The sequence below is a fragment of the Lipophrys pholis genome (genome assembly GCF_963383615.2).
Source record: "Lipophrys pholis genome assembly, chromosome: 11".
In the NCBI taxonomy this organism is placed as follows: domain Eukaryota; kingdom Metazoa; phylum Chordata; class Actinopteri; order Blenniiformes; family Blenniidae; genus Lipophrys; species Lipophrys pholis.
This window is the reverse complement of record NC_137631.1, coordinates 26,938,544-27,194,363: the sequence shown is the minus strand read 5'-3', so window position 1 is coordinate 27,194,363 and position 255,820 is coordinate 26,938,544. Positions and strand designations below refer to the sequence as shown.

The 255,820-nt window shown below is 42.0% G+C and overlaps 11 protein-coding genes across 23 annotated transcripts in view; 8 read left to right on the top strand and 3 right to left on the bottom strand.

Moving 5' to 3' along the window:
* Nucleotides 1–26,272: 26,272 nt before the first annotated feature.
* Nucleotides 26,273–34,209, bottom strand: LOC308116371 (carbohydrate sulfotransferase 1; the record flags this gene model as incomplete). 2 transcript variants are annotated; one of them, XM_080474532.1, is made up of 3 exons in its annotated part: nt 34,126–34,209; nt 28,815–28,986; nt 26,273–28,065 (listed from the first exon to the last, which is right to left on the bottom strand). In XM_080474532.1, the coding sequence occupies exons 1-3, from the start codon at nt 34,126–34,128 to the stop codon at nt 26,939–26,941; spliced, it is 1,302 nt and encodes a 433-aa protein (XP_080330658.1). In that variant the 5' UTR covers nt 34,129–34,209. The 2 variants fall into 2 exon arrangements, with proteins under 2 accessions (XP_080330658.1, XP_080330659.1); XM_080474533.1 differs by lacking the exon at nt 34,126–34,209 and having other exon boundaries at nt 26,939–28,065; nt 28,815–28,977.
* An 18,137-nt stretch (nt 34,210–52,346) lies between these two features.
* On the top strand, nt 52,347–56,942 carry mterf2 (mitochondrial transcription termination factor 2). The gene is made up of 2 exons (XM_080475474.1): nt 52,347–52,371; nt 54,065–56,942. Exon 2 carries the CDS (start codon nt 54,091–54,093, stop codon nt 55,216–55,218), a length of 1,128 nt encoding a protein of 375 aa, XP_080331600.1. The 5' UTR covers nt 52,347–52,371; nt 54,065–54,090; the 3' UTR covers nt 55,219–56,942.
* Nucleotides 56,943–61,995: 5,053 nt separating this feature from the next.
* On the bottom strand, nt 61,996–67,932 carry LOC308117262 (dihydrofolate reductase). Its single transcript, XM_080476018.1, has 6 exons — nt 67,682–67,932; nt 66,329–66,378; nt 66,119–66,224; nt 65,887–66,013; nt 64,660–64,775; nt 61,996–64,216 (listed from the first exon to the last, which is right to left on the bottom strand). The coding sequence occupies exons 1-6, from the start codon at nt 67,786–67,788 to the stop codon at nt 64,126–64,128; spliced, it is 597 nt and encodes a 198-aa protein (XP_080332144.1). The 5' UTR covers nt 67,789–67,932; the 3' UTR covers nt 61,996–64,125.
* Nucleotides 67,933–69,796: 1,864 nt separating this feature from the next.
* cry1b (cryptochrome circadian regulator 1b) lies at nt 69,797–80,397 on the bottom strand. 3 transcript variants are annotated; one of them, XM_080474557.1, is made up of 12 exons: nt 79,927–80,081; nt 79,341–79,745; nt 76,287–76,395; nt 76,042–76,184; nt 75,230–75,414; nt 74,602–74,690; nt 73,784–73,924; nt 73,365–73,676; nt 73,101–73,252; nt 72,711–72,913; nt 71,240–71,359; nt 69,797–70,968 (listed from the first exon to the last, which is right to left on the bottom strand). In XM_080474557.1, the coding sequence occupies exons 2-12, from the start codon at nt 79,496–79,498 to the stop codon at nt 70,886–70,888; spliced, it is 1,695 nt and encodes a 564-aa protein (XP_080330683.1). In that variant the 5' UTR covers nt 79,499–79,745; nt 79,927–80,081; the 3' UTR covers nt 69,797–70,885. The 3 variants fall into 3 exon arrangements, with proteins under 3 accessions (XP_080330683.1, XP_080330685.1, XP_080330684.1); XM_080474559.1 differs by having other exon boundaries at nt 69,813–70,968; nt 79,341–79,777; nt 79,927–80,054; XM_080474558.1 differs by having other exon boundaries at nt 69,813–70,968; nt 79,341–80,397.
* Nucleotides 80,398–86,325: 5,928 nt separating this feature from the next.
* Nucleotides 86,326–175,158, top strand: btbd11b (BTB (POZ) domain containing 11b). 2 transcript variants are annotated; one of them, XM_080476102.1, is made up of 17 exons: nt 86,326–87,423; nt 146,824–146,979; nt 157,648–157,852; nt 162,276–162,428; nt 162,704–162,869; nt 163,602–163,691; nt 166,008–166,109; nt 168,145–168,238; nt 168,545–168,680; nt 169,674–169,894; nt 170,007–170,185; nt 172,327–172,432; nt 172,711–172,813; nt 173,270–173,351; nt 173,455–173,523; nt 173,686–173,799; nt 173,972–175,158. In XM_080476102.1, the coding sequence occupies exons 1-17, from the start codon at nt 86,571–86,573 to the stop codon at nt 174,179–174,181; spliced, it is 3,039 nt and encodes a 1,012-aa protein (XP_080332228.1). In that variant the 5' UTR covers nt 86,326–86,570; the 3' UTR covers nt 174,182–175,158. The 2 variants fall into 2 exon arrangements, with proteins under 2 accessions (XP_080332228.1, XP_080332229.1); XM_080476103.1 differs by lacking the exon at nt 166,008–166,109 and having other exon boundaries at nt 86,328–87,423.
* A 2,682-nt stretch (nt 175,159–177,840) lies between these two features.
* Nucleotides 177,841–184,370, top strand: mlc1 (modulator of VRAC current 1). Of its 2 annotated transcripts, none has more exons than XM_080475642.1 (12): nt 177,841–178,159; nt 178,414–178,684; nt 180,128–180,217; nt 180,426–180,479; nt 180,598–180,699; nt 180,838–180,939; nt 181,213–181,278; nt 181,364–181,480; nt 181,571–181,627; nt 181,924–182,046; nt 182,217–182,378; nt 183,469–184,369. In XM_080475642.1, the coding sequence occupies exons 2-12, from the start codon at nt 178,448–178,450 to the stop codon at nt 183,544–183,546; spliced, it is 1,188 nt and encodes a 395-aa protein (XP_080331768.1). In that variant the 5' UTR covers nt 177,841–178,159; nt 178,414–178,447; the 3' UTR covers nt 183,547–184,369. The 2 variants fall into 2 exon arrangements, with proteins under 2 accessions (XP_080331768.1, XP_080331767.1); XM_080475641.1 differs by having other exon boundaries at nt 177,852–178,159; nt 183,466–184,370.
* A 5,050-nt stretch (nt 184,371–189,420) lies between these two features.
* panx2 (pannexin 2) lies at nt 189,421–193,461 on the top strand (the record flags this gene model as incomplete). The annotated part of the gene is made up of 5 exons (XM_080476148.1): nt 189,421–189,649; nt 190,871–191,985; nt 192,154–192,292; nt 192,589–192,774; nt 193,142–193,461. 5 exons carry the CDS (start codon nt 189,421–189,423, stop codon nt 193,459–193,461), a joined length of 1,989 nt encoding a protein of 662 aa, XP_080332274.1.
* Nucleotides 193,462–195,705: 2,244 nt separating this feature from the next.
* Nucleotides 195,706–202,474, top strand: trabd (TraB domain containing). Of its 3 annotated transcripts, none has more exons than XM_080475632.1 (10): nt 195,706–195,791; nt 196,484–196,524; nt 196,754–196,808; nt 197,210–197,376; nt 197,667–197,807; nt 198,332–198,442; nt 199,107–199,246; nt 200,154–200,326; nt 200,837–200,933; nt 201,021–202,474. In XM_080475632.1, exons 2-10 carry the CDS (start codon nt 196,501–196,503, stop codon nt 201,220–201,222), a joined length of 1,110 nt encoding a protein of 369 aa, XP_080331758.1. In that variant the 5' UTR covers nt 195,706–195,791; nt 196,484–196,500; the 3' UTR covers nt 201,223–202,474. The 3 variants fall into 3 exon arrangements, with proteins under 3 accessions (XP_080331758.1, XP_080331760.1, XP_080331759.1); XM_080475634.1 differs by having other exon boundaries at nt 195,721–195,791; nt 196,491–196,524; nt 201,021–202,032; XM_080475633.1 differs by having other exon boundaries at nt 195,727–195,791; nt 196,417–196,524; nt 201,021–202,032.
* Nucleotides 202,475–207,638: 5,164 nt separating this feature from the next.
* On the top strand, nt 207,639–216,630 carry selenoo1 (selenoprotein O1). The gene is made up of 9 exons (XM_080474692.1): nt 207,639–208,852; nt 209,948–210,151; nt 210,383–210,560; nt 210,913–211,043; nt 211,127–211,404; nt 211,475–211,643; nt 214,223–214,408; nt 214,574–214,730; nt 215,343–216,630. Exons 1-9 carry the CDS (start codon nt 208,299–208,301, stop codon nt 215,553–215,555), a joined length of 2,070 nt encoding a protein of 689 aa, XP_080330818.1. The 5' UTR covers nt 207,639–208,298; the 3' UTR covers nt 215,556–216,630.
* Nucleotides 216,631–217,043: 413 nt separating this feature from the next.
* On the top strand, nt 217,044–222,454 carry mapk12a (mitogen-activated protein kinase 12a). 4 transcript variants are annotated; one of them, XR_013935773.1, is made up of 14 exons: nt 217,087–217,299; nt 217,416–217,541; nt 218,319–218,448; nt 218,639–218,697; nt 218,793–218,904; nt 218,997–219,026; nt 219,162–219,209; nt 219,424–219,538; nt 220,132–220,203; nt 220,345–220,424; nt 220,491–220,569; nt 220,657–220,830; nt 221,013–221,206; nt 222,355–222,454. XR_013935773.1 is itself a non-coding variant. In XM_080474690.1 (13 exons), exons 2-13 carry the CDS (start codon nt 217,423–217,425, stop codon nt 221,078–221,080), a joined length of 1,086 nt encoding a protein of 361 aa, XP_080330816.1. In that variant the 5' UTR covers nt 217,044–217,299; nt 217,416–217,422; the 3' UTR covers nt 221,081–221,250. The 4 variants fall into 4 exon arrangements, 3 of the variants coding, with proteins under 3 accessions (XP_080330816.1, XP_080330817.1, XP_080330815.1); XM_080474690.1 differs by lacking the exon at nt 222,355–222,454 and having other exon boundaries at nt 217,044–217,299; nt 221,013–221,250; XM_080474691.1 differs by lacking the exon at nt 222,355–222,454 and having other exon boundaries at nt 217,109–217,311; nt 221,013–221,250.
* A 10,060-nt stretch (nt 222,455–232,514) lies between these two features.
* The window catches only part of mtss1la (MTSS I-BAR domain containing 2a), a 26,513-nt gene continuing 3,207 nt past the window's right edge, over nt 232,515–255,820 (top strand). For 2 of the 3 annotated variants that reach the window (XM_080476106.1, XM_080476104.1), the window contains exons 1-10: nt 232,516–233,146; nt 235,890–235,951; nt 236,038–236,111; nt 248,490–248,574; nt 248,796–248,887; nt 248,975–249,049; nt 251,352–251,509; nt 252,293–252,400; nt 252,785–252,882; nt 255,145–255,277. In XM_080476106.1, the coding sequence (XP_080332232.1) occupies nt 233,078–233,146; nt 235,890–235,951; nt 236,038–236,111; nt 248,490–248,574; nt 248,796–248,887; nt 248,975–249,049; nt 251,352–251,509; nt 252,293–252,400; nt 252,785–252,882; nt 255,145–255,277 (954 nt within the window). In that variant the 5' untranslated portion in view covers nt 232,516–233,077. Of the gene's footprint in view, nt 233,147–235,889; nt 235,952–236,037; nt 236,112–248,489; nt 248,575–248,795; nt 248,888–248,974; nt 249,050–251,351; nt 251,510–252,292; nt 252,401–252,784; nt 252,883–255,144; nt 255,278–255,820 lie in introns of all 3 variants that reach the window. The other variant, XM_080476105.1, reaches the window with a different exon arrangement.

Genomic DNA, 255,820 nt, shown 5'->3' with positions numbered 1-255,820 from the left:
AGCTGAGCTCTAAATAGCAGTAGCCAACGATGCATGAATGTCTTTTATGACATCTGATCCAGACAACTGTTTAACATGTAACCAGACTAGACAAGAATAAATAAGATAGTTGAGTAAATTGTAAATGTATAAGAAAGACTGATATGTACTCTGTGTAAACAAACATATTACGCATGCTGACTATATCAAAACAATGTATTAAAACTCATAAATGTTTTTTTAAAAATTGGGACGCACCCTTGAGCGATTATAACCGTGTCCTCTGCAGAAACAGGGAAAACCCAGAAAAGACTCAAGTAAAGGACACTAGTAAAACAGCTTAGTTAGTGAAATTGGGATAGGAGGAGCTTCCCAACCAGACCACATAAGAGCCCGGTTATTTCCAGGCTATAATTGTTTGTTCAAAAATAAAATGGGACGTGCTTGAGAGCCAAGAGGAGGACTCTCAGAATTGTATATAAGCACTGAACCGAGAGCGAATGTTTTGTGTCTGCTGATCGATCTGGGCGCCGGGTTTTAGCAATAAAACTCTACTTTGCATTCCCATACCATCTCCCAGTCTGTTTTGTATTTGAGAACTATCCAAGTACCAGTATAGTTAGAACATTAGAAATATATGCTCGTGGAGTCTACAGACGTCGCAACTGGCCCAAGGCTGCATTCTGACAAAAGACCACGACACTTCACATGAAGAAATACAGGACAGATAATATCAACATTTTGTAAGTCTTTGTAGGTGGTCCTCAGGAAACACCCCACTGCAGGAATTTGTGACGGACTTCACGCAGTATAAAAGAAGATGCGGCAAGTATGAATACAGGCAATGCATGGGGGCTTGACTCAGAGTTTCTGAAATGAAAGTGAATAAGCTCTGATATTCATCAAGAGCTGCAATCTCCTGAGTTCCCCCCCCCCCCCCACAATACTCCATCTTATGAGAAGGTATTGGGCAGATCCAGTATTCCATTTGGCCCAGGTTCAGTTTGTCAGTCACCTGTTTGACACGACATATTAAAGTCAGTATTCACCTGAAAAAAAAATACACTTTAAATGTTTATTCATATCAAACAGTGGAATCCTAACCCTTCTCTGTCCGTGTGTGTGTGTGTGTGTGTGTGTGTGTGTGTGTGTGTGTGTGTGTGTGTGTGTGTGTGTGTGTGTGTGTAGACACTGGATGTACAGAAGTCACTGTGGCCCCACAAGTAATTGAATTGCTGTACCGCCCTCTGCTGGTTAAAGTAGCAACATGCAAAGACAAATAAAAATTCTCTCTCTTAACTCTCCTGTTTGGCTGGGCTTGAGAGCAGGGATATAGATTTAGTTGAGAGGAAAAAAATCCGGGAAAAAATCGAGATAATGCCACAGTGACAGAAACAATGCCGACCAGTTTGAATCGGGGAATTCGTTCATGTTCACATTGTTTTTTGTTTTTTTCTTCAGGCTTTTGTGGGATTATCTGCTTCCTAGTTCAAGTGTGGAAAAATCAACCATTTGCAGCTGGTTTGACCTGCAAGTGTCACATTGACACCAACCCTGCTGCGCTCAAAAATACTGATATGGGTTAATCGTGCAATGGCAGGTGTGACTGACCTGAGGAGGTGTCTGTGTGGTGCAGCAAATATTCCTCAATTCCCAGAAGTAACTCATTTTAAATGTCCACCTTTTGTAAAAGACAAACAATAGAAAACTAGCATGGCTAGCCCTGTCAAAAATGATGTTTCTTTTTTTTATATAATTAAAAAATTGATAGTCCCCCAGCTAGCTCAGTAGGTAGAGCATGAGACTCACAATCTCAGGGGTAGTGGGTTCATGTCCCACGCCGGGTGTCACCTTCCCGTGGGCTCACCACCTGCAGGAAGGTTCTTAATCGGTGCGTTGTGACCTGGGTGGCTGTTCTCAGACTGTCACCCCCGCGACCCGGAAATGGATAAGCGGAAGAAAATGAATGAATGAATGAATAAAAAATTGATTCTGAAATCTGTGTCTGGAATCAATTAGGCTGCTTGTTTAGTTTGCAACTTTATCCAGAAAACGGTTATATTAATGGTTCAAATTTCCTATGTCCTCTAAACGCATGGTGCTCGTTTGCAGAAGAAATAGAAATTGTGAGTAGAGGAAGACCAAAGGCTTTGTGCAGCATTTTACAGCGGGAAACTACCAACACTACGACTATGTGACAGCTAGCTGGGAGCACAACAAGCTGTTCTGCTGGCCATGTTTACTCTTCAGTACAAACTCCGGAACATGGAATAGCAGTGGTTTTAGCAGCCTCATGGAGCGATTCGTCAAAAAGGATCGCAGGATGGATTTAATCTACAAGTGATGAGTGAGTGCTAGTTTATTTTTATTTTTTTTTTAACTTTCTCTATTAGATTCGATTAGATTGGCGCTGCTGTTGGCATTTGGTGCTGTTTTTGATCGTAAAGTGCTGTTTCCCATACAACACAATATCCCTCCGTTCATTCATCTCCGCATAGCCTCTTTCTCCATTATTGGCATTCACACAGACAGATGAGCGCGCATGCATGACAGTAGTGCGCGAGACTCGCACGGTCCGAAAGCGTCCTATCAGTAAATTTATCTATTTAACAAAAATGAGTCACGTGTGATCTGAAAACATCTGGCGTGTATGTCCCCTTTCATCTTTCTTTGCTCTCATCATAATTAATCCAGCCACTTGTCAGCAGCATCACAATGAACCGTATTTATGTATAATAATAAGCAGCTTGAACAAACGACCTATGTGGGTGTGTTTTTATTTCGTGTTTACCAAGTATGGCGTGCTGACTTTACAGTAAGCAGGCTGAAGCGTAAATGAAATGTCTACCCACCATGAGAAGGAGAAAACCCCCATAAATACACACAGAACCACTCGAGTGCTCCTGGTTCTCCCACTTGGTTTGAGTGATTTTAGTCTCTGAACATGTTTGGCTCAGTTAACAAATGTGCACAGCATGGTGCCAGAAGAAACACTAATGCCAGGAAATTCAGAAGACGTAATATATTAAGGGAACTTACTCTTTGAATAACACAGATTAAATCAATGAGCTGCACTGAATTCATTTCCCTCCTTTTCATTGTTACTAGAATGTGTTTGGGGTGGAAAGAGTGAAATAATTAAACGATTGCCACAGAACTGATGGAGATACGTTTCACTGTCGGAGAATCCAGATGAAAGAAAGCCAAGGCAACACTATCGCTTCGCTATTCTTGTCTTACCAACAATCCATTCCTCTCTTTATGCAAATAATCTAATTAATATGCTTCTGAGGAAGAAGCTTTGTGCAAGAATGAGCTGTATAATATGTTCAGAGGAAGGAGCTGTGCTTCTCTTTCCTCACAGATGTTTCCATGTGATCATGATTTTCTTAGGAGAAATAAACTTCTGAAGGCCACAGATTTCCTCTGTACTTCCTCCTTTTTTTTTGTTTTTTTTTGTTTGACATCTTCTGCCATGTCTTTGAATGAAGTGGGAGTGGAAGACTTTTCCTGTAACTGTGACGAAGTGCTGCTTTGTCTGACTGAAGCTCGAGCAGTCGACGTCTTGGGAACGTATTTCTTAAAGATAAATGACTTTGAGCTGTTGTGAAGTCCAAGAGTGGTGAAGCTGTCCCATCTGATGAGAAGTGTAAGTATATACGCTGCGAATTAATGTAAATATCAAGAAACCAAAGAAATATGCAGGGTGATATAATTTAAAGTGATGAACAAAGCCAGAATAAAAAAAAAAAAAAGATTAACAAGAAAGAAAGAATATCGAATAATATACACAAATACAACAAAGTTGATCTTTAAAGAACATAGATAAATCTATAAGATAAATTCAATGGTGAAATAAGCTTAAAATAAGTTACACTGATTCATGTGTTTTATTGTCTAAAACCAAACAGAGGGCGTTAACGCAAAAGAAGCAAACATGACGGTGTGCATGTGTGAGACGTCACAGCGCAGCTGTTCTAACATGACAACATCAACTATTTTGAGAAACAGGAAGTTAATCTTGTTATATCGGGATAGGCGAGGGAGCGCCGCTTCTAAATGAGGAATCCAGTTTTAAAATGAGAGACAATGATTCTTGTCAGGCAGTCCTCGTCCCTGAAAAAGCAGAAAAAACAGAAAAGGCCCAGCTGGAAGAGGAAAGTATCGCTGATGAAACCCATTATCTGTTTCATTAGCTGTCCTTGTTCTGCACTTACGGCCTTCCTGTCAAAGGTTTTTGTAGATTATCATCAGTGAAATGATTTGAATGAACTTTTCATCAATGGCAGCAGTTGTTTTCTCCGTTTGTGATTCAGTTGGTGTGTGTGTGTGCGTGTGTGTGTGTGTGTGTGTGTGTGTGTGTGTGTGTGTGTGTGTGTGTGTGTGTGTGTGTGTGTGTGTGTGTGTGTGTGTGTGTGTGTGTGTTGAAGGCTCCCGCTACACTGAACAGTGACGGTCAGAGACGAGACTGACAAGAGGACATCTGTGAGCTGAAAACTGTAATTACACCTCGATTACAAAGCTTTTGGAACAAAACTCCCGAGCTGAAGCTCCTCCGAGAGTCGCACACTCGTACGAATGTCCCCACGAAACGGAAACAGAACAGAGCGGCACGGCGAGAGCCTTGCATTTCAAAAGGCAGCCGTATGAGGTGCGAGGCAAGACGACGCAGCGCCGCTGGATAACAGGAAATAATGGTGGGGGGGGGGGGGGGGACGACAGAGTGCACACGCAGGTAGCAGACTCGTGTTTGGAAATGCTTCCTCCGTCAAACCAGTGTGAGTCACCGGCAGGCCACCGTGTTTAACGTCCCCGGAGAGCGTTCTGGAGAGTGGGCCGGCGCTCTGTGTGCTGCTTGATCTGAAAGCATTGTTTGTACTGAGGAATAGCAAAGAATGATGGAGCTCTCTGGGGAGGATTGCCAGGTAGTTCAAGGTTAAAACGCATCTCCCTCAGTGTTGAGTACTGACGACTCACCGCTGAGGAAGCGCAGCTTCCTGAAGTGTCCAGGGTGTCGACAATGTAATCTCATGAGGGAAAATCCTTCCAGTAATTTAGCTTTGTTATTTTTGTTACGCCCTTTTTAGTTGAGAAAGAGAGGACACCTACTCATGAATAATACTCATTACATATGGATTTCAGACACAGTCTAAAAAATACGCGACCCTGCCAGCGAGGTCGTAACCGGAATTATTATCTACCTAACTAACAAACGGACTGTTTATATCTGAGTAACAGTTAACTTTGGTGGCGCATTTTGAAAGTGATCTGCTGACGATGTTTGCTTCACTTCAGTTAAAACTCTTCCTCTATCACACCCAGCATGCACACTGTGGCTGGTGGATTGTCTTAAGGAGCTTCTATAAAGGGTTTTTTCTCGTAGAAAAGCCTTCAGCAGCCCGAACCCTGTACGCATGATGGCTTTGACCTCTGACCTTTGATTCATACCTGAGATACGTAACAAACATGCCTTTTCACTATAGATGTGAGTGGTTCTCTTCATACTTTCCCTGAGAGGACTGCAAGACCTGCAGGTGTCCTTCTGCCTCGATAACCATGAACTCATACATTCACAACATCCATCCATTTTCTCCCGCTAATCTGTTTCCGGGTCGTGGGGGTGGCAGTCTGAGCACTGTCACCCAGATTACATTGCAATGATTAAGAAAATGGGAGGGTGGTGCCCGGCGTGGGACAAGAACCCACTACCGTGAGATTGCGAGTCTCATGCTCTACCAACTGAGCGAGCCGGGGCCACATTCACAACATTTGGTTCTAAATAAGTAATAAAGTCCTCTCTGCACGTGTCGGTAGTAGACATTTCTTTATTGCTCTGACGACCAATCGCCATTAAGCCATTCCCTTCTATAACCATCTTAACTATGGTTACGTTCAAACTGCAGCATTTTATTAAAAAAAAAAATTCAAACACGTTTTACTGCAAAACAAAGCAAAAATATTTTTTCACGGCTTCAAAAAATAAATCGAGAAAAAAATTTGTCCACACTAACACATAAAAAATTTAAATAGATAAATGCAAGTTGCATGACTATTAACATGCACTGGGCATGCACATAGAGGTAGTAGGAGGCAGATTGTCAACTAAGTTTAGTTCCCTGTACTTCTGTGAAAGTCGTTTTGATTCCTATAAAGACCTTTCATTCTGTGGATTCTGTGGATTCATATTTATGCATTTATGGATGGAATTTATACTTCTGTTGAATTAAAGCTGATAAATGCTACCAAAACCAAATATATGCCTGACACTGGTGTGCTGGATTTAGTGTTTTTCTATTCATGAACAGTATAAACTCATGTGGTGCTTGGTTAACAGTTGTTGTTTTTTTGTAGTTTATTGTAGAGCCAAACACATCTACTTACCTTTGTCACTGGATTAAAAAAAATATGAATATCTCAGATTGAGGAAAATATTGTTGCATCCCTGATGCTACACTGACATGATCCTACTATATTAGTGATATGGAGCAATTTATTCTTCATTTTAGAAGCCTAGATAAATAATTGTGCTGTTGCTAAATGGGAAATTTAACATTTATTTGTATGAATGTAGCTCACTTTTCATCCTGCAGACATCCTTTGTCAGTTCGTATCGCGAGTTGAGGCCTGTGTTGTATGCAGGACATGTACAGTGGCTCATTTAAATTTGTCTTCAAAAACAACATCCTGCTCTGTCTCAAGATGAAAACACCAAGGACTGATTGTGAATAATTGCATCATGCAATCAAAACGCTTTATCAGCTTGAGAACGTCAAACTCAAGTCTCATAATCCTCGCTCATCACAATGAGCATCGCTTTACAACTGAAGAGTGATCAATTGGAAATTCTAAAATATAGATTATATTTACGCAGCCTAATTTCTGAATCGATTCTCTTGAGTAGTAAGGGTAAAAAAATACACAAAAGATAGTTTTTTTGTTTGTTTGTTTGTTTGTTTCTGTTTAAGATAAGTACCTTGCTCTCATCGGGGGAGGTAAACAAAGCACAGAGACATGTGAACGGACATCTCGAATAAATCAAAGGTTATCAGAAGTTTCACTTTCACTTTCACCATCTACAATTAGATGAGAACCTAAAAAAGTAAAAGGTGAATCTATCCTTTTAATGCTAAATGTGCCATCCCTCATAATCTCTAATTTGCTTACTTAATTTACTTATTTACTTAAGTACTTGTAAATTGATGGCCCTGTTTGTTTGTTTTCCTCGCTTGCATGTGCTTGTCTCCATATATGGATTCATTAAAAATGTGGACGACATTCACAGAGGGATTATTGTCATGTTGCCTGATATAATCCCCAGTTTAATCTTGGATGTTTGTTGAGCGCAACGGAAATAAATACACGCAGAACAGAATCGATCCATTTTTCCACACAGATGGATTGTGTATTTTAGATATCATATTTGGACACTATTGTGTGTTGTGGATATTCCGTTGCTCCCTCGGTGATGAGCGGGTTCAGAAGGGTGAATGAAGGACAGACCTTGGATTCGATGCAAGGGACTTTATTCAAGGGAAGTGTCAGAGATCTCACAGCACGGAACCCGACAGAGCGCAGACTGTAGGACATCTCCCACCCTGCTATTTAAGACACCTTCCCCACGTAAATGGCGTCTGGCCCCGGCTCCACCAAGTCTGAGAATAACGTTTGTTTTACTTTGAAGAAGGACGCATAGATGTACCAGTCATAAAGGGCGCCGTTATTAGATCGTCGATTCAACCCATTCTCTATGTCAGAGGCTTCAGACAAGTAATGGGATAAACAACAGGGAGGAACAACAGGAAAGAAGACATCTACGGAAGGCCTTAAACCCCAAAGAACTGCATGTGCAGACATTTCAGTTAATTTATCTCAAAGATGTCTCAGTACATACGTACGTCACTTCAGATAACCCACTACGTAATGGATTATCATTGGCACACTTGGCTCTTATAGACACTATGTTTTCTATGCAAAGAGACGCCACAAGTTTGAAAGTTGAACTGGTGGAAATGTAAAGGGTGAAAGCTTCAGTGACTTTTATTCTCTGGGACAAACAAGAAGACAGTTGTCAGACATGAAACCACCCAGGAGTGACACATCAAACCGATTTGACGTAGCAAAATATGAACCTTATTACCCTTGACTGTGTGCAGTGTTTGTTTACTCAACTTGTGCATGTAAGACGGTTTAAAAAAGTGAAATCTGCCCAAAGGTCACAGACAGAGATTGATGGCGCCACGCTTGTTTTTTTGGTTTTATTTCATCTCTCCTTGACTGTATTCATGAGTTGCATTGACGCATCAGAGTTATTTTATTCACAAAGAAAGGGGAAGTAGCTTTAGGCCGACAGCACTCGAAGGAGCTGGCGTTCATACTTTGCTTTAAGGGAGATTTCGACTTATTCATTAAGTTAGATGAGAAGACTAAAACCACTTTCGTGCCGGCGAGGCCGAGTACGGAGCCAACTCAGATGTGTCAAACCTAAAACGTTATAGTGGCTGGAATCAGGTATCTTAACTCTGTCCCAGTGGCTCTTAAAGTATGAGGGGAGCAGCAGGAGGGGAAAGCAGCCGGGCAGGTTAATGGGTCTTGACTATGAGGATTTTGTTTCTGTTTTCTGGTTGGTGACTAATTAAAACACTAAAATAAGTTGGGCTTTCGAAGATCTTCGGACTGCAGTTCACTGGCTTCAGCTTTCTGTCTATCATTTAAAACTGTTCCAAAATGATTTTTTTACAAAAAAAAAAAAAAAAAAAGAAGTGAGACGGTCCAGGTCCAGATTCAAATATAGGCCGGGGCCTTTCTGTTTGGAGTTTGCATGTTCTCCCCATGTGTGCGAGGGCACGTTCCTCCAGGTACTACGGTTTCCTCCCACAGTCCAAAAACATGCATGTGAGATAAAACTGGTGACCCTAATTTGCCCCAGGTATGAATGTTATTGTGTTTTGTTGTCTCGTTCTCCATAACCTGTCCTGGGTGTGTCCTGCTCTAGCGCCTTGTGACCCCGAACAGGATGAAGTGGTACAGATGATGGATGGATCACTCCCAAAATTTAGATCCCAGCAAGGATTACTCAAAAGGATAAAAAAAACGATTGTAGGACGACTCGTCCACTGACAACTCAGATTTCTGAATTTTTGGGGAGGAAAATAGATCCTGTACAATGTACATTTCCATATTATTTCTAATTGATATTTTATATAGTTTTCATATATCTAGTGTATGTATTTAGTATAGTATCATATGACTCCAGACACGTCTGTACAACTTGGTGGGCGACTGTAAGGCTTGTAAGAAAACACTCCCCGATTTCCTGCCTGGCATTGGCCATCCCAACATCTGGGCATACTGTGTATTACTAATACATTTACTGTGATTAATGTAGACCTGTACATTTGTATGTATATCTACTGTGATTTGGAAGAAAGGCCGCTTCATAAAGAAATATATAACTGATGATTTTGTGTCAGATATACTTAATAATCCTTCCAAATGTGTCAAATATACTTTGAAATCCTTCAAATCAATAATGCTCATGACATTAGTCGTGGACGAAGATGTCCGGAACCACTTGGACGACTTGTCCAGGGTTGCAGTTTTGTGGACGAGTACGTCGGTGCACCAAAAAAACCCCAGATCACAACGCATAATCTTACACATCCATTTAGGCAGCTGGGTTGTTGAAGAACTGTCCCAATGTCAAATTGGTTTAAAAAAAAAAAAAAAAGCCTACGTGTTTTTTGTGAGGAGCTCTCCGCTCCAAGAAAAGAGAGGCAGCACAGTGTGGTATCATAGCAACGTGTCAATATAAAGATGGAGAAACAAAAAGGTCTCTTGCTTGTACTTAGACATCATTTGTACCTCAGGGCACTCGAATGTCGTCATACCTCTTCTCGTTGAGTAGCAACCAAATAGATAGAAGAGAAAAGGTCATCATCTTTTGTTTTTATTCTGTTTGTTACATCTTCTCCGTGACGGTCTGAGGGCGTGCTGTTTGTCAATGATTACAGAACTTCTGCAATCGTGAGGTTTCTCCGAAGAACAGCAGGTGGTTGGAACAACCGGGTAGCTCTAATTGTAGAAGAACAGCAGGGTTACCCCCTGCAGCAAAGTCACAGCCTCCCCGGTTGCGTGTTTGACGCCATCATCCTATTCATTACCCAGCGCCAACCCTGAACCATTTGCTCTTCCAGAACTGAACAAACAACAACAAGAACCACAAAACAAGTCAGTAAAAGACAGAGAAGCGAGAACAAGCAGGTGGGACACACAAATGATTCAATATTGTATATAAGCACGGGGTCAGCTCACTCTGTCTTTACACCAGACACGAGCAACATTCCTCAGTGGGTAAGTTCACACAGCAGTGCTGAATTATCCAGAACCACTCGCTGTAATCTCACTGTGCAAGCAGCAAATATGACCTACAAAACATTATTCCAGTGTTTCGAGTATCTATCTATCAGAAGGAAGGTTTTGCAGCCAAAATCTTATATTTTTATTATCTGAAATAATGATTAAAAAAACAACAACACACAAGTAATTAAACAGCTGGGGTTTTAATTCTCTCCTCTCCCAATTGATTTTGCTCTATTGTTCCTCTCATTGTTTCACCTGCTCCACTATAGAGCGTCATCTTTGAAGGGAAAGTTAACAGCAACATCCAGCACCTGTAGCTGAGTTGTAAACACCCTGACATGATCCCCAGGTCACCATTCATTGCCTGATATGACGATTGACTGGCCCAGTCTGGGTCAAAGGATCCCATCCAACACCAACATGTTTTTATTTATTTATGAGGAGCTTCATGCTCTTGACATGTGGAGCATGGCGGAGCTGACAACCCTACCGTTTCATCCAAGGCTCAAATTTTATCTTTGTGTATCTTACTCTTTTGCCTGTCTCTTTAAGAGGTGAGGTGCAAACTACTACTAAATTTGACAAAAATGACACCTGCATTATTTATTTCAATGTTTTTATCATTAAAGATAAAGATACTGGTGCCATATGTTATTGAAGTTCACGTGATGATCATTGTTGTGTCCGACTGTTTGCTTATTGATTGCAGCCACGTGTATTTTTAATTTCTTCAGTGCTCAGTGAGCAGCAACTTGAGCCTTGATATTGACTAACTGCAGGAGGATTCCTCGTTTGAAGCTGAAGACATTTTGGCCCCTTTTATGTGGAATTTGCACGTTCTCCCTATGTATGCTTTTACCTTCTCTCTCAGTCCAAAAACATATTTCTTGACTCGATTGAAGCATTTGAACTGCGTCTGTGTCCGTCTGTGTTAGCTCTGTGATTAAAGACTCAAGGTATCAGAGCACCTGTTATTATGTGTTAATAGGCTTTAGGCCCCTATGATCCTGCTCTGAGATATAAGGCAGGTATTGGCCCACGAGAGGCTCCAGTAAGGTCCGCGAAAACACCAATCCAATTGTAAAAATTTCAACGAAAACATGGATTTAAGAAAAATAACAAAAAATGAATCACTTAAGAGAAGCGAACACAACACAACCATGAGACCTGAGATATCGGCGATGCTGCCATGACAGCGAGATACCTCGTTTCTATCAAACTAGCCTCGAACTTATGTCGTCATAGTGAGTTTGTTAAAACATGCATAATGCAACAGCTTTAGGGTTTTTGGACATTTTACTGCATTTTGCACTTGAAGATTTCATAAAAAATTGAGATTGAAGTCATTTTCACTTGTAATTGTTTGGTTTGGCAAAAATGTCAGAAGTTTTAATCACGTACGCTCTGCACTACAACAAAGAAAAACTTTAAAGTTCAAAATTAAGGGTCATCACGGCACTATTTTACCAGTCTGGCCCACTCAAGATGAAATTTAGCTGTAATGTGGCTTCTGAGCTAAAATGTGTTTGACGCCGCTGCACTACGAGGTGGCATGACAAAGAGATAATTAATGCACTTTCCCTGATAGCAGTCATAATGTTGTGTCTCATCTGTCTAGACTTTTTATGTTTATGTCACAGTTTTTAAAAAAGTGCATGGATCTTTGGTCACCACACAGTCATGTCTTCAAACAGTATCTGTGGTTGCATGACCTACATGAGCAGTGTGGAGTGAAAACCAGCACATTAGACGTATATGCTGCATTTCTATGCGTGCTGTATGCTCTGTGGGTAAAGTCGAATTAATATGTCAACAGAAGCAGTGATATATATATATATGGACCACACGCATGTATGAATGATGTGCTGTGTTTCTCATTTCTTTCTGCACTCCCTGCTTGACTTTAAAAGACATCATAAGAATCTGCTCCGGTGTATTTTCCATGGATTCCATTTTTCATCCATTCCGGAGAGAGATAATAAATTACAAAGACTTTCAGACCACAGCTGGGTAACGTAACACCACCACCCCCTTTCTCACGGTCTCCCATTCAGTCATTTTCTGGTAGTTTGTTTTTGTTTTTTTTGGTGTTTATCATAGTAATAGAAAACCTTTCATGTGCTGCATGGCTGACACAGTCTGTATTCATCTTTCAGAGCCAGCGAGCAAGGAGTTTTTTTTTTTTTTTATGGTTTATGTGATTATTTTGCTTTGGAAATGGTCAAAGTCTTATTGACCAGCCTGTATTGTGTTGATTTGTTGTGTGAGTTTATTATTTTCTTATTGAACGAACAGTGAATGGACCGCATATTGAAAAACAGATGACAGGAACCGTATTATATTTCATTCTTTCTCTCTTCTATTTCACACTGAATGACAGATGAATGTGACCCTGAATTCTAACTTGAGTGTGTGTCATCTGCTTGAACCACATTGGCAAAATCTGTTTAGAATTCTCTTGGTGTGTGATTTCTAATTGTCTGCTTTCCATGGCTGGGTTGTCTAGTTTAGTCCAGTTTCCAGTGAACAGCTTGTCAGGTTGTTCTGTGGAAGAGTCAGTCAATAATGACAGAGCACCGTGTTGCCCACCTAATCAATGGCGTCTCCTCAGGGCGAGAGCTGATTTTAATACCTCAGAAAATGTTGCATATTAGACGGTGCTGTTAAATACAGTTGTCATTCTATCAGAATGTGAGTGAGGATATTTGTGTTTTGTGTTTTTTTTCTCTCTCTCTCTCCATCAACTCCACCATTTTCATTTGTAGACTGATTTCATGCAGAGATGAAAAACTATATAACCAGAGGGAAGAAGAGCACAATGATATTAAACCTTTTTTCCATAAAATCTCAATATTTCATTGCTTTTCTATTTTGGGTCTTTCATATTCTGCACTCAGACGGTTCACACCAAAGGCAGAATGATGTCAAAGCTTTGATTGTGTTTTCTTAGGTTATAAGTTTGGATCTGCATTATTTTGCAATTTCATTTCTTATTGACTCAGACAATCATGCTCAACTTTTATGAATAATGCGTTTGTGCACTTTGTCCTGAGCACAGTTGAGTTAATTCGATATGCATTGGTAAAGGGGTAAGATCCATGGAAGGACTTCGCTCGCCGGGAGGGATTGGGCTCAATCACCTTAATCAGATTTTTTTTACAATACGCATGAGCCAGCCATCTCGCTATCTCTTTTCCAATATACATTTTCTGCAAGCATCTGTGGATTCAAACACTCATTCGAGATGGGGCTTTTTTGTTTATCCCGTTACAGACAGGAGCTCTGATTCGAAGAGCCTGCTCAAAAATGTGATTTGTCCAGATAAGCCAATAAATGCTCCTTCATCAGTTTAGTGTTTAAATCCATTATAGAGGCACTCTCCTTAGCGGAACAGAAAAAAATAAATAAAAAAGACTGAGTACAAGCGGCGCCTCAAAAGAAGCTCATTGATCCAGGGGATCTGAGAAATACGAGTGTCAGCGACTGATTCTCAAGCCGGCAAATCAAATTTTGAGTTGTTTTTCTGCAAGTCGTGGAGTATGCATCACGCAGGCAACTTTCATACTGCATTTTAGAATTTCCTTTTTCTTTCCTTTGCAACTTCAGCCAGAGTAAGCAGCTTTGAATCATGTGAAAGCCAGGCTCAGGTGGGCAGAGAGCAGACTAATTAATTCAGTGAACCCAACAGAGTGACTCAAAACGGCTGCAAATCCCAACAACACCGGAGGTCTGTGGGGTCCATCAGGCCTAAACTGTGCGTGGGAGGCATGCCACAAGATGGTTCACTTTAATTAAAATCTGCCATATGTTGGCGCTCTGCTCGCGTCCCGGTCTCTCGTGTCCCACAGCGGAGCAGATGTGACTAACTATCAGTTGTTTTGAAAATGAAATCCTTCAGCACTTGAACGTGAGTCAGCCGGTCGCTCCATCAGGCCTCTTCCAGACAGGTTCTTTTTTTTTTTTTTTTTCTTGCAGTTTTGGCAGATATCGTGTTCGTCTGCCTGACTGCTTGCCAACGGGTGCCACTAACATGCGGTCATCTGTCTGTTTATTTGTCACTTTTATCCTAAAGCGACGGTTCAATGTGACAACAAAATATAGCCCGCGGATGTCAAACACATTTCAGTTCCGGGACCACATTCAGCCCAATTTCATTTTGGGTGGGTCGGACCGGTAAAATAGTGCCATGATAACATTACTAACCTTGACATTTTTACTTAGTTGAGAGTATCCGTGATGAAAATGTGTGTATTTTCACAAAACAATGCTACCAAAAATAACTTCAATCTTGACATAAAGCCCATTTTGATGATACTTTCTTCTGCAAAATACAGTGAAATGTACAAAAAAACGTCTCCTGTAGTTGTTGCATTATGCGTTTTTCTACAAACTCCCCCTGACAGCATGGCTTTGAGGCTAATGCTAGTTTGCAGCGTCATGATTTCTCACCTTCAGGTTTTGAGTTGTGTCCACTACTCTTAAAATATTGGATTAAAAATTTTTTTTTTTTACAATTTGGTGGTTTGTTCGACCGGATTGGAGCCTCTTGAGATCGTTTTGGCCCCACAAGCCTCACGCGTGACACCTCTGACATAACCATTGATATTTTCGACATTGCTTTTCTTTGTGGGTGCTAATTGCTCGCTTGAAATAACTTCAGATGGATTATTATAAGAGTTTTTTATTTTGTGTCTTGATGGAGTAATTTCATGTGTCACATCTTTTAGTCTACTTAGCATCAAGAGATTCCTGATCTCGGCTTGACTCTTTTCAGTTTGGGAGTGAGATTATCTCAGCTGAGAACTCCGTCGTCAAAGAGTTTTTTTTTTTTTTTTTGAGGTCTTTATCGCCACTAATTAGTTTGCAGTGTTTGAGAAACCCCAGAGGCCTTGTCAGTTCACCCTTTGTTCTAATCATCTGCATGTGGAGTGTCTATCTTTTTTTTTTTTAATTCTCTGTTGTGAGTTTATAGTTTGAGTGGAAGGAGTCTGGGCGCTTTGGTCGATAGCACGCTCGTGGAGTAAAACAAGACGGACCTTTCGGATCAATAATTCCTCAAACTGCATCAACAGGGATTAACTACACCTCCGAGGGAACTTCTCAGGTCAAAGCTCAGCCCATTTAACAGCCAATTAGATGCTTCCCATTGAGCATATGGTTCTTGTGAAGCATCTGTTTCAGCAGAACATACAGTTAATGCTGAATTAGCACATGCTGGTCAAAGGGAACACTGCCCGCCTGTTTTCACTTGTAATGAATCAGAGCCAATTTCAAGTTAATCGCCTTCAGAAGCTTCAGTTTTCCTCTTACTTATGATCAATAGTAACTGCCCGCATGCAGCACATTCATTCACTTGAGTAATGTCGCATTGTCCAGTGGAGTTTTTAAGCATAATTCCTTAAAAAAATTAATGAATAAGAAGCGTGGACGCTGGAGTGGAGCATCAATTGTCCCACCGTCGCGGCATCAATCAAACCAAAACGCAACGGGCAGCTTCCTCATTTTATTCGATTTCAAGAGCAGCAGATTCTGTGTCTGTCCCTCGTTAATACCAAACTAACGTCCTGGGTTTTTTTTTCTTTCTGTGCTGCCATGACCTCCTGTTAATGTGTTGTGATCGTCTGTTGTGTGCAGAGCAACACACAACCCATGACGCAGAGGAGACCAGACTCCGGGTCCCTTCATAACAGGCCCCTCTGATTATATTTATGAAATTCAATTACCCTGACGCAGACAGATGGACCTGCTGTCAGTGGGGACCCTCGTCATTTGTTAGCATCAGCAGACATGTCAGGCCCGAGGTTGTGATGGGACCGAGGCTGTGTGACTGGAAACAAAAGAAGGGAGAGAAAAAACAAGAGGAGCAGAAAGATGGGAGAGAGGAAGAGGAGTGGCGAGCGCAGTTTACATGGAGGACGTAGGGCTGTAGCTCTGAAGAGCCTGCTGCCATTTGAAGGGGGAAAAAAACCCTCGTGTTGTACGGCGAGGAGATGTCAGTGCAAATGTTTAAAACATCCAAAGTCACACAACACTAAACAAAAACAGTGCATATACATCTTTCATCCATCCACCTTTTACACAGTGAACCAATCTATGGCCAGATGTGCTGGAATCACTGAACAAAAGCAGGGTAAATCCTGGACAGGACACCAGTTTACCAGCCGACAACAAGGAACTTCAATACGTCCGTAAACACTCCTCTGCGTCATCTGTGTGTCGTCTTCAGGAAGTAAACAAACAAAGCCAACAGAAAATCAACCAGGGGATTTTGTTTGTATTTACCGGGAGAAAAAGGCTCAGTGTGGAAATAGATGGAGAATGTGGATACTGTCCAGCATTTCACTGACATTGAGGATCTGCATCACTGGTGTCATTTTGTTGTTGCATTGGTTGTTAACAGCTCCAGCTCATGTCACGTCGTCTTGTCAGAAGATTATCTCAGGCTGTCTGCCGTTGCACGACCATGACAATAACTGCCCGCCAACTCTTTTCACAGCGTTTTGATATGACCACAGATTTCAGGACACGGTCAAAGATAGCGCCATGATTGCCGGTCTTTAGTCTGAGGCTGTTAAAAATAAAGTTTTTCAGCCTTTATTTAACTGCTATTAAGAGAAGATTGGCATCTCTGTTAATCCTACCTACGCTGTAAAAACACTTTGATTTAACACACTGTTTATAGTCTCAGGTCCCACGCCTGAAGGAAATTATTATATCAAACTAATTATTCCATTGGATAGTTTGATGTATGATAAAATGTACTCTTAACTAATGTTGTTTGAATGTACTTTTTTTTATCAATCCATGTATAACCACCAATTAAAGAAAAACAATACAACAAACAAGTGAAAACAAAAGCTCATATTTCCGTGCAATCAGTAATGTAAGAATAAGCACAAAACTGTAGAGACGTGAATTAATCGAAATATTATACATTAAAATGTGTATTAATAATTCAGACTGAATAATCATAATAGGGGTCGAAAATTTACTTGGTAATAGCTTTTGTAATTAGAAACTCCAAATAGTGATAGATATAAAATCCATTCTATTAACAAACTATAATTCTATCCAGCTTTTCCAAGAGTAAAAAAACAAACAAAAAAACCCCAGTTCTTTCTGGAGAAATTAAAGTATATTTAGCTCTACGCAAGAAATATTATGTAAACACTTTGCATTTACTTTTTCAAGCATCATCCTGGGGTTTTATGATAAGAAAACAAACTGACACATTTGGTATCAAAATATAAAAGTTTGCATTGATAAAAAAAATCTACATTTCTGACATTGAAACTAGCTTTACGACGTTAAGATCAGTCTGAAAGAATGCTTTCCTTTCAGTTTTCATGATTTATAGCTTCTTTAAATGATGTTTTGGGAGGAGTGCTATACATTCTAAAGTGATTTTTGATTATGGAGCTTTTCTGCACAGATCACACACAATTTTCCAGTTTATCCAGTTCTGTGTTTGAGATCTGATGTCTTTCACTAATTTCCCGCAGTGTTCACCGTTTTTCTACTCGCCAATGCTAAATGTGCATTCCTATCCAGGTTAAGCAGGTTAAGTTAAAATGAGACAAAACATCTCATTTGAGATTTAAAAAAACTCAACATATAACGTATAAATCATACTACTCTCAAATTTATTTCTACAATCTGTCTCATGTGAGTCCTACCCAGAATTATAGAAGTTTACGATTACACTATTCCAGCCATTGGTGAAAAACAAATCTTCAAGAAATTATACACAACATTTGCAAAACTCATCTTGACATTGAAGCAGCAGTCACCTCACGGTCATCCATGCCACAGCATTAGCGGTCAGAGTCCTCCCTCCCCTTCACCTCAGCTCTTTCCTGCCTCTTCTCTCTCTCGCTTTTCAACATATTGAAATCGGGTGACTTATATGCAGTCTCAATGCATATGAAATCTATTCAAATTAAACTGAAAGGAAACGATACAGTACTTGGCTCTTTAATCCGGCTCAATGCTGCTCTGCAAGGTGCCCATGTGTTGGTGAATTATGGATGAGTTTGAAAATCAAAGCTAGTTGGGAATTCACCGAGGAACTGCTGACAGCGTCGGTATACCTTTATCTGGACTGCACAAGCAATGGGGGGGGGACAGACAGGGGACGGCGGTTCAATGCAAAGTACATTATATAAAAGCCAGACAAAGAGCGGCAGAAACTGCACGAGTAATTGTAGTTCAAACCTTCTGCTGCAAACTGGGATGAGTGGGCCGGGAAAAGAAACAACGGAGGCCGAACTGAACTGGTAGATCCGATCTGAGCCTGCAGGAGCGGGATCACACCTTCCTCCCACTGCCTCTGTGGTACCACGGCCCACACCATCTCCGTGAGGGAGAAGAGAAACTAAAGTAAAAATAAACATCCCACATTTTCACGCCTACTGTCCTCTGAAAGCAGAGCTGGGAGGGAAAGGAAGGAAAGAGGTGCCAAGGATTTGAGGGCGAAGAAAGAGAGAGAAGGAGGGCGGGAGAGGGCAGCGAACCTGTGAATCTAAAACAAGTGAGTGTTGCTCGCTTGAATAAGATCTAAACTGGGTTTTTGCAAAAAAAAAAAAAAACAAGAGTGTCCTCAGGGTAGGATCCTTAAAAGAGGCTCAGGCTTTGGCTGCGGAGGGACTCGCAGGCCTGCGAGTGATTAGATGCCAGTAAAAAGACTGATCCTATTGAGAGCAACCCCGAGGAGACCAGGAGAAACAAGAGAAATCCTCTGAGTGATTTCACTCAATCCCCCTTCCTATTTAAACATCTATTTGTCTTTTGCATGAGATGTAAGCCATTCGGCATGCATATATGTTTGTGCTGCCTCCGTTATACGCGTCGAAGTGATTTTTTTTTAAGATTGATATATTGTTTTCAACCTATGTAAAGTATCCCAACATCTCAAAGATGATTTCATTTACATTTATTTCAACAAGTTCTCTTCAACAGTAACTGAATAATGTGGCTGTTTTTGTCACATTCTGCAATATTAGTGAGTTTCAGTAGTTTTGTTTCATTGAGAACCTTTCGCCTTTCAATAAGATGCAAACTCCTTCAAAATAAAAGTTTTTGTTTATTAAAAAATTACAATGTTGACTTCAAAGTGGATATTTAAGTGTTTAGCTAGGCTAAGGGTGAGTTGGCTTTCAACCCCCAAGTGGCTCATATGTCTAATTAACGACTATGGTATGTACTACAATACAAATGCAGTGAAAAGGGACTTCTAATAAAATACATTCACATTTTTTTTTTATTTTAAAGTAGGATTTGAAAGCAAGACATTAAGGTCTAATTAAGAATGTATGTTTAGAATCTGAATACTCATTCTTCTTCGGGATTCATTGGGATTATACTAGGAAAGACGGTCACAAACAGCCTGGCTGTGAATATTTGGTTATTTACCCAGTCAGAAGGAGCCTGCTGTTACTCGCCTCGTGCTTGACGCTGTGTTATTTCTCAGATTCTCTCTCTAGATGAGCTCTCCTTTTCTTGCCAACCTTTTTTTTTTTTTAAAGGCTCAAAATAGCCACACCGCCTTTCATACTCATGGATCCATTCCATCGTCTAAACCATTTGATCCTGTGCAGGGTCGCTGGAGCCAATCCAACTGTGGACGAGGGCAGGATATACCTGGACAGGTCATCAGTTCATTGCAGGACAAACACAGAGTGACAGACTCATATTCACACTTTGGGGCGATTTGGTGTCACGAATTGAAGGGCTCATATTATGCAAAAGTCTCTTTCTAATGGTTTCCCAACAGTAATATGCTTCCTCATACATGGAATGACGCCCCAGAAGTGAAGAAAGTCTGTCCTCTCTCTCCCTCGCTTGTTTGTTTTAAAAAAAAGTGTGTTGCTCCAACCAGCCAATCAGAAATCAAACCCTATATAGTGTCATCGGGGGTTTAGCCAATCCCAATCAAGGTAGGCCCTCCCTTTGACTCCTCCCACAATTAGGCAGCTCTGCTCTGGCACATGGCGCCACGAGAGGACGTACTTCCTCCTCTTCCCAAGATGGGCATGTGTGGGCAGAGCCAGTCCAGCTCACACAGACACAGCAGATTCTGAATGCAGCTCCTATGATCCAATATTCAAATGCAGGAAAATCAAGGAGAAGCTGGATTTGGGGCAATAAACTTTAGATACAATATTGTTGGACCAACAAGACTCATGTGAAAGTGTTGAAAAGCTGAATAATATAAGTCTTTTAACCTCAGATTCACGTTTTGGGACTATGGGAGGAAACCCACACACACATTGAGATCATGCAAAGTCCTTAAATAAAGCCTCCGACCATTATTTGAACCCAGTTCAAACTTTATTTATATAGCACCACAAACAGCACAGTCATTTCTAGGTGCTTTTAACAGAGAGAAACCCAAGAATTCCAGAACCTTGTCGCCATGCAGCATAAGCATGGATGCTCTTTAAAATTAAAAATGTCCGATGCCTATTACCTCAGATGGTTCTACGCCTAATTAGCTTATTCAGCATCATGGCAGTTCAGTGATCCCCATATGCCCTGGAATGAGTTTTCCGCCTAATAAAGCAAAAAAAAAAAAAAAGAGACGGGATCAATTGAGCATTTAATTACAGTAGAGATGTAAACACATGATTTATATCCTGCTGACAATTAAAAATACATCTTGTGCTGGCTTCCTCATATGGATTACTGATGTTGAAGCATATTCACTGAATTGATAGATGAAATACTTTTCATTGAGATTCACTGTTGTGTTTCTTAAGCAGCTGTGTGTGTGTGCGTGCGTGTGCGTGTGCGTGTGTGTGTGAGAGATACTGCTGACAGTGCCGAGTTTGATAGGATCCATGCCTGCATTTACCTTGAGGAGTTGTACACGTGACGCAGCTTTGATAACTGGTCTGTTTGTTGTTTCCCTTTGAAAAGCGCCTCATTAGGATCAGTGGGAAAAAACCACAAAATAATCTGAGAGTGAAACAAATGTGTTCGAGAGGTGTCATGCATATGCAGGGTGGACAGAACAGATGAGGGGAAATTAATAGGTAAATAAAAAAAATATATATATATATCATATAAAACAGAAATAAAGAAAGTAGAACAAGAATAAAGAAAAGCAATCAAGACAAGAAAGAAAAAATAAATAAAGTAAGAACAAGAACAAACTGACTTTATACAGATTGGGAGATATATAGTTTGTTATTTGTATATAATTGGCTATATATGTGAACATACAGGTAGGTGTAATTCCCTGCTGGGCATCTCGTGCAACTTTCCATGCAAAACATACGACTGTCAAGCGCAAAGTGAATGAAAAGGGCAAAATATTCAGGAGAAGGCAGATCAGTGGAGACAGTGAAGTGAAGCTGACCAGTGAGGAGCTCAGGATCACTGTGTGTGTGTCTGTGTGTGTTTGTGTGTTTGTGTGTGTCTGTGCAGTGTACATGGGGGGGAAATAACAATATGTGAGTGATGTGTGTGACACAGGCTGATGTCTGCTCCGGGCCTGTGTGGCTCCAGTAATAAAGATACTGTGGCTCAAAGTGGTTTCATTCTGTCTTAAATGCTCCTTAATCTCTCCATAAATGACATCTTTGGCTTCCACTAAGGCGAGTGAGAAATCCAAACCGCTCCTACCAGTGCAATTGGGATTTTATGGTGATGTCAATAGAGGAATAGCTGCTGAGCTTAAATGTCATGAGTGTTCGATTTATTTTGTCATGATTTTTATACAAACCCTCCCCACACGATTGGCCGCATATGCTTAAGTTTGAAATTATATTCTACAGTAGCTCTCAGCACTTCGCAGGCTGTGAAAAGTAAGACAGTGTTTGCTGCCGTTAATCTTTAAGTGCGGGTAGACAGGCGGGCGGTTGCAAAACACGAATACCCATTTCTTAGTGATGCGTCTCCAGTCATCAGCTGCACTTTTCACGAGTCATTTTAACAAGATTGTCAATACGCTGTGTGCTCGGCTCCCACCAGCTTCTGACCTTTCTTAAATCAATGTTTTCCTATAAGGAGAGCAATTTGTGGAGCTCGGAGAGGGGCAGAAACGGCTCTCCGACTCACAGCTAGGTCACCTTTGTCATTTCAAACACTCATATCTGTATTATTCTCTTCGCACACACGCATGTTTACGTATACGTGCACAAGATGACATTGATTTTGGTCAAAGCGCGCCGTTACGCGTCAGCACGACAGCGAGGGAGCTAATAATTTGCAGGCTTTTTCTGGCTGCTCGCCAAGATATGGACCGTAAAGAATCAACCATGGGATAATGAGCGCGGATGACACACCTGCAGCTGGTGGAGCAACACCAAGGACGTCTCACAACCTCCTTTGCTCCCTCATCTCATTACGACCAAGGAATGGTTAAGGCTGGTGATTACAGTCGGGCATTGGGACGGAGCAGAGGGGGGGGGGGGGGGTTTATATGATAGAGCTGATTTGACTGACACAACAGTGGCGCTGGAAGGTCAAGAGGGTGCTTATCAAAGTATTGCTGCAAGCTGGTTCACGCTGGGCCTGTGCTCCACGAGAACTGTGACCGGATATAGTTAACCTGAGCAATGAAGCAGTAATATTCATCCCAACCATGAATTTCAATAGTAAAAGATACACTGAAAATAGATGTCAGGTTTTAGTTTTTTTTTTTCAATTTTTTTCCACCCATTTCCAGCTCTCACACAGTGGGCGGCAAAAAGAAATAATTAGGACAAATGATGTGTCTGCTGACTTTGAATTAGGAAACAATATTACTTGCCATATTAATGTGCTTCTTTATTGATCCCTGCAGGAAAACTCTTTTTCTCTCGCTGGGTTGGATGAGAGCAGCGCAAGACTCAGGCTTTGACTTTAAACCTCTTGGCTTGAGGGTGCTCTTGCTCTTCATTCTGCTAACAAGCCTCCATCTTCACACAGTTTTCAGTCTATCGTACCACTCACTTCATTACACTGGAATAAAGGGCCTAATGAAAAACATTTCCAGCAACACTCCCTCGTCCTTTATTATCTGCTCACATGAAAATTACGCAGTCCATCGCTGTGTAGCTACATTTCAAGCTCCTCCAACGCGAGCTGATGCAAGTACAGCTTGTTCTTACTTCTGGACAGAGGAGGGGGAGAAAAAGAAAAAGAAGATTGCAAAACAACTTGGACTTTTTTTTTTTTTGCTGGCTTCTGAAAGTAGCAAAAAGAGGGGATGTCAGAGAGTTGCCGTCTCTCCTCACAAATCATTTAGAGATTGAAAAATAAATAAAATTCACTTCACATTTTACCACCATGGTTCAGGCATGTTTTTATTGCATGGATATGTCTAAGTGTGTTATCTCCGGACTGCTCCAGTTACCACGCAAATTCAAAAGATTCGCATTTGAAGCTAATTGATGACTCTAATTGACATCGTTGATGTGAATTTTATAATGTCAGTGTGTCTAATCGTCTGTCTCTGTGATGGACTGTCCAGGGCGGAAACTGCCTTCAGCTGAGATTCGTCCCAGGAACCTGTGACCCAAAGCTGATTAAAGCAATTCCCATGTATGAAAGAAGGTGAATTTCTACGCTGACTTCTGCACATGTGATTTGTATGTCAAGCTTGTATAGAGCAGACATTTTCCCAGTTGTTTTTTTGGTAGGTCAACAGTACAGAGAGTTGAGCGCGGGGAAGGATATGAAAAGGTTGTGAATCAGCATGAGACACTTGTCAAGAACATATTCATTGCGGGCGGGAACAACTCTGCATTTAAACTTTATAATAAAAATAATAAACCACCAAGAAAATCTTAAATATATCAAGAAAAACAGGGTTTTTTTTTGTTTTGTTTTTTTACACATTTCCAACTAGAATTGGCCTCAGAGCCATGCTGTCCCATGATGCAACAGCTATAGGAGATGTTCTTTTGGACATTTCACTGTATTTCGTACAGAAGGTTTCATTAAAACTGGCTTTATGTTGAAAATCTTCCAAGAAAAAAATAAAATAAAAAGTGTAAGGTTTGAATTCTGTACATTTCACATGTAGAAAAGCTGAACAATAATAATAACATTTTCCTCAAATCTCAATTGAAGCTGAGAGCAGAAAGCCCGGTATGTTTTCAATGTCAAGATATTAGATCAGACACCAGATTTATCGTGCGTTCACACTTGTCACATTCGGTCAGGATAAAACGAACCCTGCTGCGATTGCTGCATCACCACAGTCCATTTATGGAAGCGTGAGCGTTGCCCTGTAACCCCTCGTGTGCACCAAACAAGCAGATAGAGTCTCCACTTCCAAAATGAACTCTGGTGCAATTCCATTGAAATTTGATTTAAGCCTGAAGGCAACACGGGCTGCCGAGCTCTGAAAGGACTGAACAAAGGATTTTGATGAGCTTCAGCAGTATAGTGATGTTGCGGCAGACCGTCGCTGATGTGCACAGTGGGAGAAATCCTCCCTCTGATTCTGATTCGACACCTTTATCCATTTTATAAGTCGCTTGTCAGTTTTCTCTGCACACAGCATTGTTGTGAACTTCACCTTGTAAGATATACATCATGCCCAGAATCGGGTTTGTTTACATCTTTTGTAGATTTAAAATGCCAATGTAATTCGTTGCTGTATCCTTCCTTTTTTAAAAAAAAATTTATTTAACGTCAAGTCATCGCAAAAGAACACATTTGATGTCTTCTGATAAATAATGTCTGTTAAAACCATTGATGAATTATCTCAAATTACAACAAAAAATGCAAGAAGTAAGTAATTTGGCATGATTATTTTGGATGTGATATCAATAAATGAGGGACTGAGTTTACCTGGCAGGTCTTTGGAGGAATTAGGAACCACTATCAGATATACTGTCTCCTGCTTTGTATCTGCTAATACCTGAACACTGAGTCATATTTGTTTCCTGTGTTGATACGACCTGAATTTGTCAGCCTGGTTAAGGAGACAGAACGAGCGTGTCGCTATTGAGTGCAGTAGAAATGGATAATTAGCTGACGGCTGACTCAGGCCACTTGCAGCTTTGTGTGTCAGGGTGGGGATGGAAAAAAACCCCAGATGAAGCACATCTCCCCGGGTGTCATAAAGCTTTGCTTTATGGCCAGTTTGTGTAGCCTTGCAGATTAAGTTCAAAGAAAGACGGCCGCTCTCTTCTTCATGCATCTTAAATCCTCTTTCGCCTCAGCTGGATCTGTAGATCAATTCTTTGGGCCGTGCGGAGATATCCCCGGCGTCAGCAGCTACAGGGCAGCTACTGGAAGGATGGGGAGTACCGGCTGTCTAAAAATACATTATTAAAGGGACAATTTCACCTCAAATTTAATAGTACTCACAGAGCACTGTGACATTTCCACTCAAATGGAATACTTTCTTTCACTATGGAGTGTCTTGTCTTCCACAAGCATTAACGCTCACAGCAGGCTACTGCCTCAACAGGAAAATGCAGTGTTCTCATTTAATAGGCAAGGAAATCACAGTCAATCAGTGTTTTGTCTATGATTTATGCAATGAGTTCCTACTCGCATAGTACTTCCAGCGTTTATCTCAAGAGAGCAGCTCTACATCGAACTGGATGGGCTGGTGTCTGGAGGTGGTGCGCTTCCTCTCTGTTTTGACTCGAAGACCAATTTCAACCGGCAAAGAACCTGCAGCTGCATTTCACTGCACGCTGAGCCAAATGATCCCGGAATTATTCCTATTAGGTAGAGAGCTAAAGTGAGGCAGTGCGCGCATTACGTATACCCTTGAATCAAAAACATATCTGTTACTACAAACACATCAGCGGCATTGAAATCTGGCTGAATGACAAACTAAATAACCAAATACAGAGGGATTACAAGATAAAAGAGGAGAATTTGCACCATTTTCTGTTTCCAGCTTTGAGACTCAGACACTTATCCACTTTCCACTCAGGATTAAAGACAAAATACATCAAACAAACGCGATTTGCAACAAGCTTTCAGCAGTTTGGTGGATATAAGTTATATATGAATAATTTATTTTAAAATCTCTGAAAAAATATTAACAGTTCAGTTACACTGACAAAACTGTCTGAACATGTCCAGCACGCAACATTTACACTCTTGCATTTGCAACACATATATTTTACAGCGCATAAAACAAACATATTCTCCTATTCTTAACATCCTGCACTCATTGCTGCGGTGGACCTGAGAGGATTACGGCGGCAGAAATCTCAAAATACAATATGTCACATTTTAATCACAAGCTCTGTAAATTCTTTCAAATGAATCCCTTTAATCTCGTCACCTTCATGTTTTGTTGGACTTGAGGTGAAATCTGCAGCACTGAAGTGATGATAGTTTTTTCTTTTATAGAAATAACACAGAAATCTTGCAGAGTTTCAGTGTCTTATTGTACACATCAAGAAAGGCATTCTATACAGTACCGACTTTATTTTCAAAGCACATCAGCATACACACTTGAACTTTGGCACTGCAAATCATTTTAATAACAAAACGGTATAAAATAAGAATACGAGCAATAATATATTACTTTTAGGCATTAAAAAAAAATCTATTAAATTACATTCAATTTATCAGCATGTCGACAGACAGGAAACTCAGAATAAATACCTAAATATATAAATATCTGTCATAAACGCCATCAAGTCACTGGTTTGAATGTCCTTCGCTCCACTAAACTGTGCGAGAGGTTTCGGAGATCAGCCACCGAGTGGACGCGTTTGTATCCGAGCAGAGCCAGAGTGTCGTTACACAGATTCTGCACCGCTCTCACGATGTCGAATCCCAGACGAAGCCTCCAGCTCTCTGCCGTTGCTCTGGAGTCTCTGGTCGTGGAGTATCTGTAGTTCCAGTCAGATGGAGACGACACGTTGTTGTTTGTGTTCCTTGCGATCCACGTCCTCACCCTGTCCTCCATCTCCAGACCCACAAACTTGTAAATCTCCGCGGCCTTGTCCTTCGGGCTGAATGCCAGGTCTTCGTACCGCACCAGCAGGTATCGCCCGCGCAGCCACGGCGGTCTCTGCAGGCCCATTTCTGCCGAGGCCGCCATGTCTTTACACGTGCTGGTGATCTGCGTCAGGTCCACGTACCGAGGCTGCCGTCCCGTCGCGTTCCAAATCTTCCACGCTCGAAACTGGTCCGCGAACGCCATCATGCGCGAGGCAAGGATGGCTCTGGGGTCCCTCACGAGGTGGATGATTTTCAGGTCCAGACGTGGATCCTCCGTCAAAGTGCGCAGGTCGCCCACCTCGGGCACCCGCACTGTCTTTATGGCCACGTGGCCTCGAGACAAACACGACATTGAGGCCAGAGTGAGGTTCAGAGCCCCGCATTTCTTTGGACACCACGCTTCATCGGGTGGATCATTGACTGTGGCATCTACTCCATCCATGCACACGGGCGGGGAGCAGAGGGCGTGACTGGAGCTCCGGCGGAAGAAAGAGCTAGTAGTGTGGTCCTGGGGCTCGGGACGGATGTAACTCTCCACGAAGTGAAGGTCACAGGTGTACAGGTTGAGGAGGAGGTCCCTGTACGCCCCCAGCAGGGCCCGGCGGTCTAAGGTCCGACGCAGCCGGCTGCTGGAGTTGGTGAAAGCTTGCTGGACGTGATAGAGGGGCTCGAACACGTAGAAGATCCCAGGATGCTGGTTGAGGAGCTGCCCGGTGAAGGAGGAGCCGCTGCGCGTGGTGGCAAACAGAAGGATGTGCTTCCGAGGCAATTCCAGCGGCACCCAGCTGTCGTCGCACAAGGCTCTCCACCTGGAGTCTTGACATGAGAAGCAAAAGCATGTGAGATCAGCTACATTGTGTAACTCCAACCTTTCCTTAAAAGATAAAAATAAAAAAATCCAGCCTGTAAAACTGAAGCTGTCCACTCTTTAGTCCATGAGAACTACAAATTGAGACATTAATAATTTAAGGAGCAAACATACATGAGAAAGTTGGCCGTCTGCTAGTGGCTACCGTGGGGTTTATGAAATGGCGGATCTCTACATATACCGCAAATCTCCAACGTATAATTACTGCTGATGAGGAGTTGATTGCGAAGGAGATGTTACTTTTGAAAACAGGAACTCATCAAGGCGACATCCACCCTGAGAGACGGGAGTAATGGGGATAAATTGGAGGATAATTGTAAAATGGATGACGCATATTTCATTTCTGTATCGTCTTTACTTATGGGGAATCCCCTCGTTTAATGATTTGCTTTCCCTTCTGCATCAGTAAAAGTAGCCGTGGCGCTGCAGTCTGAGTGTCCCTGCATGAAGCTTTCTTCCAACATGCTATATAAAATCAATATAATGTTATCAATTAAGTCTTGTGTGTGTGTGTGTGTGTGTGTGTGTGTGTAAGACTGCTGGTGATTTCCAACCAAATCCTGGAACACACCTACATTTTAAGTTATTCATGTTATTTTGCATAAAATATGAGAACGTCCCGACACACATGCCAACTGCTTTGCACATTTTTAAATTTAGGATGTGAGACAGAAAGAATAGGTGGTGAAGTTCGTACCTTTGAAGTGTCTGCTTTGGCAGCGGTAGACTCCCTGACACGGTCCAGACAAGGAGTCCCTCAGGGTCCGGATGGCCGTGTACTGGACCCCCAGAGATGCACACACCAGGAGCAGCACCGTCTTCCACGAGCACTCCATCCTGCCCCCACCCCTGGCTCTACATCCTTCATGCTGGAACCGCCGGGGAAGCACAGAGATGCACACAAACACATTTCACATTAATGTTTTTCTTTCCCCCTTTCATACATGTTCAGCTTTCATGCAGTCGTGCCTGCAGGTTTCTACTGATGGCCTCCTGAGCAGCTTTTGCCAGGGAAGCCGAGAATCTGCTCAAGGGTTCCTTGGTAATGAAGCAGAGCTGTTGAATCCAGGACCCGCCGGGACATCGGTTTCAACGTCTTCACCTCAACACAACTAAATCAGGAGCATGTGCCATCAGACTCGGCAGAAAGCAAACAACGTGATGACGATCAATGCTATCCGCTCGGTCAAAGCAGCAGAACAGCAAAAAATATGTGGAGTTCAACATCTCTGTGATGGAGGAAACAATACAAGTCATCAATTTTTGTCATTTCGCTTTCTCAGATTGTGGCAGAGAGGTGGTTAAGACCCCGATGGGAATCAGGTGCGCTGCCTCACCTCTCTGCCCATAAAAGGAGGAGCCGCCAGACACGCGGGGGTGAACAGACAGACACCAGGGAAGAGCCTGAAAGAGGCTGTGGTGTCTGAGCCTTTGAGGGGTTAAGTTTCTTGAATAAAATAATTATGATTTCGGGAACTCCTGACGCCGTGCCTCTGTGGGGGAACCCGGTGGTGGCGTGCTCAATGGCTACACAGATTTCGGGCCACATTTACACGACAGAGAAAGAACTTTCATTGCATTTTGGGGGTTAGTTTACAAGACACGGAGTCACTAAAAACATAACTCTTTGAAGACAGCTACCGAGGTGGAACTTTTCAATCATACTCCGACTCCATTGTCTGGTAAACAGAGAATAAAAGCAACTTTCCGTCTGCTTGTGGACTATGGAGAAACTGCTACTGCGCACGTTCACCACGGCCGTCATGAATAGTTCTGCACATGTGCAAGTGGACAGACAACGAGAACAATGTTTCCTCCAGAGTGTCATGACTCCCAGTGCATATTTTCCTGGGACTTGGTAGTTTTACAGTTGACAGCCATTGTGATAAGAATCCAAATCTGTCGTCTGTCCTTACGAATGTCTGTGTTTTATTATTGTTTATGTATATAGCCTATTGTTCTCTGCTGCATGTGTGGTTTCATTACAAAAATAAAAAAGAACAGCACCCAGTACTGTCCCAACATGAAAACTACATTGTTTTTAGTGTTTCTTTCCATGTAAACACACATCATTTTCTGAAATGAAAAGGCAAAAACGATATGTTTTCCTTTGAAACGTGTAATCTGACCCTTAGAATGAACTAAAGGAAGAAATATATGTTATGAGCTATCAACGCACTAGCCTGCTGCCAGTATAATCAGCTTGTCTCATTTCTGCTCAGAACTGTTTATGACATGTCCATATATGGGAGGATGCAACTACATACACACCAGTTTGTAGCATATGTCAAGGTGACATCCTGCTTGTGAGAAGATAGTACGATTGTGATGTCTACAACTTCTCGGGAGAGAACACGAGATGTAGCCAGTTTCGATAAAGACAACATGTGATCTCCACACCATATGTGCCAGGAGGAGTGAAAGAAATGCTTATAAACCAACGTTTTCATTTACTCGAGGCTCTTGACCATTTGAAGCCTGCTCCTCCCGGACAGACTGGTGCTTGAGCCCGAGATCTCATTTTATTCCATGTATTCTGCTTAAGGTAATTATCAATAAAACTGTGTGATTAATTCCATTCTTGTTTCCTCATCAATAAAATAACACATTAATGACTGCTTTTCCTTCAGAACCTTTGGGATTTTGTTCTGTAACTGTTGTCACAAAATGTAAGGACAGTTTTTTGGGATCACTGCTTTCTGACAGAGGTGGGACATATTACTATTATTTATATTTTTTGACGAATGATGTGAAACCTGAAACTATAGTATATGTATTTTATTTTTAATTTACATATCTACAGGTTGTTTTTCCAAAGAGTAGTGTTTGGCTTTGTAAAACTATAGACATATTATTCATGTATACTCTGCGTCACAACAAAACAACCACTTTAAAGTTTATTTTTAAAGGTTATTATGGCACTATTTTACCAGCCTGGTCCACTCAGGATGAAATTGGGTTGCATGTGGAACCTGAACTAAAATGTTTTTGACACCCCTAGTCTAGACTACCACTGCTGCCAGTATTTTGATGTCAATATAACATGCAAAAGGTCTCAATTATCTGCACTATTCCCTGATTACAGCAGTCAAGTTGCACAAGAACTATGAAATGACAGGTTGAAAAGTTCAGCAATTCAGACACGGTGAGGTTCCTGGCCACTATCCTTTAAATAGGTGATTTTAGAGAAAGGGAGCAACACCTGATGCCATTAACTCCAGCACCACAGCACCATTAGAGAAATGGCAGTGGATTGAAAAAGAAATACCAATCAGATCAACATCAGTCTCTTCTCTACATAACAAATATAAAACAGAGCCCAGTTTGTCCAGCTCACGAACTGACCCTCCTGAAGGAAAATGTCACTTTAACCTTTCGGCACTAGACTTTAGCTAACTGGCTGCCTTTTGTAGTTTGGAGAGTATTTACCAAAATGTCAGACTGTTTCCGAAATGCACACAAGCAGTGTTTCTTGGAGAGAGAAAAAAAAAAAAAAAAAGAAAGAAAAGAAATCCCTTGAACAATTTATCTTCACAAGGAAAGAAACCAGACAGACAGGACCTTTTAACATTTCTAAAATAAGTAGCTTAAATATTTTTGAATAAACACTTTAAAGGTTCAGGATTTGTTTCCTTAAATGTCCCCAGATGTGTTCTGCAATGAAAAAAAAAATAAGGTCACACCTCCTGTCAGGAATGGTAGTAATAACGTAGCCACGATTTGAGATGCAGCGTACACTGTTGCGTGAATATGTTTCATTTTTTGCTTTCCCCTCTTCTTGGTAATTAAGCTTCCGAGCCCAGTAGAAGGCTTTATACAGAGATAAATATAGCTGTCTTCACATAGATGAGCGGAGAAGTTCCCTTTGTACACTTCTGAGTTCTTTGCCACTGGGCATGAAAGAGCAAAGGGAGATGTGATTTTCCAAATGGATTTAGAAAAAAAAATAAAAAATTGTAGGTGCTTCCATCCATTTGCCCCTATGCACCATGGTGATGGTAGGTAATCACACAAGATCCCCGGGCACAAAGTGACTCTCCATCACTCAGAGTGACTGCGTGGAGGCAATCATCATCAAAACCACAGGTAAATATACATCATATTACTGACAAATATAAATAACGCCTTCTCGTTTGCTTCCTCACCCTCGTTCTGTCACTCTGTCTCTCTCCAGTCTGCCTCTTGTTCATTAATGATGTTTATGTGTCCCTGGCAGACTCATATCCTCAGGAATGTATCACACCGAGCTTTTGATGTTCCATTAATCACAAACAGCGCCAAACCAAAGACATTTACTCTGCGGGTGAGGGGGAGAGAAGTCGAGCTTACATCATGAGCCATTCCGTTTGAATACAGCTGAAAACAGCGAACGCGCAGTGAACTCATCGGGGGCAGAAACTTTGTTTCTTCGACTGGTACTCGCAGACAGGATGACACAAACAGGGACACACAGTGTTTGTTTTTCGGAGCAACTTCAGAACTGTGCCTCTGTTTGCTGAAGGGCAAAGAGACAGAAGAAAAGGCAGAGAGACGTAACAACTGCATGAGTGAGTGCAGATAATAAGAAACTTTGAGCAAGCTTCTTACCATCCCTGCCATCCAGGCCCCTCATGTACTGCACAGCTGGCTGACCAAGACACATCATGTAATTCCTCAGCGGCTGGTTTTGTTTTCCTTTTCCACTCGTGATCAGGGCACAGAGCTCCTGTGCCACACACCCTGCTTCCCTCTGGAGAATGAAGACAGATGCTTCAATGGATTAAAGCAATTTGATTTGCAAGTTCTCTTTTTCTCTATGGCTTAGAGCTCCTCCTGGGTCAGGACTCACACCCGGAATAATAGATACTCTGTCAACAGCAGGAAAGAAGGCTGCAGGCTTCAGATGGTCCCAGCATTTGTATCTTTCATACAATAACGGTGCTTGCACGGGATAAAAGCTTCGGGGATGGGATCGACCAATTTTTGCGTGTGCTCTGGCAGGTTTGAGTTGTAAATTCAGTAAGTGCAGGCTTCACAGCTGAGGAAATAAAATGTCTCTGTAGCAGCAAAAGTGTTGGAGGATGGTACAAGAATGGTAATTGCCTCTGTGTAAAATGAAGGGAACAAATGAGGTTAGAAGGTAGTGATGAGGGTGGGAGTGAGGGATTTGGGACGCGACTGATTGAGAGATGTGACAGTGCCAAAGATTTTTCTATTAAGGCACCTCGGTGTGTTTGCAGATCCTGTGAGTGAAGCTGTTTATAGGCAAAAGACGCAACGCTGGTGTTAAACTGGCGTGTGACACTCCGTTCTCGATATTTCTATCTGTTTCTTTCAATCCATCGATCCATATCAGCCCCCACCTGAAAACCAAAAACCCACACATGCGGGCTCACAGCCACAGGCAGAGAACGTAGCAGATCACTGCAGCGCTCAGTGGAGATGTATCTGACCCCCAGGCTACAGAAGAGCTCCTGTGATGGGTCAGGAGATGAATCCCCATATTTCCTCAAATACAGAGACACACGGGCACAGAAAAGGTACAAAAAGATTGGGGGGTGGGTGGGTATGGTGTTTAATAGGATGCTGATTTGTTGCTCTCACCATGTGCTTTATTTGCATAAAGAGAAAGCGAGGAGGTGTGCAGGCTGAAGGATTTATCTTAAGAATTCAAAATCAACAAGAGCACAAATAAAGTTTGACAATAAAACAGCGCACTGATGAGAAGGATATGTACACAACAATATGAAATAGATTAAAACCAAAGGAAAAATAAAGGGGTTACTTTTTAAAACTTCGCTCAAAATGAACAAGTGATGTCTTTTTCTTTTTTTTTTAAAGAATATATTTACGCATCAGGAGCACGATAGTAAATCTAAAAAAGAAGAGGTTACTGAATCTCTGACACACTTTTACAAATAGTAGTAAGAATATTTTTCCTGGCGTCTCTCTTTATATGCTCACTAATCATCCACGCAATGTTTGAGTTGCGGTTTTCTGCGCGTAAAGATAAATCTATGTTGTCTTACCATCAAAGCTCCCGATCAGATGGGATTTCTCCAGTCGCTCCAGCGCTGCACGCTGCATTTGTAAAAGTGTCCGTGTCTGTGTGTGTGCGAGAGAGACAGAGAGAGAGAGAGAGAGAGCGAGAGAGACAGCGAGAGAGAGAGAGAGAGAGAGCTGCTGCCGGTGTCCGGAGCCAAAGTGGATTCAGAGCTGGAGATGCGCCATGGATGGAGAGCAGCGAGAATCGGAGCGAGGATGCATGTCTCACCCCTCCAGAGACCATTCAGGCAACTAGAGCCGAGTCTCTCGATTGGATGCAAGATTGCCCTGCCGTGCATTACGATGCTTTGATGCTGTGGGGGTGCGTTTCATTACGCGCTGGAAAATGCGCAATCCAGAGAGGCATTAACCCACAACAAGAGCTGAGATGTGACAATTCCAGATATTTGACCAGAATAGGAAGGCAGACCTCTTTAGCTCCCGCCAGGCATCAGCTCTCACTTGTCATTCCTCCATCTCTCGTCACTCTCTCTGCAGGGACTCTCTCCACACACTCAAACTGAGCACTCCACTCTCACTCTCACGCACACAAACACTTCCTTCCCATGGGATCACTGTGACACAATGACCTCCATTTTTTCTCGTTTCGGTGAGGATGACTCCTATCATCATCAGATGTGGAGCCAGTGCCCCCCCCCCCCCCCCCCCCCCCCCCACAGGGCTGCTGCTGGCCCCCTGGTGTGGAGGGATGGGTACCATATCACTGCCCCCGGGGGTTACCGTGGGGTCAGATTTAGCCAGTGACAGGTCCATTACTCCAGGGAATGGGAGAGTATTCTGCTAGCGGTCTTTCAGATTTATCTCCCACTGTGTCAGAGGCACGCTGGCTTTACAGAGATTTCGCAGACAGATCGGTGAGATGATGTCGCTGTTTCTGCTGCAGTTCCTTCCTTGTATCCGATAATGTCTGCTTTTGAACGAGCTGCCAAAACATCAAAAGCCCTAAACTTTCTATTAGTTGTTCAGACTTTTCTGCTATTAAATAACCTGTGTTCAAGCCCTTCAGGCACTACAATAGAATGCGCCAAAGCAAAGGCAGGCAGAAATGATCTCAGGAATAAAAGGTTGGAAAGCATTACACATACTTTTACAGTTTGGCTTATTACCAGTCAGTTTTTGACCACATGGAGGACAACAAGCTGCCGAGAACGCCTGGTGAGTGATACAAAAGTGGCCTGTCCCCGCACTCCTCTATGCACTGATCCCTCCTCTTTACCACCTACTGCATCGATTCCCAGGCTCTGAGCAGCCAAACGCCCCCACAGCTTCTTCTCAGTGATATTTCAAGAGCTCAGTAAGAAAAAGTTGAGCTTTCCGGGTGTGAAGACTGAATCCTCCACAGGCCTCCCCGTTTAGCTCTGCCCACACTTATTCTATACACCACATACAAAGAGCACAGAATCAGATACACACACTGTTGTATTTAGGATTCAGAGCACCTTTCGTTATTCCGGCTCCTGAACTCCGAGGCCCTTCACAAATGTTTCACAAATCGGTGCCCTTTCTTCTCCGTATCTCTGTGATTCGCTCCCATATCTGATCTTTAACATGACAGCTGTGTTTCATCATACAGAAGATGGAAATGCTCAGTCGAGATCGCTTCACTGTTCGGGATAACCCCCGTCTCCTCGCCGCACCGACTGCCTCTCAGTATCTGGGCTCACCTGGCAACTTCTGCAGCTTTTAAAGACGCAATCCATCAGTCAGGTTATCTGTCAGTCAGCACGTCACAAGGGAGAGCGAGGTCTCACAAAGTTTGCCTGTGGAGAAAAGCTGGTATTTCTGTATACTTCATCTTATTTGAACGCTCTGGGTTAAAAGAAAAAAAGAAAGTAAAAAAAAACCCTCCCTTTATTCAGACCTCCAAGTGCAATAAACAGGTGAAAAGAAATCTAATTTTACACTCCACTATGCCAGCACAGACAGCCAAATTTAATTCAGCAAACAACCAACACATGGCACAAGAGTGAGCTTCAACTATTTCTCATAAAGATTGCAATGGCAACCTCCAAGTACTTTTCAACAGGTTATTGTCACTTGGAGAGTAATAACACCACGCAGCCACATAATTGTTTGATTTGAAGGAGATATCTGACAATTTTAGATGTACAGTCCTTCAATCAGCTGCAGAAATTTAGAGGCTCAATACTTCCCTAAATGCAGGTCCTCTGGCAGCAAATAATAGAAGATGCAAAAGTAGTTCATCTAGTGTAAATCTACAAATGAAGCGATGCAACATTTTGTTAGGATACCAGTCAAATGCATTGCCTTCTGGGTAAGAGTGATTACCCTTACTGTACCTGCAGACACTTGATGCTTTGTGATTGTCAGGATTAACCATGTCTTTTCTGAATGTTTGCACAAGGGCAATTGTGATGTATGTGTATTATTATCAAGTCTGGGCGAGGCGACACATCCATCCACCATCATGAGTTAAAAAATGGTTTATAAAATGCACACAGAAGTCTTTTATTGATATATGATGATTCTTTTCTTGATTTTGACATTTTGGAATGTTTCTCTTTATCTTTCCGGTATTATTTGTGCATTAGAAGATCTAGTATGAGATAAAAACTTTTATCAAATAAATGAATTAAACTGACAACATGGTAAATTCACATAAAATGCACTCTAGGAAGATGAAGATTATTCTGATGGGATGCTGATCCAGCTGTGTGGGTGTCACATTGACTTGTTCTGACGTCTGAGGGTCCCTTGGAGCCATTTTCTCTGCAGACATCAGCAAATACTGCAATGACCCACTAGAGAAACCAATTTTGAAAATGTTTCAAGCAACTCTGATGTTTCAGGAGAAAAAGAGCTTGGAGGCAGTCTGGAACAAAATTCCGCTATTGAGAATGAGTACTCCACGACCTCACAGCATATTGTTATGCCTTTAGAAATGTTAGCCTACTAGGGTGCTCAGGGACTGCTTTGTCATCCTCTGGCTATAAAACACGCAGAGAATGTTGGTTTGCACATCATGTCAGATCTGATGGGGACAAATAAGCTCTGTGAGTGCAGTTTTTTCTACTGTAAAGCAGCCCGTTTAGTTTTTTTTCCCTGAGATCTGCATTAAAACATGAGGGCTGGAAAAATGTATTGTAGTAACATGCAGTCGCCTACAGACAGACGAAGCGTGACCACTTTCCACTCTGTTGTTTTGTGACAAATGTTTTTCTTTTTGAACTGTAGATGGTTGGAGTTTTGTTTGTTTACCAATCTATTATATTTTAACCATACACCATCTGTTAATGTCTTGTCTTAATTGAAAAACTGACTTGAGCATGCCACTGCAAAACCTATCTGACTGAGGCCATTTCAAGTGAAAACACTTGTTATCGTTTTTTTCGTTCAAGACAATTTTCAGGTTCACACAACAAAAACAATGTAATTTTCATGTAGGGCCACTAGTGGGTGCTGTTGTTTTGTTTTTGTAGTGAAACCGCACACATATTATGTCATAAACATTAACAATGGGAGAACATTGAATTGCAATGGATTTTTATTAAGGCGACTGTCGACAACAAAGCAACTAATTACCAGGAGAACATGGACCGGGAGTCACGACACTCTGGAGGAAACATTGTTCTTATTGTCCATCTACTGAGCATGTGCAGTACGACTATTTATTATGGCTGTGGTGCACATGTACAGTTGCACACTGAGCTGGACTGGATCATTTTAAAATAGTTACGTTTTCCCCTGTTTTTTGAAAAGTTCCACCTCGGGAGCCATTCTCAAAAAGTTGCTTTTTCAGTGGCTCTGACCACCATTGTGTAAACTGATCCTCAAAACACAACAAAAGTTTGGCGTTTTTTTCCTTGTTAACGGGCCCTGAGCCGTCGTTTCCACCTTACATGGTGCTCCAGCTTACGTGGCGAACACACCTGATGGACGCACTGAGGCAAAAGTTACATATGTGGTAAGACTGACCCCATGGCGACTAATTTAAGAGTGGACTTTCACTTGGTATGGGCCGAGTGAATGAGCACAGCCCAGCTATACCCTCATGATTATCTAGCGATGTCCAGTTAAGTTTGGTGGCAAAATACGACAAAGTTAGGGGACCTGATGGTGGATAGATTGAGCAGTTTGACAAGATCCTTTAATGCAGTCAGAGGAAGTCAATACATCAGAAGTCTGTGTTCTGAATCCTGAAGTGTGAAATGGTGTATATAAGCTTTTGTTGGAGCAGGAGCGATTCATGACCGTGCCTCATGCAAAGAAAGTGAGATCATGTGATATCTTAGTTTTAATTTAATCTTTTTTTATTTTTATCAGAAAAACGTTCTGAAAAAAATCTGTTTTTCAAGAGTGTCCTGACCTAGACAGGCAGCAGTACATTAAAGTTTCAGACAAAACTGGTACATAAAATACATAAAACATATAAGAAAAATATCAATATATTGAAAAATATACAAATTTGAAAAAAAAGAATCTTCATGAACTCTGCTGAGGGATGAAGTCCATGAGCCTCTCATCATAACCGAGTGTTCTGAGCGAATAGTACACCACCCAAAGGTCAGAGAAATAGAATAACCATATAATAGAAGAAGGCTATATCACTATATTTCCATTACAGCGACCAGGGGGACATAAATTGCTGCCTCAAACTGTCATTAGATTGCCAATCAACAAAAACTACTGTCCTTTCAAATTCAGCCAAAATCATCCAGTCATCCATGGATGAATTCTCACTTTTAGACCCCTGGGGTTTCTATAACCCGTCTGGTGGACAATTTTCATTTTTTCCCCTTGTGCACACCTTCACACGCATTGATTATTTCTTGATTGCTAGTCGGCTCATCCTATCCGTATTATCTTGCTCTTATGACGTTATTGCTATATCAGACCACGCTCCAGTCCTAATGGAATTACAAATAAGGGGCTGCGATAACACCCGACCACCTTGGTGCATGAATACTTCTCTGCTGTCAAATGAAGATTTTGTTGCTTTTATTAACCAGCAAATTGATTTCTTTATGGAATTTAATAAGACAACAGGAGTCTCAACATTCCTTCTTCCGGAGACACTAAAAACTGATTTAATAGGTGAAGCAATTCAGTTTTTGCGCTCGGAGGACCGAAACCAGAAAAATTTGATCGCAAACTAAGCAAATTGGTGATATTTACTCCATCACACCTTCACCAGATTTACATATAAAGAGCATCTTGAAGACAACCTGTATTTGACATCCGCAGTGAAGAACTTCTTTTCAAATCTAGATGCACTTATCAAGAACAAGCACACATCAGTTAAGACCAACGTCCGCTTCATATCAAATGCCACAAATTCAAACCTCTACAGGTGTGACAACTGATCCCAAACAAATGAATGAGCAATTTAAAAAAAAAAAAAAGATTATTCCTCTCTTTACACCAGCAAACTTTCCAGTTTCTTCAATTCACTTCACATTCCCAAGGTTGAGTCTGAAACGGCAGAGAGATTAGATGAAGTTATTACAATGGAGGAGCTGGGAAAGGCAGCCTCGGCCAAACAGACTGGTGAATGCCCAGGGCCTGATGGTTATCCAATTGAATTCTATTTAAAAAGATTATTCTTCCCTCTTTCCTGATGGACAGAGGCTTTTCTCTATTGGTCTGCTCTAGGTATTAAAATTATATATCTATAGATCTATATATATATATATATATATATATATAAATAGATAGATAGATAGATTGGTTTAAAAGAAGGAAAATAAATTCTGGGTTGTGTTTGTGTACGTCAGTGTTTATGAATGAGTAGTGATGCTAAGAGTTAACACCATGTGTGAAGACTGTCTTGTGTTTATAGACCTTCCTGTTCCCTGTTCAGGGACATAAAACTGCCTTATTATCGCTTCGCGGATTGAGAGGCATGAGAAGTGCGGCTGAGTTTCCCCTCTGCGGTTCTCTTCTGTTCAAGACCGTCACAATAGATTTAATGTAGAATTTTCTTTGTCAAGGTTTGACTTTGTAAAAACCAGTGAGGAACTGTAAATAATCTCCTTGTGATGGCACTCTCAGTTGTTGTACGTTTTCCTTGGAGACCCGGATGAAACATGATTTCATCTTTTCCAAGATGCACCTCTGTGGATGACACTGCGTTTCACTGCTCACAGGTTGATACAGATAATAGCATCATACAACTACATTCATATTCTGGATGCGTCATGCCTTCATAAATGAATCTGCAGAAAACGTGTAGAAGCAATACAAACAGTTGAAGGTAGACGATATGTTATTTGTCACCCTCTGGAGCGATGTCAAAAAATATGTTATAAATATTTAATTAGTTTTCGACTTTTCAATGTTTGATTAGATGCTAAACAGCATTGCGATTGCAGCCACGGCTGCCCGATAACATTTAAGTACATGTATGATTACAGTCGGCCCCTATCACACCCATAGGACAAAATACACTGGGTTTTGCAGCGCCACCTGGGGGACATGCTTTCTTTCTGCAGCTTTAATTTGACATTTTTACCCTTTAAGTTATTACGGTTAATATTATTATAGTGTTTCTCAAAAGAATCATTAATCTTAACATAATTCTCACGTACTTTTTCACTAATAATCAGTCTTATTTAATCTTATCTTTCTCCAACTTAGTGTAGCGGGGTGCTTGGATACTAATCCCACCTGACTATGGATGAAACAACAGTACTTCCTGGATAAATCACCAACTGGTTAAAAACAGAGCGACAGACACACAAGAGCCGTTTTATTTTTTCATGTTTCCCGTTACGCATCACTGATTTTATTTTAACTGCGCACAAAGAACAAGTTTTAAATAATGGATTTATTCTAATTCACTCGAACACTGAGAAGACTCAACGCAGACAATTTTGTCTACTTTTTTCCTTTGACATGGCTTTTTTTTTGTGTGTGTGAGTGTGTGCATAATGTTACTTGACTGCTAATGGGGAGGTCATGATTGAATTGAACAGCGCTCACCCCAATCAGACTTGGAGTCTGTGTTGGTTTGATTGCATGTTGTTGTGGAGCTCACAGAAGTCTTGACCCAGCCGACCTCCGTTGTCTCGCCGCTGTCCTGTTCATTGAGCCATTCACCGACACGATGGATCACTGGGCGTAATTTTGTCTCACCCATGGACAGTCCCATTACCGACTGCTTCCTGTGTTGACTCGGAAATTACTGAAGGAGTGGGCCGCCTTTATAAACCAAAGCTGTCAGCTAACATTTACCCAGCCGTGGTGGTGTTCCCACCCTCGTGCGTCAATTTCGCAAGGCTTCATTTATTGAATTTCGGTGGGCCGGGATGCAGGAGATGCTTTGCTGCTGGCAGATTGGAGGGGAAAGGAAAAAAAAACAAAAAAAAAAAACATCCTATGGGTGACACACGATATGATGAGAGGAAAGAAGAATGAGGGATGAGAGAGACAGAGAGAGGGATTAGAAGGAGAGAAGGAGGAGAGGGAGAGCAGCAGGTGCAATGAGAAAGTTTACACACACCATCTGTGCATCAAAGGCGTGGCTGTGCTGGCCTGCGTTCGCGACACAAGTCTGTGTGATTGTTTCTGAAACAAGAGATCTCTTGAATATAGATGGTCTCATTTTCACTCTCCTGTCTGGCAAACTTTCCGTTTTAAAAAAAAAAGAAAAAAAGAAAAATGTATCCCAGCTTTAATCCGTATCAGTGTCTTCACATGACTGAACAATTCGGCTTTGCTGTTGTGTTGTTGAACCCTTGCTGTGTGCGAAGACTTGTAATTATCTGCTGTATGGATGCGAGAAGCTCAACGCCGTTCGGCGAAATTAAAAGTTTTCTCCTGCCACCCATCAAGACTTTCACAGACAAATTTTATGACTGTTACATGCCAGAAGACACAATTAAACAACTACAAATTCTCCAGTCCGACCAGCCAATGGCTCGTCACGGGCTCGCAAAACAAGAACGTTTCCTTATGCGACACTAAAAAAAGTAGATTAACAAATTGTTCTATTCTAAAGATCACACAAAGAGTAGATTTACAGCAGGGGGCTGAGGAAAAACGGAGTGATTACTCCTCCCAAACAGTTTAATCACAAGGAGGAGTTGTGGTTTTACAATCTGACAGAGAGTGAGTATCACAGCAACTCAGCATCACGCCCACTATTTTCTAGGTTATAGACTTCAAATCAAATCTACAGAAAGCCTCCGAGACTTCCAGGGGGAAGTCAGTTTTATTGAGAGCGCTTGATTGGTCCTGGTCTCGCTTGGATTGCCCCTCTGAAAATAACATACATAAATTCCTGCCCGGCTGTGTTCCGACTTGACACCTCCACATGTCTGGGTAGCAAACAGACCGCTGTTAGGAAAGAAAAGCCCCAAGTGGCTCATCTCTTTCCGTTCTATAACATTCTTTTGTCCATTTCTTTTAGAGACCCAAAGGCCTTCCTCTATAACTATTTTTCAACACTTTCACTGTAAAACCAGCACATCAGCAGGGCTCTCCGGTGCATAATTGGTGCCATTAGCACAAAGCAGGCTCTCAAACTCAGCAGTGATGGCGAGAGGTATCCTGCTCTCCCTCTCTCTCTCTCTCTCTCTCTCTCTCTCTCTCTCTATCTCTCTCTCTCTCTCTCTCTCTCTGTTTCCTTCCCTCTTTATCCCACCAACTGTTTCACACTCACAGGGCTCACAGCCATCACATTTGTGGGAGTAATGGGCCTGGCAAATTACAGCAGATCGGAGCCTCAGCAGGCTTGGCCCAGCAGCCACCAGGGAGCGCCGAGCAGACGCGTTGATTCCACTGAACACAGCCTCCTGATCGGACAGGGAGAGCTGCCCTGAGGAGGGGGTGGGGGTGGGTGGGGGCAGCCAGGTAGAGGGAGGCAAGGAGGGATAATGCTAACATCCGCCGGCTGTGCTTTTAACTGTTGCATTAATGAGAAAAATGGCCCTCTGTGTGCACGTGTGTGTGAGAGGAGCAGAGAAAAGTTAGGATTATCGTCAGACTGGGAGTCGAGTCGAACGCATCTGTGATCTGCAGGAGTCGAATGAGCCCAAATGAACACCAGAGACTTGGAGTAACAACTTGTCGGAACACAATTTGCTGCCTGATTTGATTGATTCTTTTTTTTTAAAAATCTTTTTCTATTTTTTTCCAACTTCAGTTCTGCTCCGTCAACGCGACGACCGAGTTTGCTTAAACTCGAGCACGCGGGGAGCAGAGACTGAAACAGACATGCGCTTGCAGCTCAAACACTCCCTCCTACGCACACACAGATGGTCTGAGAGATGCCTCGGCAATTAGGCTGATCCATTTAAAGCCTCTCATTGTAACAAGCTGAAGGAAGACGACTGCTGGATCTCGCTGTTCTCCGAGGCATGCTGAATCCTCGGCGCTCGGTTGGGCCTCCTGGGGCTTTTCTCTGTGACCGAGCCTTTCCTTAATTACACCTGAGAGCAGAGAACAGCTGCTCCTCTTCCACATCTGTGTCTCCATCAGTCGGCTCTGTGAAGAAACCTATGTTAAGCAAACTGACAAATATGGAGAACCATATTTTCCCCCTTTGCGCTCCCTCCTTTTTCATTCCTTTGTGGAAAAACAAATTCCACCGCGTTTCTCTCTGCTGGGAGACATTCTCCCGGGTGAATGATCACAGCGGTATCCGTACTTGCTGTCCCGTCTCTTTAGAGGTTTCCTCAAGTGCTTGTTCGGTGCCTGTTGTTACGATTCCAGGCCCTCGGGCCCTTGGTACTCGAGTGGCTGGATCAGTGTGTGTGATGCGGTGCCGGGTGCTCAACGTGCCCAGTGACCACCTGGCTCTGCTTTCCCAGTTTCCTCAGCACGTCTGGTGGGAGCTTGGATCACGCTTTACCTGACTGTGCTGCTTCTGGATGGAGGGATGTGCCGATTCCTCCCCATTTCTTTTTATTGGATCACTTCCAATCACAGCAGCCCAAATATTTCTTGTGGCTATTCTCATTCAGTCATGTCCTGTCTTGTTGGTGGGTTGAATGTGTTTCTTCGCATCAGTATTCACAATCTTATAATGTTTTTGTTGTACTTTTTTGCCACGCCTGTTGGTGTAATATATATATATATATATATGACAAATACTTGCTAACAGAAACCACATTTCATCTCTGCATCGGCGCCACTGGGGAACATAAATATTCATCGGGTCTCCTAAAGGTTACGTGTGTGGGAGTGATAGAAACTGGCAGCTAAAGATATTGTTGATAATCTGCATCTGCAAATTGTTTTGCAAGATACAAATCTTCTAGGAAGCAGCGGGGCCATTCAACGGGACGTGCATCAGCAAACATAACAGAAAATGTTTGGGGTTTTTTTTATCCGTGGGTCATTGCGAAGAAATTTTCAGAGCTGTGCAGATGAAAAGTAAATGACAAGTAAGTAAATTTATTGACAAACACATTGAAGGAAGATTAAAAAAACAGAGTGAACCTGAATTTGTTGAAACGGCTTATGACGGCTCAATTTTGTACATATCGATTCTGTATTTTCTGACTGTTTGAGAGGCGTTGATTTGATTTTATCACAGTACACTTCATTAATGCTGCATCTCAAAGGGAAACATTCAGAACAAGACTGTTTCTTGAAAAAAAGTAAACATTCTTCCTCCCACTTCTTATCACAGCTTCTGTTTGCTGCCTCACGTTTAACGCAAAACTTTTCTCGAACAGAAACACAAAGAAGATGCGTTTTCACTTGAAATGTTGTGCAAACGGATCCTTAACCTAATTATAAAGGCAGTTTATTAAAATGGAATAAAGCAATACCACATCAAGTGTTCTTTGTATATATATATATATATTTATTTATTTATTTATTTATTTTTAATACTTAAATGTTAGTTTATTGACTGATCCTTCCATAAACCCAAGTTTATAATGAGCACGTGTTGGTGTAGTGGTCTCTCCATCTACCGAGAGGATAACAAAATTGTGTTATTTATTACCCAGGTGTCAAAATGAGACATAAAAAGGTGCAATGCCAAAAAGAGGTGATAATTATAATTAACAACAGCAACGTATATATTGAGCGGTGGAGGAAAACAGGTGAATGCAACAGAGTAATAAGTAAGGGAGGGGAAAACAGCTTCAGAATTTTGATGAGAGAAACCCATAACTTTCATTCTATGAATGTACGAATGAGTCACGTTCGAACACCTGTTATCACAGACTTTTCCAGTATTGCATTATGCATTTTGACATTTTTAATCGAGATAAAGCTTTGATTGCATATGGATGGATGAATGGAGGTAACATAGCAGATTGCACATAAAAGATGTTGTTAACCGCGTTACTCTAACCCAGATGTCACCTTCTAATAAACTCAAACGAGCAGCTGCTTTTTCTCATTTAAAACCAACCAATGAAAATACATTTCACACCTTCTTACATACTGTTTTTTTTCTTCTATTAATTTTACACCTGCATTTTCATGACATGCAACACAAGTTATATTGCTATTTCTAAATAGATAATGAACCGGGATGATTGCTGCTAGATGTTTGATAAAAAAGCTCTGACTAAAATTCAAATTCCTTATTATTTTATCTTAGAGCAAACGTGTTAAAAAATTTGAGTTTTTCCACTCTTGTGCAACACCACCACATTTCTGTTGCAGTTATGCCTGTGGGTGTGACTGGCATGCATGCGTTAGACTCTATATACTCAGAAATGAGGCTGCAAATGATTCAGATGGAAACGCAAACATTAATACTGTTTCAGCCTTTGAGATTTACTGAGTGTATAACATCCTCTCCTACTTTACAATAGAGATAAGATTAATTGTTTAAGGTTCAGTTAATAAAAAAATAAAGAAAACGTATGGACATAATTAATGATGTGGCTATAAATGAGGGAGATAGCAGCTGTGCAGGCTCACTTTGTATGCAGCAGGTCATGATGGAGGTGCAGGGGTCCATTCAAAAGTGCTTATAACTTTTACTAATGAGAGAGGGAAAAAATCATCCATCCATCCATTCATCCATCTGGGAGCAGGGAAGCAAAGATTTCCATGTCTACACCAAAATGGTCTATAAACTCTTTTTTTTTCTTTCTTCTTCTTCTTTTCATATCTGCGTTTCCAAACTTGACAACCCCATTCACATGTATAATCGCTTTTCCCCAGCGGGACTATAGTGAATGCGGCACACAGTCACTTATGCATTATTGATGGCTGTTATGAAGTCTTGTGGGGTCAGAGAGACCTGGACACAATGTTACTGACAACCCGGGGGAGATCGGCGGCGTTTCAGTGGCCTTGGTGAGGCTTCAACTCCCGCATATCAACTCTCCACGCGTCATCGATTGAGAGGAGAACCAAGGTTGTGTCTCACAGCAAGAGCGAGACCAGTGTTTGTTCTCTGATCCTGAAAGTTTTTCTCTCAAGAAATCATGATTGGCTTGAACGATGACGATGATGATGATGATGATGATGACGATGATGATGATGATGATGATGATATCCGATGTGAAATTCACATAACTGTGCTACAATGAAAACGCAATTTTGATCCATATCTGCTCATATTTTATTAACACATATAATTTGACGTTTAACTGTACACCGTCATGTAAAATAAAACACAAAACTCAATCAATGTGAACACAGTCAGTCACTCAATAATTGCATATAATTTCTTTATGGAGTCCTCATTTTGTGTCTCCCAAACAATAAACTGTAATATTGGATCAATGCTGTTGTTTACTCTGCAACTGCGAACAGCTGAACTCGTTCCGGGGGTGCAGCACATATCGATTCAGTGCTGTAGTTTATGTTGTAGTGTTCAATAGCCCGAGGTTCTGTATGTTTTGATCAAAGAAAGGAGCTCCTGCATGCGGAGCTGGACATGAGTAATGGATGGATTTGTTGAATAACACACAAAAAATAGAATTTGCACAGTTAAAAGACAATGTAGATTTTCTTGATTTTCTCTCCTAGTAACCGTATAAAATTGCACAACACGTATGACCTTTTGCGCACACACAAATTATTGTGTATATCATCATGACCGTCATCGTCAGTCATCGCTCCAGTAAACGCTCGTGGCAGTTTTTTTTCTTCTTTTCTTTTTTCTTTAAAGCTGCACTGATCCATGGTCTCATGATGACAATATATCAAATGATTATGTCAATAAGAAAGTTGACAGTCTGTGATAAACCCACAGGGACCCATTATTGAATTCTGCCACTAAATAATCATCTTTTGTGACCTGCTATTTTTACCGTATTGTCTCATATGTTTTAGTAGAGTCACTTCTGTCAATAATTTCATACATTACAGCAGCAGTTCGACAGAGTTCGTAGCGGCTAAAAAGGCCTATTGTTTCCAGGATCCGGACAAAGGAGAGGGGAAGTTTTGTCTTATATGCAACACAGGGTGCACATTAAAATAGGCTTGTTAATTGTATATTTCAAGGTTTTGCAATGAAGTGATCAACAGAAATGACTGCAGGAGTGAAATAGTATAGAATAATTCAAGTGAACTACTTACAAAATAGTGAGACAGTTTTGAAAAGCCTATTACTCTTTTTTGTTACTTTAACAACACAACGGCGAAAATCAATTTCTTCAGTGCAATTTAGATTTATGTTTGTTAAGAAAGGCTGGTCCCCTAGTTTTTAAGGATGAAAAAAAAACTCAAGAATAATTATATTAAACTTTTGCGACTCCAAGATTGGCCAAAATATCTGCAAAAAGCCTAATAGTAGCACTACATAGTACGATTATGAGATTTCATATTTTGGAAGAACATGTGTGATTTTTGGCAGATTGACAGCAGGTTGGTTCATCACTTGGCACAGAAAACTTGAAATTAAGTGACACGGTAAAACTGCTTTTTGTTGTTTGGATTCTTTAACCATGACGCTTCAGGGACTTTCTGGCCGTTAGTTTCCGTTTGATTGGTACCAAACTGTCTGTTGACAGCTTCGCAGCCCGACTGGTTTTTAAGTCATCATTTAGTGTCACATTATGAAACCACCATATTTAAGATTTCCTACTGGTGCGAGCCTTTTGGATTGTACTGGCTTAGTCATGAAGGAAAGAGGACAGACATTTTTTTATTATTTTGAGAAAAATGTAAGAGTTTAATATTGTCAGTCACAAGTAAAAGTGTGATTCGATCTGAATCTGGCTGAATAAAATTTACAGAAACTTTTCAATATAAAATAAAAAAAACATTTATAAAGACACAATGGTATAAAAACAAAACGTCTTTTTTAGAATGACAGGTTTGACAACATGGATTATGTCAGAATATAAAAAGAGAGCTTTGAGGTATTCTACAAAATCTTTTAGGCAACATCATCATGAGGAGCTAATCTCTCGGTACAACCAGGATCCCTTTGCAATTGTATTTCTGCTTTCGAATGTCGTCCTGAATGGGCGGTTGCCTGTCGCTGTTTTGCAGAAGCGTTTGCCCTCTTCTTGAACACAATCCCAACAACAGTGGCCCCGATCACCAGCAGCGCCGCCAGTCCTCCGCCCACAGCGTACGCGGCAACATTCGTAGAGCCCTCTGAAGCAGCGGCTGAGCTGTTCGCAACTGTCAACCTGGTCACCTGTTTAGAGAGGCACCTCTGAGTGTGGGGCGAGTAATCGTCGTCGGAATCAGTCTCCCCGGTATCTTCCCCCTCATAATCATAAGGGTCGTCTTCATCCCCCTCCAGGGATCTATGACTACTCAAAACAACGCACCAGTACGCTCCTCCATCCGTCACCTTCAGGTCAGAGATCGTCATCAGGGAACCGTCCTCCGACAGAGTCAGTCGGTCCCTCAGGTCCACCGGGATGGCGATAGTCTTGTGTCTGCTGTCATAGAGGAGCTCATCCTGCCCTGACAGCTCACGGCGGTGCCACCTAATGCACAAGGAACTGTTTTGGTCCATTCGGCACTCCACTGAGACGGTCCCGCTTTCATGAGCAACTTTTTCTTGGTATTGGTTTTTGGAGCAAAGAACCAACCAGTACTCTATGTCCAGCGTGGAGGAGAAGCATAAATAGTCGCCGCTGTGTTCGTCAGAAACAACAGGAATGATGAGGGAAAAGTTCCCCGATTCAGGTGAGACGTACATCTGTTTAGTATTTCCGCCGCCGCCGCCGTTGATTTTACCCAGTGGTGTATCCCACTGCTGGTTGTGACCATCAGCAGGACAATACAGAACCACTTCATCCCCTTGTGAGGCAAACGTCTCACTACTGTCACTGTTATATGGTGTGTACATGTTCTGGAAACTGAGGCAATCGGTACCATTAATGACCAGACAGTAAAATTGCTGGTGATCCTTTAACACGCTGTCATCAATCACAAGAAGAGCCCCTCGGTCTCTGACCTCCACAACTCCAGGGAGATCCAGGGAAACGCTGCTGTCAAAGAAAAATGTGGGCTTGAAGATTTCATAAGTTTCACGGTACCAGTGGACAGAGATTCCCTCCTGACCGGCGAAAGTACTGTTGCACAGAAGCTCAGCTCCTCCGCCCTCCTTCACAATTATCTCTTCGGATTCAACCTCTTCGTTGCACACGGAGAGCTGAAGTGTGTGGTGGCTGAGTCGTGTCTGGTTCTCCCAGCACTCCCTCCTATAAATCCCTGAGTCCACACGTGTGAGGTTGACGATCTGCAGCCCGAGCAGGTCGTGGTCCTCGATGATATGGGTGCGGCCCTCCAGGCCGGCAGGAGCTGCATCGGTTATGTTTCCGTCTGAAGAGTTGCCAAGCAACCGGTCTCCTTCCGAAGTAGATCTATAAACAACAATATAATCCGCTCCAAAACAATACCCCATCTCAATATTGTTGTCCTTTGCCCTGAACACGGGTTCTGGGTGCTCGCTTGAAATACGCTGGAGGATTAGGAGAAAAAGGAAAAACAGTGTAAACCTGACGAAGGTCATGTTGCCTTCTGTCTCGTCTTTTCCCGGCCACTCAGGCAAGTGCTCTCACCTTAAGCTCGAAGTAAATATATCTAACCTGGTTTGTTGCTTTAGTTCCGCCTCCCGCTAACATCAGTTTCCTCCTCTTTCACATTCTTCAACTACATAAACACACTTTCAGTTTAGAGAGGCAGGCGTAGAGGCACACACACACACACACACACACACACACACATGCACACGCATGCACACACGTAGACTTGTTAAGCGTGCAGGTGGAAAGGTATTGCACTGAAAACATAATCTCTTGGTTGTCTGTTACCAGCATTGCAGTGTAGTTGGACAGGTTTTCTCTCAGCTGTGGGTGTGGTGTCTCACCACCGTAGATGGCTTGTTTCGGAGTTAGAGGTAGGGTTGTGGGAAGATTCTGCGCAGGCAAGCTTCACTGCACATGTGAAGATTCAAGCAGCGTGTGGTTTTTCTACCGTCATATCTCTACAAGTGAGAGGAACGATATTAACTACATCTAGATAGAAGAATAAAACATTTAAAAAAAAATTAATTTAGAACACAAATTTAGAAAATAGCACACTATATTACTTTATTAATAAAAATCAAGGTCATTATACACATGAAAGATAAATAGATAAATATAGGTAGACCAGTGTCAATAGCAGACAGTGAATTCAATGAAATTTATTCAATAAAATTCTCAGGCAAAATTCTCTGGATCTTCAATTGCAAGGTAGCTAATGTCTGAGCATCTGCACGACATCTGACAGCTTGTGCTGTGATAATTTGAAAATCTTCCCAAGGCTTTTTATTGCCTGTGTATTGCCATCATGGTGCCAGCATGTTATCTGGGATTTTCCACTTTTGTTTCCTTGTTTCTTTCTAAGTTCTGCTGACAGAAACGAAGCTGCACTTGTACGTGTACATGCACACACATACCATCACATGACTGAGCGTGAATGAGTCACTAATTGGCTTTCTTTTAGTTAATTTTGAAGTCTTGGCAGGCCCAGCCTGAATTAATCATTAGCTCTATTGAGCTGCTATGGGGCAAAAATCTGCCTGTAGGTGTATTTTAGTTTCTTTATTTCTATTGAAATAAGAGTAGCATTGTAGCAAGGAGGTGAAGGTACTGATTACACTTCCTGACCCCTGAATGAAAGCAGGGAAACAGAAGAAGAATGAATGACACAGTTTATTCTGCAGATTCTTGTTGTTTTTGATTCTCTTCCAAAGAAACTTCTTTCCCATGAAACTCCTGGAAACCAAGTGAGGATGTTTAAAAAAAAAAGAAATGCACACACCCTCCATTCTGTGTTTGCGTTTGAGATTCACAAACCCTCAGTAGCAAAACGAACAGGGCACTGAGATAGCTGGCTCACTTTTGTGGACATAGTAAGTATTAAAAAAAAGTACCAACCTGTTTTCCGTTGAGGCATATCATCTGTTTACTCGTACATAAACTATCATGAACCCAGATACTCGCTCAACAGCAGCGGCTCTCGTGCTGCTGAGGGAACAGCTTGCAGAGCTGGTGATCAAGCATCATGATTAAGCACCAACTGTGAGAAAACTCTCCGTGTGTTCAGTCCAATTCAGCCCAGCACTGATTACACTCATCAGGCCTCGTATGCTGCAGGGCTTGGAGGCGCACCAACTGCTGTTCGAGATACAGATTTTTGCCAAAATTATTTAATTACTGGACATGTGGGCTGCACTAAAAGAGCAGAGTTTGAAAGGGATATAGAAACAAGGGCCAACAGGGACGTAAAATCAAATAGCACATTTTCACATCGACTATTGCACACCGGGGATACCCAACATTTTAATCATTATACCGTACCATATCCTGTGTAATTATATATATAAAAAAAAAAATGTTGAAGAAACCTCATAACACACTATATGTAAAATACAGTTCATTTGTTCTATTTTTTGATAACTTCCTTTCTCTGAGGAAAAACACTTTGGGTTTACAGTCCATCTCGGGGTGTTTCGTGGCCTGGTGCTGCTTCAACTTGCAGTTTCAAACTTTTGCCAGTTTTTCAATACAAAAGATGTCTTCTGTTCCTTCAGCTTCTATGAAGCCATTAGTGAATGTAACTCTCTTGGTACATTCTTTTTTGTGTGTTGGACGAATTCATCTTTCTCTTAAGCCTGATGTGGGAATCACTGCTGTACACTCTGCTGACAACATTTTTTTTTTTTCATTTGAATAAACAGGGGAGGATTTATGATGCAGTACTCCTTTATTGCCTCTGCGTGTCGCTGTAGAAAAGAGAGACGAGTAAGCTTGAAGGTAGAAGAAGAAGAAATCAGTTTCATAACAAAGCGTCACTTCCTCTGACCGCTGAAAAAGGTAATTCATCTTCTAAAACATATTTTTTCCAAAGTATCCAAACGTGTAAATGCTCATTTATCACAGATTAACAATACGCGGTTGTTATATTATTCCATCTAACCAGACGAAGCGCTGTCAGTCGTGTAGCAGGACTCTTATTGTCTCTTATTGCTGACTGCTGCCAAACCAAACACATTCAGTGTAGTTCTGTTTCTATCGCGCCAAATACAAATACAACGCAGTCATTTCAAGGCACTTTAAAAAAAAAAAAAAAACCTCCTGGTTCTGCAGGTTTCTTCCTGCCTCAGCACTATGAGAACCAAGTGTTTGTCTGGGGTGACGTGGGAACTAACAGCTCATTAAGATATGATGGAGCCTGGTTGTTAAGAGCTTTATAGGTTAAAATAATGATTTTAAATTGCATTATAGATTTAACACGAAGCCAACGAAGAGGAGCTAATATCGGAGTGATATGAGTTCCCTTGCTTAAAAAAAAAAAACCCACTTATCGAAGTACAAGGAGACTTTTGAAATCACATAACAGGCATTCTGTGCCCCATGCCTTTAAAAAGGTGTCTTATGCTCCAGTGTGTATTTCTGTTATCAGTCACTGACTTTGTCCAAGCTCAAGTTGGCTCATGTTTTTCCCACATTGAACACGTCATTGCACCATCGTGCAGGAAAACCTGTCATTATGTTAGAAATTCAAAGCTGATTGATGTCAACTAAGCAGGCGTGTCACAGCTGAGTCATTCACTGGAAGATAAATGTTTTAAATCGGTTAAGTTGGTTTTGGTATGTGGTTTATGATTTTGAAAGACGAAGATTATATCTTATCTTTGAAATAGTGAGAGGTGCCAAGTTGTGGGGGAAAAGTGGTAAAAGTTCAAGACTCTCCTCATGCATGGCCTTTATCCAAATCAGGCTTTATAAAAATATTTTCTTTCTTTATTTGCACAAAATAAGAAAATACTACACAATTACCAGACAGTCCAGGAGAGGAAAGAATCTCAGGGGGCTTATATGAAATCCTCCCCATCAATAAACATTACTGTCATGGAAATTAAATAAAAAAATAACAGAGGAACAACAAGCAGAGAAAACAAAGAAGAGCGATAATGAAAACAGTCACAATATATCAACGCAGAATCAGTGGGATCCTATTTGGACAGCAGATGATTCAATAACTTAGCCTTAAATATGGCCTAAAGGGAAGTAAATTATTTGTCCAGATAGTTTATGAGAGTTTTTTTTTATGTATTTGATCCTTGGATGTACATCAAAGAATGTCACAGGGAAGTCTTCTAAGTTCCTCATTCAATCATCTCATCAGTCAGAATCATGTCGCTGCTGTAAAGCCGCCAAAACTGGTGAAAACTCTGATTAAGATCTTGCATAAAATAAAACGTTGTTGTGAGTCAATTCTTTTTAACGGTCCGCATTATTATTTCTGAACCGCGTCGTCGTTTATTTGACATATGATCATTCTGACGCCAGTAAAGATGGAATCTGTACATGTAGGAGTTAGTGGAGAAACATCAACATCACTTTCCATCACTTCTTTTGTTCAACTACAAGTCGCCGTCGCTCAGTCTCACTTAAGTATCACACATTTTATAATGGTTGCAGGACTTGATTTACTTGAATCAGGGTCTCATTGTACTTGTCATGTAAAACATCTCCTCCTCCTCCTCCTTCTCATCCGCCTTAGGTGATCACCTCCTGGACTTTCCATCCATGTTGCGTTTGATCGCTGCATCACTGTGCCTCCGGTGCCAGCGAGTCCCACCTCTGCCTTTCAACTTCAGACCATGTGTCACACTGAGCTCAGTGGAGAACCAGCAGACGGTGGACGCTCTTTATAATCTCTCCGTGGACATCCAGAAAGTCCGGAAACTCAAGGGCTGGGTGCTGCATCAGAGTCCTTCTTACACTCGGGAGGTGGCCGACCTGCTGAGGGACATGGGCGCCCCGGGCCCCGTCATCGCTCGGATCCTGGCCGCTCACCCCGAAGCGGTCCTCTGTGATCCGGAGCAGATGCACGCTCAGAGGGAGCTGTGGATGTCCGTGTGTCCAAAACAGAAAGATTTAGTCGGTATCATCGAGAAATTCCCAGCCTCCTTCTTCACATCTTCCAGCTCCCACCACAATCAGCGGAACAACATCGCTTACTTCCAGAGCCTGAGCCTCAACAAGCGGATCGTCACCAAACTGATGGCCAGCGCCCCCCAGAGCTTCAGGCGGCCGGTGGAGCAGAACGACGAGATGGTCCGCACCCTGCAGCAGGCCTACCTGGAGCTCGGAGGAGATGAGGCCAACATGAAGATCTGGCTTCAGAAGCTGCTGAGCCAGAACCCGTTTGTTCTCCTCAAGCCTCCAGAGGTGCTGAGGCAAAACCTGCTGTTCCTGAGAGACAGAGGCTTCAGCACGGCCGAGCTCCTCCGCCTCCTCTCTCGTCTCAGGGGCTTCGTCACCGAGCTGAACCCGGACAGCATGCGCCGCACCCTGGCATACTCTCAGGACGCCCTCGGCTGCTCCGAGGCCGAGCTGCGGGTCACCGTGCTCAAGTGCCCGGCTCTGCTTTACTACCCTGAATCCATCCTGGCGGAGCGCTTTGACTGCCTCCACGGGGCCGGGATCAGCACATCCCAAATCGCCGAAACTCCCACCGTCCTGGAGCTCACCTCGCAGATTGTCAATTATCGCATCCAGCAACTGAAGGCTCGCGGGTACGACGTGAGGACAGGGAGTCTGGAGGTCCTTAACGGTACTAAGAAGGACTTTGAAACGAGCTTTGGAAAGCTTCAGCTCCGCAGGGAGAGACCACTTTTTAACCCCGTCGCACCTTTAAAAGGAGACGACTAGAAACTGGTGCAAGCCTGAATTAAAAATGCTCTCATGGTTGAATCTCCTGGATGGAATTCTTCAGCCGGTCCCAGACGCTACCGACGTACTTTTCATCCACTGTCTAATTAAAGTGTCTTAAAACTAAAGATGCTTTCACTTCTAAGCAAACTTCCGCTCAATGGCCACTTTATTAGGTACATTTTCATGCAGTTCTGACAAAAATTCAAATTTTTTCTATGGTAATTAAGTTCAGACAATTGTTGAGGTTTTAATTGTATTATGTATGATTTTTTTTTTTCTTTCTTTTTTGAGGTTGCAGTTTACTACAATATTAGTTTATTCAGTTATTTCTCTCGCAGTGTTCTTTCTCTTGCCCCGATTTACGCCAGGTCGCTTGTTTTTCTGTTGAGCTGCTATGGGGCAAAAATCTGCCTGTAGCTGAATTTTAGTTTCTTTATTTCTATTGAAATAAGAGTAGCATTGTAGCAAGGAGGAGCAGGTACTGATCACACGTCCTGACCCCTGAATAAAAGCAGGGAAACAGAAGAAGAATGAAAAACACAGTTTATTCAGCAGATTCTTGTTGTTTTTGATTCTCTTCCAAGGAAACTTCTTTCCCATGAAACTCCTGGAATCCAAGTGAGGATGTTTAAAAAAAATAGTGTGAGCAGTTTGTTGATTTTGCTGTTTTTGGAGAACTGAACTTTTCAGACACATTTTAATTTCTCTAATTCTGAATTTGCGTAGCGTGAATACATAATGAAAACGCTATTTTTTTACAGTTCAGTCAGTCATGTTGTAACATGTTTATAAATGTATTTGGGTGACAAAAATCACAAACTCACTAATTTAGAGAAACACAGTTCTTTCTATCAAACTCTGTGTTTACACTTGTTTTTTGTTTTGCCAGTGCTAACTATGGAAAAGATCATCAAAGATCTTGTTTTTCTGATTCTGTATTCGGACAGTGAGAGCGGAGCCTGTTGATCTTTTTTGGAGAGAGAAAGTGAGAAAGAAAATGACCTCGGGGGGAAAACTGGCTTGTGCTTTTCTGTCATTAACCCGGTAATAGGAGTTTGTGACCTTGGCGTGAACAATCATCGGGCATGTTCATCAATTTTTTAATGTGTAGAGGCTCCTGCTAACTGAGTGAAGGCAGGCTGTGCCCGAGACGGCTTGGCACAGACCGAGCATGACAGGAAGCCTGTGCATGCACAGGTTCTTCCCAGAAACGCTGCCAACCTGGGAATATTGTTGCTGTAAGTTGAGAACACTAACAGATTACCGTGACACCTGAATAGTGGTTCATAGAGACCGTCAATCGTGGCATCCTCTTATCTAATTTAAGAGGAGGCCACGATTATCACAAATATATATTGCCTTAAAGCTTTTAACTTTAAATGTCGAAATGTGACAAAACCATCGAACCTTTCAGTGATATTCTAGCTTTGAAATGCACTCGTTATAATCACACCATGGGGAACTTTACACGCTGTGTGTAATACGGGTGACTGGAGATTGTGCTTTGTGACGCCTCTTTTATTTGTGGACAAATCGCAGTGGTGCCGGTTTGTTTCGATACTGAACCACTTTCAGAAAGAAAGGAAAAAAAGAATCACTCTTAAAATGAAAACTTGAATCAATGTAAAAACAGTTTCTCTTCTCAAAAGTGGGATTTTCACTATATAACTGTTTCAGCTGCCAAATCTTCAGCCCATGTGGGAATGAAGCAATTAAAACCCGGTTTTAAAAACTACTTATGTTTTGTGTGGCACTTTAATTATTTAGTTTTGAGTAGTCATCATTGAGGTCTTATGTTGTTACATGGGCACAGGCGATGCAGTTCACTTGAAGAGATGAGGATGGAAACGTGAAAAGGAAACGTCATGGCATCTTAATGCCTCACTAGATTTCATGGAGGATGAAATAAATAAATAAATATTGCAGTTGATTTACAATTTAGCTCGTTACAATAACTTCCCATTCATTGGTGATATAAAGGCTTAATGGCGACGGACGTGCTGACTCGTCTATCAAACGTATTACCGACTATAATCGAGGACAAACAAGGCTTTTCAGACCGTTTTATTTACAGCCAGTGCAAGTGTCTCATTTTCACACAATGTTCTTGGCAGCGCCGCCGTTTCCCTCGGGGAGAGCATATAACAGTGTCTCCCGTTTCTTTCTTTTTTTATTGTTACTCCACAGATGGAGACACTTTATTATACGCTATTTCACTACTGAAATGTCACTTCATTATCATTTCAAATGGATCCAAATGCAGCGACATGATGAGATTTTTAAAGAAAGGAGGAGGGGGGGGGGGAGAAGATGCTCCTTTCATTTGGATCAGTGGTGGTTTATTGGAAAGCATGTTTTTGCAACATTTGCTGCAATTTTCATTAAAAAAAACAACAACAAACTGTTGGGATTCAGTTAGTTTATGCAAAATTAATTCTCCAGTTATATTTCGTTGTTTTCATATTTGCTGGCTCGTGAAACAGGGCTTTTGTCTAGACTTAAAGAGGGCACGATGATAAGTCTTCCCTCTTGTTTTTGAATGTATTTAAACGTTTCCAAGCTGACGAAAGCGTCTGAAACATGCTTTTAATCCTTTAAATGGGTCGCGAGCGTCACAGCTAATGAAGCCACGGTCGTGTGCCTCAAGGACAATAGGGGTCACAACAAAGAGGGAATAAGAGAGGACTTGCGTGTCCTGGAGGGGGGGGGGGGGTGTTGTACGGTAACAACTTCCACTTCCCATCTGCTGCCATCTGCATCGCTCACCATGGTCCTGTCGTCATGGTGATAGCCACTGGGCAGATGATGCAAAAGTGAGTGCATCTGGTAATGAATGTGAGCTCGGCAGAGGGACGCTTCACTAAGACTTCATTTTCCTCCCATTCACAACAACAGCGGGACCCTCGGGGGGGGGGGGGGGGGGCGTTACCTCAAGTACACTTGCAGCCGACGTGTACCCAGGGTTTCGAATTTTACTTTTCTGCTCGAGTTCGACACGCCGAAAGGTTAAAAGCCCGAGTCAAGATGTATCAGAGAGCGAGGCGGACGAGACGAGGCCTCAGGTGCGCGAGTGGAAGTCGACCATCTATCTCCTACACGGTGTCCTCTGATGCCGGCCGCGTCATCGCGTCCCGAGCTCGCGAGTTACACAGACAAGCAGGGAGGTTAATAAGACTGAGTATAAATTGTCCTATTTTTTCTTCTTGTCAACCACGGTTGATATTAGCCATGCTGAGCATGCCGCTTTTATGGCCCATATATCTCCAGAAACAGATGACATCTGCAGTTAGAAGCTATGATTTCCAGCTGAAGACAGCCGCAGTAAATATTCCCTATTTTAAGCCAACAAAGCTGAAATAGATCTTTTTTTTTTTGTTATTTGAAGGTATATTCTTCAAAAAGCTTTTCTACCACATGTGTACTTTGTAATAATTCAGATTTTGTGCTTGCGACATAAATCTTTTAAGATTATTGGTGCAGTGTAAATCACTCCATCATTGTTTGACTTATTTGCATTTTCTCCAGGTTCTCTGCTTTCGTCAGAAACAGTCCGAATACATCCACTCCAGGTCATTTGGTCACTGTAAACCAGGAGGGTCAAACACGTTTCAGTTCGGGGGTCATAAACAGCACAATTTCATCCTGAGTGAGCCACACCGGTTAAATAGTGCCATAATACCCCTGAAATTTAAACGTTAAAGTTTTTCTTAGTTTTGCTGCAGAGTATACGTGATGAAAAAAAATTCTATATTTTCACAATTACAACCAAAAATGACTACAAAGTCAACATAAAGCCCATTTCAAGTATACCAAAATGCAGTGAAATGTCCCAAAAACTTTTAAAAAGAACTTGTCCGCTACTTTTACATTGGCTTATACAAGGTGGGAGTCCACTGCACTGAAATGTCCATTTTTATCCATTTATCAGCGACAGAAAGTTGTTTTTTCTTGTCATTACTCGTCTTTCAAACCTGCCCGCACCCCGATGACACCACACAAATATACTGCACATGCTGCGGGAGGAAATAAATGTCACATTGATGGAAGCTCAATGGCAAAAAAAAAAAAAGTGCATAACTTTCGTATTGAGCGTTGCGTCTGAGATTCATGACTTTCACAGGCTCATCTGTCACTCGTTGAAATTGACTGTGGTCTGTCGGGTATTACTGTCATTTGTTCATTCATGACTGATTTTTATCATTTATTGACCACTTAAAGTGACGGCTGTCGGCGCCCTGTCTCTGGAACGAGGCAGATCTGCTCTGCCAGAGCAACGGGGTTTTTTTTTTTTTTTTTTTAAACTGAGGACATTTTGACAAATACACAAATATCTGTATCCTGCCACTGAAGGAAGGCGTTAAACACATGACAGAAACACAAGTATTTCAATGTGGTTTATATTTCTGGTGCATGTTTAGCTCCACTAGTTGCACAGTGTGCGTCAGACAAGCAGATCTTCTGATTGATATTTCATGCTGCCAGTTGGAGGTAACTGAATTCTGCAAACCACAAACACACTGTATCACAGTCCAAATCATTCTTTATGAGTATTTTAGTGGCTATAGCACTCCTGCCTCACAGCTTGGCCATTCTCATTTGAAACCAGTTTTTCATGTTATTGCTGGTCATTTTGAGTGTTAAAGTCCCTTCAGCAACACAACGAGGTTTTACTTTAAGTTCAGTCTGGTACTTCCTGAGCAGTGAAGTCCGTCTGTTTTGGTCTTAATTCTATGTCCTGAAACAGGGATTGCTTTATTTGCACTGTGATGAGTTGCTCACGTCGATACACTGCTAATGTTCACGCAGACATGGTGGTATAGCCTTGGACTACATTCTTTTCTGCAAATAAAACGGTCAATAATTAACTTTCCCATTCAGCTGTTCTTTAATCATGTGAAACGTGACTGCGCCGACGTTCTGCAAATGACTAATCAAAGATTCACCAGAGCTGTATGCTTTGACGTATTTATTCTCTTTAATTGAGTCTAAAAGATTAACGTGACAATAGATGAGCCCTAGAATTTAGTACTTTTTCTACTTCTGTTCCAGCTTTGTTGAGACTCTCCCAAGAGACTACACCAGGTTTCTTCCCTTTTAACTGTGAGAGACCTGCAGAACCAGAGTCGGAGGTGGAAACTTTCTGTTTAAGATTAAGAGATGAAGATAAACATTTTTCTTTTTTTTAAGTCTTTACTGCTGTGAGGTTTCACTCCTAATCACAGCGGGGCCGTGCAGTTCTGTGCTTCACCACTGCTGCTTTAATTTCAGGGTTCATGAAGCCTCCCGGGACACTGAAACAGTAAAGACTTGGTAACAAATCAAAGCTCTGGGGTCCCGAGTGTGGCTCCGGTTTTTTTTTTGTTTTATTTACCCTGGTGAGAATGTGCCATGTGATTTAATTTGCTTCTCCTGTATTTCACCCAGACCCAGTGGGTTTGTTGGAATACGAGCAAGTTTGGTGCTTTCAACTCGCACCACAAGTCCTTTTGTTGGCAGTCTAACTAAAGAAAGACACATGAATCAGGTTTCTTAAAGATTGACCATCAAATTATATTGAAGTGCGATAAGCAAGCAATATTCTCAATTTACAGAATTCTGGGTCTTGGTTCCTACTCTAAACCGAGCGACGTGAACTGCTCGCAGTTCACGGGAAGAAAGACGTGTCTGCCTAGGCGACATTTGTATTTATGAGTTTCATCTGCTCGCAGGCAGAGCATTCCAAATGGTGAGTCACGGGGTCTCCGCAGGTTTAGCTGAGGTTTGCAGGATGTCACGAAGCCAGCCTGGGGTCAAGGGGTACTTGAGCGAGGTCATCAAAAGGGACCAGCTGTGACGGGTTTCCGCCGATTGTAGTCTAGGTTTTCGTTCCCCCAACTTAAGATGTTGTGTCTCAGGCTTTGTCTCCTACAAACACTTGAGATAACCACATGTTACAGGCCACGTCCTGCAACCATAAAATAGAGGTGTTTTTCATTAGTGCAGACCTCAGCAAATTGTTAGTCAAGCGGTCAGCAAATTCCTCAGTGCACGTTAGTATCTTTCACACAGCTTTTAAGAATAGAATCTCTTAACACAAGCAACGTCCATAGATGTCCAAGACAAGTTGAAATCACACTTGTCCGTCCAGGACGTAATCTGGACGTCTATACGACTGCCAGAACTCGTTGACAAATGCCACATGTCTGATGACCCATCCTCATTCTGGCTTCAAACGTATTTTCACTGACGTCCACACAAGGCAGAAATACAACAACCAGGAAAGACGTCTAAAAAAAGCTTTCAAGTGTTCTGGTTGTGTAGAGTTTTTGTTCAGTGGAAATAAAGACTGAATCAGAAGGAAGAAATAAATCAACTGCACAGTGGCACACATGTGAGTTACTTTTGTTTCCAAAGGATTTTTATTGTTCCAGAAACATACATTCATGTAATAAATAACACAAGGAAGCTTTTACTGTTTCTAAGCAATTGAAGGACAGAAGTAGACTCTTTTATATATGTACCCATGGCACATCGAGCATAATACCGATCCTTTCAGTACATATTCATTTTTGAGTGTATTCTGAATTGATGAGTCAGTTTTTTTTTTTTTGTTGCACGTATGACACCTTCACTGGGGTCAAGGATGGCTGAAACTGTGCTGAAAAGAGAGAGTTGAACATCCTTTTTAAACTGCTTTATCTCATTGTACTATTGAGGCATGAGGAGGATCATGCGTTAGTCCTGTTCGTGCCTCTTTGCCGCCACCCAGTGGTCAAAGCGATGACACACAGCCAGATGAATGCGAATCATTTTTATTCAAGGTGAAAAAGCAGATTATGTCAAGCATTTGTGAGAAACCACTGCTACTCAAAAAAACAAAACTAAAACACACACTATAAAAAAAAAAATCACAATTAAATGCGTCTTTCCATTTCCACCCGCAAAACTTGTCCATATGTATTAAAATAAGAATTTATTACAGTTTGAGAACAAAGCAGGAGGATAATTCACCCATCGCCCTGCTCACTGACACCTGTCGCGTTGGCTTGGAAAAGAGCGGATCTGCTGTGATACCGAGTACGGGCTGTCACAGCTGCAGTACTGACTCACTGGCAACCATATTTTGTGAAATATCACCGAGGAGGAGGAGGAGGACAAGACGGGAGCACTGACAGTATGACAGCTGCAGGTGGAGGAGATATAAGAGAATTTTGCAGGTTCATAAAAACAAATTGTTTTCGGGGGTTTTTTCACAGTGGATGTTTTTCATACATTACAACAGGAGTGTCAAATATAAGGCCTCACAAAAGTTTCCAATCCAGCCGTGGAAAACGACCTAGTAAGTTGAAAAAACTGCTAAAAAAAACAACCCAAAAAACTCTTTAACACAGGGTGAGTTTGTAAATATTATTGAAGTTTTTTTGGACATTTCACTGACGTTTGTACCAGAAATTAACATTAAGATTGGATTTATGTTGAGGTTATGTTAGCAGGGTTTTTTTCTGTAGTAATTGCAAAACGTCTGGCAAAAAAAAAGTCTTTTTTTTTTTTTTTTTTCAAAACTTCAACTAGACGCCACAAGAAAGAAACACTTTAAATTAAAAGTTTATTATGGCACTATTTAACTGGTCCGACCCACTCAGGATTATATTGGGCCGTATGTGGCCCTTGAACTAAAATTAATGTGACACAGCTGTGTTACAAGAACACAGTAATACTTATAAAATATCCAGTCTTACTGCACAATCGGCTTCAGCGTTCAAATCACTGGCAGCAACATTATCTCATTACAAGGTGGGAAACATTCCACAGTTCCTGGACAGATGTGACTGTGACGTGTTAAAGTGAGGACTACGTGGGCTGGTTTGAACGACACTTGCTGAAGCACCGGATCTGAAACACGATCAGGAGATCAAGAAAGTGTCAAGATATGTTGGGAGCACCATTACATTGTTTTACCTTGGTGCTTATTGGGCTGACCCAAGTCTGCTGTCTGCAGTGGAAAGATGAGGGACCGTGGAGCGACGGGATAAGGTGGCCTGGTCGATGACTCACATTTTCCTTTCACATCCGACAGACGGCTGTGTCAGTGTGCGTCGTTAACCTTGGCAGCAGGTGTCGGCAGCATGCAGATCGTGAAGTAAACAAGCCAGCGGAGGCAGTTTGGTGCTTTGGACATTGTGCATTCAGGTGTCCAGGTGGATGGTGTTAATGCAGACCACTCACATGGACTTCTATTAAGCATCTCTTCCCCTTCTCAAGGCACTTTACACTCTTCGTCATTGAAAACAACATGAACGGAAATATGTGAACTGGAACGCTACAGTTTGTTTAGTGTTTTTAGTGAGGAGTCGTGACCTCGGTACAATTAAATGATATTATATCACAGTCACCCATTCAGGCACACACATTCACACATGCAGAAATTTGAATTTGGCGGTTCAGTGGAGTTCTATATGAACAGGGCGAGATGGGGGATCAAACTACCAATATTGTGTTTGGAAAAATGACTCAATCTCCACACTAATCCACAATAACGACGCTCCGTCGCAAAGCAACACATTTCTCACAATCTGTTATTGAAATAAAGCACATGACATCAAATCTCCGTCTTCTGGCCATTCAGGAGAAATCGAATTCATACAAGCCCTCCTTGTTACCGACAGGACTTTGCTATTCAGTGGAACGGACCTGCAAACTTCTAATCAGGTGTTTTTAATGCGGTGGCTCATCGGGGTCGTGAAAACTCTCAGCAACACTTTTACTTTCCTCGACTTCATAGAAACTAAATTGCCCAATATTGATTCAAGTCTGAGTCAAATCTCAGCGGCCCTTCCAGGAGTTCACGCCGCAATGAATATTGACAGTGTTTAAAAGAGAAGAAAAATGTCTGCATTCTCGGTTCGTATTATTTTCTCTTTCCGTCTACACACCATCAGCAGTCTCTCTTTTGAAGACTTGGAATTTGTACTTAATGCCACATTCTTCTTGAATTTCACTCGGAACACCAGGAAATCTGATTGGGAGAAAAGAAATGAAACAAATTATTCTATGAGGGTCAAAGCAACTTAAAAATAATATATATATATATATTAAATGCCTTGGTTGTCTCTCCAAGCGGGAGCCTACATGAGATGAACACTCATTATTAATTTCACTCTTCAAAGTCTGTGTAGCTGCAGCAGAAACGCAGTTCAACGGTTCAGAGAAGTCAGCAGATCCCTTTGTGCTGAAGTGATGATTCAGGCTGACAGATACTGCTGAGGCAGTCTTTTAAAAAAAAAAATACCCCAAAAAAACAACTCAAATTGCCGTCTCATGGATGGTGGAGTGTTTGGGTGTGCATCAAGCAAAAATAAATAAATAAATAAATAAAAAACCCTCTCAAGCAGTTCAGAAATGCTTAGTCTGAATCAGAACATTCTGCACTTTAATCTGAGATTTGACGTTTAAACTCACTTGTCTTGCAGTTGAAACAGTTCTTGGTCAAACTCCGGGAAGAAAACATCACAGTTGAAGTCGGCCATGACGTCTGTCAGGTAAAGCAAGTCACACCAGGGGTGCTGCAGTGCATCCTGGGTAAAAAATAAAAACATAGAAGAAAGAGTATTTGTGTTAAGGAAGCCTTTCAGGAACGCACATTCCATTGTTGAAACTTGCAGCTCAAAAAATATGATAAAAAAACAAAAACGAAAGGGCCCGCCACAGTAAAGCCACCAAGCAAATTGAAAAGGAAATATTGTTTTTTTTAAACACATTTCTTAAGAGTAACACAAACTGAGACCCGAACTGCGATTCTGGCGACGCTGCCATGAAAGTTCTGGTTACTCAAAGCCGTGCTGTCGGGGTGACTTTGTAAAAACACCCATAATGCAACGGCTATAGAAGAAGTTGTTTTGGGACATTTCACGGTATTTTGCGTCATTAAAAATTGGCTTTATGTCAAGATTGTATTGATTTTCGAAAATACTGACATATTCATCATGCGTAATCTGCACCACGACAAGCTTCTCTTTCTTTCTTTTTTTCTTTCTGGAAACGATCATCAGGGACGAAAAGCAGCTGATAAGTGAGAGAGAGGGAAACAGTCATCAGGGACGACGAGAGCGTCGGGAAACGATGAAGCTAGAGAGAACCAGCAGATGGCGGTAAGGCAACTTCATGGATGCAAACTGCCCTTAAACCCAGAAGAAGAAGAAGAAGTTTAGATTTAAAGGTTTTTACGGCACTATTCCACCAGTCTGGTCCACTTAAGATGAAACTGGGCTGCATGCGGCCCCTGAACTAGATCGTGTTTGACACCGCTGGTATAAAGACAAGCACAATCATTTGAACTCTCGTTTCCCTTTCAGTTGTATTTAAAGTGTATTTGCTGCTTCTGCCACTTGTTTCCATGCATATTAGTAATCAGCTGTCATGTACTTATCACCCGAGGACAGCCGGGGAAGGTAAACATGACGTCACAGATGCGTAAACTGCAGCACCATATGCTTTATCAAAAGTTACTCTCCGGCTCTATTCGCATCAAACCATCGCACTCGAACCTGAAGCGGCTGAAAACAATTCAAGAAGTTCATTTGATTATTTATAAGTGGTCCCCCCCCCCCCCCCCCCCCCCCCCCCCAAGGACAAGCTGCTTTTTTTTCTCTTGTTCACCTCAAAAACACAGAGCTTGTTTCATTTTACCATGTAGACCTGCGTTCCTCCAACAACCCAGATGGTCTCTATTAAATCAGCCAGCGGAGGCTCCGCGGCCATGCGCACCGCGCCGTCGAAGTCCTCGCGGACAAAGTGGGCGTGGTCGGGGGCCGCGCTGCAGGGGAACAGACGTTAGAAAGGAGAGGGTGAGGCGGGGGAGTTCTCCTCTGTGTGGGGGGGGGGGGGGGGGGGGGGGGCTGCACTGTGATGTGACGCTCACGTCATGGTCTTGCTCAGCACCACGTGCAGAATGTTCGGCAGCGGGAACAAGGTGGTGGGGTTCGAGTACCAGCACGCCCTGCCCCAGACCATCAGGTTCATTTTCCCTATTCAACAGAGGAATCGCATTAATGAAATCAGCTGCATTTATACAGTTTTAGAAAGGTAAGGTTAAAAAAAAAAAAAAAAAGAGACAGGTGTAGGGTGATACCTGGTCTTGACACACTTGTGACTTTTTTCAGGAAGTACTGGAACTCAGATCTGTGAACGACACATTTGCACAATGTTAAGATAAACACGGGATTTACTCATCATAAGAAGTGCTGCGGACATTGGTTAAGCCTTTCTTTCTTTCTTTCTTTCTTTCTTTCTTTCTTTCTTTCTTTCTTTCTTTCTTTCTTTCTTTCTTTCTTTAGCAGTAGGAATGGTACGGACTAGCTGGAACCAGCAGATGGCGGTAGTACAACTTCACGGATGCCAACTGCCGTTGAACACAAGTGAAGAAGAAGAAGAAAAGCGTGTATTAGTAGTGCAGTAGAGGAGTGGTTAACTTTCTGAGGGTGCAGCAGCGTATTTCTTTTTCAGGACGAACCTGTTTGATGCGCGTTAATTGGAGTTGGTGTCTCTCGGTTGTTAAGTGTTGGTGTGTGTGTGTGTGTGTGTGTGTGTGTGTGTGTGTGTGTGTGTGTGTGTGTGTGTGTGTGTGTGTGTGTGTGTGTGGGGCGGTCTACCTCGCTGCGTTCGCAGTGCAATGAACCAGTTATGTGTTAAGGACCTGTAAACCAGGTTCAGCTGGGCTGGAGTCCAGATGGAAAGATGGATGGAATGATAGGAGGTGAACTCCCTTCAACCAAACTCAAAGACGGGTGTGTGAGGTGAAAAAATAAATAAAAGAAAGAGCGCTGGTGATTGACAGGCAACATCTGAAGAATCCGTATAGGGTGAACTTCAGGTCAGGTGAGGCGCACGACGACCTCTCAAGTAAAAATGCATTGTGTTGAAATTGATGTCCGTTTATAAAAATGCAGACGACAATGTAGTTTTCATGTTGGACCACTAGTGGGTGCTGTTGGTTGTTCTTATAACAAAACGTGTCTGAACTGTCAGATGCCTTCTTCTGCACATTGCAAAGAAAAATCTACCTACATAAACAGTCACCACCTTGTCTCCATAGAGACCGTAGCGTTTCTACAGAGCTGCATTTTCCTCTCCGTTTTTAGAAAGTTGCGTTTTCAGAGTATGATCAGTTATTTTCAACATAAAACCAATTTTAATGATGCGATAACTTGGAAGTCTTTACAATTCTCTGACATTGATTCTTGCACACATTTCTTTCATAACAGCGGCTGTGGAGTTACCACGTCCTGATTTATATCGGGGAAAAAAAATGTGTTAACTGGAATAGTCCGACTCGTTTTTTTTCCCCCCGAGTTGCGCTCCGGTCATGACGCGTGAAACAAGGTACGTGAGAGGAGATTACACCTAAAACAAATAAACTCTTTCTTGCCACAATCGCATTGAGGAAGCGCAGTGAAGACGAGATGAAGAGAAAAAAGGCTCTCACGGTAAATTCCAGGGAAGTTTCCCGTTTCTCCCGATGCCTCTCTCTCTGGAGACGGCTGCGATCAGGTGGACCGGCTTCTTCTCCAGGCTCTTTTCCATCTCCGACATCGACAATCAGGCGGCGGGATGTGCGGCGGAACAGAATCGAGGGTATTTACGGAGGATCTCGCCGCCCATGCAGCGGATGAACCTTATTGGACGCGGGGAAAAAAAACAACAACCCACCTCCACGCAGCGTGACGTTTCGGCGACAGAGGGGGACGTCCCTTAGTGATTACACAACAGATTGTCACAGAAAAGAGCTGAAGGTAAATTAATTCCATCCTCACAAATACGATCAAACGTGTCAGGAGTGGGAAATTAAGTCAAAACTGAAATGGCAGCGATATTATGAATAAAGCCGCAGCGGACAATCACAGGATCAGTGTGAAGATTTCACTTCTATTCTCAGTGTTGGACTTTGATTTCTTCTAAACAATCATAAATCAAGGACGTAGCCAGGTTTTTGTTTCTGTTGTTTTGGGGGGGGATGGGGACTCAAGGTGCGCATTTTACTCGCGGCGTGTGCGCAGCTTTCAATATGAAAGGTGCACCCTATTTTTCATATTTTATACACATTACATTAAAAATGAAATTAAATGGTACAGTACAAAGCCAGCTCTGCACAATAGATGAATGCCCTAAACTTAAGTATTTTTTAAAAATTATTTTCAAACAGGTTTTATTACTACAATAGTAATATTTCTTGTTTTATCACGCTATGTAACGTTACTACGTTTTTATGCAGTGCTTTTAAAACGTCATGCTTCATTTGTAGAGGTAATTTAACATCCCAGAATAAAATAAAATGTTCATTGCTTGGGGGCGTTAGTTCAGTTACATGATGAAATGGCTTCTGTTTTGTAGAATTTCTGAAAATAATGATCACACATGAAAAACATTGAGGTTTTTCTGTCTCTTCACCTCACAGAATTAATGCACCTTACTGATTTTTAAATTTTCTATTTGAAAATGTTATGAAATATGAAGAAATTTGACACTGGGACTGAAAATTCATCATATTGTAGGACTAAATGAGAATACATAAGGAGAGATATTTGACAATTCGACACATTTGAACTCATAAATCATGAAATATCTGTATATCATACTTTAATTAGTTACTTTAATGACTTTTAGAAGAGTCCCATAGAATTTGACCATTAAAACATCATACAAAAGGTATTACCTCACCTTAGTTAACCCCTTGAGCACCGTCCTCCCTGACGAATCCAGTATTGTAGAGTTTTTCACATTTTTCCCTATATGCATATTATACTGTTTCATGTGTAGCATAAGGATGTAAAGCTCTGTAGAATTTGGGTGTGTATGATCACAGACAATCAACTCAAATTAGGTGGTCCTTAAGTTTAATGTGATTAATTATGGGAAAAGAAAGACTTAAATAAGTTACATTAAACCTGTTGGGTCTAAGGGAGGACTAATCTTAATTAAGCGCATTTTCATCTTGAGTGGAGCAGTAAAATAGTCTCATAATAACCTTTAAAGTGTTTCTTTGCTGCATGTGGCATCGGTCAAACCAACAATTCACCAATTATAAAACTATCACCGCCATCTGAACTTTCACGTTAAACAGTCTCTCGTCACAAAATGTCAGTAAAATAAACTGATACTTGTGAACTCACACATTTAAACAGTTTATGGCTACTTTTACAGTTGATATCTACAGGCTCAGTGTTCTCAGTGAGCAGGAGTCATAAAATCCCATAAATCTGAGTTCTTGGGTGTAAAAGTTTATGAATAATCTTACATTTTAACAACACCCAATAAAAGAAGAAATGCTTTACACCCGAGTAGTATCAGCATGATGTATTTTACATTAGATCCGATGAGCTTAATATGCCTGATCCATAAATATACATATGAAATGATCTTCACTGACATGTGGGTGTCTTGTGTGTATTAAGTACTCGTCAGCCCACCGCCCATGAAAATCACAAGGAGATAAAAAAATAAAAAATGTCTATCAAACTATAAATCCTAGAAACTTTAAGCAATTCAATATAAGTCGAGAATTAAGTAAGTATAATACATTTCAAAATAAAACTGCACAAGTAATGCCACAAAAGCATCAAAGCATTGTTTTGTATTTTATTGCAAGTTTGATACATTTAAAATTTGGTCATTATTCATACAAAAATAATGAGATTCAACATCACATGGGAGACACAAAAAAACACAAAAGAAACATTTACAATATAAGGTTGTTTTTTTGTGTGTCTTATTTACAAAAAGGAGCTGTGAAAGCCCAGAAACAAATATACAAAAGTGTAGAAATTAAAAACATTTATTTACAAAACGTCAAGATGCAGAAAAGTTTGCTTTGACTCTCTCTTCTACTGAACACTATGTTACACTCATAATTTACAAACATAAAAACAACTAGAAAACAATTTGGGGCTGTGTGTGTGTGTGTGTGTGTGTGTGTGTGTGTGTGTGTGTGTGTGTGTGTGTGTGTGTGTGTGTGTGTGTGTGTGTGTGTGTGTTTGATAAAACAAAAAGCCATTATATGAGGGTTTGGTCCAGAAGTTGTCCTTTCTTACTCAACCTCTTGATCAGCTTATATCACTAAAAGAAAATTATTTAATATTTTGCGGTTTGAAATCGAGTGGCAGTTGAGCCACTCAAGATTATCTGCTGGTGTCAGATTACACACTTGATAACAGATTATTGGGTTTCAGGTCCCATTTATCACCAACATGCCCCGACTTCACTGGTTTTCGACACTTAAATTACAGAGGGAGTCACATAATCTAGTGGAAGACAACAACTAGCCTCACAAAACTCTGATGTAAAGACTAGAATAAATTGTTTTTGTAGGGTTTTTTTTGTTTGTTACACTTTTCTGGGTATTTTTTTTTATTAAAATGTCACTTTTTTTTTTTTTTTTTTAATTCCTGAGTTGTGTCAAATCTCAACTGACCAAAACAATTCACCGGCTGGCTCATGACTTTTCACATCGTGCACAACAGGACGTCCTTCAAACAAAAAACAAAAAAGACAAAACAAGAAATCAAGGGATCAAAATGTCCCTTTCTGTCTCCCTCATGCTCGTGATCGAAGTTATCTCTGGTGATTCGTCGAGGTCCCGGCCGGAGAGCGTGCCACCCGGATGACGGGACCATGTGAGTGACCCCATTGCGCCCTACTTGCTCTGCTTCCAGGGTTTGCAGCAGCTTTCAGGTAGCGCCTCTTCACGCCGGCGCTTCTGCACAGACTGTCCTCTTTCTGCATTCAAACGAAAACAAAGCACACGTCAAAAAGGTCGTCCCAGATTAATCCGCCTTGGAAAAAAACCTACAATGAAATGCCTCCGGCCAAGTTCCCTGAGAGGAGGTAACAGAAAGTGCCTTTGTATCCCACGCGCAGAGAAATGTGTATCTAAATAATATCAGTCACGCGGTCTACACATCAGGTCATGAGTGATTCTGTGAAAAGACTTTAATTCACTATGTACTATCAAAGAGTATTTCTACGAACTACAGATGTAAAAACGTACCTGTTCTTGACGTTTCCTCTTGCATGGTAGAATCCTCAGATGACACTCCAGGACCGTGACTGGCTCTTGCTCCGCCATTTGCACCGGTGTTGTGATTGGTGGGTACCGTTGCCAGCAGGCCTGCAACAGAATCAGGGAATTGGAAAATCAATTAACAATATCATCTTTCAAGCAATCATCTTTGAGTGGACCGGGCCAGTAAAATAGTGCCATAATAACCTTTAAAGGTTCACTTTGCTGTGGCACCGAGTTTATGTGAAGAAAAAAGTTGATGTTCTTGCAAAATCAAACAATTGCTGTATAAATTGACTGCAATTTAAACATAAAGCCAATTTTCATGAAAGCTTCCGGTGTGAAATAAAGTAAAATATATAAATGATAGGATCGAGGTAACGAGCCTTCATGTCATCATCAGTGTTGTGTGGCGTCTGCTACTCTCTTTCTTTGTTTTAAATCAATGTTTCCTTTGAAACTTTTTACAATTTGCTTGGTAGTTTGGAGGACCGGATTGGAGCCTCACGCGGGCCGGTTTTGTCCGGCAGCCTCATGTTTGCCACCTCTGACACAAAAGCTTCTATAGGGTCTCGTTCTGACTGCAGGAAAATGCGACCCGGTTTTCACACCAGACCCAGGCCTTGATTGTACGTGGTACCAGTTTGTATATTTTTCTACATGCGACCGCTTCGTCATTGACGTGTGACTGACGTCACGGATAAACGCCGAAGGAAGCGGCTCCGCCAAAATGTTCAAAGTTCTGCTCGCATTTAACAACCACTTGAAAAAGGATCTGCACACTGAACAGAGTTTCCAAATCCGAGCAAAAAAACGTCATTGAGCATCAAGACCTGCAGGGTGAACGTAGCCCAGGTTTCAGGTTACCAATTCAAGCGTTTGATTAAAGGGTAATTTAACCTCTACGGTCCAACACTTCCAGTTTGGTGCATTTCTAAAACTCTTTTCAGTCGATGCTTTGATATTCCTCAGACTGAAATCATCGGAAGCAGCTGATTGATGAGACTACGTGTGCTTCAATTACCGGAGACGCCAATTATGAACATTTCCTGCAGTCAAAGAAAGATGTGACAGAAATCACACTCCGGGGCTTTAACGGTGGACAATGGTGGAACCACAGACCGAGGAGATTGATCAGAAAACGGAAGCGCAGACATTTAGTCTACAAACATTCAGCTGACAAGATGTGTTACTGTGAAATATTGAAATATCATATGAACCATCTGAAGTCTGACGACCCTTAAATCTGGAAAGCAGTAATCAATGTTCCCCTGCCTGTTCTGTTAATTTGGTTAATAAAACAGCAGAAGAACAACACTCGTGGTCTCGTCTGCTTCCCGTCAGTCACGGTAAAGTTTAATGCATCTGTGTGGCAAAGCAGGAGTTTCGTGGGTTGAACTAATGTAAACAAATGTTCCGACACCATCTTCACTAAATAAATGTACTCCTGCGTTCCTACCGAGTCCTCTGTAGCAGGAAAGCTGCTGGTAGATCTGCTTCATCCTCTCGATGTTGACGCGGCTGGCCTCAGCATGGTTCACCATGGGCCTGGGGTAGTGAACCCCCACGATGCACTTGGCGGTCTTCTGCACTTCTTCTGGGGCAGTCCACGGATCATAAATGTATTTGGCAGGAAAACCCCTCAAAATGGGCAAATATCGCCTGGCAGCACAGAAAGAAGAGGGGAGAATAAATACCGTTACGTGGGGTATGAGATGGTAAAATACATTCACGTGGAACACAATATAATATACAGATATGGTGTGGGTGTGCCACAAGGCTGTCCTCTTAAGACCAATCCTTTATCCACAACAGACGTGTGACGGGAGGTGAATAAACAATGGCTGACCTGATGTAGTCGCCGTTTGGGTCTGTGCGTCGTCCAAATCCCACGGGGCAGTAACAATGAAAAAACTGCTGAAAGAAGGAACTGCAGGAGAGCCACATCCAGCTCCCGGCGTTTACACTCCAGTCGGCGTCCAGCAGCAGCTCTTCAAAGACCTGCGGCACCCGGAGCAGAGAAGTGATCGAGTTCAGTTCATCGTTCCTAAACTTTTTACGAATGGATTCAGTCGCGTCCCATTCAACATTGACGTCTTCTCTACATCCTCACCTTCATGCCCTCCTCCCAGCTGATCCAGAGGTCTCCCCTGGTGAGGAAACAGGCCACGGCGTGTCTCGCCAAGTGATGGATCCACCCCTCCTGCCTCAGCTGGGTCATTACGGCGTCGATCCAGGGAAAACCCGTCCGGCCCTCCGCCCACTTGGCCAGCGCCTCGGCGTTCCGATCCCAGGGGATCTGCACGCAGACGGGGTTTCCGTCCATCTTGTCGAAACAGGGGTTGTTGGTGGCCGTGGTGTAGAAGAACTCCCTCCAGAGCAGCTGGCCGTACAAGGACAACGGAGGGGTGCTGTTCTTCTTGACCTGCCGGGACCATCGACACAGAGGATTGTCAGCGCCACCAAGTGTAACCGAACAGAACATTTCCGTCTAAGACAAATCCGTACGGATTGACTTTCAGGCCTTCACACCTTTTTGTACAAATCTGTGAGTTTGAAGTAGAAGAGACGACAGGAGAGACATCCGAAGCGCAGGTAGGGGCTGAGGCCGGTGGGACTGGCCAGCAACGAGTTGGCGTTCATGCGCGGACGCTCAAAGTTTGCCACCCATGCCTGGAAGAAGATGCTCAGTCAGGATTACTCAAACCAAACAAAAAGAAAGCTCTTTTCTCTGCCGTGAAAAAAGTCCGGGATGAAATACATGAAAAGAGGTTCAGCATTTTACAGTCTCAGGCCCAGAAGAAGCTCGGGGACAAAGACATTTCTGAAGGGGAAATAGCGGCGGTCAATCATTTGAAACATAAAATAAACTGCGTGTTTGAAGGATAACTCTTTTGTTCCAATGGATTTGTTGAGATAAATAGTTTTCTGAGAGCAAATGAGACTAAACTTCCATTTAACGATCCTCAGTTTTATCTTCATGGCTGCAGAGTCACACAGAAAACACTGACTATCACACACACTCACCAAGCGACTCATTAATCTATAAAAGAGGCTAAATGAAACAAATAGAACTACAGTAGACGGCTGAGCCATACGTTCTACTCAATACTGTACAATATATATAGTATCGGTTAATAAAAAGCAAAATATTCCACAGGTTCCTGGTCTTTTGTGCTCGATAAGCTCGAGTCTGATGAGCTGATCGCAGGATGTAACGTCTTTGCTCAGGTAAAGATTAGGTGGATTTACCAAAACACGTGGGATTGTTCTAATGTGATGCAAACTAAAATGAAGTGGCGCCGTGTAACGAGGTGCATTCGCTCTTATGTGCATCAATGATCTCTTACCTTCCTCTCCAGGTGCCGCTCGAGCCTCATGAGGGCCTCCGTTTCCCCTCCGGGCCACACAGCTGTGCTCAAGCCTTCAGTCTCAAAACCTGTTAAAAAAAGGAAAACGATCCAAACTCAAATACTGAAAAGCACTTCTGAAAATACTTTGTGATACAGAGAAACTCCGAAAAAGTCAAAAGCGAAGCAAAGCGAGTACGGGAGGCTGCCTGGGATCAATCAATCAATTTTAAATTTAAATTTAATTTTAAATAAAAATTGTTTTAAAGAGCATTATTTTTATTTATATTTAATCAAATTTAATAATTATATTCTACAGCGCTTGATAAATTTTATACCAGCATGGTTATTTAGGATAAATGATTAATTTGGAAATGGTTAATAATTCGGTTCAAATTGTTTCTTTTGTAACGTAAATGTACTTAATATATTAAGTACTTGCTAAATTGGCTATTTGCTATAATTGTGACGTCATATTTCTGTAACCTGTTTTTGATATATTTCATCTTGTCAAGTTTGTTTAAAGGTGTTTCACCTACATTTGGGAGTGAATCCCAGCAGAAACTCTTCAGAAGAGTGAGAAGTGTGCATGCTCAACGCAAAGACTTAACACAAGGCCAACACTAACCGAGCTCTTCCAAAGAGGGCACCCCGAACTTGTCGTCGTGGTCATCGCTGATCGGTGTCAGGCATTTTTTAATGACTTGGAACGTGATTGTCTCGACGGGCAGCTCCACGGGGTCCATTCGGTTGATCACAGCCTGGAAGCGCTTATACGTGAGTGGAGACTGACCGCCGTTGAGTTCTATAATCCTTCAGGAGAGAAATACATTTGTGAGCACAGGGGGGCTCACAATCTGGTGTGCTTTTAACTTTGTGGTTACCAAACAATTCTCTGCACTGGGGGTGTCAAACTTTACTTCAGAGGCCACGTGCAATTTGCAATTTCATCTCAAGTGAAGCGGTAAATAACAGCATTATAATAAAGAAATAACTGGAATTCTAAATCTTAATTTTAGAGCGACAGAGTATCAATTGAGAAATGTCCATTTAATGAACTATCTTTTTACACAACATGACCAGCTTGAAATGTGAATAGAAGAACTGCAATTTCAAAAATATCAACATAACTTACAGATCACAGTGGATTTTTATTACACTATTTACATCTTTAAAGGCATAAAACATTTGTCCACATGAAGCTGAAACGCAAAAATTTATTGCAGAATTGTCAAAATACAGAAATTATGTCTAATGTCGACACATTTCTATGTCTGTGTGATAATCCTGATTGCGCTCCCTGGTGGCCAAATATACATATTGCAGTTCATGTCAGAATTTCTCACAGGTGGTAAATGTCCTCTTGTGGTTGGATTGGACTCCGCGGGCTGTACATTAAGACACCCCCTGCTCTACACTTTATACGCTCATGTCACTCACTTGTCCAGGTTGTAGAGGGTGTGTGAAATCCGCACCATCACCTCCACCCCAGCTTCACTGGCCAACTTCTGGATGGCGGCGTCACGTTCCTTCCCGAACGGCTCAGAGTCATATTCATAAGATAACCGCGTAATATTCCACTCCTGAGAAACAAAGAAGCATTAAGTAACTTAAATGGTCTTTCAGCCACTTTTGATTCTTCTTCTATTCAGGACGCCTGTTGTCCTCACTACCAACCATCTTACCTTAAAAAGACGAGGGAAGACGTCTGTGGGCTGGCCTCTGATGACAAACAGGCGGGAGTTGATTTTGCGCAGGCTGGCATCCAGGTCTTCTAAACACTGAAGCAAAAACCTAAAAAAAAAAGACAAGAGACTCAAATAAGTGAAGGCATATTGGATCTAAACTCTTTCCAGCAATGAAACGAATCACAGGATCAAGACTGAAAAAAACAAAATCTAAATTAAGATTTTAAAGGAACAGCGAAGTGCTCCTGAATATAAACGCCATGTTTTAACAGTTGGATTTGATATTTTTCACCAAACAAACTAAGCCATCAAAGCTGGAAAACAATTTAGATTTCCGATAATTATATCATTAAATCATGTCTTACTTATGCTGCACTTTTTTTTTTTGGTTTACAACATCCATTCAGTTGTGACGACTGGACTGAGACGAAGAGGCGTCATACGACAGAGTTTATCATCATCATGAAGTGCCCCAGAGATTTAAATATCTGGAGTTTGACAGAATACTTCTAATGGCTGAATATGTTTTAAAACCATTACATGAATAATGACACACAACTTCAACTTGAAGCAATAATAAATCTCCCATGGCATGTGACCATACACAAGAATCTTTTCCTCTGCCAAGACAGGTCATGTGATAGAGGAGTGAAGAGGCAGCCATCTACTGGTGAAGCCACTCACACACACTTCACATGACAGTCTGGAAAAAACGTCAATAGCTGTTGCATCATGGATGTTTAACAAACTCACCCTGACAACCTGTGTTGAAAAAGTTCATATTTTCTTTGATAGATTTTCTTGTGGGCCGGTTTTGGCCCACGAGCCTTAAGTTTGACACCCCTGGCCTCGAATGAACTAAACCAAACTCAACTGAAATGTAAAATCTACTGCAGTGCAATGAATTAGGTACATACATTATGCATGCTGAAGAAATGAGGGGAACAAAAGTGGTGAAAGTATTTCACAAAAAATAAAAAACCTCATCAAAAAGAACCAATGAATCTTATTTTCATTTTATCTTTTGCGATTGCACCGAGGAGAACATAAAATTTTCCTTACAAAGGCATTAAAAAACGTCAGGATGGGAATAAAGAAGATTCTTTCAACTTGCCACCAAAGTAAAATGACATTGGTTCAAATTTGATAATTTTGCATTGTGCTATCTATTCGTGTCAGTGTAACACCTGCAATTCAAGTCAAACATCTACTTTTCAATTTGTGTAACAGCTCAATATAATGAAAAACCCACTCCAACTAAGGTTTTAGAAAATGAAAGCCCACAATTACATTTGCCCCAAAGAGATATTGTGACTCAAAAACAGTGAATAGCCTCTGATGCTGCAATACAAGATGAGCTGGTGGGTTTTACTGGCTGCAGAGTTCTGTGGTGCTTCGTGCTTCAATCCATGAATGTGGATGAAGAACTGAAAGTGTTCAGTCCCGGAGGCATTTATAACCAATGTATTGATAGAAGAAACGTGGTATTGTAGCAGCGAGTAGATCAGGGGTGTCAAACATAAGGCACGTGGGCCAAAACCACAAACTGTAAACATTTCAAAGAGTCGTGGACACAACACGATATCGGTGATGCTGCCATGAGGGATCGCTTCCTTGTTGTAATCAAAATATCCTCAAAGTCGTGCTGTCAGGGTGAATTTAAATAAAAAGGAAATAAGCTTAATGCAACAGCTATAGGAGAGGTTTTTTTTTGTTTTTTTGACATTTCACTGTATTTTGCCTTAAAAGGTTTCATTAAAATTGGTTTTATTTTGAGCTATTAGTCATATTCTGGAGTAATTATCTAGTTAATTGTGAAACTATTAATACGTACAAAAAAACAAACAACCCAAAACTTTAAAGTATAAATTTAAAGGTTATTATGGCACTATTTTACCGGCCCGTCCCACTCAAGATGAAATTGGGTTTTGTGTGGCTCCTGAACTCGGATGCCTTTGTCTCTCCTGGACCAGCATGAAGAACTTGCTTTGTTTCTGGATTTGCTTCCAACGTTATTTCTTCACCAAGTAAAACAGTGATCTCAAACCACTTGAACTTGGTTCATCCAGCAAAAGAGTTCTATGCATTAAGTGAGCACTGAAACCATGTCTACGCTACGTAAAAAAAACAAAGCAGGGCAATGTGGAGAAAAAGTGTATAATGCCACTGCATGTGATGATCTCCCGAGCGTGCAGCTGGAGAAATGAGCTGGTGCTGCTGGGTCCAGAGTGTGTGGTGGGATGGGGGTCCGCTGAATGCGTGTATGTAATGTAGGTCAGAGCTGCAAGTGGGCATTATGTAATGACCACCACAGCACACTGACACAGTTTCAAAGCCATCCATCCGGAGTGGAGCCTGTAACTGGGAAAATACGCAGCAGGCTTAATGCCAGGAGGATATTAACGTGGATATTAATGGTTTAATGTTTTTATTTCATTTCTACAACCAGATTTGCTTGTCGAACAGGTTACTCTATTCCTGATGGTTTTGGGTGGAGAAGAGCGACTATGAGTTACAAACTATGCATACCGTGCTCCAGGAGGTTATTGCAGCCCAGCTGACCAAAGTCACTTTGCTGAGCTAATTTAAATATTCCTAAATCTAATTCCGCGGCAGCGTGATGAACCATCCCCGCAGCTCCTCTGTAGCCTCGGTATGCAGCAAGTCAAGTACTGAGAAATCTACTCTTCACCTTGCATTTTTGAGCGCAGTCCAAATTCTGAGGTAAAACGTGGATCATTTCACACTATTGATGAAGAAGGAAAATACAAGTATGCATTGCGAGAGACCGAAAGAGTGACAGACCTTTGTTTACAAGTGAAACATGCCAAGTTACACTGATTATATCTGAATAAAGAGCATGCATTTTTAAGCAACCTTCATTTTGTTTTTGTTTTTTTAACCCATTTTTACTATTCAATGTTATTCACGGATTATAAATGTTAATGTGGCACATCAGACAAGTGATGAGGTTGGAAAAATGAGGGTTGCGCTTTTAATTTTAATCCCATTTAGTTTATCATGCACAACTTTTAGGACCCAGGTACTCACCTCCACCTGTTGATGCCCACGTTGGAGGATCCAGCGAACCAGGGGTCCAGGATGTAAATGCATCGCAGTGATTCTGCTCCCCGGATAGAGTCTCTCAGAGCCGGGTTGTCGTGCAGCCGCAGTCCCTTCCTGAACCAGTGGATGGTGTTGACCACCATGTCTCCTTCTTGGTGTTGTTAAGGGAGAGGGGTGGGGTGGGGGTGGGGGAGATCGAACGTGTGGGTCCCAAATACAACAGGAGGGAGGTTCTGTGGCAGGAAAACTTCCGGAGATCTCCAGGGACGAAGAAGTTTCCAAAACGGTGGTTCCTCAAATGCGTGTGTGGTCTTAACCTTGCTCCATGAATTTGTCCGCGGATTTGGGTCTCCTGATCAGAAGTGACTGCATGTGTGGATGGTCCACAATCTGCAGATGCAGAAATGCGACACAAATCCACGCTTGATTAAAAAAAAGATCCAAACAAACAAAAAGAATAACACGCAATTGACACGACTAATGACCCAGATTGCGACAGTGACGCGATATCTCGGTGCGCTTTTACGCACGAAGCGCGCAAACAGAAAAGTCTAACCACGCCAATACTTACAAGGTTATGCCCACAAGTCAGGTCTGTCCACACGAAAATAACTCGAACTCCTCCAAATTAGCACGCCTATCGATTGTGTATCAAGTAAAAGAGGTGTACACACGGCCATGCACGACGTCCCGTCTGCCACAACATACCCACCCACCGACCGACTCAGGCAGGAATGGAGCGCTCTGATTGGTCAGATTCCGAGGTTGTATAACGGCTTCACTGTCACGTTCCTGTAATGTGCTTTCGTACCTTTGCTTACAGGTCGTCTACGGTCACTTCGAGTGACCCAAAACTTGATATTCTATCGTGCTGTTACAATTATTCACGTCAAATACGACTTTTGTGGTTCAAACCCCATGAACATGCTCACAAATGCCAGTGTTTACAGCAGCTAATGGGAAGCTCGGGTTTGCCGTTACGTGTTGCATCCAGAAAGTACCCGGATGAGCACATGTCTCGCGGCAAAGCCCTGCTCGAGTCGGGTGTGTTCGATTTAACGCAGGGAGAGCGCCGGTCCGCTTACACTCAAACACGGCAACTGTACGTTCGGTCAAGACGAGGCTGGCCCCGCCCACCCCGAAGGACGATAATCGTAATCCAGTGTGAGCCTCGATAAATTACATAAAGCGTAAATTGTGATATAAAGGCTGAAGCAGCTCGTATGCCACGGTCTCCGCAGAGCCGTGCATAAATTACTACTGTTCCTTCTCTTATGTCAGATGTTGTTTTTTGCACGGTGAGTTAAATACTAGTTCATTACAAAGGTACCGTGTGCCCTCTATGGGGTTATAGTTGTGCCACGATTCTGAGCGAGCAATGGGAACATTTGAGCGCAAGAAAATAAATTGTGCGTGCGCATAAATAGTGTTTTGAGGAAAAATGTAAATTGCGCTCACTTCTGCTTCTGCGCTCAGTTTCTCTCCATGCTCTCGTGCACAGATTCTCCCTGCAGACGGCAAACCTCTGCGGGTTCTGAAAATCAAACGTTGAGCACCTGGTTAAAATTTAGTTTTAGGTTAAACTGTTTGATGTTTGTACTTGTAATCTACAAATTGAAATAAAAATATTTATCAACATTTTTTGTAATGGTTTTTGCTTTGAAATTATTTCATCTTTCTTTGAAAGAGCGATAGATACTGTTATAAAAAAATATATATATATATATTATGTGTAACTGTTTTCATCTAATTCAGCACCAAATTGTCTGGGTAGGAGGGGAACGTAGCATATTGTGCAAAGAAGAAGAACAATAGTGTAGCCCTGAAGCAGGTTGTCAAAATACATCATTGTAAACACAATCGGGCTTGAATGTGCTTCTTTCTCCAGCTGCATGTGTAAGCTTTTAACTTGTCCCGGACATTTCCACATGGGATTTCTGTTTTCTGATGGGGTCAAAAAACAAACAAACAAACAAATAAAAAAATAAACATCACCAGATGATTCTATACATTGGTTGAGTTCCTGCAGCTTTTGTTTTTTGACACAGAATGTGTTTTTGTTTTTTGTTTTTTTGCATGAGGTGCTTGGTATTCTTTGCCCCCCCCCCTCCCCCCCCACTTCCACAGTGAATCATAGTGGGTGTGCCTGTAAACATCACAGAACACCACTCAGAGCATGCGGTGCTTTCGAATATCACCCAGGCCCTGTTTACGCAACAATGTTTCACGTGACAACACCTGATCAGTTGAAAAAAAGGAGTGTGTTTACACTGCAGCAGCAGACACACTGACAACGATGTAGTTAGTATGCCGTGCCACAGGGGGGCGCCGTTGCTTGATTTTCTAATGAAACTACAGCGTGTGCAGAGAACAATACCATATGTCTATGAACAATACACCATAAACGTGAAGGAAACGGAGAAACATCCAACATCCGCATAGACTGATGACGTGTCGGATGCTGTCAGGGGTGGGTCTCAACTATTAAACTACTGATATCTACTGTAAAACTAGAATACAGACCGCGAGTCATACCACTACGTGGCCGCCATGTTTGTTTACAAGTGGATGAGCAGGATACAGTGCACCTGCACGCTGGTGCCGTGTAAACGGACCCCCCAAAGGTGAAGAAAGTTTTGCAGATACACTCGAATTCGTTGTCGTGTAAACGGGGCCTCAGTCAAAATAGTTTGTTCTGACTGGAGAAGATGAACAGAATATGACCTTGATGATCTTATAGAAAAAGTTCCTTTTTGTCCATGGAACTACAAATTATTAGTTTGATTTGATTTGAAGTTTTTATTTCAAACATGTAAAAAAACCGAAACAACACAAAAAAACAACAACCAAAAAAAAACCCCAGAACATCTAATTACATAAACAAAATAAAAATTTCAACACCATATGTGCCCGTGTTTTTCACATGCATGAAAAGGAGTAGGAAGAAGACTTTTGATTTTCCATTATGTCTTCCAGATTTATTAAGAATGCTGCTATACCAAGAGTGTCTAAAATCCACTATTCTTAGTATTTGAAGAACTACAACCATCGTTAAAGATAATACAACAAGAATTTGTAATTTCACTAATAATACGTTGCTGAAATGGGCTGTTTTTGTTCAATTAATCCGCATTCCAATTCAGCCGCTTCAAAAATCTGTAACACATTCAGATGTAAAGTGTGACAGTGGGGGAAAGTTACCCTCGTGTTCAGTTTTGAAAATAGCCACTAGATGGCAGTAATAACAAGGGTTGATTTTCAGATGACGAGAACGTCAATATGGAGCACAATGCACTTTGGTGACTAATTTATTCATCTGATGATATTTATTATTCGAGATGTCTGTTTAACATTTTCTGTTAGATTTCTTTATTGAAGAGTACCACCCACCACATATTATGAACCATGGAGGAGCCACATTAAAAAAATATATAAATGAAAATGTAATTAAAAAATACTAAATAAATAAATAAATAAATAATTGAGAGATAGTTAATAGTGGGAAAAAAAAAGAAAAATTACCAGTTTTTGTGTGTTCAATCTGTAAGTCTAACTTACAATATGTCAGTGAAGGTTGCCATTTTTTCTAAAAAACATTATCTAATTCTCCTTCAAAGCCATAAAGCTTTCATTCTGTGCAAGGTAGCAGGGTGACAAAGTCAATCCCGGCTCAGGCGAGGGCATGATGCATCTGGCCAGTCTATCACAGGACAAACACAGACACGGACAACCCCATACAGTCACTCCTAAAACAATTCAGAGTCACCAATCATCCTCCACATTTGTGGAAACCGGAGTACCTGGAGGAAACCCACACCCCAAACAGTATTTGAACCCATGAAATTGTCTCTGTGAGGCGAGAGTGCTAACCACTGCTCCATCGGGCGCCCCACCAAAAATCAGATCTAACAACCCAAACTCTAACCTGCTAAAAATCAAGTATCCTTGAGGTCAGCAAGCCAAAAATAAAACTTGGCACATGGTTTACGCCTAACTTGTGGCAGGAAGGAGGTCTTTGCCAGGAATACCTCAGTTTTTTTTAATTACATCCTCCCTAGTTGTGCTCCCTGTGGCATGGTGCCCCTTCTAAATTAAAAGTGATTAAAGTATAGTCCCTGAGCTGGAAAGGCTCATTTGCACCTAACATATGCATGGGAGTCTGATATTAAATTGTCTGACAGTAAACTACCTCCAAGGTTCGCTGCAAAATCCTTTTTAGCTTTAAATTTACCAGCATCGGGACAGGTTTTTCTTACTTTTTCTTATTTCTTTTTTTTGGGGGGGGGGGGCATTACATACGTTTTAAACTTGAGATTATGAAAAAATAGACTATAATAGAGCATGGCGCGTCCCCTTTAAATAACAGAGGCTGCACTTTAAAATCACATTGTGTATGGTGTTGACACTACATATTGTGGGAAGAAGCTGCACAAGCTTCCCCAGGTTTCTTAACTCTCTCCTTGAATGCATGCTTCACATTTCTGTACATATTTATATTAGAGAAAAAAAAGCATATTCAGCAAGGATTATCCAGTGTTTTGCTGACGTGCAGTGTTCCTCGCAGTAGTCCGAGATGTGTTGTTTGACTGCTTTTCCTGTTTTTGTGCATAAATTGTTCAAGGGTTTAATGGGGGGGGGTTGTTTGACATTACAAATATTGTCTTACCTTCTCTGTTCTGCCCTTGCTTGACCTTTATGGTCTGAACACCCAGCCAGAAACGAACAGAAGTCTAGTGTCAGAGTCACAATACATTACAATTGTTGTCTGCAGCAGCAATTACATGTTTTCACCCAATGAATTAAGTGCATACCTTCAGCATTCACAAATATCACATCGTACTATATCCACCAAGAAGTTACATTTTCTGCACAACTACTTGGCTTCTTGTTATAAATAAACACAAATGTCACTTTCAATATTAATGAATGCCACATGTCTCAGTCCGACGTGACAGTAGGACAGCACACACAATACCGCTATCCTGAGGCTGCGGCAGCAAAACTGACTTAAGCCGTCATTAAATTGATGCTCTTCCTTTGTGTGACATATGAAAATGTCTCCCTTAAAAAGGATATTCCCCAGTGAACCATTCATTATGTTAGTTGATTGATGATGTTGTCACATATTTTGCATAACAACAAAAGGAAGCATAAAAATCCTCTAACGTGTTTAGATTATATAGAGCACATGAGAAGTAATGCGGCATGGTCCGTCCATCCATCCATCCATCCATCCATCCATCCATCCATCCATCCATCCATCCATCCATCATGTCATAACTATCCTTGATTTATGTTATGAATAATTAAAAGACACAAACAATGTGGAAATAACTAACTTATATTCAACCAAAATGGATTTATTAAGTATTTCCAACATTATCCAGTCACTAACCTGTTGGCTTGATCAAACAAAAATGACAAACATAAATTCAACACGTTAATTAAAGGTGTATATTAATTTGATTCTAATTTAATTCTATTACATGGAATTAGCTCACTGACGTAAATCCACTTTAACTGTTGACCGCTGCTACTAAAGTGTGTTTAGCAAGCTGAACTTAATAGTACCTCGTAGTTGTTACTTAATATAAGTAAGTAAATGTGGCAACTAGTACTTGTATTTGTATTCAGTTGTGAACAAAGAGAAACTTCAAAGTTTATATTCAAAGGTTATTAAGGCAGTATTTTACCAGTCAAGATGAAATTGGGCTCTATGTGGCCTTGAACTATAATGTGTTTGACAACACCTGCTGAATGCAAACAAATAACAGAATAGTCTGTCTATCTATCTATCTATCTATCTATCTATCTATCTATGACAAACATCTTCCCAACAGTTACTGAGATTGATTAACTTTATAATAAGTGGGTGTGCAATGCTTTTTGACGACATAGTTTGTAAATTATTTCGATGCAGCTCACAGGGATATTTATTCTGCAAGATAAGACATTAGGAAAAATCATATTAACAGTGAAGAGAAAGGCGCTTTGAATAAAGCCACATGCAGGCACCACAACACCTTAGTTCAAGTCATATATCAGTTGCTGAGATCTTTAGATAATCAGTTTATTCTTGAGGAATTTTCAACACATTACAGGTATTGATGAGTACTGAAGTACTTTCACTGACAAATAAGTTGAAGTTTGATTGCACAACACCAGGGTTCACTGTTGCTCTAGGATGCAGTTAAATAGCAGTTCCACTGAGTCTCACTTATAATCTCTAATGCGTCCACCAATAATCGTTTTTAACCACAAGGCCAACTTCTTGTAATTTTTTTTACACACTAAGATGCTCAGTCATTTTCTCTGGCACAGTTGTTTAACTCTGATAGGCTGTCAGTTTTAATGACAGGATTTAACTTCACGCAGTCACGCAGATTGCGCAGAGACGGTGCTTATGGGGGTAAACACGACTAAATAAATAAAACATGGATTAGAGTCGATGGCTGATCCCTGCCAATGACCTTGAAAGCAATTCAGATCTTTTCAATGAGTTCTCCTCTAGAGCAACAGAGAAGGATACATTATGCATGCGATCTATTATTGATGGTCTTGAGTCATGTTACGATCAGACATAGACCCTCAGAAAATATCTCGAATCCTCTGGCGAACTTGTCCTCTAAACGTGGAAACACAAAAGCTTTTCAAATTATGGGATTTATTTATTTTTCCCTCCCACTGCCATTTTTCGGACTGTCGCATCATTTACACGTGATTCATGCACTTTTTCTAGATTTTGGCAAATTCAGCAATCAACAGGTACTCAAGAGAAACAGTGTGCTTTTATTTTTATTTTTCAATATCTGTCTGTATTTTAAGAATACTTCACCAATAGGTATGCGAGTGTCTTCCTTTTTTCCAGACTCCTTCAATGGATCCAATTAAAACTCTTTCCTGTGTTTTGGTGAGGATCCATTGGCTGACAGCTGTTCTTGGTTTGGTCCCGCCTCCATCTGTCAGGACCGCACTGCTGCTACAGCAGAGACTGTTCATGCTCTCTAGTCAAATACTACTCTTTTAACTTTATACTACAGCCTTGGGAGGACTTTTTTTTTTTTTTTTTTTTTTTACGGAGACGGAAACGAGCCGCATCATTTCACTGCGCACGACGCGCGCGTGTCCAAACTCCACCATCGCCTGCGTTTTCCTGCGCTCCCCCCTCAAGCTCCGCTTTCCCCCCCTATTTTCTTTACACTATGAAGTGCAGTTATGGCAAGGAGTAGCAAGTCAGCAGCGAGGACCCTGGAGGATTTGACGCTAGACTCGGGTTATGGTGGAGCCGCAGACTCCTTCAGGTCTTCCAGTGCGTCGCTGTGCTGCTCAGAGGCACATGGGGGGACTTACTGGCATCTAACCGACTCGATGCACAGTCGACACAACAGTCTGGACACTGTCAACACGGTCCTGGTCGAAGACGCCGAGATCCTGGAGTGCACCGGGCAGTGCGCTAAACTACCCGAGCTTGAGGACGTGCCGTGGAGCCTCGGGGAAGTGGCGAGCGCACTGAGCAAGGACGAGGAGATGAGCCTCCCGACCCCCCCGCAGGACGTCCTGCTCCGGCTCTCCGCGCTGGTCAGCCGGGCCCTGGTCCGGGTGGCCAAGGAGGCGCAGCGGCTCAGTTTGCGCTACGCCAAATGCACGAAGTACGAGATCCAAAGTGCCATAAAGATCGTCCTGTCGTGGAGCGTGTCGGTGAGCTGCATCGGCGCGGCCCTCAGTGCCTTGTCCCTGTACAACATGAGCACGGAGGAGGACAAGTTCAGCCGCGGCAAGTCGGCGCGCTGTGGACTCATCTTCAACGTGGGCAAGTTCTTCAGGTGGATGGTGGACAGCCGGGTGGCCGTGCGGGTCCACGAGCACGCGTCCATCTACCTGGCGGCGTGCATGGAGAGCCTCTTCCGCGAGGTGTACGCTCGCGTCCTGCGCAATGCGCTGCTGGAGCGCGATAACGGAATCCCCAAGTTCACCGTGGAGATCCTGGAGCAGGCCGTCAACGGCGATGCGGAGATCTGGGGATCTCTGCAGAACTGTCAACATCTCATCTGCGGGAAAAATGCAAGCGGTGAGTTGAGAATGACCGCTGCGAACCGGCGCAACAGGGTCTCTGCTCTGCGTCTTCATGTGCACAACCAGTCCCCCCCTCCAGGTTCTCACACGTTTTCCTCCGACTTGAATAGAAGTACCACCAGCAACATGAGTGAATTTAGTGAGGGCTGAATTGAGTCTGAGTCACTTGTTGCCAGTTATACCGCAACGCTCTTCCTTCATAGTGAATTTCAACTGAAACATCGGTGTGATGGTGCAGAAGCTGCAGGTGACAACTGAATGAAGAGATCAAGGAAAGAGACAGAGAGAGAGGTGAAGTGATCCTCTCCTGGCCTGTCTTCTGTGCCCTGGTAGATTAGGAATTGCTTTTAATCCTATTGTACTGTTTTATTAATGCACAAAACGAGACCTCGGGTTTCACAGATTCCTCTGAAAGAGACTTTCCACACAGGTTTCCATCATCCAGAGGTGAATTTTAATTCTGCACACTGACTACCTCCCTGGTAGTTTATAGACTTTGCCTTTCCAAGTGATAGAAATTATTCTTTAGTGTTCGCTTTGAAAGTGGCTGAGATCAAAGAACAAGTCTAATTGTGCTCAGAATTCACTGCCACTTAAAGCACGAATACACCAGAAAGCTCTGGGAACACATGCGAGTCCCTGTTTTGATGGATGTTGTAAAAGTGCAGCCGTGGCCCGTCTCGCAACAGGTTTATGTAATAAAAAATAAGGCCTTTGGGGACGTATGTGCTGTCATGCATTATGTAGAGTGATGTGAATAAAACTGAGTTAGAGAGAGAGAGAGAGAGAGAGATGGTGAAATAGAGGGAGAGATAAAGAGAGAGAGGGGGCTGGAAAGATTCAGTGACCATATTGATGAATCACCAGCAGAGATGGTTGCTTTATTATCTTCATTTTAAAGCTTTGCCATTTTCATGTCAGTAGATATAATTTTTCAACCTCACCCAAACCAATATGTCCTTTTATTTCCAGATTATCCACGTATTAAACTGCTGAGGCACGTGGTAGAAAAAACACACTCAGATTGGTCACACTGACTTCAGAGATTGAGTTTAGAGTATGGGCACTCACTTGTACAGTACTGTATATATCAGTATTCAGTTATTTTGCACACTCGGGCCACTTGGCATGCAGCAAGGCTCCAGCTGTGAAGGAGGTGTGGTGGGTGTTCACTGGTGCATTGGACCAGTGAATAGGATGAGCTGCAAGTAAAATGTCTGGAGCATATGAAATGTTGACATGACGCTCGAGGCTGCAGGAGTGACGGTGCATGACGTTGAAGCTGCACCGTGCGCTGTCTGCATGACACACACATCACACACACACACACACAATAAAAGGGAGGCTGTAATTGTTAAATTGCTGAGAGTAACATAACACTGAATTAAATGATTATGTGTAACAACGTGTTGTTTTAAAAGTGAACCCATTGTGAATTCTCACCTCAGTAATAATTACAACCCATTCATTTTGACTTCACAGTTAAAGATTTCACAGCCGAGTTAAAAAAGACACTTTGCATTCTGTCGTACACGCAAGGTGGTGAGTGGACATAGTGATGCGTTGAGAAGCTGAAGCGGCAGACGTCTCTCTTAGGCCCTTGTTCAGACGGCAATGTTTTCAGGTGACAAGGAAAAACCTGCATTGCGTTTTGGGTGTCCATTCACAGGACAACGGTGCCTGGAGAAACTGAAAAATTACACTTTTTGAGAACGGCTCCCAAGGTGCAAAGCTCTTGATGGGTGAAAATGCAGTTTTTCAAAAAATGTTTAAAATCCGTATCCATGGATACGCTGCGACTGCACATGTGCAACATGGCTGTGATGAATAGTTGTTGTGCACATGCTCAGTCCGTGGAGAACAAGAACAAACACGTTGTTTTCATCGTTGCCGTGTAAAACCAAATCCTTTCTGAAAAAAAAAGTGCAAAAATGACGCATTTTCATTTGAAACGCTGTCGTGCAAACGGGTCCTCAGTCGAGACTGTTGCTAGACTTGTTTTAATGAAGCATGGAAACAACGAGCGCCTCTAACGGGAGGTGTTATTGCATATCAGCAATATCTGTGAAAAGAATAAAATGTTTGGTGAGAATTTGTACGTTTGAGTTTACATGGCCCCGAAGTGGCAACAAAAAAAGAAGGGAAATCTTTAAAGGTAGTTAAAACTTCATGGATGTAATCACTATAAAAAAGGTGAGTTAACACATTGAACCTGCTCGTCACTCCACCCTGTCTGTGTCGCTCACTGCCAGGTGGGAGTAATTGAGCTGATTTTTCCACATTATGACCCGGCGTTGTGAGAAAACCCTTGTTGCATCTCTTCCACCAGAGCTGATTTCCATTCCAATGCTGTTCCGGAGTCAATAGTGTTTATTTATTTTTTTTCCTTTATGAATATTTCGTTTCTGGCTGATACTTTGGGGATACAGTATCCGCCGGGGTTGTTCTCTTTAGTGTCAAACACAATTTTAGTTCAGAGACCACAAACAGCCCAATTTCATCTTGAGTGGTAAAATAGTGCCATATTGAACCTTTGAATTTAAATGTTGCCCAGAGTAAATGAGATGAACATTTTTGACCAATCAAAACAGTTAATTTTAATGATAATTAATACAGTGACATTTAAATCAAATTCTGCATTATGCACGTTTCTACAGACCGACTCCCCCTGACAGCATGGCTTTGGGGCTAGTTTGATTGCAGCAAGCCGTCATGGCAGCATCACCGATATCTCAGTTCGGACCTCAGTGTTTTGTGGTGTCTGCTAAGAATTTTGTTTGAAAAAAAAACTCATTGAAATTTTGACCATTTGCTATGATTGGAGCCTCGAGTGAGCAGGTTTAGGCCCACGGGCCTCATGTGTGACAGCCCTGCTTTAGAGTATCATCTTTATTTTGCAGTATACTCTCCTTAACTCAAGTTGAAAAGAATAATAATGTACGTGTAGATACCGTCAGGACTAACAACACAGTCGGTTGTCATCAAAGATAACACAGTTGGCCTCTCAGCACCTCAGAGGGTCGATAATAAATACAGTAGAGGATTAAAACAGTGATTTGCAGAATTCTGAGGGATTCATTTCTTAACAAATAGAGAAATATTTTATTAGTGCTCAATTAAGCTAACAAACAGATGTCTGTGTAGATTTATTATAACGTTATCAATTGTCTTACTGTAACTTATACTGTGTGTTCACAGTTGTCAGGCTTAATCAGTATAAATTAATTCCTGCGCGGTGAGTTGTGAATACTTCCTCCCGAACACCAGACCGTCCTCGTCTGCTGTCAAAGGTACTGCATGCAATATGAAGTGGAGACACATAAATCCACCGAGCACAACAAGTGAACTGAATATTCCTTTGAGTCCATATACTTTGTTGGCGTTCAGAAGAATGTGTGCCTGTGCTTCGACGACTTTACGCACATTTAAAAACAGTGAGTTAGTCGTGATATCACCAAAATAATCCCAGGTCTGTTGTTTTTGATGCTGCACACAACATTGCAATATATAATACACAGTATTAAATATTTATTCATAATAACAGCAGTGAAATGCACAAATATACAATGCTTTTAATATACTCTGTGTTCTGCTCAAAATACATATCCTGTATCATGCATGTCTTTACTTTGCTACTCAAGACAAGGGAACAAAGTGTGTCTTTTGTTCATCTGGGAATCGATACGTCGGGCCCACAACACCAAATCCATAATTATCCCGTGTTGTAAAGCGTGTTCTTCTTACCTTCTGCAGCTTGCAGTACTGCGTTTGGCACATCCAGCATATGGCAGGCCTCCACACACACACACACACACACACACACACACACACACACACACACACACACACACACACACACACACACACACACACACACACACACACACACACACACACACACACACACAAGATGTCAGAGGCTCTTCTCACCAGGTCTGACTCAGTGTTATTTGCAGGTGGGTGTTGGGTTTCCCTTTTTTCGGCTGTGGTATCCTGTCTGAACAGGAAACTATTCTATACGGTGGGATATTTCTTATGGCTCCCTCTAGACCCCCGGACACAGTGTTTCTTTGATTTCCTTAACGACGTGCGTATGTCACAGAAAATGGCTTATGGAACGGGATACCCTGCTGCCCGGGGGTACGTACCACCGCGAGGACGGCTTGATAGTCGCGCTTTAGGTGTGAGATGACTTTCAAGTCTGGGCTGGAGCAGTTTTAAAAAAAAAAATAAAGAATTTAGAGGGATATTTCACCCTGAAGTAATTCAAGGAAGCTCAACGATGCTTTGTATAGCTTGTGCTTTGTGCTTTCTGTCTTATCCACAGGCACAGGTGGCTACACACGCATGAATGAACACAACGCAGTGCAACAGTGCAGCTATAGCCCGGCATAAGTAAATCTGCATAGTGTAAATTTAGACATTATGCAAAGCTCCTCTGATCGCCGTTTTCTTAAAACGGTTTACCACAAAGGACGATCGCACAACTCCGCAGGTACTTTCAGCTGAATGGTGCATTTAAGTGTCTGTTTTCTGGTCTGTAAATTTACCGTTATGCTTCACGCTCCACATTGTAAAAGTTACACCCCCTTTGAGCTCGGCAGATGTTTTAATTTAGGCAAAGCCTTTCTACTTCCACTCTCTGTGGCAGCACCAGTAAACTGCACAAAGACACAACCTGTGTTTGCTTTTAACGTCCGTTAGTGACTGTAAAGTTGTCGCTCTAACGTGTGACAGACTGGCTACTTGTCCAGGGTGTGAGACGTTGTTTGGTGACACTTAGGCCCCGTTTTCATGACAACATTTTCAAGTGAAAACGCATCTGCGTGTTTGGGCTTTCAGTTTGGGGAAAAGTTTTGAGTTTACACGACAATGTTTTGAAAATGATGTCTGTTCACGCGGAAACTACGTAAATGCAGGAAACAGTGTAGTTTTCATGTTGGGGTCATGAGGTGGTGCTGATGGTTATTTTTGTACTGAAACCACATGTGTGCAGAGAACAACATGCCATAAACATAAACAATGGCAGGAACACGAACGTTCGCATGTAGCATGAGAAATATCCAGACATATACATGTGTTATCACTTGGGATCAGCTCCAGCAGTCCAACTTGGATCGAGTAGGTATAGACGATCATAATCGGTCATCGGAACCCAATAAAAAAGACATTAAATATTACTGTCTTTTTTACTATCACTACTTTATTCCTCTCCAATAGAAATTCAATGCAGCAACGCCTTGCGTCTTTTGTGGAGCTGTTGCTAGTAGCATGTGAAATACAACACTGTTGAGGGGCAATTCAGGGTAATTTGAACAACTGGCTTGTTGCTCTGTGTCATTGTTCTCTTTTCACTTTCACTTGTCCTCGCCTGGAAAACTCGCTCGATGGCCTTAAAGCACATTGTTCTCAGCAAAGCGTCCATAGGCACTGCAGAAAATGGAGAAAGTCTCACAGTGTAAAAGCAAATTTAGAGAGAAAATGGACTCTGCTAGATTACAGCAATCAAGCATGATTCCTGCAAGCCCCCGGATCACTCTGGGGTTATTCCATAAGTCACACATCACCGCTGTCGCTTAGCGTTGCTTTAGGAGTGAATGACTGTAGGTTACTCTCCATTCACAGGTCTTTTGTTCCTTATCCAGTAGTAGTCATTGCTGTGTGAGGTCGGTGCCTGGTGCACACATGCTGTCGTGCAGGCAGGCAGACAGGAATGACTGCAGTCTGCAGCGGTACCACTCTGTACCGGTGGAGACCAGTCTCCATTATTTCTGGATGTGAGATATAACATAAAGTGTCCGTGCAAGGGAAAGCCTTACACAGCAGCACATGGCTGAGCATCGGTGTGGGCAGCAGGCAGAGCGGGACACACACACACACACACAGGCACGCACGCACGCACGCACACACACACAGGCACACACGCGCGCACACACATGGAGCAAAGAGCAGATCTGGTATTAATTGTGAGTTTTCTGGGGGAATGAGGAATGCTGATGTGACATGGAGTCGGGTACGACGGATGAGAGCTCCGGCCAAGTTTACTTCAGTTGATTAAGAGAAGACAAGTGATAGAATACAGTTAATTCTGCACCCAGCTGGCAGCGTCTGCGACAGTTTGGATGTCTTTCTTTTTTCCCCTCTGTGGTTATTCTTTTTTCTGATGCACCTCAGTGGTTTGCAGGCATAGGAAAACTTTCCATTCCACAATGTCTCTTCGTCTCTTCGTGTGTTGATATCAGGACCGTCTCTGGTTATTTAGTGTAACCTTGATGAAAATGCGCCTATTGTGATTTTTCTTTTTTTTTTTTTCATCAAGTTAAAAAAAAAGCTCCCAGCAGATTTAAGTTTGGTCAAATCAAATCTATACTCATAAATAATCTCCCCAAGGTTGCCAACCTCAGAGTCACATGGTGATGTCATTTGAGAAGACATCACTGACGCCGCTGCAGCTCGGACTAATCTTTCTCATTTTTATGCTTGACCTTTTGCACCAAAATGAGATTTCCTCTGTTACAGCTCTGACAATCTCAGCCTAGAAAGTGTCCAGTTGCTGCTTTAAAATCCCTTTCCTGCACAATCGGTCTGGCTTTTCTGTTTACTATCAGCAGAAAGGCTTCAGTATTATGAGGGAAGGTTAAGTGGCTTTATTCGTCTCGTGGAGAAATCCGTTTCCCTCTGAACTTAATACTTTTTCTTTCTTTTCTTTTTTTTCCCCAAAGCACAGATGGAAGGTTTATCTTTGTCAGTATTTTCAATTGGAATCTAAGTTACAGTAGGTGTGCGATGAAATAACCCATTGCTTGACGACAAGATTTAACCATTTCTCTTAAGCAGTGAAGCAAGAATGAATTGTTCATGTCGTCTACGTTGGAACAAAAGCGAAGTGAGAGAGAGAGAGAGAGAAAGAGGCACAGATGGCAAGGATCAAAACAGGAAAATCCATAAGAGAAGCTGTGGGTGACAGATGAGACCCAGACAAGCAGTGTCTACTTCTTAATATAGCAGGAAGAAAGTCTGAGCAAACAAGTACCAGCAAGTGGATTAGTAGTGCGAAGCATCAGTATCGGAACACATTTTCTTTTTTCAAACTTATTTTTCCACCTCTGAAACTCTTTTGTTGTATCGAGGGAAATGATCCCGTTTAAATAACAGCCAGCCTGGCTGGGAAATAAGAGGAAGGTAGTGGTAAACAGGCGTTGAACCCGCCTTTGCTCTTTTGATGTGATCTGAGCAGAACTCAAAGGAATTGTATTGTCACATTTAGGAAAAGTGATATGCGCGATAAGAGAAAGCTGCATGTCGGGACATGTTGGGAGTCGCTGCTGAACCCAGAATTAAATTCCAAGATATTTACACAACACTCGTAAACACACTCACATAGGTTACAGCAGCCTCGCTCATAAATCTGTGATCAGCAACCTGCTGACAGTTGTTATATTTACGCAATAATGTTGCCGTCCACACATTAGACACTAAATTATACAAAAAGATATATGTCATATTGCAGGAATCATTGGTTTTCAGACTGCACTATCTCAATTTATTATTCAGCAGGATCACTTTGTCAAATATCATGCTCATTAGTATGATGAATGAGACTCATGAGCATGAATATTAATGGTTATCTGTTAGATAACAATAGATGAATGTACAGATCAGCTAAGTGATGCATGAAGGTAGGAATGAGCTGTAGAATAAAGTTGAACTGAATGTTTCAGAAACAGAGACAATATTTAGCATCTTTAGCTGGCAGCATAAAATCAATAAAAAACAAAAACATAATGATAAATAGTGTAAATCAGAATCAAGAGATCGGGGAGTTATTGCACACCAAGTTGTGTGTTTGTGTGTGATGAGGTCGAAGCTCAGGTAAAAGCTGTTCAGTCTTTTTTTTTTTCATGTTCCTTGCTGATATTTCTTTGTCAACTAAACAAAACAAAATATTTGATTGATCTAAAACACAAAATTCATGGGCCGCATGAAGCCCAATTATATCTTGAGTGGGCTGAACACGTAAGTATACCCGATGAAAACGACGATATTTTCACAAAACTAAACAATTACTACCAAAAAGGACTACAATCGTAACAAAAAGCCAATTTTAATGAAACCTTCTGGTATAAAATACAGTGAAATGCACAAAAAAAAGCTCTGCTATAGCTGTTGCATTATAAGTGTTTTGACGATCTTGGCCTGACAGCATGGCTTTGAGGCTCGTCTGACAGCAACAAGTTATCTATCTTTCAAGGCAGCATCGACAATATCTCAGCTCGCGTCTCAGCGATGTGTTATATCACCACTCTTAAGAAATATGGTAAAAAATAAATAGAAAAAAATAAATAACAACAAACCCTGATGTTTTCCTACATATTTTTTAGATGGTTTGGCTGAATTTGAGCCTGTTTTGGTCCACGGACGTTATGTTTAACTCCCCTCCTCCAAAAACTTTAAAATGCTCAGTAAACCGGCAAAATTTCAACTCGACACATTAGATTAGTTTCCTCCATGTAGGATGAGCTGTGCTCATATTTCACAGAATCACAGCGTCTCTGCATAAACAATGGGAAATGAGCAGACATGGGACCAAGTCTCAAACCACTTTCTTCTTGGGCAAGTCAAGTCATTTTCATGTACTATTAGAACATATTTATTACCTTCGCCAACAAAAGGTGGGGTGAAGATTATGTTTTTGTCTGCCTGCATTTATTAATTTATTGGTTTATATGTATGTATTTATGTATTTTTCACAAAAACACGGTCAGTTTTAATCCGATTAATGTCAAACCAAGGCCAACATGTCCCGTTTTCAATTCCCTATACCGACTGTGTTATGATGACAATAACCCCCTGACCTTTGACCCCCACCCCCCCCAATCGCTAACCAGGGTAATGATGTCACTGCGTCATGTGGCATATCAGAGGAGAGGGAATTAAATACTGAACATTTTGGCCCTAGTTTGACACCAGCTGACTGCGTTATGACAAAAAAAAACTTTGACCTTTCCATGAGTTTGACCTTGACCTTTGACCCAATCGCTTTCAAAATCTAATGGAACCATCTTTGGATAGGGACAGATCATCCCTAAAAATGTCATGCAATTTAAGTGAATAGTTATTTTGTTAGTAAAATACATACATACAAACCAATAAATAAATAAATACACACAGACAAAAACATAACCTTCACCCAGACTTTCATTGGTGAAGGAAATAAATATGTGTTAAAGCAGTAAATGGAAATAAGGTAACTTTGACTTGGACTTGACTTGCCCAAAGAAAAGAAATGACTTGGCATGTGTGACTTGGTGAATGTCTGGAGTGCGGCTGGCACTGGCAAGCAGCAGCTCTCATTCTTGCGTGTTTATATCCAGATGAACTGGTTGTACGAGGTTTTTCGTTGCTCTGGTTGAGTGATTGTGTGCTAGTTGTTCTTTTCTGAAACAGCATAAATCTTACTTGGATTTCACTCTTCATGATGAAAGCAATGACAAACCGTCCTTTTAAAAAAAAAAATAAAATAATGTTTTCAGAGAAATTCTCTCCAACTTCCCAGTCACCATTTAATCCTTGAGATGACTAACATGGAGTCCTTCCTGAGGTTAGCGGTTTAGTAGAAGGCTACAGACGGTTTAAATATTTCAAGGCTTTCTTTCAAAAGCGAAAGAAAAGTCCAGCCTTATTTGAAAGTACGTAAGGGCAAGTGAGTAATCAAGAAAATCCTGGTTAGCTGGATTAAGCAGCCCACTTCAGTTCAGAAGGGAGCTTTTACACCTGATGCCCCTTCAATAAGCTCAAGGCACACATGTCCGTTATTCGTTAACCCTTGCTATTACTATTTCAGTGAAAACACAGTCATTGCTTTGACCTTCAAAAGGAGTTGTTGCATTTATTGTTTTCTCAATCACTTCCCTCAAAGAACTTAAAATGTTTAGCACAATATGCATTTCCAGTAAACACACAGTACCATTCAGTATTTTGACCAGCGCGGGTAAAAGGTAGTCCAGTGCTCACAGAGTGTCTGTATTTATAGTCGGATGACCTGCCTGCAGCAAACCTACTGATCAGCGTATCATTTATAATGAAACCATCTGCAGTGACAATTCGCTTCCTCTGGGTGTTTGTGGCCGTCCCCGGTTGATAACACTAACCATGATCGCTTGTGGATTCCCTCCGATTTAACCTCATATAGAGGCAGAGCGTGAATCAGTGTGGGGTAGAACTTGCATCTGCCCAGAGCACCTACTGAGACCTACTTAAACCTAAAAAAAAAGCCTTAGATTAGTCCTTTGGGATGAACGAAGCCACCCGTAAATGAGCTCTGGGTTTTCCTACTGCTGGTTCAACTGACTTAAAGCTTCTAAATGGGAATCGAGGACTGAGGGCAGAGAAGATGGTCAAAAGTGAATACATTTAGTTTGACAGTTTTGCTTAATACAGTCTTTCTCTTCTTTTTTTTCTTTGATGTTAAAGTTACTCTACGGGAAAATATACTTCCCATAAAATCTCCCACATCTGCACAGAGAATAAACCAATACACAAAAACAAGACCATCACCACTTAATTCCACTAATTTCTAACCTGCAGTTTTCCAAATCGATCGCACCAAAGTTGATTTGTTTACAGACGAGCAGGAATTCGTATCCATCAAACTGTGTTTTTGTTTCGCAAACTGACGTCATCTTGGAAAACCTGCCGCAAGGCTTTCTGGGATATCAAAGATGGCGTCCCAAGCAAAAATATCAACATAACAACAGAAAGCCAGACTTTGTCAAAGAGAGAGTCTTCAAGCCACGAGAAAAGTCCTAAATGTTGTGAGACTGATCATTAATCCTTTTTTTCTAATGCAAATCGAGATCTCAAGCGATCAAGTGTACAAACGGGATCTTGCTTCGGGAATCTTCGGACGTTTTCGCTAAGACGTCAACAAACCCGGGTATCTTTCCCGAAATAGAAATGCTGGGAATACATGTTTTTCTGAGTGTAATGACGAATCTTCTCAAGAAACGTATTGACAACGTATTAGAGATGTACATCAACAACTAAAAGTGGCTCCTAAATTTAGATTCTTGTAAATTGTTCTTATGATATTGGAGCCACTTTTGAAGTCTTCTTCCAGCTCACCATAAAACCAAATGCAATAAGGCACTGTACCATTCTGTGTCTGATTTATCAAACCATAACCTTGGTAATGAAATATGATTTCAATATTTTAGTCTGAACTCATTAAAGCTAAATTAACATTAAAATGATTGAGGCAATCATTTTCATTGGGTAAATAAATTGTAAATTTCCCACTGATTTTCTACACCCACATTATCCAGGCCTGGATCACAGGAGGCTGGAGCGAATCCCAGCCAACACAGGGTGAAAGGTGGGCCTCACCCGCGGACAGGTTTTTGTCCATAACAATTCTAATAACAGGGCAAAGCAAGAACCACCTACACAAACAACACACTCGCACAAGCAGGTGGATCATTAGAGGCTCATTGTAGGAATTAATTTTAGTCGGAAAGTTTTCAGATTGTAAATAAAGAGGTAAACTGTCGCTGTTGTTTTTTCTATAAAACAACATAGAGAAGCTGCTCGTTGTTTGCATGCTTCATTAAAACAAAGTAGTCTCAACTGAGGCCCTGTTTACACGACAACGTTTCAAATGAAAATGCGTCATTTTTGTTTCAGAAAAGATTCAGTTTTATACAGTAACGTTGAAAACGATGTAGTTTTTCTGTTGGGCCACCGCTGGGTGCTGTTGTAAATGAAGGTTGCTTTTTCTTTTGGTATATTGCTGCTGTCGATTGTTGTTGGTGCACCACGACAGGAGGCTATGTGAGACATTTTGTTATAAAATACATTTTCCAACTCTCACATAGAAGTGGATGCTCGAAGTACAAGTCAGGGCTGTTGTAGGTTTTCTGACGGCTTCATTGCTTTGATAAAGCAGCCCTCGTCTACAGGTCTTGTGAGTCCGTAAATCTGCAACTGTTTTCCCACATTTCTTAAAATGACAATCCTCTGGATGTGTCTGAATGTGTTTTTTTCAGCACGAAAGAGCCACCGTTGACAGTCGCAGCAAGACAAAAAGAGTCGAACCCATCTTTTACATGCAATAGTCCAATGCCTGTACATACAATGGAAATATTATGGATATTAGCAAACCCTCGCTCATTAAATAGTATCATTGTACATGCGTAGGTATATTGACTCGTCATTGACTTCTACTGTTTTAATAGTAATTTGCGATTAATTTATGATTGTGTATACTGTGAACTATAGTTGTCACTTAAGCATCCGAAGTATCTTACATTTCTCAGATATTCAAGTCTACCTTTCTTTTTCCTGCTCATGAAAATAGAATAGCAGTAAAAACCCATACAAAGGATCTAAAGAAACACAAAATTGATTTGACATCCAATAATTAGCCTTAAAACTGGATGTGGGTGCCAAAACTGGGGTCCTGGACCTCGTAGCAGCACATGTCAACGAAAAACAGAGCGTTACTTTTTAGAATCTAGAGCAGACTGAGAAAAAGGCTTATTGCATTTATTTTTCATGCCCGTTAGGATGGAGAGGCTGCCAGTGGGGAATCCAAAATGGCCGACAATATGACTGCTTCCTTATGATCGCCGCCACATTGTTCCGCCACTTTGTTCTGAATCACCACCACAGTGCCACTCTCGGTGGGAGGCGGTAGTACATGAAATATGGCCGCTTCCTTCAGGTCGCCGCCATTTTGTTCCAAAGCACAATCACAGCTCCACTGTCGGTGGGAGGCAAGAGTACATGATCCGCAGTGCGACCTTGCATCTCCAGAATTGAAACCCCGCCAGTGCGGTATCAAGATGGTGGCTTACGGGCGCTGACATACTTGTTTGCGGGCGCTGACATAGTTGTTAGCGGTCGCCGCCATAATGGCGCACGGTCAGCGCCATACTATTCTCAAAATTGAAACCCCGCCAGTGCTGTATCAAATAATGGCGGCGTAAGGGCGCCGTCATATTTGTTTGTGGTTGCCGACATGCTTGTTTACAGTCCCCGCCATACTTGTATGTGGTCGCCGCCATATTTAAAAGGCAGAATGATGTCAGTGGCTAAAGTTAAAGTTGGCTAAAATGTCCAGTTCTGGGAAGCAGAAGTACACTGGAAGGTACATCCAGGTAGATTGTATCTGACTAAAGCTCAGAGAGTATTTATAAGGTCCAGAGCCAAGTGGCTTGAGGAAGGAGAAAACACCATCATATTCATTAATTCATTTTCTTCTGCTTCACGGGGGTGACAGTCTGAGCACTGTCACCCAGATCACATTGCACCAATTAAGAACCTTCCTGCAGGTGGTGAGCCCACAGGAAGGTGGCGCCCGGCGTGGGACACGAACCCTCTACCTAGAGCTTGTTAGTCTCATGCGCTACCAACTGAGCTAGCCGGGCAACAATCATATTCCACATTCAGCCTAGAAAGAAAAGATTCACTCTCATGATGAATGGGGAAGAATACTTAGAAGCAAAACGTATAGTGAAGGAGATCTTGAATTTCTTTAGATACCTGTATGATTCTTCTTATTCTAAACAAAATGCTGAATTACTTTAAATCATTTATTACTGTAAATGATGAAACCTTTATGTGAGGAGGATTTAAATTGAAGTATCATCATGAAAACAGCCTCTGACTGATCTCCAGGCTCAGATGGAATCACTACAAACTTTTCTGAAAAGAAATGAAAACGTTGCTATTTGAGGCAATAATGTATGACTAGAAATGAATTGACAATGAAACAAGGTAGAATTATTTCAGGATGTCTATTTGTCATATTTCCTTACCTTCAGGACAAAATAAGAAAAGTGTCTCATCTAACTCCACTCTGCTCTATTCTAAATTCTGCTTTACATTTACATTTCACTTCACTGCACCTGCGTCATTTTATAGCCCAAATTGTCGGCGAGCCATGTAACATACGTTTATTCTGTATATACACCTGCTGCGTACATGATTGACTAAGTTGTCTAACTCTCTCTGAGCCTATTTCAGCAACACACTGCAGCTGTAACCACAGTGAAGCTCAGGGTCAGAGGTCAGCTGTAACCACAGTGAAGCTCAGGGTCAGCTACCAAACTGATCTGCCTCCTTCATTCATCCAGTGACAATGTATGGCTGCATGAAGCAAAACAAACGACAAGAATGGAGAATAACTGGAGTTTCTTCAGCAGGAAAGGAGGAAATGTCCATGACAAACCTTCAACAAATACCTATGACACCTTTAAAAGAATAAAACCATCATAAAGCATGTCATTGTTCTTTATTATATATACAATCACTGGGTACTTTTACAGAGAAAACCCAACAAATCCACATGAGCAAGCGTGAGCGACTGTGGAAAGAAAGAACTCCCTCTAACAGGAAGAGACCTGCAGAAACCAGACTCAGAGGTGGAGGCTTCCTGCTGGCCGGGTGGGGGGAGAGGACAGAGGAGAGGACAGACAGATAGATAAGAGAGAGATCCACTCTGTGAAGACTGATCAGGACAGGAGGCTTCAATCCACCTTCAGCTCCACTGTCAGACATCCGGCAGGGAGGTTGAGAGACAGACTACAGGAGAGAAAGGTAAATGTTAGTGACATGTAATATTGACATGTAATAGTGGTGAATAAAAAAGGAAAGAAGCTCAGTTTAGGTCCTCCAGCAGTCTGAACCTCTGGCAGCTTCACTAGAAAATGGTCTCAGGTGTCCTGAAGCAGCTCTCACTATAAACTTTAATAGAAAAGTCTACATCCTAACCTTAACATTAGAGGCTGTGTCAGACTCTTTAACTGAAACTGGGATCTGGTTCCACATCAGAGGAACCTGAAAGCTGAAAGCTCTGCCTCCATTCTACTTTTAGAAAACCTAGGAACCTCCAGTAAGCCAGCACTCTGAGAACCAAGTGTTCTTCTGGGGAGATATGGGACGAGCAGTTCTTTAAGATATTTTGAATTAGTGGAAGACTTTTTCAGCAGTGACTTGGACCCCCTGATAATAGGGAGTTACAATAGTTACTCTGGAAGTAAATGCATGGATTAACTTTTCAGTGTCACTCTATCAATATATTCTTGATTTTAGAGACATTATGTAAATGTAAAGATTCCAATAGATAAGACGGTGATGCGCGACAGCAGTGCAGCTTCACTCTACTATCAGGTGAAAACAGGAAGATATAGGATTACTACTACATCACCGGATGTAGTAGGAAGATATAGGATTACTACTACATCACCGGAGGTAGTAGGAAGATATAGGATTACTACTACATCACCGGATGCCTTCAGACTCTCTTGTTCATCATGTACGGTTGGTTCCCCTGTGAGAGCATGTTAGAACTTTCTCCCTCTGGCTATGATGACCTCTGCCTCAAGCCTTGTAGGACCTTCGGCCATCAGGATGTTGAAGAGGATAGATAGGTAGATAGCTTTCCAAAGACACAAAATATTGAGCACTCTACTTCTATGATGTCCTCCATTCCATTGATCATCTTACTTCAGGGAGCAAAACATCAAAACGTAATGGATGAGTCTCTGGTCCTCCTTCTTGGTTCCTGTGACTTCCTCCATCTCCTTCAGCATCTCCAAGATCTGCTGCAAGACAGAGGAATAAAAGTAAACAAATCCAGCTTATGTTAGGTAGAAACTCTCAAACTTGATAGATGAGATGTTTTCTTACCTGCTGGTCACTGAAAGGAAACTTCCTCAGTTTGAGCTGCTGCTTCAGTGAAAGTGATGCTGACGACATCTTCCAGAGGTTTATTCTGTCTGAACAGACCCTCGACTCTATGAGATCATCATGTAAGGTCTGAAGACAAAGAGCAAAGAGAGAACATATAGCAGCACTAGGGAATAGAACCACTAACAGCACAGTTTGTTTCACTCACCTTGATCTGCTCGCTTCTTTTCATTTCAACAAACAGCTTATCAACCCACATTTACTTTAGGAAGTTTTCTTGTGGTAATAAATTACACGTTTTTAATAAACCAACACATGGGACAAAGATAGAAAGAGCAACTTAAACATTCGAGCTGATCTGATGTGCATTGCTCCTAACATAACTATAAAACTAGTTCTATTCTCGTTAATACTGATATAACTACAGCTTCCATTTCATTCTTATTAGTGCAGGCTGATATGTTCTACATAGACAAGAAAGCAATTGTTTACCTTAACAGAAGACAATCCTTTACTCTGTTGAGCTTCGAGTACACGTGTGAAGAAAACAAAGACGAAAAAACAAATGTGCGCCGATTTAATTTACGTCAAGTGGGTCTCACCACGTCACTTCCGGCATTTGCGTGTCGTCTACGTAACTTCCTGCATGTTTGGTCCGTCACGTCACTCCCTGTGGGTCGGTTTCTACATACGTCACTTCCGGTGCGTTATTTTGCGTCATTTCCGTCCATGCTTCCGCATAGCACTATTTCAAGATGGCGGCGACCGAGAAATAAATATGGCGGCGCCCGCAACACCGCCATCTTGGTTTTCCCCACTGGCATCTCTTGTTAGGATGTGGCTGCTCGCGCTTGGCTTCACTATAATGAAACAAGTCAAAACCTTTATTTATCATAAACAATTAAACCCAGTATAATGTTTTTGGTACAATGATAATTTTCAGTTTTTCTTTGTTGTATCAAGTATCTGTGATTAGTATTTGTCTATATTTTCACAGAACCAAACGATTACGACCAAAAAACAATACTGCAATCTCAACGTAAATCCAAGAATAAAAACCAAGACAGATGATGTTTCTATAATGTAATTATATTTCGCTTTAAAAGATGAAAATAGGCTGCGAATGAATGGAAATATATGAAATTAATCAAATAATTAGAAGAGTACAGGATACAAATGTCCAAAGTTTTGGGGAAACGCATTCAACTGTTCCAGTTTAATCTTCTTTGGCATTTTCAAGACAAATAAAACGAACGTCACAGAAGAATTTGTTGTCTATTTTTTTTGGTTTTGCACCTTTTAGTCATTATCAAGCAAAAGCTTTCCTCTTGAACAGCAAAGCAACACGAGGAAAACGATACATGATGGGGCCCAATTGAGAAAGCGGTGGATTTGCTGACGCAGTACTGATTGTGTTCCTCTGGACTGGCGTCTCATTACCTCCCATGAGAGCTCAGACCACTGACCTTCAGACTGTGTTTGTGTCACTGCCTATAGGCTCTTTGCATGTGTGAGCAAAGTGAAAACACGAATCCTCTTTCCCACTCTGCAGTCAATTCAATTCAAACGTTTTGGCCTGAAAGAGTTGGTGAAAATGACTTTCCGTGAGAGTAATCAAGATGTGAATGAATGGACGTCTTCCATTCATCTCTACTGTGCCTCTTCTCAGTCTCTCCTCCTTTGTCATCTTTCAGCCGACCATATTTCTTTCTCTCTGCTTTGCTCCTTCAATTTCTCCTTGTCTGTTTCAGTTAAGCTTTCTTATTCGGTGCAGATATAATCGGTCCACACTGTGCCATTGCCTTGATGGAGAGTAAGTGCTGACTTGAGGTAACCTTGTCCCGTCCTACATGTCTGGCAGGGCTGTAATAGCTCTGTCAATCCCGACATGGAAGGCCTCGCCGGGGAGCCTTTTGCCGAACACAACGCGCTCGCTACGCACATGCATGTGTGGCTGAACCGTGACAGATCGAAACTGCAATCCGTAAGTAGCTATATACCGGTGGGCGGGGCCACCTGTGGCTGATGTAAGAAAAAGTGACCAAGAAAAGCACCGCACAGCAACAGCAACGACATGAGGTCCGCGAAACGCTTTCACTCCGATCCTGCATGTCAACCAATGAGCGTCGCACGTTTTTTTCAATCCGTCCTGCCGTCCGGGTGACTTTGCTCAACCCGCGGCTGAACCAGCAACATGTGGTACAGATTACCACCGGAGAAGGTATATGTCCATTTTCTTCATGACATTTTTTATTGCTAACATGTGCTGGTTCCTGCTTCACTCCCTTTTCATCACACTGGATCCGAGGCAGGCACACAGTGAAAAAGCACAGTCTAGTTTTGCTTCCACTTTTAACATTTTTTTTTTTATAACAAATACCACTGAAACATTACACAGTGTATTTTGATAAAGTGAACATTAGTACCTTAAACCTAAAAGATAGATACAGCCTTGCACTAATGTGTCTTCCTTCAGTCGATGCTACACATTGTGTTCATCATTTTCTAACTTTCCGACGGAGGAATTATGTTTGTTTGCATATTTTGCTCTGCTTAATCTGTTTTGTACTTCTTTTTTTTTAAAGGGAAAAAAACAAACAAAAAAAAGGAAGGATTTCTGTCTCAGGAGAAATCGGCAACTATTAACAGGCTTATGTAATGGTTTAGAATTAAAGTCAATCTTTCCTAAACATTTGCAACAGAGGGATTTCGAGGAAGGATTAGTTTGACATTGAAATAGTTGGATATTTCTATTAATAGTGTGTAGACCCACTTCATGCAAAATTGGGTTGCAGGACACTGGAGCCAATTTAATGTGGGATGGGCCTCCAAACTTGTGCTTCAAGTTGATATATTCTCACTTTGGATATATGAGGGTTAGGTTTATAGATTTAACTAGTTGCATCTTGGTAAGGCTTGTTGTGGCCTTGGGCCTAAAACATCTCAGATTTAGTTGTAGACTATGAAACATCCAGACCCCCCCCCCCCCCGAAGTCTTCAGGAAGAGGTTTTCTGGGGGGCCCGTTTACGCAGCAAAGGTTTCAGGTAAAAATGCAAAACTTTCGTTGTATATTGGGGCTCTGTTTTCACGACCAAGGTACTTGGAGCCACTGAAAACACAACTTCCTTCAAACAGCTCCCAAAGTGGAACTTCTACAGGAAAAAGAAACTTTGCCGTGCCGATGTGCAAAAATGCCACTTTCTGGAAACGCCCGGGCTCCGTCGCAGCAAAAAAAACCCAGAAAACGTTGCGTTTTCACTTGAAACTTAGTTGTGTAAATGGGGCCTTAGTGTTCCCAGAGTCAGAAGAAACAAGGTGAAGCAACTTTTAGTCCCGACACTCCTCATCTGTGGAACAAACATCCTAACTCAGTCAATTGTTTTCACTCAGGCCTTTAAACATTATTTCCTCAGGCTTTTTCCATTAAACATCATATTTTACTTACTTTATTACCTTTATCTTAATAATGTTTCTTACTTTATTCTCCTTTTATGCCTTTCTTTATTGTTTTGTTTTAATGTATTTCATAATCTTCTTAATTGCCTTGCTTTAATATTTCCTTCGTTTTCTTGTCAAACACTGAATTTCCTTCTGTCGGTCCGGGGCTATAGAAATAAATTTGCCTCATATTGCTTGTGCTGTAGACATGACATTTTTTGTAGATTATTTTTATTACAAGTTTGGAATCGTGCGTATTTTTGTGAGTTGGTACCAGTGCAGTTCTAACCGTGGTTCTAGTTACCATTAACCAGTTTTATGAGGCATCATATGGCCAAAATTGATATTGATATTGGATATTAGTTTTAGTCACCCTGGTTGTGCGAAGCCTACCAGTTAGATGTCTCTGCATGCATTCTATTCAGTATATGCCACCAGGGCACAAGAACAACTGTTTATTTGTAATTTGGTCTCTTTGGGTTGCTCCTGTAAACTCGCCTGTAGCATTGCTTGGCAGTGCACTAGTGAGCTGTGGAGCTTAATGCTTGACAAACAACCTTGTCCATCCATTCATCCGTCTTGTATTCAGCGTTATTCAACTTGGGGCTGCAGAGTGCTGGAGCTGGTCCCAGCGATGGCAGGAATAAAAAAATAATAACCTTGTCTCATTTTCTACATGTGGATGCAGTGAATTCACCTCGTTCCATGTAGCGCATCTCTTTCATTGTTGCAGTTCAGAAGTTTTCACAAAACATTTTACCTTATTGAAAGTGAACTGAGTCATTTATTTATCCTTTTTTATGGTGACTTCTCTATCAAGTACCTTCGGTAATGAAAGCTAATTTCTGGGAAACACCCACACCGCTGTGCCAGCACAACAATGATTAAAAGCCACTAAAATGATTCAGCGCCGTCATTATCCTCTGTTCTTTTAGTTCAGTCATCATCTCTCTCTCTTTGGACAGACAGCAGTTTGCCGCACTATCTGACTCACAGGACAGAGAGGAGTTGAGAGGATGACACACTGCTGGTGAGACAGGTGTGTCTGCCAAGTGCTATACCTAACATGTTTTATCAACTCGGCCTTACAACTCTGGTCCACTCACTCTCACTCTCTCTCTCCATCCTGTCTGCTAGTCTTTTTTTTTTCTCAAGAGGGAAAGAACTAGCACTGACTGGATGTGTTGCAGGACTTTGTGAAAAGTCACTGCAGATTCAGATAATCCTAAAATCCTCTGAAAAATGCATACAGTGAGACATTTTTATGGATTATCTGAATTGCATGAAAATGTTTATTCAGGCATCGGGAATTGACTCATCTGAGGTGCTGTTCTTTAAATGTACTTTTTTATTTGGTCATCTCATTTTGGATGTCAGGAACCCCCCCACCCCCCCACCCCCCCACCCCCCAGGAAATATCTGAAATGTGGTGATGGTTTTTGAAGGAAATCCATCACCTATATGATCAGATACTGTGTGTGAGATACGTTATCTGATAAAACCGATCAGGCCTTTATCTCTGGAGGGAATTAATTCACACCTGATCAAGCAATCATCCTGGTCATCATCAACAATAAATAAAAGCTATTAGAGGGAGAACGTGACACAGTAAGACAAGGCTTTCTCAACTCGCATGCCTTCTTCACACAAGAAATAAACTAATGGCTGTTGCAAGGTGACGATTACTGATTGTAAAACTGGTCTGTGCTTTTATAACCTTTTGCACACCTGCAAAGCGAACATAGTGAAAGGAATGAGTCACCTGGTGGAGCTCCCACAAACATCCACATGCATGGTTTGCATTCATGTGTTCCTGCTCTGTGAAATCACACACACAGAGTTATTGAAAGAAAGAGGAGAGAAGTGCAGCAGATAGAGGACAGGATATGAAAACAGGCTGAAAAGAAAGTGGGGCTGAGAGTACGAAAACAAAGGGCTGCATATTTTCTGTGTGTGTGTGTGTGTGTGTGTGTGTGTGTGTGTGTGTGTGTGTGTGTGTGTGTGTGTGTGTGTGTGTGTGTGTGTGTGTGTGTGTGTGTGTGTGTGTGTGTGTGTGTGTGTGTGTGTGTGTGTGTGTGTGTGTGTGAGAGAGAGAGGGGAAAGGGCTGAGCCAAGATCTGAAGTGAACTATTAGGGTCGGCTCTTCCAGCAGTGGAAGCCGCATCCATCCAATTTTGTCGCGTTGCTCGCCTGTCAGTGGCTCCAACCAAGTAGGCGAAGCAGCACCTAAAGCAGTGCTGCCACAGTGACAGTCAGTACAGTCCAGCGCATAGAAAGGTGGATGACAAGAGCTTTTACGGAAAGAGGCAGCATACTGAACGACTTATGGGGGAGGTGTGTGTCTGTGGGTAGCTGTTAACTGTTGTTTTGACCTAAATCGGTTTACACACTCACATTAAGGGGACTTTGTTCTTGTAGGAGCACAAACCAAATCCTCATGGGAACCGTCATTAAATATTTAGGTGAAGACACATTTGAGGTTAGACCTAGAGGGTCAGGGTTAGGCAAGTGGTAGTTAAGCCGGTACAGCAATGTCATATCTGCAAAAGTGTGTGCATGCATTTGTGTGTGTTTATGTGTGCACAAACCCTTGTTGTTGTACTTTTTGGTAACATGCTTGGTTTAGACCAAAATGCAGGCTTTTATGGCAGCTGCACTGTGGTCTGGTGGTCAGTACCCTCGCCTCATAGTGGGAAAATCCCTGGTTCTATTCAGGGCTTGGGAGCATTTCTGTGTGTAGTTTGCATGTTCCGTCATTGCGTGCATGGATTTTTGTCCACAGTCTAATGCAGTGATCCCCAGCCTTTTTCTTTAGGAATCAAAATTTTTACAATTGTGAACCTTGATGACCCCCAACCACATCTTAACATTTCAAAAAAAATATTTGAAGTTGAAGGAGCCTCATAACAAACTCTATGTGAAATACAGTTTCTTTGTTTTGTTCTGTAATGAAGACTTCCTTTACACCGAGGATAAACTCTTTGGGTTTACACTCTGTCTTGGGGTGTTTCAAACTTTCAAACTTTCATGCACCAGTTTTTCCTGATACACTTTTTATATAAAAACTTAATAATTGTGTAACATGATTTAATCAAATGCAGACTCACCTACTTTTAAAACAAACATTTTTTTGACTCCTTAAACTCAAGAGGCCTTCATCGATGTGTGACTGTGTCAATAATACTAAAAAAAGTCTTCTCACTAATTATGGATAACAGGATGCTGATCAATCAACACTTCACATGACTTCTGGACTTTCAAACCGCCAGTATTAATGCCACAGAGTGCCTCAGACAGTCACCTTGCACACATGAGACAAACTGAATAGTCCTCCAAAATCTTCTCCTCCTTCACCTGAAAACACTCGTCATGATCCCTTCTGTCCTGAGGAATGGTGCCCTCTGACACAGGAGTGCAGGTTCCTGCAGAGTGGTGATTCCTCTGATAAAAAAAAAAAAGAAAAAGCGTTGCAGGCGTATTGAGAAGGTGACCCTGCTCTTTGGCCTCTCCTACCACTTTGGGCTGTTTAATAAGAATCACAAAAAGCCCAACGAGTGATGTCGACCCGAGTGTTAGCCCCCGTGGGTGCTAGAGATAATCACATAGACATCACAGTGTCTGATTTAGCTGCTACCGCTAATGGGAGCTGGGGGATGAGGAACAGCCTCGGGAAATAACCAAAATCCATACAGGGAAAAATCCCACACTTTATCTGGAGCTTCAGAAGCAGCGCTCTCTGCTTCCTTTCTGTGGCTTTTTGCAGAGCTGACAGTGTAAAACCAGCATTGATTTTCAGACTGATTTCAACTTTAATGGATGGAACGATAAGGTCAGATTCATACTGAGAAAAAGACTGACGGCTTTCCTCATATCACCTCCAGGAAGTTGGAAGAGAAATGAAGGGAAAATGCTGAATGCATATTATATACATTCGAACATACATCATACATCTATAATATTTGACCCTCCAAGTCCAAATTTATGTGTTTTCAATTTAGATGATTGATAGCTCCATTATTTTTCTCTTCTATTATGCACATTATGGCTTTCTGCTGAATACATAAAAGCCAAATTGATGTTTTTGTTAAATATCTGAGTTAATTTTTTGCTTTTGGCAATAAATGATGAATGATTGCATGAAACTTTTGGTTGCCAAACTATAACAAACATGAAAAAAAACACCAAAAACCCAATTTATTAAATCCTATATGATAAACATGGAATAAAATACAGTTAAATCCCGCCCAGGCCTTTCTATGTGGAGTTTGCATGTGGAGTTTGCATGTTTCCTCCAACAGTACAAAAACATGCATCTGAGGTTACTTGGTGACCCTAAATTGCAGCTGAAGTAAATAGCATGCCTAAATAAGCAATATATATCTTTTGGTTATTGTTAAATGATAAATTGATCAGCTATGGCAACGGCACATCATCAGCAGGGTAAAACTAACCTGCTTCACGACGGCCTAACCCCTGCTCACGTTCCCTGTTAGTGGGTGAACAATTCGACGCTTGGTGAATTCTGCTTCACAATGAGAGGAAGAGTCGACATTGAAGAATCAAAAAGCGATCTGTATTCATACTGAATATCTAGATCAAGCAAACTTTTCTCTTCTCCTCTACTAGACAACACTATGCTTCGGAACTCCGAGACTTTGATTTCCACATAAAAGCTACGTTTGCTTTCATCTGGAAAAAGGATTTTGCTTTGTTGAGCAGTTGTTCAGTTCTTCTTCACCTTTGTCGAGGATCGACTTTGCCTCTCGGGAGTCTTGACACTTGGATTCTGACTCTTCATGTCAATTCTAGTGATTCTTGCTCTTCTAAGAGCTTTGCTATACTGTCCTCTTCACACGGATGGGATCATGTTGCCTGTACTCGTTTCCTTCCGCATTTTGTCCTCCCTGCCGATTTTCGATGAGCACGCTTTAATCCAGTGATGTTGCGAGGTTTATCCTGCTGTCAAAGAGTGTCTTCTGGACATCCGTCAACTCAGCAGTCCATCCTATCATTGCAGTAGAGGTGTGTAGGAAACCCGACTGAGATACCCGACGGATTTATGGTGTCTACACTGGATTAATGGTGTTTTACTTAAGTTTGAAATATGAGGTACTATCTTTTTTTTATCTTTGTTTTTGAACTGTCTTGCGTATAAAATATACAATGCACAACGCAGTTCTGATTAAAACTTGGGAGTCTGGAATAAACAAACTTTCTAAAGAACTGAAATAGTTTCTATGTGTTTTGTATGACCGAGTTGTATGGCCTTGTTGTAAGTAAGAGATCTCGATCTCACTGGGGCTTCCTGGTTAGGTGTTGACTTCATTTTGTTTTAGTACAGAGCTTTGTTATTAAATTCAAACACGTCAAATTCAGACGTTTGTAATCCTTTGCACAAAGTGACTGCTGGGAGGTGAAAAGTCACCCTGTCTGTCATGTTGTTTGTCGCACTGGGACTGGCTAATCCGTGCTTCACAGTGACTGATATGTGTGATAGCTCAGCATGTTTTCGTAAGGAAACACATCCTCGCTGCAGCTCTAATGTCATACTGTATACTTGGATGTGCCATGGAGAGACAGCGTTTGAACAGGCTTTGGGAAGTTTTTTTTTTTTCCCCTCCATGGACAAAGATTACCGCTCAAGATTCAAAACAGAGAGAAACTATTTGCATATTCATTCGGGCAGGAGCATAGCTGACCCGCTCCACCCAATCTTGTTCCATCAAAAGGCATATTGGTTTTCTGATTGGAGGGATAACAGAATTGCTCGTACCCAGATACTTATTTGGGACAGACGTGAAGGTTAAGAGTAAACGTGTCGAGACTGGCGCTTGGCAGAGAGGGTCACTTTATGTTTAATGGAAGTTGGGTGAACCGGGCACTGTGAAATCTGTATGCAGAGGTTTGAAAACGCCCCCTCTTTGATGCCAACTCTCGCAAATAAATCATATCCAGCTTATCACACGAGGCATGCCTCTCAAGGTCTGATTGTCAGCAGGAGAAAAATGACAGCAGAGCAAGGATGAGTTTGATCTGTTCTGGGACTCGGTACAGATAAATCTTTCAGTTACCTCCAGCAGACAAAGTGTCATCTTCAAGATTTTATTCTCCCCAAGAAATATTGACATTTGGGAAGGAATTTATGTAGAAAGAGGCCGAACTCCCACACTGATTGGGCCACCACATGGCCACCTATAAACTTTTAATTCATTCTATAGAGATTGCACTATGGACTATTTATGTCGTAACAAATTATATAAGGCAGACATCCTCTCATGTTAAAACTTATTGGCTCCAAAAATAAAGATCAAACGGTTTGAACATTTTCGGGTGTGCTCAGTAAAGATGAATGACTTCTCATTAGCGAAGTAGATGGTGTGTTTTTTTGTACTGAATTATGAAATTACATACTTGAAAATACTTACAGCATGGCGAGTATTTGGACTTTAGAGAACCTCAGACACAGAACTGGTGGACCCAAATGCAATGACCTCAGAATCTTCAGGAATTTCTCAAAAGCCTTTTGACTTGTGAAGGTGAGGTAAGACACACAGGGGCAGACAGACACACAGAGACCTGACGAAATAAACATAAATAAAATCAACACACTTGACGAGACATAACAGACATAAAGCAAATGAATGCATGTTCATCGCGATCTGCTATTTATCTTAAGCGGTTCCAGTCACCTCCGCGCTTTGTGTATAAGACCTTTAACATTTATGAATTTCATCATTTGGTAAAAACAATTGGAAATGAAAAAAATAAAAAATTCTCTAAGAAAAATTATTCAAAACACTAGCTTCAGTCTCTCACTAGTAGTTTCCCAGTAGAGTTTAACTCTAATTAAGACCTCAATAAGATAAGCGTTGCCTAAAATTCAGCGCCCCCATTTTTCTTAATTTGGAAACCACATATTGTAGATCGAGGTCGAGCTCAGATTTGAGGAGTTTTAGCTCTCGATGTTTGAATTGCAGCTGCTCTGGTAGAACCCCTGTGTGAGTGTGGCGCAGTGCAGGCAGCTGAACTGAGGGATTACAGTGTTGAAATTCCTCCTCAGCCATAGTTAAAGCCAAATTAATATCTCGAAAAGCGAGAGCTTTAAATAAAACAAACGCTGGCAGCAAGGCCACCTTTACACAGTCTGTCTTTTCAGTGCTTCGCTGCGATAACTGGAAGTGTACGCAATCCGAACGTGAACTGCACAGAGATTTGTAAGCCCAGCGAATCTGCTTTTGATTTTGTCGTGGATGGCCCCGCGAGCCCATAATGACGGGTCTTTAGCAGTGTACAACAGCTCATCTGTGCGAGCCCAAACCACTGCAGTGATATCACCGTGAACGCAGTTCAAGAAAGACACTTTAGATCACCGTCACTACAAGTGTGTGACATCACATTATCCGATCTGAGTTTATGAAGTGAACTTTTAATCGACACTGTTAATTTGTCCTAATGGCTCATCCGTGCCTGAACTTTCACGTGTTGGTGGGAGAGCTCGGGAAGCAAAAAACATTTGCCCCATGACATCACAACTGCTCGACCCTCTCTGGATCTATTTGGACGAGACGGGAGTATTGAACAGAAACGATCCACATGCTTTGGTTGTGGTCATGCTGGTTTCGGGGTTTTTAGATCCGTGCTGTAATGAAGGAAAGATGGCAGAGAGCCACATGAAGAAAGACCTATTATGAGAACAACATTCACTGATCCACCAGCAAGAAAGAAGCCCATGGGCACACTCTGCGATGACAACATCCAATTTGCTGATGGCAGGCAAATGTTGAGAAAAGAGCTGTAAGAAGTATCGGATCATGTCATGTAACCTCCTGGCCAGCTCGAAGGAGAAAGACAGCTTGTGCTTGGAGGAGATTGGGATGGATTATTGGAACCATACACAGGACATTGAGACAAGATCGGGGTTTGAATCCAGTGAACAGGCAGATGTCAACATTAATATTTAAGTACATTTTGCCACAAGCAAAGTTTTTTGTTCAATAGCAGAACTTTTCTTATCGAGCTCACCCAGTTTTATCACCCATCTTCTATCCTGCTTTAGCCAGTTTAGGGTTGCTGGAAGTCGCTGGAGCCAATCTCTTCGGACTATGAGAGCAGGGTATACATCGAACATAGCTTCAGTTCATCGCATGGCAAACACAGAGAAATGTTTTAATTATGGCTCAATCATATGGAGCAAGCATGTTTGATTTCATAACCATGATGACATTTTCCACTGGTCAGATTAGCCATTGTGTTTTGGGTCAGGTGTAACGACATCTTCAATAACAGACGGACAGTTCAAATGATGACGTTCAAACCAGAGTGACACACATTAACTTGGGTTCCATTTACATGACGATGTTGCAGGGGAAAATGCATTGTTTTTGTGTTTTCGTTACAGAACGCACTTGCGTTTATGCGGCAACATTTTGAAAACGACGTCTGGTTTCACAGCGAAACGTGGAAAATGATGTCGGCAATAGACTATTGCCATTACGGGTGACTCTCAACTGCAAAACTACCGAGTCTCAGGAGAATGTCCCTGATGACTGTTTCCCCCCCTGACTATTATTGGGACCTTTTTCGTCCCCGATGACCGTTTCTATTCTACTTCTTCTTCTTCTTATTGCTTCTCCTGCCTTGAACTCATGTTCAGTTTTTTAATGTATCGACAGATCAGTTTGAGGGAAATTAAGGAACCACATCTTGGTTTCATTGTTGGTCGTGCAGAGGACCAGTGAGCTGCGATGATCTTTTAGGATTGAGAGGAAATGACACGTTTCTTTAGCAAATGCGTTTGTCTATAAGTGACTAAGAATGGAGGTTACCATGATAGCTGGTGCTCTCTACCTGTCATACACTGTCTTTATACATGTTGACTAAACATTGCATGAGATTGCCTTCTGCTTTTTTGTTTCACGCCAAACAATTCTCTTGCAATCAGCTTGTTTTACATTTAAATTTGAACATGTGCACATGATAATGTATGCTGAGATAATTCAGCTTACACGGAGAAAATCCTCCTGCTAACACTCTTTGGCACATTTACACAATCCATTTTGCACCACTGTGACAGTATGACTGTGAAACTGCACAAAGTCACTGCAGCCAGCTGTTGTTTTTAGACAAATAGTTCCAGATGGTAACTCCCCATAAAGCCACCAGTTATTGTTTTTAAACTTATTCTTGGATATGGATTCTATAAATGCGATATGACTTGTTTATTTGCTGATGGCACAGACACTGCTTGGTATTTTTGTGCTTTTCAAGCATTGCTACAAGCAAACAGGAGCTCATCTCTGTCGAACTGTACATCCCAGACACAAGCTCTTCCTGACCGTTACGGGGAAAACACATTCGTACATTTATACATTTTCTGAGCCAACTAACCAAATGTTGACAGATTGGTGCCACCACAACAAGGTTCAGGTTGAAGTTGATCCTAGTGTAAGTATTTCTGTGTGGTTGTTTGTATAAAAATTTTTTTTTAAATAATATACCAGAAGAAAAAGAGACATCTGTAATGAGAGATTGGGCACCAAACACTGTGTGGACGACCGCAAGCTGAATTTCCTTTCTTACCTGTTGTGCTCTGGCGGTGTCAGATTCCCTGAGGGGGGGAAAAGGAGATTAATATGTCATGCTGCGTCTCTGATCCCTCACCCTGCGTGCACTCAGTGCAGTTTCCACTGTGTCACCTTTACCCATATCTTCTGTTTGATTCAGTTTTTGACCGAAACCAGCTGGAGCGAAACACCACAGAAACAATAATAACCATATTACATATAATGAAATATGTCCTTTTAGCTCTTTTCTTTTTTCCAAACTCATTTTTATTATTCAGTCTCCTTCTTGTCTGATTCTTATGCGCGGATAATTCAGCTAAAACATCGGGGAGTAGCTTAAGATGAAAGCAGAATCAGTGAAATATGTTGTTGTTTGGTTGAGCATCTATTGAATCCAGAAGGCGATGGAGAAGACTCAAGAGAGACGACTCATGGAAGAGGTATGTCCCTGCTATACAGCAACATCTCCAGATGTCTCAGTTCTTCATGTGCATTAGGTGAACTGTGGACTATATAATCAATTACAACAAAACAGTTGTGAGTCTTTGAAAAAGGAGCTGGTTTGCGGTCACAGGAGTCAAACCTCCGGCATTTTAAACAATGCTACGGGGGGATCTGCTCACCTGAATCTTTTCAGATACAACAAACTGCATAAATGGTTCCCAATCCAATATAAGAAATAAGGAAGTTCCCATGTCGAAAATGGACATGTGTTGCCCAACTTGACACAGCCAGTCGCAAAAACTGTACAGGATAACTTTCAGTTAGGTATTATTTATTTAATTCCCATTTTATTGCATTGCTTTTATATTGTTCGGTTGTTTTTGTTTTGGCTCTGACTCTCCGTGGAGGCGGCTGTTTATTTATTGCTAGTATCATTTCAAATATAAAATAATAAGGAACAGAGAAATCTCAGAAACATGAGGAGGAAAGTTACCGTGCCCGGCCTTTGTGGTAAACCGAGCTAAGCAACTGCTGATTTTAATAACTGCACTTTTATTTTTAAACAAATGTGGCGTCAATGTTTCTGTTTAACCCTCGAAAGAAAAGAAAATAAACATAAGCAACCTCTCGCAAAGACTGAAGAGTGATAGTAAGATTTTTTTCTAAAGCCTTTAAAGCCATGTACATGCTGACTATATATTGGCTTTTCCACAATATTCACTGCACAACAATAGTGACTACAAAAGGCAAATTAAGAAAGAGAATGAAAAATGTAAAGTGGAGTAGCGGTTAGCTCTTGCTTCACTGCAAGAGTATGTGCAGAGCCTCTTTCTCTGTGCAGACTTCAAAACCTTCAGTTTGAGGTAGGGCTGCAAGGTATATTGCAAATTTATTGTCATCGTGATACCGGCGTTCTCAATATTGACAGACTGACTGAACTTGAATTCATTTTATGTTTCCATGCACTGTGCATTCATGGTCTGCTTGTCAACGTATCAGATTGACTTCTATCGCTCTAGATCAGGGCTGTCGGGACACATTTTCGTTGAGGGGCTAGAAAAAAAGAAAAAAATCTGTTTTTTTGGGGACATTTTTACATTTTACTTGGTAGTATTGCCAGCTGGATTGGAGCCTCTCACGGGTCGGCTTTGGCCACACGGGCCTTATGTTTGACACCCCTGCTCTCGAATGGAACTGACAACAGGTCAGATTTCACATCATTATTTTAACACTACATCAAACCTGGTGGCACAAGCCCAGAAGACTGAAGCACAACAGCCAAACAATCAAGAGATGAAGACTAAAAACAACAAGGTCATCAAATGTGTCACTCTGAAGCAGACATGGATGTGATCAAAGAAATAGAGAAAAACAAACAGATTAGAATTTGGTCCAGGGACAGGAAGAACACTGACGATTGGAAGTTAAAAAAAAAAAAATAAATCACAAAGTTGTTTTCATCGTGGTTTAATCGTAATTCATTTGGTGATTGCAATACTCAACATCGTTGCATATCACACGTTTAACTAAGGCCGCGTTTACATGACAATGTTTCAAGTGAAATCACATCGTTTTTGCGTTTCTGTTCCAGAAAAGTTTCACGTTTACACGCCTACATTTTGAAAACGATGTCTGTTTACACAGAAACGTCATTAACACAGAAAACAATGTAGTTTCATGTTGGGCCACTAGTGCGTGCTGTTGTTTGTTTTTGTATTGCAACCACACACATGCGTGCAGAGAACAAAACGCTATAAACATTAACAATGGTGAGTACATGGACATTTGTAGGGACAAACCACGGAGCCTGAGCGTTTTAAGAAAGTTTCACCATTTGAGCAGTTTTTAAAAAGTTGCGTTTCAGTGACTCGGACCAACACTGTCGTGTAAACGGGGCCTAATATTGCACAGCCTTGGTTTGAAGGTGAAATAGTTAGAATTTCTTGTAGGTGGTAATGTGAGTTTTTTGACTCACTGGGATTGGCTCCAGTCCTCTGCAACCCGTGAATCACATGAATCTGTTTAAAAGATGGATGGAAGAAGAATATATACTTCTAAAGATCCGCGCGGCTTCAAAGGGGAGATCAAAGTAACAGTTTCAGATTACAAAATATTTTTAATGTGGCGGTAGGCGGTTTGAAGAGTGTTGAAATAATGTAAATGTAATTAGACCCAGGTGAAGAACGGCAGCAATATACAATGCAAATTTTTTATTAGTATTTTGCTTTGATTGTTCCCAAAATAAAAAAATAAAAACAAAACAATGCAGGTTCCAGGCAAGTGGCTGTTTTATTTTCGCAATCATACATTCTGAGTGTGTTCCTTCACATTTTGGTGACCATCCAGTCTTTTCAAAGAAACATTGTATGATGAAAAGATGTACAATCAGCTTACACAAAGGAGGTATTTACGCTCACTAATTATGCAAATCGATGCCTGATTATGCAGTGGTGATGAAGTATGACTTTTACGGGCGAGAAGGTGAAAGCTCCCACCTGTTTCAAACACTTGCTGCATCATCTCCGCCCGCTTCCACGGCCAAAGCCTGCAGGACATTTTCTCTTTTATGTTTGAATAAGGGCAAAAAGGTTTTTTTTTTTTTTTCCTCCAGGAGCCCAGCAGGTGAGAAACTGTACACACCTTCAAAGAAAGCCCAGTTCGTAGCACTTTGAACTGGTTCACTCTCCCCTTTGTATTCCTCCTGGTCTGACAATGATATTTCCTTTTGTATTTATTTATTTTTTGTCTTCACCAGTGTGTACTTGGACGTTGCAGCCCTGCCAGTATCAGATTTCATTCTCCCTGCTGGGGACTTTAGACAAAGCACTCAATTAATTTCACAGATGAAAAGTGGAGGAGCAGATAAAGGTTATCCCTGCTCATTAGCCACAGTAGCTGTTGAAGCTACATTAACATAATTCTCTTGTCTTTGGCATCACATGAGCATTCGCATCGGGAGTCCTCTGAAAGCTGGATACATTTCAATACAGGGCAAACAGAATTACTTGTTGTTTGCATGGCATGATAGCTTTTGTCCTCTGTTTTGGAAGAGAGATGAGGATTTTCTTTTTTTTCTTTGAGTTATGTAGAAAAGAGAGAAAGAGCGAGAGAGAGAGGAATGAAAGGCTACAGGGAGTGAGGGACAGAGAGGGAATGTGCCCAGCAGTTTGCACGATGTTGTCATTACTTTGTGCGGTGGCGAGTTTTATTGCTTCCCAGTCGTGTTAAGTCAATCCAACAATTTACTCGGCTGCCCTCGGTGCCTCTCCCTTGTCAGTTTCATGTACAACTGCTTTGTCTGTGGACATTTCTGGTCAATCAGTGCAATGTTCTGGGTGGGTGAGCCAGTGGTCTGTCAGCCCTCTGGCCGGGGCCAGGCGGTTCCTCCAGGCAACATGAGGGTGGGTGGAGCTCTTCATCTTGGAGTCCTTAACTGCATGGCTGCAGGCCAGCGGCGAGGACAGCCTCCAGTTATTGATGTCATTGTGGCTTTTCTGGTATCAACACCCTCAGGATGTGTGCTCAGAGGTGGTAGTTTTGCTTCTGTAGGGCAAGTCACCATACCATCTGAGCATTCTTCAGGGCCCCCTTTCTTCCTGCGTTCCTACTTTAGCCCTTGGTCCAGCCTCTTGTCTTGCCAAACATGAGCGAATTAAAAAAAAAAAAGGCCAGATGAATGTAACGTGGCTGCGCGTTCTAACACTGATTACAGGGGTCGACAACAAAAGCCTATTTTTGTGCTGCAAAAGTTGCTGACCCGGAGCTGGCGGGGGAATTGTGTTTCACATGCTCCTGCAGGCTGTTCTGTCCTGCTCACACAGCCCACAGGCAGACACACTATCACATTTTCCACATTTTTCGCGTCGGCCGCCGCGCTCCAACCTTCAGATTGTGTTTTTGTCTGCTTTGCCTGCCTCTGCATCTCAAGGTCACTGCAAGGACCAGCAGGAGTCTTTTTGCAGGTGGCCTGTTGGCAGCCCATATCTGTGCAACATTCGAGGACGAGGGAAGTGACAGCCGGTCGGTCACGTCGACTCTAAATCCTCTCGAGTCTGTTGCCTGTCAGTCAATGTCTCTCTTGTTTTTATTGATTTTTTTTTTCTCTCCTTACTCCGCCTGTACCCCTGTAAGACATTTCTCCTCGCCCTCTTTATTCCACACTGTACCTCTGGTTTTTGGTCATCCAAGTCTTTCATGGATTCTTACGAATTTAATCCGATGTCTTCATTTTAAACACCGTTTAGCAAAAGAGGTGCAAGACTTTTGCGCTGAATGTTTAAGCACAACATATTTTTATTTATTAATTAATTCATATTCAGCACAAGATGTGTCCTTCTATTCATGTTGTCTTGTCAAATATCATTCCACACATTACTTATGACAATGTATATAAGGAAATGTAACTACAGAAACTTCGTCTCTGGGGATTAATAATAAAATATAACTGATCGGGAGGGAGGTAAAACATTTTTTATCACAGCTTTATTGAAAGCAAGACATGTTTGCAGTATTATTAATGCATTATTTGTACCTTCTTAAAATATGCTCCCTTTGCAGGGCCTTTGCAAAATGTATGTTTTTATCAGATATATTACAAAAATTGCACAGTTTCAGATTTTATGTTTTAGAGTGTGATAAATACAAATACAAACATTTACAAGGGACATTTATACGCTCTACATTTAGCCACATTCAGTCAGTTAAAGAATATCATATTTCTGGTCTGAAATATTTACATGCTTGTCAAAAACATATGTTTTCAAAAGGTTGCCTCTTCATTGGCTGCGGGCATCGTTGTCGTGTAAACGGACGCTCAAAACCCAACAAAAGTTTTGTGCTGTCGCGGGTAAACATTGTGTAAACAAAGCCCGCGTGTATGATGTGAATGCCTTGAAATTTGTACTTTTAAATAAGAGTGCTCTTTCTCTTTGCGTCATTTGGTTCTTGCGACATCTTCCCCGTGGCCACCAGGTGTGAAATGATGCTGAAATAATGAAGTGACACACGACCTGCTGTCAACATAATCTCGGGCAGCAGCGCTCCATCTGATGAGCCAAACATGTTGACGTGCAGAACGTGGACGCACGCTTTATTGCAGTTTACTTGCTCTATGTATAAGGGTACGTTTTGCATATATGTCCACAGACACTTCAATCCAGTAATGAAGCGTGGACATCTGTTGAGTCTGATGAGAAAGTGAATCCTGTCTCGAGAATACAAATACAAAAGCATCTTCTGAGTGTCATTTTCTGCTTGCGGGTTCACGTATTTCCTTCCCTGATAAAGTGAAGAAAATCCCCTCGTCTCCCTGAGCCTCGCTGGCTCCATCAGTGACTTTCTTATGTTTTGACCTACAGTGAGTAAATGGATCAACCGTCACCATCCCTTCAGGGTGGATATGAACGGCTCGCCAGTCATTCACTGGCAAATAAACATTCTCTGGAAAATATAGATTCCCCACAGGGGCGAGGAGGCACCGGTGTGATACAAGCTGTCACAAGTCCACGGGGTTTCTTTCCTTTCACAAGCCGATGGTCCACCGAAGCTCGTCTTCACTGTCGGTAAACCATTTCCTGCAATTACGCCCAAACATATTCACAGCATACAACGCCGTAAAACCAGTGTTGCAAAGTTGGCGCAATTTGTTGTAATTTGGAAAAAACGATAAAAGGCTGCGCTGCAGTCTCACTTCATCTAAATGAGAATTATTGATCATCTCAGGCAGGTATTAGTCAGGCCTGCTTACACATTACCACTGATCTCGAGGCGTCGTTGCTACCTGAGGATTAGCATTTGTGACTCCCCTAAAGGAATTTGTTGTAATTTATTTTAAAGTTTCTTTGTGTCCCTTCGTGTGTGTCCACAGATCGTCTTCGTCCTCACTTCATTCGAAATCGAAACTTAATTAACAGCAAAGTGGTTTAAAGTTTTAGCAAATGAGGTTTTGCTTCCTCCTTTATTAGTTTTAGTGAACTGTCGTCACAAAAGATGCAGTCTGAATGAATCCCGTCAAGAACATCAACTACAAACCACTGCAATGGAAATCCACCGGCACGATAGATGTGCATCAGTAATATTGTCTATCTCGTTAAACAATCATTGCTACTTATTTCTCGCGCCATAACTTCACTTAACTGCGCACTGCAGATGGTTAAGATGTGGCCTTTTCCTATGCACGCAATTGCATTTCCTCAATCTAATTTTCATCTTGGAATTTAAAATATGTATGAGCTCGTCTGAAATTATTTAATTATGCTCCATATTATTTATAACTCAAACAAATCTGAGCTGTTTAAGCATTTTCTGTTCAGTTAAGACACACTAAACCTATTTCTTCTTGTCACGTAATAGTGCATGTTTGATATTTGACATTAATTTGTCTCCCAGTGAAGACGGTGCATTGTTTTCGTAATAGAAAAGCAAATCTACGAGATTGAAGGTAATTTTATAAAGCATTTTTCCAATCTCTTTCCCTGATTTCAAGGGTGCTCTTTCTTGTTTGAGATGTCAGAGCACGTTGTAAATCAATATGTTTTCATTTGTTCTCTTTGTAACTGTGACAGTGTAATTAGTTTGTTGGGGTTTTTTTTATTGAAAATGAGTGGGTAGAGGAGACTGGGAGACTAGAAATAAGCGGGCAGTGGAAGACTTAATTCAGGCAAACAATAGCTCTTTATTTCAGGACCCAGCTTTTTATTTTGAGCCGAGGTATTCATCATCGCATAAACAGGAATTCAGTCAGGTACTCCATGATACTAATGGCTCGGAGATAATGTTGCATTTATCAAAAGCACATGAGAGCAATACTATCACTTTTGCCATAAATCATTGTCAGTATAAAAATGAAAAATAAATAATTAAAAAAACAAAACTGGTTTAGATTCCAGGCTCTCTAATCATCATGCTGTTAGACCTTCAACAGGTGTCACTCTTCATCAGCTCTTTAACAATATCATTTTACCACAGGTGTGTTAACGCGTAGGCTTTTTCTCATTGCAGATATCGGTCTCGACTTCTTGAAATATTACAGGGGTGTCAAACACATTTTACTTCAGGGGCCAATTTCATCCTGAGTGTGCTGGAGTGGAAAAATAGTGCCAGAATAATCTAGAGATTTGAATAATTTTAAAGGTATTCTTTGTTATGGCGCAGAGTATATGTGATATAAATGTTAAATTAGATTAATCTGGTTTTATTATTGATTATGAGTCGTGGTGGTCATTTTTCTGTATCCTTTTTTTTATTCCCATCATGCCTTAATTTCTGTAATTCTTACTGGAAATCCATATAACAAAGGGAATAAGTAGCATCTAAAACAGATGTTTTACTGAAATACACATTTTGATAACTGAATAAATGAAATGACTCATAAAATAAGCTGTGGTGTGAGATAATACGTAACGGGGATAGTGGTTCCAGTGGTACAATGGCTTCTACAAGTTATATCTTCACGCTAGTGCACTTCTGATAATGTTTCCATATCTTAAGGATTCAAACAGTTCTAATAATAATTGGTGGTCAATGATTAGAATTTTAAATTCCAACTTAATACTGATAGGGCCAGACCAGTAAACCTATACTGTCATATAAATACTTACTTTCTGTGTAGTTTTAGTGCAATAAAAGCATGAGTACCTTCATGTTGTCATGTAATGCTGTTTTTCCAAAATATATTCTGTTCGACTGCCTCGCGAATCCACAGTGCTCCTCTACAAACTGATTTCGACTAAAGCTTCTCCGTAACACAGGATTTTCTCCGTAACCGCATGGATGTTTTCACAAATGCAACCCTCATGGCACAGCTTTGGTGCTGATGCTAATTCTCCTGCAATAAGCTGAGTCAGCAGCTCTTTCTGCCGCGTCACACATCATCTCAGTGAAGGGCGCTGTTGTCATCCGTCGTTCAGTTCTTGGTCTCAGTGTTGTTTTCTCCTCTATACTCTCACTGAATGACTTCGACCACTAGTGGACAAATTAGGAAGAATAGTTTCTTTTTTTCGCCATTGAGCAGTCTGCATCATACCGAAATACAGAGACATCTAATGTGCATGTTTAATGTGCTATTTAGCATCTACTTAAACGCTAAACCGCTTTTTTTAAATTTCAAAACAACCCAGAAGTAGAGATTTTATGCTCCTTTTAATGTTAACAATCCTCACATGCCATACATACGTTACATGCACATTACATGACATTTGACAAATTGTACATTTTTATGTTCGGCTGAATCAAATGTAAAATCAAAGTCGAATGTCAAAACAGGAACTTTGTGCTTCAAATGTTGTATTTACTGCATTTTCTGAAAGGATACCACTATTATGCTAACAGCTGCATATTAACTTGGAACAGGCGTGCAAAGTGAGAAATCCCTGTTTTTTAATATTCACAAAAACATTCAATATTTCTTATTTTTGTATGTGTGTGTGTGTGTGCGGGACTCTTTCTCAGCTCAGTATTGTAGCTTCCAGCAGTCTTACTGTGTTACATTGGTGGCCTTGTGAAGAAGCGGTCCAGCACATCGCTGTCAAATGAACCTGACACCTTTTAACTCTAGAGAAGTGAGAAGAGCGAAAAAGATAAAAAATAAAGCTAGAAAAAAGTGCCATTGGTCTTCATCTTACTCCTGGCCAGGCATTTCCTTAATTCTCACATTAACAGATTGAACAGTGGCCAAGCAATCACGTTATAAAATCATCTTAAGGAAGTTTCTCTTTCCCCTCGAATTGCTGGTCAAACGTTGCTGCTCCTCCCGTACACATCAAACGCCTCGATTTGTATTTTAGCGATTCGCAGCCATCGGCTGCTCCCGTTGAGGCTTTGCAACAAACTGTTGCCTTTGAGCTTCCAACTCAATCTTTCAAGCTCCACTGCTTCACCTCCAACGCCAACTCAGCATACCTGAGCATTTTCTCTTCATACGCCTCATCTCTCTCATCCTGGCGTCACACGGTGAACTCCTCTGAATATACGGCCCAATGTGCTGTCTCGCCACAGCACCACGCCGGACCTTCGGTTTTCTCCTTTGCACGTCTCTCCTCAAATAAATTCTCTTTTCTTTTGCCGTCCACCCGCTCTCCGTTTCACTGCCTTTATGACAAAAGTACAATCTTTTTTTTTCTTCTTTTTTTCCCCCCAGGGGCTAACAAATTCCTTTTTAGTCATTTCCTCTCAGTTGTAGCTGTTCACAGTTTTGTTGCCAGGTGCTTTGAATCAGGCAAAATGTGTCAAGCTGATTCTGCAGGAGAACAGTGTCGTTGCAATGCGTTTTTTTTCCCCAGGGTTTACCGTCAGGGTGATGGAGGTTGCGCGGGTAATTGTTTTGTGTTTTCCTCTCTAACCCAGGATTCCTAGTCCTCCTCTTCTCCATTCTCAATCCAATATGGTCCTTAACAACGAACCTCTATGGATCTACAGTGTGATCATCTTTCATCAAAATGTCACTGTGCAGCACTCAGTGTAATTTTGTTGTTTATTTTTGAGGCAGAGGCATCTCTGGATTTAGACTCTCTGCTGTCAGGGACACATTTTTCTCTCTGTTTTTTTCCCCAACATCAATCAGTTTGGACTGGATGCCCCCAACACCCCCCCCCCCCCCCCCCCCCCCCCCCGCTGAGGTTCAGAATAAACCTCAAAAATGAAAAAAGACAAGGAGGAATAAGTAAGGCCACAGTATGCGGGGACACTTTTCCGTTATCTATAATAAAAAAAAACAACAACACCAGTTTGTGCGAAAGGGTTGGAGTGAATTAAATGCGCTGCTGAGCAAAGGTGAGCTCTAAAATGAAGGGCGGCATGACATGATGAGCAGTTTACATCTAGTAAGAGTCAAAGTGACAGATAAATACACCACCAAAACAAATACAAACTGCAACATTAACACTGAAAAGCAATATCTGTCGATTTGTGTTGAGAAGCTGCTTCCCCAGAGAGGAAAACGCATCGTTTTCAGAAAGGTTTGAAGACGACGTTTGTTCACACGGAATGGCACAAACGCTTGAAAGTGATGTAGTTGTCTTGTTGGGCCACTAGTGGGTGCTGTTGTTTGTTTTTCTTATAAAACCACACAGACATGGACGCAGAGAACAATACGCTATATTAACAATGCGAATACGCGGACATTCGTATGGACGGACCATGAAGTTGGATCGTTATAACGGTGGCACTCTGAAGGAAACATTGTTGTTATTGTCAGTCTACTCGTGCATGTGTAGAAGAACTACTGCCATGCCGCTAAGCTGTCAATAGTGTGGATTTGAGGTTACAAAATAGTATTTTGAAGCCTGCGCGGCTTTGCGAGAACAAGACACCTCTGCCTGCTTAATTTGTTGATGTGACTTGATGTAGTCCAGTTGTATTGTGGATGCACGCTGCTGACGGCCCCTGACATATTCAAAGGCTGCGTCACTGTCATCCATCCGTCACTTTGACATGGCTGGAGGAGCGAGAGGGTGCACAATCCTGCACGGGTAACACAAAAGGTAGCTAACGCGACATGGCACGAACTGATTCATATAGACTATTACCACACTTCAAAATGATTGCACATGAAAGGGCATTTACTGACCTTGTGTGCAGACGTGCATGCTACTGAGGCAAGAGAAAACCCGCCCGTGTATGTAGGAGCAGCTCACATGTTCTCAGGCGACACTATAAGGCTACTGCGCACAAACATACACACAAGGGTCACTGGTGGGTGCAGTCCAAAAGGGGCTATTGTTGGAGGAAAATAACAAAAACAGAAATTAAAAGAAGTGACAATGTGTCTGTGTGAGCAGAAGTTTAACAGCGACCCGCTCTCTGATTGGAACCGGCAGCAGCGGGTGTTTTCGGAAAACTCTGGAAGGCAGATTTCATTTGAAGGCGTAGGCCCTCTATTCATGCTTCTACCCTCCATCAAGACCTTGGCTGTAATACTGCTGGAAGCCAAGTCAGCATTATATAATGCATAAGAGAGTAAACTGTGGAGGAGACTGCTCTTAAAGACTTGCACCGAGTAACACAAACAGCCGAAATCACAGAACAGATGGTTGTATGGGTAAAAATCACAAGTCTATTAATAAAAGCGTTCCGATTGAGACTGTTGACAGCATGATATTAAACTGTGACAGGCCTCTCTCATTTTGCTAGATAAGACACAGGAAAATCAAACCACTGCTTACAAGTTCAGAAATTCCCATGTCATTGTGCTTTGCTCAACGCAATTAATAATTGACTGCAAGAAAATATTATTTTGTGCCGTAGCGGGCCACCGGTCATGTAATGACAATATGCGGGTTCCCTGGCAAATCTTCATCGAAGCTCTCTGGTCTCGACTTGGATTGGACCAGGGGTGTCAGACAACAAGGCCCGTCAACGGTACTTCATGCATCAACCTTCACTGAGAACATCTCCAAACAAGCTCCGAAGAGGAGAATCGATACTGTTTAATGTGAACGGTTTGGTCATGATACCGCCGCCGTGTTGACGCACTTGGACACACTTCACAGAATCTCGGTCATCATTATGAAAGCGAAGCGTCGCACGTTGCTGCCCTATCAAAAGGCCGTTCCACTTCAAATCCGGACTCTAACTCTGCACAGAGAAACCCTCATGTACACAAAAGATTTGACTTCACTTTTTAAAAGGTCATTTTTTAAAAAAAAATAAAAAAATCCAAGCACTCTGGGTTTGGCCAATTTCCAGCTCTGGCTATGCAGCCAAGTGCATTAAGCTGAAGTGCCACAGCCAACCAAGCAGAAAAACAACTTGTGCCCAGCTCTGCTGGGTGGGGGTGGGGGTGGGGGTGGGGGGGTATCTGGGTTAGGGTTTGAACTCTAAAGTGCCGAGGGTGTCCAGGGACTTGACCAACATTAATTACCACTAATGAGTTAAGCATGACTGACCTGATGGTGATGATGGAGAACTGTGTGTTCCCTCCACAGGACGGGGGAGGTTGGTCGCGTGTAACACTGTGATGGGACATGTGGGGAAATGAGCCTTTTCTGGTAAAGAGGGAAACAGCAATAAAGATGGTCCATAAATAATTACTGAGTTAAGGAAAGTATCAGCCTGATGAGAAGGAAGATGAAAGAACGTAGCCTGTACATGAAGTTTTGCTGCATAATCCCAACACACGCATAATGTGGGATGTACTGAATTCTGCACACAACTTTTCATAGTCATAGTCTGTCGAAGGGAAATGTCAAATGTGCTGGATCAAGTGTTTCCAGTTCAGGGAAATGAGTGATACAAGGCTACGAGCTAAAAAATCTCAATCTGTCAGTGTGAGTTTTCATGATTCTCCAAAATACGACAATATAAACACATAAGCAGATATTGATATGAACAGTGCACTTTCTCTTGCACTGAACCAACATCGGCTGTAACTGGGCTTTGTTTTTCTTTTTTCTTTTTTCTTTTTTAAATCTCATCACATCACATCTGCAGTTTTTTTTCCCTCCATTTTTCTTTGACATTTGTGCTGCTGTCCGTTGATTACAATTTTTAAATGAGTTCAGTGCACAATTTTTGTGAATTTTAGCGCTTGATTTGACTTTTACTGTTATATCTAAAATGCTGTCATTTGAAATTTGCATTTGCAGTTCACAAAAACAGAACTGCACATCGAGCATGTGGATACAATACATTTGGGAAGCAAAGACAGGGAAACACCAAAAGAGACTTTTCCAGTACTTTGTACGTTGTGGGACAAAGTATATTGTCATATCGTGCTGCTGATTAAATTTTTGTTTGCATCAGAATACAAAACAAGATTATTACTTGGCCTCAATAACAGCCGTTACCTTTATAAGTGTTCCCTTTTGGTTTGCGTCGCTGTATTTGCCGGGTATTTCCCATGAAAGAGCTTTCATCTCAGAGCAATTTATGGAGGTAAGGTCAGAAAGCTCGGTACTACAGAGTGCCTGCTGTGTGCTGTTTGTGCCTTTTGAAAGGCTTCAGTATCCATGTTGTGCTGTTTTAAACTTCTAGGTGAACCCCACCTCGCGAACTAAGAGGAGAGTTTAATGCTACACTTGGCCGTTTCAACAATGCATCCCTTTTTGCATTTATATTCCTGGCATGCGCCGGGGTAGGAATCTGACAACTCTACAGACTAAAGTAGGAACAGAGGGAAAGAGGGACGCTGTGTCTTTGCAGGCACACATACTGCAGATGTGTGTGTGTGTGTGTGTGTGTGTGTGTGTGTGTGTGTGTGTGTGTGTGTGTGTGTGTGTGTGTGTGTGTGTGTGTGTGTGTGTGTGTGTGTGTGTGTGTGTGTGTGTGTGTGTGTGTGTGTGTGTGTGTGTGTGTGTGGCGTGCACTTTCCTGCTCCGAGTCCATGTGTTTGGATTTGAATCGGCTGCTCCCTGCCAGCTCGCCTCCTCCTCCTCCTTTTCCTCCTTGCTTCTCACAGCAGAGCCAGTGTACCTGAGAGCAGAAGCAGGGAAAAAATGTGGAGGGGAACCCAGAGGAGGCGGCAGGAGACCCAGCCTACCCACTGCACACGTGTGACAGCGTCCGTTGGTGCAGGGAACACACCTCAAAACGGATACCATTCCTGCTTACTTTGGCTCAGCCTGTGTGCTGAAAGACATTCTGTATACAAGCGACAGTTTTAACTGGCAACAGCAATCCACTTTGGAGGGTTTTGGGGTTTAAACACAAGGGTTTGAATGCGTGAAAGGTTTTAGCAATTGGGCGAATATATCTAATATATCATCTAACATTAGCAATTAACTGAATTGACAGGAAGTCATTTATATGCAATGGCAGCAGTTTTTGCTTGATTTGTTTTCTCCTTTCCTTTAGAATTTTAATTAGTGAAATCAGGGTGACCAAACAGCCTCTTTTGCTTGGATATGGGTGGGATCCAGCAACCCTGAACAGGATGAAGCAGTGTAAAAGATGTATTAATGGGTGTCCTCTTGGGGGTGTCTTGGGTTACTTTTTTCTTTGTTCGATTTCATAAAGCCATGAAAATGTCAACTTCTTATTGTTTTTTAAGCATGTTTTTAAATTAACACTACTTTTTTTTTTTTTAGATGTGATCTACGTTGAGTAAACTTGGGAGTATTATTTCAACTTGGACGGGGCTAAGGTCGCGTTTACAAGTGAAAACCCTAAAAATTTCAGCTGAGACTAATGAAAACTCTGCTGCTGCGCATGCAGCCGTGGTTAATAGTTCTTCTGCACATGTTCAGTAGATGAACAATAACAACAATATTTGCCTCCAGAGTGTCATGACTCCCAGTCCTTATTCTCCTGGGACTTGGCGTTTTATAGTTGACCGTCACTGTAAAAACAATCCAACTTCATTGTCTGTCCATACGAATGTCCGTGTACGCCCATTGTTAAGATTTATTTTTACAAGGGTAAATTATTATATGTATGTATATAGTATATGTGGTTTCATCCACATGCTAAATACATAGTTTACCTGTGTTTGTTGTGCGTTTTGTCTTCAATCATTGTCGTGTAAACCGGGTTCAAGTTTCCTCTTTTTTGAAAATTTTGAAAATGTTCATTCTGAAATGATCTTGTAACCAAGATGGACTGTATTTTATGTTGTGTTGTTGTTCTGAGAGAGAGAGAGCGAGAGAGAGAGAGAGAGAGAGAGAGCTAATGATGAGACAGTCTGTATTGAAGTCGCCGCCATTTGACTGTCAATAAAGAGATTCAAGTCAGAATTACACAGCTGTTCAGTCTTTACAGCTTCATAAAATGATATTCTCAGGAAGATTTATCGCCACTTTTGTTTAGTTTTTTTACGAGCATTTGCTAGGGCGATGACGACCCGCTAAAAAGTCTGATCACATCTGCTTGACTAATCTCTGCGATGGGCAAATAAACAGCTCTCTCTCTTTAATGCTTTGTTTTTTTTTTGTTTTTTTTTAATCATCATTAAAGATGAGCTCGCACAACTGATTTAGTGAGTGACGTAACAAATTGCCCGAGAGCAGCTTGGCTAATGTTCCTCCCTTCATATGAGTGCAGATGTTCACTCGCAGGACTTCACAAAGGGGCCCATTGTCTTTCTGTCAGACTTTCCACATTTTCCATAATAAGCAATAGAGCTGAGGTCACTGGGGCGCTTTCCCTGAGGTTTTGAGCAGTGTTGAAAATTGAATGATTACACATCGGACGCGAACGCCCTCACATGATTGAAGCGGCGGGGATATTTGCTGGCAGAGCCCCTGAACGGTGAGGGTCATCCCCCTGGAGGAGGGGCAGAGGTCTAGCTGGGAAGCAACGGGGAGTAGCAGCGCGGCCCCCCCAGCCTCATCTTTCTCTGCCAGGCATGGCCCACTTCCAGTCAGTGTCTGCGCTACACGCAGCCACTTTGCAAAGTCAAAATGATCGATTACACAAGGTGAGTTAAACAATTATGGAGCGATTCAGAGCTCCATGCCTCATAAATTGTCGGTCGCCCACCCTGAAACAACTCCGGGAAGAGTTATGAATCAACATCCTGACGAGAAAGGCAGAGACTCGCTCAGCCTATTCTTCAGTATTAATAATAATAATATTAGAAGAAAGAGTGTTTTGACTGGCAGGGAGCCACTTGTTTGGCTTTACTACACATACCTACACATAAAGGTATTAGGTATGGTAACGATCAAGCAACTGTTTAATACACAATGAGATATTATGAGATGATACGTATGTTATATGTTGTTCTGGAAATAATGTGTTGCTTTTACAGAAAAGGACGCATGGTATTGTTTGTTGTTGAAACAATCCCCACATGCTTTTAATAACAAGATCAATCAGAGATTTCTGACATCCGACAAAGATTCATGTAGTTTTGACTTAATCCTGTTCTGGATCACCTCCAAAATGTAATGGAATCTTGAATGACCTAATATCTATCTGTGGTCTAAATTTCAACAAAATCCATGCAGTAGTTTTGATGTAATCGTGCAAACAGACATGCACACAGATTAGTACATACCAATGATTTTATTTCTTATGATTTTTATTTAGACGTAATTAATCAAAGACTGATCAATAATCTTAATAATGATCGAGTAAGAAGAGCACTTACCATTTGCATCCCTAATCTGAATGCCTACACCTGTAACAATGCATTTTGGTGTTTTCCACTGAGCAGGATGTTTTCATGCAGGAGGCTGATCACTGGCCTGTCAGCCTGCTGCGACTCCAGTAAACCGGCATTAAAGGAAACAAACAAGGGATGAGGGAGCGGGGCATGCCTGTCGTGACTCTGTTGTGACGCAGAAGATAGCCGGGGTTTCGCTCGTCTGCTGGGATGGCAGCAGTTATCAGATTATTCCTGCCAGCCTGCAGCCTCCGTGGAGGGACCCGGGGGGGGGGGCAAATGGAGATGTATTTTGTGGTTAGCGGGTCCATGTTGATCCTGGAGGGAAAATTGTGTGCGAATAAAAACACTGGATTTAGATGATTGATTTAAAATACATAAGAGAAGACAGGTAATTTGTAATTTTGCTTTCCACATGCTCTGGTGATTAACAATTAACATTGTCTCACTGTGTTTATATATGCAACAAAAATAAGACTTATTATGGCTTAATTACATGCTGATTACTCATTTGTGGCAATCATTTTTGAATATTTAAATGTTTAGGAGCTTCTAAATATGTTGGCTGCATGCTGTTGTAGTGGTGAGCTCTCAATTCATAGAAAGAAAACTCCTGGTTTGAGTCCTGTGAAGTTGGCATGATCTCTGGTTTCCTCCCACAGTACAAAAAAGCTTTGAGGTTAATCGGTAACGCAAAAGGTTACCGATTAACTTCAATTCAGGTGCCGATTCAGGCCCAGTTTACGCGACAGCGTTTTCATGGTGAAACGCAAAACTCTCATTTTAGGTGCCTGCTTCCATGGCGCCATTGTTAGCGTTTAAAGTCTTCTTCTCTAAAAACTCTTCTCTGATGCATGTGTGTGTGTGTGTGTGTGTGTGTGTGTGTGTGTGTGTGTGTGTGTGTGTGTGTGTGTGTGTGTGTGTGTGTGTGTGTGTGTGTGTGTGTGTGTGTGTGTGTGTGTGTGTGTGTGTGTGTGTGTGTGGTTTCAACACGAAACAAACAACAGCACCCACTAGTGGGACATAGAAAAATTCAAATTCATTTCAAAACATTTCTGTATAATCGCAAAACCTTTCTGCAATAAAAACCAAACCAAAAAAAAAGCAAAAGCACGAAGCATTTTCACTGAAAACATTGCCGTGTAAACGGGCCCCAGTCTTGTGCATTGTGTAGCTTTCGCCCATAGTCAGCTCAAGCCACCCACAAACCTGAAGCGGATAAATCAGTATCGAAAATAGACTATTTTGTATTACGCATCTGATCAATGAAACATAGATATGATTTATTGCATCCTTCAAGACTGATTATGCCTCTCAGCATTAAGCTCCTTTGCTCGCCAAATGACATGCATCACAAATACATGGTCTCAGTTTAAAATGTCAAAATAAAATGAAATAGCTGGATTTTTCATGAAACGATGCGACAGTAAAATTAAAAGCGGTGTGCTTCTTGGGTACTATGATGTACAGCTGATCAATACACATTTCGAGTGTCTTGTGAAACTGGAATGAGTCCAAATGAACTAACCCCCGTGGGATCAATTCATTGTTGGCTTTACTCATTTAATGGCATTCCTTGATGATATTCACAGAAAAGATAATATCACCACACTTACTCGGTGTCTCCGTCGGGACGAGACATTTTCTAATATCATATTTTCCTGCGGATTCTCCACTGAGCAGACTCGTTCTGTCATCAGTCATCCCTGTGCATCTTTGCAAACCCTCCATCACTTCGCTATGCCCAGAAGACCTTGACTCAACCTCACTGCCCCTGATTGCAAATGTGTTATTCGCTGCGTTGTTTCATCTGTTCCTGTGAAATGATTCACATTCAAAGACGGAGAGTGTGAAAGGTATTCCCTCCTATGAGAGATGAATCTATGCAAGTGTTGCAACGACCCTGTTAAAAAATATAATTTCTTTTAGAAATGTTGGCAAGCATCCCGATTCCTTTGTCTCAGCGGTCTAGAAAACACGCCACCCACTTTGCCGGGAATATCCACCTCGAAAAGAATCACCCTCAGTCAGGCTGAGACGGTATCACTCTGCTTTGAGGACGAGACATCTTATCTGTTTTGCAATTTGCTGTATATCCATGGAGTAGTTTCACTCGGAAGCTCTGAGCGTTTACAAGCAGATATGAAGTCATCGCTTTTAAAATGACCCAGAGGAAAATATCCCCCCCGCAGAAAGTCTCATTTCATGACATTAGTCATATTCTTTAATTACCCCAGCGCCCTCAGTGATAAATAAGCAATTACTTAAGAAATATTGTCCCATTTAGCGAGACAACTGTGTGTTTGACACAAGTTCAGGCTTTTCTTTTCTTTTTTTTTTGGAACTCAATCCTTGATTTTACTGTACAGCAAGATTCCAAATCAAAAACTCGTTATTTTTGTCCCGTGTCCCTATCATATTTTGTGAGGTGATCGTTGTGAGAAAATGCTCTTCCTTTTTTCAAGGGATCTCCTGAAAAGCTCCACTAAGAAGCAATGCAGGGCGAGCAAAGAGATTACGGCTCAGTGGCTTCAGATTTCTTTCCCCTGCTGCTGCCGATTGGCAGCATTGTCTGGAAAGCATCCTGCGGGAAGCGTGCGACTCATGGATATTACACGCAGACTTATTGCCCTCGACAGAAAAAATGAGATGAAAAGAGGGAAATAATAGCGAAAGAGCTGCGACCTCGGGTTTGAGGAACACGCAGCCCGCAGGGAGGCTGGTGTCCCTCTGATTCAAGAAGATTGCATAATTCTTGTGGTGCTCCTTGTTGTGCGTCAGTCACCCGTCACAAGTCCTGCGTCTGTGTGTGTGTGTGTGTGTGTGTGTGTGTGTGTGTGTGTGTGTGTGTGTGTGTGTGTGTGTGTGTGTGTGTGTGTGTGTGTGTGTGTGTGTGTGTGTGTGTGTGTGTGTGTGTGTGAGACTTCATGCCCTATTATGTGAGGATGACCTGTATAGTATGTATTTCCCAGTGAGTTTTTGCTTGAGTTCTCTGTGTCTGCCTTCTTATTTTAGCGCTTTGCTTTTCTGTGTGTGTGTGTGTGTGTGTGTGTGTGTGTGTGTGTGTGTGTGTGTGTGTGTGTGTGTGTGTGTGTGTGTGTGTGTTGCTATTTCCAAGTTGCCTGAAGTGATATGTTGGCCACAGCATCTCAGCTGAACGCTCAACATTTATCACTTGTTTACCACGAGGGATGCACCGATGCCACTTTTTTTTTTAAAGGACGAGTACAAGTAATAACTTTTCGCTACTTGCCAACACAGATAATACAGGTACTTATTAGATACCATTACGTGTAATAAATAGGCAAGGCAGGGCAAAGTCAAAGTCAAATTATTTATAGAGCACCATGCAAACACAGGGCAATTCGCAGTGCTTTACGAAGAAATTAAAGAAATACATTAAAGCTTTAAAAGGGGTCATATTATGCAAAATTCCCTTTTAATGGTTTTCCAACAGTAATAATCGTCCCCATACCTGGAATGACGCCACAGAAGTGAAGACAGTTTGTCCTCTCTCTCCCTGGCTTGTTTCAGTTTTTAAAAAGTGTGTTGCTCCAATGAGCGAATCTGAAATCAAACCCTGTCATCGGGGGTTTAGCCAATCACAATCAAGGTAGGCCCTCCCTTTGACTACTCAAACAATTAGGCAGCTCTACTTTGGGACATGGCACCACAAGAGGAAGTACTGCCTCCTCTTCCCAAGATGGGCATGTGTGGGCGGAGCCTGTCAGCTCACACAGACACAGCAGATTCTGAATGCAGCTCCTATGATCCAATATTCAAATAGAGGAAAATCAAGGAAAAGCTGGATTTGGAGCAATAAACCTGGAATACAATATTTCTGTAATGAGACCCCTTTAAAAGAAATGAAAGCAATATATCAAAACAAATAATGACGAATCTTAATCTTCATCTCCAGATCTTTGTGTTTCCCACAACCATGGACCATACAGTCCACTTTGGAACCACGAAGAGCAAAACTCAAAACCTCTCCGGCTCACAACTTACGTCTTTACCATTGAATCTCCATTAACAGAAATACGTGTTTCTCAGCCTATTCTCAGGATTTCTCTTCATATGTTATTCTCACTTTTGGAATCACTTTTGCGATCTCTCAACAGAGACCGGGAACTCCAGAAAGTCACGGTGCACTCGTTCAAAACGTTCAACTTAACGTCATAACAGCCGCTGCGCGAAACAGTTTTACCGACAGTGTCTATGTTCAGAATAAACTCTCTGGTTGTGGACAGTCAGAGGTTGTGGTCAGTTCAGGGGATTTAAAAACAGCATAAAAAGCTGAATAAATAAGGTAAGAGCTTTATTAAGATGAATCTAATAAAGTAAGTAAAGTCTATTGTTTATTCGAAAGCCCGCACAAATGAGAACATTTTAAGTCCTGATTTAAAAGAAGTGATTTTGTTGGCAGTCGTCAGGTGTTTGCAAGTTTGTTCCACAAGTGAGGAGCGAAGGAATTAAAAGCTGCTTCACCTTTGTTTGCTTCTGACTGTAATATATACTCCATATGCAAACGATACGTAAAGACTTTGTGTTTGCCGAGAACAACGTCCGCACAGCCTACATATGACTGGAGACTGTACATTTAAGAAAGATGCTTGATACATTTCAAATTGTAGAATACATGTGTGTACTGTGTTTCCATCACATTGGGATTGTGCAGCGTTCAAAATAGGTCACTTCCACAGTTGCCTGTTGAGTTCTTCTCTGGACAAGTTACCACAATAATAAACTTCCACATTTCTTCTAAAGGAACAATGTGAAATGACATAGTTATTGCAATTATAGAAACTGGCTATTGAGTTATACCATTCAACAGCTGTGTTACAATTTTAGGGAGGTGTTGCTTCTATGGGTGTGTTTTTCATCATGCTGGTTTCATTTGTCAGAAGTTGCTCTTCCTGACACAGTGTGAGCAGTTCTGTGCTGCGTGTCTCGGTCTGGGAGCTGAAGTGATGAGTGGGATTCGAACCAGCGCGTGTTGCATGCAAATTCTTATTATGTTTTGACAAAATTATAACAATGCATGAGACTTCTGCTTCACACTATGGCCTGTGTTTACACTGCAAGTGACATTTTCAAGTGGAAATGGATCGTTTCTACATTTCTCGTTTACACTGCAATGTTTTTAAGACAATGTTCGTTTACACAACAACGCTGTCACAACAGAAATGCTGAAAACGACGTATTTAGCATGCCAGGGCACAAGAGAACAATATGGTATATACATTAACAGTCTGAGAACACAGATATTCTAGTGGACAGACGATGAAGTTGGATTGTTATTACGGTGACTGTCAAAATCAAAGTACCAAGTCCCAGGAGAACATTGACTGGGAGTCATGACACTCTGGAGTCTACTGAGCATGTGCAGAACAATTATTTACTACGGCCGTGGTGGCAGCATTTCTGCCGTCTACACATAGACAAAGCGTTCGCAGAAAGTTGCGTTTTCCCCCCGATTCCACAGAGATGGAGGGTTCAAGAAAAGTTCCACCTTGGGAGCCGTTTTCAAAAAGTTGTGCTTTCAGTGGTGCCGAGGGACGTTGTCATGTAACTGGACAACCAAAATGCAGTGAAAAGTTTTTCTTTATTCCAAATAAAAACCAGGTGACGTAGACCTTGATAATCTGTGTAAAACCATCAACCTTAAAGCTAATTTATCTCTCAGATGACTCTTCCTTCATGTTCGATGTAACTATTTAGCTTTTTCAATGACAAGGTGTGAATTCAATCAAGAAAATCTAATTCAGAACAAGAGTGTACGCCCCTTCCACATGAGTGAAGGAAACAGCAACACAATGGAGGGAATCAAGGTGACACAAGGATTTTTACTGGACGATTTAAGTGATTTCTTTTTTTTTGGTCCTTGAAGAAGATGTGAAATGGTGGGCGTCTCAAGAATCTTAGACATGCTGTCACATGTGAACCCACCAAAGGACCCCTCTGGTGTATCGCAGAATTCTCCCGAGGATGGAATACTTGCTTTAAAAAATGTCAAGGATGCCTCAGGTGTAATATTGAGGTCCTTAAAACACCCACGGGCCTATGAGCACATTCAAGGGCAGGACTGTGTCAATGACAATGAGTAGGTGTGTGTCAATCGTGGGAAGTTTCTCCAGCGGTCATAATGCTCCATGCAGTACACTATTAAAACAAAGAAGTGGAAGAATGATGCACAGTGACTGTTGATTTACTGTTTTTCTGATATCACCTATGATGCACTACCAGAGAAGCATTGTTTGGATTGAGAAACAACTTCTTGTCATTCTTCAGGCTGGTTCACTGGTTTGCACCTGCCATTAACACGTGTTTCGGGTGATCCAGTGCTACGACACTGGATTTTCTCTTATCGAAGTAACCTCAAGGATTACCTCTGGTTTTCTGTACTACGGCGCTTGTTCACTTCTTCCCAGGATGAATCACCCCGGTAACCTTCTCTCAATGTCTGACCTGCTCCCGAGCAGGTTGCGTTCTGGATAAGATCAGAGTGTAAAGCTCCGCCTCCTGACCAATCAGATCTCTTGGAAAATGACCTGCCCATTCTTAAATGATTGTTCAGCACTGAGCTGCAGCGGAGAGAAGATGAGAAAAGGTTTTTAGAGCGAGTTCTTTGACATAATAAAACAAATCCTCGTCACGGAGGCTTTGAAGGATGTTTTTGTTCTTGTTCTTAACTTGTTCCAAGTCTTTTCGCTCCACGAGGGTTGATCTGTATTTTGAGGTTAATAATAATGGTCATGCCGACAGAAGTGCAGAAATATGACTTTATGGATCGCAGAAGTTCGGGTTGTATTACTACCAATACGTCACATCCGCAGGTCAAAGGGCCCATCTATACTTGTTTTTACGGCTCATCACATGTGATGTGAACGTCTGTTGTAAACAGGGGAGGTACTTCACTGGATACAAAACCCACAAAAATACTTCAGATTTCAGTGTTTAATTGTTTCTCTTAATTGGGATATCACCGCAATTTGCATGTCGGTGTATTCTGGGGCCTAAGAAAGTGTGTCAAGACAGGACTGACTGTGCATCTGCCTTCAGCATAATTATCTCTAAAAAGTTAGAGATGAACCGGTTTGATGTGTTTACAGTGGGCTCGCCCCTCTGATGATCTCAAAACAAAAATAAACGTGAAGCACATTTCCTTTGGCGGTTTTACTCAGACGTGTGTAAGAACACATCAGGACGCTTGTGCGTGTTTTTCTGAGCAACACGTGACGCCAACTTGGAATGTCCTTCAGTTGTGTTTATCAGGGAGGGCGAGAGGCTCTCGAGCAGACTGTTGTGAACACGGAGGAAGAGGAAAGTTTCTGTTTGGATTCAGCTGAACTCATTGTTCTACCAGAGAAGCACGTTTCACTTCGGGCAGATAGGAAGTGCCTGGGGTGACTACCAATAGTTATGTGTGTGCGTGTCATGTTTTTGTGTGCAGCACGATTTGTTTTTAACTTCTTTGTCATTTCTGACTGCACATTTGCAGCTCTGTACACACGTTTGTAGGTCAACCAGTGTTTACATACCTTTCCTCTCAGACAGTTTCCTTATTTCACTGCGTTTGCAAATGTTAATATATTTTCTCACAGGATTTGTAGTTGTACGGTCCGCCGTTATGCGCCTGCGGCTTGGGTAGAGCTAACTCATTAAAGTCTTGTGGCTGGCTCATTTTATTCTGTGGTCACCTGAGAGCCCAAACCAACTGTACCTTTGGAGATTTACAGTCTCCCCAGGCTGCAACGCTCCCTCTGAAGAAAAATGCCAGTTTCATATTCACACCTCCACTTCTTCAGCTCAACACGCGGTTATGATTACTCCGTATGAATTAAGCGGCCATTAAGAGCAAGGAAGGCATTCTAGCACTTTCGAACACACGTTACGAGTCTGCTTCCTGCTTTCCACCAGGCCTATGTCTCCCTCTATGATCACTTGCTTGGTATACATATGGTGGCCATCTGGCCTGGCAGAACAGAGACGGAGCCTAGTGCGCGGCAGCACTACTGCCATCCATGCACAGTGATTAACTCTTTCGAGCCAAAGCAGCAAAACCATCTTCTGTAATAGTTATCACTATATTTGCTTTTTTAATTTTATTCAGTTTTTTTTAACAACTTATTCCCATCTTTTGTATTGTGTCCCTCTGACTGTCACTTTAAATCCAATGCTATACAAAATTCAAATCTCAGGTACGTCGTGTTCGTCCAAGTGCTCCTTTAGTGCACCTGCCTCCGCAGGATTTGCCAAAGCTCCGCTCGGCTGTCTTTGTGTGTCTTATCTCCACGAAAAAACCCCACGCCAGTGATCCTACAGCGCTGAAATATGTTTAGGGGGGAAGTGCACTTCTCGCCTGTGCGTCCATCCAAAATAGATTTAAATGCAGGGTAGTAGCCACATCGAGGTCAGCATTCCTGCCTCGCTGCTGGAGTCAAATCTGAGATGAGTCAGTGGATGTAAACTACAGGAGTTTGGCCTCTGACAAGCTGAGGCAGACAAGTGTGTGAAAATAAAAATAGAGAGGACTGTCATGTTTCTATATTCACTGTAAGTACTGTAAGTGGGGAATATGTGGAAAACGCAACTGTCCGAATGTTGAATAAGAAGTCGGAAAGCAGAGACGAGAGGAAAATGGGTAAAATGACGAGTTTCTTGTGGATTTAGAACGAATATTTCATGTTATCAGAGTCAAAGGGAAACTCGGGTTCACTCGCATTTTCATGTTTAGTACTGAAGCCTTGCCAGTCATTTCACTATTTACTGTTGTCGGCTGTATTTTTCTGTAAGGGCAACTGGGGTTGCACAAAACCTTCAAGCCTTTTGTCTTCATATCAACATTGTGGAATACCTTGACCCATTATGAGGTATTTGCATTGCTGTAACAACCACAGAAGAAGAAGGTTATTATTTATTAAGCAGAACAGTACAACCACGTCGCCACTTTATCATTCCTAATTTGAACAGGGAAATAAAACTAAATTTCACTCTTATATTGAATTAAATATTTCATGCTGAATAAATGTATTTTAAGTTTATTTTGTTCCTAGATTATCATTCCACTTGGAGGAATGAAATTAAAGTTTGCCGAGGTGATGGGTAGACGGAGTGGTTTTTCTTGTCCGATTCGGTTGAATCCTCTCTGATTGCAGTAAAAGCAAGTGCACAAAGTAAGTAAATGCTATTTTAAACTTGTTGGCTGTTTTTTTTATTTTTTAATTTTTTAACTTGCTAAAAATGCAAAAAAAAAAAAAAAAACATTACGAATTATTTAACCCTCCAATTACATCATAACACTTTAAATTTGGGAGTAAACTTGCAATTTTGCATTTTTCTTATAATTGAGGTTTAATTTTTCCTAACGTAATGTAATATGTGTAATAGATATTGTATCATACACTCAGCCTCTGCAGCTGTTTCCCACTGAATATGACGGAGGTGCATTCAGTGACATCTTAATGGGAGCTCCCGTACTCATTACTTCTTCTCCAGTGACAGTGCCGTGCCTGGAGGATCAGCCACCCTCCTCTTCTCTCTTTGCTGACACTGAATAGCTGCCATATGGCAAACAGCGCTGTGTTAAAGAGAGGCAGGTGCCCAACAGCACATCTCTCTCTTATATATATACCCAATGCGACTATAGCACGTCGGTATGTCAACATGATGACAACAAGTAAACAACTTCATTTCAGTTGTACTGTACTTTGAAAACACGCCACATTTTCCTGAGAGGTTTTCCTGTGCGGTGACATGGTGCCGTGAGCCAGGAGATACTCGCGTAGACACAGAGAAAGGGAGTGCAGCCGCAGTGGCCAGCTGCCCGGCATGTAAGAGCTCCATCAGTCCCCCCTCCACCCCCCTGAGGGCGGACAGTGGCTCGCATTAGGCCACAGAGTGCCAGTGAGTCACCTTGCCTCAGTCCATCCTGAGAGCAACCGCCACTTCACTGTCAGCTGGTCCTGCTATTCCCCTGGACCAAGGTTAAGGAGCCGGACAGTTAAGAGCTCCAATGTTACAGTAATGTGTTTGTACACTTTTTTTTTTTTCTGGAAATAGTTGCACCCAGCCATAGGGATTTCTTTTTTTTTTTTTCACAGCAGATATTTTTACTCTTTTACTGTGATGGTGTTGCTCCACTGTCGTGTTGAATGCAAAACTGAACTGCTGAGGAATACAACCATCATATATATTAATAATGTATTAACACATAATTTGGCACATGATCGCTCAAATGTATAGGGAGTTTATTCAGTAAAATAATGCACAGAATACATAGATAGAGTGCACATACAACTACATTTTGTTTTATCGTGTTTATGGAAATGTCAAAAGACCATATTGTGGATGATAAAGACTTGCAAAAGCTTTCAGAAACGTGAGCGGTGTTTTCATGTCGCACAATAAGGTGCAGCACTCAGTTTAAGGCATCAAACCAAAAGCTCATCTAAAACGGGTGTAAGTACAAAAGGGATCTTTCGGACTCAGTCTTGCAGCACACCATTGACTCTGAATAAAATCATAGATCTTTGTAAAGGCCTGGAAAATGTCACCTTCACTGCCAGGAAGCTAAACACTTCAACACCAGAGCTGTGCAAGAACATTTACACCTGATTTATTATATTTACTTGGAACTTTGATATAAACATGCATGAAATTGATTTTCTCTCTCTGTAAAGTGCCTATTAGTTAATATTAATAGGCACTTTTAATATCTAGTCACAATGACCCTCCTTCTCCCATCACCTGTGAGTTTTTTTAGAATTTGAATTTCAGGCAGGAGAGAATGAAAATGCGAGTCGCATGTGACCCACATTCCACCATTCACCCCTTTTTTCCCTCCGATTTGTAGGACTTGTACTGTTGTACAGGGTGCGATAACTTTAAACTGGTTGAAATGAAAAGGAGTAAAGCTTCTAAATCTTTCTTATCCTAAGATGATATTTGCCTCCAATCAAATCCTAATAGATTTCCCTTCCTGTTTTATACATTGTGTGCAGCAACCCCACGGCATACGGGGAAATCCTATTGAAAATTGCAAGACAGAATCCGACCAAAGTCAAGCAGACATAAATAAAACATTCAGATGGCGCCACAAGATGAAAGTCAATGAAAACCGTCTTTATGCTTCGTGACAGTCGTGACAATTGCGATGCAATATTCCGGTAAGTCACAGCTGGACATCTCATCTGGACACATGAAAAGCTTTATGGTGACGGATCCTGTCGACACACACTGAGCGGGCTGTTTACTGTGACATACAATTGTGTGAGAGGAAAGTGAGAGGGAGGTGTGCCAGGGTTAGACATCCTGCAGTTTGAACAATTGCGCTCTAACGGCGGCGGAAGCATGAAGTAGGTGTTTGTGAGAGAGACGGTTTCTTTCTTGCTTTCTTTAACTGGTTTGTCTCTTCCTGTGGATGAAAGGAGCAGTGACTGGCTGACACCGGAGCAGAGGGCGGTCTCCTTCTCGTTGTCTCAGGGTTGCTGCAGGTCCTCGGCAGGTGTCTCGTCTCACCTGAACACGAGATGAAGCGTCGCCACGATTACTGAGCTCCGTTTGTTGGTTCAGAAGCAACTGTGACTCATTACCCAGAAGCTCATTTCCAGATGTTTGAACCACGCCGTTTTTTTTATTAGTTGTATAATTTATCGTGATTTGCAAACTGTAACATACAGTTAAATTAAAGTGTTCCCTTTGAAACCAGCAATTTTGAAGAACTCAAATGCTCTTTGTTCAAAGGAACGACAAAAGGGTGGAAAGAGAATAAAGATGTTTTCATTTTTAAAGAGAAAACCAAGTTTTACCCCGCCATTTTTGTTTTCTTTGAAAATTTGACTGGTCTCAGAGAAAATATTGCATCAGTTTCTCTCCATCACAGAGCATGAGACGGCATTTTGAGGCTACAATTATTCTTCATCATTTTCATCAAAGCTGCACAAAACACTTTAGCACCCGTCCATCTTCTGGATGGGCGTTTTCCGAGTTAGGATCAAACTCGGCAAACACTGCGTGAAGGACAGGGTACAATGTGGACGGCAAGGGAGAAAAAACACTGCGAGACAGACAGTAACTACCACACAATTAAATATTTTAAATATTCTTCATTAAAATTGACTTCATGTTGAGGTTGGAGATATTTTTGGTAGTAACTGGTTGTTTTCTTTTGAAAATATAAACTTTAAATTTAAAGGTTATTATCACATTTTGCAAGTATTTAGGACTTACATTGTGAAAATAAATGTGATCTCAGTGTGTACCACAGCTATTTTAATGACATATTTTGTGACAAAGAAATGTGGTCACTTGCCTGAGGAAGAGCTCAGGCCTCATGCAGGTTATGATTGACTTAATGCAAATGATCATCTCCACTTAGACACACAACTAATGTAGAATTAGCTTTTGCAAATAATTGCAATCATTAAAAAGTAAAGCACAGATTATTGTGCCTTCACCTTTGGGCAGCTGGGAGCTGGAGGTATTATGCTTTCTGGTTGTTTGATCGTCCATCTGTTCTGTCGCCATTAACATAATATCTCCTTAATGCCTAGTGGAAATGTCTTGGAAGTGTGTGCACCCGGTTTCTGTTACTCAAAGAGAAACAGAATGAGGTTTTGATGACCAAATGTGAAAAATGAGAGTCACTCTGAGTCTATAATTTACCACTTGGAGTGTGGGTTCTCAGGGGAGACTAAACTTAATATGTTAAATATCTTTTATTACATTTCTCAATGGCCTTCACTCTGTAAATGAACAGATGTTAATGTTAATTACAATTCCGTTGGTTGTTGGAGGCACACAAAGGTGAAGCGGTAATTTTAGATGAGCTCTCAGGAGCATTAGATCACTTTCCCCTCAAGCGCAAAGACAGATTCCATATCCCCTCTTCTTTTCTGAACCCCCTCGCCCTCTCTAATTTTTCCAGACTTTTTCATGTATCATTAGGGAAAAGTTAAAATAAATTGTCCTGTAGGCGACTGTCTTCTCCCAGAAGTTGAATAAAAAATGTCATATTTCCTGCAGGCAAAACTGTGCATTAAATTAGCAGCAGAATATGTGAGAGGAGACGTTAAAAACCCAAGCGGCTTTTCTCTCAGTGATTATAGACGATCCTGAGCAGAGAGCTTTTAGCCGTTTCATGAGTTTGACACTGAGAAGGGTGAAGCATGAGGCTGCAGAGGGATAAGAGACTGTCAGCCGAGTGAAATGGAGAATCTGCCTCCTCACTCGGTGGGAATAACGAAACCTCGTTTGGAATATTCATCATTATAACCTCTGGGAAATGTCTCTAACAGGTGGAACTAGAAGGCATAATTACTACTTTGTACAGCTTCATTGTTTCCGTTGTCACATTCTTACTCTTGATACAAATTATTATGCATACAACTTCCCACACGCCTGAAGGTCATTGTTCTTACAACTCTCAATATATAAAACTGCCAAGTCCCAGGATAATAAGGACATAGTCATGACACTCTGGAGGAAAACATTGTTCTTATTGTCCATCTACTGAGCATGTGCAGAACAACTACTTACTACGACTGTGGTGCGCACGCGCAGCAGCGGCGTTTCCGCCGTCTACACAGAGATTGAATCGGCATTCGCAGAAATTTTACCTTGGGAAGCATTTTCAAAAAGTTGTACTTTCAGTGACTTTTTTCACTTGAAAACGGGGCCTGAATAAAGTAGTCTGAATCTTTTAAATTCCCATTATGAACCAAAACAAGTGTGTTGTCCATGTTCACTCATAAGTAGGGATGAGAATTGATAAGACTTTTAGGATTCCATTTTTGATCCTGCTTAACGATTCGATTCTGTATTGATTTTCTTATTGATTCTCATTTTGAAATGAAACCTGAAGCATTACCAGCTGAGGGCGTGCTCACGTTGCCACTGCTGCTGGGTTGAGATTCACTCCGCCACACTCATTCAAAGTCATTGCTGCTGTGTACAAATGTTTCTGCATATTGGTCGTAAAATTGTCCTTTCTCGTGAAATAGAACCAAAGTTTTTAAGTGTTTGTGCCGCTTGGGCGCCATGTTTCCTGCTGGCTCGCGTAAGTGGTGACGACATTTGCACCCACTGGAATCGACGAGGGAATCAACAAGAACCAGTTTTCGATTCTCATCCCGACTGATGAGATCACCTGCAACATGTTTTGCGTTTGCCAAGCGGGTTCTCTACCACTCCACTGATGTAGTCCTCCTGTCTTCTCAGGTGTACTCAGCCTACCTGAGGGAGTCACTCTTCACCGGGACCAGCAGCAGCAGCGAGCGGGGAAGAGTGCAGAGGGCAACGCCTACAGTCAGTCTGAGCTGCGCTCGGTGGAACAGTGCTTACTGGCCACCAGAGTGGGCAGCATCTCCGAACTCAGTGAGTAGTGTGTGTGTGTGTGTGTGTGTGTGTGTGTGTGTGTGTGTGTGTGTGTGTGTGTGTGTGTGTGTGTGTGTGTGTGGGTGTTTTCTGCATGCACTCTACCCTTGAGCAAGGCAGTTATCTGCTTGAGTGGACTTGTTCTGTCCTCATCAGCATCAAAAAATTATATTAGCAATATTTTGAATAAAACGGGGTTTCCCTTGCTTCAGGTTCACGTTATGCCTTGATATTCACTCCCTGGTCTCTCTGGGTAGAACGAACTTCATCTGAATGTCCAACTTTTCCAGTTGTAGCCTATTTTCTCCCTGCAGACATTTGCCAGCATAAAACCTGTCCAAGATACACCTCCGACTGAACATCTTTTAAAAAAAAAAAATAAAAATGTAATTAAACCTGAACAGGCTGCAGACCTTTTTTCAAAACGTTGCTGTATAAACACAAAACTTTTCTGAAACAAAAACCATGCGTTTTCACTTAAAATGTTTTTGTTTAGGTTTTGCTAATATCATTAAAGATTGTGGCATTCCGTTTAGGTGTTACAGTAAAATATGACAACGTGACATCGGGTTCGTGAGGCTGTGTGTCTTTCAAAAAAGAAATCCCTGTATTGTATGTCTTTAAGGCTTTTAGTTTTCATGGAAGAAATTCCCAGAAAAAGTGCAAGAGCAGCAGATTTCTGTTCCAGTTCACCATCAAGATGTTCCGAAATCGGAATATTCTGCTTTTCTTTTGCTTTGTTTGGATGTCTGCATAGTTTTCTTCATAAAGTGCATTTGACATTTCTGAAGTAAATTATGTGTGCTTATGGATTTCATACTTTCAGCTCAGTGCTCACGATCATCTCATCCAAACCAAAAAAAAAAAGAAAAGAAAAGCTTCTTATGTTTTCACTTGAGAAATGTAACTTTTGATGTGGTGGGTGGATCCAAACCAAGTTTTAGATTCCTGCTGCTTTTAATGATCCCTGACATCTTCTCTCCAGCACCGTTGTGAGCTTTAAACTTGAGATATCCAAGACGCCCATTACTCATTTCGTGGAGTATTTCAACATCCTTTCTTTCATCATCATTTAGACTGAAGGTGTGCAGGAGCGGCGCTGGAAATGCTTTTCACATCAGACACTACGCTACTGAGCGATACGATCGCACAAACACTGGCCGCGTTGTCGCTCTGTCAGTGAATTACAGCATCGTAATCCGCCCGGGCCTTTTTTTAAATGAATGGGAATCAATCGGATTTGCGCGGTCAATGAGAGCGGTTCTAATAAACCACAGCTATTCTTCCGAATGATTTCGGTTTATGAGTTTGACAAGTTCTCCAAAAAGTTAATTGAATGCCCGTCCGCTCACAATGTCCTCTGTATTCGAAGAATAATAGGCAACACAATGCTTTCTAAATAGATTTTTTTACAGTATTTAAGCTTTAGGAGTAAATAATAACAATAAGTTGAGTTTGTATTCTTGTCCTCTCTCACACACAAAAAGAAAGTTCTGATCCACGTCCCGAGTTCAGCACGAGGCCGTGAGGAAAGTTTCCACCTTGTTTTCTGTTGTGTGAGAAACTTTCTGACAATAGGAAGACAAATCTTCAGCGACAAGCCGTGCGTGGCAAACTGCTGAATACACAGATGTCATGCATTTGATGTAATCAGATATAATCACAGAATCAAGACGCTCATTTGAAGTTTTGTTTTCGGTTTGCGCGCAGCCTTCCAACTCAGTCCTGACAACTGCAACGTCCACTGACAGAAGAATAACAAATCGGGGGAGAAAGCACAGACTTTCTCCTAATCTGCACAAGAAAATAAAAGGCGGGGGGGGGGGCAAAATCCTCAAGCCAAAATAATGGCAAAAGAGCTGCAAGGCTTGCTCTCTGCTGCCGTGACACCACGGTGTCTATAAAAAGCTGGGAAAACATTTTCTATATATTTAGCGTAAACATTTATCACCGCGATAAACAAAGCCAATTCTCCCAACGGTGTATTTCCTGCGAGGTGACGAGGAAAACCTCCCGACTCCTCTCTCCACCGTGCTGTATTGATGAGGTCACGCAAGGACTCATTCTGCTATGTTGACACTGCAAACACGGCGCGAGACAACAGAGCCGCCGATGGATAATAGCGTAGCTTAGTCCAGTCGTGGCGCTATCGGCTCCGGGGAGGAATTTTATTTATTTTTTGCAAATAACTGTGGGATTTGCAAACAAGTCTCCGCGGTTCAAGCTGAAACCAAATTGATAATTGAGAGCGGCAGAAGAGCCCACAATGATTGCACTGTCAGGCTGCCACATTTAGAGCCGCAGGAGAACGAGACGTGACGAATGAAGCGACAAAAGATGGCGAGGTGGAGGATGAAAGAGATTTTCTGAAATACATTTCTTGAAATAATAATACCAACTTAAAATTATTAATCCCCCCCCCCCCCCCCGATGGTATTTAGACTCAATTTTAGAGGTTTGTCGCTGATTTACCCTCTTTGTATTTCGCCGTTTCCTCCTCTCCGAAAATGCCAAATTTGCATATTTGACTCGACACTCCCATAAATTTTGCAATTATTAGATCTGCCGGTGTGTCATCGCGGCTCAGTCACGGCGCCTCGCTTCCAAAGTGTTCCACACAACGCTGTAACTCTGTACATTACTGCATTAAAGTGCGTCTATTCTTAGAAGCAGCCATGGATGGATGATGCAAAACACATATAGTCTCTCTCTCTCTCTCTCTCTCTCTCTCTCTCTCTCTCTCTCTCTCTCTCTCTCTCTCTCTCTCTCTCTCTCTCTCTCTCTCTCGGAAAGCGTTTCGCCCACAAAGTGAAACAAGGTCAAAAAAGTAATGACTACTTTTCATATATATCTATATATACAGTATATATCTATATCTATATCTATATATATATATATATATATAGAGAGAGAGAGAGAGAGAGAGAGAGAGAGAGAGAGAGAGAGAGAGAGAGAGAGAGAGAGAGAGAGAGAGAGATACAGTATATATATATCCGTTGTCCTCCAACCAGACAATAACCTCCTGTAATTGCAGCTCGCAGCTGTAATTCAAATAAGTAGTTTCACATATTGGTAAATATGAAGCAGTTAGATGAGCCGTGCTTCCAGTGTCCTCAAGCTTCCTGTCCAAATGCGGAGATAATCCTATGTGTAGCTTTATATTTAATGGGTTGATATAAAAGCTGCATCGGTCTTCTTGAAGTTTTGTGCCCTTTCTTTTTCAGAATTTGATATCCTACAAGTTTCAAGGTTCTCATTTTTCAATCTTCCCATTTTATCTTTCTCGCCACAAGCTGTTAATCTAAAAAAAATATGTAATCTGTGATGAACCATATGAGCTTGACAGGGTGACTTCTCATATGATGTTAACTAAAGAGATGACTCAGCAGACTGACGCAGCTCCAAATTTTGTGTCTCTCTAATAAATACCAAGGCAAAAATTGGATCTTCCCCGACGCTGAGCTATTTTAGACGGAGATTTAATCAGTTGTGGAAAGGTCAGACACTCCTCAGATTTTTTTTTTTTTTTTCTCCTCCAAATACCCTGACCTATGTGTCGTTTCACTGTTAGTCAAATCATGAGGCTGCGACTCGGTGAGCTTTCAGTGGCCAAAATGCGAACAAGAGTGACCAAGTCAGGTTCACTCACTTTTTTTTGTATTTAAAAGATTTATGGCACTAAACATTCAGGCAGCACCCATTTCCTGCCTGGGAGCGTTCACAAGACCAGAAAAAAAGAAAAAGAAAAGGTGAACAATCCTCTAATCGCTACACAAATACGGCTTCTAATAGAAAATATTATGATGGAAAGTACGCTGTATTTTGTAGTGGGCTGACTACATTTGCTTCGCTATTGGATTCTGGAAATCGTTTCCTCGACTGAGGTGAAGTTGGTTTATTCGGCTCTACATGTCAGCATAAGGTTTTCAAATGGTTTGTTCACAAATAACTTAGAAGTGGGAAGACGTTTTGACCTTTGATTTGTAAACAAATACATTTGAATGCTGTCTAATTGAAATATTTCTACGAATAAAGTGGTACATTTTGTTCTGGGATGAAATCTTTTTTAATTTGGAAATTAAAACTTCCCAGTTGGCAACTTTCTTAGACAGCGGAAGCACTGCTACTGCGCATGCGCACCACTGCCGTAGTAAAACGTTATTTTGTACATACACAAGTAGATAGACAATAACAAACATGGCCGCCTCCATAGTGTCATGACTCCCAGTCCATATTCTTCTGGGACTTGGTAGTTTTATTTTGACAGTCAGCATAAAAATGATCCAACTTGGTCGTCTGTTCACTAGAATGTCCGCGTTCTCCCATTATAAATGTTTATAATGTATTGTTCTCTGCCGGCATGTGTGTGGTTTCATTACCAAAAAAAAACAACAGCACCCACTAGTGGTCCGGCGTGGTATCTACATTGTTTTCAGCTCTTCTGTGTAATGTTAGTAATGTTTTAGTAAAAATTGCGTCTTTCATTGTTCAGCTTTACTGTATGTGAGGGTGTTTTTGTCCATAGAATCTTTTTTTTTTTTTTTTTCATCAGAGCCAGTAAAGAACATTTCCAACTCATATTGTCACAACAGCTAAATTTACAGTGCATCGTGTCAACAGACATCTAATATTAAAATCATCTGGAAGTTCATTATTATTCTGGATTCACGATAAGTGCTTTGGTCTTTATGTTTGAGTCCACTGAGCCGGGCATCATTGCATATTTATAATGATTTTTGAAATCATTTTAAATTGTTTGCAAATTCCATTATCCCCAGTTTGATTTATCACCAGAATAGTTAAATGTGTATTAATAATTCAGAACCAGCTTGGATTTCCCCGGTGACTACTTTGTCGTTCTGTATTCAGCAATGCTGATTGAAAACACTCCAGCAACAGCATTGTTTTCGATTATTGATTTAAATTAAGATTTCTTTTCTCTCCGCTTTTACCTTAACTATGTGTTGTTGTTTTTTTTTTTTATCTTTTTGCTTTACTCTGCAGGTGGACTGTGAAGGAATCTGTACTTTTTTTTTTTCTGTAAGTGCTTCTGCCAGGAACAGAAAATGCTGTTAATGACCATCAGTGCTCTCAATCGTACCTTTTAAAGATAATTTATTGTGGCAGCACTAAAAGCATATAGATTTTTGTTCTTTTTTTTGTTTTAAACCTTTCCTGAAACTGGTGCTTTAACAATGACTCAGATTTTTGTGCCTCTCGTCAGAAACGTGTTAATCACAGTGTTTTGCTCTGTGGGGGAGATTTTGACTGAAAGGCTTTAAGGTGGATTTATGGTAATTTAATAGTGACAGTGAGTGGTTTTAAATGAGGCTGAACTATAAACTTTAAGTTTACATGCTCCATATTATCATACGTGACATTGCAGGTCTGTGAGTCCCATCGCACACCATCCCGCCTTTGAGCATGTTCCTTGCTTTACTTCTTGAATTGAGTTTGTTTAGCCCTGCGCCATACAGTCCCTGTCGGTATGATGCTCATGCGTCTGGATGCTCCTGTACATGTCAGGCACATTTTGTCACAAATGCATGCACGCACAGGATACACCAGTCAATGGCAATCATAACACTATGAATCACACTCCTTATATTTTTTTAAACTCTTGCAGTCAACCATTACTGATGCACCTTGATCAGTCTGAAATTCTGGACCTTCAATATGGAAAACTGGTGCAAACGGTTGCTTAGATCATAAGACGATCGTCTGGAGGAGAAAGTGAACATCTGTGTTCAAATTTAAAGTGAAAAAACCAAAACTGAAGAGAACTACAGATACCTGAAAGAGTGTTTTATTTCGATAATTGTCACCTCAGGTGATACTAGACTGGGTTGTAATCTGGAATCAAAGTCAAGCAGTTTGCACAAACTTGCAAAGGTAGCGACAAACACATTTCAGTTCAGAGGCCACAAGTAAAATAATGCCATAATAACCTTTGAATATAAACTTTAAAGTTGTTTTTTTATTGTGGCGCAGAGTATACGTGATGAAAATGTCTCTATTTTGGCAAAAACCAAACAATTATTACAGAAAATGATCAACATAAAGCCAATTTTAATGATACCTTCAGGTACAAAATACAAATGTCCAAAAAAAACAGTTGCATTATGCATGTTTTTACAAACTCCCCCTGGCAGCATGGCTTCGAGGCTAGTTTGACGTCATTGAGGTAACTAGATGTGTCCGCTACTCTTAAGGCAGTTTTATTATAAAAATTTTTTTGATTTGCTTGGTGGGTTCGCGGCTGGATTGGAACCTCATGCGTTTGACACCCCGGGTATCGAGACTCTTTTTGTGAGACTATCCACAACATTTTCTGTGGAAATGTGTGCCCATTCATTCTGTTGAGCAGTGATGAAGTGAGGCTGATGTTGGATGAGAAGGATCAGTTTGCATTCATCCCAAAGGTGCTTTTTGACGTTGTGGTCGGGGCTCTTGCGCAGGCGTCAAACCATAGACCTTGTTTTGTGCTGTGGAGTGCAGTCGCGAAAAGGGCGTTCCTTAAACTTTCACCACAAATTTGGAAGGATCTTCATATTTTGTTATTTATTTATTTATGAACGTGCAAAAAAAAAACAAGAAACAAGAGAAACTACCAGAATGAATAAAAACAAAAAAGAGAAACTCATCGAAATGAGTAATCCAGAGATTACTTGAAAAGGGGGAGGAAGAAGTATTGCTTCTATATACAGTGGGGCAAAAAAGTATTTAGTCAGCCACAGATTGTGCAAGTTCTCCCACTTAAAATGATGACAGAGGTCTGTAATTTTCATCATAGGTACACTTCAACTGTGAGAGACAGAATGTGAAAAAAAAATCCAGGAATTCACATTGTAGGAATTTTAAGGAATTTATTCGTAAATTATGGTGGAAAATAAGTATTTGGTCAATAACAAAAATTCAACTCAATACTTTGTAATATAACCTTTGTTGGCAATAACAGAGGTCAAACGATTACTATAGGTCTTTACCAGGTTTGCACACACAGTAGCTGGTATTTTGGCCCATTCCTCCATGCAGATCTTGAGAGCAGTGATGTTTTGGGGCTGTCGCCGAGCAACACGGACTTTCAACTCCCTCCACAGATTTTCTATGGGGTTGAGGTCTGGAGACTGGCTAGGCCACTCCAGGACTTTCAGATGCTTCTTCCGGAGCCACTCCTTCGTTGCCCGGGCGGTGTGTTTGGGATCATTGTCATGCTGGAAGACCCAGCCACGTTTCATCTTCAAAGCTCTCACTGATGGAAGGAGGTTTTGGCTCAAAATCTCACGATACATGGCCCCATTCATTCTTTCCTTAACACGGATCAGTCGTCCTGTCCCCTTAGCAGAAAAACAGCCCCAAAGCATGATGTTTCCACCCCCATGCTTCACAGTAGGTATGGTGTTCTTGGGATGCAACTCAGTATTCTTCTTCCTCCAAACACGACAAGTTGTGTTTATACCAAAAAGTTCTATTTTGGTTTCATCTGACCACATGACATTCTCCCAATCCTCTGCTGTATCATCCATGTGCTCTCTGGCAAACTTCAGACGGGCCTGGACATGCACTGGCTTAAGCAGGGGGACACGTCTGGCACTGCAGGATTTGATTCCCTGTCGGCGTAGTGTGTTACTGATGGTAACCTTTGTTACTTTGGTCCCAGCTCTCTGCAGGTCATTCACCAGGTCCCCCCGTGTGGTTCTGGGATTTTTGCTCACCGTTCTCATGATCATTTTGACCCCACGGGATGAGATCTTGCGTGGAGCCCCAGATCGAGGGAGATTATCAGTGGTCTTGTATGTCTTCCATTTTCTGATAATTGCTCCCACAGTTGATTTTTTCACACCAAGCTGCTTGCCTATTGTAGATTCACTCTTCCCAGTCTGGTGCAGGTCTACAATTCTTTTCCTGGTGTCCTTCGACAGCTCTTTGGTCTTGGCCATAGTGGAGTTTGGAGTCTGACTGTTTGAGGTTGTGGACAGGCGTCTTTTATACAGATAACGAGTTCAAACAGGAGCCAATAATACAGGTAACGAGTGGAGGACAGAAGAGCTTCTTAAAGAAGAAGTTACAGGTCTGTGAGAGCCAGAGATCTTTCTTGTTTGAAGTGACCAAATACTTATTTTCCACCATAATTTACAAATAAATTCTTTAAAATTCCTACAATGTGAATTCCTGGATTTTTTTTTCACATTCTGTCTCTCACAGTTGAAGTGTACCTATGATGAAAATTACAGACCTCTGTCATCATTTTAAGTGGGAGAACTTGCACAATCGGTGGCTGACTAAATACTTTTTTGCCCCACTGTATATCTAGGTGACAGGGTGTCGTTTCCACATACTTTGGTTTATACAGTGTATGTATATTTTTTACACGAGTATCTACACTTCTACTTCAGTAAAGACACTGAGTACCTGTGCCCTGTATGTGTGAGGTGAGAATTAAAAAGCAGAGTTCGTTCACAATAACAAAAATAAGGCCCATTTTAAAAGCTCTCTAAACAGTTTTCTGTGCCCTCTTCGTTATCTGATATCTGTGCTTGTTTTGTTTTTTTGTTAATGGACAAAACTAATCAAAAGAAAAACAGATTTGCATCTTATAGAGTCAGGATTGCCACAGGCGACTATTAAATGCAATCAGGGCTGCATAGCAGCAAATAAATGAAATGCAGAGACTGTGGTGATGGCTGCAGCTGCACGGTGCAGCAAGATCCATTTATCAATATCCACAGAAAGGCTGGTTACTGTGTATTTGTTTCCACAGAAAGGCTCGGATATAATTGTTCCATCAGAAATCAGAGTTGATTTCGACTTTTTTTTTCAAAGACCGTACTTCCTCTCTTGCCATTAAACATTGAAAAGCCTTCACAATCTGAAATAATGAGCGGTTTGGATGTTATGTGGGTTCTGCATAGTCATTTACTGACCTTAAAGGTGCCAACTCTCATAAAAAAAGAAGAAAGAAAAAAAGCCCTTGTGAATCGAAGCGGTGCCACTATACTTTTGAAAGTGGCACATTTGTGTGATTTTTCTTTTTCAGCTTGTAGAGAAAGACAGCATCGAGTTACCTGGTCAGCTGTGTGTCCTCCACCTCTTCTCCTCCTGTTACGGTTAATCACCCAGGATGGAGTATTGATTAAAAGCTTGTAATCTTCTAATGAAAAAGCTCTAGATATTTTCCCTGTGCTTTGGTGCATCGGTACGCCGTGCTGGTATGCGGCCATTGAAAGAAACGAGTTAATCCTTTTTACGAGACTCATTTCTGAGCACACCTGCCGAAAGAGTGGCGGTCATCTAACGTTATGCATTGAGATGCTGCTGCTCCCCCACTGTGGCACTCACTCTTCCAGCATCCTCTGCCAGCGCAGGAAATGTCACAGCATAAATAAGACATGAGAGCTGGCTGATGCTGACCCCCTCTGCTCTCCTTACCAAACCTTGGGACGCGGTTACAAGATTAAGAAGACAATTAAAAGAAGGAGGGAGCAGAAGTAACAGGTAGCGACCCAGAGAGGCGGCAAATTCTCGTTTGTGGCGAACGTTCATGCCGTGATATCTTCTGCTCATTGCATCACAAGCTGATGTCCAACACATTCCTCTATCAGCATAGCACCAATGTTCCCAAAGGACAGTTGGGAGATTGACTGTTTTATTGCATGAATGCTCTTCTCTCATTCAGGCATCCTTTTCACACTCGCCTCTCACATTGTCAAGGCTAAATGAAGTCTTGGCAAGCGCCAAATAGTGCAATTTTGATGCTAAACAAACCCTTTTGTTCACGGGAATGACTGTTTGTTCCCGTCCCGCATTGCATCGGCGCACATACATTTATAGTCCATTTAGAGCACACAGCCATCATGCTCTATTAGGCTTATTTTTGGCCTTGACTATTCAAACAGGCCAAAACAATATGTCACAGTGGTTTTTAGATCCTCCCCACATCAGAATTTCATTACATCCTCTTGTAGCACAGTGGGTCCAGACAGGAAGTGGAAGTGGCTGAAACCTGACAGGAGTCTGTGAAATGGGGTTTGAGTCCACATTGCAATAATGCACTCAAACATGCTCAATAATAAAAGTGGGATAGGCATGAAAGCTCTTTGTGAAACGTACAAGACATCTCTCAATTGCTGATTTCCTCAGTTTGCTGCAAAAAAAAAGTCTATTTGTCAAATCCCAAACGTAATTAGGGGAAAAAAAAAAAAAAAAAAAAATAGGCTGGACATGCTTTTTTTCAGGAAGAGTTTTTATGGGAGAAAAAAAGATTTCATGTTTTCATTAGCTCTCTCCAGCTTTGATTTTTGAAGTCCAACCGGATGACCTTAAAGTACTGGCAAATTATGCCGAGGAAATAGCTTGGAGTAGCTAATGTTTTCCCATAAATATTTATTCTTCACCCAGTGCAGTCCTGTGCATGCTTATTCCCCTGTTCTCGCCCCTGTGAGCTGCACAGAGCGGACTGGTATGAACCCTGTCTTCCTCTTGATTGTGCTGCACGGAAACTCTCGATTTCCCCTGACAGAGTACACTCTTAAGGGGGCCAGGAGGAATCAGGATGAGTCCCTGGTGTCTTTTTTTAAAGGCCAGGCACTCAAAGTATTCCCAGCTGTCCTCCCAGAATGTGCCTGTGAATTATTCTCTCGCTGTGTTTTTGTGTGTGTGATTGTGTAGGTGATTTAGTGTCCCGAGCCATGCACCACCTACAGCCGCTGTATATGAAGAACCAGAGCAACGGGACGCCGATTCACCAGAAGAGCAGCATGATTCACTGGGCGCCCGAAGCGATCTACACGCTGTGCTACTTCATGCACTGCCCTCAGATGGAGTGGGAGAACCCCAATGTGGAGCCCTCCAAGGTTACCTTGCAAACGGAGAGGTGAGATGCAAACACATGGGTGGAGACACAAGCACCGACGTAGCCGAAGCAGTTTCTATGTTTCCGACAATAAATCCCAGAAATGCAGCTCAAAGTACTTTCTGTACACCAATGACATCCAATTATTAAACTTGCGCCGTGCCATCAGGACACTAATTTGTGTGTGAGAAACAGAACAATAATGCTCTGTGCTCTCTCGTTTGAGTCACTTTTGCTTTTACAGATTCCAGCTGTTCTCGGAAATTACGTGTTCTTAAAAAAAAAAAAAAAAAAAAAAAGGAAACGATTGTGTATTGTGTGAGTCATTTTCGAAGGACTACATCATGGGCAGAAAAAAGGCTTTTTGCTGAATGTTAGAGACAGGGCAGGGAAGCCGGAGAATATTAAGAGACGAATTACATTCTATGTGTTGTGATTTAGTGAATTAGAATAACATCACTTTTTGGACACTGAATTTAAAATATAAATTGCACTGATTTTGTCAAAATAATGACAAACTGGTCTGATTACAGCTAGATTATACACATTGTACCACTTGAAGCAGCTATAATTGATATTATTGTGGTCTGTCTCAGAACTGGTTTGGTGTTAAAATGATCATTAAAGCCTGAATTCACAGGTCTCCACAAAGTCATCTTAGATCTTAATGCTTCTTAAAGACGTGCTGCTACCAGGGGAGAGAAGAAGTAGATGAAGTCGAACAGTTGTGTGGATGTTTGACCTCATGAGATGAACAATGTGTGTGTGAAACTGGTAAAACAGTGCTATATGATAACCTTTAAATTTCAAAGTTTTCCTTTGTTGCGGTGCAGAGTATACGTGATGAAAATGTCTATATTTTTGTGAAACAGTTACGATTGAAATTACGACAATCTCTACATCAAGCCAATTTTAAAGATACTTTTGGGTGTAAAATCCAGTGAAATGAAAAAAAATACAAAAATGTCGCATTACACATGTTTTTACAAACTGACATGCTTTGAGGCTAATATGCTAGTTTGCTCACAATGAACTCAGGGTCTCTGCTGTGTTGTGAAATTTGTTTCGAAAAAACGAAAATCAATGTTCTCTTCTAAATTTGTACAATTTGCTTTGTGGTTTGGCCGGATTGGAGCCGCTTTATGTTTGACACTCCTGATTTAGGGTCTGAAACTAAAAAACAAGAGTGTTTTATGTGTTGAAATGCGATCCACCTTTGACCTTTGTCGACCTTTGTAGATGATTGTTGTACCTCCACCCATAGCCCGCCTGGATCTATCCAGTTTATACAGAACCCACTCAGTCAGTTAAAGAGTTCTTGATGTTGAATCTTATCGGAATCAAAAAGTGATATTTTGTAGTTTTATCTGGAGAGAATTTTTGAAAGCAGCTCATATTCACTAATACCTTCAACACTTTTGCGTCATTTTGTGCAATGAGAGTGAGAAAATATTGCATTTTTAATGTTCACACAGATAAGTGTGTATGATGAGAGGGAACTGCTCTCAGCTGTGTACAGTTTACACTCCCGGCATCACCTCAGCTTCCAGCTTTGCGACAGAAAGGCAGAAATCACCCTGCTGCAGCTGTGCACCTTTATTACATCCCTTCCTCTCTTTGCACAGCTCTGAAATGGCACACCAGATGTTTTCCTCTGGATGGACGGCACAGCTTTATAAAACTGAATTGTAAATTCATTGGCCACTTAGTCGAGTCCTCTGGTCGACCTTAGGAATGACGCGAAGATGCTTTTGCAGCATGAGGCATGTTGTTATTGATCATTTCCACTTCTGACCATCGTGGGATATTATCAGCCTGCAGCTGTAAGACTCTCTTAAGAGTGAATGAAACAAGGATTAGCTGATGTTTCCATGTTGTTAATTTCTCTCAATCCTTCAGTTTTTTCTTTTTTTTTTTTAACATTTCGTTGTTTTCCCAAGAAAAGCACTACTTCTACTGTTTTCTTCTCAGTAAACCAAATCTGTATGACCTCTTTGTTTTTGTAATTTCAACTGCTGTGTGTTCAGTGTTTCCAACGTTTTTGGTGAAATCCCCCGTCAGCTTGTGGGAAGCGTGGCTGACAGCTGAGCCTGGGCAGCCCACCTCTCGGGCTCCAGCTTTATCACCTGCAGCCGTGTAATTTATCAGCTAATGCGTGTCCCGGGCGTCCAGCTCCTGCCTGCTTTAGCTCCAATCTCCATTCGAGTCCCGCCTCACTGTTACCGTGTTTGTTTAAGTCAGACGTAAGCGCGTTGCAAGAGCCAAAGCTTTTGGGAAAGCCCTACAAGTGGAACAGCCTCCCTGCATGAATGTCTGTGCTTAATAGCTGCTCTTAAAAGAGAACGTATGGAAACAGAGAGACCTTGAACTGCTCGTGAACTGGAGTTTCCACTGGGCTCGTGAAGGAAACCAACTGTCATTATGCGTCCGCTGCGTCTTGATTAGGTGTTGGGAGCTGCTTTAATGGAGTCTGTGGAACCAATAACGTCACGTGGCTGCAGGTCAGGCTCGTTTGAAGCGAGCGAGACATTGAAAAGGGGTTTGCATTTCTTAGCATATCAAACTGCGGTTAAAAGACTTCTCCGTCAGCTCAGACCAGCAGTGACGAGCGGCTGATTCAAAATGAGTGGCAGATGTGAGTAAAGTCTGTGTCAAGGACAGTCCAGGCTTTGAAACATCCTTCTGACGTATTGATCTGTAAATCCCAAGAGAACCGCCCGAGTTTAATCAAGTATACACAGCACATCATGCAGAACGTGACGACTCATACAAAACACATGATCTGTTTATTTAGTCTTTTCTTTTCTTTTTTTTTGATCTTACTTTAACAAGCCCAACTGTAATTGCTAAATATTTGGACACTGGTGCATTTGATCATAAAAAGGCAAAGAGAAAAAAGAGTGCATCTTATTTTCTATACTATCTTTTATGTTGGGTTTGTTTTTAACTGTTACATCTGAATTACGTTGTTTTGTGTCAGTCTCCGTGTTGCATATGCTTCACCAGCTGCTGTAAAGCATCACTGGTCTCATTGCATTACATAACCAACTCTTGTGAATATCTCCACACATCCTATATCCATAAAGAGGAGATTGCTAGTTAGGCTTTGCATATTGTTTTTATGACGGTTTATTGTTTTTAGTGAAGAAAGAGTGTAGTCACTGCAGCAAAGAAGGTCAGAATCTAACATCATGCATATGGATCCTGTGACTGTGGGATGAGACGGAGCATTTTTAATTCCTTCAATCTGGAAGAGTTATTGTATTTTGCTTATTTACCATCAAAAATAGAGCTTGAGGGAACAACGATGAGTTGCCAAGCAGCTAATGAAGAAAATGTTTTTCACACTATGGTGGATAACACAAACGTGCAACTTATAGAGTTGTTTTAAGGGGATTTTTTTTTTTAAATGAAAATTACCACCCACCTAAAAACGGATGTTTATCCTAAAACAATTGATGGAAGCCTATTTGTTTTCAATACAGCTTCAAAACAAGAGGTCACTGTATGCATTCGAACAACTCCAGTCTTTCAGTCAGAATGGGGAAGCCCTTGCATGTAGTGCAAATTTGTAACAAATGTGAACTAAATCTAATTATGCAGGCACAAATGATATTTAGTAAGCCTGTGATAGTTTGGCCCCCGGGGGTCTAGGTTCCCGGCCTGCCTTGCTCACTTGATAATCCAGCTTAGACTGTGATTTCCTCTGTGCCACCGAGTTCAGCCTTAAACAGCAGCCATGCTTTTACATGCTTCTCAATGACAGCACTCGTCCGGATCGACAATGTGCAACGTTTCATGCTTCGGTCTGATCTTGACTGTATCGTTGCTGTAAAAACAGCAATACTGCATGTTGCCTTGCTGTATTTCAAAGCTTTATATTCACATAGAAAAATATGTACATTTACAGGACCTTATAGTTTAATGCGAATATGATTTAAACAACATAACAAAAATCGGAATGATACTTGTAATTACTATAACTGATATTGCATTATATGTTACTATTAGCTATATGAAACATATATATTCTGCAGAGCAGGTTATAGATTTTGTTAGTGTCGTGCTGTATAGATTCATGTTTTTCTTATCAGATGAGCCTTAGCCAATAAAAGACTATAAGACTGCTTTTTATTGGAATTAGTTATATATAACAGATCCGACTGGATTAAAAACATATTTCGTTTTTCAGTTTTTGTAGTGATTTTCTAATCTGTACTTGTTACAGCTCTCTCAAATGAACCCTCCGTTTCATACATCTTTGATTTCGTTATTCAGACCAAGTTCATTCTGTTCTCAAACATCTGCTCCACTTCGCAATATCTCAGAAATAACATGCGCAAATCCTGTATTGGGTGGATTTTCCTTGCAAGTGCCTTGAATCTGACAGCAGTTCCCTGTGTGTGGCGGTTACTACAGCATGTGTCTCTATCTCCCCCTGCAGGCCGTTCCTGGTGCTGCCCCCCCTGATGGAGTGGGTGCGTGTGGCCGTGGTTCACACAGAACACAGACGCAGCTTTTCGGTGGACAGTGATGATGTTCGGCAGGCTGCCAGGCTGCTGCTGCCTGGAGTGGACTGTGAGCCTCGCCAGCTACGGTACGGCTGCGAGGAGTGTGTTTGCCTTTCAGGCTGCACATTGTGTGTGTGTATTCGTGTGCCCAACCTCCTCGTCTGAACCCACAAACAAACAGTGGTGCAAAGTGAGGGGAGATGTTTCTCATGCACTCATCTGTCCCGCAGTGTTAAAAACAAAAAAACCCAAAACAAAGCAAGTCGGGTGTTTTGGTGGAGACAGAAAAATCTGCTGCATTGCAAACAGTCATAGGAGTCTGTGCTGCACTGTGAATCACTTTCTGTGGTTTGCCCTTCAGAACGGATGACTGCTTCTGTGCCTCGAGGAAACTGGATGCTGCTTCAACCGAGGCAAAGTTCCTGCAGGACTTGGGCTTCCGTATGCTCAGCTGTGGACGCACGGACCTGGTGAAGCAGGCTGTCAACCTGCTCGGGCCGGATGGCATCAACAGCACGAGTGAGCAGGTTAGAGAGACAGTCAACATCTTCAATAATGCACATCCAGGCACACTTACCCCGATGCACGCTTCAAGACAAACGCACACCAACACAGCCCGTGGAAGAACATGTCTTATGTTTGCTCTGTAAACTGAGGTCTCCTTCACCTTTAAGCGCCACGCTGACTTGTGAGCAGCCAAGGCGGCAGTCATACATATTGAATCTCATTCTGGTGTATTTTGTCCTGCAGCTTTCCTGCCAAGTGGCAGTGCATCATATCATGACTACCACTCCAAGTACTGTAAATCATTAGAGGGGATACTGCAAGTGTAACTCATACCTCTCCATGGGGGGGGGGGGGGGGGGGGGATCTGAGCAGAAACTTTGAAACGTGGAGTCTTGTGCTGCGTGTTCACGTCAAACAGCCTCTGCTGGTGTCCCAGATGGCCCCCGGGGTAGCCTGTTAAAAATTGATCAATAGCAGAATATTTCTCATCAAAGCCGAAAGATCCCGAAGTAGAGCTGTCAAGAGTTCAGTTTAGAGCAGAACAAAAATTCAACCGGCTATGTCAACATATAGAATTTTTAAAAAAGCATGAATTAAACTTTTCACTTTGCTTGGAGGCTGAATGTAAACATTGCACTCCCGGATTCGAATCTTAAAATGTGTTTTAAACATTGACCTGAAGGAAGATTTTGTGTCTTTTTTTTATTTTTATTATTTGATTTCTTTCCCTCCATTCGTTTGTGTTTGTGTAGGGGATGACCCCGTTGATGTACGCCTGTGTCCGTGGCGATGAGGCCATGGTACAGATGCTGCTGGACGCAGGAGCAGATATCAACAGTGAGGTCAGTTGTTTTGAAACATGTTTTCTGATGCTATTAGGGAGAAAATTAAAGCTTTTTTTTACATTTTATCAGCAGTCTTTGTATTAAGTGTTACAGCTAAAACGTTCTTTTTTTTTTTAATTTAAAGAAATAGTTTAGAACAGTTTGTGTATTTGATTAACATTTGTTTGCGTACTGCTGGTGAAAACCCCCCGTCGTGTCTTCACTCATCTCCTCTTGTCCTCGCCCATCCGCCATTATGTTTCATGTGAGGATCATGAGACGCTGAGGTCAGTGAAGTCCCTGAGTTAAGGCCTCATGATCCTGCTCTTCATTAGTCACCTCGGCAACAACATGTCCCATCAGCCATTGTGTCAGAATTGATTTGCAGTCTACTGCACTCATGGCCACGAGACAAAACACAAAGTGCTGCCAACCGAGATTTAAAGACTCGCTTTCTGATTTCCTTTAGTGCTTTTAAAAAGTGTTTGATTATTGGTGTGGCTGAATATGTATATGTATCTATATATAAATATATAAAATATATCTCAATGTTTACAGTGTAATTTTACTGTAGGACTCAGGTACCAATAAACAATGGGTTTTGCTGGTATTTAAACATAAATAAAGAAAAAGGAAAACTAACAGGAACAAGAGAATACAATGAAAGACATTTATTCCAAACATAAGTATTCACTGCTGCAATATTCTGCATCCAGTCGTGAAGCTGTTATGCTAATTAATTAGGGGAAAGCAAGAAAAGTTTATTTATATGGCATCGTTCAGACAAAAAGCAATTCACGGTGCTTTATAGAGCGTGAATGTAATAGAAATATAATGAACGGAAATATCAAGTAAGGAAACAGTAGGAAGTAAGAAATGTTAATAAACGGGTGAATAAAAGCTTTGAGTAGAAGTAATGCAGTCCTCAGGTGTTCAGGAAGTTTGCTCCACAGGTCCTCACCTGGGTAGGAACTAAAAGCTGCTTCACCTTGTTTCTCCTGACTCTGGGAACACTCAGCAAGCCTCGTTTTTATTTTTGCAGATGATTGCAGTTTATTTGCAGTGGAAAACTAAAACGAGGAGTGACCAAAGGTGGGACGGCCTTTGCTTCTGGCCAGAATAATGAAATTAATAGAACATTACCACCGAGTCGAGGGTGGCGGCCTTAACAAACACATATTCCCGGAATATAGCCAGGTGTTCAGTTTATTTAAGATGATTTTTATCATAAATCTAACTTCACTGTGCTTTTTACTTCAGAAAGTCACGTATGGAAATGCAGACCCATTGCAATATGATATTATGCTTGAATGGAATGTAATTGGATTCCATTAAATGCAGTTTTTGTTATTGTGAGTTCCAATAAAATTTGACTATTCAGCATCTATCAATCAGTGAAGCAGGATAAACGACTGGAGAACGTCCAAGGCAATGCGTTCCACTTTACCATACAAAGCTGTGCATCTCACATCAGCTGCAGTGTAGCTTCTGCTGCTGCAATAATGGATGAGACACACTTTAAAATATAAACAGAAGCTTTTTTTTTTTCTTCTGCTTCTGCTGCTCATGGCAGCTGTTATGTAAGTTTGCCCCTACAGATTTGTATTTGTCTGTGTGATAATAATCGCTCTAGACAAGTCGTTGTTACAGAAGAGAACTATGTTCATCTTCTGTTTTGCAGTCAGAATAAGAGTTGCAACAATCAAGAGTTAAGAAAGCTATTTTTGAGCGTTTGAGTGCTTCACTCCACACAAATGCAACGTTTGCACCTCCTCTCCTGTTAAAAATGTGCATCCTTATATACTTCACTGGTCCCTGCTTTGTGCAGCAAATTCAATATTTGTCAGCAAATTACTATATAAATGCGTATGTGTCTTTCCTCTCCCGGCATCCTTTTTTAATCACACCAGCCCGATTGCAAAAACGTGCCTTTGTGTTTTGAGCTTGTTGCCGTGTCTCATGCGTCCGTTCTGTTAGCCGGGCCAGAGACACGAGTCTCGGACGTCGACTCACTGCCCAGTCAGAGGAACTAACCCACAGCGGAGGCTGAAAAGATCCGAGTGAAACCATTAGGACAAGGCCTTGGTTGACAGATAGAAAGCAAACAAGTTGGCAGGTTGTTCTCTGCAGCCCCTGGGTTCCTGGTTAATTACTCCAGTTTCTCCTGTAAGAGCTTCCTGTCCCCCCACCCCCACCCCAACCCCCGTCTGCTCCCCGCAGCTGCTTGTCTTGTGCTCCACTGGCCATGTAGTACTTTTTAATGGCTTCATATCTCTCTCCCTTACCTTTGTCCCTCCCAACTACCCAACCCACCCACCTGTGTCCCTTCCCCAGGTGCCAAACTCAGTGCACAAGCACCCCTCAGTCTTTCCCGAAACGCGGCAGGCGACGCCCCTCACTTTCGCTGTGTTACACGGACATGTGCCTGTGGTGCAGGTAGTGACGTCTCCTCTCACCTGTGACTCTCTCATCGTGACCTCTTGTTGTGCTTCAGCTCATGGTTGGTCCATCATTGCCATTTTTCTCGTCAAAGCTTCCCGGTGGTGATGTTGCTATTGGTGATCTTCTGCAAGTTTTCTCCTCTTTTAATGCTTGGAAAAATACTGTGGTGTTTTTTTTTTTTTTTTTTCTGGTGGATGATTGATGCTCAATTTACCAAATCACATGTAGCTCTTGGCTTCTTTCTGTTTACACAGTAGAGAAAAGTCAGTGAGTGAAAAGTGGAAACAGTGCAGCCTAATTGTTATCGAACACATTGAACTAATTCAGTTTGCCCTCTGACTGATCCACCCATTAAATGCAGAATCATTAAATTCTAATGGACAGAGCTTGAAACTCCATGACGCCACAATTTGGACTGTCAGGTCATCAGGTAAAAAAACCAATGAAATTAAGAATTGTAGCGCAAAATCGAATCACGTAATGTAATGTATCTAACATTAAATATGAAATCACACTGTGCTCAATTTTTCAAGATATTAACTATGAATACAAATTCATCCGAATAGATGCTATGAGAGTTTTAAAGAACATTGCCCCGGGATAGAGCTGACCCTCTTTATGGTGAATGAATCATCTACCAATGTAATGTTTATGTTAAATGTTGGGAAGAAAAAAAAATCTCAAATTAATAGGCTTAAATTGGCATTTATTTTGCCTGATTACAGGTGTTTCTGGAGGTAATGTTCACGATGAAAAGCAAAAACGATAGCAAAGAAAAAGGGTTCCTGCGTGCAATACATTCTGCAGCACTGCTTTATTAAAAATAGATCAAAGACTGAAGAATCTTTTTTCGGGATGTGACCCCAGATAGGAGATGAGTTCTTCCAGCATTATTCTACACCCTTGAACTGGTTCAAGTGGGAAAAACAAGTGTTGCATATGTAAAGAAAAAAAAGTTTTCTCATCTCTGTGGTTTGCCTGTTTGGGACGAGGTGCTCAAAAACCATTGAAGAAGGAATCAAACAACCTTTACTGGCATCTCCATGAAAGTGTCTGTCAGGGGATAAATCTTTCACGCCTTCGGGCTGTACTAAAGCAGAGTTTGGGCCCGGAGCCGCAGGTTTGACTGAAGCCGCCGGGCTTGTTTTATGCCACTGGAAGTGTGGAGATAAAGTGTAAACAGAGTGGCTTTAAATCAAACAGACTTCTGCTTCGACTGGCAGGACAAATAACTTTTAAAGCACAGCGAGGCAGATGTGCAATTATGCATGTATGGAACTTTTTGTGGTCGTGTTTGACCTTTAGGAAGAGCATTTAGAGTTACTATCTGTTACTGAAAGATTTTGGCCCATCTGAGCGCTGACAAATTTTTCGACGTATTCTTATTATTTGTATCGGTTGTTTTTACAAATTTTGATAAATAGAAATGTTTTGAATCATATATATTTCTCGGCTTTTAATTCCCTTTTAAAAAACCCATCTTATCGGGTAGCACGTTTCAAAATCTACGACATGTGTCTCCTGTGGGGGCGCTAGGTAGCTTAAAACACATTTACAATACTGAATTTATTAGGATACAAATAAGAAATTATTAAATTCCACAGTTAACGACAACTGCACACTATATAAAAAGACTAAATGGAGATTTCTAATTAGAATTAGCTCGACAAGAATTATACTATACAATTTATTATGTAAGGATTTCAACTGTTGAATAATATCTCTATTCAGTAAAAAACTTGTGAAAGCAGTCGAATGTTGTTCAAGCTCTGTCGGGGGAGGGGGGGGGGGGGGGGGGGCATCCTCCTACACTTTGAATCAATCAATAATTGGACGCACACAGGAAGTTATATTTTTTTGAAGTGCCACAGCGCTTCAAATGAAATACAGGAAAAGTTCACACAGTATGAGAAATACTTGAATCATCAAACCGGCTATCAAATCAGGCTTTCTTCTTCTTCTTCTTCTTCTTCTTCTAATAAGCCTATCCCTCTTTGCCTGTCACGCTCACCTTTGTCTCCACCTGCAGCTGCTGCTGGATGCCAAAGCCAACGTGGAAGGTTCCCTGCAGGACGGGCTGGAGAACTACACGGAGACCCCGCTGCAGCTGGCAGCCGCTGCAGGTATACAGAGACACAGCAGGACACCCATCGTCTGCCTCCTGTCTGGCAGCAGCAGCAGCAGCAGCAGCAGCTGCTCATCTATAACCAGCTGATAACAACACCTGACTGTCAGCATGATCGCTGACTGAGCAAACTGAGTTTGGAGGCTTATTTGTTCTGGGAAAATAAAGACAAATCGTGGCGTGAATGCAGAATAAATAAGGAGACTCGAGCTTTACTATCAACTTTCTCTCTGGTTTAATCTTGTTGTGTGTGAATAAACTCTGACAGGCATTTTTTATTTTTTTTATTTTTTTAAATGTGCAGGGAACTTTGAACTGGTGAGTTTGCTGCTTGAGCGAGGGGCCGACCCCATGGTGGGAACCATGTTCCGTAACGGAATCTCCACCGCGCCACAGGGAGACATGAACTCCTACAGCCTGGCAGCAGCTCATGGACACAGGTAGGTAACACACACACACACACACACACACACACACACACACACACACACACACACACACACACACACACACACACACACACACACACACACACACACACACACACACACACACACACACACACACACACACACACACGTGTACGTATTTGTGCTAGATCATCAGCACACGCTTATGAGTGCGCAGACTGAAAATACACAATCTGGCTCAGCTCAGACTGTGGATTCAGCATTTAATCGTATTTATGTACAAACACAAACTCGACAGAGCATGTCCATGAAATTGGCTCTTGAGCTGTTGAATTGATTTGTGTTATTATTTTTTACTGCATGGCTTCTCCTCATCGTGTCTCTCTGTTGTTCCTCTTCAAAGGCCTTTAATCTTATTTGATTCATATTCAGTATGTTGCAGGTTGTCGCAGAGTATTTGTTCATGTGTGACAAGTGTTCATCATTTCAGCATGTTTCCTTTGTATCAGTTATCCAGATGTATTTAAACAATATTTTGTTTTCAGTTGGTCTTGTATTTGGGTTTCTGATTGTTGTCTAACTTCCACTTAATTTGATTTATTCTCCCCCTTTTGAATATGTGACACTGATCTTGTATGACTTGAGAACTGAGCTTACAAACACTTGTAACATAATCCCCAACCATTTATAAGTGAGCTTAATCGCCACTGCATGATAACTCGTGTTTATGTTCAAGGTAAAGCTTTTTTTGGAAGGGTTAGAGTTATTCTGTTTTATATATAGACACTGCACTTGTCTTTATCCAACCATACTTTCTGATTAAAACAATACTGATTAATGAAAACCAGAAAAGACTGCAAGTCAATATCTGTCATCTGCATTTCAAATGCATTGAATTCTTTTCATCTTTGGCTGACTCTTATGATGCAAGGCAGAAACCACCAGTTCATATTTGATGAAGAGTAATGCAGTATGAAGTAAAAAGACTCTTCTCTGTCGTCGTGCTTTTTTTTGTTTGTGCAGAAATGTGTTTCGTAAGCTGCTGTCTCACACAGAGAAAGGGAAAGGAGACGTGTTGTCTTTGGAAGAAATTCTTGCAGAAGGTACAGAGCTGGAAGGCAGAAGTTCATCTCAGATGGACCTGATCCGAACCGGAAAAGCTAAACTCAAAGCCCTGAAAGAAGCCATGTACCACAGCTCTGAACACGGACACGTGGACATCACCATCGACATACGGAGCTTAGGTGGGTTTGTGAAAACTCATTCTTCAGCATCTCATCCTGTGATACAGTTTTCGTGTATGTTTTGCACACGTCGTCTTTGTACGTAGTCCAAAAGATGTGCTAATTTTCCCAGGGGTGCCGTGGACTCTGCACACTTGGCTGGAGTCGCTGCGTACATGTTTCCATCAGCATCGCAGACCTCTGATCCAAGGTCTTCTGAAAGAGTTCAGCTGCATCGAGGAAGAGGAGTACACCGCGGAGCTCATCACGCATGGCCTGCCTCTCATGTTCCAGATCCTCAGAGCCAGCAAGGTACCGCGTAGCCCCGGGGTGCCAGACACAGTGTAGTTCACATTCAGCCCAATTTCATCTTGAGTGGGCCAGACCAGTAATATTGTGCCTTAATACCCTTTAAATTTATACTTTATAGTGTTTCTGTGTTGTGGTGCAGTGGACGTGTTGCAAATGTCTATATTTTCGCAAAACTGAAAAATTTATATAGAAATTCTTGTGGTGCAAAATTTTAACATTTTTTACAAACTCACCCTGAAACCATGGCTTTGGGGCTACTTTGATAGCAACGAAGTAGCTCGCTTGTCATGTGGACCAAAAGTAATCAAATTAAGTGCCAACAACAATTAAACTTGCACCATATAAACACTGCAATCTGATTATAGTTGCACCATCCAATTGAAATCACGATGAGATTGTAGGGGTGGTGTTGTCCAGTTTTTGATCGGATGGTGTAAACGGCTCATCAGGTTACTTCCTACAGTCGGAGTTTTACTACACGTCTGTGACGTCAGTTCACCTTAACGTCTTGACGTGACCGCGTACACACACCCCGGTGTTTTGAGAAAAACGGCGGCAGCAAAGCAGAACTGGTCACTGTGGGAAACAACAATTCTTTTAAACATTTTAAAGGATTTCAAAATGGTTAAAAGGCTTGACGGACGTACAGTTCGCAATAGTGACCTGTTTAATGGGAGCGTAATCACTGGGCTTCCAGGTAAAGCCAGATGTGCACATGTCACAAACAGTTAAAGTCACAGTGCAAAGCATGATTCATTTCCTCTGAAATTTATCAGGTCACATCTTGGTGCATTTAAACTGAGACGACGTTCTGATTACTTTGTTCACTGTTCATGTAAACTGGACAATCTGATCCTTCAGAATCAGAAACAATTCAGTCAGATTGACAAAAAAGTGACCATATGAACACAGCGAGCTTTGTGTGTCAAAATAAATGTTTTCTTCAATATATTACCGCTTGCTTGGTGGTTTGACCAGATTGGAGCGTCTTGCGGACACGTTTTGGCCAACGGGCCTTTGTATTCGTCACTACTGGCGCAGCCCCAAGTATCATCCAAAATCACTCCTGAATTCAGTGATTTATGTCCACACAGAGTAACTGTTTTGTTGGGAAGCTTCATTTTGACCTTGATCTTTAAAATATCCACATGTTCATTCTTTCTCTTAGTTTTAAACACGCCGTGGCTGCCTCTCTGTCTTTTTGTACGACTGTCTTTACGACTGTCATGTCCTCAGCTTCACGGAGACTGACAGAGCCTCGGAGGCCTACTCAATATCAATGACCTAAAAATGATAATGATTTATGGTGTGCCCCTTGTCTTCTGTGCTGCAGCTCATTAGATCAGGCCGCTGTCTCATTACTTAAGCTCATGATCGTCTCGGTAGGCTACATTAGGTATAAAGCCGTGCAGCATGTCTTGTCTGCCACTTCTCTTTGTTTCGCCCACTTTTCCCTGGCTTTTTATGACAACTTTTACTGTCACTGTAGTTATGGGGAAAAACATGCCATGGTGCATATACCTTTGTTTATATAAAGCACATAAACAGCCCTGCGGACACACACACCCACATACTCACTCATACACTGTGGCCTTTTTTGTGTCAGTACCTGTTGCTTGTATTGGTTGATGTATAGCCAGAGCCAATGACCCTCATCCTCACAAAGGCCTCGGGGACCGCTGGCACTGTTTGCACCCCCATGAGGGCCAAAGACCTCAAGATACAGGTCATCTGTCTTTTGTCTGCCACACATCTGTGCACAAAAAGCAAAGGGAATCTGAGAAATCTAGATTTTTTAAATCCCCAGTGTAATATGTGACTAGCTGTTTGTTTGTTATTATGCTTGAGCGAGTGCAACCAGCACTGGCTGTACCTGTGGGACTTCCAGCTTTGATTCATATGATCCCCCATCAGAGGTGTGAGATATCTATGAATATGAGGTTTATTTGAACTCGAACAAAGTGAAACCACAACCTGAAAAAGGTGCCGAAGTCTAACCTCTCTCGCTGTGCTGATAATTGTGTTGGGGTTATTTTGTGTAGGAGAGGAGTGGTGTTCTTTCATAACGGGCACTCTTGGACTCTGACTGAGAAAATCCAAAGGGAGATCTCATGAATCCATTTTTGGTTGTGTGTTGTCAGAATGAAGTGATCAGCCAACAGCTGTCTGCGATCTTCACCCAGTGCTACGGTCCTTATCCCATCCCCAAACTGGCAGAGATCAAGAGAAAGCAGTCATCCCGTCTGGGTGAGCCTTCGTCTTTATCACTTCATTTGATTCATTCTGATCTGCAATCGGCATGCATGAAGGAAAACACCACTTCCATGCATTTTTGAGTATTTTGAGGCAAATCTCTCCAGTACTGTAAATACAAAGTGCATGTACTGCCATCTAGTGCAGAGGGACTGGAATGGAAACGATGAAACATGTTTAGAATCGGAAGTCAGGCTAAGTTGTGTACGCCATGTTCTTGTCTTATTCTTATCAGAAAAACATCAAGTTTTTCTGGCTGTGTGTTTTTTCAGACCCTCACTTTCTGAACAACAAAGAGATGTCTGATGTGACTTTTCTGGTGGAAGGAAAGCCTTTTTACGCGCACAAGGTCTTGCTCTTCACAGCTTCCAACAGGTACGTTTGCATCAGGAAGTTGATACTGGAAGGTTTTTAACACTGCTGCTGAATGTGATTACAGTGTGTGATTGATTGTATCGATGCAGATCACTACAACATGTTGCATTTTTGTCTTGACCTTTTGACAGGGTGTCCAACAGGTTAAGTTGTATTGACGTGCATTGAATGCTATCATAAAATCATTGAAAAGGCGCAATAATGAAATGCATAATGGGAAAAGAATCTTCAAAGAAAACATGAAAGAAAATGTCAAACTCGCAATATAATCACTGCTTACTTTTCAGTAATTCAAGGCTCTTTGCTACAAGCTGCTGAGTGTGATTAAAGTGTATTTCCAGTCCCAGAGTGTTCAAAGCCTGAATAAGCATCCAATATCGAATTACAGAGAGGCTTATCTATCTCTCTTTTTAAGTCTGCCTCTCATTGCATCTGTCTTTCTTTCCTTCTCTCAAGGTTCAAAACTCTTTTAGCAAACAGACCTTGTGGGGAAAATACCTGCATTGAAATCAGCAATGTGAAATATCACATCTTCCAGGTAGTGCGGTCACATCTAGCAAGGAGTCCCTTTTAATTGCAACTCGGCCACCCATGATTGAATTCACTCTTTAATAAATCCATTTCTCATCTCTGCTTTTCAGCTGGTGATGCAATATCTGTACTGTGGGGGGACAGATGCTCTGCACATCAGGAACACTGATGTCATGGAAGTTAGTGCATTGTCTTCATGATTATTTATTGTCTTATTATGCAATGTAAGGTATATATTCCACACAGAATATACATATTTATACAAACTACAGGAAAATATATAGATTTCTGTCAGTGCAAATAAAAAAAAGAAAAATAGTAAGTGTTTTTTTTGCTTTTAGCTTCTCTCCGCAGCCAAGTTCTTCCAGCTGGAAGCGCTGCAGAGGCACTGTGAGATTATATGCTCAAAGAACATCAACACGGAAACTTGTGTTGAGCTCTACAATCACACAAAGGTAAACCTGTACCCTATGTATGGCTCTATTTTACATTTTAATCTTACAGTTAGGAAAGACAAGTTGATCGGTGTACATTTTTATAACCATAAGATTACAATTAATTCGTAAAATTGAAAATGACCTCTTTGAATAATCGATAAACATTGACTTCTGTCCATTTCCTTCATAGTTTCTTGATGCCCCAGATCTAGCGTCATACATCGAGGGCTACTTCCTAAAGAACATGGTCGTCCTAATCGAGGTGGAGCCGTTCAAACAGCTGCTGTACGACACACCGCCAGAAAGCCCCGGCTGCGACATCCTGCAGGACCTGCAGAAAACACTCGCCGTCCGCATTCAGTCCATCCACCTGTCCTCCTCCAAAGGATCCGTTGTCTGAACTCCCGACCGATCGGATATTTACCAGAGAGCAATCAGAGACACAGCGCTGCATCAATAAGCATCTGAGTTGAAGGTCGTGAAGAGGAAAAATGAGACTATCCGGTTGTGATCTTTGTCTCCATGAAGCTCATCGGTTGCTAATATGCTTCTTGTTATCTTAGCACAGATGGTTACGAGTCTGTCTGTCTGCTTTGTTGATATATATGTCTACTAACATGACTGTCATAAGATAACTGTATTACGCCACAGTTTGCCAATAACATATATTACTGTAACGATGTTCCTCGTTCGGCAAATAATTCCTCAGCTAAGTGTTATGCCCGAGTAGAATGGACCAGGTGGGATTACAGAACTCGGATGACGGGTTATTATGATCAGAGCGTGTGCCGACTCTGTTTTGAGACGATAATTGCCCTCAGCAAAATGTGATAAGCCATCAGTTTGTTCCTGGATATGAGGAGAAATTGCTCCCTCATGCTGTGATCATTTGTTAGAAAAATTTGGACTTGTACAGAGAAAATAGTTTCTATATTTGTCAGTCATTTAGATTTGTGCTGATTACTCTTTAAAGAAATGGGACCAAAAAAAGAAAATAATAATAATAACTGACAGAAAGTATAATGTGACTGAAGCACTTGACTTTAGACAAATGGTTGGGAGAGCAGACGTCCAACTTCCTCCACTACTGTGTAAATATGTTCATAAACAGAGCTATTGATAATGTAAGTTAATGTATATATATCCGCAGATGTTTTCTCATGTGTCTTACTGTTGGATATTGCTGTAAAAACGGAAAGCGCATCTTTTAAATAACTGTTTAAATGTTGCATGTCGGAGGGATTGACTTGGGTTTTTTTTTTTTTGTTGTTGTTTTTTTTCTGTTTTGAACTGTTGAGAGATTACTTTGAGAAGCTGCTTTCTTATTTGAGAATAGTTTTGTCATCAGCATGGGTCACTATAAATGTGTCACAGTCGAATTTTTGTCATCATTTTGTGTGTGTGAGCCTCCTGGCTTATTCTTTTCCATACGAGGGGTCATATTATGCAAAATTCACTTTCTAAAGGTTTTCCAACAGTGATAATCGTCCCCATATCTGGAATGACGCCCCAGAAGTGAAGAAAGTCTCTTCTCTCTCTCCCTGGCTTGTTTCAGATTTTAAAAAGTGTGTTGCTCCAATGAGCAAATTAGAAATTTGACCCTCTCACAATTAGGCAGCTCTGCTCTGGCACATGCCACCACCAGAGGAAGTACTTCCTCCTCTTCCCAAGATGGGCATGTGTGGGCGGAGCCAGTCCAGCTCACACAGACACAGCAGATTCTGAATGCAGCTCCTATGGACCAATATTCAAATGGCTGAAGATCAAGGAAAAGCTGGATTTGGGGTAATAAACTTTCAATACAATAGAGATTTGGATTAAATAAATAAGACGAGTTATCATTTTGTGCAAAACAAATTGTATATTGACAGCAACACATTGCAGATAAAAGTTTTAAAATGGGCAGTGAAAGGCTGAAAAACAAATGGCACTTTAATTCAGTATAGCTTGAACGACTGTCAAATACTATGTCAATATGACTCTGAAATAACATATATAGCCTGATTATAAAAAGCATTTTCTGAGTTTTTCTCATCAGCAATAATCGACAGATATTCAATAAAAAGCAAATAAAAAAAATCAAATGTCATTGTGCATAAAATATTGTAAAGAAAATGATCCACTTTTATAACAGGCTTGATTTTTTTCTTTGAACTCTATTCATAATGCATGAATTGCATTTTGGTAATCCCAATTGCACGTCTGCTGATAAACCTTCACAATTTCTTTGGCTGTTATTTCAGTTTCCGCAGCACATCATACAATGAACTATGACTAAATTTTGGAGTGCAGATGTGCCTGGAAGTTCAAAGACTGGAGGTGTGGAGCGGATGCACTGATAGAGTGGATGTCACAGAGGGAGCCAGACAGATGCAAAGCAATCAGCTTTAAAAGTATATGTCTAGAAAGACTAGAGAGAGAGCGAAAGAGCCTGAAAGGTGCATGAAAAACAGACCCAGCTTTGTTGAGTTTTTTCTAAGCCCACTTCTGTGCAAAGGAAGGTAAAACCAGAGCACATAATGTCCCGACGACGTACCGCTGCTCTGAAGACTTCATCGGCCTCTTCTCAAGCAGCCATTGATTCAAAATGACTGTCAAGAGATTCACTCTTCCATTAGCAGATGCCATTGATTTTTAATTAGTGAGTTTTGGTCAAGGCCTTTTTACCAACAGTCAAACATAATAGTGATATTAATTTCTCTTTTTGGGACGTTAATGTCACTACAGGTAAACGGCCAAGATTTGTTTGGCTCCGCAATAGTATACAAAATGTCATGTCAGATATCGAGACATGTGTTCCTCAGGTTTTCAGTATTTTCATAAACTGTTGCATCGATACTTTTTTCAAGCATAGATTGTGTGTGTATCCTTGGATCTGTGTGTCCTCGGTGGAATCCTTTTGTATGGGATTTGTGAGGGACAAAAAGGCTGATCTTCAGCCCCACAACGTTTTCCATATTTGTAAATGCAGAGACATCAATAAAGCATCGCTCATTAGGTGCCAAGATGTTCTCAGGCTTACAAAACACTTAAAGTTAAGCGGTTCCTAATGTTATTCCTTGGAGCTCCGGTTGACAGCGCTGACCTGAAACATAACAGGCAAGCCGAACAGCAGTGGGTGTCTGAGGTGTTTTGCAGTCAGCCTGTGGTTACTGTTAAATTCAGGGTTAGCAATGGGCCAGTGGTAGTTAAGCCAAGAGTAAGTCTGCGGCAAATGAATGTAAATTAATGTATTGTCCCCTTAAGGCATATAAACACAACCATGTGAGTGTGTGTGTGAGAGAGAGAGAGAGAGAGAGAGAGAGAGAGAGAGAGAGAGAGAGAGAGAGAGAGAGAGAGAGAGAGAGACAGCAGTTGTTAAGGAGTCTCCATGGTTTCCACCACGCAGGAACAATGTGGAGCTGAGAATGCTTCGCTGTGTTAAACACTGAATGGAATCCGGAGGCGCACATACATGAACACACTCGTACACACACACACACACACACACACACACACACACACACACACACACACACACACACACACACACACACACACACACACACACACACACACACACACACAATTAACCCACACTCACAAGATGTCGTCATCCAAGAGGGTTTTCTCCTCAGGAGCTTCTTATTCGAAGCCAAAATTATCCATTTTCAGGTCAGCCACGTGATCCAGCCATGAAAATGCCTCTGTTGCCTCTTTTCTAAAGCTCCGCTGGGCATCTTAATTTACTGGGCTGTGAACTGCAAGCGAAGCACAAAGGGGACGATTTCAAGGAAACTGCTCGAGTGACATGTTTCACTTTATTTTCATAAAGTACCTGAGAAAATATCTTTGTGAACTTTTTCTACAAAGTGAGATTTCCCAACACGTAATGCCCTCGGCTCTGAGGGTCTATTGTTCTGTTTTGTGAGTGGGTTCCTGTGCATGTGTGTGTGTGTGTGTGCGTGTGTTGTGTGTGTCCATGAGCCACTGAGAGGGTAAAAAAAAGGGGGTGTTTGCCCTGTTAACTCTGCCCCCAGCGCGAGCCCCTTCGCCCTCCCCTTGTTGTCATGCACAGGCGCTCTCGCTTTGGCACAAAGTAGGCTGGCAGCACAAGAGCCATGTGTTTCAGCTCCACGCTTTGAAGGGCTCAAAAAAAACTTTTCAGAACAGTTTCTGAGAGACGTCGTGTAACAGGAGAGGAAAAGGAAAGGAGGAGGGGGAGAATAGTTGGTGTTGCGGGGGGAGAAGACAGTGTCGAGAGGGAGTGAGATGGGGAGCAGAAGGAGTCGCAGACAAAAATAAGCTGTTCTCAATGTGGCCATTCGATCGCAGTTGCTGAAGGATACTTTTTGTCGGATAATAAGAGTGAAGACTCTGCAAAAAGGCCCTTCAATAGGTGAGTGCAGCGGAAGAAATGTGTGTGGAAAAACAAGCTGGTAATAATAATGATAAGAAGAAGACTCATTCTCTTTGCTCAGGCAGGCAGAACGCAGGGGTTGTTTGTGTCATTTTGCGTGACTGGTTCCCTAATTTCAAAGCACTTTTCATTGATTTTTCAATTCTTTTTTTTTTTTTCCTGAATTCTCACATTTCTGTCCTTGTTTTGAAGTAGACAATATTAAACATGTTGTTTGTGTCTTTCCCGAGTAGGTAGTCGTCCTCACTCTTGAGCGTTGAAGTTTCAATGATGCAGCGCGAGGAGTTCTCAGCCAGAGAGGAGTTCACCTACAGTCCCGTGTCGACCCTGGAGAGAGGCAACGGGACACTGGGACGAAGGGGCGACAGAGGACTGGAGAGAAGGGGGGAGAGGGACAGCTACACGGTGGACGTGAGGGCCAGTGACCTGCAGCTGGCCCAGCCGGAGCCTCTAAAGCACCCCTGCTTCAGCTACAGGGCCTGGCTCTACAGTGTCCTCATAGGGGTGAGAGGAAATATGAGCAGGGGGCACACGACAACATTTACAGCAACAAAATTTAAAGGTTGGGGTTTTTCTACTTATACAGAAGGATCCCAAGCTCAAAATTTTAAATAGCAGCAGTAAATCTTGTTTTGTGCTTCCATGTTTACGATGATGATAGTAATAATAATAAGAATAGAAGAACAAGAAGAACAAGAAGAAGAAGAAGAAGAAGAAGAAGAAGAAGAAGAAGAAGTAGAACAATAATAATAATAAGAAGAAGAAGAAGAAGAAGAAGAAGAAGAAGAAGAAGAAGAAGAAGAAGAAGAAGAAGAAGAAGAAGAAGAAGAAGAAGAAGAAGAAGAAGAAGAAGAAGAAGAAGAAGAAGAAGAAGAAGAAGAAGAAGAAGAAGAAGAAGAACAATATTAAGAAGAAGAAGAAGAAGAAGAAGAACAATATTAAGAAGAAGAAGAAGAAGAAGAAGAAGAATTAGGAATAATAAGAATAATAATAGGATCAGTGCCACATGGCTTTGTTCTGAGAAGGCTGTGGGTTCTGTGTGGCGTTTGCATGATCCCCCTGTGTGTGTGTGTGTGTGTGTGTGTGTGTGTGTGTGTGTGTGTGTGTGTGTGTGTGTGTGTGTGTGTGTGTGTGTGTGTGTGTGTGTGTGTGTGTGTGTGTGTGTGTGTGTGTGTGGTTGGGGGGAGTGCGACCTGTCCAGGGTGTCTCTCGTCTTCACACAGTGTCAACTGGGATCGGCTCCCGCATCCCACCACCCTGAACTGAATAAAGCAGTACAGGTGGATATGACATGGTGGTGTAGTGTTTAGCATTCACAGTGAGAACATCCCTGGGCTTCATTCCTGTTTGCGTCTGTGGTTTTTTTAGGTATTTTTTTTTTTCATGTCTTCTGGTATTTCCTCCGAGTTCAGAAGCAAAGTTCTGGTTGGCCTGTGAATTCTCAACTGGAAAATCTTGGAGGAAAAAAAAAAAAGAAAATCCACAGCGAGTTATAAAGTGACCATTGTGCTCTCCCATTGTGACTCTCAGAACACCATGGTTGATGCTTGACACCTGGATTATTTTCTCATAGAAAGCTGCTATAAGGTACCAGGGATTTAGTCCTTGAAGCAAAAACCACAACTGCACTGCAAATCGAAACACTTTCCTGGAACAAAGGCCACAATCTGTAGAGATTATATGCTGTCCTGGCAGAACAATTAACAAATTGGTGTCTCTCATTTGCCCGTTGTTGTGAATGTAACCCACACCGTGGTTGTTTGCACTGACATACTGTCAACGTGTACCCTGCAATTTGTCCATAGTCAGCTCGGATCGGCTCCAGCCCGCAGCAAAGTTAGAAGATGTTTGCTTTTTTTTCCTAACATTGCGTATGTTTGAAACCTGCGTGGTGATTGCAGCGTCTTGAAGTCTTGTATTTGCCTGCATGCACGCCTGTGTCCTCAGGGCAGTCTGCTCATCACATCAGGTTTCTCTTTGTACCTGGGAAATGTGTTCCCTGTTGCCATGGACTACCTGCGCTGTGCTGCCGGCTCTGTAAGTGACCATCATGTAATCGCAATCAAGTGTGATGCACAGATATCACCTCTGCTTTTCTGTTATGTTGATTGAGTTCAAATACAATGTTTGAATCAGACTGACATGTTAAAAAAAATTTTTTTTTTAAATAGCCATGAACACATAATTCAAGACAATTACCACGAAATGAACATCTCAACTGCTCGTTTATTTATCGTCTTCACAGGGGATCCCTGCAGCAATAGCTAGTTTTGCTATTGCCAAGAACAGACATGTTGCGGTGAGTATACAGGGAACACATCAAATGTAAAAAAAAAATTTAAAAAGAAAGACAATCATCTTCTAACAGTTTTTGAATTAAGCTCTTTTTGTAATGACTTCCTCGTGTTTGATTTTAGGTTTCAGATTTCCAGGTGGTCTACGTTTCAACATTTGCTGTTACAACCACTTGCCTGGTTTGGTTTGGCTGCAAACTGGTCCTGAACCCTTCGGCCGTCAATGTAAATCCGTCTTCGGTCACCTGTGATATGGCGGCTGCAAAACCCTTCAAGATGTCAGAAATCAAAATAAAGCTCCTTCTTCTCTATTTCTTTCCTCCAGTCTTCAGCTGCTGTCCTTCCTTCTCTTTCTGTTCTCAGATCAACTTTAACCTCATCCTGATGATTTTGCTGGAGGTGTTGATGGCCAGCACTGTCATCCTGTCAGCCCGGTCTGCAGAGGACTGCTGCTGCCACAGGAAGGTGTGTGTCTGTGTTTCTGTGTGTGTGTGTGTGTGTGTGTGTGTGTGTGTGTGTGTGTGTGTGTGTGTGTGTGTGTGTGTGTGTGTGTGTGTGTGTGTGTGTGTGTGTGTGTGTGTGTGTGTGTGTGTGTGTGTGTGTGTGTGTGTGTGTGTGTGTGTGTGTGTGTGTGTGTGTGTGTGCATGAGTGATTGATTGCTTTTGTTCCCCTGTTTGAAGGCTTCCCCGTCTATCCCTCCACCCTAAGCCCGCTCAATCTTTCTGTCCATCCTCTAGTCCTATGACAGACCTGTGGTTATTAAACCCGCAGTGTTCCCGACTCGACTCCTGAAAGCATATTCAGTGAGTATCCTATTCAGTTTTGTATACATGATGTTGCTATTCACTCCCAATGTGTGTATCTAAAAATTGCCGATGTCTTTAAAAGGTGATCGAAGTCATTGTGGGAATCTCCGCTGTATTTGGAGGCATCATTGCGCTCAACATGGACGCCTTGCTGCCCGGCCCCTACTTGTCGGTCACATTTTTTTGGATCCTTGTCGCCGTATGTTTTCTCAATAGAAACAAATTTTCTGGTCAATTGTAATAAACTAAGTGAGGAATTGGCCTTTAAATTGCATGTGATCCTTTGTAGTGTTTTCCCAGTGCTATTGCCAGTCATGTGGTGTCAGAATACCCCAACAAATGTCTGGTGAGTCCACAGCAATTGTTTATTTATTGCAGCACTATCATGAACAGTTTGCGTACAAACAAAGGAGGTTATCAGAAGTTAAATATTAGATTATATTTTCAAGTTGTGGAAACGATTACTTTGCGGTCTCAAACATAACCTTTGACTCCTGCTGGGTTGAATGTATTAGAATGGGTGCCAAAGTGTCTTCTGGGAAAGTGTGATTTCACACAGATACGTACCGCGTCGACTTGCTCCTTCTCCTGCCATTTTCTTTTCCTGTCTCATTTCTTTTCTCCCTTCCTGTCTTCGTTCAGGTGGAGGTGCTGATCGCTATCAGCAGCGTGACGTCTCCCCTGCTCTTTTCAGCCTCGGGTTTCCTGTCTTGCAGTGTGATCAGTTTTATTGAAATTTTCTTGCACGATGTGCCGACAGCCAAGGTGAGTTTAACGGAGGGAAACTTTGTGAACTGAGTGGAACATTCATATATATTTTTTATTATTAAGCAGCCCCTTTCCCAGTACTGGTCTCTGGTAAAACGAGAAGCACAGAAGGAGGTTTCAGAGATTGGAAGGAGCTTCATCTGCATGTATGTGTGTGTGTGTTCCAGCAATCCTACGACATCCTGCTCCTGATTCTGATGGTACTGCTGCTCGTGCAGGCAGTTCTTACTTCAGCCACCGTGGTGCACTGTGCCAAGTACAAGAGCCATCTCCGCATGGGGGCTCCAGAGTGCGACGACAACATGCACAATTCAGCGCATTACTATGAGGTATGTTTGGCACAAGCTGACATCCTGGGAAGAGAGCGGCAGCCTACTTGTAGACAAGTGGATCTGGGGCTGGAGAGACACAGGTCATCACTGAGAAAATAACAAATAACTGAACCACTCTGCTTTTTCCTCTTTTAACATCTCTTCCAGGGGTCTGCAATCTTTGTAGATTTGTGACCAAATATTTAATAATTTTCCACCAAATCAAATTTACTTGGAGCAACAAAAAATGTTTAACCTTTGAAATTAGGCTGACACAGCTTCTAACATCTCATATATGCATTTAGGAGCTTTAAAACACGAACAAAAACTGTATCTTATGTTGCATTTATAAAGTTTCAATTGCAATTTCGGATAGTAAACATTTCATTATGTTTTCAGCTGTTTTTGTACCTGATTTTAGCTGTTTCATCCTACTTTTCCAGCATTTTTACACACAATTTTGACATTTCAGAATAGAATAGAATAGAATAGAATAGAATAGAATAGAATAGAATAGAATAGAATAGAATAGATTAGAATAGATTAGAAATAATTCATTATTCCCAGAGGGGAAATTCCCTGAAGCATTGCTCCACACAGAATGAAAAGAAAGATTGTTGAATATCAAATAACACAGGATGAGAATGAAATCATTAATTTTAAATATTATTGTGTTCAAGGCTTAACATTGACTCATATATGCACAGAAAGGCTTAAAATAACCAAAACACAGCAAAATGACTGTGGTGTTGTTACGACCCAGCCACTGCCAAAGATCCACATGTGGCTGCAGAAGCTGCAGAACCCTGATCGCCCCTTTAGTAGAACATGCATATGAGGTGGCATTAATTTCGCTTCAAGAAACGTTCTCTCGGTATAGCTCATGTAAACAAAATCTACATTTTCACAATATGAACCTCAAATACACCGTGCTTCACATTTCATGCACAACTTAATCTAAACACATTTTACATTTTGCTCTCTCTCTCTCTCTCTCTCTCTCTCTCTCTCTCTCTCTCTCTCTCTCTCTCTCGCTCGCTCTCTCTCTCTCTCTCTCTCTCTCTCTCTCTCTCTCTCTCTCCCACTTTGTGTTTTGCTCCATCAGCAGCAAGCGTCAAATGGCATGCTGCAGGATTTTGACAAAGACAGGGCCTGGAAGGCAGTGGTGGTCCAAATGGCTCAATGAGTGCACGCAGGAGTTTGGTGACAAGTGACAAAAAAAAGAAAAAGAAGGAATAGAAACACAAAGTAAGCGATAAGCACAAGAGTACAATCCGGTGACAATGAATGTTAGAGGACAGAGGGAAACGGGACGTAGCTGCGTCAGAAATGGAGGAAAACAAAGACAAAAGTATAGAAAAAGTCACAAGATAGGAAGAACAATGTCACAGATTTATTTTGTTTTATATTATGGTGTTTGCATAGTTAATACTTTGTGCAATTCAATGTCTATTTTAGTTTTTTGTAATCAAGATTCCCTCCAAGCTACAGCGTCAAGAAGACTGAACGAACAGTGAATTGAACTCAGATGAGCACTTTGTATGCACTTAAACACTGAATTTTTATTTTCTGCACTTTCAATGCAAAAAGCATAGATAACTATAAATTTGTCAAACACTGTCAGGATTATATTACATAAAAAAAAAACTTTTATCAGCTTTTTTCTTCCACACCTGGTGGCCCATGTTCCACTTGGTGCTGTTAGTTTTTTTCCGTAAATCTAAAGAATTCTCCAAACACTGAGGTGAGCATTTTTTTTCTTTAAATAGCATAAAGTGATGATAAGTTATCACAGCAATTTCATGTCTGTAAGTTAGATTTTATGATGCTGTAGACTTTTTGAATTTTGTATTATTTTTTTTTTGCATCATAATGTTTCTGAAGGTTGTTTTTTTTTATTTAATTTTTTAGAACAGGTCCAGTTTGTCACTGTGGAGTCGAAGTATTAACAGATGTGAACAATTGTAATTATATTCTCCATTATAAATAAAATGCCATTCTGTGCATCTAAAGATGTGTGAGTATTTTTTTATTAATTTTTTGGGGGTCTTGTTGCTTATTGATGGCGATTGAATAAAATGTTGAGATTCGTCGTTTATACCTGAAGGGCAACGTGCAGAAAGCACTATCATGCACCTGAAAATAGCTTTGGAGTGAATACTGCTGAATTACATTCCTATTTTAAGATATCTGGCTACAATGACAGGACAATTTAAGTTAATAACTGCAAAAAAAACTATGCATAAATATTTTATTATTGAGAAATTGAAAGAGTGGTCTCACTGTTTATAAACACTAAGATCCCCATTAACTTGATTTGATTGCCCTCTTGATTTACACCCCATCCTTGTGGACCATTTTACACATCACCTGTTCTTCTTAACAAGGAGTCATTTAAAGCGCCGTGTCATCATTAGAAAATACGTGACATGAATGTAGTAAAGGCTTGTTAACATGGAGTTAATCTCTTAACCTGATATCCTTTATTGTTTCTCTTAAGGCACTATGACTGGGAGGCTGCGCCACACACACACACACACACACACACACACACACACACACACACACACACACACACACACACACACACACACACACACACACACACACACACACACACAGACAAACACACACACACAGACAAACACACACACACACACACAAACAAACACACACAGAGAGACTATATTTGGAAGCAGACGTAGTGACGAGTGGGTTCCCAAACCGGCAGGAACCGGCTGGAGGGTAAAAAAAAAGAAGACTAGTTGCTCAGTCACGTGTACTCCTGTGTGGCTACCACCATAAATCCAGCAGAGAGCTCAATTTTGAGTGACGATGTGATTGTTTATGGATATTATTCCAAATTTATAAAAAATATGAACAGACCCAGATTCTTTAAACTCTTCTAAACCTGGATCACTCAGGACTCTGATTATTGAAACTGCATCTCTGCTCTTTGAAATGTGTTCAGTTTAAACTTGACTTGGAATCTTGAATTTCAACCTCGATTGTTTTGAATCTGATCAGAACTCTTTAACACAGAACAACGTTCTCTATAATAAAACACATTTTCTTTAAGCAAGTCTCTTACACTTTAGATGAGAGCGATTTAATCAAACAGAGCCTCAGGACTCTTTATTACACCCGTGAATCTTTCGATCTTTGATCTCTTGATTGACCAAGACTATTTAAAGTACATGTGGACTCTTCAAAATGATAGGGTATCAAACATGTGGCGCATGGGCCAATCGTGGACTTTCACATGATCCATTCTGGACTGCTACTGCAAATGAAACCATCGCAGTCATGAAAGCCGAAATCCTGAGTTTGGAGAAGCAAAAATCAGGATTAGTTAAGTTTTTTGTTAAATTTTTGATGGAAGAATATTCAAATCGAAATTAGAATTACATGTTTGTAAAAGTATTTTTCATTACATTTCAAAAAGGCTTGTTATTAAAACATTCATACCTCTTTGCCCAAACTAATTATAACATTATAGTTAAGTCATTTAGTAAATTTGGATTAATAATTACCTGAATAGACTCATTATAACGTGATAATATTGAGCTATTTTGCTGTCATATCATCTTACTAATCTGCTCCTCTTCAGATTCAATTGTGTGTTCGAAGTTCGAAATAAAATCAATTTGATGTCCCACAATCAAATGTTCTTCACAAGCGATTTCTCTGTCATTATTCATTCCTCGGCTACGAACAGGTTGACTCATCCTTGAGTCCATGCAAATACATAAAATGAATAAATGAATCACTAAAGCTCGGGTGTCAAACGTAAGATCCGTGGAACAAAACTGCCCTGCAAGAGGCTCCAATCCGACCAAACTACCAAGCACCGGCGCTGCCTTGTAGTTCGGTTGGAGCAAATGACTCGAGCAGGTTAATGGCAGGTTAATCATGGTGTACATTCACATTTTGAGACCGACGCATTACTTTATTTGGAATTTCACTCCCACGCGGATGCACATTTGTCAACAACAAGCCATCGTTGCAGTTCAGTCACAGGGAGGTGATGTGGTCTTCACGTGTTATCTCATCCCTTGTTTGAGGCAGGGCAGGGAGGAGAGAGAGGAGGAGGAGGAGGAGGAGGAGGAAGAGGGTTGGAGGGAGATGAGCTGGGGGGGGGGAAAGGCGGAACAAACCGGTGTGCTCCGTTACATGCTGTAGCTGCTCGCCCGCACTGCAGATTAACTGTTACCGTGCCGGGAGATGCAACGCAAAGCGGTGAGTGGATTTTCTAATTACTATTATTGTTTGTATTTTGTGAGTTGTTAGTCCTCTCCCATTCAATGCGTGCACATGGCTTCTTGAAATGTGGCGGCGATCTGTGGACAGGTAGACAGCTGATGCAGGTATTGAGCTTCTCTCTCTCTCTCTCTCACTCTCTCGCACGCGCGCGCGCGCGCGCACACACACACACACACACACACACACACACACACACACACACACACACACACACACACACACACACACACACACACACACACACACACACACACTGGATCGCAACAACGTTTCCCGGTTCGTCCGTTCAGGAGCTGTCCGCTGCTCAGGTGCTGAAACGTCACGTCACCAGCAGGCAGCTGCAAACACACTGCAACGCAATGTCTGTTGTGGCAGTGGAGTCTTGTCCCGCCGCTGTGGACCAGCGGACCTGTTAGGAGACTGCAGCGAGAAGCTCCACCACCACAGGCTGACTAGAACATCATGATCTTCTCATCCTGCAAAAAATGCTCCCGTGGTGTTTCCTTTAAGGGATTAATTGACACTGAAGTGTCAACTTCATGGCATCTCTTGAAACATACACCACATTGCCAAAAGCATTCGCCCAGTTGAAGCAAGACTTTAGAACAGTGGAGACTTGTTCTCTGGAGGGACCAGTCACACTTCTCTATCTGGCAATCTGATGGACAGTCTGGGTTTGGAGGTTACCAGGAGGTTGGTATTTGCCTGACTGCATTGTACCAAGTGTAAAGTTTGGTAGAGGGGGGGTTATGATGTGGGACTGTTTACACTCGGTGCTTTAGTTCCTGTGAAAGCATCTTAAGACTTCAGCTTACCAAGAGGGATCATTTCATGCGTCCGACTTCGTGGGGACAGTTTGAAGATGGGACCTTCCTGTTCCAACAAATGGGATGTCACTCAGTTCATATGAGTGTGAAGGCAGGCGAGCGAATACTTTTGGCAATATAGGGGATCACTGCTCCACGTCTGAGAAGTGTCATATCCGTCCTTAAAGTTCTTCCCTTTTCAGCATGTACCTAATTATTAATGAATGAATGAATGGAGGTCCTCTCCTCCAGTTTTTGCTGCGATGCCTTGCTTTCCCTCTTCGTGGCCGGCTGCACTGGTCATTGTAGCCAAGGAATGTGGGATTCCCTCTCCAAACACTGCCCCAACTGAGAGGCATAATCTGTTATACTGGAGCCGTGCCAGCAGCTCACAGACGGCAGCACTGCGCCTCTATCTGACGCCAAAAACATCAAGCCTCTGCCCCTTTAAATTTAAATTATTCAAACTTTACTTCTCCTCTGATCTTCCTTGAGGATGGAGATAAAGTTGCCTTCAATGTCATCAAGCCGTATGTGGGGGGAATTCAGAGGAACGTGTGTGTTGGTATCCCACTAGGGACATCATGTTCTCTTTCTCAGGTATAGCTGCACTTACTCCATGATCTCAGCATTAACACACACAACCTTGAATTTGGTTCTCTATTAATATTTCAAAAGACTCCTCTCTTTGTGACCTTTCTGTGCCACACAGTGTGTTGAACATGTCCTACTTATGAAACTGTGATCTTGAGGTCCCCCCCCCCTTGGCAGCCTGAGCACACTTTGTCTGCCCTTGTGTATAGAGGGATTGGGTTTGGGGAATTTTACAAAAAATCTTTGTTTTTGCAGAATAATAGAAGACTGAGTAAAGTGCAGGGAGAGGGAAAAAAAGAGGAAGGAAAGCGAGGGAAAGAGAACTGTTGATGGCAAGAGGTGACGTATTCTCTCCCGACAAAGGACGTTCACGTAACCTTCATGTGAAACGAGCATGCAGCAGGCACTAACCTGCTATGCATAATTACAACATTGAACAAGCGTGCATGCTCATGTGCATGTGTATGTGTCCACATGAGTCTCATTTACACACAATCAAGTGATTCCACTAATGCCCCTGATGAGATTTACCTTTTCACGCTATTGTGAACATACTGTTCCACAGTAATAATGATCAGAAGCAATGTAAAGGGAACAGGAGATGGATTAGAGTCACTTTGCCAAGGAAAAAAAACTAGTCTGTTACAGAGCATTGTTGAGATTACATGCAAAAAATGTTTCATTTTGATGTAATTTCAGTTTACCATCATCCCCAGGGAATTAAAAAGCACCCTTTAGTACCCTTGCCTGATCAAAGACCAGAACTGTAACCACATTTGCACACTTGACTGGTCAGAGAAGGAGGATTAAACCTTCAACAGCAATATGCCTGCATTGTAGTGGAGCTTTACGAAGGAAAGAAAGAGAGGATTTTAACTTCTATCGTTTGATCTTGTACTTATATATATTTTTTTTATAAAATGTGCATGCTATAATGTAACTAATTGCTTCTATTTGTTGTAGGAAGACCAAAGTGCAGATTCCCAGTCTTTGGCAAACAGTCACCTTCCCTGAGGAGCACAAGGACACTTCCTAAACTGGGCTCATTCCTCAACCTGCCACACGGAGTGTGTGGACCGAGGCCAGACGCTGTAGAGACGGAGCGAAACCAGGGGATGCACACAGAGGAGCCCGAGTGCTTTTAGACGTCCTGTCTCTTCAACAGAAGAACTGCATGCAGCTGTCGAACCGCCAAAGCCCCGAAGACCACAGACCGCACAGCATGACCTGCTACTTTCCAATAAATGCTGGCAGAGCTTGAAGTTGAACACACATTCACACTCCGACGTATGTGTGCATCAAATTGTTTCCGCCAATACGTAACTCCAGCAGGGAGCATCCGGTGTCCCCTCTGCTTCAGCAGGCAGGGGTTGTAGTGCGCGGTCTTAGTTTTCCGGATGCAGAACATCCTCGATCAGAATTTAGACATGGCCACAGCTCTACTCGCCGGCGAGAAGCTGAAGGAGCTCATCCTGCCCGGCTCCTCTCAGGACGAGAGGGGCGGAGCGCTGGCCAGCCTCATGGTGCAGCTCAAACTGGAGCTGCCCTTTGATCGTGTCGTTACCATAGGGACGGTCATCATCCCCATCCTGCTGGTCACCCTCGTCTTCACAAGGAACTTTGCAGGTGAGATGCTCCTCCACTAGATGGAGTGCATTGCTAAAACAACATTACAGCTGTTTGCCCTCAAGTTACCAAGGGGTCAAAGTAAAGTATGTGACAAAATAGTACTCAGCCTTTTGTAGTATACGCGAACATTAAAATGTGACAATAATACACACAACCATTGTGTAATCCTGTCATGTCAGTTTTGATAGTTAATAGTAAAAATAAATGAAAGAGGCAGAGAGCAAAAGAAGAGCCTCGCATAAGTTAGAAAGCTGAAATGACTAAAAGAGTGTGAAAGAGGGAGAAGAGGCGGCTGGAGATAAAAACAAATGGGGTGATTCCTCTGAGGAGGGAAGAGGAAAGTGTTTGTTAAGAAGGCAGAGTGAAGCGACGGATGGGGGGGACGGAAGGGGGGGGGGGTAGTTTATTGCTGAGTCAGGCCCTCTGCAGCACATAGCCGCATATAACCAGCTGGGACTAGCATTTAAATCAGGCAGTAAAACAGAGTAGGTGTCCAAATAAGTTGAAGATTTTTGTAGACAACTCAGCACCGGGAAAAATACTCTGGCTTCAGTCATCACAACAAACACCTTTACTGCACACATTCTATTTTACATGAGGAAAAGATTGTCTTTTCTAACTGTTTTTTTTTTTATAAATTATTATAACCATTCTTACTTTGTAAGAAGTGGTTGTAACTAAACCCCTTCCACAAAGTGAAGACAGAAAGCTGTGTTCACTATCAGCTTTAAATAATCAAATCTACCTGGAGGTGTTTTCTCCGGGTACTCTGGTTTTGGTTCTTCACACAATTGAAAGACATGCATGTTCATTTAGATGGAGAGATTAAATCATCCATAGGGTTTGATGAGTGCTGACCAGAATTAATACTATTTTTACTTTATGTGAGCCGCATTTGGATCCAACCCTACGACCATATTTTGAACGATAGAATGGTTCAATAGATACATTCATGTAACCGTGAAACTCTTGTACATTTTAAGATATATCAGGTAATAAGTGATTAAAATAAGTGGTTTTGATGAGATTGTGAAAAAAAAGAAAAATTGTTTTTTATTTGTCAATAATCTCAGATGGATTTCTTAGACAAAATCTGAGCATTGTCGTGTTGGACTTATAGCGAGGTACTTGAAATGTGTGATCAGATGCGAACAAAAAGAAAAGATGAAAAAAGAATGAAATGTTTCACAGATTTTCTTCATCCTGTGCTTTCTTCAGAGGAGTCCATATACTGTTACACACCGCATAACTTCACTCGAGACCAGGCACTGTATGCAAGAGGCTACTGCTGGACGGAGCTTCGTGACGCTGCACCCGGTGTGGAGTCTCACCTTTGGCCCTCACTGTTTGAGCACAAGTTTCTCCCCTACGCCCTGCTGGCCTTTGCTGGAATTATGTACATTCCTGCTTTAGGCTGGGAGTTCCTCGCCTCGACACGACTCACTTCTGAACTGAATTTCTTGCTTCAAGAGATTGATAATTGCTATCATCGAGCCGCGGAGGGCAGAGCCCCAAAGATCGAGAAGCAGATCCAGTCCAAAGGGCCTGGCATAACTGAGCGGGAGAGGAGGGAGATCATCGAAAACGCCGAGAAGGAGAAGAGCCCCGAGCAGAACCTTTTTGAGAAGTATTTGGAGAGACGGGGCGAAAGTAACTTTCTGGCCAAGCTTTACCTGGCACGCCACCTGGCTATCATCTGCCTCAGTTCCATCCCCATTTCCTACCTGAGCGCCTACTATGCCCGCCAGAGGCAGAATGAATTCACCTGTGCACTGGGTGAGCCCCCGGATATTAGCAGCTATTCAGAGCTGAAGCTCAGGGTGAACTGTAAACTGCCTTCCGTGCAGCTGCAGCGCATCATGGCTGCAGTGGATATTGCACTGCTCTGCACCATGAACCTCATCATCCTGATCAATTTGCTGCATCTGTTTGTGGTGCGCAAGTCCAACTTTGTGTTTGACAAACTGCACAAAGTCGGCATTAAGACACGGCGACGTTGGCAGAAGTCTCAGTTCTGTGACATTAACATACTAGCCATGTTTTGCAATGAGAACAGGGACCACATCAAGTCGCTGAACCGGCTGGACTTCATCACCAATGAGAGTGACCTCATGTACGACAATGTCGTCAGGCAGCTGTTGGCTGCGCTTGCACAGTCGAACCATGACGCTACTCCCACTGTGAGGGAGTCTGGGATTCAAACAATTGATCCTAACATGGATCCTTCTGATCTCGGGGTGGGGGAGATAGGCGCAGAGCCTCTTGTCATCAAACGACCTCGCAAGAAGATTAAATGGATCTCATCCTCGAATCCTCTTCCTCAGCCGTTCAAGGTAAACCGTCTGCATGGAATCAAAATACTTATTGTTTTTTTCAGCAGAGCACACTGAACATAACCTTTTTCAAATCATTCTCTCATTGAAGATGTCTTCTAATTCCTTTGGTCATGTATCGTCTCACCTATCACAGTCAGACTGTTGTGTTTGATGTCATTTGTAAAGGAACCCCTCGCCATGACACGCTTGGAGCATAATGCCAAGACTGAAAAACTCAAACCTCTCAGAAGAAAAACTGTGGCAGATAGCTTCATGGCTCCTCTTCTGGACAACAAGAGCACACAGCATACACCTTCAGCAAAAGGTAAACAAGCACACCAAACATTTAAAATAGCATTAATCTGTATCTTGTAATTTTTCTGTTGGATATAAAAACTGAAACTGAGTAAAACAGTCTGATGGAATCACTAAAAATACAAATAAATCTGCATTTTTCTGACACAAATTAGTTCCCTTTTCAATATTAAAAATTATATAAGTAAATATTTAGATGGCAGAAAGATACAGATAATGAGTGAAGCTGTTTCAATGTGAGAATTAAATGGTGCTATTTTATTAATATACCCCATTTTAAGTTGGCATATCCTGTATTTATGGCAGAATTAAGTGGGATGGAGAAAAAGCACACGCGCAACTTCTCTCTGGATGTCCATCCGTACATGCTGACAATTCGTAAGCCCAAAGTGGAGGCTGTGATCACAGAGCCTCTGCCATCTGAGCACAACATTGACGCAGTGTTTCTCGAAGGGCCACACACCATTGTCCATGTGTCTGGAGCAATTACAGGTAAGCAAAGCACTTTACAGACACTTATCTATTTATTTATTTATTCTTGGACATTACAGTATATTTTTGCATGGAATTGAACAAAACATTGACATAATTCGAGTTGGGAGCTTCTATGTGTGGAGTTTGCATGTTCTCTCCGTGTGTGTGTGGGTTTTCACAGGGTTCTCTGTGTGGTTGTGGTTGTGGTTGTGGTTGTGGTTGTGGTTGCGGGTGTGTTTCTCACTGTGTTTGTCCTGTGATGGACTGACACCATGTCCATGATGTTTCCTGTGTTTGGACATATAGTCATCTGGGAATGGCGACAGCACATTGCAACCCTGAAGCATGGAGGCCACCGTTTGACTTTCTCTTCGTGTGTTTTTAGAGACCAAGGTGTGCTCTCCAGAATCAACCACCACTGCCTTTGCTACCATGACGCTGCCCACCACTACTTATGTGAACGGAGTCAGCCCCAACCCTCCCTCCAGCGAGGACGCCCTGAGTCCCAAGTCCTCCCCTCCTCAGACGGATCCACTCGTCCAGACAGAAAACCCAAAGTCCCAATCGCCGCCCATGACCAGAGCCCCCACACACCAGCTGCTGAGTATACATCACACTCTCTTCGAGGAAGAGGAGGATGAAGGAAACAGAAGGGACAGGCTGGCAGAGAGACCTGGGGAGCTCATTGCAGCTGGAGAGTGTTGAAGACGGACAGATTTCTCTCCTTAACACTGCACTCTACTCACATGACAGCAATGTCAGTCACCTGCTACCAACAGCCACCTTTTCTATTTAGATTAACTCACACACTAACGTGATGGGTGGTCTGGGTTGTCCAGTAGAGATAGTATGACGAGCAAATGACATGGGAAACTGTTGCGGTCTTAAACTAAACATGAAAAAGATGATCTGATACCTTTCAGAGAGGAATGTGTATAGATACCAGTGTTAAACAATGTATTACTGTGGGAAATGATGTCACATTCATGTCTCAGGATGACCGTGTAACGTGAATCACCCACAAAAGGAAACCAGCAGTGATATAATTCAACAGGGTGCTACAGTGCAGGGTCAAACAGTACTGATGACTACGTAAATGGCAGTGAAAGATAAGTGAGCTTTCTAATAATAATAATAATTGAAAAAAAGAAAAGGCAGGCACCGTAATAATGCATGTCTGCACAGAGGACCGCACTGTGGCTTCAAACAATGTAGTTTATATACACATGATAATGCTTAGTCCCTTTATCCCAATAGCCAAGTAGAAACGTAGCTCATGCAATACACTTGTTAAGATCCGCACAATTAATATGCAAGCGATCACAATATATTTGTGGCAATAATGAATGCGCTTATGGCATCATAATTCACAAATTGCTATACATGTATAGACACTGTATATGACTCAGTGTTTCTGGGGTGTTTAAGATATAAAACACATTTTATGGCTTACCATTGCCATTTCACGGTTGCTTAAAAACACATTCGACATTTTGACTATATTTGCACGTTAGATACAATGAGGTGAATTGGCATCTTTGAAAAGGGACAGCAGGCTTTGTATTGATAATGTAACTGACTGAGAGACAGTGGAGCTTCAGTGCTGCTCAGTGAGACCCTCTAGCTGGTGGTTTTGAGGTTTAAAGTGGGGTGGAGATGGGTGCAAAACTAGGCTTTTTTTTTTTTATCAGTATGACGTTTTGAGTGAAAATCTAGATTAAAAAGAAGTAAGTGGTGAGAAAAACTATAACAGAGACTAATTGAAATGAGAAAATACATAACTGCTGCAATAGCTGAGCATGAAAAGAGATATACTTTAAATGCCTCAGGATTCCAACAACCATGAACAACATTAGTTTGTGAAAAAGGATTAGAAAATCTGGCGTTCACCTAGAAATCTCTACTTGGCATGAGACATATGACGAATACTGGTGTTGTTCAAGCTCCGTGGGGGTGGGGGGGGGCGGGGGGGGGGGACTCATCCTCCCACACTTGGAAAAACCCTGCTCTAGTGGATCCAATAAGTGTGGATGTGCAAGTTATAATAGCAGCTCTTTCATTGAGAAAGATGCTGGGTTTAATGGTTGAGTACATGAAGTTTGTATTCGGCTGGCTTCTTGGTGAAGTGCTGTAATGTAAAGTAAATTAACGAGTAGATGTTGACTTGAGCGGGTTTATTACAAGATTACAAGATGACCTAAATATATGCTGGTCACACACTATCTACATTTTGTTCTGTAAATCCGCCCCGTCTCACTTCTTGAACAGAGCAGTTCAAGGGAAATGAAAAAAAACAAAACCAAAAAAAAACCATTGTGGGAACAAGTAGTTAGAATAGTTGGTCTGATATTTATAGTAAACTAAACCATATACAGTACGTTATCCCTTTTGTACAGGGGATGAGTGGCTACCACAATCGCCACATATGCATATTTTTAGTGCATTCATTCATGATCATTGAAACTTAAATAAAGACACATGACATCTACTGTTGAACATTAGTCCTTCTGCCAGGGGCCTACATACAGTATAGGTACACTCATTTATTCATCTGGGACAATGAAATAAAGCACACAATCAAAATAATGTAATTGGGGAATTGTCACTTCATATTTTGCTGATACTCAATATCCCCCTGTGAGACTACTCAAGCACAGTAAAGAGCAATCCGAAAGCACTTTAAGACAAGTATCACTAGTGAGCATAAGAGTTGTTACACAGCTCTGCTTATTATCTGAGTTTCTGTTTAATTTCACATCAGGGCTGTTGCAGAGACGTAAAAGAATGGTTATATAGAGAGAATATTTGGAGAAGAGGACCAGGGTTTGATTGTCACATGTAAAATGTTATCACACTGAAACATTTTCCTGATTAAAAAATTTAAAAAAATAAATAAATCAATTTGAAACACGTGTTACGATTCTCATGACTCAATGACTACATGTCCCAGAATGCACCGCGGCTGTCAGTACTATCAGCCGTGCTGCTGCCGCACTAAAGAAGAAGCTCTCTCCGTGGACGGGCTGGCTTTCTCAGTGAGTACAAGATACATTCTTTATGGACAACTATCAATTATATCATTATGTAATTAGTATTTGAAAGAGTCGGCATTTGTTCATTATATATTCTTGCCTCATTGTGTGTAATTTGACTAAAGTCGTACTGGAGTTGCTAGCTTACATTAGCTTGAATTAGCTGGAACGCAAGGTGTCTCGCATTACCTGGTTTGCGTGTTAACTGGTGATCGGCGTCGTTTAGCGTCAGTCGTTACGGTGGGAAACAGCAGACGGTAAAATAAGACTCGCGAGAGGTCCGGCGCTATAAACTTTATTGTGAATGCTGTAATTCGGCGTTCGCCAGGACAGCTTCGGGTTTGAGCAACGACAACGCAAAAGGACGTCGGTCACCAGTTATCAAGGGTGCCAGTCAATCCGAAACACCGGTAGCTAGAAAGAGACGCTTGGGCTATCAGCAAGTCAATATTTAGATTTCCCAGTCCTTTTTAAACCTTCTACTATCACTTCTGCTTCAGGTGCATACCGCGTCCTGTAACTGTCTACCTTCCTGTCCGATGCGATTTGACGTTGCGTCTTCGCTTATTCCTCTTACTGGTCTCCACGTTGAACTGCATCGATGTGTTTATGCTGCTTTTTGAACAAGTCAGCAGCTGTTCCCGTAAAGTCAGCGTCAGCTGTGATCCAGTGACTCTGCTCTCTGTGTCACACAGCTTTCAGAGCCTCGAGCATGGAGCAGGACAACAATTCAGAGGTTGGTTGAAATATTGACAGATGTCCTGAGATAGGAAACCTTCATGTGTGTTTTTGGCGATGCAGTGTTTGTTCCCTCTTTTTGCTAACCTGCTGAAGTCGTTTCACAATCACCACTGAGTGACTCAAGTCTTTCACAAACTACAGTTGAACAATAGCAATCACCTAATCTTGCGATGGAGTCAACAAGGCTTCTATTGTGTAATATTTGCTGTTTCGATGTTTCTCAGGATGAATCCGTCGGCCCATCGGAAGATGTGCCGCCTTGTATACCTCCGGGGATCTGTAAGCTGCTGTTGCTTTCTCAGTTTGTTTTCTTCCAGATAAGTTTAGCAGTGTGTTTTAAGATGGTGTGGTAACTTATTTTGGTCGAAAGCGGCCATGTCCTGTGTAAATATTCTTGTCCTTCAAAGTCAAAGTGAACTATATTCTCAATTCTGCTCCACATACCCACAGTGGAATTGAAATTTCCTCTTGTTTACCCTCCTACAGTTTACACATATGTCACCCAAAATAGAATAGAGATAAGAAAGTAAAGAGTGCTAACATTTTTCTCACAGTGCAGTTTACAAGTTCCTCCAGTCCTGCCATACATTTGAGGAAATTGTCCTTCCATATATCACTTTAGTTATTGTATGGAATTGAACATTATTCTCTCATTGCTTTTTGTCTGTCTCTTTTTGTAGCTGACGGTGAAACAATGGAGCTGCTTTGGCAGCTGCGCGCCCAGCGCCGTCAGTCGTCCCCCGATCTCCCCGAGACGGTGACCTGTCTCACCGCCCCTGATGGCAGCCTCCTCTACCTGGTGGGCACTGCCCATTTCAGTGACAGCAGCAAAAACGACGTGGCCATGGTGAGCAGACAGGAGCAGTAAAGAGGATCTGTAATCCCCAGAAAGGCTTTGGAGTTGCTCTATAGTGTGAATGTAGCTTTAATATGTGGAGGAATGCTATATCGTCTCACAAGTAATGATGATCTGGTTTCCCTGTATAAGCTGTAATTGAGTTGGTGCTCTAAGTTTGTCAGGAATAATCCGGTGTTATTTTTTTGCTTCACATTGATTTCCCTCCAACTGCTCTCTTTTCTACTTCTGATGCCGCCTCTCATCTTACACACCCACCGCTCTTTCTCTCCCTCACGTAGACGATCCGCGCTGTGCAGCCAGACGTGGTAGTGGTGGAGCTTTGCCAGTACAGGGTGTCGATGTTAAAGATGGACGAGAGTACTCTGCTGAGGGAAGCCAAAGACATCAACCTGGACAAGGTTCAGCAGGCCATCAAGCAGGTCGGGCTTTCAGAATGATGGCTTAAGTATATAAATATGTAAAGAAAAGTGGGAAAACAGCACCCCCCCCCCCCCCCCCCCCCCTGATATTTTGATCACAGTAAAGAGGGTTGCAGCGTGTACTTGCTAGCAATCCAGAAATGAATACCACTGAATCTGTGTTGCAAAGCAAACGGAGAGCTTTTAGTCTGTTCTGCTTTCTGCATTTGGTCTGTCCGGTTTCCATAAACATGACTCCGTTAATTCATAAAACCCAAGAGCCGATATAAGTTGGGTTAAGCTGAGGGCAGCATTAAATGGTTTCAGACGTTTTATTTTTGATCCGAGCATATCGTCCTTCCGTTCTGAAGTCGGAGGATTCGTGGATGACGGCTGCCCCTCGTTGGTTAACCGAGACCTCGATGACTGAAAATCTTCAGACATAAAGAACTTGTCAGAATGTGAAATACTCTTGATTTAAATAATGAGCTCAGAAGTTTCCCTGGCCTTTTTGTGCATGCTAATGTATTCTCTCTCCTTGTCAGAACGGGCTGATGTCGGGCCTCATGCAGATTCTCCTGCTCAAAGTGTCTGCTCACATCACAGAGCAGCTGGGCATGGCACCCGGAGGAGAGTTTAGGGAGGCATTCAAAGAGGTAAACCATCCACAAAAGATGTTCTTGCTGTTTACAGTAACATTTTAAATGCAGCCTTGTACTTCTGCCTGCTTTAGTCATTATAAATCAATTTGAGCTGTTGGCCTGTGTGACCTTGAATTCATTTAGCAAGAAATTGATTCTCTGCAAATTATAATTCAACTCGGTGTTTATTAGTTTTAGAGTCTTCCTTCTGGGTGTCACTGTTTTTAAACATATGCGCCTCCTCTCACTGCAAAATAGACAAAAACCTTGTACCAAAAACAAACTTCAATAGAAATGACACAATATTGTAATCTTGCCATTTCAACACAGCTCCAACATATACACAGATTCTTGTGATTTTTAGACATGTTTTAGCAAATTTCACTAAAAAAAACTCTGATGGAAAGAAATGTGTGCATGAGTCATTGTTTGGAACAACGTTACATTGCACCCGATGGTATCATCAAAGAATAATTACAAAAGATCACGCGCAATTTTAACAATTACCCAATGTTTGCTATTACACCTGATTATATGAGAAATTGTTATTAAGAAATCTTGATTTGTAAGAGGTGTCACTTTCTACATGCTGCTAAAACATATAAAAACTTGCAAAGTTGTTTTTACTACAATACTTTTACATTATTTTATTCCTAAATCTTGGGATTTCACTCCACAGGCTGGCCGGGTGCCGTTTTGTAGATTTCACCTCGGGGACAGGCCCATTCCGGTGACGTTCAAGAGAGCCATTGCTGCCCTGAGTCTGTGGCAGAAGGCTCGCCTCGCTTGGGGCCTTTGCTTTCTGTCCGATCCAATCAGGTATTCACTGATCACTTTCTGTCACGCTGGGACTTTGGGTGTCAGTGTTTTGATAATGCGTTTGCCCCTTAAGAAAGAACAGACGACTTGTTGATGTTTGAATCGAGTTTCCACAAGCGAACACGTACTGTACAGCTTGCCAGCAACATGAACACCAAGTCTTTAGCGCTCACCGTTGTTGAAGTCTGTGTCTCACATAAAGTATAACTTGTATCTCTGTGTTTTCAAACTGAAATGGTTTAAAAATCAGAATACATTAAGGTGTTTATCACATTTTTACGTGTGAAATAATAGATAATGCAGTTTTGGGGGGATTTTCTTGTGGATACCTGAAGCGACAGTGTATGTGTTTTTCATATTGTACGAGAGCCAGGCGATGTGCGCCCACACATACTTCCAGTTCTTTTTCAACTGTGTCTCGTATCAGACTGGAAGTTTTCTGCATGAAGTGATTGTCTTTATCTTGCAGCATCTCTGAGGATCCGACTGAAAATTGCTGTCAGATTCACTGACGCATGAAATCACATTGCCTGCAGCAGCAGCAACAACAAAAAGAAATGTTTGGAAGGAGACTTTTTTGGGGGGGGGTTCCCACTGATGCAGATTGTGAACTGCAAGAAAAAAAGCTCATGACGATATTGATTTGACTTTGACTGAATTGTTCTCAGTGGGCACCGATAACCATAAAAAAAAAAAACACTTGAGAATATAATTTGTATATTTGTTATTTGAAAAACCAATCAGAATCTCAAACATTAGGAGAAACAAAAGGCTGATTTTATTGTATTTTAAACATCGTATTGTCTCATTCTTATGAATAAATTCCAGCCTGAGAACAGAAAACCCAGTTTGATTTTTAAAAAAAAATTTCTGTGAGACTGAACTCGGTGTGTTTGTCTTCTTTCAGTAAAGAAGACGTGGAGAAGTGCAAACAGAAGGACCTCCTGGAGCAAACCATGTCTGAGATGATCGGCGAGTTTCCAGCACTTCACCAAACCATAGTGGCTGAAAGAGACATCTACCTCACGCACACACTCCGCCAGGCGACACGCTGTGTGGAGGCTCCCTCTAATGCCCAGAGTGAGTTTTACACGGCTCAATATTCGTCCATAATCTATAATCTGTGTGAAAATTCAGTTTCACGCTTAATTCTTAAACTGACTGAGTTTCATTATAAGCTGCTCTTTCTGAAAACACACGTAAATGTTGCTATCACGCTCCATCATCGAATGTGTTGCGTTAATGCTTCGCCAGTGCGGTCAGAGCGATACCGTCAGAGGAAACGCCGAGTCATGTTTAATGTAGCATTTCTGCTTTGTTTTATACAAAGAGGGAACTTTTAGTCAAGTTGTGTTGAAAGAAAGAAAAAAATCTGCCTTCTTTGGGATTGTGTGGCAATTTCTCAGTTATAAATTTGTTCTAAATTTGTTGTTTGACATCCTCACATGAAAATATTCTCGTCTTTTAAAGTGGGAACTTCTTCAGTCCTACATAAAAGAAACCAGTGAGACGATGCACGTCGTCGTCATGAGGAGTCGTAAGCTCGTAGAATTGCGGATTGCTTATGTGACCCAACGATTGTTTTTGTAGAAGTGCCTGGTGTGGTGGTGGGAGTCGTGGGGATGGGTCATGTCCCCGGGATAGAAAGAAACTGGGAAAAGCAGCTCAACATTAATGAAATCATGAGGTATGCGTCTCTGTTCCACTTTTTACTCCTTACATGCTTTCAGTTGGTGATATTGAGTCATTTTGACGAGTCTTTATTTCCACACAGCGTCGCTCCTCCCTCACGTTTCGGCTGGGTGCTGCGCATGGTGATAAAGGGCGTCATGGTGGGCATGCTGGGATACGCCTGCTACCGTGTCGGGGGGAGTCTAGGCAGAGCCCTGCTGTCTACACACACAATCCAATCACTACTGGAGACGCTGCGGCCGGCCCCCCCGGCTAGACCCCCGCCGCTCTCCTCCGAGCTATGAGGGACACGACCAGCACTCCCTTAAAACAATGCATCTACCACCAATGGCCTTAAAAAAAAAAAAAAATTTTAAAATGGAGCTGAGGCTGGAAGTAAAGGGTTCGCCAGCCCACACTTTGAACTACCAAGGACCTCCGAGGGTTCGGAGTACCCCACCCCACCACCACCTCATCATGACGTCCCTGTAGGTGCAGCGGCGCTGTACTGCCAAAGAAACCGTGACAGTACTCTTTTAAGTTCTCGTTCACATACAAACGCCAAAAATTTTGTTTGGGATATTTTTCTAACCATTCCTTTAAAGGGGACATATCATGCTAAATCCACTTTTTTAGCCCTTAAATGCATGTTGTTGTATATTTAGAGTGTTTAGAAGTACAGAAAAGTTCAAAGTAGTCTCTTCAGGTGCTCCGTTGATATCTTTATATTCTGTTTTGGTCATATTTTGCGATCGGTTTCGATTTTTCTATTCTCTATTACGTTTTTTGAACAATGACGTCACAGTATTCTCAGCGGAACTGCCAAATTAGGACATCGACGTTTCGAGCAATCCGCCATTTTTGTTTCTCGCTGCGATTTTGTAGTCCAACCGAAGTTACGAGAGGATAAGTCGAAATGTTCGGTTGTTGGATGTAGTAACCCACAAGCTTCGTTACACCGTCTCCCAGCATCAGAACCTTTTCGAAGTGCCTGGTTGAGTTTTATTTTTCACAGAAATGTACCCACATCTGTGGGTAAGGTCATTTTTGTGTGCGCGAATCACTTTAAGGACGACTGCTTCAGCAACCTCCGCCAGTATAAAGAAGGATTTGCCGAAAGACTTGGTCTGATTGAGCGGTCAGTTCCTTCTATCTATGGAGACGACGAACAGAGCACTTCGGTAAGCTGTATATAACGCTAAAAAGTGTGATGATAAGACGTCCCTGTCATTGTTTTGTTAGCATTAGCAGTTGCACCGTCTTCATATGTTAGCGCTGTGTGCTCGTTTTAGATTATAATGTAACTTCTGTGTTAAATAGTCGTTGTAATACAGGCAGTATTGTAGTAGTGGGCATGGATGGAGAAGTTAGTGTAAATATAGTAACACACCATTGCGTTACATCCATATGAAGACGTTGTTCTGAAGGTGCATCATCGTCATTTTCATCTCGCTCCGCCGGGTCCGACTCTGGCTCCAACATGTATGGCTGGATGGACAAATCTTCCGTTGTTGACATTTTGTAAATAATGTGTGAATATAAAGTTTCTGCGCCGCTAGATAATTGTATCTGTTCTATCAAACTACAAAGATGGCCGAACAGGGTGACGTTGAACCGAGTGTCACCTCTGCAACCTGGAGAGGAGGCGGGGTATGAAGTGTCTCATTTGCATTTGAAGAGACCGCACCAAAACGAGTTGCTCTCAGAAGCACATCAGAAAAGGGGTTGAAAAGGGGCCTGTGGAGCTATAATAATGAGGAATTCAGACCCAAGCATTGCAGTTTCGCGTTGTATAGACCACAACTGTATGATTTATATGTAAAAAGGAAGGATTTAAAAGCATGATATGTCTCCTCATGCTTTTAAATCCTTCATTTTTACATATAAATCATACAGTTGTGGTCTATATAAAGCGGAACTGCAATGCTTGGGTCTGAATTCCTCATTATTAGAGCTCCACAGGCCCCTTTTCTACCCCTTTTCTGATGTGCTTCTGAGAGCAACTCGTTTTGGGGCGGTCTCTTCAAATGCAAATGAGACACTTCATACCCCGCCTCCTCTCCAGGTTGCAGAGGTGACACTCGGTTCAACGCCACCCTGTTCGGCCATCTTTGTAGTTTGATAGAACAGATACAATTATCTAGCGGCGCAGAAACTTCATATTCACACATTATTTACAAAATGTCAACAACGGAAGATTTGTCCATCCAGCCATACATGTTGGAGCCAGAGTCGGACCGGCGGAGCGAGATGAAAATGACGATGATGCACCTGCAGAACAACGTCTTCATATGGATGTAACGCAATGGTGTGTTACTATATTTACACTAACTTCTCCATCCATGCCCACTACTACAATACTGCCTGTATTACAACGACTATTTAACACAGAAGTTACATTATAATCTAAAACGAGCACACAGCGCTAACATATGAAGACGGTGCAACTGCTAATGCTAACAAAACAATGACAGGGACGTCTTATCATCACACTTTTTAGCGTTATATACAGCTTACCGAAGTGCTCTGTTCGTCGTCTCCATAGATAGAAGGAACTGACCGCTCAATCAGACGAAGTCTTTCGGCAAATCCTTCTTTATACTGGCGGAGGTTGTTGAAGCAGTCGTCCTTAAAGTGCTTCGCGCACACAAAAATGACCTTACCCACAGATGTGGGTACATTTCTGTGAAAAATAAAACTCAACCAGGCAGTTGGAAAAGGTTCTGATGCTGGGAGACGGTGTAATGAAGCTTGTGGGTTACTACATCCAACAACCGAACATTTCGACTTATCCTCTCGTAACTTCGGTTGGACTACAAAATCGCAGCGAGAAACAAAAATGGCGGATTGCTCGAAGTGTCGATGTCCTAATTTGGCAGTTCCGCTGCGAATACTGTGACGTCATTGTTCAAAAAACGTAATAGAGAATAGAAAAATCGAAACCGATCGCAAAATATGACCAAAACAGAATATAAAGATATCAACGGAGCACCTGAAGAGACTACTTTGAACTTTTCTGTACTTCTAAACACTCTAAATATACAACAACATGCATTTAAGGGCTAAAAAAGTGGATTTAGCATGATATGTCCCCTTTAAATGTCTTAATATATATATATATAGAGAGAGTTTTTATTTTAAGAATCGGATTCATCTTAAATCGCCTGCCCTGATATGATGGAGCCATTTTCTTACAGGAGTCCTTCATTCCTTTCTGCTAACAGCTGGTATTGTTGTTAATTATTCCCCCTTCAAGTCCAGCACTTTATTAGAATAAAGTAGATTCTTATGCGTGTGCATTTATGGAAGGGGAAAAAAAAAAAAAAAAGTTTAAAATGTCAACATGTTCTATTCAATGTAAGTTTTTATAGGTGGTGCATAAAGTGATCCACATGCCATCGGGTGCATGTATAAAATGTAATTCAAGAAAAGGTCGTTTCTGCTTTCCATATACACAGCCCTCAAAATTCACACTCTGGATTAGCATTAAATACACTCACTTGATTCCCCACATGCACAGTCCTGCCAACATCAACAGACAAGTGCCTCATATTGCAGCTTAAAGGGCTACCGATGTACCAAACGGAACTGCAACAATTTCAGTTATATGCATCTTCTACATACAAACGGTCAATGCAAGTTTATACGATTCTGTCCCTAAAGATCTCACAATAAGCCTGTTTTATAAATACCGTTGCTAATTCTTATTGCTTGTTCTTGTTGATTTCAGTTGAAATTTTCATACACGTAGCAGAGATTGCGGGAAATGCAGTGAGGTGCCTCACGACGAGCCGAGTGATGTGATCGTACGTCCAATATGAGGCACTCTCATATGTAGACTTTCTTTAGCTTCATCTCTGTTGTGAAGATTCTTTACTTGACATTGAGATATATATATATGCATCATCCATTTCTGAATAATGTCACTGTAGAACGTCTGGCATTCAGCACACCAGCTGTTTGTACTTTTATAGAGAATATGCATTAATGTTTCCCGGTCTGATGGTGAAATGGGAATCTGGGACTGAGATAATGGAACTGAAACGAGTTGTTCCTCCCCCTCGCGATCCGAAACTGAATTGAACTTGACATTTATCATTTGTTTATGGACTTGTTTTGCCTACAGTCATGGGAACTGACTGTTAAGGTTGCCGGGAGTCGGGAGATAAAGTCTTATGCTGGTATCACAGCTGCCTTGCCCTTGGATCGCCTCTTTTATGGGGATTACGAGAAACATTGAGCTATACACAGAGCTTCTTACTGCACTCGTGAAAAAAATTAATAATTACCTAGAATATTAAAAATAGGATGTGTCACTGTTGAAAATTTGTTAAAAGTGCATCAACTTTAAAGATTGGAAAAAAATAAAAGTCTGTATGGTACCTGCATTAATCACTCAAGATATTTTTAGGGGATTTACGGGAATTGGTTTTGTTTGCTCTTTATAAATTGTGAAACATCCTGATAGGGATTTTGTTCCATCCTGTAAACAATTGAGTCTCTTTCCAGTTATTCATACTTAGAGCTTTAGATAATCAGTCTTCCAACTGTTGAATACCTTCTCTTGCCTAAGGAGGAGATATGGATATTGAAAATGCAGAGGTTCCTGTGCAGTTTAATACAGTGAAACTCAACTCTGTCGTTCTCTGGCGTAATCTACCAATGTTTGATCTGCTGTATGAGCTGCTTAGAAAACTGAATGCCTGTCTTTCTTTTGATTTGCTTCCCCATACCCTCATGTTTTATTTTTATCATACCAAATATTGAGTCTTTATTCAGTAATGGACTTTTAAGTAAAGAAAGTATATTTGCCTCAATGTGCTAGTTTATGTTCTTCATTGATCTTGAATATACACATCAAAACAGGAAATGGATCAAAAGTGCAGCTTACATAATAATTAGGTCAATAGAAATGGAGCATAAAGGGCCAAAAAAACATGACCATATATATATATATAAAAAGAAATGAACTGCGCAAGCATTAAAAGGAAGATTACATTTAATAAAGAATAAAAATATAGACAAGTAATATACAAAATGTGAACAATTGGCAGAAAAGGAAATTCATATGTAGAAAATGGACAGACGTGTAACATGTAAGCACATATTGTAGAAAAACATTCTACAACAGGTATAAATACAAAAAAAGCTAATAGATATTTCTTTTCTGTCTTTAAAATGCTCAACAGAAGAAGCAATCCAGCTCTGTTCTGTGCTCGGAGTTTAGTTATAACAAATACAGAGGAGTGAGGTTAATCTCAAAACATTAGAAAACAAAGGGAACTAACGTTTCTCCATAATTTCATTAAAAGAAACTTACCAAACTGAGTTATTACACACAAAACTGAATGTTTCTTTTTATATTTTTTCACTTATAATTCATGAAACTCACAAAGTATCACCAATGATCAGAATATTATCTTAAGGCAAAGCAGATTCATGAGGACATTTCGTGGCAACTTAAAGCAAAGCATTACGTGTAATCAAACCCGAATTCAGAAAACTAAAACACAATCTATGGTGTCAAACACTTTCAGCCCAATTTCAGCTTGACTGTGCTGAATTAGTAAAATAGTGCCAAAATAACCTTTAAGTTTTTCTTTGTTGTGGCCTGGAACCAAACAATTACTACTGAAAATGACTACCACACGAGTCATTTCTGCAGATACTTTCAAGCCTTTATTTACATTATACAATGTGCATTAAAAAAAACTAACAATTGAAACACAGGGCCGAACTTGCACAATCCACATAAACAAAAAAATAAAAGGTGTCGGATATAAACTTGCCCTGGATTGTGTCCAGGTTCAAATCAAGTTTAAATCCTACACCTTTTTCTAGTGATGACCTCCTCCTTGTCAGGCTGCTCTTACTGCACAATTTAATCCTCTGGGACCGGGCGGGGTCCGGACGGCCAACAGTGCAGTTGTGTACGACGTTGGGTCCACAAAGACTTTCTCAAATAGAAGGTCCATCATGTCCGCAACATACCTGTTTAAAAAAACTAGAAATATCCAAAATACACCTTGGTACTTGTCACTGATTTATGTATTTTTGTTTTAAGGGTTTAGTTTTCCTGTGTTTTGGTTTTGAACGTTTGTGATCGTGTGAGAGCAATACCTAGTCTAGACCCAAGTTCAAAATATGTTCTGGTCAATAATTTAAACAATTTAACACTTACTGAATGCCGGCTCTGTCTTATGTGACTTAGATCTGAATTAAACCTTCAAGGCCTTAGGACAGTAGATCCTGAACACAGGTACACCGTGCCGTGTCCTGGCTTATGGTCGGTCAGTGTCTCACTATAGGACATGTTAGTTCGGTCGAGTCCGGAAGTACAAGAAAGATAAAATCACAAATGTTCATCAAGAAAAAGTTTAGGATGCAGTTCTCACAAATAAATAACTCCAGTTTGACTAACCTGCACAGCATTCCAATAAATGGAAAAACAACATTCTTTGGGGATAAACGAAGGATGGCGCTATGGAAAGACTCCGAAGATGAAGTCTGGTGGCGACGGCTCAGTTTTGCAACATCTCTTAGAGTTCTTTTGTCAACACCTCTAACCTGCCTACATCACATGGCGGCTGCAGACCGGACACACAGCAAACAGCTCCATGATGCAGTTAGGTTACATACTCTACGTTACTGTTTGATGTCGTTGGTGGAGAGTGGATGATTCTTCTATGTCAAACAAATAAATAGAAAACACATTGTGAGCAATTAAATACTTTTATAAACATAGCTCTAACTAATGCTGTGAACCACAACAGTCCTGCAATGACAGCAATAGAGGTTATAGGGCATTTCCACAGCAGTTAAACTGGCCTTCAGCTTCCAAATAACTGATATATTATGTGTATGTCCCTTTTTGTGCAAAATACAGTCAAATATTCCCCCAAAAAGTGACAGCATCACTGATATCTCAGCTCAAGTCTCATTGTGGTGTTTTGCTTGCTACTCTTGAGAATGTATTTTTAAAAAAAAAGAATGTTTTAAATTGAGGAAATGTAATGTTTCATATTGTTATAAAACACAATAAAACATGTTTTTTTTTATAGAGTATTTGTGACAATGAATGTAATACTTTCACATCAGCCATAGAGCTTTATCAGGTAAATTGCTCTTTTTTAGCAGTCATCAAATAGCCCAAACAACAATAAATAATATAAACTGCATCGGTTTAAGAATAAAGTTTGACAGTCAGTTGTATATCAAAATGATGCGGACAGAAATTTCTGCCGTCTAGTGTGCTGTTTCCAGTCGGACAGAGATCGATGCGACACTGAGTGTCACAAACATCCGGTTGTATCCTGGATTACGACATCGGTTGTCTTGAACTTCTTCTGGGTGGCACTGCAGGGCGGATGGCCCGGTTTGGATGGCTTATCTAGGACCTCGGTTCGCCCCCTCACGCTTCGTCCTTCCCGGTGTGTCCGCCTTCAGACGCCTCGGCTCGGTGGGGATGGACGGTATGGGTCTGGCCGTAGGTCGGTCCTCTCTGGAGCGGCTAGACTTTGACAACGTCGCCCTGAGGAAGCTCCCGCTGGACGAGTCCGAGGAGCCCGGCGTGCGGCAGGTGAAAGGGGCGTGTTTCTCCCGGGTGAAGCCGCAGCCGCTCACCAGGCCTCGGTTCGTGGCGGTGTCGCACGAAGCCCTGGCGCTGCTGGGCCTCTCCGGGGAGGAGGTCCTGCGGGACGAGCTGGGGCCCGAGTACCTGAGCGGCTCCAGGGTGATGCCCGGGTCCGAACCCGCCGCGCACTGCTACTGCGGCCACCAGTTCGGGCAGTTCGCCGGGCAGCTGGGCGACGGGGCGGCATGCTACCTGGGGGAGGTGAAGGTTCCTCCCGGCCACGATCCCGAGCTGCACCGGGAAAACCCGAGCGGCCGATGGGAGATCCAGGTGAAGGGAGCTGGACTCACCCCGTATTCCAGGTAGACATTACAAGATTAAATTGGGTTAAGATTATTCACTGGCAATCCGACATACAGGTCACATCTTGACAGCTAAGATAAACAAAACAAAACTGTATTTACTCAGTTAACAATTCAATATAACACCCAACAAAAGCTTCCAGACGTCTGAATGAAAAGGAAAGTAAAGATATAATGGAAGTTAAAAATATTGAGACAGAATAAAAATGTAATAAGTAATATTAGATATGAACCTATACAGAGCTATGTAGTGACTGGCACAAACACAGAAAGACAAGACAACCACACACACTCACATTAACACCGTGGGGCGATTTATAGGGTAACTTTTTCATTGAGCAAGCAGATTGGACAACATTGGACAAGTGGGTCCATTAAGGGACAGCGACGAGGTTCATGGATGAATTATGGTCATTATGCTGCTGTTCCATGTGTCCTGGGTCTTCTCGTCACTCCATCACAGTCTCCTTTCTCTGATCTTGTCCTGTGCTTAACAACGATTTGCAAAGTTTTAACGTCAATTTCACAGCGAACTAAAGCTTGTAACAAAACATCTTGAAACTTGTGTGTTACACTGTATTTAATACACGTTGACAAAGTGCATGTGAAGTCGGTGAACAATACGTTTCTAAAATCTGCTGAGTTCACATAAAGTAACACGTGGATCAGCTAAAATAACTCGACACAGTTGAGAAACCTTAGAATGTGATGCCTTTATTGTCACTGTATGTTTCGCATGCAATGAAATATCACCAGGAGTCAATCTAAAATTGAAAATGTGTTGTAAGAGGTTAAAAAATGTAATATAAGTATTAAAAGGATCCCACAGATTCCCACTGTGGCTTCCTGAGCGAGACCTTTGACCCCCCCCCCCCCCCCCCCCCCCCCCCCCATCAGCTCCCTGGGCGCATCCTGCTGCTCCAAGCATGTGTGGTTAAAGTTAATTATTTAATTAATTATGAACACGACAGGTTAAATGCAGAGAAATATTTCCCCAAGGAGACGAATAAATAAATGCTTCCTTCTTTTTTTTTTTTTGAAACATGAAAGTAAAAATCCAAGCCTGCATGCTTATTTTCTCCTGTTCGTCCACAGACAAGCTGACGGCCGGAAGGTCCTTCGCTCCAGCATCAGAGAGTTTCTGTGCAGCGAGGCCATGTTCTTCCTGGGCGTCCCCACCACCAGAGCTGGCTCCGTGGTGACCTCCGACAGCAGGGTCATACGGGACGTCTACTACAGCGGGCGCCCTCGCCACGAGAGATGCTCCGTAGTTCTCCGCATCGCTCCCACCTTCCTCAGGTGACTGCGAGCTTCCTTTGCTCGCGGGCCTCAAGCTCATTTTAGTTTAGGGCAGGGGTCTGCTGGAGCCTTAAACTTTTTCTTTGTTGTGTCAAAGAGTATATGTGATGAAATTGTCTTTATTTTCACAAAAAGCAAAGAATCATCATCGAAAATGACTGCCTTTGCTCCACCTGGCTCGGATGTCTGAGCCCATCGAGATATTTACACGGCGTTGCATCATGTGTGCAGGTTCGGATCCTTTGAGATCTTCAAGCAGGCCGACGAGTCCACTGGCCGCCAGGGACCCAGCTACGGACGCGACGAGATCCGAGGCCAGATGATGGATTACGTCATTGAGACGTTTTACCCTGAGATCCAGCAGAATTATCCGGACCGGGTGGAGAGGAACGTGGCTTTCTTCAGAGAGGTCAGGGCTTCGCAAGTGACACCGTCTTGCCAGTCGAAGCCTTTTTGGCAGAAGCTGAAAGGCTCCGGCAGATTTCCTTGAATCTGCAGACGCCGAAGCCAAAAACTTTTGGATCCTCTTATCCCGTTAAGCAGCTGAAGACTGTTCACTGCCTGCGTGTGCTGAGTCACAGCGCCTCGCATGAGATTAAGGCTATTAACGAGGATTTGGGGTTCTGACATTTTCCTCATCTAATTATGAGAGTCATCATATCATCAGCACTTCCCAGGGGACCTTCAGGTTTAAATATGCCTGACGATGTGAAACCATTCATCTGCGGCAAAGGAATAATGCTTTCTGTGTACACGTGCAGGTGATGCTTCGCACGGCCCGGCTGGTGGCTCAGTGGCAGTGTGTGGGTTTCTGTCACGGAGTCCTTAACACGGACAACATGAGCATCCTGGGACTCACACTGGACTACGGCCCCTACGGCTTCATGGACAGGTGGGATTTTTAAGAGTTTCTCAGAACACGTTACTTCGATAACGTCGTCGTACAATACTCGTCACTTTCCTTCTCGCTCGCAGGTTCGATCCAGATTTCATTTGCAACGCCTCTGACAACTCGGGCCGGTACTCGTACCAGGCCCAGCCGGCCATCTGCAGGTGGAACCTGGTGAAGCTGGCGGAGGCCCTCGCTCCGGAGCTCCCGCCAGACCGGGCAGAGGCCGTCATGGATGAATATCTGGATCTTTACAACCGCTTCTACTTGGACAACATGAGGAAGAAGCTGGGCTTGCTGGTTAAAGAAGAACCCGAGGACGAGATCCTGGTCACCGAGCTGTTGAGGACGATGCACGACACAGGTGGGTGTGAGAACGTCAACGTGTGGATTCATTGCAGCACGAGAGTGACTTCTCTCCGCTCCTCATGCAGGCGCCGACTTCACCAACACCTTCCGCAGCTTGAGTCAGATCTCCTGTCCCACTGACGGGGAAAGTGAGGGAGAAGGAGATGCTGTGAAGATAGCCACAGACCTTCTGCTGGAGCAGTGTGCCTCCATGGAGGAGCTGAAAGCTGCGAACAAACCCACCATGGATCCACGGTGAGGAGAAAACAAAGACAAACAAAAGACCTACTGCACGCTGAGTGTGGGCTCATATATGTTGAGCTGGAGAAATACTTGATTTGGAGTACTTTTCCCAATTGTTTTAACCTCTGATACTACCTTTTATAAAAAAAAAAAGCTAATCTGGACATTAGTTGCTGGTGTCAGTATTTCTGTTGAAAAAATAGTATTTTGCCAAAGATCAAACAAAAATGTCTGTACATGTTTAGTAAAATCACAAAGTTTGCAGTCAAAAATGAACTAAAAAAAAACCAAAAATGGACTCTTGGATTATTGTGCTGTAACGTTTAGCCTGTATTGCAGCACTACCCTGCACAAAGAAAGTTTTGACTTTTTCCAGGAATATAGTGCGTCAGTTTGCTGCAATACCTGCTGCCACCACTGGGTGTTGCTCGTTGTTTGCAGTTGTTTTTGGTGAGGAAAAAAGAACTGAAAGAAGATAATGGGTGCTTCCGAATAGTCCCTCCTTTCTCCTTTCCTATACACTTTTCCTTAACCCCGTGGATGATGTCATGACGCCGGAAATAGACTACTAAAAGCGCATTTCTACCACTTTCCCCTGTGCCTCTAACCACTGATATAAACTCAAATATCACAAGGTTTGAATGGAAATCAAAGGAAAAGAGGCTGCCAAGTGAATAAATAACCAATCAGACTGAGAATAGGCTGCACAATAACTTGGGGCAGCATGATCTGGTCTCCTTTTGTAAAGGAAGCATCAGTGTTTCCGAGGCTAAAGGAGGTTCTCAAGGAAGCATTGAGCCTCGGTTCCTTCGCTTAGTGAGAATTCCAACGTTCCTTTACATGGCCGCCGCTTAAACACTTCTGGGGTTAAGGAGAAGTGGATAGGAAAGGAGACAGGAGGAACTATTCGGACGCACCCGATGTGTCTCACTGCATCAGTCTGAAATGTCCTGAAGTAGCATTAAACTAGATTTCTGATCAACACACTGATATTAGGACTAAAAAGTAAAATGTTGTAATTCATGAATAAATGATAAAGACAACCTCAAAGCAACATTATCCTTTATTTGATATATTTTTTCTATTAATAATGAGATAAATATAAATTAATATAGGTATTGCAATTGAAAATACACACACATATACATCTTGAATGAACTCATTATGGAGTTATGCTATTTTTACTAGTATTTTTAGAGGTTTTTATATTTTCTTGTGTGATTCTAAAGACAAAGAGAACAAGATTGCACCTCAACACAAAGTCGGTTCATATTTGTTTTCGAGAAATTTTCATTTTATGCGTGTGGTGTTTTCCAGGAAGGAATATAATTTAAATGATGGAATTACAGACTTACCGTCTTAGCTTCTGGTATTCAAATCTGGAGGAGCTTTTTCTACTGAAAGGTCTTCAATTGTTACTTTTAGATATGTTGTGTTTTCCTAATCTCTTGTTGACAAAGAATCTTTGAGTAACAAGCTACAGAAGTTCTATCTGGGCTGCAAACTTTTATGTGTTGAGGGTGAAACTTCACACCACACTCACCTTTTTTTTAATTTATTTGTTTGGCCCGTAAAGCGGAAGTTTTTTTAGCCAATGCATGTTTACAGAAATGAATTCTCGTGGTCCGTGAGCTAAAATGTGTTCGACACCCCGCACTTAAGGGAAATATAAATTTGCTACAGCCAAGTCACACCCTTTTATTTCCCAACTGTGTCTCCTACATTCCACGGAAACCGTGTGATTTGTGTTACTAACTGTTTAATGCAGTGTTGAGCAACGACGACCAACAATCTTGGCTTATCTCGCTAGATGTTATTTATTACATGTCGGTTGGGGCTCACGAGTTTCCTTACAGGCATGAACTGGCATTACATTTTTATTATGTAATGTGAATTTGCAGATGCCAACAAAAAGTAGAGCTTCTCAGGAGGAGCAGCAGTGAACGTCTGGGGGTCAGGGGGGATGAGTTTTCCCACCGTAGAGCTTTCTTGTTGGGCTTTGAGAAGAAATGGGTAAAGAGTAGCTGATATTATTGCCATTGGATCTCAACATCTGTCATCCATTATATCTGATAATGTTGAAATCAGGAAGTAACCAACACACACACACACACACACACACACACACACACACACACACACACACACACACACACACACACACACACACACACAGAGTCACATCTATGATTTATTTCTAAAAGATTCACCTCATGCACCTGTCTCTGGACGTGGGAGGAAATGAGGTCTCTTTGTAGAAAACCCACGCGTGCACAGGAAGAGCGTGGAGAAAGTCGGTTGAAAAGGAAACTGAGACAGTTTCACTGTGACGAGAGAGTGCTACCCTCCACCTCGCCTCGCACTTCCCCTCGAATTTAAATTCATGTAATAGAAATTCCTGCTCAACCTAATCTCATTTGTCCCAGCGGATCCAAACACATTACCATGCATTGTTGTTTTTATCCCGTTACCTCATTTTCCCCATCAAGTCTGGAACAAACTCTTGGATCGCCGGCACTGGCAGGCGTTTTTTTTGTTGTGTGATTTCTCCAGCATGTTAATAAGGATTATAACTGTTTTGTGTCACTCAGCGAGCTGGCAATGCTGCTTTCCCTGGCTCAGAGCAACCCGTCGCTTTTCCAGATGATCTCGGACCGGGCGACAATAGCCAGGCAGTTGGACAAACTCAGCAGACTTAAAGATCTAATGGAGAGCAGCCAGGAGGAGCTGAGAGCCAAACACGCAGTGGACTGGACTGCCTGGATCACACGTTATAGGTGAGTTACGAAGGGGAGAAGGGTGGAGGAGCTGCACGGGCTTGAGTATTGGGGTGGGAGTGCGACTGATAGACAGAAAAAGGAGGAAATGGCGTGTCGAGGCGGATGCGGTTCCATGACTGTAGCTCTGTGAGTGTGTGTGTGTGTGCATTATCACCGCTGCAGGAAACGTCTGGGCCACGAGCTGGAAGGCCAGAGTGACGTGGCGACTGTTCAGGAGGAGAGAGTGCGCGTGATGAACGGCAACAACCCTCGCGTCGTGCTGAGGAACTACATCGGCCAGAACGCCATCGAAGCAGCCGAGAGTGGAGACTTCTCTGAGGTCTGGAGGCTCCTGCTGCGACACACAACCTACAGCTTAAACAACATATATACATTCCTTTATACATCACAATTCCATTATTTGTAACTTGTCCAGCTGCAGCCTGAGAGAATATTTGTTCTATTTGGAAAACTTCAGACTTCCTCAATCCACATATTGTATGTTGGCAGTTTGTAAGATATTTCTGAGCTCTAATATTTATTAATATAAACCCAAATGGTGCCACTCTTGCATCTTTTATATTATTAGGTTGAAAGATTGCTCTTAGTGCCTCAGAATGTCTATAATTTAGGCCGTGTCCTCAATATACGAGTGTGATTCTCACTCTCCACGCTACAGTTCCTCCAGCAGATGTCTCTGTGCTGTAAACCCATTTTTGCCATTAGTTGAGGTATTTTCCATTTAAATTCTCTCCACATCTTGGAGTTGTTTACCTTGTGGGCTTCTATACACACTTCTTCCCATTGTCCTGCCATGTGTTGGTTTCTACTCCATTTTTTATTTTTATTTTTTAAATCTTTGGAGTGTCATCATGTTTCATATGCAAAAATATATAGTCCTTTGCTTTCCGTGTCTCACTTTCACTCTTCACACTTCACGTCCACGCTGCAGGTCCAGCGTGTCCTCAGAGTCCTGGAGAAGCCGTTCTCCTCGCAGCCGGGCCTGGAGCTTCCTGCCTGGGCGGGCGGAGGCGGCGCGGCGGCGCAGGCAGAGCGGGACGAAGGAGAGGAGCAACAGGAAGAGGCCTCCACGGCCACGGCCAGAAACCCCGTCCCCTATGACAGCAAGCCTCCAACCTGGGCCTCTGAAATCTGCGTCACATGATCTTCATAATAACTTCCTTGACCGTCAGATTTCCTGCCTAAAGATGATCAGAGATGTTGATAAAGTTTGTTATTCCCGTTTTCTTTTTAGTTTTTTTGTTTGGTTCACCTTTTTTCTGTCCCTCCAAACTCTCTGTTATCTCGGCAGGCTGTGTCAGGGAAGTTATCGTGGGGAATGACACCTCACTGGTTGGCTGGACACAGAACAGACAGGATGTCAGTGGAATTTGGTTGTACACTTGCATGAAGTTTGAAAATAACGCATTTCCACGGCTGATAAGTTTTTCAGCCATTATGCGCTACTCAGAGTGTCGGACGAGAACAGGAAGTTCCTGTAGGCTTTAATGCAAAGCTGCTCGGGTTGTTGTAGAATTTGCAAACAAAATATGGATTATGCAGAAGTGAAGCACTATTGGTTTTCAACTTTGTGGAAACTCCTCCTAAGCTCTTCCTTGTATGTCTGTGTTCAGTTGACTATTAATGACGAGTCAGGCAACAAGTCCGACCGAGACCTGTCTGATTCTGACAAACTGGGGGGTGTCGCCTCAAAAACATACCAAATAAGATACAAGTGTGTGAGGAAGTCTGGTTTTTATTTTGATGCTTGAAAGAGACTGATGTCACGTGGTTTAAAACGCTGCTGTAGATAAACACGCACAATATATTTTCCTATGATAGAAAGCGTTGCCTTTTGTCGTAGCAACACTTTATTGGCCCAGAGCCAGAGCCACAACTTTCTCTTTTTTTAGCTATCATGTCACACAAGTAGAGGAAAGACAAAGTGAGAACTGATATTTTTTTTCCGTTAATTTCAGGTTGTGGCCGTGCAAAAAGAGGAAGCTTGTTGTAGATATGCCATAAATTGTATAAATGGGGAAAAAATATTAGTGTGTTTTAATGAATGACGCTGTCTGTTTGAATTTTAACTAAAATGTGCACTTATAGAATCCAACATCAGTTCATCACTTTGATAAATTATCTGCCCTGTTTTTAGATCATATATATATATAAATAAATAATTGAACTCTTCCACGGTTGTAGCCTTTACCTATTTCAATAAACTGAGCAGTGAATTTACACCGTGTCCTTTTTGTGTTGTCTTTTACCCAGAGGTGGACGAACTACTGAATAATTGTACTTAAGTAAGTTACACTGTTGAGACTTTCTGCAGGACCAGGCTTGGTGGTGCTTTGTTTGTCTGGTTGGGGTCAGGGGGGTAGAAGGAGCAGGCAGACCAACAGATGTTTGAAACCGCTGGTAAAACTATTCCAGAATTTTTTTTTTTTTTTTTAAAGATTAATGTGTTTAAAATATCACTTAATATGCACATTTCCAATTCTTAATTTTCACATTTTCTTTCCTATTAATTTATTTGGTTGATGTCTAGTGTCACATGTTTAATCTTGTCTTTGTGTTTAACTGCCAAACAGGATAGATAGTGTAATGTATTGACTGTGTGTGAGATAGTGAGGTTTCCTTCTTGTTTCCTGGTATTTCTAAAACCATTGCGCGTCACGGGTTCATGCCCCAGCAAGCCCCAAATATTTGCTCTCTGTGGAAGAGCTGCGCAGCACTCGGAGCGACCTTGTAGCTTGCATTTACCACGTTGTATGGTGCTTTATACGCATCAGACGTCGTGTGTCTCGGCTCGTTGTGGTGTACCTTTAATTGCCGGCCTCCACCAGGCACCCGGGAGTGGCTTTTGGCGACCTCAGGGTGCGCCCTGAGCTGCGCAATGATCGAGGGTGAGCGCATAGGTGGGATCTGGGACAATGGGTGTGTTGCGCCGGAAGAGACAAAAGAATTAAAGAGGATCATACACCTAAACGCTGTATGTTCCTCTTTTTCTTCTTCTTTCAAGATATAAGATGAGTATGCGAGTCAGACCCGGGTACCACCGACAAGATGTCAACAAAACCTCGTGGGAAGTACCGGAGCGGTACCGGGAACTGAGGCAGGTGGGCACCGGAGCGTACGGGACGGTTTGGTAAGTGATATCTAAGAAAGTGATGGTGGTTGTCGGTGGAGGGAGGGAGAAGGAGGGGGAGAGGGGGGGGACTGTAACACCGATTTTGGTGGACGTGGATGACTGTAACAAAGAGCATGAACAGATGGAGCCGTACAGCCAGGCGCACTGTGCCACGGCTCAACAAAAGAAAAGACAAAAAGAAAGTAGGAGCGCTCTACTGAGCTTCACTTCCTTATGATGGAGGCACTTTACAGCTCTTCGTGTTCTCCACGATCATCCTGACAACTCCAGTCATTTCCAACACGATCAGCTAAATTGCAAAGAGCGCACTGGTGGGTGAAATGGCTGCGCGCTGCCAAGTTTTCTGCTGAAACACAACAATGAAAAGCTGCTTTTCAAGCACCTTGTGTGGTTCATGCCCAGCATGGGGCCTCTTTGTTATCAATGATTAACTCAGCAGGCGGTTACTAAACTGTGCTGACTGAATACAACTTAATAACACATGAGCAACTCTGAAAAAATGTGGTCGAACACAAGTTGCAGGTTGAGGCGCCCGGCGCAGGAATCACTGCTGATCTGTGGCAGACGATTGTGTTTTGAAGGAGGATGTGCCTCCAAGCGCAGATAGATTTAGGCTAAAAGTGAATATTCAAACCCAGAAAATACTCTTTAAGTGTAATCTGAATGTTCAATGATCACAGGGGAGTTCTTGTTTATTATTTCCTCATACTTTCACATTTGATCATGTTTTTGGATTTTGCATCACAGCCTCTCTGGTGTTTCCCTTCCCTCCAGCTCAGCGGTGGACTCCCGGTCAGGAACGAAGGTGGCCATCAAAAAGCTCTACAGACCTTTCCAGTCTGAGATCTTTGCAAAGCGAGCATACAGAGAGCTGAGGCTTCTCAAGCACATGAAACACGAAAATGTGAGGCACGGCATGACCTCTGCAGTGCTCCGAGCCCTGCAGTGGTCAGTATCAGTTCCATATTTAGATTTTTTAAGATTTAATTCATTATTACAAATGTTTTGTGCTGAAAAATACTGGCTAAATCCCAATGATGTAAAAATAGACACCTTATGCAAGATGATTATCTGACAGGATTCTTCTGTTGCAGGTGATTGGCCTGTTAGACGTGTTTACAGCCGACCTCTCGGTGGACAGATTCCATGATTTGCAAGTTCCCTTTTCTGCTTCTCTGATGATCCGTGCATGTATTTTGGCTGAATAGAGTCTTGACTGTCACGTTATTCCCTTCTTTTTTTTTCCAGCTATCTGGTGATGCCATTCATGGGGACAGATCTTGGGAAGCTGATGAAGCTGCAGAGGCTGTCAGAAGAAAAGATCCAGTATTTGGTTTACCAGATGCTCAAAGGCCTTAAGGTTGATAACTTGATCTGACATACATGAAAGTGTTTTTGTAAATAAAATTTAAAAAAGTCAACTAAATGCTTTTTAACTTTCTTTTACGACAGTATATTCATTCTGCAGGTATCATTCACAGGGTAAGATTTTTTTTTTAATGCATTCTCAACATTTAAATAAACATTTGTTAAGTTTTTCCCTTTTTCCTCGTGTTGCATAGTTGCTCTGTTTGCTGCAGTGTAATCTCACCAAAGTTAATCTTTCACTATTCACAGGACCTCAAACCAGGAAATCTTGCCATCAACCAAGACTGTGAGCTCAAGGTACGTTTACGTCACCACAATAACTTTAATTAGAACTGTTTACCACCTACAGAGGAGCCCGTAACTACACAATAACAAACACGTAGTCCGTTCCTTCCATATATCTTCAGGTAATTTCCCAAAGTCTTACCTCCAGCCTCATTAACTCACAGGGGACCAGGATGTAAAAGTTGGTGTGTGTGACTCGACTGTGTTTGGTGTCATGTTCTGTCAGATCTTGGACTTCGGTTTAGCTCGTCAGGCAGACAGCGAGATGACGGGGTACGTGGTGACTCGCTGGTACAGAGCCCCAGAGGTCATCCTGAGCTGGATGCACTACACTCAGACCGGTAATGGAGCGCTAATTAAAGGAAAAACACTCTGGTGCTGTCGTCTCTCATCACTGGGCCATGTCGTCTGTCCACCCCCCCTCCCGAAATGGCGCTGAGGCTGGGTGTTTATTAGAATTAGATGTCTTTTTGTTCCAACCCAGAAGCTTTTGGTTCAGCCGGTGATTTGTTAAATTTCCTGGAATGACCTTTAAAATCTGCAGAGAACAAGACTGTACGCGTTGCGCTGGGCAGCGCCCGACGCTTGTAGGTGGAGAGCGGTAGCTGTAAGAAGTGCCTGGGAGGAATTAGTTTGTCCGACTGAACCTTTAATTAACCTTTTCTGTAAAATGTTATATCTTGCGGTTGCACTACATTGTTTGTCAGTGGAGATATTAGTATGGTATTTAAACTCTGTTCCGAGGTCAAGCAAGCTTAAAACAGAAATTCTACCGATGAAAAACTGAATAATGTTGAATAGGCTGTCGTAGAGCCACTAGATGGTGCTCTGCTAACGTCAAACTTTAATATTTTGCTTTTTGACTGTCAATGCTGCTGCTGACTACCGACCTGTCAATATGTGGTGGTTATAAACTGTTTTGTTTCTTTTTCAGTGGACATTTGGTCCGTGGGCTGCATCATGGCAGAGATGCTGCAAAGAAAGCCTCTCTTTAAAGGCAGTGACCGTATCCTTCCTACTACTTTGACCCACTCAGTATTACAACATGAGGAAAGGCTGCGTCCTATTTTTTTTTTTTTGGAACACAATCAATAAATATTTCCACAGAGAAATGTTCTTTCTTTAAACCTTGACCTCTGGCGCTCAGACTTAGACCAACTCACCGAGATCATGAAGCTCACGGGGACGCCAACTCAGGAATTTGTTTCAAAACTGGATTCTGAAGACGTGAGTTGAGTAATCAGAGATCAGAAGATGCATTCAAACACGTATTCATCACTTGCTTCTCCGTAGGCCAAAAGCTACATCAGAAGTCTCCCAAAAGTGGAAAAGAAAGACCTTCATAAGGTGTTTGCCACATCTAATCCACAAGGTAGAAGACGCTCTGCCCTGCAGTGTTTTACATGTAAATATCTCCGGTGAAGCTGAATCACCATCTCCTGTTTTCCCTCCTCCCCAGCCATATCTGTGCTGGAGCACATGTTGTTGCTGGATCCGGAGAAAAGGGTGACGGCCGCAGAGGCTCTCGCGTTGCCGTACTTCACCGAGTTCAGAGAACCAGAGGAGGAGACCGAAGCTCAGCTGTACGACCACTCGCTGGACAACACAGACCTCAAACTGGACCAATGGAAACGTAAGAATGTCGAAGAGAGAGAGAGAGAGAGAGAGAGAGAGAGAGAGAGAGAGAGAGAGATCAATATGGAATGGAGCGGGAAAGCTCAGTGTTGGGGATGTAATTTCAGAAAGAGGCTAAAGGAAGTAGACAATAGGAGATACTTGCATTGATTGATAGCCTTGCTGTGCTCTTGTCTTTAGGTCACACCTTCACAGAGATCTTGACCTTCAAGCCTGTTTTGATGGAGTCCAAGGAAACCTCACTGTGAGACGCAGAGGAGTTGACTGTGCAGCCAAAACAAACTAAATCATTATGTTGTGCTGCGCTGAGAAAAGGATTTGACCGAAAGGCTGAATGAACATCCACTGACCCTTTTAACTGCAAGCTGCCATGGGTTTGTCTCTGTTGTCATTAAATTCAGATGGTCTTTTCTGCGTAATTTGGTTTGGATTGGCTCGTCTCCAGCTCACAGGAGAACCGGTACTGAGGAGGCGACGATCGACCTACTACACCCTGTATTTTATGGTTGAAGCCGTGAACTGCGATGAGTTTGTCTTATTGAGTCCCAAATCTTCGTGGTTCAAATGTAGCTGTTAATACTTAATGCTTGTCAGTATTTTTGTAGATTTTCACGTCTCACTTGTTGAGGATCTCCCAGATTTCATCAGCAGCCACCTTTAGTTTTTGATAAATGTTTTTACTACTTATACATATATATATATATATATATATATATATACACACAAAATAATGGATTTACTTCCTAAAAGCGGGGCTGTCAACCCCCATACATTGAGCACAGGACTTTAAGCTCGCTCCACGTTTGTCTCATTTAAAATCTGATGATATGACTTATTGACAAATTTGAGGTCAAACTTGACGACTCACAATGCACAAATGGGAGCTGCTGCGCTGAAAATGAAATTCATTCAGCATCTACAGTCTAAAATTGTCCAAGTTGTCAGACTCAGTTTGACATCATGCTGACTTTATAGCTTTTAATTTGTCCCTATTACATGTGTCACATTGCTTAAAACAGTCATGTGCCAACAAAATTGGTTTTGCTCAAAATAAATACAGCGCCACCCTGCACTTGAAACTTATTGTGATTGCTAGATGCAGCTGAAATAGATCCAGATCTGGTGAACAACACCATAAAAGAGGTTTAGGGGTTTAGCAACCCAGTGGTTGAGTTTGGCGAACCAGCAACTTGAAGTAACATTGAAATTATCCTCTTTTTTTTTGTGAGTCTCCGTTCTCCTCATGCTGATGGATGACTACACACCAATCTTAAAGGCCATGTGTGAGCTATTTATCCACTGAGCTAAGATCGCCTCGCTCTTCAACAAAACGTTAAACTCTTGTGGTTTAGATTTTAGATCACAGTTACATTCAATGTGTCAAATTAAAGCCTTGACGTCCTTTTAAAATCTGGATAAGTATATGTGACCGGTATCAGTGAGAAACAATACATTTTACATTTTACATGTGTGCGTGTTTCGTCTACATGCCAGCTCTGACCTTGCTTTTTTTTTTCTCCAGTACTGAGCTGTGGATGCTTTGGAATCCTCAGGCGAGCGACGCACAAACACTCACGTGTTGATTTACGTTGTGTTTTGTGAAATAAAAAGTTGCAAAAGGCATATTTTCCTACAGTGAATCGTGAATTCTGACAGTTTCTAACAGCACTCATGCATTTTTAATATTAAGGATTCCCTTCGAGAATAACCCAGATGCTGCAGCAGACTTTTATAATGGGTGTTTTCTCCCAAAACAAATCAGTTATGCGTTCAAACTGTGAGTGTGAAAGTTGTTAAACTCCACCGCCAAAGTTTCAAATACGAACGCATGGCAGGCATGAAGCATAGTCGTGTGTTAGTGGCTTAAAATGGAGCATGGCAAAAACAAAATGATGAAAGAATACATCTGGGAAAAATCTGAGAATCTGTTGGGATGATGATGAAAGTTGGTCAATAAATAAATGTAAGTCATTATGAAGAATTCAATTTGGTAAAAAAAACAAAAAACAAAACAGAACAGTTGGTGGTCGAAAAAGAGAACATTTTAAATCTATACTATATTTCACATCAACCTGAAATTTAACCATCTGACTTTCAAAGCACAAAGGACTGTTTGGATATTTGTGTTTCACTTGTATATCAACACTAGGTGGCAGCAGGTAAACATGACCAGATTATGTTTGTCAGCTCAGACAGTAAAACAGCAGATTAACAAGGTCACTGCTGAAGACATTTTGACAGACGACTGAAATAAATTCACCACAAACAGTTAAGGCAGGTTTGCCAACTCCAAAGCTTTAATTCTGAATAAGACTCACATTTCTACTCCAGTGCTATTCATCTGAAATTGCTTTTGACACTTTTTTGAAATCGGTTAAAAACTGGAATTCCTTTAGCCTTAGCTCTACTCCACACTTAAAAATAATTTGCCACTTTTTCTTCTCATGTTTCTCCGTCTCTTCTAAAGGACAACACTCTTTAGATTCATGTTTCTTCACCAATATTTTTGTAAGAAAGTTCAATCTTGATCAACCAAAACCTTTTTATTCAGGGTCCACAAACAGCCCAGACCAGTAAAATAGTGCCATAAATAACTTTTAAATTCAAAGTTTTTATGTTTTAGTCTCATGACACATGACTTCCCGTCCTTGTGTCTGATTGCTGCCCTGATGTGTTTCACCTGTGCCTGAGTGTGTGATTGTCTTCACCTGGTGTCTTTTTGTCTATGTTCATTTTTCACTGTGATTTTTCCACTGGCGCTCTTGTTTACTTTATTTTTGGTGTGCTGGATTTTTGGTTTTGCCATTTTAGAAAATAAAAATATGTGCGGCGGTGTCGGGCGTGTTGAGTCCTCTCCTGAGCCACACTAAGCCCCAGTAGCTGTTGCATTATGTATGTTTTTACAAACCCATTCTGGTAGCGAGGTTCCATTCATGTCAGCATTATCGATTTCTCAGCTCGTCCCTCTGTGTTGTTGTGTCTGTTACTTTTTAGAAATCTGTTTGGAAAAGTCTGTTTTCCTTGAATTTTTTTTCTACTTTCTTGGTGGTTTGGAGTCTCTCGTGGGCTGGTTTTGTTTGGCACCCCTGATCTAAGCTTAAGATGAGACTTGGCAGTCTGCCAGAGTGGCTTTGCATTTTGACATTCAATAAACATTTCCATCACAATTTGCCAAGTAGAGAAATCCTAATGCTTTACCCAGTTTACAATGTCACACATCCAAACAAAGATGGCGCCCACCATCACATCAGCCCGATGTTGGATAATGAGGATTTAAATGTTGCAAAAGTTATTTTCCCAAGCACCCAATTACTCTTTATTAACGGCGTCTGCCAAACATCAGACTGTTAAAATACTGATCTTGGCAATTAGCTTCCAGTCTCACAACTCTGTCTGAGTGATTAAAGCTGTCGGAGAGGAGCTGACATGGCCGCTTATCAGGTGATTAATTGTCCTCCGGTCGACACTGATGACCTTATTTTTGTGCTGAATATGAGCGACGACTCCAAGAAACAAACGTTTGAACATTCCTGCCGCACGCCTGTTTGCTTTTTAGATTCTCTCCATTCCTCCATCATAAGTCTCCACCGGTGGGTGTAGAATTTAACAAGCTTGTCTTGAGTGACCTCCAGATCCTTGACTCGGGAGGCCGACTCCCCAGAGGACCCCCTTCCCATCCTGAGCCCCTCCGCACTGAACTCTGGGTGATTTTGTCCACACAAACAAACACTTTAGGGGACATCACAATCATTTCCTGGAGATTTATTAAATACAGAGTTTATTTATTATTTTTGCACAAGTTTAAATAATGGATATATCAAATCAAATGTAAAAAATCAGGGAGATGAGGAACAGCTGGAAGCGTCTAATAATTAAATTTCAGTGTCTGTATCCGTGAGGTCTTGGGATTTTGTACTGTTATGGTTAATTTTAATTAAAACAGCTGAATATGAGTTTTAACATTTTCAAAGGACACTGTCCTTGTATTCAAAAGAAAGCCTCGTCCCATAAAGTTCAGACAACTTCATTTATCTTACATTTGTACCTTCCAGGTGTACATTTACATTTATGCACGCATTCAATAAATGATCAATTATTGAATCATCAATCTGTCAAGAAAACAATTAAGCATGGGTCCGAAGCAAAAGTCAGATCAGCAAAATAAAAACTAGATAAGATAAAGCGTATAAGATAAAAAAAAAAAGGATAAAAGTAAAAAGTGACCATTCAAGCATGTGTAGGTCCCCATAATGTTAGTAGTACCTCGAGCACACACACACACAACCACAAACACAGGCTTGGTGCTGCTGGATAGTTCACAGAGAAGTCAGAGAGTTCTGATTCCAAAGCAGACGAGAAAACAGAGGGGAAAGTTCTTTTTTTTTTTTTTTTTTTACCCCTCCCCCCCTCCCTCCCCCCCAAATGTCCAACACAGCAGCACATGGCTGAGCTGCGTCTCTTGTTTGTTGACCCCCTGGTTTATTTTCAGAGTGTTCTGGATTTGAGCAGCATTTCTCCGAACACACATGCACAGAGCTCACATGGTGCACACACAGAAACACCTGGCATGCTCACTTGGACACACACACACACACACACACACACACACACACACACACACACACACACACACACACACACACACACACACACACACACACACACACACACACACACACACACACACACACACACACACGGAATGGCAGCAATGCTCAAACACTCATCTGACCGGGGTCACTCTTCTTTCTTAAAGTGGAATGTCAGTTATAATTGTGTTTATTTTATGTGTCTGGGGGAGGCACATCACCGTGAGTCTCACCATGGTGAGAGGATCAACACTGTCTTTGCACAGATTCTTCACTCTGCATGCATCCCCACAGATCACTTTGCTTCTTTAGCCTGAAAGATTTAATCTTTTTTTTTATTTTTTATTTTTTATTAACCACTGATGAGCTTGGATAACTTTTCACTTTGCGACGTTTATCTCACAGCAGGAACTGTGACAGCTAAAGATTCCTAAAAAACAAAAGCCAAAGCCGCCTCTGTTCCGAGTGAAATCGAGTCTTTATTTCCAACCAAATTCATCAGGTTTCACTAAAATGAAGCGCGACAACTCGACTTGTCGTCTGCGTCCGTGTTTATTCTCCCCGCTTGTTGCCGTGTCCTTGGCGGAGATAAAATTAAACGCGCTCAAGGGCTCAGCAGAGATAGATTGATTGGAGTTTGAGCACAAGGTGAGGCGAAAATCTGCCAGTAAGTGGAGCGGCCTGTGTCTGCACACATTTGAAGTTCAGGATATTTGTGTACATGATGTGCACCGTGTTACTGTTTGCTCGGTTCAGACCTGCTGCTGCTGTTCTGTGGTGAATTCATCGAGCTCTGCGTTTCCTCATACATGCGTCTGGGACGTTGTTAAAAGTCAGACATTCTGAATGACAGCAGGGGTATTTTTAGCTCCAGTCTTGGCAGCTAAAGCAAGAAAAGACATCAGCGTGTGTGGATTTAGAGGATACAACCCCCCCCCCCAAAAAAAAACATTATCCTCAATCATTCAGCAGGCTTTCTATTTGTTTGCTTTACCAAATACCTGTGTTTACGGCTTTCCAGTTTCATACTCCGAGTCTGTATTTATCCAAGTGTTTGTAGAAGTTAATGTGCTTCAGAATACAATAAAGACATCAACTCCCCTCAGGCGTTCTCCCGTCTCTACACGTGTCCAGGCCTCGGTGTTATCGCCGCCTCGATCTCTGTGAGATGTGTACAGATGGACACGTGTCTGTGGGCTCCTTCAAGAGGGATAGCGGGACCTGCCGGGCAAAATGTAGAGGAAATTCCACAGGCTCACATGGAGCTGTAACCCATGGTTAATGCCTCAGGGGGTACTAAACTCACGGGGGGGGGGGGGGGGGGGGGGGGGGACACAAGTTGAAAAATGAAGCAAACTTTTAGCAGGCAGATGACGACGACAGAACAGGACCAAAGAGAAGACGCGAGATTAGAGCTGAAGGACGGCCGAGAGAACAGGAGCTGAGGAAGACGGGATGAAGAGAAGCTCCGGGGACGCTCCATCTGTGAGCAGTGTGGTTTACGTTGGCTCATCCATTCGCAGTCCACCCCCTTGTTTGAATACTTCTGTGGAATACGCGGTGAAAAGAGCACGTACCACAGATTGCAATCCTTCTCTGAGGACAACTTTCCATCCATCTGTGACGTGTTGACGTACAAGCCATCGTGTGTCACATTTAGAGAGGATCGCTGGTGAAGAGCACTCTGACCCGCAAGAGTGATGGCCGCCAGCTGCTCAACCCAGACAAGTAGCGTCAAATGTGGGTTTCTTATGAGTGTTTTGCTACAGAATCTAATCGGTTTATTACAAGAATGTCGATTTTCTTTTTTCTTTTTTGTCAAATGTTCTCTCCTTAAAGTGATGGTTAAAAGCCAAATGTCTTCTTTGCTGCTGCCTTCAGGTCCTGCTGGGAAGATTCATTAGGAAAATAATTGCTCCTCTGGATTTGACTGTTTACCTACAGGCTTCTACTTCCATACGAGCACCCCCACTTTGGCTACTTAGCACATTTTCAATAAACAGAAACGAAATACTATTAATGACTCTGCAAGATAACACTGATATGAACATATCTGAAGGAAGATTGACAATAACCTCGCAGCAGAGGAGAAATGCACGGTACTTTGAATTTGTTGAGTATGGCTCTCGGTGGCGCAGTGGTTAATGCTCCCACCTCACATCAAGGAAATCCTGGATTCAAGTCCAGGCTTTTGGTCTTTCTGTGCAGAGGTTGCATGTTCTCCCTGTGCGCGTAGGGATTTTCTCTGATTGACTTTAGTTTGCTCACATGGAGTGAATGTTCCTGTCTGTAATATATAAAAACACCATGATGATAAACATGAATACCAATCTCAGTCCATGCCAACAAGTTTATTTTTTCCAAATATTAGATCAAAAGACCAATATGTGGCCTGCATAACAAAACCCTGAGCACCAAGAGCCTATAACTTCACTCTGTGCTGCTCATGATGGTTATTACTTTAAGCTTATGATAGTGACTGAGGATAAATCAGGTGAACATAATGTTTTAATCACTCCCTCCCCACAGGACACAATTCAAAGACATTTCAGCAAAGAAATGAAGCAGAATACTTCAAACTGGTAACAGTTGACCTGAAAACGGAGATTAATCAAATACTTAATGTTTTGTTCTATTTGAAAGCTGCGAAATGAATTTCTAAAAGGACGAATTGTGCTCGATTAAATGCACAGGATGATCAAGACCTTGCGCAAATACAATGACCCGAGCACATAACAGGTCGTCTATTAGTCAGTATTAAGGCAAACGTATGGCAAAAAAAAAAAAACTCACTATGAATATGCAATAGAATACAATGTAGAATACTGAATTGGCACTTCAGGCAATTTTCTATCTACTGCCTATCTTCTGAGTCATAAAGTCTTGCCCCCTGCAGGCTTGAAAGGCGGCTGTTAAAGGTTTGTAGTTTCCTTGCAAAGAGAAAACACCAGCTTGAATCCATTCTGCTTTAATGGATTCATACGGTGACAAGCTTTCATGATAGAAAAACAAGTATTACAAAAACCCACAGGAATTTTTCAAACATGCTTTATAATCCATTTCTCTTTTGTCCATCAGTGCATTCTGTGTGATTTTTGATTTTTTTTGTTTGGCATCTTCCCATTTGTGGTATCAGCGGAGTTTGTCTTATCTTAGCAGGGAAACCAGAAGCTGATGTTCATGCAGGGTTTGTGTGCTGCTTATGATGCCCTGCGCAACATACGGTCAAATGTCCATCTGGTGATGCAGCTTCTAAAAGCGCGTTAATGGAAATTCGGGGCCTTTCAGGGCGCACAACATATGTAGGGCCACGGGGGCCGAAACCGAGCAAAGGCAGGGGCTCCAGCACATGACCGGCACACACACACACACACACACACACACACACACACACACACACACACACACACACACACACACACACACACACACACACACACACACACGTTCATGCCTATCCATGCAATTTAGAGTGATCAGTTTACCAAGAAAATAAGAAAAACACGGCTTGTAAAAAGAAAACATACAAACTCCATATGAAACTGTGTAGCAACCAATAAAATAACTATCAATAGTGAATAAAATCATGTTATTTTATTACTTTTCATGAATTTTCCAAACTGTGATTCTGAATATGGCCACCACTGCCGTGGCTGAGAAATCAATACAAAATAGAAAGTGATTCAAAGCTCACAGAGCAGTAAGTAGTGCATGCAGGGCAGGACCAAAACACATCAGTTAAGTTAAGTTGGCAGGGGTGTTAAAGCGCCTGTTATAACTCACATTTTAATTTTAGGGAACAATTTAGCTAATCTTTGGAAGTGTGAGCTCGATGCTGGACTCTCAACTGTACTCTACTTAATCTTGCACAAGAAGTACTGTTTACTCTTAAGCACAATTCTATTTGTTCTCATCCATATCCTTGCATAGCTCCACTGTCCAGTCTGCCTTGGTCTCGTCAGGACAGGGATATATTTTTAAGAGAGAGGCCATATGCCATATAGGCCAATGTGCTGACTTTGCCATCCACTATACCTACTTTTGATTAAAAACAAACCTAACAAAAAACAACATAAAACCTGCTGAAAATGTTCAAGAAATGCATTTGTAATATAACATATCTAATTACATATTAGAATTTTATTTTAATGCTTCTCCTTAGTCTAATAACTTGTTAGATAGTCAAAATGTTATTATAACAATGGCTCAAATATCCTATCACATTATTGGCTTCATTCTATTTAAAAATTGACAGAATTCTTGCATTATATTGGTCCACTTTACATTCTTGGTTGTTTCAACAACAAACTTGGGACATCTCACAGTGAGGAAACGTCTCTGATTACTAAATCCACAGTGATGTCCCAAAGGCTGAATGTAGGAATTACAAAAAGTATTTCACGCAACAATTTCACAAAGTGAGGCTAAGATGATAAGTCCTGATAGATCTTACGGTCAAGTGGTCAAGAGGCCTCAGTAATGACCTCAGAAGTGACTTTCATGGGGGGTCACAGCCTCCCTAATGTTATCCTTCACTGCAGGCGATAAACCACGAAACACAAGGGTGAGTCACAGGGAGGACGCAGCTCAGATGTTAGAGGTCGCAGTATATCACATGGCCTGTGAGTGAAGGTGAGCTTCTGCTGCTGGGTCGAGGTTGTGGACGTCGACCTGGGAATGTTGGCCAGAAGCAGCAGGGACTAAACAAAGGCAGAGATTTAAGGTGCTGTGAGGGGAAAAAAACCCAAGCATCCCCACGCTTTAAAGCTTCCCCCTTCTTGAGCTTATATAACACGGTGGCATAATTTGAACATTACCCAGAGTCGATTTACTTATTTGCAAGCTGAGTGCATTCCAGATTTCTTTGACCAAGTTGTCCACTGCTAATAACATGATAAAATATGCTCCCTCCAGTCTTTCATGAATACGGGGTGAAAAACACAGCCCTCAGCGAAGGCTGAAAAATAAACAGACATTATCAGGCGATGGTGAATAAAAAGTACCCGGGAGTCAAACCCCTTAAAGACGGTTATATAAACCTGTAAAATCTTCTGAGTCTGACCAGCTTGATGTGTTTAGGGATGATGATTGCTTTCAATTGTACGGCCTTACTGGGAGAGAAAGACGAAACTGAAACCTTCACATTTTTTCCCCCTCACTAGAAAGCCTTCCTTGCTGAATTAGGAAAACTCTTGCAAATACACATGCATCAGTGGGATGGTAGAAAACAGAACAAACCCATGCCCCTCCTTATTTTCTTTTTTCAAGAAGGGGGGGGCTGATGGCATTGGTGAAGAAAGTCAGCATCTGTGTTGGGGATATGTTCTGTTTTATGGCTGTTTCCTAAGCGATGCCAGCGAGTGTGGTGAGAGCGCAGGGACTGGGCCGTCCTCCTGCCTCATGTCTGTCCACGTGCGGGAGATACCAGATCCGACATCGTTTCTAAATGTGATCGCCACAAATTTAATAAAACGCTGTACGACTGAGTTCCTTTTTGCTCCCGCTGCAGTTGTGTTTGTGACTCTCCTCTTGTTTATGAGTTCTGCTCTTATGACAGGATGCAGAGTGTCTGGTTTCTCTATAAATATCCACGGCAGAAGTCGTGTTTTCACTGTATAATAAGTATAAAGGATATTATTACAGAGCAAAACAATGATTGCGTAATTGCTTTGCAAGCACACTTCAGTGACTCACAGGGAGTGACGGCAGGCATGGCGTGGTGGCAGAGAGGCCTGACTGATAAAAATAATCTCACTGAATTATGGCTAAAGACTAGACTTTTCCTCTGCGCAGCCTGTCTGCTGACGTGGGCTGCAGTTATGGGCGAGAACGAGCCGTGTTTCATGGTGAGGTCTCCCAGGCGGACTGGATGTTCTGCCCGAGAAGAAAGGAAAAAAAAAAAAAAAAAAAAAGAATGACAGATGAAAGAGGGTGTGTGGCAGATGTGCAGGGTTACAGATTGACAGGATGTTTATCAGGAATGCTGTGGGGTGACCCCGGTCCCCCCCCACCCAGAGCCATTTCATAACATGCCTGTGATAATGTGGTCAAAAATACAGTCTGGTGGTCCCAGACTCTCCCTGCCTGCTTTTAGTGTCAGACTTTTAAAAACTTGTGATCAGTCCAGAATAAACTTGGCTGAATCGGCATGGCACGAGAGTAATGTAATAGTTTGACAGCAGGATGATCTTAATTCATTTTACTGTGATTACAATCAGCCCACTCCAACCTTTGATGTTCAGAAAAAACCCACCAGTGAGGTTCATCATGTGAAGATTCACATGAATTATTGTGAATAGGCAACATGACATATTTGAATAATCTTTTTTTTTTTTTTTAATTATACATTTCCAGTCGAAAAACAACCAGTGTAAACCTTTAACAGCCGAATCAGTTTGGTGGAGAAACAGTTGGAAAAATTATTTCTGCCAAAAGGTTTCTTTTGTATTTCAATAAAAATACACAAAATTTGTAATTGATTTTTTTTCTATTGCACATGTTGAAAGATAAAAGAAGTACATAGTTTTGCAATACAAATAAATTCAATACAATAAATCCTGATAGATGTGTTTACATGAAACACATTAACAGTTGAAACTGAGTAAAACCTCAAAAGAAATAATTACTTTTCTTTCTTCATTATCAATTCGTTCCAGACATGTCAAAACATATACAAAATACAGATACATACACAAATGTTAGACTAATAAGAATTTATCCATATACACACATGTGCATGCGCACATGCACACATGCACATGAATACACACATTTGTAAAAAGTCTATGTAAATTATTATGCATTTTATGAAAATACATGTAGATTAAATACATATTTCTTTCATTTATTTTTCAGTGTTTCTTTCTTTTGAGTAATATATATCTAATTATTATTATTTTTATTTATTTATTTGTTTAATTAAATCTCAGCAAAACGTAAACGCGAATACAACTGAGAGGAAATCCTGCTTTGCATGTGAGTCAATTGTTAACTTGGACATCCAGAACTTCACTTTTGTTTGCCTGGGGGTTGCAGGAGGTGGAGATTGGAGGGAGGGGGGTGTTCCTCCTTGCCCCCTCCTCCTTGTCCAGCCCCCTTTCCCATGGATCGTGTTCCTGGAGACTCCGGCCCGGAGACATCTGCTCCGATTCCAACAACGGAGCGCGTCCCCGCGTCTCCTGTAGCCGATCCCGTGTCCCGTTGCGCCTCCTCCTGCTCCTCCTGCTCCTCCTCCTCCTGCTCCCTCTCTCTCTTTCCGTTATCTGTGAACCGCAGGAGCCATCCTGCAGGTGCCCTCCACGTTTGTCGGGCTGTAGTTTCCCCCCTGCGCCCCTGCTCCATCCCTCCTGTGCCACCGGAGGCGCGTCGCGGCGGCGCAGCGCAGCGCAGCGGCTCTCCAGACCCGGTGCCATCGAGCAGCACATTTCTTTTTGTCTGTGCGCTCGGCAGGCTGCTGGCTGTGGACTGTACAGGCTTTGCATCCTCTCTCTGCCGCCAGCTACGTTTTGTTAAAAGGAGCGAACAACCAAGGGCGGATGGCCAAAACAAATATCTCCATGTCTGATGTTTGAAAACGCCTCATCCGTGGGATATTTGGTTTGATTTTTTTTTTCTTTTGTTGGTCTTTGTGCGCTTTTTTCGATTGTTTTCTGCACCATGGAGTCGGTGGAGAAGGAGTGTGGAGCGCTGGGTGGATTATTCCAGGCCATTGTGAACGACATGAAGGTAAAGCACATGTAGATGAAAGTAGACACGGGTTTTATCTGACCTTTGTGGTTGCACACAGTTGCTGATCAGACGCGTATTTATACTGCCTTTGTCTCTTTTCACCGGGTCCTCCCCCACTTAAAACGGGGCTCCAGGACAAATTGAGGTCTGAAACGTGTTTCCCTTTGTGTTATTTGCATAATATGCAGCAGGTACGTCAGACCGACCGTGGCTGTATTCAACACTTGTTTTAATCTGGCCCCTTCAGTGACTGCACGGATGAGTTATGAATTAATCTGAAAACCATTAAGTTTGTGGCCTTGTTCACTCCAGAAATCATGATCATTAACTGCATGAAATAAAAACTTAATTTATATAGTCAGTGTGTTTTAAAAAGCAAAAGCACAGGAACGGAGTGAGAATCAAAAGTGTGCATGAGGGTCTGTAGTAACCACTGAATAAATGATGGCGACCATTTGACCCCAAACAACTGCTCCAGCCTCCATAAAGTGTCAGCAGCACAAAGATGCTCCCAAAATAAGCAAATATAACTCCACCACAGAAATGGATGTTGATGTTATCGATTGTTATTGCCGATGTTTGGCCTTGTCGCAGGACATGGCCACTTTTGCAATATGTTGTCGTTTCACATTTGACCCTGACGCTTACAAACAAACTGACTTTGCTGGCAACTTTACATGAAAAGACAAGATCTCTACCGATCGAGATCATATCTTCTAATGTCCTCAGCAGGGATTGGATGTCTCCTCTCATCTTTTGCCTTGACCCAAGTGTCTGTATTTGTCTGTGTTGGGGGAGGGGTCGAGTCAAGGAAGTTGAACCGGGTGGTCTGTTGTTGTTCGTGACAACAGATGGAAAGTGTGAATGTATTCATCCGGGCCTGCAGCCTCCTCATTGTCCAGGACACTCGTGACGCTCACAAAGTGTTAATAACAGAGAGCAAGTCAAGCATCGGCCCCGGCTCATTCAACCCAGCAGATTTCTTATTGATCACTGGCTCACGGGGCCGTGTTGCTGTTGGACGGACTATTTATGGGCCCCTCGTTGGTCAGGCTCCGATGAAATCAGCTCTCAGCTATTGGCGGTGCTGGCTTCATTTCATATCGTTTTCCCTTTTGTGTTGTGCTCATTCCAGGACCCCGGGCGGGAGACATGGGCTGGTAGAAAGAGGCGGCCTGTGTATTGATAAGCAGTGCAGATGAATGAAGCTGAAGCCCTTAGTCAGCACAGTATCAATGTCCACTGTCTGAGACAGACATCTGACCTCATTTCTGCCGCCTGGCTGGGCCAAACTAGCTTTACAACCCCCCCCACCCCGAGAGCGACATGGCTTTCCTGTGCTGATGGCGCTGATTGTGAACAATATCGGAGCACTGTGCACACTTGCCTAAATCAAAAAGCACTGTCGCAGTCCTCCCTCTTGATTTGACAAAACCTGTGGATACAGGCTGTACCTGTTGGTTTATATAACTGTCTGATGGAGGGAAAGACATAAAGGAGTAGGAGGTGGCAGAACGAGTGGGTAGATGGTGAGAAATAGAAGTGATTCAGCTGGATTACATCGAGAGGCAAGGATTGGATCATCAATTAGATCAGATGGGGGTGGGGGGGGTCAATTCAAGCCTCCACGTGTGGGAAAGCAGCCACCTCTGGGAAAAGTCCTTGGAAGACTGAACTGCAGGCTCCGAATATAAACATCTGACCTCACCACTGAATGTTGAGCTGTCGAAGGAAAAAGCATCTCTCTCTCTCTCTTTCTCTTTACTTCCGTCTTTTCAGCCCATCCTCTCCCCGGTGGCTGCTTGGTGTGGATGAAAATATAAATGTACACCACCACCCCTCCCTCACCACGGTGCTTTGCATTGCCCCCCCCCCCCTTGGCAGTGTATCTTCGCCGCCCCCGGGAGTCACTGGTCACACAAGCTAATTAGACACCTGTTGAAGTCAAGTGCGAGGCTGCGAGGTTCACGGCAAACTTTTTTTTTTTTTTTTTCTTTTGCTCCTAAATCATTTTCTGAGGCGGAGAGTTTTATCTGGGAGAAGCTGGGAGTTAAACTCCGTCATTGCCAGAATGGAGGTTAAACCAGAAGTGATGAAGAGCAAGACTCTCTCCAGATTGCATGCTTACTATATATAGTCATGATGTGCAACCCCTTTTGGCTCCTCTCCATCAAAGAGGCACATGAAGGTTATGCCCTTCGTCTCCTGACTGCCGGAGCTCAAGCTTTTGCTCTAATGGGATCTTGCCTTGAATGTGCGTTGTGTTTGGCTTCTGAGCTCGTAGCTCAAGGCACCGTATGATGATCCCGGCTAAATCTAATCCAGACTTTTCAAAGACAAGCCCCGACTACCTGCCCCCCCCCCCCCCCCAAGTAAACAGTCATGATACGAGAGCTTATGCGGTTCATGCGTGTGCAAGAGCCTTAGCAACACGGGAACAGGCACAGGCACTTACGCTGATTGATTGAGAATATAACTTGAGTGAGTGAAATATATTGACCTTTGTAAAGACAAGTCAGAGCAAAGAGCTTTGTATATAACCCAAGGGTAAAATTAACTTAGTGAACCATCTTTTCTACGTCAATTTGCGATATTAAGTCGCGAGAATTAAGGAGAAGATGCATTCAGTGCGGTCAGGCTCTCGCTGTTGAGTATCCAGTAGAGCAGGCATGTGAACAAAACAGGGTCCTTGGTCAGGTATTTTTCTCCGATTTAATTGTTTTTCTTTTTTTCTTATCAGAGCTCGTACCCTGTGTGGGAAGACTTCAGTGCCAAGGCCACAAAGCTGCACTCTCAACTCAGGTGAGGGTCGTTGGCGGTGAACGATGGACGTTTAACCGGTGGGAAGTTCTTGTGGAGTGTTTACAAAATGAACGTTGTGTTTACAGGACCACGATGCTGGCAGCGGTGGCCTTCTTAGATGCCTTTCAGAAGGTGGCAGACATGGCCACCAACTCCAGAGGTAAGGACAATGTTCTTTTTTTTTTTTCCAATCAAATGCAAAAGCAAAACGATGACATTCAACACCTTTTGGGAGCATAATATTTTGCCGTCTTCATTGTGTTGTGGCACACTGAACTGTTTTATTTTATTTGGGTTGACTCTAAGCCGTCATGAGGATTAGTTTTGTACGTTGACACTCCTTTGATTCCAGTATTTATGCACTTGCAGTTTTAGTGACTCTGCAGAAATCAACCTGCTATTGTGTCAACAGTTCTTTTGACATGTGACTGCAGTCTTTGACAAAACAAATATAATAGGTGTGTATTGCACATATAGTTATGGTTCATAACTTTCTTTTATCAAGAGACCCACATTTTTACTTTCGTAAACTAAGTCAACGCCCCACCACTCTCAATTACAGAAAGAGTTTAAGGAACCTCATGACACACTATATGTGAAATACAGTGTTTTTTTGTTATATTCTGTAACGATGAGTTCTTTCTCTCTGAGGATAAACTCCTTAGATTTACACTTTATGGTGTTTGGGGTGTTGGACTGGTTCTATTTCAGCTTTGGACAATTTCAAACTTTCATTCGTCAGCTGTTCACTACAGAAGGTGAATACAGCGATATGTTTGTCCATTGCCTCAATGAAGCCACATCTTGGTACCCTCTTTAATTTTGCTTTTTGATCAATTCATCTTTCTCATTTGCCGTATACGCCCCCATGTTTTTCTCCTGATTCTTACGTTGCGAGCGTACCTTTGCATATTTTCACATTTTTTTTGTTTCTTTTTAGGCCAAAATCTCCCAGTAGTCACACCCCTTAAAATCGAGAAGGCGTCACTACGGAAGAGTATTACGGTCATTGAAGAAGAAAAAATTTAGAGGTTAAAAAAAAAAAAAAAAAACTTAATGCGCTTCAGAAAAAAATTTGAAAATAAAAGTTGAGATTTTTTTTTACGGAGACTAAAAAAAAAACATATTTTTTTTTCATACAAAGTGGAGACGACCTCCCCATGAGTCTTTGCCACCAGTGGGGGATGGGCCAGCCTTATTGGGAATCACTGCCATGTTGGAAAGTTTGCTGTGGATGATTGGTGCCTCTCGTGACATAATTCTTCCCCGTTAAGAAAGTGGGGGTGGCTTTCAGGGAGTGAGATGTGGAGTGGAGGTGGGGGTGGGGGTGGGGGTTGAGCACAAAGAAATGAAAATCTAAGCTTATTGTTTCTTTGGTCTTAATGAGGTCTGCTGATCTGCTTTGTCACCCAGCGGTAGACAGGCAGGCCACGGAGGCTGCTGGTTAACACAGATTTCTTCGGAGCCGATTGTCGAGAGCACTATGTAGGTCAAAAAAAAGTCCCGCAAACCCACGACGACCGAGCAAGGACTCTTGACACGCAAGAGCTGAAATGCAGAAGCGTGCACGTGTGCACACACACACTCACACACACACACACACACACACACACACACACACACACGCACACACGCACACACGCACACACGCACACACGCACATGCACACATGCACACGTTAATATTCAAAGGGGTGACAGCTGGTAGCCGGTCACCTGACCTCACAGGTCACATACCAGCATGCTTTTTAAGCAGTGTGTACCACCGCTGCCCCCCCCACTGACCACTTACTGCTTAGGAGAATAAAGAGGTATTTCTGTAGCAGTGTTCACACATTGTCACTGGTTTGACTTCCATCGACTTTCCAGTGGAGTTTATAACCACGTTGATACGTCAAGCTACTGTAAGTGATTCCCGATGTGGGCGCACACGAGCCCCGCAAAAAGACGAAGCAGAAGGTAGACTGGGGTCAACCTGCCAGCTGTGAACAGTTGGCAGCCTGCTCCCAATAAAACGGATGGGGTATGGACCATGGCAGAGCACGACTTCAAAGGAGGAGTGCAGTAAAAGAGGGGGAAACGAGCACAATGATGGATAGACCGAGGAGAGATGAGAGGGAGATGAGAGAGACGGGTGAATCCAGTTTTGCAACTATGGGCACATAAAATCCCTGTAAGTGTGTCACTCATACACTCACTCTTCTGCTCCTCTGCCAGGGACATTAACTTCAGGATTAACGTCATCCGTTTCAGGCCACAGACTGTATGAGTGATGAGCGAGTTCTGCAATTAAAGAGGATCTAATGAAACATGGTTCAGGCTGGAGCTGGGTCTCTGATGGACGCAAAATAAAGAGGTCTTGTCTTTGTTCCGACACGTTTACAAAAAATAAAATAAAAAAAAGTTTTGGTTTTTCAGGCATACAAGTCTAGTATTTCAAAACTGTTGTTTGACACAAAAAAAAAAAAGCGAAATGAACCCAATTTTTCCAGTTTTCTTCTGCTACTATCTGTTTATCATTCATTATACAGTGGTGTTGTTGACTGTGTCACATTTGATCAAAGTTAGTGTGAAATATGTGCAATTGTGCAAGAGAATCAGTTCTTTAATAATATACACTTTTACTTTTTTTTATTAAAAAAAAGAAAATGTAAGTAGCGGACAAAATACTGAGACCTGAGCTGAGATATCAGTGGTGCTGCCCTGAAAGATAGTAAACTAGCTACTTTAAAAACGTGTGATGGAACAGCTGTAGACGTTTTTCTTTTTTTGGACATTTCACTGTATTTTGGACCAGAAGGTTTCATTTAAGTTTGCTTCATGTTGAGATTGTAGTAATTTTCAGAAGTAATTATTGGGTTTTCTGCAAAAATATAGACATTTTCATCACTTATACTCCGCGCCATAACAATGGAAAACTTTAAAGTTTAAATTTAAAGGTTATTATGGCACTAGTTTACCACACAAGACAAAATTGTAGCCCCTGAACTAAAATGTGTCCGACACCCTTGAACTAGAATATGAAAGAGGAAAAACATAAATAATGATCCTCCTTTCCTCTCATATACTGTAATCCTTAATTATTCTGTATTTTACAGCTTTTCTGAGAGTTAACAGCAAGTAAACATCCCTCTTAAAATGATATTTGCCTTCTCTTAACTTTAGAATCTGTTGAATGATTCCTAATTGCTTTGACCTTGTGGGTTTTATTGTGACATGCTACTTTGCTCAGTTGAGTCATTTCAAAGCTGCTTCCCACCGGCTGCCTTTTGTGACGAGAGCCACTTATCACAGTGGACAAGGATGTTAACCATTTACTTTATACCAAAACAATTACTGTAATTTCATCGTTTTGTATGATTGATGGCAGCTGTGTTTCTTTCTGAATCTGTCACGAAGCATTCTGGGATTCGCCAACTGGCTTTCATTTGTTTTTGACCAAACACGCTGTAAACCCGCCCTGATTTGCCCTTAACCAGCATGCCTTTTTAATTCCATCCATGGGAGCTGTGTTCGTCTCTGTGTGCTTCTGAACCCAGGCAATTCATTTGCGAGAGCAAATGTCAATATTTATTTGTGCTGGCTCGTGGTGATCGGGGGCTAACCTTTAAACTTGCCTGGAGATTCAGTCGGCGGCTTCGCTTTTTCCAGCGGCTTGCAGCGCCGCTCTGCTCCGGTTCTCTGAAAGTGTACGGGCATCCAGATGTTCCATGTCGTCTTACTAACTCTCGACTCTCCAGGAAATGGAAGATAGAGTTCCGTGATTACACACATAGTCCTTTATAAGTCTCTATTTAGAGACTGGTTCTCCGCACTTTCTTTCTGAATCCGTCTATCTGCGTTCCTCCTGTTTGCCCCAGCGTCTGGACAGCCATATAGGGCTGATGGGGGGGGGGGGGGGGGATCACCATTGCTGTCACCCCGGTACCCTCTTGTGCTCGGGGACGAGGTGCAGCTGCTGGCACAGCTGGAGGTTTCATTGTTTTTTTTTTCCACCGCATGCACTCGCTGCCAAGCGAAGCAATGTTTCCCCCTCATTCGGTGCTTATTGATCGATCCAGGGGGAGCGGAGGGCAATTAAAATGGCAGACTTTATGAACAAAGTTGCCAAAGTTGCCTTTCAATCGGCGGAAGCCTTTTCCTCAACACATAAAGATATCTTTCCGACGTGAGATGAGACCCTCGTCTCTTCACCTCATCCAACCTCCTCCCTGTGGCTTCGTGTGTCAAACTGCTCCGGCTTGTGTTCATGTTCAGACTTCCTCCCGCCTGTGTTGTCTGTTTTTAGAGGTTATGGTCATGGCAATGGCGTCAGCGTCTGTGTTTTACGAAGCAGCTGGAGGAGTCGGCTGCCAGCCGCTCTGGCACGGTGTCCGACGGCGCTGTTTCTCTAAGCCGCCGTGCTGATGGGCCCGTGTCTGATGGTGCGTCTGTCTCTGCACACTAGCGGCATGCATCTGGGTTCAATAAAGGTCTGCAGGCCGCAGAGACTACATTAGATGGATGCATTCGGAGAAGTTATGGCTTCTTAATGTATGTGTTTCATATTTCAACACCCATTGTTGCCGTCATTAGTATAACGTCACTCTGTTTTTTTTGGATTGTTTTATAATTGGACCGGTCAAGCCTAATCCATTTTGGTGTGTTGTCTAGACCATTGGGCTTGTTTTATTGAATCGTTATGCAAAGTTAAAAGAATGAGCTTATCTACTAAATAGTGGACTTTGTCTGGTGTTTTGTGCTGTCAGACTCGATGGCATATGTTTTAATAGTTTGTTGGTTCTTTTTTTCCCCCCTCATTTTTGGACATGCCTGGATCAGATGGATGTCAAAGAGCCGGTTGTCCATGTCTAATGGTCCATCAAGGGGGTAACATACAGGCTCCAAATTTTTTGGAGAGTGAGGTGAGTCTCATGGGAGGTTTGCGATGACCGGGGTGGGGGTTGTTCAGTGGCAGTGGGATTTCCACAGCTCTGGGTATCCAGGCTAGGCAGAGGCGTTCAGCTAATCCTCTTAGCCCCACTCTGTAACACACAGACACAGACTGCCTTCTCTTCCCTTCCTGATCAGCCACCCCCAGCTTTAAAAATTCACACTCTGGGATCACCGGCCAGACTGCCTGGCTACACAAATCTGTTTGACAGCGATGAAACCTTCCTCTCTTTACATGTGCACACCCGAGCCAGTAGAGTACACAAACCTAAATGTAATGTTCCTGTGGGTCGCTGGAAGCCTCGTCCTCTCTGACTCTCTTGTCTTTTCTTTCCTACTCAGCCCGTCTATAGTCAGTTGAGGTATGCCAGTAGATCAGTGTGTCAGCGAAGCAGTAATCTGCTTGGCCGCTGTACTTCTTGGGGTTGGCAGATGGGACGGATATCCCTACCCGCCATCTGGACAACCTGGCATGGACGAGATGCGGCTGTGGCCTAGTGCTGAGCGAGATCAGGGGATTACTGTCTTCCGTGCTCTCCCAGCAGCGCAGCTATTTTTACGGACATGTCAAATAATGAGAGTAGCCATGTGACCACTACTGACATTCCATCAGGCCTGGCATTTTATGTCCAACCCTGATGAGAACCTGTGTGTGTGTGTGTGTGTGTGTGTATACTCTGTGTATTTGAATTCATAAAATGAGCTTGGACTTACTGACAGACACATTGTATTGTGCTCTGACATTGCAGTGATTGCATTCTTGGCTCTTCAGGTATGTCATGACGTCTATTAGATGTGGATAAGGGCCTCCTATTTGTTTTTTTACTACAGCTGTCCACTTTGTCAGTCAGAGGGGAAAAAAAAACATGTCTCGCTCAGAGGCTACAATCCGAATGTGGTCTGCCTGCAAGGGAATGTTTTCCAGCCAATATGATGACTGTGTGCAAAACGTGGAGGGCAACAGTGATGTGAGGAACAGATGAAAAGGGGAAATAATAATTGGAGAGAAAACACATTTTTTTGGTGCATACCTTTCATTCTGGGGCCGAATACTAAGCTAAGAAGACAAACATGAGAATTGAGGAGGAACACTGTGTTCGGCCGTATCCTGCACATGAACTCAACGTGGAGCTGGGCTGACAGGGGGAGGGAAAATACACGAGAGAGTCCGGTAGGGGAATGTAAGGGAGGACATCAGAGGAGGAAATAAAAGGAGTACATGAGTCTTTCAACTGCAGCTGCTGTTTTTGTGAATGTGGAGTGAGTGATGTCCAAAGTCTTTTTGATGATCATGTGACGGCTCCAGATTACCTAAACAATAAAAATGACCTCTTAAAATCTGATGATAGCTTTTCTGGCCATCAGTGAGTCAAGTTTGTCTTCATCTTCTTTTAATGTGAAGCAGACGGCAAACACTTTGATTGGTTGACATATTGTAATTTATATGCATTTCGACACAATCCTGAGTTAAAAACAGGAATTTAGTCAAGCCAAAGTTAGCTCCATTGTCAATTGTCAAGAAATAGAGAATATTGGCAGGATCCAATAGAATGTAACCTTGAATGTTTCTCATTATTTTGTGCCAAAAGAAATAAAATATTTTTGGACCATATATAATATGATCTTGTGCTGTGATTGTCTGGTGAACCTGAATTATGAATAAAAGGCCATCGCTGAGGACTGAACTATCTTCACAACTATCAGATATATTCACAGTAAAAGACTGTAAGAAACTCTGTGGTTATTTAATTTATTTGGATCGGGTTGAAAGTTTTGGTTAGCAGTATTGGTTTCTCTGTTTTATCTCGGTTAATTTCATTACAATAGATATTTGCATGTGTATGTATTTAATGTCTGAAAGGTGCATCATAAATAAAGATAAATCGATTCAGTACGTAAATTTGGTGAACGACTGTTCTTTCCGTGTGCTTTAATTAGAGTATAAAGCCTGTACACATGAAGTTCTGACCTTGAGTATACAGAGAGATCAGTCCAGAGGAAACCGAGGAAGGATGACTGTATACTCCATCTGAGCGTAACCCAAGACTCAGACTTCAGGCAGCAGTGGCGCTTCTGAAACGTTACTTGAGGAACAGCAGCGGTGTCAGCGTTTGTTTTCCAACGAGCATAACAGCATTTACTCAGGCTGAGCAAAAGAGCTGGCACAGTTATTGTCAGCTGAGACAAGAGACAATTGCACAGCTTGTAAAGCAGGGAAATTTGAGCTGTCTTGACTGAGCTAACTCGGGGCTGGTATCGCTCCACATACATTCAAATATGGACTTAGGCTATCTGAAAGGATCACCAAATCCTTCGTCTGACATGAAGCACAAAGGCTGTCTCTGAAGACTGTCTTCCCTTACTGCACGTCTTGTTGTTTTCCCTCTCTGCAACCTTTTTTCATCTCTTAATGAAAAGCACATGTGGACAAGAGGTGGCGATTATTTTTAGCAACATTTATGTTGCTGAACAGGAAGCTCCTCCAGCAGAGAGATATCACTTCCTCCATGTTCTCCTCCTCCTCCGCCAGTCTGCTCCTAATGCACTCCAGAACACGTTTGCACCACATGAGGAGACTCTGGGGTCTGTCTGGGGGTGTTTTGTGCTCGGGAGGTGAAACTTTCTGTGCGTACTGTCTGGCCCGGCAACAATGGGATGAGTGTGTGTTTGTGTGACACTGAAACAATTGATCCGTAGGTCATTTCCTCTGCCGTCCAGTTCGCATTGTTTTCTGGTAAAAAGAGGAATTCCACTTCTAAGGGAGTAACACAAAGGCTTGGAATTAGGTTTTGGTTTCCACTATAAACACAGCACACATGTCCATTCATGAACAAACTCACGTTTGTGTCATTTAGGATGCTGTTCAGCTTCATGGCTGCTCTACCACTGAAGTTAAGTCAATACTTCCCATTTTTCACTTTCTTATAATATAGTAATAGTTAAATTAAATGACTGATTGATCAACATAATTTCTTAATGTCGGCACATTAAGTATGTGCACATCGTCGGTTTATATCCAAGTGACAATGCATTGTTTTTGCATTTTGGTTTCAGGAACGCTTGCACAGCAACATTTTGAAAACGATGCAGTTTTCATGTTGGGCCACTAGTGGGTGCACTCGGTTGTTTTTGTATTGAAACCACATACACATGCACACAGAACAATATGCTATAAACATTAACAATGAGAGTACACAGTCTGTCTGATTCATGTGCAGCTTTGCTGAACATCTCCAAAACAACATTCAAGATGGTTTTATCAGTTTAATACTTATATTTCTATGGTAACATGTCTCATAAATCTGTGGAAAAAAATGACATAAATTCTGTTTGGAGTCTAGAGACTGTAATATTATTATTACAGATCACACTGTTAAAATTTACTTTTGGAAAAGGAGAGTTTGGTTTTCAACTAAACTAGAATATTTCAATATTTACATACATACATATAAATAATTGTGGTGCTCTTACAATGCTGATGGAGAAGAGCTTCAAAAGGCTGCAACTTTCTTATCCAACTTTTTCAGAGAACCAACTCAATTGCATTGTTTTTACAGATTCGATTTTTCAATCAGTTCATTGAGTTTCAACAAGGCTGGAAAAAATTGTGAAGGTATTATTTTGAATTGAAGTTACCCAACACAAGCAGAAGAAGATAAAAGTAAACCTCTCCGGAATCAGTACTCAGCCGTTATAAGCTCAGGGGATATACAAGCTTTACTCACAATTCTCCCAAGTTATAGTGAACGTAGTCAAACAGACTTAGTTTGTGTTATAATCATGAAGAAACGGTATGAAAAGAGAATTATTTCACTTTCAAGTCGGGCTCGCAACAAGAAGCACATTTGAAATCCGAGCGTTTCGGGAGAGTTTCTCAAAAGACGTTTGCTGTCTGTGTATGTCATCCACAATTTATGCAGCTTGAATTATATCTGCAACTCCTTTGCTGCGGGCGTACAGCACAGATCTCTTGTTCCACAATCCATGTCCACGCGCGGCTGTTTTACCCACTACTCTTCCCTTCATCAGAAGCTATTGCTCCCCAACCGGCAGATAGAAGGGATGGATGCTGCTTTATTTATGATGCCGACTGCTCCCACTGTCCTCCACCGCCAGGTCTCCAGCTGTGCTTTGAAGTAAATGCCTGATGTTGTGAACGTATGATGTTTCGTCAGGTTTTGAATCCAGACATCTCGGCTCGGTGTTTGCTCGCCTTGTAACTAAACGAGAAGATCGTGGTCGACAAAATTGGAGCGCATCTTCGGCATGTGCAGTTTTGTTGACGTCGAAGTTTTTCATCGTTTTATTTCTTTTCCTCAGTCGGGAGACGTTCTCCTGGCAGTGCTCGCGGCACCTGCGACAGCCAACCAACACTTCCGCTGCCCTCTGACTGGCCGAACCCACCCGGCACTTCAGTAGTGTGTAACCTCTTTCATCCGCCCCTCTCCTCCCTCCTTATCCCACGGCCCCTTTCATCCGTCAGTGGCCTTCGCTGTGTCCCTGCCAGTTCACATTCTGTCTGACTTGAAAGGATTGAGGGAGGGTAAAGGCAGGAGGCTTAACTGTCTGTGCCAGCCGCAGTCAGCTCCGTGGCCGAGGTGCCAACGTCAGGAATAACTGTTGTCCCACGGATGATGGAATTTCCAAAGCTTAGCGGCAGCTACGTGTGAGACTCGTGGAAAAAGAAAAAAAAAAAGAGATTCCTTGTTCCTTGAAGTCTTACAGTAAGGATGTTCTGTACCTTTTCCTTGTGCAGTGAACATAAACATGCTTTATTGACACAGGAAGCAGAGAGAGGGGGAGTTGGAGGGTGGGGGTGGGGGTGGGGTGGGGGGGGTCACACAGTGGTTTCAGTGGGGCTGAACTGAGCTTGAAAACTGATGTCAGGAGAACACAGGTCTAACTAGTGGAAGATCCCTCCAACCCGGTAGCTTGAGCACTAATGAAACCTGAGCTCATCAGCAGGGTTTCGATGCTGAATAAGAAAGTGAAGCCACGTTTCCCATGTTGAAGATATCAGAGACCGAGGCCTGTGGCAGTTTAGCCCCTGCCCCCCCCCCCCCCCCCCCCCCCCCCCCCCCCCCCCCCCCATAAAGCAGGCCTATTAAAATGCTCCTCCTTCCCCAAGGAGTCTAAAGCGTTAATCAGAACCAGATATCTGGATACAAGCACTCACTAAATGCTTCGACCGAACTGTACTGGTTTTGGTTACCGGAGCTTTAAGTTTCTCACCAGACCACTTCGTTAGAGGCTTGACCTTTGGATCAACACTCACATGCACTTTTCAACATGCAAACGTGTTGTGGTAGTTTATCTTCTTGTTTGGCGCCATCCGTTTCAAGCGCATGCGAACTGCCGCGTACTCGGTTGTTCTCGGTTCTAAGATATATGGCTGAGGTTTCATAATAGCTGGTCTGTGTTTTGCTTTATTCCTGCACATGTGGGTGTCTGCTATGAGGTCGGGCTACCCCCCCCCCCCCCAAAAGTCCCTAGTGGTCTTGGTATGCAAAAATAATCACTTTTCCAGTCCTTAAGCACTTTAAGCCAGCTTCTTTCTGCTACAAACTCAAATATTGACATATAGACAGTGGAACGGTTTTAGCAACAGGCAAGCCAAAATCTCAAGTTGAATGAGGAATTGAAAAAGATCCAAAAGATCACAGAGCGATACCTACCTTCAAAGAAGAAATCGTCTTTCAGATGTCGCAAGAGGTTTTGTACATTTTTGGAGATGTTTTGCACATCCTCCCAGCTTGTGTGTGTTTGTTGCATCGCTGTGTGGATGAGCAGACTGCTGTTGGGAGTGAATCACCGTCTCCGTCCGTCCGTCCGGTCGAGGCCAGAGGCCAGCCGGGCAGTAGGACGTGGCCAGGAAGCCTCTGAACCACCCCAGGATGTAGCTGTCAGCTGATCCCCCGTTTTTGGAAGGAAAGATGGAGAGGAGGAGACGGGAGGAAGCGGTGGGGAGGGAATCTTGGCAGGTGTGGATGGGACATGAGAGCGGGATTGTCTCCAGCTGACAGTGCCATTGGAAAGGTCTGTCATGGACATACAGGGGCTGACATTACTCTCTCTTCCTATCGCTCTTTTTTAAGTCTGCACCCTTCGAGAGCTAATTCACAGCTGTTCTATCTTCAAGAGAAGAAGTGCCTGACCTGTGCGCACGTGCCTTCTCCGCCCGTCTGTATTTCTCATCAGTTTTCACACTTGACCTCATGAATCGGTGCAAATAGAAGTTCTTGTGTTACAGAAGTGCGGTCCTTTAAAGATGGATGCATCTTTTCACTATTTATAGCAAGAGCTCAAGGTGTAGATTTCATACGTTCCTTCAATTACTTCCTGCTGGTGTTTAATGTCAGCATGTGTTACAGCTGGATGGCCTTTCACCTCTCGCCTCATTCGGTCACCTAAAAAAAGCAAAGCAGCCAATCCTTGACTCTCGCTTCCTCCGTCTAAAATGCAATGAGTTACTCGACATCTGTCACTTGAAAATGTCTCTGTGAAATAGAGTGTGGATCTGTCAGTCGGCCGAATGCGTGACCGGACTGATCTTCGTGTAGCGTAACTTAGTTTCTAGGGAAAAGAGCACAGATCTCACCAGACAACGATCTGCTGCATTCCTTTATATTTTATTAACCTTTTTTGTTTTTTTTGTTTTGTGTTTTTTTTAATTCTTACTCCATCGCTCTTAATTTCTGCCTGTTTTTGTAGTGAAGCTACAAACTGGTTTCTCTCTGTCTCTTTGCCCTGCATGAATAGTGTTTAGGAAACAGAGGGAACAGGAAAGGCAGAGCTGGTAGGGAAGAATAGAGGGATATCCCCTTACAGGGTTCCCTCCTTTTTCCTCCAGGATAAACGGGGTGAGAACTTCGGAAAGGGTGGAGAGGGGGTGGTGGTAAATCACACCACCTGTCCACACACGCACCTACGTACACATGCAATTATAACATCATGATTGGATGTGATCAGACATGCCTCCAGGTTTGTCTGAGGTTTGTCTGCTGCAGAGTGTTGACCTCTCTTTTTTTTTTGTGTGCATCTGTATGTGGCAAGAGGCCTTCAGATTAGCCCTATGTGGCCCAGATTACAACAGGATCAGTGCTGCCACATATTACACTGGCCTGTGAACCATCAGTGAGACAGTGGGACAGGCTGAGCTTTCGGGGCTTAAGACCCCATTTAATTACACTTCAGCTGAGAGGAAAAGTACAGTAAACAATTCACACAGGCTGTTGATTAAACCGTGATGATGGCCGTGCCTGCAGTCTTGAAGTGTCAAAAGGGGTGAAAAAAAAGAAGGAATGAGGAAAAGAAAAGAGTATAACATTTTAGTTTTCAAAACAAAAGTGATATTTTTGTGCGCTGCTCTTACAATCAGTATGTGTCCGCCTAGTGGCAGCAGATAGAAATGTCTCTCCAACAGAGAAAAATAATGGAATAAGTCCATTTGACTGGAGCGAATTGGACCTTTTCAAAAGGCTCTCCTGATGTGTCGTATCTTCTCGAGGAAAATCATGTTTTTCCGGGCCAAGAAGCACATCTATGACGGGTAATACCAAGCTCTTATACACAAAGTGACTATTTGTCTCTCATATCGTCTTTCTAAGGTGCCACCAGGGACGTCGGCTCAGCTCTGACAAGGATGTGTATGCGACACCGCAGCATAGAGGCAAAATTACGCCACTTCACCAAGTAAGTGTCACTTGTATTTTTGTTTTTACCCCTCCACTGCAATTTTCTCATTTTTTTTTTTGTTTGCCCCGGAGGAATCATTGTGTTCCCAGGTCCAATCACGTCTCTCTTGACCTTCCCCTTGTTCAGATACTCTTCGCTGAGAGATTTTGGGGCTGTGGAAATAAGGCTATTTGTTATAGCTTTCATTGTCTGACTGGGTGTTGTTATGTTGTCTCTAGTGCTCTTATGGAGGGCCTGGTTACACCACTCCAGGACAGGATCGAGGAATGGAAGAAGACGGCTAATCAGCTGGACAAAGATCATGCCAAAGGTGAACGAGACAAAAAAAAGTAGAAAACGTTTTTGAACGCTGTGTCATGGACACAACGTTCACAATGTTTTGACTTTCTCGCTGCAGAATACAAAAGATCTCGTCAGGAAATCAAAAGAAAGTCGCTGGATACGATAAAACTTCAGAAAAAGGCAAGAAAAGGTGAGGAAAACTTTCACGCGGACCTGTTTTTAAAAACGTCAAGCTTCCAGTCAGCTGCTGCACGGTGGTGTAGTGTTTAGCAATCCCTGGTTCGAGTCCAGGTCGAGATATGGAGCCTTTCTGTGTGGCGTGCATGTGCTTCCTCACACGGCACAAACAAAACTGTGGTATCTCAAACTTACCAATACGTGTGAATGTGAGTGTGTGTGATTGTTTATCTCTCCATGTATGCCCTTTACTCTGCCTTTGTCCATAGTGAGCTGTGCTTCTGACTCAGATAAAGCGCTATGAAAGATTGATGCATGGAGTTTTCGGGGTTGGTACTAATGAAGCCTGCTGAGCTGTGGTTTCCATGCTGTGCTTAATGTCTAATAGTGACCTAGCGCCATCTAGGGAGGGGAATGAGAAATGATTACTCAATCAAATCAAAATGCCTGGCACACTTTCGCAGGCTCCTTTCCAGCTTTGCATGATGTACCTTATAAATCTAAGGAATTAACTTCCTACCCAGCTGTGCTTGCATTAGCCCCCACCGCTGCTTGTAATTAAACTCCTATTTTCACACAGTACTTTCATATACCAGCAGTACGTGACAGACATAAACATTGCATTGTGCCCTGAATAAATACAAACACAAACACTGCCTGTTCTCCTGTCTCTCCTCCCCCCCGCCCCATACTGCGATCCTCCTCTATTTCTTTCTGGCTGTTTACACTGGCTGTAGAGCTTCTAGGTACGTGAGCTGTACTACCCCCCCCCCCCCCCCCCCCCCCAGCTTGTGGTAGTTGTTCAGCATCAAAACCATCTCTAGAGCAACCTGCCAGTCAAAGACAAACACCATGCAATCTTGGCATATTTTTGGGGGGTTTGAGAGAGAAATCTGTCCACATCGTTGAGTACTTTGCTTATTCTGTGTTCGTGGAACATCGACACGCCTCAGTCAGGGTGTAAAGTAGCCCGGCGGTCACCATTTAGCTGAGCTTTGCACAAACTCGGGAAACATAGGAAACAATAAGCAGTTTTCAAGTTCTTAACAGATGGTTCCTTCAAAACACATTAACACTCAGTGTTTCTGTGTAATGCTTTCAAAAAACATCATGTAGGGTTTATTGGTGTGTGTTTTTCAACTCATTTAAGTCAGAAAAGCTGAGATTTGTCAGCTCATTTCAACTGTGAGCTGTTGAACTGTGAATTCAAAATGTAGACATCCTTGTTATTTACGATTACAAATCTTAGTATGACATAAAACTGATCTCAGGAAAGTAGTGCCTATTGTGAAATGGAATATATTGTCACCCAAGTCATTTTTTCAAAATAAGAACCAAATATTCTTGTAATCAAGGCTTAATAAAAAAAGATCTAAGGTATACTCTTGGTATCTTATTTTACTAATGGAGTAAAACAACATGACCTGTTTATGATAGGATGGCATTTCACTAAGTGCTGCATATTTTGGACCCCCCCCCCCCAAAAAAAAAGACTTTAGGGAGGCGTTTGAAATTGATGCGGTTGCATTTGACAACCTGTCATTGGTGCAGTGTGTTTTAATAGTTAGACTCATATTTTGCACAATTCATTTGAATAATAGCAGGTTTTATATCATAAAGCGATTTTATGAACCCAGAAGTTGGCAAGCTGTCACATCCTCATGGAGTTGCTCAGTTAAGTGTTTTTTTTTATTAAATGCAGGTGCAAAGATTAGATTAATTGCTAAGATAGGTGTCAAACATAGAAACAGTTGTATAACAAATTTGCCGGGAGCCACTTGATAGCATTCCAAATGTGTGTACCTTAGTTTGTACAACACGTTTGAAAGCGTTTCGCTTGCTATAAACACTGCTCATGCAGCGAACTGCAGGGTGTTCAGAAATGACTGGCTGATCATCTTCATCTCATCCCTCTTTCATCGCTCCTCACCTGTCACTCGTCGAGTGGCGCTGTGGTCTTGAATGACACTAGTTTTTCTCGTCGCATCCATTCCAAACAAGTTGCATTAACTGAGGATCTATTTCCTCTCGTTTCCGTGTACGTGAGCCATTTGTGCGTTATTGTCTGTCATTGCGTTGACCTGTAGCACACAGCACATTGTCATTATTTGTTGTAATCATCTTTACTCTTTCTCTCCTCCCTTCCCCACGGACGCCTCATTTCACTTCTATAATTATCACCCTCCCCTTCAAATTTTCAAACTGTTTTCATTCCTCCCTCTCTCTGCCTCTATTTACTCAACTCCCTTTGCTGGTGTCCTCCCTCGCGGCTCCCTCCCTCCTCTTTGTATCCGTGGCGCCTTTGCCCTGAGCAGGCCGGGGAAACCTGCGCCCCCAGCTGGACAGTGCCATGCAGGACGTCAGCGACTTGTATCTGTTGATGGAGGAGACGGAGAAGCAGGCGGTGCGCAGAGCCCTGCTGGAGGAGAGGGGACGTTACTGTACATTCATCAACTTGCTTCAGCCTGTTGTGGTGAGGCACCCCAGGAGAAAGGGACACACTAACGAGAGATTCCCAGACAGTCGTGGACCATCATCTTGACACCAGCCCAGTCCAAGAAAAACTATCAGATAGAAACGGAATCATTGTTTTTCTGTTTGCTTCAGTTATATCAGGTGTTTCTCCAGCTCAGTGATGTGCTCCAGTCAGTTGTATATGGTTGTGCTGATTAGCTCCGAGGATCACTGTAGCTCTTGTACTCAGACATTTCAATCCCGTGAGACAAGAACCTGAAGCCTGTAGGACCCATGCAGTTCCTGGGAGATGAGGAGACTGTCAGCAATGTCAAAAGCCAGGATATAGACTTCCTCTGGGGAATGGAGTTGGGTTAAAAGGGGTCATTTACCACAGATAAGAGGAATAAACGGTCATCTCAGTGTAGCTTTAACATGGAAAAACTATATGTAACAATATCAAGCAAAATAATGTTAATGTGCTTGTGCTTTGCACTAATAACAGTAGTCTATGTCTTATCTCTAATATAAGCCTAATGTGAGGATTCAGGGCAGTGGGGCTCCATCTAATTGGCTTAAATATGTTGACATGCATAGCTTGAATGCGCAGTACATTAGAACATGACTTATTGCAGTTCCCTCAGTCTTCTGCTAGATGTATATTGTAAATTGCATGTTGATATCTCAATCTGATGCATTTCTGATATATTGTGCACACACAATATTGACAATATGTTATAGCTCGCATGTCCTTGTTGGTGTGTTTCGCTGTTTAGATTGGTTTGCTCTATTTTCATTCCAGAATGTAGAAATCGCCATGCTGGGGGAAATAACACATCTCCAGCCCATCGTTGACGACCTTACCTTGTTGACTGAAGACCCACACAAGCTGCCACCAGCCAGTGAGCAGGTAATACTGTTGTCATGCTACTAGTTCCAACTGAGATCTGCCAATTATTTTGTCATTCAATCAAATTTGCTCTCTGTAATTGTGTGCCAGCTGTAAATCTGAATATTTTTTAATTAGTTTCTTATGGGTCAACATAAGAACTAAAACCTTTATCTTTCTAAAAGACAAAAAAAAAGAAAATTCTCCGAGTGATTAAGAGCCAGTATTCTTCCAAAGCTTTTTAATTTTTTTTGTTGTACAGATACTATTTGCATTTATTGGACTAACTAACAAACCTTTGTTGCAGACTACAGTTTCAACCTATTCTAGGGCAGAATCTTCTGTCTATTGTGAGCTGAGCTTCCTGGATGCATTATCAACATTTGGATTTGTGTGTTAATGAAGGTGATCCGGGACCTGAAGGGATCTGACTTTAGCTGGTCCTACCAGACCCCCCCTTCCTCTCCGAGCAGCACTGGCTCCAGGAAAAGCAGCATGTGCAGGTATATTGTGGTAATGCATGCGATAATGAACAAGACTAGTCAGTGTGTCAGAGCTTGCGGGGCAGACATATACGTACACCGCGGTCATGTCACCAGTTTGTAACGTGAAGGGTCAGGGCAGGGTGAACAGAAAGTCTGAGCCTCAATGTGAACCAGGATCTTCTTATTCTCAGTTTTTTAAAAATTATATTCATATGTATTTGGCGCTATACTATATAAATAATACACACGTCATTTCAAGGCACTTTTACTGAGAAAAGCTTAACAATTTCACAAGTGTAAGAGGTGGAAAGAAAAAAACTAACTTTTTCGACACGAAGAAACCTGCAGAACCAGACCCAGAAGTGGAGAGAGGAAAAGATAGGGACAGTTAGCAACGAGCAACTACAAGATTGTCATAACAAAGAATGTGAATTGTGAGGAATGATTCCATCCATCCATCCATCCATCCATCCATCCATCCATCCATCCATCCATCCATCCATCCATCCATCCATCCATCACAGACACACTCACATTCACCAATCAACAATTTACTGCCAGACATTTGGCTCAAATGCTTGTTCTTGGATTGTGGGATTAAACCAGAGTATCCAGCGAAAACTGAAAGCACACACAACGTAAACATAAAAACTCCACAGAGAAAGCCGCCCAAGCCCTGACTTGAACTCGGGACGTTCTCACAATGAGGTGAGACCTCTAATCATTCCACTTTTGTGTAGCTAACAGGAATGTCAAGCGATGAAACTGTTTGTCTTGGAGAGTATTTATAATTCTTCAGTATAACAAAAAAAACAACAACAACACATTCGTTTTTAGATGAGCTCAGGACAAAAAACATTCCCCCGTCAGCGGATGAATCTGAAAACTGCCCTCTGATGTCAAACTCATATGCATATGTCGCATATGCATCAGTCTGCAATGTGAAGGTCAAACATCCACCTGATGTAACACCGACTTCAAAACAAACTGGAGGGGATTTTTATTTTAGAATAATCACTCGCTTTGTAATAGCAGACTGAGTCTAAGAAGACATTATAGGTTTAAAGTTGCTTTGAAAAGCCTCTGATGTCATACGTGACATACGTGCCTTCCTCTTTGCACAGCCTGACGCCGGTGACAGTGACAGTCAGCGTGCAGGAACATCTTGCCAGCTCCTCGGCTCTTCCACCTGGCAGATTTGTAATTCTCAGGCTCCTCACGGCCAGATTATGTCCAAAGGTGTCAGATATCACAGACTGGAAACAGTGAGCCTCTACAAGAACTAAAATCTCAAGTGTTAACAAGACAAGGTGGTACTGCGACAATTAATTTTGCGACGAGGCACACGTGTCTAGATCTGGAATAAATAAATACCCACAGTAGAAGTTAAGAACAAGCTTGTTCATAACAAGTCATCACCTTGCTTTGGTGTCGCAAGTGCAAACATGAGCCTCCCAGTTGCACTAATTAAGGCTGAATTCTGTGTGGAGTCTCCTATCGCTATTCACAGTGCATAACGTGACTGTACTGTATGTGCGACACCATAACACAGACTTAACTTTGAAATCACACTTAAGGCAATGTTTTTAAAGAAAATTAACACTTATTCTGTGAGTTTTGGGATTTTATCAGCACCAAAGTAACACACAAAAAGAAGGTTTTTGATGGTAGGATATGAGGAAACAAGCTTTATTTTTGAATATATCAAGATCCTAAAAAACAGAGAAGGGGATCTAAGGGTACTCTTTAGTTTTATGGTTATTCAGTTTGCCACGTTCATCTTGAAATTTCTTCTTAAGCTTCATCCTTGAGAGCAAAGATTAATGAAGAATGATAACTTCAGATATATTCCAGAAGGAGGGATTGGGGATGTGGGAGAGAGGCACAGAGAGAAGGTGAGAATCGCACATTGCAAATTTAAAAAAAAATGCGTGGGTGACAAAGAGAAAGAAAAACACTGAGTGAGAATGACAGAGCATGGGGGGAAAGAAAAAAAAAAGGCACAAAGACAGCTGTTAATGTTCAGAGGGAAAGATAAATCAAAGAACAGAAAACTTTTTAATGCTCTTTGATGCACCAAAATTAGGAGAATGGCATCTTTTAGAAGTGCTGCCTTTATGTTCACTGCTTTTGTGATGAATTTTTGATTTAACATTTTGCGTTTTTCCACATAGCGACACATAAATCCTCCCAAAAACAAAATGGGGGGTAGAAAAAAAAAGTAACTGTTTAACATGCATGCTAGTTGTGTTTTATACTGATAGGATATCTTCCCTACAGCCTCCTCCAGATGCCCTCTGCGGGAGCCCATCGGCTCAGCAGCGTCTCCTCCCATGACTCAGGCTTCATTTCCCAGGATGCCAACACCCATTCAAAGCCTCCGTCGCCTATGCCCTCTGATATCACCAGCCAGGTAACAGCTCCAGACACGATACTACAATTTCTGTTTATTTTATCGGCAGAAAACTGTTTTCTGTTGCAGCAAAAACTAGGAACAAAGTGGTTTTGTTATCTCAGGGTTTCCTTAGACGGGATGACTTCAGGGCAGGAAGCCATAGTTGCTCGTCAAAATACTATAATTCACTCATTTTAACAAGGCTTTTTCCATCTGGTGTCTTCAGCGTACTTTTTTTTTTTTTGTTATTCGTGTTTGCATTTTAAACCCGAGTCTGCACTCTTGCACTCGATTGTCGAACATTGAGCATTTCATTTTTTTTTTGCTGCAATAGAGCTTTATCAGTTGCAAATGTTGAATTTTTATCCCATTGGAGTGATAAAATTATTCAGGCTCTCACGGTCTGAACATATTGCAATATACAGAACACACTCAGCAGCACACCACCACACCAACTGATGCAATGTTCTTCTGAATAAATGATCTTACAGGCTGCTATATTTTCGATCTTGCCCGTAGTATATAGATCCCCTCAGAGAGGGAAAAGAAAATCCCTCTTTC

Excerpts from the sequence above, each read along its gene's own strand:
- mapk12a (XM_080474689.1), top strand. The coding sequence starts at position 217,290 with ATGATCGAGGGTGAGCGCATAGGTGGGATCTGGGACAATGG. Across the intron at positions 219,539-220,131 it reads GATGCACTACACTCAGACCG|TGGACATTTGGTCCGTGGGC; the intron begins GTAATGGAGCGC and ends TTTCTTTTTCAG. Across the intron at positions 220,425-220,490 it reads CAAAACTGGATTCTGAAGAC|GCCAAAAGCTACATCAGAAG; the intron begins GTGAGTTGAGTA and ends GCTTCTCCGTAG.
- cry1b (XM_080474558.1), bottom strand. The coding sequence starts at position 79,498 with ATGGTGGTCAACACCATCCACTGGTTCAGGAAGGGACTGCGGCTGCAC. Across the intron at positions 76,185-76,286 it reads TCTTCCCTCGTCTTTTTAAG|GAGTGGAATATTACGCGGTT; the intron begins GTAAGATGGTTG and ends TTTGTTTCTCAG. Across the intron at positions 71,360-72,710 it reads TTCCTGCTACAGAGGACTCG|GCCTGCTGGCAACGGTACCC; the intron begins GTAGGAACGCAG and ends ATTCTGTTGCAG.
- mlc1 (XM_080475641.1), top strand. The coding sequence starts at position 178,448 with ATGATGCAGCGCGAGGAGTTCTCAGCCAGAGAGGAGTTCACCTACAGT. Across the intron at positions 181,481-181,570 it reads TTTTTTGGATCCTTGTCGCC|TGTTTTCCCAGTGCTATTGC; the intron begins GTATGTTTTCTC and ends GATCCTTTGTAG. Across the intron at positions 181,628-181,923 it reads AATACCCCAACAAATGTCTG|GTGGAGGTGCTGATCGCTAT; the intron begins GTGAGTCCACAG and ends GTCTTCGTTCAG.
- selenoo1 (XM_080474692.1), top strand. The coding sequence starts at position 208,299 with ATGGCTTATCTAGGACCTCGGTTCGCCCCCTCACGCTTCGTCCTTCCC. Across the intron at positions 210,561-210,912 it reads ACGTGGCTTTCTTCAGAGAG|GTGATGCTTCGCACGGCCCG; the intron begins GTCAGGGCTTCG and ends GTACACGTGCAG. Across the intron at positions 211,644-214,222 it reads AAACCCACCATGGATCCACG|CGAGCTGGCAATGCTGCTTT; the intron begins GTGAGGAGAAAA and ends TGTGTCACTCAG.
- LOC308117262 (XM_080476018.1), bottom strand. The coding sequence starts at position 67,788 with ATGTCGGAGATGGAAAAGAGCCTGGAGAAGAAGCCGGTCCACCTGATC. Across the intron at positions 66,225-66,328 it reads CACAAGTGTGTCAAGACCAG|GGAAAATGAACCTGATGGTC; the intron begins GTATCACCCTAC and ends TCTGTTGAATAG. Across the intron at positions 64,217-64,659 it reads CTGTTTCAACTGCAAGACAA|ATTTCCTGGTGTTCCGAGTG; the intron begins GTGAGTTTAAAC and ends TCTCCCAATCAG.
- btbd11b (XM_080476102.1), top strand. The coding sequence starts at position 86,571 with ATGGCAAGGAGTAGCAAGTCAGCAGCGAGGACCCTGGAGGATTTGACG. Across the intron at positions 168,681-169,673 it reads GCAGCAGCTCATGGACACAG|AAATGTGTTTCGTAAGCTGC; the intron begins GTAGGTAACACA and ends TTGTTTGTGCAG. Across the intron at positions 173,800-173,971 it reads AGCTCTACAATCACACAAAG|TTTCTTGATGCCCCAGATCT; the intron begins GTAAACCTGTAC and ends TTTCCTTCATAG.
- trabd (XM_080475632.1), top strand. The coding sequence starts at position 196,501 with ATGGAGCAGGACAACAATTCAGAG. Across the intron at positions 196,525-196,753 it reads AGCAGGACAACAATTCAGAG|GATGAATCCGTCGGCCCATC; the intron begins GTTGGTTGAAAT and ends GATGTTTCTCAG. Across the intron at positions 197,808-198,331 it reads TTCAGCAGGCCATCAAGCAG|AACGGGCTGATGTCGGGCCT; the intron begins GTCGGGCTTTCA and ends TCTCCTTGTCAG.
- mterf2 (XM_080475474.1), top strand. The coding sequence starts at position 54,091 with ATGTTGCGTTTGATCGCTGCATCACTGTGCCTCCGGTGCCAGCGAGTC.